This window comes from Anastrepha ludens, chromosome 4, assembly GCF_028408465.1.
Source record: "Anastrepha ludens isolate Willacy chromosome 4, idAnaLude1.1, whole genome shotgun sequence".
Taxonomy (NCBI): Eukaryota; Metazoa; Arthropoda; class Insecta; order Diptera; family Tephritidae; genus Anastrepha; species Anastrepha ludens.
In genome coordinates this window covers 76188126-76467692 of record NC_071500.1, presented here as the reverse complement: position 1 = coordinate 76467692, position 279567 = coordinate 76188126, and the positions used below count along the sequence as shown (strand labels likewise).

Here is a 279567-nt window from a genome sequence, read left to right as displayed (position 1 = left end):
AAATCGAAATGTACGTTAAAATGATTCTTTTTCATAACTTCACTTTGTTGCCGCCTTGCATACGCATTTTTAAAGTTTTATTATAAATAATTCGAAATGAAATAAATTTTTGTAACTACTTTACCTTCATTGTCTTTGAATTGAAAGGTACATCACGCAAATAATTGCTAAGTTATATTTAATCTTCCAAATACAATATTTTTTACATTAAATATGTTTGGCAATCGTCATCTTAATTAGTCTAAAATTATACTGCTAACTTCAGTAGCTAACATAAACGAAATATTTTTGTATCTTATAATACGTTCACATATAAGTAGATGATCTACTTTTTCGTGCTTAACTCCCAATCCGTAATTAAAAAGCGAGATTTCCCATACAAAATGTCTCTCCCAAAATCTGAGATTATAAAATAATCCTAGATAATAACCATACTTTTTGGCATACAACCCTGTGTTTTCTATGTAATAGATCATTATTTTTACGCGTGTAAAGAAAATCGTCAAAGAAAACATTTTTATGGACATAATTCTTAAATAATATCCTTGCTGCTATGCATTCATATAACAGGAAAAAAGCGTGTGTCCATAAAAGTGTGTCCTCTTATTATGTATTATAAAATGTAATATCGAATTTCGAATGTGTATTGCTGCCATAATTTTTTGGAAACCTCAGTAAACGTCGTTTACGGGTTTCTTTCAATTGTTTATTATTAGCAGCCAATTACGCAATTAAATTAGCTATTCCTTCTCCTTGTATTTTCTTCATTTCGTTAATAATTATTACACAAACCAAAAACACCGAAGTATTCCATCAAAATAATTTCTTTCGCAACAGTATTGACAGCTGATTGTCAATTTTGCAGGTAATCTGCCATATGTGAACAGGTAGATTAATTTTGTGGATTTATTGGTAGTTAATGCATATGTGAACGTACTTTTACATTACTTACGCAACTTAGCTACGATAGTTTTGTCTTGCGGAGGAGGATTTGACGAGTTATTAAGCAAAGCAGTGAGTGTTGCATGAGATGAACTTAATGTGCTAGGTTTTGAAAATGCGGTTGCATCACTGGAGCTGCTGGAAATATTGCAACTTCCAACAGCGGTAGCATTACTGGTATTGATTTTGTTGAATGGTGTTGCAGTGGCTGTTGCTGAAGAAACTGTACTTATTTCCGTGTCTGAACCGGTTGCTCTAATGCTACCACTGTTAGTGTTTGTAAAATTGTTATTCTGTGAAGCCATCCCTTGGAGCAATGCATTACGTAGGTGACTATTGCCCTGAGCACTGGCTCCAACCGAAAAAGAATTTGTAATTAAACCACGGCTCTTTATATTTAAATCTACAAAGAAAAGCTTCATCTTTTGGATCATAAATTCTGGCACCGTGAACGTATTCATAATATTAAGATCTATATTGGGTTTCACCCGATATGTTTCATGCGTTTGCTTGAGTCGACACACTTCGTCATGTATCAAAAATAAAAACCGAGAATTACGATTTTGTGCGGCTATGACATTTTGAGAACTTAACCAATCGCGATCTTCATTATCGGGTAAATAACGTATCAGTTCTGGGTGTTTACTAGCTAGGCGTTCGTTTCCATCGGTGCCAAAACCAAAAGCTTGATTGGCCTGAACATCTAATACAAATTTCGTTGCTGTTGAGATCTGAGCTGTATTCCAAAATATTTGTCTGCGCGCAGGAGTGGTAGAACCAGCTACGAGACCCGTTTTCTGTTGTGTTTGCGGCAAAGTGAGTGATTGTTGTAATAAAGTTGGCGTTGAATTCAGATTGATTTTTACATTTCCAACACAAGCAGCAATACTGGAGGCAGTACTTGGTACGACAGTATGTATTTGCTGCTGCGTTGATACCGTTAACATCTTTTTGGCGGGCAATTCATTGAAATCGACCGGCTTTGGTGGTGGTCGTCTGACCGCAAAACGTAGACTGGTTGATTCTCCGACACTATACTGATGAAGGGTATTGTTGGTATTAACAGATACACAGGCTAGTGATTGCTTCATGCTGCGATAAGGATTATATTGCGCCTTGGCATTCTCCAATAGCGCACAGGACATCTTTCGCAACTAAAATATATATTTGATTTTAGCCAAGTAATTTGATATGTATTGAAGAAATATACTCACAATCTCCTCAGACACAACGTTCTGGCCCAAATTCTCTTTTATATTCTGGAATGCCGGTTTAAAGTAATTCTGAAAATTTTTACATTTTTAAATTGAGATGTTAAGATGAATTAGTTTTGTACTACTACACACATATTTAATTAACTTTTAGTAGATGCTATCGATTTTGTTGAATTTTTCGTTTGGACTTACCTCCATATACTGCTTTATTATGGCATCAACTTCATGGTCAAAGGACTGTTGAATACTAATACGCAGCAACTCGAGTGAACGCATGGCCGATTCAGCAGTAGTACCTGTGCCGCTAACCTGCACAGGACAGCTTAAACGCTGTCGCAAACGCTGCAGCACTGTCTCGGCCATAAGAGGTGTAGTGACATATTTCTGAAAATTAGTTACAACACTTTTAATTTAAAATCTCTTATAAGATTACTATATTAAACATACTATGGTATCAGCTGAAGTGATGGTGGTGGCATTTGTAGAGATAGCACAGTTTGGACTTTGGAAAGTAGAGACAGGCGATTGTTGTACCGATTGAACTTCCAACTTCATTGTCGGGGGACTCGCAATGCTTGTAACCATTGAGTGTGTGGTTTGATTGGAACAATTAGAATCGTCTGAAGATGATTGCAAACCGCTTGGAGATCTATTAGCTTCTGTTGATGAGGCTGAGGTAGAGCCTGCATCACTTAAAATTTTCCAACTACGTTGAATTACCATATTAATATTTGCCACTTGAAATATATTATTAAACTTGAAATGTATAATTTGCAGAAAATCTTTCTTTGAAAAATATTCCGTAACTGTTCTCTGATGTGAGTTAGCTGCAACACTAACCAGGCATGCGAAATATGAAAGTTGTGTATTGATGTACCACTCCGCCTCTTATTTTGCTCTCGTACGCCAGCATTAGGGTTCAGTGCGCAGATGCAAACCAAGCAGCATTTCACCCCTTAAGCCATAACATAATTCTTTTCTTAGTAATCTACGCGAAGCAATGGTTTGAAATTGCACTATTTCCCTAGTCTATCAGCTTATCATCGCATGTCGAAAATTGGTTATCAAACTCATCAACTTCTAATTTTTGTTCAGGCTCAAACCCTGCGTTTGTTTCTTCATCTTCATCATTCCCAATTGATTCCAATGTGTCCATATCTGTTGAGTTAGAATATTTGTTTCCGAGCTTTTTTCTTTTACTAGCTAATTCAGCATCAAATTCGTCCATGTATGCCAGCGGTTCTGTGTAATTGGCGGGTCTTTGGTAGTTTTCGTTAACAGGAATTCCTAGTACATCGGGAATCATGAAAGGAAATAGCCAACCTACTAAGGGCGTGGAACCACAAGTGTAACTAGACTCCTTGTGATAGAACAACCAGCCGTCAAGGGCAGGTTCATTTTCTGGCCAAATTGGAAAGCGCAGCAGTACTTCTGCGACATCAGCTATGTTCTCAAAATCGTATCGTTCCAACAATTTTAATGGCTTCTCATTGCATCGCTTACGCTGGTCTATTCCTTCACACTCATCAAATTTTGAACGCAACCAAAAAAATCGGAATTGTGATTCACAATGTACAAATTCTTGATTGCCATAAATTATGACGTCCAATACGTAAAACGTATCTTGATCAGGCGAATAAATACAGTCTATTAAGGTGCGCATTTTACTGCCGCGTAGTTCGTTACCACCGGGCAATAGAGTGTGAAAAGACAAACGTCTACGGCCTTTTTTAGAATACATATAAGTACACCCACCAGTAGCCATCAGAAAGCAACGTTGTCCTTTCGGACACGGCACCATAATCCACTCACTTAAGTTTTCGGGACACTCACGTAGCCATTCAGATAGCTGAAGAGTATAGTCAGCATCATATGCATCTTTTAATGCCCTTGAATTGCCTCTTTTGCCGGCACACGGATGGCATTTTATTTCGATCCGATTTTCACTATAATCCAAATCACGTTGCAAATCTTGCAATATTAAACGCTTCTGTTTTTGCTCCTCTAGCAATTTCCTTCGTCTTTCCTCCTGCAGATCAAGTACATTCTTACCACATTTTTTATATAAATCTCGAAACATCTTTGATTAATTTTCAGTCTAAACAGTCTAGAATCAAGAAACAAAAATAATGTTAGTAGAATAAATTGAGAATGAAGAACGTAAATATCACAGATAATGTAAATATATCCGTACAAAATATGCATTAAAATGTTGTATGAAAATATATTGAAAGAAGTCATGCACAATGGATTTGCGATGCCGGCAGGGTTGCTATCCAAATTGTCTTTAGTTTTAAATATTTTATTTTGCTAAATTATTCCGAGCACATACGCACGTATGTACATAGAATTCAATAAGTATCAAAAATGTGTTCAATGTTTAAAACATCCAACAAATATACATACATTTATAAATCATTCAAAATATCTAAATAAAATATGTCAAGTAATATTTGTTTACAAAAGGAGACCTCCTTTGCGTCAGAAAGATCAAGTGTAAAAGGATTTTTTAAGGGTCCCTTGCAAGGTGGATTTAATAAGGTGACAGCATTCACCCAGCTGAATTTTTCGCCGTAGGTATGGCTTACGTCAAAATGATATGCTTTGTTTGTATGTATTGGTATGCTTACATTCGTATGTTTACATTTGCTTGCTGATTTTGACATGATGCTTGCACCAAACGCAACAACAAATACATGTAGGGTTTTACTTATATGTGTTTGCTGTCACCTGTAATAAATTCGCCTTGGTCCCTTGGCATAGATAATAAAATGCGAAAAACTCTCTTTTTGTGTGAGAGCACGCCCAGGAACTCGTTTTAATACTTGGCAGCACTGCCAATCCCAGGGCGGATGATCAGCTGATGGGCGAAATGGCGGGCTACCAGAAATAAGACACCGAAAATATCTAACAAAAATTGTTCGTTTTCACTCTAATGGAAAAAATTTGGGGATTTACAAATTTCTAATTAATTGTTATAAAAAAATTCAAGTGAAACGAAATTATTTAAATTAAAGTTTCCTTTTAGAGTTTTCACAAAGTCCATTATTTTCTTTTCGGCTTGTACTTTTAAATCATTTTGTATACATATATGCATTATAGAATGTTTCTCAGGAGAGTAGTACTGTCAAATTAAATCAAACTTTCCTGAATATACCTATTTTGCATATACATAGGTAATTGTATTGAAAACTGGGTGTTGGCTTATGTACATATATATATATTTATATATGTAAATATGTGAATATTTTATACTTTGCATTCGACGCATAGATAATTGAATAAATTTGAACCGTGATCTGAGTTTGTGATATTTTACTCATGCAATAACTTTTTTTAGTTATTAAACTCTTTTTAAGTTATTAAAAATTAGAGATTATCTTCGTTAACAGTTATTTTTATTTTACTTTAACCTACGTATGTTGTTTTTTTTTTATTTTTTTTTTGTCAACTTCTTATTTTATATTCCAAAATTGTAATATTTTATGTATTTGGTTGTAATTATGTTTTTAGTGTGGCGGCCGCCGTAGCCGAATGGGTTGGTGCGTGATTACCATACGGAATTCACAGAGAGAACATAGGTTCGAATCTCGGTGAAACACCGAAATTAAGAAAAACATTTTTCTAATAGCGGTCGCCCCTCGGCAGGCAATGACAAACCTACGAGTGTATTTCTGCCATGAAAAAGCTCCTCATAAAAATATCTGCCATTCGGAGTCGGCTTGAAACTGTAGGTCCCTCCATTTGTGGAGCAACATCAAGACGCACACCACAAATAGGAGAAGGAGCTCGGCCAAACACCCAAAACGGGTGTACGCGCCAATTTTAGTGTTCACATATTTTCACTGTCAGTTTGAGATAATTTCATTTAAATCTTAATTTTTTGATGTTTTGTTTATTTATGTATGTATTTTATATTTATTGTGCACTTAGTATTAACCTCTTGTGGTGGTGTGAAAACTCAATCTTTGTTTAAAAAATACCAAATTTGGCGAATGTTAAGAAAAATGTACATTTTGAAAGCGCTCTCACAAGAAAAAGAGTTAGCATCTAGTTATCCATGGCATAAATAATAAAGCGTGGCATACACGAATTACATCGTTTCAAACTTAAGTTGCAAACATGCGATTTTGGGGTCATTATTATCCGTTTGAAAACAATGTTAATGTTACGTTTGAGATTATTAAAATTTTTCATTTTGAGGCACGTATTTTCAAGAATTTTTTTACGCTCATTGTAATTATATTCAATCGATTTCTCTTTGGAGGCTTTATATTTGTGGCTTCTCAATTTAAGACACGTCACTTTGTTTTCGTTAGTTCTTTTATTTTAAGACTCACAAATCACAATGCTATCGGGAAAATTAAAATAGCTGTTATGTTCAAGCGAAACCTAAGGTACCCAATTCGCCTTGAATAGTGACTGCGAAATTCGTTCATTGTGAATATGTAAAGGTAAATGAAGAAGAACATATTTGCGGACAAGGCGATTTCGCAAAATAAAGTATTTTCTTTTTCATAAGCGTTAGGAAGTGGCAAATACATAGACCCGATTTACACGAGGAGACATCTGGAAGGGAAACATTTTGTTCAATGGCGAAGGACGGTCGGGGAAGAGAGAAGGGATTTTGTCTCCCGTACTCGGCGACACGCTTTACTCTTCTTATTCGTATTTCTTATCTTAAAGCAATTTTTGACAGTTGCTTCATTCGTTTTCTTCTTCTGTGGAAGAAAGTTCCAAGTTATGTGTTGGTTTTCAATCAAACGGAAGATAACAACGATGACAAACATCCGAACGCTGCTTGGGAAATGCACAATTATTCTGGCTAGTAAAGTAGGTATAATTTAAATAGTTATGGGACATGTTTATGTTGATTTCTAATTTTTCCCTGCATTTCTAGATACTCAAGTTAATTTTAAGTTAATTATTTACATTTTTTTTTTTTTTTTTTTTCGAACTCCATTTATTCCATACAATCTGTCATAACAATAACAATAAGTACTATTTTTACCTACAATTTAAATAAGAATAAATTATTTACATATGAAGTATTTTTAATTTAATTTTTTTTATTCAAGTATAAGAATTTATAAATATATTTCAATAAAAAAAAACAACAAATTATTTATTATTTAACCAGTTTGCATTTTTCATTCATATATTTAAGTAACTGTTGTCGAACGCTCTCTGCTTTACATGTAAGCGCGTGCTAGAATACACCCGAACCAGACGATGCTAAAGTATTAAATGTCAAAATGTCGCGGAAACATTTTTGCCCGTGTGTATGCGAATGAAACATCAAAAGAGAATTTCCAGTGTCTCCCTTCCAGATGTCTCCTCGTGTAAATCGGGACATAGATGAAGCAACTGGAAGAAATGAACATATATTGGCAACGCGGGACTAGAGCAGCCTTAAATTACATGTGTTCGTTAGGTAGTGAGTTATACCAGTTTAATGAGGTATAACCATACTCGCTAGCGCCAAATCTTACTCGATAACTTTGTTGTTGCTTTCACACGCAAATTTTTCGTCAAGATGATCGACCATAGAGATAGCGAGCGATGAAGTGACGAATAGAAGATACCTATTGTAACTTGTATACAGTTTTTCTTATTTACTTAAATTTCTGATAGGAATCAGTAGTAACCGAATGAGAACTTTGGGATCTAAATGATCTCGAATATACATTTCTGGGAGCAGTCAATGTGTTAAAAAATGGTTTAAATGAAAACGAAATTTATCAATTTATCAGCAAAACAACTGTGCCGTACTATAGAGGCTAGGTACGTTTGGACACCAAAAGGCTTTAAGCAAGTATTTATTAAGTACAAATAAATATTTACTTCGCTATCTGATTTTCTTTTATTTTTTTATGTTCAAATAGTTTTATCTATTTGATAACCAGTATTTATGCTAAGCAGTATTTATGCATAAGCGGCCGCCGTAGCCGAATGGGTTGGTGCGTGATTACCATTCGGAATTCACAGAGAAGTCGTTGGTTCGAATCTCGGTGAAAGCAAAATTTATAAAAACATTTTTTAATAGCGGTCGCCCCTCGGCAGGCAATGGCAAACCTCCGAGTGTATTTCTGCCATGAAAAAGCTCCTCATAAAAATATTTGCCGTTCGGAGTCGGCTTGAAACTGTAGGTCCCTCCATTTGTGGAACAACATCAAAACGCACACCACAAATAGGAGGAGGAGCTCGGCCAAACACCTAACAGAAGTGTACGCGCCAATTATTTATTTATTTTTTTTATAGTTACGGACACTCACCGTCAGTCAATTTTTATCCGAGATGTCTGCTCATAGGAACATTGCTTACTTTAAAGCTTTTTAATATTTTAATAAGTTGAGTATTATTTCTTATTTGAATAAAAAATATTGATGTTAGGTGCGCAACTAAGTTCTCGCTTTTTTTTGGATAAAAATACAACTTTATTGAAAGAATTGCTACTACTTTTTCCCATCTTTCTGGTAGATCTCGTATACCGTCGCGGTAGGACTGTTCAGCTTTTGCTATCCACGGATCAAGCCATTTTTTGACGTCTTCATATAAATGGAACTGCTGGTCAGCTAGACCATGTGCTATCGATCGGAACAGGTGATAATCGGGCGGCGCAATATCTGGAGAACATGACGGGTGGGGTAGAACTTCTCTTTTCAGTTTTTACAGGCAGGTTTTAACGGGTTAGGCAACGTGAGGCCGAGCGTTGTCATGTTGTAGAATAACTTGTTCATGCCTCTCCGCGTATTGCGGCCGCTTCTCGCGCAGTGCTCGGCTCAATCGCATCAATTGAAGTCGATACCGATCTCCAGTGACGGTTTCGCTTGGTTTTAATAGTTAATAATAAATAACACCACCTTCATCCCACCAAATATCAGGACAGTCGATAAGTTTGTGCGTATTTTACCCATAATTTCTCGCGGAATATAACGGAACTATTTATATTTTCTTTGATATATTGTGCATTCAACAAGTGAGAGGCATAAGAGGCATATTTTGTATTTTTTTTATACAAGTGTTAAAAATGTAACAACTGCTGCTGCAGAAATAAACACTGCTCACGGAGAGAATACCGTTAGTGTAAGGTTTGCGCAAAAGTGGTTTGCAAAATTCCGAAGTGGTAACTGCGACGTGGAGGATGCCCCACGCACTGGTCGTCCTACAGTCTTTAACTCCGACGCCTTGCTCGAACTCGTGGAAGCTGAGCCAAATTTGACAGTCGATATGATAGCTTAGAGGTTAAATTCATCGCATGGAACAGTTCGAAGACACTTGTTTCAGTTGGGAAAGGTTTCAAAGCTGGGAAAATGGGTTCCGCATAGACTTTCCGTCGCCAACCTTCAGCAGAGAGTGAATGTGTGTTCTCAGCTGCTGGAACGGCTTGAAAATGAAAGTTTTTTGAACTGTATCGTTACTGGTGATGAAAAATGGGTCCTTTACAATAATCCTGTTCGCAAACGCCAATGGTTAGATAAAGATGAAACACCAGAACCGACCCCTAGAGATGGCCTTCAAGAAGATTCTCCTGTCTATTTGGTGGGATATGGTCGGTATTGTTTATTATGAACTTCTGGAACCAAACCAGGCGATAACTGCTGATTATTATTCCCATCAGTTATCAAACCTGAATGAGGCACTTAACAAAAATCGACCGTCTTTAGTGAATACACGAAAGGTTTTTTTCACTACGACAACGCAAGACCTCATACCGCAAGGCAAACATTAGGCAAGCTGAACGAGCTCGGATGGGAGCTAATGCCGCATCCACTATACTCTCCGGATATTGCACCTTGTGATTATCACCTTTTCCGTGGACTTCAATCCCATATGAGTAACAAGAATTACTCCTCAAAAGAAGCTATAAAAAGGGATATCGAAGCGTATTTTGGCTCCAAGGACAAACAATTTTTTGAGCAGGAAATTAAAAATTTGGCTAAACGTTGGGAATACATTGTAAATAATGAAGGAAAATATATTATTGATTAATAAATTCTTTAAACATCTTTTTTATAAATTTTAAAACCATCTCTAAAAAACGCACGAACGAAGAAGCATGACCGAGCAGTTTCCATGGTGGTAAGAGAGCAATCAGCTGACAGGGTTCTATGGGAATTTTCAAAAATCGCGAAATAAAGTCTACGATACTACGATACGGAAGGCAGGAATTTTTCATTTACATGGGGTTCTCATTAGTTTGATCGTAACAGCTGACAGGGGACTGTGTTTACGTCGTTCACTGTTTTCAGCATAAGCTTGGTTTATGACGTTTAGGTTATGTTAGAATCGAGTAGCACACACTGCTGGCGGCATCTATTGACCAACAGCGGGAACTTTTGCGCACCTAATACTACATATATCATTTAAACAAGAATGTGTATGTATTTTTTCAAAAGTGCATATTTCATTTGCGTGCAGTTGCAATGCATGCGTTCGCAATAATAGTAGCGCGACAAAGTACACGATCGAGTTTGTTTATATGGTAAGTAAAAGCTTATCACCGTCAACAAAAAGAAATTGCCAATATAAAACTGCATAAACAAAACAAATTTGCCTAAAAAGTTGAAAGGTTTGATAAAATTTTGGAAGAAACTACATTAATTGTTTTGATATTTCAGTGCCGTTGAGCAATTAAAGATTTTTTTCTAATAAATTTTTATTTTTTAGTATCAGGTAGTAATACCCGTATTCGTTGCCTGCGGCCCATCTTTTACTGACAAGCTGCCCAATAAACAACTCACTATTCCGCAAAGCAACCGTCTGTCACACTACAATTTTAATCAGTCAATCTCTCAATCTGTCAATGCTATTCGATAATTATTTTTCCGCGGATTTTATACGTATTAGTTATTGAATAAATCAAAAATGATTATATCCAAGCATCAGAGATTTAAATTTCTACGCTAATGTGCAGTTTCATTTTTATTCTCGGTTTACCTTTTTTTTACAGCACTCAGACACCATTGAGTCCGTTGGGTTCCTTTTTAATTTTCTTCAAATCTACCCGACTTCCGAAGAAATTTGAGTAGATGAGCCAAGGTGGTCGCTACTTAACACATCAGTGCCAAAGACCTAAAGCCGGATTCGAGCGAAGGCCGGGCAGACGCACCGAAAGTGGTTCGCCGTCTCCCCTCCTCTCCACATGCTATGCAGAGTACACTGTCTGAGATGCCTACCTTTTCCATGTGCTTCGCCCATAGTAAGTGGCCGTCGTCAGTTCAACCAGCTGCCTACAGTCCATTCTGCTTAATGACAGGAAAATCAGCGACAGTCGGTCGGACCGTTCCCATGACAGTCGGTTCTACATTACCGGAACAACCCGGATTTATATCCGGCCAAGGATTGTCGCTTCAGCAGCATTCCCCATATATGTATGGGAAATGTTTATATAGATCCTACAACAACAACCACCGGTCGGACATGACGGGTAACATTTTTTGTCCATCTGCTGCCTCTCTCAGCCTGCCAGGGTCACTTGTGGGTTAAAGTAACCCGTTTGGTAACCGAGGCTTTGATGGCTGCAGAAGGGACTGGCAGAACGGGCTCTGGGGCAAAGAAGTTGGCCTAAAGAGTCAGAGATCTCGTTAACCGAGATACCCACGTGTCCCGCGACCCATGTTAGTATCAGGATATTTTGTCTACCGACATAGTTTAGCCTGGATTTACAGGACTCAACGCATACAGATCTGCCTCTCCATCTGTGTACCCGAACAAAGTCCATCGCTTCTTGAATAGTATATGTACATCTCCGCTTGAAACGCAGATGCGAGTATTCCAAGAGCTAAGTGTAGGAGGATGGTTCCATGTGTAGAAGTCCACGCAAGTGGGGAAAGTTACTGATCGCCATTCACTTGGGAATGGCCAGGACGATTCTTCTGCATATGGTTCAAGCAGCTCACAACGGCCGGGATTAGCCCACGTATACTCTGGGTAGCTTCCGAACACCCGTTCGGGAGTGAGCTAACGTGAGAAGGCGAAACATTCCAGGATAGCTGGTTGTGCGTTGGGTTTGGGACCCACCACTTAAAAATCCCCCCCCCAATGAAAAGTTTGAAAAAGCCTCGGATGAGACCTCCCTATACTGATGACGACCCCTGCAAACGAAATAAGGAATATGATTTGAGGGCATGCACCTGGAATGTCCGGTCCCTTAATGGGGAAGGTGCCTCTGCCCGGCTGGTTGATGTCCTCGTGAAAGTAAAGGCTGACATCACTGCCATCCAAGAGATGCGATGGACGGGGCAAGGTAAGAAAACCATAGGACCTTGCGACGTCTACTACAGCTGCCATGTAAAGGAGCGCAAATTCGGTGTCGGATTTGTTGTGGGAGAGAGACTTCGTCGCCAAGTACTGTCGTTCACTCCGGTGGACGAGCGTCTCGCAACAATCCGCATCAAAGCCCGTTTTTTTAACATATCGCTAATTTGCGCCCACGCCCCGACGGAAGAGAAGGACGATGCTACCAAAGATTCTTTCTATGAGCGCCTGGAACGCTCCTATGAGCGCTGCCCCCGCCACGACATAAAAATCGTGCTTGGCGACTTCAACGCCAGGGTGGGCAAGGAGGGAATTTTTGGTCCCACAGTCGGAAAATTCAGCCTGCACAACGAAACATCCGGTAACGGACAGAGGCTGATCGACTTCGCCGGGGCCCGAAACATGGTAGTCTGCAGCACCAGATTCCAGCATAAGAAGATTCACCAAGCCACCTGGCTGTCTCCTGATCGAAAAACACGAAACCAGATCGATCATGTTGTGATAGATGGAAGACACGCTTCTAGTGTATTAGATGTACGTACGATCCGAGGACCCAACATCGACTCGGATCACTACCTTGTTGCAGCCAAACTGCGCACACGCCTCTGTGCAGCAAAAAACGTGCATCTACCTACACAAAGAATGTTCGACATCGAAAAGCTGCAATCACAACAGACAGCCAGAAGATTCGCCACTCGACTCTCACTCCTGCTCTCAGAGAGTACTGCCCAACAAACCGGCATCCACGAACAATGGAGCAACATTTCTCGTTCTCTACGTACCGCCGCCGAAGAAGAAATCGGATTCCGGCGAGCCCGAAAAAACAATTGGTACGACGAGGAATGTCATGCTGCCGCAGAAAGAAAGGATGCCGCCTATAGAGCCACGCTGCGATCGGGCGCAACGCGAGCCATGTGGGATCGCTACAGAGAGCTGAAAAAGGAAGAGAGACGTATTATCCGAAAGAAGAAACGAGAGGCCGAAATACGTGAGTGCGAAGAGCTTGAGATGCTGGCCAACAGGAACAACGCCCGAAAATTCTACCAGAAAGTTCGGCGGCTTACAGAAGGTTTTAAGACCGGGGCGTTTTCCTGTAAGAACAAAGACGGCGAACTGGTGACTGACGTACAGAGCAATCTTAAATTATGGAGGGAACACTTCTCGAACTTATTAAACAGTGACAGCTGCGCATGTCACCGAGAAAGTGAAGATCCCGATACCCCAATCGTTGACGACGGAATTGTCGTTCCGCTGCCCGATCATGACGAGGTGAGAATAGCGATAACGCGGCTAAAGAACAACAAAGCCGCGGGCGCCGACGGACTGCCGGGTGAGCTATTCAAACATGGCGGCGAGGAGCTGGTAAGGTGCATGCATCAGCTTCTATGCAAAATATGGTCGGATGAAAGCATGCCTGCCGATTGGAATTTAAGTGTGCTCTGCCCAATCCATAAGAAGGGCGATCCTGCAATTTGTGCCAATTACCGCGGGATTAGTCTTCTAAATATCGCCTATAAGGTTCTAGAGAGCGTATTGTGTGAAAGGCTGAAGCCCACCGTCAACCAACTGATTGGGCCTTATCAGTGTGGCTTCAGACCTGGAAGGTCTACCATCGACCAAATATTCTCAATACGCCAAATCTTGGAAAAGACCCATGAAAGGAGAATCGACACACACCATCTTTTCGTCGACTTCAAAGCTGCATTCGACAGTACGGGAAGGAGTTACCTGTATGCCGCGATGTCTGAATTTGGTATCCCCGCAAAACTAATACGGCTATGTAAGATGACGTTGCTCAACACCAGAAGCGCCATCAGAATTGGGAAGGACCTCTCCGAGCCGTTTGATACCAAACGAGGTTTCAGACAGGGTGACTCGCTGTCGTGTGACTTCTTTAACCTGATGTTGGAGAGCATCGTACGAGCCGCAGAACTTAATCGCTCAGGCACAATTTTTTATAAGAGCGTACAATTTATTTATTTATTTATTTATTTATTGTCTTTAAATGGATACATTCTTACAGACTATATTAAGCTAATGTACAATAGTTTAGTAGTTACTAAGAAAAGAACGATTTAAGATGATTGACTAAGATCCCATACGGCCACTGTTGTAAAGAAAAGAGGATTCTAATTTTTAATAGCTTCTTTGATTGATGCTTTAAAAAACCTGTAAAGGTATTTATTTATTTTATTCTTTTAGTTTTTACATATTTTTTACAATTCGTAGTTTAATTATATTTCAGTTTTCCTTTACCTTAGTTTTCCTCTCTTATTCTTTATTTCTTTCAATTAGGCCTTATATGTGTCCGCGAGCACCGATAAAAATGAAATGAGCGATATAAAAGAGCAAAGCTTAGTTATAGTGACAAGTCATAATTTCGCACAGAGTTGCTCTATTTCGTAAATTTTTACGGGTTGCTTAAGTCGGCAACAATGTCCCCCCGGTAAGCGGACGAATCTTCGGAGCTTGCCTTGTCTTTGCCGATGTCGAGCACTGCAAGCTTTACTGCTGGTCGTTCTAAAACACCTTGCCTCGTTTTTACTTTAGCACGCCTTACTTGTCCATCTTTTGCCATCGTTGTTTCGACGACTATACCTTTTAGCCAAGTGTTCCTTTCTGCGTTTTCATCGACAATCAATACGATGTCACCCTCGCTTATGGGTTTCACTTTTTCAAACCATTTACTGCGGCGTGTAAGTGATGGAATCATTTCACGTACCCATCGACGCCAGAATAAATTCGCAAACATCTCGCTTTGACGTAAATTCATTTTTAAGCTAATTTCTTCAGGTTTACAAAACGGCTTGGCTCCATTTGAACTACCCAATAAAAAATGGTTTGGGGTAATCGGTTCCTGGTCTTCATAGCCGAGCGATAGATATGTCAGCGGTCGAGAATTAATGATCATCTCCACCTCCAGCAAAGCCGAACGTAAACTTTCATCAGAGAATCTCTGCGATGGCGAAATCTTATACAGCACTGCCTTTGTTGTTCTTATTAGGCGTTCCCATGCTCCACCCATGTGAGGTGCAGCTGGTGGATTAAACTTCCAGGCGATACCTTTGTGAGCAAGTTCACGTTCTACGATAGAAGCATTCAGTTTAAGCAGCTCGTCTTTTAAAAAGCTATCTGCCCCGCGAAAATTCGTACCGTTATCGCTATATATTTCAACAGGGCAGCCACGGCGAGCAATGAAATTTCGCAAGCACATTAGACAGGAGTCAGTACTTAGAGCATGGGCTATTTCTATGTGTATAGCTCTTATTGTCAGGCAGGTCAGCAATACTCCCCACCTCTTCTTCGCCTTGCGGTTTTCAGTAACTAAGATCGGCCCAAAATAATCGATTCCAACATATGTAAAGGGACGAGAATATGCGGCAAGCCGGGCTGTTGGTAATTGCGCCATTTGTGGAGCTTGCGGAGCGGCGTTCGCGATTTTACATACTTGGCAATTTCGCCTCACAGCTTTAAATAACGATCGCAGTTTTGGTATAAAAAACAATTGTCTTACCTCATTCAAGGCTGTCTCGTGCTGAATATGGTAAAAGCGTTGATGATAGTGATCTACTATAAGGTAGGTTACTCGATGACCAGGTGGTAGAACAATGAAATCACGTTGAGGCTGGTCGCATGACTGAAAATATGCCCTATTTTTCACGCGAATGAGATGCTCGTCGTCCATATAAACTTGCAGGTTTCGTAGCGGACCAGTTTTACATACAGGCTTACCAACTTTAAGCAATGACCAGTCGTCAAAATGTTCCATTTGGATTGTCTTAAAAATAAACAGTTTTGCACGCCGAAAATGACATGCGGTTAGATGACTGCCTTCCGATGTGATTTGGAGCCGTTGTTTAAGTTTTTCGATGTAAAGCACACAGTTTGCTATAGCTCTATATAGTCGAAGCCAATTCGAAAAATATTCAAAGTTGATATTTACCTTTCGCACGTTGTGAATTAGAAGCTTAGTTCGAAATTCGCTAGGGTTCACCGTACCCAGATCTTCTTGTTCCGGCCACTCTTTAGTAGGTAAAGTAAGGAAAGCGGGACCATTTATCCACTGATGAGCTACCTCAATGCAAGGCCTCGTTTTCGTAGCAATATCAGCGACATTCATTTTTGTTGGTATCCAACGCCATTCACTGATAGCAGTTGCTTCTTGGATTTCAGCGATACGAAACATTACAAATTGTTGAAATTTACGCGGATCACCATGAAGCCACTTTAGAACGGTTTTTGAGTCGCTCCAGATGCAACGTTTCTCAAATTTTATATGATGTGCTTCCTCAACCATGTTTGTTAAACGTGCACCAATTACCGCAGCCTGTAGTTCCAGTCGTGGTATTGAGAGCGGGCGCAACGGTGCGACCTTTGCTTTAGCTGCCACCAACCTACTGACGACGTGACCTCCAGCTTCAATACGAAAATATGATACGGCTGCGTATGCATTTTCACTTGCGTCTACGAACGTATGCAGTTGTACTTTACAGTCATCCTCGTAAAGGAGTGGAGAGTAGCAACGCGGTACCGACACGCTAGTAATAACGGGAATGTATTCAATCCAAGTTTTCCATTTCAATGAAAGTTCATAATTTAACGGTTGATCCCAGTCTATTCCACTTCGCCAGATATCTTGAATAAGAATCTTTAGATACGAAGTTAAGCAAGCTACTAGTCCCAGCGGATCGAAAACTGACATGAGCACTTGCAATACTTCTCTCTTTGTAGGGACCACCCTGTCCGCGAATACATTGCGCTTAAGCCGAACAAATTTGAGCACGTAGCTGAATGTATCGGATTTTGGTTCCCAGTACATACCAAGTATTTTTTCGAAATTTATGACATCCTTGCTGCAGTCAAATGATTTAAGTTGTGGCTCCCCATCTCCATTAAGCGCTGCTAAAACATCTGGCGAATTGCTTGACCAATTACGCATGTTGAAACCACATTTAGAGTGAACATCTCGAACATTTTTTGCCAATTTGATAGCTTCGTCGACGGTTCGAGCCGAATCAATAAAATCATCGACGTAATGGTGATTCTTTATTGCACACGCTACCTGAGAATTTTGAGCAGCGTGTACCGAAGCATTTAGATTTCGCACGTAATGCGCTATACATGGAGAACAAGAAGCACCAAAACTTAAAACATTGAGCCTGTAAACGTTTATCGGATCATTCATGTTAGTACGCCAGAGAAAACGCTGAGCATCTGCGTCTGGGTGTCGTAACTTAATGCGGTGGAACATTTCTTCGATATCACCGCATATTGCGATTCTACCCATTCGAAAGTTGAATAATATATTTACTAGTGGAGTTAACATATCTGGCCCTTTCAGTAAGAAATTGTTTAGGGATACATCTCTAGATTTTGCGGCTGCATCCCACACAAGTCGAATTTTATTTGGCTTGTGCGGATTGCGGACAATAAAAACCGGCAAATACCAAATTTTGTCACCACGGTCATTTATAGCTTCGTTCGGTAACTTGGTCGCATAATTTTTCTTAACTAAGTTGTCAATTTGTTCCTGCATATTGCGTTGTAGTTCAGGATTGCTAGATAACTTACGTTCCAGACACTTAAAGCGACTAAGAGCTGTTGGCAAGCTGTCTGGCAATCGTACATTATCATTTGACCACAGCAAGCTCGCGGTGTACTGACCCTCATGCAACTCGCAGTTACCCAAAATTTCTATGGCTCGTTGATCTTCCATTGAAACTGGATTTACCTTTGGCACTGAAATTCCAATATTTTCATTCAACATGAAAGACTTTACGAGTTCATGCAAGTTGTTATCGCTCTCGCAGTCGCATTTATGTAAGTTTAATCCGTTACCTTTACTCTGATTATTACCGCCACCAAAAATTGTCCACCCTAATCTGGTTTTCGCCCCTACGGGATCTTGCCATCCACCTTCACGTATCTTCTGTGCCATTATCAAATTGGGGTTATTTACACCAATAATTAGCTTAGGAACTATGTCAATAAAGTTTGGCAAGGGAATGCCTTTTAAATGTGCATATTTTGTTTTCAATTGGTCAGCAATCAATGTTGATGATGACATATTTAAGCTACTAACCGTGTAAACACCTCGGAGTGGATATATTTTCGCACCTTGAATATTACCTGAAATTCGTAAATCGAGCCGTTGCGAATCAGCTTCATATCGGTTTATATCTCCAGTCCAGTGAATGCATAGAGGATCGGGAACGCCAGCCTCACCCAATTCATCTGCAAGTGTTTGATCTATAAGTGTTAGTGTAGATCCATCATCCATAAACGCGTATGTGGATATTGTTTTATTTCTTCCATACAAAACTATCGGTAAGATTCGAAAATATGTGGTGTTGTTGCTGGAAATCGAACGGTGGTTATTCAGCATCGTTGAAACTTCACTATTTTTGTTAACATCAGAATGAAGGAGCCTGTGGTGACGTATTGTGCAGCTATCCACCCCACACGACTTGTTACTCCAGCAGCGGCGAGAGTGTGTTCCCAAACACTGGCGGCATAGATTTTTCCTCTTAACAAAGTCCCATCTCTCATTCATAGTGAGTGCTTTAAACCGGTCACACTGAGGAACCTTATGCGGGTTATTACATACTGCGCATCTGGGCATAGATTTTGCTTCTTCGTATTGTTTTAAAACGGCATCAGATTTATGCGTGTGCAAATGAGCTTCACGCTTGTTAAGTTTCTCTGAGAGTGATGCCGGATTCGTAACACGGCAAGCTGCTTCAGCCAATGTGGACAACCAGGTAGAAAAATCTTCCAAGCAAGGGTTATTCATGCCAGTTGAATAAATTGCCCAGTTAAGTTTTGACTCCTGAGAGAGCTTCTCAACGAATTCGTGCAATAGTAATGGGCTGTTGAGGTAACCGCTTAGTTTGCTTGCATGAATTATTGCTACTATATTCTTGATAGCAAATGCAAAGTCGATGAGTAGATCAAGTTTACCCTTAGGCGATGGTAATTGACGCGCCCTATCAATAAGTACTCTAAGTATTTGCTCAGGACGTCCAAAATACATTCTGAGCGTATTTATAATATCAGGTACCATCTCCGGTAATACCAGTAAATTGCGCACGACCTCCCTAGCCTTACCACGTAGACACTTTTGAAGGCGAACTAAATTCTCATGATGAGAGTAACCAGCCATTTGTGTGCTCTGTTCATATGCACTAACAAAAATATGCCACTCTTGGGGGTCACCGCTAAATACCGGCAAGTCTTTTGGCACGCATTGCCGCGCTGCAAACTGCGAAGTCGTCAAATTACAGGTTTCGGCTGATTGACTTGCGAATACCTGATTTGGCGAACGTGCTGTACTTGTTGGTGCTGTGAACGTTGTAAATATGTTTGGCGAATTACCGTTGCAGTCTACATGTAAGGCCTGACTACGCTCTGCCGCAGTCCGCGTCGACGGCTGACGTGGTGACTGCATAACCGTATGTACCGGTACCTCACGCGCTGGACATATGTTGGTTCTGTTATTTTGTACAGGCTGCACTGGAGTAGGCGAAAATGCTGTGTTACCGCTCACATTAGTTCCACACATTTTGGTGGGGCCAATAACACATGAACCTTCTATTTCCTCGTCTGCATCTTCTGCGTTTAAAATGCGAAATTTTTCCCGTAAATACTCTTCTCTTAAACGCATGGTCTCTTCTAGTTGCTGTAAACGGAGCTGTTTTTTTCTGCTATGGATTAGCAATTCTTGTGGTGCGCTGAGACTGCCACCGTCGCCATCTAGATTTATTTGTAAATTTTGATCTGCAGGCGGTGCAGGACTAGTGACGTTATACTCACAATCATTTTGCACTACAACTTCTTCAGCCATTGTGTTTAGCGTTGCTGGAGCACCGTTTAATTCCGCCATCATTTAATAAGGTTTTTTAAAGATTTTGTTGTAAAGAAAAGAGGATTCTAATTTTTAATAGCTTCTTTGATTGATGCTTTAAAAAACCTGTAAAGGTATTTATTTATTTTATTCTTTTAGTTTTTACATATTTTTTACAATTCGTAGTTTAATTATATTTCAGTTTTCCTTTACCTTAGTTTTCCTCTCTTATTCTTTATTTCTTTCAATTAGGCCTTATATGTGTCCGCGAGCACCGATAAAAATGAAATGAGCGATATAAAAGAGCAAAGCTTAGTTATAGTGACAAGTCATAATTTCGCACAGAGTTGCTCTATTTCGTAAATTTTTACGGGTTGCTTAAGTCGGCAACAGCCACGTAAAATCAACATCGGAAGAATTGAAAAACATATTTAAATCTGCACATGCCCTAGGAATCGGAGCATTCACCCCATAGTTGGTTCTCGAGAAGCCAATTTTAAAGGTTTCGTACTGTCGGAGCCTCATATTGGGTATATTAAATTGAATTTTACTTAAAAGAGAAGGACAATCAATAGATCCAGAAATGATACGAATAATAAATGAGCACGATAGAATAGATCGTCTGCTATCAAGAGGTTTTAAGTCAATCAATAAACATCGAGAGCGGTACGATGGTACAGGTTCAGAAAAGTTTAAAGATCGGAGCGCAAAACGAAGAAATACTTTCTGAACTCTCTCAATCCGATTAGACAGTCCTATTTGGTACGGTCTCCAAATAATAGCGGCATACTCTAATCTTGATCTAACAAAAGCACAATACAATGTTTTGAGAGTGTATGGGTTAGTAAATGCAGAACAATTTCGGCGTACGAATGCTAGCATCGCATATGATCGTCTTATGACGTGGTTAACATGGCTGGTGAAATTCAGCTTAGAGTCGAAAATAACGCCTAAGTCTTTAATTTCCTCAACGGATTGCAAAGGGAAGCCAGCAATACTATACGAAGTATGCAAAGTATTGTTTGATTTAGCATATTTTACGTGAAAGCATTTGCTAATATTTAGTGACAAACGGTTTAAATAGCACCAATTCCGAACATTGTGCAAGTCAGCTTGCAACTTTTCGGAGTCACTAAGACTGTTAATCACCGCAAATATTTTTAGATCATCAGCATACAACAAGTGTTCTGCAAACGAAAAGCAAGAACCAATATCGTTAATAAAAAGTATGAAGAGAAGGGGTCCTAGAATACTTCCCTGTGGGACACCAGAGGACGCAATAAATGCACGAGATGTCGTATTATCAACGGCTACAACGCAGTGCCTGTTGGACAAATATGATTTGATCCACGACAAAAACGTGGAGTGTATACCCAATGATGCAAGCTTCGACAAGAGTATTCGGTGCGATACTTTGTCAAACGCTTTAGAGAAGTCTGTATAAATTGTATCAACTTGGGATCTGTTCTGGAAGGCTGAAATGCAGTAACCATTGAAAATAGATAAATTAGTGACAGTGGAGCGACTTGCAACGAAACCATGCTGGTTGGTAGATATTAGGCCTTTGACAGCAAAATATAACTTATCATTTACTGTTATCTCAAAAAGTTTTGAGACAGACGAAAGCTTCGAAATCGGTCTGTAATTGCTAACATCGTTTTTATTTCCACTCTTAAATATAGGCGTAACGGAAGTAAATTTCCAGTCGTCAACAAAGATACCGGAGGATAACGATTTATTAAATATAATTGTAAGAGGCTCAGCGAGACTTAAGCAGTTTTTCAGCAAAATGCCCGAAAGGCCATCCGAATCAGTTTTCGTTGTAGACTTGAGCTTCATAATACCCTTGACGACATCGGTAACAGATAGGCACAAGGTCCCAAAATTGAGAGGTGAAAAACTGTTAGAGGGCAAACTAGAATCGAAGTCTAAATCGGGTTCAAAGTTAGAGCAAAAAAAGTCGGCAAATAAATTGGCAGATTCTATGGCAGAATTTGCATATTTACCATTATAAAAAACATTGTTTGGCACCATTGAGCAAGACTTTTTTGATTTGATGAATTGCCAAAAGGCCTTCGGATCCGAAATAATATTGTTTTCGAAATTCGAGATGTAATTTCTATATAAGAACTTGTTCAAACAGTTAAACTCTTTTAAATGGCATTGAAATTTTGAGTAGTGCATTGGGTCTCCAGACCTTTTATACAGTTTAGAAAATTTGTTTTTCAGATTCTTTAGATGCTTAAGCCGCTTGGTATGCCAAGGTGTCTTATATACTTTCTTATGATAAATAGGAATGTGCTTCAAACACAGCTCAGAAACCTTAGTCTTAAAAAAATGAAAACAGGAGGTAACATCATTGTCGAGGAAGGCATTATCCCAGTCAATACTTAATAAAATTTCGTTAAAAATTGTGAAGTCACATGAGTTGTAATTAAATTTGATGTTAGGTTCATCGGATACCTCAGAAAATTCATAAAATTCCAACTCAAGAGAAAGAGGAACATGATGTTTATCAGTTAAAGATATGGGAGCAATGCCTTCCGACAACGTGTAGTTGATGTTATTTGAAATAAACACTAGATCTAGGATTCTATTAAGGCTATTATAAAAACCATTAATTTGTGACAAATCAATGCTTAAAAAGCTATCAATGACATGCATTTCGGCTGAAGAATTTACGTTAGAAGCCACAATTGCTGGCGTATGCCGATGATATTGACATCATCGGCCTTAACAGCCGCGCAGTTAGTTTTGCCTTCTCCAAACTGGACAAAGAGGCAAAGCGAATGGGTTTGGTGGTGAACGAGGACAAAACGAAGTACCTCCTGTCTTCAAACAAACAGTCGGCGTACTCGCATATCGGCAGCCACGTCACTGTAGACAGTTATAATTTCGAGGTTGTAAAAGACTTCGTCTATTTAGGAACCAGCATTAACACCAATAACAATGTCAGCCTTGAAATCCAACGTAGAATCTCTCTTGCCAACAAGTGCTACTTTGGACTAAGTAGGCAACTGAGCAGTAAAGTCCTCTCTCGACGAACAAAACTAACACTCTACAAGACTCTCATCATGCCCGTCCTAACGTATGGCGCAGAAGCTTGGACGATGACAACATCCGATGAAGCGACGCTTGGAGTGTTCGAGAGAAAGATTCTGCGTAAGATTTTTGGACCTTTGTACGTTGGCAATGGCGAATATCGCAGACGATGGAACGATGAGCTGTATGAGCTTTACGACGACATAGACATAGCGCAGCGAATAAAGATCCAGCGGCTACGTTGGCTGGGTCATGTCGTCCGAATGGATACAAACGCTCCGGCTTTGAAAGTATTCGATGCGGTACCAGCTGGTGGTAGCAGAGGAAGGGGGCGGCCTCCTCTGCGTTGGAAAGATCAGGTGGAGAAGGACTTGGCTTCACTTGGTGTGTTCAACTGGCGCCGGTTAGCACGAGAAAGAAACGACTGGCGCGCTTTGCTAAACTCGGCCAAAATCGCGTAAGCGGTTATAGCGCCAATTAAGAAGAAGAAGAAGTGTAGGGCAAAAACGTGTTTGCTGGGCTCATTTTTAGACCATTCATTGACCACAATTAAGCCTCTGGCAGCACCACACTATATCTCTTTTGAAGTATCATACTAATCTTGATGGCATGGAGTCAAGGGGCATGGCAAGGATAATTGGATTGAAGTCCATGTCTTCTTTGTTGTCCAATACCAGACAGAAGCGGTACCAATTCACATTGTGTTTCAGCCTGCAGATAGCCTTCAAGGCCTCTCCTTGATGAAAAGAGGTGCTAAACTAACCAGAGCATGTAATGCCGGGCCTAAAGTAGTCGGACAGATGACCACAGTGCGTTGTAGTCTCGATAAGGTCCTTCTGACTCCAACGAGAGAGAGTCTACTCATCCAGTCCACTGAGCCATAGGTGATAATAGGTCTATCGTAGTTGTATAGATCCATGGGGTCTCGCTAGGAGAAATACCCCACATTTTCCCAAAGCTAGAATGCTGTCAGTGCTTTGGATGTCTTTGTTTCAATGTGTGACTTCCAAAGGAGTTTACTTACGATTTCTTTGGATAGTTGGATTGTGACTCCTTATTTTTTTATTCTTGTCCGAAAGTTCCACTTCTGAGGTCAAATAGCACAGTTTCTCACATAGGAATATTTTGATTAATGCTTAAGAAAGTTCCTCTAATGGTTTGATATTTTTTTATATTTAAACGATGAAATCGATTTTCTTAAGCCACCATTCGAAAGTTCGTCAACCCAAGTCCACGTAAACCCAAGATGTTCCGCTCTAACTGAATTTAACAAAATCGCTGTGAGTGTGATCACAATGGTGCAATTAGTGATTGTAAGCATACCATTTTTTCTTGTATTTGAGTAATTTCTTCTTTTTCTTGCGTTCTTGTTCGCGTATTCTTTTTTCTGCACCACTGAGGGCTCAATCTTGTACGAGCATTCCATCATTCTTGATGCCATTCAGTAGGTTTTTCACCACAGTGATAAAGTGAGCGATCACAAATTGTCGCTTTTTATATAATTATTTGATTTAAGGGGTTAGGGGTAGTCAGAGGCTCGAAAAAATGATGATTTTCACGAATTTTTTTTTGCTACTTAATTAATTTATTTAACAAAAATAAAAACATAGCATAAAAACATCATGTTTTAACTTGACTTCACCAAAATTTCAAAAAAAAAATTAATAATTGCAAAAGTTATCGCTGTTTGTGTGAAGCCCGTTTCTCCAGAAGTCCCTTGCGGTGAACATCACAAGTCCTTGCAGATTCATCTAAAACCAATCGGATGAGAAAAATTATTTTTATTGATAGATAATCTCGAGCCGGATCGAAGCTTTTTTTTTTTTTCAAAATGAACAAAATGGCGGCCTCAGGAAATATTTTTCAGATTTTCGGGAAAAAACCAACAGTTAATTGTTAAAAAAAAATCGAAATTTTTGAAAAAAAAAAAAATCCTTCGATCAGGCACAAGTTTTTTATGTTTTTCAAAAGCTGTATAAATTTTATTGAAATCTACGTAGCGGTTTTTAAGTTACAGTGTTCACCAGTTTGAAAAACATAGTTTTGAGAAAAACGCATTTAAAGTTTTGCTATCGGCTCCGGAGCGGCCGAGCGCCCTTTGTTAATTGTTGAATAACTTGAAAAGTATTTGTCGGATTCACTTCAAATTTTTACACAATATTTTTAAAACATTATACTATAAGAAAATGCAAAAAAAACAAAATCGATTTTTTGAAAATTCTGACTACCCCTAACCCCTTAAAATAAATTCAACACAAACGAAATAAATTCAAGTCCCTTGTTTTTAGAATTTCGGCTTACTTTCTCTTCAATACCTATTGGTTTTCTGTTAATATGCAAATATTTTATTCATTTTGAATTGAATTGAAAATGAATTGTCATCTCTTTGTGATATTTTACAAGCAAACTTTTTTTCGGTCTTTCTTAATCGTTAATTTAAAAATTGGAACATTTTCTATATTTCTTTATAATTATGTTTTTAGTATTTGTCTTCATCCTTTAATAATATTTCGTAAAAAAATCGTATCTGTATCAAATAAGGTGTGAGTGACTGTATTTCCACCCCGTTGTACAATCATAAACGCATATTAATTTTACCTATACTGACTGTATATACGTATGAGTAACATTTAATTCTATAAAACTTTATATAATATCATTGCCTAAGGAAACTTAAAACTTAAACACCTAGAATTAATTTTTCTTTACTCTCTACATATTAAAAATCTGTATGTATACTTAATTCAAATTTAAGAAATTTACATTTGTGTTTTTTCGTAAAGTTGGTCAGAGCAATGACAAAAAAAACGTTATTAAAAGGACTCCAAAATGAATTCGCCTTGCTAGCAACCAAGCAGGGACAGTTGTTTTGCGAAAATGAATACTGGTTTCAAAACAATTTCAATTTTCATTTAAATTTTCAATATTTTAGTAGTGTCATTGCTGACAGATTTTCTGAGAACAAAATTGCGCTGTTTGTGAATTTGATTTGTGCAAATTTGAGAACGCTTCAAATGACAAGTGCCACAAGCAGAATTAAATCAATTAATTCTAATCAAATTGTAGGATCCAAATTATTATTAAACCAACAAGTTCCAAGTTGTTGTTTTTGTTTATACGTACATATATAATGTGAGAATTGTAAATCTTATAGCTAAAGATACCGCAGACAGGTTATTCAGGAAGTTTCCATTTCTTTGCAAAAACCGGGCATTGCTACAAGATGAGCTGATAAATAAATAAGAAATACATTTTGATAATCTCTGGCATCTAAGCTCAGAAATAATTGCTAATTCAAATTTTCTCGTAAAATTTGTCTTCTTTTAGTTACCTTCCAGACTCAATCGCTTCGCGTCTCTGTCGAATTTAAAAACGAAAGGACTAAATGCGGTATTCACGGATTATGAAGTTTGTGGCAGAGAAACCTAAATAATGCAAATACGCATTTTTGAGAGCATACGCCTTGGTAATTGAAAATAGTTTTCTAGCCGCGCCAATATCTGACATTCATTAACAACATACATAGATACTTGTCTTTGGGTATCCTTCTTAACCAGTCCCAACCTAACAAACCTTTCAGGGTAAACCTGAACCACAATGAAATTCTGTAGCTGCGTGAATGGAAAATAAAAGAAACGCGAACTAAACACGGTTGTCCCGGGCAACGGTTCGGACTTTTGGTCTCCCTGCAGGGTGGTGCACACACCACCTGTTTATTTGGTGTCATTTCTCAAGTTGACAAACAGTATTGACATGCACAAACTTTTCATCTATCGTACTGTACATATAGAATTACATTTCTACCGATAGTACGCACTAAACAAACGTTAATGCTCCGTCAAATAGTGACATTGCTTATAATTTTTTGTTTGAAATGCGAGATAGTTACATTGTAAAAAGGGAATTTTGGGCATCAGCATTTGGCATTGCAGTTGACCTTCTGATATTTACTGTGTCAGTTAGTATATATGTATAGTATATGTATTTCGTAATTGTTGGATGTATGGGCAAACGAAAAAATATGTACGCAAATACGTATATTTATTAGAGGAATAATTATTTACATGCATATAAATAAAATACAAGGTATGAGCGCCTGCAAGCTGATACGTACATATGTAATATATGTAAATTCATATGCATGTATATTTTATAAATGCAGAAAGTAAAAACTGACAGTAAGAGAACTCGTGCAACTCACATTATAGACGCTTCCTAGCTCGTCTGTAATCCACTATATGCCAAACGGGCAATCACTACAAGATACATACGGCTATCCACAGAAGAACAGTGTGTAACGCTCTTCTGCTAGCCGCATGCGTTTGTTAGAGTATGTGCAAGATATTCTGGCTAGCAATCATGCTGGCCGGCACACATATTCAAGCATATATGTGCGTATGTATATGTTTTACTTTATTCAAGAATTTACAGCGTTTTCCTCCGCAACAACAATAAAAAGCATTGCATATTGAGACTAAATGTGAAAACACTGACAAAACTGGATGTTTATGCCATCGTTGGAAAAGCTCTGTAGCAGTGTGTGTACATACAAGTATATGCATGGCCATGCGCTCTCATGTGTGCGTGTTGCTATCAAATCGGAGTGCTTTTCTCTGATATTTTGGAGCGTGTACCGAGCAATATACCGTCAGTTGGAGGACGAACGTTGAAGCTTCTTGTACACTGCACAACAGAGTGTGCACTTAACGAAATATAATTCGACTCGTTTACAGAAAAAATAATTGAAAATGAGTTCCGTGGTGAGTCTGATCATTTTATGTGTATTATATGACATCAATAGTGAGTTTGTGACTCCTTACGAAATGAATAATATATGTATGTATGTACATATGTGTATTTACTGACTGGTGTCTTTTTTTGCAGGATGAGGATCTAACACCTGAGCAAATTGCAGGTAGGTTTTTCTATGTAGATACAGTGATTTCTGGAAGTTATTGTATTTTAATATTTTATAGTGCTGCAGAAAGCTTTTAATAGCTTCGATCACCAGAAAACCGGTAGCATCCCTACGGAAATGGTGGCGGATATTCTGCGGTTGATGGGCCAACCCTTCGATAAGAAAATTTTAGAGGAACTCATCGAAGAAGTGGATGAAGATAGTAAGTAACATGATTTGTTTTAAAAATAAGTGCCATTCATTTTATAAAAAACTATAAACGATATGTGAAGAAAGTGACAGCTTCCCTTACTCTTGGCAACTTAATGTCCAGGGCTTATACTGGTCTTACACTTTCTGCTACAGATTCCTGCAGGTGTAATCTGTTTATAAACTGTAAAAGCTGAATAAACATGGCTATGTATGAACAAGAGATGTGAACATTTGAAAAGTTCTCTTAGCAAATATATTTAAAAGGTATCTTCAAAACATTTATTCCTTTTCAAATTTATGAATTAATTAAATAGTCGCATTTACGGATGCTCAAAACTGCTTCTGAATATTTTAATTTGCAATCGAGGGAGCTCATTCAACGTGGCTATTCGTGTTACACAAGAAGTTTTATTTTCTGATAAATATGATAAATTTCTAATATGCCCACCTTGGTTTATTGAGTTATTCACCATTGCCTTCTGATATTAGAAATATTTTTTTTGATTTTATTGATATACAATATATCAATGTTTCATTCCTGCTGAGGATCTCTTTCAATAAAGGAGTAACACACAAAAGTTGAAAAGGGATTTCTTTATAAAATGTAGGCATTTATACGGAATATATATTTTACTATGGAGAAATACGATTAGTATCGAAAGAACGAAAATAAAATTTACTGAAAATCGTCCAGAAACGTCGAGTCGGTTTGTAAAAGTTCATTGACTTTACAGGATCGGTTTTTTTGAATTTAGCACTTTATTTTTAGTAGCTCTTAACAAACAATCAAAGTCTTGTTAATTGCCTAACTAATCGGTCATAAAATACACGTTATATATATGTATGTTATAAGTGTATATGTGCACTTTTTCCATTTACTTGATTTTTTGCTTAATTTTATCATTTCCAGAATCAGGTCGCCTGGAATTCGAAGAATTCGTACAATTGGCTGCCAAATTTATCGTCGAGGAAGATGCTGAAGCCATGCAAAAGGAGTTGCGCGAAGCATTCCGTTTGTATGATAAGCAAGGCAACGGTTTTATTCCAACAACATGTCTAAAAGAAATCCTGAAAGAGTTAGACGATCAATTGACGGAAGCTGAGCTCGATATAATGATCGAGGAGATCGATTCGGATGGATCTGGCACGGTGGACTTTGATGGTAAATGATCCTAAAGTTGTAAACCTTTGAGTGACCGAACATGTGTGTTAGAATGTGATGTTAATTTTAAATGATCGTCGTTTTTGTGTATTGGTATATTTTGGTCTATAATTAGAAATTTTACGAGCGTCCCACAATTTTGATTGGACGCATCCATCATAAGCAACACCGTTTCATGTCATTGGATGCGTAGGTGTTGTGAGATGATTTATTTTTCAATGCGTTAATTAGCACTGTTTGGCTAATTAAAAACAGTCGACGTGCAGGAAAACCAAAAAGCAAAAAGAAAAAAAAACAAATAGGCTTGAACAGCCGGTTAATAGTGTTGCATTGTTTTTGTGAGACTTTCTAGCCGTTTGGCTGCGTGATTTTGTAGTGGGTTTTCAAAAAGTTCAGATATCGTCTAAACACAGCCATACATACCGATACAAAATAGAACTTTCATTTATAAATTATCATGGAATATCTGTATGCATGTACAATATGCGTGTGAATACATAAAAGGTGGCGCAAATGGCGTCGTATGGCAATCATATTTGAATGTTGTGAACTAGACAGCAGTACAAGACAGTATACAAACAGACAAGCAATGGAGCGCGTATAGGTGAAAATAAAAATTTCCATCACTCAAAATCTTTTGTTTTTTTATTCAATAAAAAAGTTATTCAAAAACCCTATTGGATGATTGATTTTGCGCCATCTGTTATATTCGAAGCCTTGCAATATATGTACATAAATATGTATTTATATGACAAATTATTATTAATGCTTACACATACACATGCATATATACCGAGTTTACATACATACATACATATGTATTTATGAACAATAGTTTTTTAATATATTTATCACAGAATTCATGGAAATGATGACAGGAGAGTAAAAAAATATCCGAAATCATCTGAAAAGTCGCCGTCTCTTAGCTGAACGATTGGTCTTTGGAGAACAAACTGAAGATGCCGGCAGACAATTTTGTAATCTACTTACTTTGCATGAGTAGGTGTCGTTCACTTACTCCCACGCTTTTACTCCTAACCGCGGTTTCTTACAGAAAAATAATTGCGCTTGCTCTCTGTTCCCGACTATTTCCTGATACTTGGAGATTACAATTTCATTATTTGCCTATTTTTGCATTAACATTCGGTAATCATATAATACTTCATATGTTTATAAATATTTAATTTATAAGGCTAAGTGACCAAACGTATGTTTGTATTTACACTGTCGTACTTTTACATATGTGCGCTCTTTGAAACACATTAAATAAAAATATAATAAGAGTTTACATTAAAAATTGTAAGCTGAAAATTAGAAATGTTCCAAACTTTCACCGGTTTAAATAGAATCAATATTTTTTAAAATGGGAAAGACCAAAGTGCAATTTTCTCATTAAATAAATTTCACTTTGATGTGGAATTCTTAAGATAAAAACTTAACTATGCTTCCTCTTTATCTTTCGATGGAAAAATACTATCATGCATGTTAAAATAATAATGGCGAATACATAAAAAATGGATAGGCGAAAGGCAATACGAAAATATCTCGGAATGTGAGGTGTTTGTGGAAATATAGAAAGAGTTTCTATATTAAAGTTGATTTAGTATTTTTATATGATCGAGTCTGTATACCTCAATCTCTCCGAGAGGTAGTATTCGAATATCTCCATAAATTCCATAAATTTAATATGAGCATAGAGAACAAGAAACAAGAGATAGCCTAGTTCTATGTGTGTAGCATGAACCAAGAGATAGAATCTGTGATTACGAAAGCAGCATTTGCCAGAAATCCAGATCTGCCAACATAGAGGAATTACTATTGAATCTCCAAATGCTCCTTATTGGAGACTGGACGTGGACGTTATTGATGTAGCTCAAGAAAACATTTTAACCGCAGGCGACTATTTTGCAAAATATTTAGTTATAATTGATGAAAAAGGGTAGATAAAGCCATATCTGAGAAGCTAGGTAGACCAGATTTATCACTGGGTCCATCGAAGAAATTTTGCAAATGCGACTATCCTCTACGAATACGATAGCAATTTCTATTATTGAACCATGTGAACCCTAAAAATGTGCTGCTACACTTAAATACCAATGCTGATGAAGGAATATTTCTAGATATGATATATGACGCAAGCTTTTGATAAGGTCTGACATGAAGGACTATTACATAATATAAGCGAACCTGCCGAATAGTTATTACATGCCCTAAAATGACATCTTCAGAAGAGTCATTTTTTGTCAAAGTAATCGACAAAGTCACCGACCTCCAATAAAAGCAGGTGTACCACAAGGAAGCGTCCCTTTCTGAGTGTTTGGCCGAGCTCCCCGTCCTATTTGTGGCGTGCGTCTTGATGTTGTTCCATGATTGTATTATAATAATAACAAGAAAAATTGGCAGGAGTTCTGTAATATCTGATTTTTATTTTTACATTTTCTTCAACAATTGAAACACTGCAATGATTAATGAAAGGAAAACAAGTAACAAAATATGACCAAATTGTCAAATAGAAATTATTATTTCATTCATATTCACATATACACAAATATTTTCAACCAAAAATTAATAATTTATTTAAACATTTATTTAAGTATGCACAAGTAGTGTGTTCAAGAATTTCATCACTAAATATTAGTTGAACAAAAAACATACATATGTATATAATATAAATACATATATGTATATAGTATAATTGGCGCTTACACCCTTTTCTGGGTGTTTCGCTGATCTCCTCTGCCTATTTGTGGTGTGCGTCTTGATGTTGCTCCACAAATCGAAACATACACGCATGAATAATTTTATGCATTTCGTAAAAACAAGTCCAGTCGAAATACGAGTTAGGCTAAAAAAATAATAATAATGAGGTAGAAAATTTTCGCAACTTTTGATGAAATAAAAAAATATTGGTTCATAATTGAAACCATTCACCAAAAGTAATTCACCAAGTCCCATTAAATTGCTTTTAACAGTTCTGTATTATGTCTTGAAGAGTTTTAAACACCAATTTATTTCGAAGATTGACCTTAATGTTTGTCATAATAAATTATAAATATAAATAATTGTCATTTCCGTCAACCATTGGATACAAAATTTGCAATGCCGTCAATACGTACGATCCAATTCATGCGGCCGCCGTTGCCGAAAGGGCTGGTGCGTGATGACTATTCGGAATTTACAGAGAGAACGTTGGTTCGAATCTAGGTGAAACCAAAATTAATAAAAACATTTTTTTTATAGCGGTCGCCCCTCGGTAGGCAATGACAAACCTCCGAGTGTATTTCTGCCATGAAAAAGCTCCTGATACAAATATCTGCCATTGGGAGTCGGCTTAAAACTGTAGGTCCCTCCATTTGTGGAACAACATCAAGACGCACACCACAAATAGGATGAGGAGTTCGGCCAAACACCCAAAAAGGGTGTACGCGCCAATTATATATATATATATAATATATTCACAGTAAAAAAATGTTGCCAAAATGTGAAATGAAAATGTCAAACAATTTCAAAAATGCATAATTTTTATGTACATAGTTTCATCAAAAAGTAGGAATTTTAGAAACCATAATAACCAAATAAGAACATGCTTGTGAATAAAAATAATTAACAAGCGTCCTGCTCCTCACCACAAGTCGTTCAAACTGTAAGTAATTCCATTGCTTTCCAAAGCATTCCATCTGCAGGTATGTAAGAATAATAAAAAAATGCCCCTACTTACCTACTACTCGCCTACGCATATCACCTGTGAGCAAAGCGGCTGAAAGCAAGGACACCTGGAAGTGCCTGAACTTTTTGCTTTCACATACAAATTTTTTGTTTAGCTAGAAGCGAAATTCTCTGGCGAGCAGAGAAGTGGTAAATCGAAAGGAGCTAATGTAACTCTGAATACACAATTATCCAAACAAAATTCTCTACCAAATGTATCTATATATTTTGCATTGAGAATCTAAACGCCGAAAGCAATTCTCTAATTATTGAAAAATTTGTTTATTCGAACAACATTTTGATATCTTTTGTCACAGTTCACCGTTTTCAAAACTTTTGTCCGAAGGCGAGGTGTTTATTTCATATTTTCTTTTAATAGAGTAGTATAGACACTATAACTTAACAATCAGGTGAACTTTACTTGACACATTTCACACTGATTTCAAAATGAAGCCACATGCATACATACATCTCAATACATAGTACTTTAAAGGCAAGTGTACAGATCCTCCCCACATATCACTCAAAATGCTGTGTAAAGAAAGATCGCCTGAAAAATTGTAATACACCCTTAAGAATACACTATTGTATTCTTTGCCTAATCAGATTAGGAAGCAAGTCAAATATTTGCTTCCCCATTCTGGTATTTTTCTTAAGCTACTACGTGTGGAAAAAAAATTGTGAGTTTAACAATTCCGTAAGGGTGGTCGCATCTACTATTTACGACCTCTATGAAGCCTATTAAAACATTTTCTGGCTTCCAGCAGCATCAGCACTATTTATTGGATGTGATTCTTCAATTTTGTTATTTATGAAATTACGCGTAAAGTCTGTAAATCCTGGGAGCGACGGAATCGTCCACAACGTCACATTGAGCAGTGTAAGCGGAACTGTGCCGCATATTAGAGCAGGAAGATTTCGAATCAACCAACTCGACCGGGCCACATGTTTAAGATGATAGGCGTTAAATTGTACGCACATACATATAGGGGGCAGCCCTATCTTAATATTGTAATTTATCATTGCTTTATCCACTACTTTATATGTTTTTTGTCTGGATTACGGCATTTTTGCGTCAAGGCTAATGGTGCTCACACTCAGCAACGTAAACGTACGCCCGTACGCCCGTACGCCCGTATCAGTTGGCACGATGAAACAACGATCTACGATATTACGGAGCGGAACGGTGGTGAGAATTCATTTACATGGGGCTGTCCTTAGTTTCATCCGGAATATAACGTTTTGATGTTTTTACTGAAATATAAGGTCGTTTAGCACAAACAACACCACCCAGGATTTGGCAATTTTTCATCTGAAACCACTACTTTTAACCAAATTTGTGGCATTGAAAATTTCGCTTTTAAAATTTAATTTGGGCTGACAGGAGTCAAAGCGATTTTTAATTTCATTTCTTTTTTTATTACATGGTCCTTCCAGTTAAGTTTAGAATCAATTCTAATGCTCTGTGCATTTAGCTTTATAAGTATTTGCGTCAGAGTTTCCATTCTTTAATGAATCTATGGTTAACTTTCTGTTTGTGTAATTGACTTGAATTGTTTTGTCGCCATTAATTTCTATATTCCATTTTTTGAACCAATCCAGTGTTTCGTTTAAGTCGTTTTGTAACTGTGTTTGTGCTGCATTCGGCTTTCTACGAGATGCGATTAATACAGGGTCATCTGCAAACATATATTTTCTATCTTGGATGCAACTTTTTAGCATTAGAATGTAGTCATTTGGCAACCAAGATTGGAGTTTTTGTAGTAATCCAGGGTGCCATACTTTGTTAAAGGCTTTAGCTACGTCGAGATATACATCCACACATACTTGTTTATTGTTGAATTGATATGTCTTTGGTACAAAAAATTGAATTTTTAACGCACTTTAAAAAAATCGTGGTGAGGTGCAGGTTGTGGTGCGTGGATACTAATGTTTGGCATTTATTTAGTCGATCCCCTAAAATGGCTGTTCCATATAGAAATATTTTGTAAATCATTCTAAATTAATTTAATTTTTTAATGACTAAGGCCCTAAACTTTGCTAAAAGCTCAGTTAAGAATCTGTTTACTTCTACCTTTTGTTTGGGCTGGTGAAAAATTCTAAACATATTTTGAACATTGGTGAAATAATTTGTTGACTTCAAGGTCATCGAATCAGCTATGAGTCGATGAACTTGGTGCATCAGATGCTAATATAACCGGTTTATTATTTAATACTTACATATTTATAGCATTTGCATATACATATATATGTAGTTAAAAGCATACATACATACAAATGTATTACTTAAATAATGACGCGTCATACGAGTACAAGGCAGAATAAAACTACATATAAATCTTTCCATAACCACATAATTTTGAAGAGACTTATACTTGGCAACTTTATATTTGCCACTATCACACAAAATGTGTGAGTTCACATAGTTCATGTCATATATACTATTTATGAAATTTTATTATTATAATTTTTGCGTACATGAAATATGTATTGAATCGCGAAGAATTGCATAGTGCATATTGTCCATGCAATGGTGGAATATATTCGTAGTGTAACCCTAATTTTTTTACATTTATATAGAATAGAATTACGGAATGAATTTTTCTATACACACATAGACACAGAAATGCACGCTTACTAAAAACTTAGAATTATAGCAAATACACTTAAACTTTCGAGAAAGTGTACCCTCTTTGCTTTTAACTGATTTCTTCCTTCATTTTTATTTTAATTTAAATAAATTACCAAATAACAATTCATGTATGAAATTGTGCACTTAATAGGATACGAATATAGCCAAGTCTTGTGTGACAGGTGTGGGAGGAACCGATTTTTATAAACCCAGCACATGTTTTTAATGAAATGCTTCAGTCACATATGTAAATATGTACACGTACTCGTATGCGTTGTACTCATAAGTTTAAGAATGCTTGAAACATGACGAAGCATTATGGTATATTGCACATTTTGTGGAAGAATGTTCTAATCCAAAAACACCAACATCGAAAACTCGTCTTTATTGTTTTCAACTCTCTATTGCTCCTTAAACAAATCCATGTATTTTTAATAGATATCTCATAAAAGAGAGTTGCATGTTTATCAAACCTTTTAATGTACACTTCAACAAACGAACGATATTTACTGCGCTAATTATTTGAGACACTAAGGTGAGGTCTTGAGGACTTTGAGGAGTAGTTTCAGAGTGTAAAAGCGAACATCAAATGAAAATAAGCGATCGCCCCTCGGTAGACAGTGCCAAGCCACCGAATGCATTTCTGTCATGAAGAAGCTTATCATCAAAACTTTCCCCATTTGTTGAATAAAAACGCGCCACACACCGCATCTCGGATCAATGCGCCAGTCTATTATTACATTTTTGAAAATTTGTATTTAACAAAACTTTAATTGAAAAATCGCTTGAGCGATATTGATATCTACCGGGTGGCCCAAATGTGCTTTTGAATGTGCTTACCTTTTTCCTTATAGAAATCTGGACTTTTATCGAAATTTTATTTTGGCGAAAATAATATCATCTCATTGTCAACAACATTACGAAAATACTGCCTTACTCCCTGGGGAAATCTTGCGTATTTCATATGAGAAAAGAAGGAGCAAAATTCAAAACTTTTCGGAATTAAGAATCTTACAAAATTTTTGAAAAGTACACACTGATTTTAGGAGGGATAAGAGCAAGTTCCTTAAGCGGCATCACAATGGGCCATGAGCCTGAGTGTGTCCCACAGTGGACAACCGCTTCAACCTAATCCAACCTAAGTTTTTACATAGCTTCAGTTCACAGATAAATGAAAAAATAGCTCTTTTCCACTTTTTGTGGACCGTTACACCGTTTTATAACTTTTTTCACACAACGGTTGTGTACATATACATATATAGGGTCCGCCATATAACTTTACGGAATTAAAAATGCTATAAAAAAGAAACTACTCAATATTTTTCCAAACTGTTTTTTTATTTTGAAGCACAATCCTTCCGGTTAATGATGGAACACAACTTCATTCATATAGCTGCCTCGGCTAGCCATGCACCATCCCATACGATCGGTCCAATTTTTCAACAAATTTTCGATTGTATGTGGCTGTATTTCAGCTATGACATCGCGTATGTTGGTCTCCAGTGCATCAATTGTTGCTGGTTTGTTGGCATAACACTGGTCTTTGACGGCACCCCAAAGATAATAATCCAACGGCGTCACATCGCAGCTCCGAAGACAGTGCGCAAAAGATTGATCGTAGCATTCGCTGTGTGGCAAGTAGAACCATCTTGTTGGAACCAAATGCCACCAATATCCTCCTCTTCAATTTCTTGGAACAAATATTCGTTCAACATGGCCCGGTAACGCTCTCCATTGACGGTTACTGCCACTCCTCGCTCATTTTCGAAGAAAAATGGACCAATGATGCCTCTCGACCAAAATCCGCACCAAACAGTGGCTCGTTGTGAATGCATCGGCTTTTCTTCGAGTGCGCGGGTTTTCTGAGCCCCAAATGCACGTATACACAACCATTTTCGTTCAGCGGAAGAATAAAACTAATTTTCTGTCAAATCAGATGACAGCTAAGTGTTACCATTCTTCAAATAATACCTCGTTCACATCCGTAACGATAGATGGCGGGCCCTGTATATGGTATATGTGCATACTATGGCGTACCCTCTTAATACCAGTTTAACCGAGCTTCTATATCAATGTGAATATATTCCTTGATGTTTCTTACAAGTGGAAGACCCCACACATTTATGCCACCTCCGAACAGCAGCTGGTTATTATGACAAGCTTTTCCCTGGCAAAATACACTTGGACGTTAGTTATGCTTGCTATTAGGTTTCTACTTGTATTATCTGATGCTTCACTTCATACCTTGAGGCCAACTGAATGAAAATGGTAAAATGTTACATGTAGTGACCGCAGTTTCCCAATGTGATTGGACAGGAAATATTCGCAATAGGTGTAGGCAATATGTAGGGTAACTTGGGGAATTGTCGGCCACGTTTTTATTTTGACCCCTAACTTTGTAAAAATTGTGCATTGAGTATTACTTTCAATTTTGAAAAAAAAGACAAACTATCATGAACAGAATTTATTGAAAGGTGCAAATAACCAAAAAGAAGCAAATGAAATGAAATAGTTAAAGAAATGTAGATTCTTATTAGTCAGATTTACAAGTAGCACATGTAGCTTCCACTAATGTATGTAATAACAGATTATTATTACTTACTCAATGCTTCACTCTTCAAACAATGCAGAAGTCACAATCTTAATCCTCGGAAGAAGAAACATGGCTTTGTTGTTTTTTCTGTGCTGAAACTTTATGCTTTTTAGCGGCGGCCGCCATGATTTTATCTCTTTGTTTCTGTGCTTACATTTTGTGCGTATGCTACAGAGAAGGTTAATGATTGACATTTATTATTCTAAATCAAAAACTGAAATCACCTGTAATGTAAAACTTATTAAGCCCCTCACACAAACTTTTCCAATAATATCTTAAATTTTTTTTACAATTGCTGTTAATAATACTCACTTGCTGTTAAATTTGACCAATTGCTTTTACCGCTGTTAACTTTTGTTGAAAAATGTGTCTGTGGTGATTAGTCTTCATGGAACGAGTATCCCTCAAAATTCCATGCGATCCTGTCATTGATACTTCTCTATACATTAACGTTCTCTGTACTATGCCGGCCTTAATATGTAATAGACCCGTTACAATGGGTTCGTTGCGTCCGTTGCGGCAACGAATTTGACTGACAGCAAAATAGATTATGGGTATTTGAGTCGAAGATGCCACATACGTGCCGTACGCCATGTCGGAATGCCCAAAAAGTGGCAATAAATTATATTGAAACCATGTTGGTTTTCAGTATCCCTATCATCACTTGAACTGCATTCATTTTGACAGACCAGCTTTAATGCAAATTTATCGTTGCAAATTGGCATTCGGGTTGTTGTGCATGCGGATGTGTTGCGTTTTATACAAAAAATTACAAATACCCATATTGAGAAGAAAAAACTACTTGTAATTTCTAAACGTCATGCTATACAAAATTCCCGCGAATGAGAAACACGATGAATGCTCATATAAAATTCCTTTTGTGAGTTTTCACAGTAATGATACTGGTGTTCATTATGATACTTAGCTGCTAGAATTCCTTTGAAATTTATGGAAAATAGTTGTAGTTGTAAACAGTTAGGGCACTTTTTGGGCAAAAAATTGACGTGATATTTGAAGAGAGCAAACAATGCACATACGTCGATCGCCAATTGAAAACTAAGAAATGAATGAGAACGATGACAGTGATTTTGATCTGTTATACCTTATCCATAGAAAAAAATATAGATATACTTCAGAAACTTTGCACCACAGACGATATACTAATATGAAATAGAAATATTTAGTCATATACATATTTACTTTTTAAAACCAAATTTCCAATTTATGTAGAAATCATTTCCAAACTTTTCTATAAATGCATAGACATTATCCAATTCTAGAAAGTGAAATGATGGTTTTAGAAAACACTTCAATGCAGAAATGAATACATAAGATTTACTAGTATAAAATTTTAATTTGGAATATGCATAGACCTGTCAACCCCCTCAAAGGCAGTGTCATTTGATGTAGACGTAATTTCTACCTGTTTTTCGCTTGTGTTAATAATGCTAATTATTTAACTTAATTTGTGAGCTTTCTCGTAAATGCTAAGTTGTGCGTACGACACCAATTGTGTGGACACAAACATTCATGGAATTAAAGAAGCCTGTTCAATAGTATCAGTCTCTCTCACAAACTATGTTTTGGTCATTTATGTATGTGATAAAAGTCTTATCACGCGCCCAACTGGGCTCTTTACGAGTGCGAATCGTTTAACCACTTGCAGTGGAGTATATCTGGTGTGTTGTTTGTTGAATGAGGTTACATATATGGTTTGGCATATAGCGAATTCTATTGAATCGCTGTCTTCGTGTCGTCAACGTAGTTGAATCCGCTCCCCCACCCACCTTCCTGACCAGCCGTCCGCCACTGGGAGCTCCCTCAACACCTGTCGAGTGGTGAAGTTTATAGTCGTTTCGTCGGCTAAAACACTCTTTTGCTGAGTTCGGACGCGCACTGTGGTAATTTTGACTGGTTGCTTAACTGTTTTTCGCGATCGTCGCAAGAAACTTTGCAGTCGCTCATTTCAAATCATTGCAATCAGTTTCTTACTTCATTTAGTACTCTATAGACGTTCCACGGTAATAGTCGTCGTAAGCTTATCAAAAGCGTAGACGCTTTTTGTTGTCGATCGGAAATATTTCTGCTGTTCAATTTAGCTTTTGTCAACGCTTACAATATAGCGATAAAAAGTCGATTTAATTGTTTGTTTCAAATGATTTTTGTGTGCGGTGACTAAAACAATTTCTAGTACAAAATATCTAACGTAGTGTAAAAAAAGAAAGCAAAACAAACCAAACACACAACAGAAAATCCTCAGTGATCGTCATGCCACAAAGGTACGCGGTAACACACATTCACAGTGATTAAATAACTTTCAGATATTCTTGGACTGAGTACAGTGAGTCACCTCATAATTTAAAGAGGTCTTTCCCCAGAAAAGAAACCGCACGAGGCTTGTCTTACAAATGTCTGTCCTAGTTTCTCAAATATACATATATGTGTGTATGCACCTATGGTCGAATACACATATCACGCGTTTCTAAATGCTTACATATCGTTCATGAAATGTTGGGAAGCGCATTTTTTTCTTTTTTTGCACAAAAAATGTTGAAGAAATTAAAAAATTCATTCATACTAATATATGTACATATGTATGTATATAGGCCACTTAAATTTACAACTTGATGTATGTAAACATGTCTATTGCATGCATATACTGCATACCAAGGTACTATGTAATTTTGAATACAAATAACAAGTGGAACTAAAATTTTGATTTTTTAAAGACTAATTATTTCGTAAGAGTAAGTTCATACTAAGTAGAAGAAATATATATTATATGTGTATACATATATATATAGAGTATGTACATACATATATTAAAGCTCTTGTGACAGCATGGGCACCAACCAATATCGGTAAATATCTAATCCACGGTCTTCTATCATAACATGGCATAAATTATATTCTTACGTACTTGTGTTTAAGTAGATGGTTTTACTTAACAGAAATGTTGGCAGTTCGGTTGAAAAAGATTCGCTGATACAAATATTTGCGCTACTCACAATATGTGTGCATACAACAATAACATTTGTACTTTTTGGTACCTAATAAATTATCCAAATTTAAACACAATCAATTATTACAGTTCAATTTATTTATTTATTAATGTTCTTTGTGTGACAAACGGTATTTACCTACATATAAGTACATAGAACGCAAGCACAATAGTACATATATATGCGTAAGTATTTAGATATGTACATATGCATGTACAGTAGTCATTCGACTAACGCGGTAAATAATATTGGGATGTTAAATGCAACTCAGAAAACACCGAAATTTCCTCGAACTATTATGAATATTGAATGAGAGTGAAAAGCATTTTTTTAAATTGAATAGTGAAATGTACATCCTGTCAAAAAAGTACCGGGAATGGTTCAATATAACGCAAAATAATTGTTTAATCATCGAAATTTATTTTGTCTCCTTCAAATTAGGCTCCATTCAAAGCAATACTCATGTGCCAACGATTAGTCCAGTCACCCAAGCACCTTTTAAACGCCATTGAAGAGATCTTCTTAATGGACTCTATCGACTCAAAGCGGTGTCCGCGGTGTGGCAATTTAAGTTTTGGGGAAAGGAAAAGTACGCAGAGGGCTAAATCCGGTGAAAAAAGTTTTCACAAAATGAACCTTGTGAGACGTTGCGTTTTCTGGTGCAAGATCCATGAGTTTTCTTTCCACAAATTGGGCCGTTTCCTAAACACATTCTCTCTCAAACGACGCATAACTTCCGCATAATAATATTATTTTTTTTTACCGTAGAACCATTTGGACTGAATTTCTAGTGCACAAAACCATGATAATCACTTTTGACCGACTTTGACGTGGTTTTTTGGGTTTCGGCTCATGTTGATAGCGCCATTCAGCCGCCTGTTGACTGGTTTGCATGTCAAAATCATATACCCACGTCTCATCAGCTGTTATGATGCGCTGGATAAATGTTGGCTCCGAATTCATTTACTCAAGTATATCTTCAGCCACCTTCTTCCTATGCATTTTTTGAAAGAAATCCAACTCTCTTGGAACGAATCGGGCAGCCACGCGTCTCATGCCCAATTGATGGTGTAAAATGTTGCGAATTGATTCGTGAGACACGCTAAGGCCACGAGTTACCTTCCTCAAACTTAAAGGATGGTTTTTTCTGCAACATTTTGAACGATTCGGCATACGAATTCCCGTTCAAACACACAAAATTTAAGACAAATTCTTTGTTCGATATTTTTATCCATAGTGAAAATCGCAGAGCACACCTGCGGTTGACTGATATAGTTAAATACCAAAAAAAAAGCTCATTGACAGATCACGCTCAAACTCTGGGCCACTATAGGGGACGGTTGTACCAACAATCCAACAAAAAAAAAAATTAAACATATGTGTAACGCGCGCTTTTTAAATGAACAATTCCCGATATTTTTTGGACAGAATGTATATGTATCTATACATATGTACATATTTCACACACTCATAAAATCAGATTCGAAAATATTGATGCTTGTCAAATTTCAATCCATAAGGTTGGATATGGACTCCATTTGGCCGCTACAGCCGAATGAGCTTTTGTGTGTCACCATTATTCAGTAGAGCGTGTTTCGGAACGTACCCTTAACATTCGACAATTTATTTCGAAAGTTTGGGTTACCGAAATAGTGAAGTAATTTCACTATGCGTTTTTGTGCCGTCATTTTGCATTCAAAAAATTTAAATCTGCTAGTTTTATTTACATTACGCCAGCCCTTTATGAATCATAATTGTAGATTTTACCACGCACCACAGGTTCTTTATGCATGTTCTCAACATAAACTACAACTTCGCATTTTTTGATTTTTTTTGATAATTTGTGAAACGACTTTCTAAATGTACATTTTAACAACAACTTATTTAAACCAATACAACGCAAAGGTGTTCGTCAAATAATGTTTTCTTCAAAACGTGTGCTTCCAATACTTTATCGTCCCTTTGAGACAACGTTTTCTAAACTTTTAGTGCGATCCATGTCATCCTCTTCAATTTTTGGAAACAATTCGTTGAGCATGTCACGGTAACGCTCGCCATTTACCGTGACCGCGGCTCCTCGCTCATTTTCGAAAAAAAATAATGTTGGTAAATAACAAAGTTTTTCCCTCAAAATCAATGCAATAAGTACATTTTAGAACTCCAAAAAAATTCTAGAGTTAACAACCGGAAAGCTGCTTGCTGATACAAAAAAATAGGATAATTACACTTTGATTAATATACTTTTCGAAAAGTGGTCACCCAAAAAATACATAATTGCTTTAGAAATTTTAATATTTTTTTTGGAAACGTTTTATGAATTGAAAAAAAAAAAATCTGACGTACAAATATATGTACTTAATTAATTGTTGTACGCCCTGCGAAAAAGAAATCGTTTTAAAGTTTTTACATCTAAGTGTGTTACGTTTTTACTGCATTTAGCTCCTCTAAAGTGCCATAAACTCTGCTTTTGGTTAGATATCTCTCCCCCTCGGGCAAAAAATTAACGTAAGCATAGTTTTGATCATTTTGCTCGAAAGTTTCGTACCCATTACATTACCATTACAATTTCATTTTTGTTATTCAGTTGCCCCCAAAACTCTCCAGACCATCTAGTTCCACAGCATTTAAAGGTGGCATTCCTCTGAAGAAAACTGAATACATGATTTATCTTAAACTCAGAAATTTTTTTGAAATAATTCCTTTTTAAGTAAACAATCACTGTTTTACTTTTGTGAAAGATTAAGCAGAATTTTCAAAGTAAATGCCAAGAGCACAATTTTCGTAAATGGGAGTAGAAGAAGAAGTGAAGCTACCTTTAAGTCATTAGGCCGTGCTAGAGAAATTCAAGAAAAACTACTCATAATTTGTTTGCCTATTCCAATAATCGATTACGAAGCGACTATTGCGTCAACGCTAGTCAGTTTACATATTTGATGACTAGTTTGATTTGATTAAAGTTGATTTTCCAAAGCATGCATTCGCCTCATATTAATTGGAAAAAGGTAAAATCAAATAAAAAAAAAATTAAATACGAAAGAGGCTGTCTGTAAAGTCGGTTTACCGACGATAGTGTAACGTGACGACGTCATAAGAAAATACTGATGGAATGGTTGCATTTTTCAAAAGAAAATTTTTATTTTATTTATTTGTATGGATATAGAGAAGTAGGTAAATGGAATCGCAATGGAATTGATTAAGTTTCATTTACACAAACGTGAAAAATGACGAAACTTTTATCAAATTCATGAAAGATATGTTCAATTTCGATTGTGCATCAGACGTTAATAAGTCAACAAGATACCGACACATTTTTCGTGCGTGCAGGCGGCTAAATCGAATTCTTAGACGTTATCACGTCAAAAATTTGTCAAATATAAAATAAAAAATTGCCCAAAATTGAAAAAACAAGTTTTTAATTAATTGAAAACAGACCACTTTCTATGTTTGGTATTGAAATTATAATTTTAAAAGAGACTGATACTTTTTCCAGTCCAAAATATTAAAGAAATCGCTTGACAGACAATGAAAATTTAAACATGAAATATTTTGAGAAAATTATCTGTTCGGAGCATAGATTCATAATCTACAACCCAAAATTAAATTTACGTGTATAGGCGGTTTTGTGTCATTTTAGTGTCCCTACAGCGTAATTTGTCGATTTTAACACAGCTTCGAAATTATCGGAAAACGGATGCAGCGGGAGGAGAATCGACACTTGCTGGGACATTACCCGAGCATAATTCACTAGTTGGTTTTATGGAAAGAGAGCAGAAGCGAAACCAATTCGGTATTAATACATTTCCCATTTATATGTATTATAAATACATTCATATTCACCACTGCTCACTTTAATTGAGGTTGCTAAGCTTGGCTCTATCGCAGAAATTGAGCAGTCTATAAGTTTTGTTTAGCGGCAAAATTGTAACATCTAAATACGGAAGCAGATATTCGGTCTTACACGTGCCTACGTGCCCTGTCGGAAGACGTTGAGCAAACAAATGATAAATATCTGAGTTATTTGGAAAATACATATGACCATTATAGTAACGACTAAACTGCTGCTAATTATAAGAGATTGCAATGCTTTGTAAAATCTGAAAATTTAACACATACATAAAAACATTGAAGACGGCGATTAAAAATAAATGAATATTATATAGAAAAATATTCAAAGAATTACGTGTGTTCATTAGTTCAGGCTCCCCCGCAGATTAATAAGGAAATGGAATAATTTTGTTTTAGGCTTACATTATCATCGTCGAAATGTTGGCTTTTGCCATAGTGTCAATCGAAATGACGCGAAATGAGAAATACTTCCACAGCCATGACACGCTTTTTGTAATAAAAAAATGGCATGAAAAAAAGGATATATTTTCCGTATAAGCGTATATATGTACATATATGGCACATCAGCCATATTTTCTCCAGTTAGCTATACCCGAAATGTACTAAACAATACAAAATATATACATATGAGGTATCATTTTGAACTTGAACTCCTCGCCACAAAACCTATAATCTTATACAATTTCGGACCATTACTTGTGAGCTTCACGCAAAAAAGTTTGCCTTAAAAATATTAAAATTGTCAAAATTTTTGTTAATCAACAAATTATTGTTTCTTACTTGTCTGTTTTAGGAGTGGAAAGTAATTTAAAGGAGCGTCCATATCGGGGCATAGTCGTCTTCTTTTAAGTTGGTATTATTTTATTTCCTCCATCTTATTATGCAGGGCACATATTTTTGCCAACGAAGTTAGTTCCGCGCCATAGACTTTTACCCATTCCTCCTTTTGCGACTTATCAGATGGAGCACAAAACTTTGACAGACTATTTCCGTGAGTAGCCCTGCACAAGCTGAACATTTATCGTTTATTATTTTTATTTTTTTTTAATAATTGCTTTTTTCGTTTTAAAATTTATGTATTTTCCAATTTCAAGATTGAGCTCTTTACTTGAGATTACAAATTGGAAAATTTAATGTCAAATAAACATAAAGAAAAATTAAACTTATATTTATTCCACTTTTTAATACACTTTGGATTTCCCTACATACATATTTAACTACACACATTCCGTGGTCACACAATTTATTCGTACACCCACAGTTTATAAAAATCAAGCTTTGTACAAGAGAACAAAATTTGGATATATTCGTAAAAATTTCATATTTATTCAATATTTACGGAACAAAAACGTCCAAGTTCATTTATGGAATTAGAGAGCTTAAGTATTCGTACATAGTCGTATAAAGAATATTTGATTAAAAAAGTAATAGAAAAAACGAGCATTCAGGACTTTTTTGGGCCGCCTTTAACTTTAATAGCTGCTTCTAAACGACGGTGCATACTTTTCACCAATACCTTTGTTTCATTAGCAGCATTTTTCTCCCACTCAACACTTAAAGCTGTCTTTAATGACGCCTTGGATTTTATTTTGTGCTTTCTGACTCTCCTTTCTAAGTGCTCCCAGACATGCTCAATTGGGTTCAGATTCCGTGATTGAGATGGAGTTTTAAGCTGCTTACAGTGGTAAACAAGCCATTCTTAGCATCCATACCAAGTTTAACGGCCCAATCATGCAAACTATTCTTCAAAATGTGTAAATACAGATGTTTGTCCATTTTATCATCAATACAAACCATTTTTCGTACTCCAGATGCAGCCTTGCACCCCCAAATCATTGCGATTCCTCCTCCATACTTAACGGTAGAATACGATTTTTTTCTTTCTGTTCTGTATATTCTTTTCGCCAAACTTTTGGAGGGAAATTTGATCCGAAAACATTAAATTTCGACTCATCACTGATTATACCGTTTTCCTAAAAAGCATCTGGCTAATTTATATAGTGTTTGGCGAACTTCAATCTGTTCTTTCTGTTAATATCTGAAACGTAGGGCTAGCGGCGTCCCACTCTGATATGATAACCAGCGTTACGCAGGTAATTACGGATCACTTTTTTATGCAGACTCTTGAATATATCCGCATAGTATCGTGGATTAAATATTTTTCGCCTTCTGACTTGGCTTAGCTTCAAATTTAACGTAAATTAACGTAATTAGCAATAACACTTGGCACCGTATAATGCGATTTGCCAATATTTGTCAATTTCGCGCAGATACTTGTTTTCAAAGTTTAATTTAATTACAATTTTACGCATTTCTAATGGTAAATCCGTACTTCGTCGTATTTTGTCACTTTCAATCGAGATATTACGCGCAACTGAAACTGAATCGGCGATAAAAACTAAAAAGAAAAAACTAATCTTATTTCGTTTTCAGAAATATTAGTAAAAACACAAACGAAAAATAGTTACTTTTGCAGCAACAATATCATGAGCTGAAAGTGTACGAATAAATGGTTTGCAGCATTTTGTTGCGTTTACCTGCTTTCCTTGGAACCCTTCGGTGTGAGTTGAAATAACGGGAGTTTTGTTTGCGACAGTTCATTAGGAATGTAACATTCTTACCGTGACCCAAAGGAAATATATTTTCACAGCAAATATTTTGCGAAAGCCAACATTTTTTACGTACTACGCAGTGTATACGAATAAATTGTGTGACCACTGTACGTATTTTTGTTCTCGATTTTAGTTTTTTTTTATCCCCATATCTCGAAATCGTTTGGAACCATCCTATGTTCTTCATACCCATTTAGTATTCAATAGTTCTCTGTTCAATATACGAACGAATGCCTTTTGAAGGCATGGCTCAGCGGATGAGCCTAGTGTGTGTTATAAATGCTTAGCGAACATTTGCCATACAAATTTTATTTTATGTATAAATGTGTACGAGTGCTGCGTCATTCGCTCCTGATGTCTTCATAACTCCGTATATGTATGTATGCAAGCCGCAAGTATTTAGATTCCGTAGCCGAGAATGTATTTGAGTGCGATGTCTGCAGTTTTGCGGTCCTTGGCTCAGTCAAAGTTATGAAAGGCACCGCGCTTTCACTTTCGTTCATTTTCAATGTTACGAGTGGCACCATTGATTGCCCACTTTTATTTGAGCCGATATGCTTAATGTTCCATAAAGAAGTTTTCGCAATTTATACCCTTTTATGGGAACAACTTTAGGAAACAACCTGCTTGATTTTGCTTTATCTACATCAGATTTATTATGCAGATGATACATGCGAGCTCGCATTGTCTTGGTGCAAGATGATTCGTCTTCGGCGGTTGGTTTCATTCTCAGAATTTACTGTTGTAAGTTTCTCAAATGGTACAGTTGCAGCATGACCAGATTTTCCGAAAAAGAAGGGCGACCATTTGCTTTGAGAAGCTTCATCCGTAAACAACTTTCGTTGGACTAAGCTCATCTGGGACACCCACACTGTCGATTGCTGCTTTGTTTCTAGCTTATATGCGTTGATCCAAGATTGGCCACCTATTACATTGTCCTAGACGACTGAATTTCATCAACATTTCTCTACACCAATCTACACGAGTTCTTTTTCTGGGCAATAGTCAAATTATGCGGTGTCCAACGAGAGCAAATCTTCTTGACGACCTAATGTTCATGCAATATTTATTGTATGCTGGTCCCTTTAATGGGTGTGATGCCTTAATGTCGCGATACATTACCGTTTTTGGACGGCCTTCACGAAATTCAACCTGCAAGTATCGATGGCTACGTTGGAACTCGTTGTGCCGACGTAAGTTGATCAATGCAAAGTTTACACGAGTATGGAATTAACTTAATTTTGGCGAGATGAAAAACGAACAAATAAAATTACCCTGTTAAAAGGTATCCCACGTATTTATGTGAATTGCTATTATTTTATGCCCAGTTTAGTTTTTTTTATATTTTTGTCTAGTCTGTAAGGTACTTTGCACTGTAGATTAATAAATAATAAAATCAAGTACAAACTGTCTTAACATAATATGTAAAGGAGTGCCTACTTCATTGAACTTAGAAGAACTTAATACTTTTGGGCAAACTATACTTACATTAAATAGCCGGTCGATTTTTTGGGAAAATCATATCTATAATGTTATATCGAGGTATATTTAAATCATAAGAACATTTTAAAATGGTCTCTACAAGGAAAGTGGGTGAATGCATTGAGGCACTTCTTTTTGAGTTACATACAAACTTATTACACTTATACGTATTATAATACAACTTGCTTTCACTTATAACAAAATCATCCTTTATGGGGAATATAGAAATTATTTATATACAATTTTGTAAACATTGGATTGAATTAGCTAGGTTTTCAAAAAGGTTGGTCGAAATTTTTTTGCACACGATTGTGTAATTGTTTACTTCTGGATGAAAGGATTATGCTGCTATTTCATATTAATATCATAAAAATGGAGAGCAATTTCCAATTAAATGCAAATAACCTGGCATCATGACATTACCAAGAGCCATCATAAATTACAAATTCTGCACATTGATGAACAGACTCCTTCCTAAAAATATAGGAATTGAATAATAATTTAATACATAAGGTGGCGCCTTCCGAAGAACGTTACTTTATTTTTCGCGATAATTACAAGTGTGACGTCAGGCACCATATAATAAAAAACAAGCAAAAAGAAGAAAAATTACATGTTTGCAAAAAATACAGTGAATGGCTTGGCAATATTGTGATTTGTCACATTTAAACTAAACAAGCTAATGAAAACGAAGTGCCGCCTGTTAAATTGAGAAAGCACGAATTATAAAAATACTTTTTTCGATAAAATAAGCTGTCAGTGAAAAATCTTCTTCCCAAATTATACCTCGCTTACAAATATGCCTTGCAACTTACAAATATAATATTTTTAAAATTTTGATACTTTGATTTAATGGAAACTTTTCGGGATTAATTTTTTCGCTTTTGATGTGAATTTGATTTTGGTTCTGTTTTACCGAACGAAATGTTGTGACAAATATCACCCGGCGGCAAGGCGAATTTATTAAGGTGACAGCATTCATCCAGCTGAATTTTTCACCGTAGGGGATGGCTTATGTCAAAATGATATGCTTTGTTTGTATGTATTGGTATGTTTACATTCGTATGTTTATATTTGCTTGCTGATTTTGACGTGATGGTTGCACCAAACGCAACAACAAATACATGTAGGGTTTTACTTATATGTGTTTGCTGTCACCTGTAATAAATACGCCTTGTCCGGCGGCATCACTCAGAGATTTGATTCCGTTTAAACTAGGCCTCTTCTATTTATTACTTCCCTGCTTGCTATCTCTATGCACATTTAACTTAATGAAATGGTTATAGGTTATATGGTTATAGCTTATTAGACTGGTATAACTCACTTTCTACAAGCACATGTAATATAATATAAGGTAGCTCTATTCCCGCGTTCCTAATATATCGATGGTTTTCGAGAAAAGTGACATAATTCAAAAATACAAAATACTGAGGTGGGTCAGTTTTCTAGATAATTGACGCGCCAATTCGATCACCTGACAAAACGACACTAACGCCATCTCTCAGAATTGCTTCAAGATTCACTTATGACGCTTTTCCAGATAAAAATATATAAACTCTGTAGTTGATTTTTGCTTTTAACGACAAAACTCCGAATTTGAGTTAATTTTGAGTTGTGTCGCTTTTCTCGAAAACCATCGATATGTTGCCTGTTATTCACAATTTCATTGCCTCATTTATTCGCCACTTGCTAATTCTTGGCGAAAACAAGAGCCCTACTATTATGTAAATGAAAACACATCAATACAGTCCTCGCTGGTAGTCGCAGCCAAAGCTTTGTTCCAATATATATATCAATTTATTAATTGGTTTTATAAATTTTATAATTTATATACTAAATTTAATATTTATAAAATTTATAATTTATATACTAATTTAGTTTTATGAATTTTATAAAATATTTACTACATACATATGTATTTCACTTTCAAAATGGATGCAAATAAATAACAACTGTTAATAATGAAATGTAAATAAATAAAATAAATTTAATAGCCATTTATATAACGTAATTTTTCTAAGAATCATAAAATCTCCATTATTTAAATCTCTTACAGCTCATCAAATTGGTGCTTTAGTCGAAATGCATATACGAATCGCAAGCCGCAGCGCCATCTGCCGACATTGCCGGATTGTCTCCTGCCAGCTGATAATGAATATGAAAAGCACGGCAAAAGCAGCTGGCAACGTCAGAAGATGGACGCTGAAAAGCAGGAAGCCAGGAATTTGGTAATTAAAATGCATAATAAATGAATTCATTTGGAAAGAATGGAAAATTGAACTCTTTGGGAAATTACGATGTGTGATGGATTTAATTGGAATCGTTTTTTGATATTTGTAGCAGGTGGAGTTTGAGTGGGTACTGCGTGAAGAGGTGCATGCGATATTAAAGCAATTGAGGAAGATATTGGTGGAATGTGCCCATCTTTTCCCTGTGCCGTTGTATTCAAATGAGGGTAAAAAGACTGAAAAATACATAATGACTGTGGCACCGGAAAAACTTCGTGCTATTGTGACACTCACGGGTGATAGCATCACACATGCAGTAAGTAGTATGAGTAATCGGGTTAGCAAAATAACTACCATACATACTTCAGCAATAACCGAACTCGTGTTTTGTAGGATATTAGCTTTAAGCTTGCGCGTCCTCCTCATCAACAACAAAAAACGTGCATTAACCAGGACTCGCCGTGGAAGCTACAGCAGGTCCAGGATGCGGCCAACCATCTTCAGCAAGCAATAAATCATATCGATGATGTAGATGCCACCTACCATTTCAAGTGAATTCGCGCGTTCTTGCCGCAAATATTTCCTAATTAACTCTTGTACGATATTTTGTAGAACGTCCGACGAAGTAATGAACGTGGTTGGTAACATATTGGAGGCGATGCAGCGGGCACGAACCAGTTTGGTTATACCCAAAAAGAAACCTATTGCCGATCTGATTAAAAGTCGCAATATGGTTAGTTAATTAATTCAATTATAGGCCTTTATTTAAATTTTTCATTTTAGAAAGCGCTGGCCCCCAATTTGTCCGAAGACTTAGCGGTCAGCTTTTACCTTCAGAGCCATAAACTGATTATGGCCGTTTATCAACTCATTACTGTTCAGGGAACAATGCGTTTTGATTCATGTCAGGCTGAAACGACTGTGCAATGGTTGAATGACGTCATGCCAGTGCTCTGCGCGGGTCTTAAACTCTGCCAACAACTTAAAGACAAGGTGAAAGTTTGTATTGGGTTATTTAATAAAGAGACAGTGGATTGTAAAAGGGTGTATTGCAACAATATATCCTTTCATTTTCCACAGCTCTTGTAACTGTAAAAATAAATAATTCGTATTAGTCTCAATATATAAAGTACTTAGAACATAGTAATCCCTTACTCCATGAAACGAGAGGAAGGTATTAAAATGTTTATAGTGTGAGAATTCGTGTGCCGGGTATGTCGAAGAGAAATCCGAAAACCGTCTATTCGATTGAATCAAACTTAGCGCAAGTTTGGAGGAAATGTTTTGAATAATTGAAAGTAGTACTTACTTTTAGTAAAATACTTAAATATATCGTACCGCGTATTAAAAATAACCGAGTTTATATCTCCATGTTTGTTACAAATCGCCTCGAGCGCAACGTTTAACAAAAAAGTTGGTCGTCTGCCACTATGACCTATTGGATTGAATTATGTGAACGACTTATTATAGATAGGATTAGTCTTTAATCTCTCGGTATTAGTATTATATATTTTTAATATTTAATTCGTATTTAAAACATACTAAGAATACCATTTTAACTTATTGACAAATCTTTGTAAATATTTAATTACTTTAAAATTTACAGATATCTGTGTTCTCCGTGTACAAGGATTTTACTGTTGAGTCCCGTTCGCCATCGGCGCTTTCCTACTGACATACGCAACGTTAATACTAAATGCGTGAGATACAGTGGCAGAAAAACGCACATAAATTAAAAATCATACTCGTCAGTAAAAATTAGCAATATTCTGCTCTTTGAAATACCGTGTACATGTGTATTTGCTTGCTACATAGCTGTTTGTACGAAAATGTTCGAATATTTGATGCATTTATTTTATGCAATTGCGTACACGAGATAACTAAGAAAGAAACATACACAAAGTCACTCACATCGATACACAGACAGTGCACAAAGGACTCCTATTCTTAAAACCAATCAAACAGAATTTACATGGAATGGCATTGTTAGCTTATTTAAGAGATACTTATGCAATTTTAAAATACCTGCATATACCTTCATACATTCGTATATTAAATGTATGAGCTTAGCTATATAATATTAATAATTAGTTGATTATTTTCTTAGCTTAATCCTTATTTTAGTTTGAATGATATTGGAATTCTTTATATACCGTGACAGTACTTACAATTTACTCACCGTCTAGAAGAGTTAAAAAACTAGCTGTAAAAATTACCATTCATGCCTTTGTGCTTAAAAAGCTCTAAAGAAAAAATCGTGAATAAAAGTTGCCTTTATTTCCAGCCTTACGGTTGAAGAAATCACACGTGTAAAGTTCCTATATTGTGAGTATGAGTTTTCTTTTATGGAAATACCACGAAAAATAACTACAGCATGCAAATTTTAACCTTTTTTCTTTAACCCGAACCCGTTGTGATATGAAACTCAGATTTGATAACTATTGGTTGGTATAATTGGTACAAACATCATTTGTTAGACAATTGCACGCGTTCCTCGAATTTGTGTTGTATGTTGTATGGTGTTAACTAACAACTGGAGGGATCCCAAAGTTTCATGCAACCTCCGAATACGGTAGACGGTTTTTATGAGAAGCTTTTTGGTATCAGAAATGCACTCGAGCGTATGTCATTGTCTACCTAGTATAAAGAACTTCAATCATGACATGTTTCCCCCTCTCAGTGGGGATGGAACTCGGAACCATCCGAATGCTTGACCTAGTCAATAAACCACCGTTCCCACGATAGTGGGATTCTACGTTACTGAGACGACCCGTATTTATATTCAGCCTAGAATTATCACTCCAGCAGCATTACCCAAACATGCATCGGATAAACAACTGGCGTTCGGTGGTCGCAAATGATAACTCGAGTAAAAATTTAGATATCTGAGCGAAGTTTGATACAGATTATACCCTCCGCCTGAAAAAGTTTGTACAGTACCTTCTCGATAATTGCGTAAACTTTGTGACAAGTGATATTATTCCAAAAAGAAGTGGCATTATTTCTAAAAAGAGATTACGGTGATAGTGATTAATATTAGTGCCTCTGCTGATGAAAGTTTTAATTTGAATTCATGCTATTCGAGTGAAAAATATTATTTTACGGAGGTTCCTGGTCCACGAGATCCGTCTGATCTGAAGTGTTTTACATTTTTTCCCATACATGCGCAGCAATTAGTGCCGCAGTTCTGGCATATGTCCGAAAAAATACGTCAGTACAACTCGATAAATTCGGCTTTGACTTTATTCCCCGATAGTTTTCAAAACGTACATCCATCGTTTTTATAAGGGTATTTATTGCAAAAGTGTGACATTCAGGAAATAATTTAAAAAAAAACTTGCAGAAAAATAAGATGACTTGAAAATTTTGGAACACGGACATAATCTAAAAAATGGGTAAAAATCTCCGCAATTACTAAAAAAATATCCAGCCCTATCAGGAAATTCATCGTCGACTGTTTTTAGTAGAAACTAAGAAATTGTGATCATACAATTCGAATAGCTCTGAATGTACATTCGAAATTCGTACAGTAGCATTTCCCGAATACACTCGTCAATCGTAGAGTTTCGTACAATTTTTCTACAACGACGTTAGACTAACGGACAAAAATTAGAACGAGTAATAAAAAGAGGACTTAAAAGGAAACAAATAAAAAAAAATCAACTATAAAATGTAAGTCCTATATTCACTAAACTATAAATAAAAAGAAATTTTTGAAGTATATGTACTCTTATGTGACTTCCACAGGTGTAAAGTTGTAACAACACGGCAGCAGTATGCCACTTTGTTGGAGCTAATAAGGGAGAAATCAATCATGGCATTGATACTTTAGTAGCCCTTCGGTTTGTAGTAGATTAATTTTTCTTTAGTGGGGAAAATAATTTGTATGTGCGTCCCATCCACACACAAAATGATGCCAGGAAATCTATATTTTTGATAAAATTCCATCTTGATTTGCCGTTTTTCATTGACACTCATGCCGAGATTTACCCAATGAGGACACAATCATGTTTGTAGTGACGCTAATACATCTTTTAGCACATAGCTTTATGTCGACTGGCCCATTGGCATGTCGAAATTTTTGTGAACTCCGGGCTTATAGCCTCCCTCCGCAAGAAATAGTAAAACAGAGGATAGTCAGAGAACTGGAGTTATGGACGTCGGCCTTGCTTAGCTTGCGCTGCCTTCAATAAAACTCAAAACATACTTATGTAAATATAGCTTTATTTAACCGGTAATTTTTGATAAACCTGTTTTAACCGTATTTAAGTAACCTTTTTCTTTTTCGAAAATGGCTCGGTTGCTTGCATCTCTCAAAAATTTGCGCTCAATTCTGAGACTTCGTTTGCTCACTTTCCTCCTCCAATAACACAACCGTACATGCCAACGAATGCATTTTAATTTGAAAATTAGCTGAATTTGACAAAAAACTTAAAGATTATTTGCTTAATTGTCTTGTTTACATTGAAGTGAGCTGTTGACGAAAAATCGAAATATGAAATTTGAGTTTGACAGTTCTTTTTTCGAGTGCGCATGGAACCCGCGATTACAATTTTTTCCTGTTCGTAGTAGATATTCGTATTCGAACGTTTTCTACGACGGATTCTATGATCGGAGCAAACCCAGCGGTCACCTCAGCACTAAAATACATAACTTCTCCAGCGAGTGGTACTGAGCACGGATGCCAGATTCCAATAGTGTATCCAACGTAATGGTTAACATTTAGAGGATATAATTAAAAAATTAAAATAAATATATATAATATATAATAATAAACTGTGATCTTTGTAATAATTATTAACCCTCTAGTGCATAGAAAAGATTTTTTATAATAAAATTATGTGTTGCACTAATTAGAGGCCATAAAACACAAATATAATATTATTTTTATTTGTACGACCCGAATTCGGTCTGTGGCCCTGGAAATTAGCACCCCGCCTCTGGACGGTCTTATGCAGGTAGCTTAAAAAAAAATTACTGAAAATACAATACCACTTAAACAAGTAAACAGAAAACGATTATTTATAAAAATTTAAGTAATATATTGTATAAAATAGTATACAAATTGTTAAGTTTGGTTCAAAGTCTAAGAAGAACGAATATATGTACATATACATTTACTTAGAAATAACTTCCCATCATATCTTCAAAAATGTCCTTTATTCAGCATGATATTCCTTAAAACATGATTTTTTTGTCAGACAGATACCACTTTATGTTGCATTTTTCGCAATAAACTTGAGTCTCCGATTTACATGGCTTGTTACGACATTGACGTTTACTACTTTTATCGCAGAAATTTGGCCAATGATTGAGACAATCATACCTTATATTGGGTGGTGGTAGGTACAGTAACTTGCTTCACTTTGGTACTTCTTCGGCTTGTTTTTCTGCAGTAGTGGGGCGACCTAATTTTTTCGTTTCCGATATGAGCAGGAGAGTTTCGGCGATTTCTTCCCGAAATCGTGGAAGCTCGACACGCTGATGTTTCTCACGATTGATGCGATGGTATAAAACGTAAGCATTCACTATTGCCAAGTCGATAACATGGTGAAATATACGAGATGGCCATTTACCAGTCTTCATGCGAATTTTGTAGCCGCCAATTAGACTGTCCATCAAGTCTACTCCGCCCATATGCCGGTTGTATTCTTTGACAATGTTTGGACAGCTCACATATTCATACTGTTTTCTATTGCGGTTATAGCGACGGGACAATGTGTTTCGGTCGCTCGGATTATTTGAGTTAAATGGCTGCACACCTGCATATGTTGACGCTAAACGAACTGGTTTGCTGTCCTTCCAAACAACAGTAGAAATATCTACTCCAAATGCGGTGGCAACGAGTTCCTCCGAATATCCACGAGGAGCTTTTTTCACCACTAGCTGTTCATCGGTAGATAGTTTACAGCTTTTCACACGGTTGGCTCGAAAAGTTCGAAGCGAATAAATTCCACGACTTCGAAGGTAAACCAATAGTCCAAGCGACGTAAAGTAATTATCGAAATACACTATGTGGTTTGAAAAGTCTGGTATGTTTCTTGACAAACGGACAATACTGGCATGGCATTTTTTATTGGTTGAAAAGAATGTCTGCCCCAATATGATCGCACATTCGGAAAACGATATATAGACCTAAATATCAGTATGCCAATATATTTTCGTATTTCTTGCACTGTCCAGACGAAAGTTGAATTTATTTTCTTCTGACGAGCATAGAGATTGGTTTCGTCACAAATCAGTTCCAATAGCTCTGTATTAAAAAAGTATGCGAAGAAGTCATATGGTGTTTTTAAGTGAAAAAACTCTTCAAGATTCGAGTTATGAAACGTCAACTCTTCAACATTTATTTGAAGATGATTTTTACGCCACAGTAAGTTTTGAAACTCTTTCATATTGTTTCGAAGATTAGCAACATCGCATTCAAAGTGCGCTGAAGAAGTTGGTATACCCCTTCCCGAAAATTCGTCTGTTTTTGTAATTTCAATTTCTCCTTGTGAAACCGGTACAGACATGCTTTTTAGATTTTCTTGTGGACCAATTGGTACAGCAAGGGAAAGAGAAAGATTAGATTCAGAAATGTTGTTTTCTGTTTCTTGTAGAAAGGAATCATTTTGATTGGGGGCCACAAAATCTGGATCATTCACGTCGTTGTCTCTCTCGAAATCATCGCCTTCAATTTCCTCATCACTGTTTTCGCAAAAGTTCATAAAGTCGTTGAACTCCTCATCTGACATCTTCGACAAGTCGTATTTGCGTTTGCGTCCCCACCGCGACAATTTTTCTAGTGATAAAAAATATAAATCAGCATAATATGTCAACTGGAAGTTCAAAATAACTGAACATTTTTGGAACGCACTGCATACGGCCTCCTGTAGACGGTTGCAGCGTGAAGCACACAGTGGCACAATGTACATAAAAAAAAAACGTGGAGAGCACTTTATCTCACTCTTCACTTCTCAATCTACTTACCAAATATTTTTTTAACTCAATATTCCAATAGGGCACTTCTTAGGAAGTCTCACAAAAACACCTTCTCAGAAAAATACTTTTTTCGGTTATTTGATCACTTCTTTTAATTCCACTTGCAAAATTTTTGTAATATGAGCACATGCAGCTTTCACGATCAAGAGTAAACTGAAGAATATGAATCGTGTAAGCTGCATGACAAACAAAAAAGCACTTCGTGTTTTTAGTTTATTTTTTTTTTTGCTTTTAAGTGTTGCCCGCCTGTAGGCGGTTATATGCACTAGAGGGTTAAAATAGAATATCATTACACTAGTTCCAACTAATGTACTGTACAATAAAAACTCATCATCAAATATATATAAGGTTTAGCTCTCTCTCTCTCCTTTTCCTCTTGCGGAACGAAAATACCCAAAACGTGGCTTGAAATTTTACTCCCCATTCTCGCTCGTCCATCGACGCCTAAGAAGTTCCACTTCAAAAAACGTGTTTCCTTAAACGCTTCGTCCTTTTATTACTTATTATAAAATGTAATGCCATAATTTTTTGAAATCTCAGTAAACGTCGTTTACGGATTTCCTCCAACTTTTTATTACTAGCAGCAAATAGCGCAATTAAATTAGCTACTCCTTCTCCTTGTCTTTTCTTCGTTAATATCGTTAATAATAATTAAACATACCAAAAACTCAAAAATATTCCATGAAAGCAGTTTCTATGAAGAAAAATCTTTCAAATCTGTATTGACAGCTGATTGTCAATTTTGCAGGTAATCTGCCATATGTGAACTTGTATATTAATTTTGTGGATTTATTGCTAATTACTGCATTTGTGAACGTAATGATAACCTTTGTAATCGTTTCTCGAGAACTCTTGGTCTATACATAAAAATTGTGTGAATTAACTAAACTGATTTAGGTAAAAGTGTTTGAAAACTATTTCGTGAATACGTTTGAACACTCAAATCGTTTAATTGCACATATTATATATAAAGGGGTTTCCAAAACAAGTAGAAACTATGCCATTAATAAAAATGGAACGATACACAATTGAACAACGCACTAAAGTTATTAAAATTCTCTGTAAAAATGGTGACAAAAGTCGAACATTTTTAGGTCATCATGAAGCACCTTGTCGGACCGCAATACAGAAATTGGTGAAAAAATTCGAGCTGTTGGGACAAGTTAGTGATGTGAAGAATAAAACCCGTGCACGTCGCTGAAGAACAGCCGAAAATATTGCTGTTGTATCCCAAAGTGTTGACGAAAACCCAGGTTTGTCCATTCCTCGTCCTTCTTCGGAATTAGGCATTCCACAAACGTCAATTCAACGTATTCTGCATAAAGATCTGGGTCTTAAGGTTTGTAAAGTCCAGTTAATACAAGAACAACGTCGAGTCTTTGCTGATTGGGTCGTTGAAATACATGAAAGTGATCCGGAATTTAATCGAAAAATCATCTTGAGTGATGAGTCCCATTACCACCTCGGTGGTTTCGTCAACAAGCAAATTTGTCGGAGCTGGGGCTGAGAAAATCCAAGAGTTATTGTTGAAAAGCCTCTCTATTCTCAACGTGTGAGTGTTTGTTGCGGTTTATGGCCCGGCGGAGTCATTGGACTTTACTTTTACGAAAATGAAGCTGGAGCAACAGTTACGGTGAATGGATTGCGCTATCGAGAGATGATTAACGATTTTTATGGCCGGAATTGCATGGTATTGATCTGGACAACGTTTACAACACATGCAACGAAACCATTGATCTTTTATCAAAATAACATCTCTTATTGGAAAACCCTTACAATTGGCGTTTACACTCTTTATTGGGTGTTTGGCCGAGCTCCTCCTCCTATTTGTGGTGCGCGTCTGGATGTTTTTCCACAAATGTATATAATATGAATGGTTTTATTAATATACTCGTATATACGTACATAGGGCATGTATATAACACCAAATCGACCCGGATGTTTGAGCGCATAAAATATTTTTATGGATTCGTGGTTGATTAAAATTTATTATTGTATTCGCACATTATCTTATTATCAGTTACTACTTAGTTAACTACTAAATGGTTTTTAATAACAACGTCCGCGTATTTATAGGTCCAATAAAAATATATTTTGCCTACTGAAATAGTAAAAACGTTTATCTTTAAGACTCCGTTTTCGATAACATTATTATTCACTTCATTCGGTATCTTCAAAAACCACAGAAGTCAAGATTTTTCCAAACATAATGGGTTGTTTGCGGCTTGATGTTGTTCCACAAATAGAGGGACCTAGGGATGTAAGCGGTCTCCGCACGGCAGATGGTTTTTATGACGAGCTTCTTCATGGTAGAAATACGCCCCAAACAAGGAGCGACCGTATTAGAGAAAACGTTTCTATCAATTGGTGTTGCATACCCGGATAGTCCAACTTGTACAATTCTGGAACTAAACATTCGGCTACGGCGGCTCTTTACCTTGGTTTGATCTTGATGCTATATTTGGCTTGGAAGGTATATACATATTATGTAAGTGGACAGCGACCTCCAAATAAAATACAATGTGGATTTATCTCGAAAGTGCACTGCCTTTCCATTTTGGCATGGAATCGTAATAAATGACATACCACATCGGCTCCATATAAAGGGTGTTTCACAAACGTGACTAGATGTTGTTTTAAAATAAAACAAGTGAAAATTTAGATTTTTCAGGTTTCACAATTTTTATTCAAAATACGGTTCTTAACAATTATATACGAAAAATGACTTTATTTAAATGTCCACCATGAGCACGTCAACAGGCTGTCATCAAAAATTTCAAAGACTCTCTCACATATTATCGCACTGAGTTCAGCATTCTCGATCCGAAAATTGTGTATCAGCTCTGGAATCGTTGTTGCCTTATGCACATAGACTAAACTAGTCAAAAAACTCCAGTCTGGTCTGCCAGTCCTATTCCTATTCTCGACAGGAACAGTTTCTTGAAATTTTTTCCACCAAAAAAATTGTAATAAGTTTCAATAATTTTAATGCTTTGATCTAACTTGTAAAATTGTCCATCTGCCTATTTAATAAATATCAAAGATAAAATAAGAAAGGAATTATATTACTGTCTACGAATTATTCACTACTGACACTTATACGCCACTTTTGAAATACCCTTTATAATAAAAATGATGACATCAAGTCTTTGCAGCGCGATGTAGAGAAAAGTGTTGGACCTATTCGGAGAAATAAAATTACAAAAACATAGAATAGAAAAGCAAAAATAATGCTTACATATTCTGTTTGCCAATGGAGGTGGTTGCTTGGAGCAGTAGCAAATTTTTTTTTCTTTAGACCAAATGTAATCACTTGTCGTACTGAGATCACCGAAATATATTATTATTATTATTTATAGGGGATATATACAAAATAACCCTAACTTAATTAGCACACTGGCTACTAGGGCCTGCAGTGCTATACTGCTGCTACTATTTTGAAATATTATACTTATATATATAATATTTTTGACAGCTAAACTTTTAATAACGATTGCGTATCAATTTGATACTTGGTGTCGTTGTCGTTTTGCTGGCAATGTCATACGTGCGTGAAAATAAATTTATGATAGAAAAATCTCGTGATGCAAAACTACAGCTGAAACAATTTATACAAGTCCCTATTCATATCCAACTGATAAGTTGAGCGGATGAAGGTTAAACTAAATTTTCGTTTGGCTTACGGTTCTGGCTATGCCTGGAAGTATACTGTAAATCATATTTATTTGTATAAATGGCTGTCGCTGTTAATTTAACATTTTCTGTTAGGCCGAATGAAATATAGACGAAAAAAAGGCCTCTTCTTTTCGCCAAGCGTTATCAATGGCGAATAGATGGGGCAAAGATATAAATGAACATACATATGTGTTTGTACGACAGTGAGTTATACCATTCTAATGAGCTATACTCGCTAGCGGCGAATCTTTCAAGTTAACTTTGTTGTTGCTTTCGCATGCAGTTTTTTCGTCAAGTTAATCGAGCATAGAGATAGCGCAAACGGAGATGGGAGGCAAAAAACACAGGAATTCCAGATCTACGTTTCTCCGATATTAGAGTTCAAACGCTCACACTTTGGCAGGCAAGATGGAGCTCTGAACGGTATGGTAGATGGACAGCGAGACTAATACCCGATCTAAAAAAGTGGGTAGAAAGAAAGCATGGTGAGGCGAACTATTACCTCACACAGTTTTTGTCCGGACATGGGTCCTTTCGCAAGTATTTGTGGCGAATGGGTAAAGTGAGCCAACCAAACTGCGTATATGGAGATACTGAGTATGATGATGCGGAGCATACCTTTTTTAAATGCGAGAGGTGGAACGTAGAGAGAACAGGTCTGCAACGAGCTATTGGTGTATTTACACCTAAAGAAATTATCGACAAAATGATGATAGACGAAGAAAAATGGAATGCCGTCACAAATTTTGTAGAGGATATTATCCGAAAAAAGAAGCGCGACATGGAAAGTTATGCTGAAGAGCATTGAGCATAGGTTTCTCAAAACAGGCGACCCTGGACGCAGGGTTAGTAAGTAAGTGTCCTTCTTAGGACGCCGTCTTGGCCCTCTACCTCGAAGCAATGCGGAAGCAGTCCCGGGGTGGAGGGAAAACTCCAAGAGAAGAGGAGGGATATTTTTAGTGGAATCACCACACACGTAGTAGCGACGGGACGGTTACTATATGGTGCGAAGGCATTTTTAACCCAACCTCACCGCCAAAAAAAAAAAAACAAAAAAAAAACACCACAGCTTTAAAGTTCAACCTTTTAGAACTCTTGATGGTTGAGTAATGCCAACATTTTTTGGCTTGGAAAAAAGTCATAACAATTTTATTAATTTGTTATACTTATATGATAACACTACGTATGGCAAAAAATATATAGAATCTTAGTAATACGGCAACAACGAATTTGAGTAATAAGCATGAAGCATTTGATGATTATCGAAGGCAAATAATAATAATAGATAATTTAATTAATAGATTCGCCTTGATGATTACCGTTATTTTGCGAAAAATATTTTTTCATTGTGAATGGAGCGTAACTCGATAAATTTGCAAGTCATTTACTAAAAGTGGCAAAAAATGACAAGTCTAAACATTTCATAAATTGTGACGATAAGTATGAATTTTTGAATTCAACAGAGAATCGCTGCTACTAAGTGCATTGAAAGTCTTAACTTGGGGAAACTTGAAGGAGCTGTTAAATAATACTCTGAAATCGGAAATAATTAGTTCTAATGGCGGTAGGTAATTACAGGTAAGCTGGAAATTGGATTTCTATTGTTTTTTACTAGATTCACAAAGGCTGGAATCCGTTTATTATGAACCCAAATTTGTGAAATTTCAGTAACAATACTCCAGAATCCTCTTTTTATACATCCATGCAGGCAAATCAATTACTCTTCTCTTGAGACTCAACTGGCTAATTTCAACGGAATTTAAATGAAATTCGTAATTTTGTACTTCTGGGCGTTATATTGTAATTCGGACTGAAGTTGTCACGCCTGGCGCAAAAGGAGGCACACCCTCTTATCCAGCCGCCCTATGATATATCTTCAACTATTCTCCTCTACTATCACATATGTATCAGGTCCGCCGTAGCCGAATGCGTTGGTGCATGACTATTATTCGGAATTCAGAGAGAACGTAGGTTCGAATCTCGGTGGAAGATCAAAATAAAGAAAAAGTTTTTTCTAATAGCGGTCTTCTCTCGGCAGGCAATGAAAAACCTCCGAGTGTATTTCTGCCATGAAAAAGCTCCTCATAAAAAATATCTGCCGCTCGGAGTCGGCTTGAAACTGTAGGTCCCCCGATTTGTGGAGCAACATCAAGATTGCATTTTAGTGCAATTAAATCTCAGTGCTGCCAAAGGTATAAATATTTCAAGTTATTTCATGCAATTTCATATATATACGAGAGTTTGTGGATTATTATTATTATTATGGGATTTCGCACTGCGATCTGAAATATCTATTGCGACCCCATCATGGATTACAGAATATTTCCCTGATCCCAACTTTCTCAATAAATTTTAGTATCTTTCCTATTCTATTGAGTTTTATTTCCTCCCATCTTTGCCTTCCGCCAGTCTTGCTGTACCCTTAGGAGTTAGTACCTGACGATCCTGCAGATGCAGCTCTACTGGAACGGCTAGTTGAGATGCGGTTTGTGAAGTCACTTCATTTAGTATTTTGTTTTCATCTTTGTTTGTTCCATAATTGTATTCCCCGAGTGTGTGGAAAGGAGGCCGCTAAGTCATAGTGCTACAGAGTAAGTCTACAGTTACTCTCTGTGATGGGCAGATATCAGTGAGGAGCATCGCTTAAATACAATATGTTATACCCACTGTAAACAAGTCCGATGAACACATGCTTTCCCGGATAGGATGGTGTAGTGGCCATCCTATGCACCCATATCAGTCAGATATTTCCAGGCTGACCTCTGCAACTTGGGTGGTCCTTATGCTATGATTGAGAAAACTGATGGTAAGGAGCAGCTCTTCATAGATTTATGCAAGCTCAATCACCAATCGCCAGGGTTTAGGTACCAAGGAAGGGAGGCTTGTGGATGCACTCATACATTTACGCAATAACGACACTTCGATAAAGATTGTAATCATAATCAGCAACATAATGGCAACACAGCCAAATTGAAATCAGTGTGCAGTGCCCGCCTGGATCGAATCTTTTTTTCTCGATTGGTTCCCATTGTCGCTCCCCGTCCCATTGGGCTACTGCCTAGTATACACAGGGCTTTGCGTGAGTTGGATCGGATTATGGGAAAAGTTATAATGGATTTGCAAGAGATCACTTAGTATAACGCCCGGGCACATAGAAGCTAAATGAAGCAAATTTAGAATGTGATACATAGTAATAATATGAGTATGCGCACAACATTTCTATATTCTGTGTGGGGAAATACCCTTAGAATTGTATGCCCCAAGAACTGTACTTGTATAAATATCCGTTCGTTGAAATAATTTCGATGGCTTCGTTCCCTATTGATCAGATCAAGAAACTCGTAACAAAGATGTTGAAATGCATAGCGAACATTACAAGAAAACATGGACATACATTTTTACAAATACAGGATTATCGGAGAAAGCCTTCTTATACACTCGTACATAAGGGCATTATTATTTAGATACTGTCGAATTAATTTTGTTATGAGATGTAGTGTGAAAAACTCAAGATTATTTAAAATAAATTTCTTGTTTTGCTTGAGCGCCCACTTTTTGTTAAATGTTAATTCAAGGGTTCGTTTTATCTGTATTAATTAAATGGTACATTAGTGAATAAAAATCCCCCGAATGCCCTTTAGCGGCCGCCATAGTCGAATGGAATGGGTTGGTGCGCGACTTAATCATTTGTATGTAGATGTGCAGACCTAACCAACACAAACACATAACTGAAATCCGTTTACTTAGAACGTAACCTGGCAGTTATTCGGGAACTTTTTGATCAATCAGCCTAGGAGAACCCGTTTTTAGAATAATAAAAAAAATTATGATGGGGCATTCACATGGCATTAACAGGTAAACCTACAAAGATAGAATTCCCATTTATAAATATGAATATATATAATTGGCGCATACACCCTTTTTGGGTGTTTGGCCGAGCTTTGTTCCACAAATGGAGGGACCTACAGTCTCAAGCCGACTCCGAACGGCAGAAATTTTTATGAGGAGCTTTTTCATGGCAGAAAAACACTCGGAGGTTTTCCATTGCCCGCCGAGGGGCGACCGCTATTAGAAAAATGTTTTTTTCTTAATTTTGATGTTTCACCGAGATTCGAACCTGCGTTCGCTCTGTGAATTCCGAATAGGAGGCACGCATCAACTCATTCGGCTACGGTGGCCGCCCATTCCCATTTGTATCAGAATTTAAAAAATTTGAATAAATTGCATTGGATTTACAGACACTTTTTTATCCGAAATTGCAAACACTTGCGAGCTTCACAGTAATTACAAATAATAATATTAACCAGAAATGATTCTCAAAGTTGGAAAAATATAAAAAATGCAAAACTTTAATGCTAAAAAAGCGAATACCTACCTCTTTATAAAACTGTTTTCTAATTTGGTCAAAATGGAGCAGTGTTACAATTTTTTTAATGCGGTAAGTACCGAAAAAGAGGTTGTTTAATAATAAATAACGATTTTGGGGGTATATGCAAAACTTGAGGGGTCGGCCGCCGTAGCCGAATGGGTTGGTGCGTGATTACCATTCGGAATTCACAGAGAGGTCGTTGGTTCGAATCTCGGTGAAAGCAAAATTTATAAAAACATTTTTTAATAGCGGTCGCCCCTCGGCAGGCAATGGCAAACCTCCGAGTGTATTCCTGCCATGAAAAAGCTCCTCATAAAAATATTTGCCGTTCGGAGTCGGCTTGAAACTGTAGGTCCCTCCATTTGTGGAACAACATCAAAACGCACACCACAAATAGGAGGAGGAGCTCGGCCAAACACCTAACAGAAGTGTACGCGCCAATTATTTATTTTTTTTATGCAAAACTTGAGGGGTGGTTTTGTGATGTAATCCATCAGATCCGCTACGTCTATTGTGTCTTATCGTAAAGGTAGATGGAATATTCTTTATTTTGTAGCACCGTGTAATTACAACATTTAACTAAAATAAATTTTTCACACACCCTCGTAAAAATGTGTGCACATACTTTTGAACGTTTCTATGAATAATAAGACTTTGTTTGACTGGTTCACATTTGAATGTGGGCCAAGTTAGTATCTCTTCAAACCAAGTGAGAGTAAACGAAACTAAGTAATAAACAAAACAGTTGCACTGAGTAACATACAAAAACTGAAATTGCTTCTCCCAGCGATACCAAACATGTAATTTCAAAAAGCTAAGAGTATGGATTGACCTCAACATACATATATTACCAAATAGTTCCGGGCTATAACCTAAAGAGCTAAGTGTGCGCGAATAAATACTCAATCAGCTATGGCTCTATTCTCTGTTTAGAGTAAGGCTTGGTCGTTTTCACTACAGCGCACAGCCATTCAGTTCAAGACAACCGCTCAAGTGACAAAGCACAAAGAAGTGGCAAGTTGATTTAAAAATTGTGAATAAAATTCGGCGAAAAGTTAAGACCGTTTGAAAGGTGATCATATTTGAATACTTATTACAAGTATATACCTACTTTTGTAATTATTTAAAGTTTGGGTGTTGAACCACTAGTATACATACATATGTATTACATTATTATCTGAGATTTACGCAGCCACGATTTACTACGCGTATTTTCGGTCCCTTCGAGTCTTTCGTCATGAATTAACACCAAGTAGCAATTCAGCGTCATTGTAGCTACGTGAAAGAAACCAGTTTTGATGTATTATATTTTGCTAGAAATAAGTATGTATGTATGTAGCCTCAAAATTCGAAGCATTCGTCCGCAATAAGTGTACGTTATTTTGTTTATGTTTGCGGTCTTTTTAATCCACTGACCCTGGCCAAATTAGTTGGCTACATGACGACACACATTCAAATACGAGTATTAAAGTGAGTAAAGTTTTGAATAAAAATTGCTCACATTTTTATTTGTTGATGCTCATAGTTCACAGGGTCAGCAAAAGTATTACCGAAATAAGATTTGACCAACTTAAAAATGTAGCTTTTGATAATTAAATGTGACCTTACTTAATAAAAAGGACGGATTTATATTGTCCATCCAACGATTAAGAAATTAAAAAAAACGCCGTATAAATAATAAGTTAAGATTTAAAATGTTTTTATTGAAATCTTATTGAAGTCAAGTACAGAAAACCACGCAGTTTGTTTAGCTGAGTTTCAATGCTTAAATATTTATTAAATTTGAAACTTCCACTTGCCTACATAAAATAAAATCTTCTACTGCAAGGCGTGAATTTACATATTAGTTAGTGCATGCAAATTTAATATTAAGACTTATTTTAAAATATTGAATAATATTAGAAAATATGTATACGTAAATATAATTTGACTTATTAGCTTTAGCTTTTTCTGTTTTCCAAAGAATAGGTGAAATTTATGAGGGGGGTTCAATAAGTACCCGTGTTAAAAATGAAGACACCATTTCTTAGAAATTTTAATTAATTTTTGTATTTTTCAACATAGTTACCTTTTAGAAAGATACACTTTCTCCCAACACTACGGTCATTTTTTTAATCCCTCCAAAAAAAAGGATTGTCGAACTCTCCAAAATACGTCCCTGACTCTTCGATTACTTCTTCATTTCAAAAAAATATTTTTCCCGAGAGCCATTTCTTCATGTTAGGGAACAAGAAAAAGTCGCCGGGAGCCAGATCAGGTGAATGCGGTGCGGCAGAAATGCATAATGCAACTCATGCAGTTTAACGGCGACAACTCCAGATGAATGTTCGGTGTGTTATCGTGGGGAAACATCACCTTTTTTCGCCAAATACGTCCGTGTCTCCTTCAATTTTTTGTGAAAGCGGTTCAATAACTTATTGTAGTATCGCATTCCACAAAATTGTTGCCCTAACCTTTCCGGCCGATGGGACTGTTTTCGCCTTCTTTGGATTCACCGGGAGAAATCCATTGTTTTGAGTGTTGCTTAGTTTGATGAATTTGGTGTGTAATGATGAAGCCAGGTTTCATCAATGGTGACAACTCGACACAAAAACTCCTTCGAATCTCTCCTAAATTGCTGCAAACACTACTTCGAAGTTAACAGCCGCATCCGATTGTTGTCCGCCGTGAGCAATCGCGACACCCATCGGGCCGACAATTTTTTCATCGCCAACTTATCATGTAAAATATTAATTATCGTTCCGGTCGACACACATGTGGCCCCTGTTAGTTCGCGCACTTTCACTCGTCGACCAGCGGGAATCATGTCGTGGACTTTTTGAATGATTTCCTCGTTAACCACGTCTACCGGGCGTCACGTTCAAAAGCAAAACAAAAAGCGAATTACAGAACGATACTGTTTTTTTTTCTGTCATGGCGAAGATTACGAAACACGTCTTACCCGAATAGCTACCAAATCCAAACTAACCTATCAATCAGTTTCAAATTTATTTTGCCGTCGTTTGATAGATGACACACACGATGTTAACACCAACTTCCCTCAGGAACGCCCTCTGGCACCAAACATGGGTATTTATTGAACTGCCCTCGGTAACTCAGAGCGAGTTTTTTTGAATGCGTACATTCGGATGCTAAATTACGCAAATCCTTCTTCTTCATCAGATTGACCATATATGTACCTATAACTATGACGACAGTCGCCGAAGCCGAATGGGTTGGTACGTGACTACCATTCGGAATCCGGAAAACGTAGATTTGAATCTCCCTGAAGCACCAAAATTAAGAAAAAGTTGTTTCTAATAGCGGTCGCCCCTCGTCAGGCAATGGCGAACCTCCGAGTGTATTTCTGCCATGAAAAAGCTCCTCATAAATAAATATAATAACCATTTGTGAAACAACATTAAGACGCACACCACAAATAGGAGGAGGAGCCAAACACCCGAAAACGGTGTAAGCTCCAATCTATACTAATATTATAAAGAGGAAAACTTTGTTTGTTTGTTTGTTTGGTTGTAATGAATAGGCTCAAAAACTACTGGACCGATTTTAAAAATTCTTTCACCATTCGAAAGCTACATCATCCACGAGTAACATGGACTATATTTTATTTCGGAAATAGGGCTCGAGATATACGTCAAGACGTGGACCCGGGTAACCTTCGGATGTGTATGTACAATATGGGTATCAAATGGAAGCTGTTGGTGAATGCTTTAGTTCAGAGTATTTCCATCCGCTCCGTGACTAGGGTCTCGAGATAGAGACCAAAACGTGGATCCTAGAATGTGTTTGTACAATATGAATATCAAATGAAAGCTGTTGATAAGTGCTTTAATACGGGGTAATTTTCATACCTATTGATGACTAGGGTCTCGAAATATATGCCAAAACGTGGACCCGCCGTGTCTTTACACCGAATTAAACCAAACTTACACACATTGTTAAGTAGGTATTGAAGATGATTTCCGTATAGTTTGAATACCTATTGGTGGATAGGGTCTCGAGATATAGGTCAAAACGTGGACCGGGTAACCTTCGGACGTGTATGTACAATATGGGTATCAAATGAAAGCTGTTGGTGAATGCTTTAGTACAGAGTATTTTTCATGCCGCTCCGTGACTGGGGTCTCGAAATATAGGTCAAAACGTGGACCCGGGTAACCTTTCGTTGTGTATGTACAATATGGGTATCAAATGAAAGCTGTTGATAAGTGCTTTAATACGGGGTAAAATTCATACCTATTGATGACTAGGGTCTCGAAATATATGCCAAAACGTGGACCCGCCGTGTCTTTGCACCGAATTAAACCAAACTTACGCACATTGTTAAGTAAGTATTGAAAATGGGTTTCGTAAAGTTTGGTTGTAATTCGGAGCACTGGCAACGGGTACAGCGTTCTTTTGAACCAGCCATAATGTCGCTTACTTTTTTAACGCTTGGGGCGGAACTGAACTGTCAAATTGACAGTGTGGGTTACAATGTGTCAATATTTCTTTCTGATTTGGATGCCATAAGGAAAAAACGTAAGTGCAACATGTAAAAATTGTTTGTGAATGTTTTTGGAGTGGATTTTGGAACAGTGAACAATTTCTTACGAAATTTGAGAATTTAATGTGAAATCCGAAGGTTCAAATGAAATTATGTGTTCGTGGAAAAAAAATTTTTTTTCGTTTTCGTTTTGAAAAATATAAATGGATAATGGTTAAAAAAGCTCCAATGCTTAATAAAACATATAAATTGAAACGAAAAATTCATGGATGATCAGGAAAAAAGACGATTGTTTATTCATATGCGTTGATTTGAAATTTAAAAACAATCTTCTTTTTTCCTGATTTTCAATTTATATTTTATATTTACTCAAAAACAAATAGAAAAACAAAAAATATTGTTTATGCCAAAGCGCTTGAATAAAGAATAAAGAAATAAATAATATGAAAATCATATATTTTCTGTTCTAAACCATATCTATTCTATTTTAGTGTGCCCAGCGAAGGGGGCCGGGTTTGCTAGTATTATATATATGTATATATATAATATATATAAAACTAAGATATATATATCCGCATAAGTTTTAGGTGTATTGAAAACGTGGTCATAGTGGCTGTTCGATAATACATTTCCTTCAAGTTTATAATTATATTATATATTATAGACAAACATCTCCTCACAATCTGGCATACGACTATATTTTTATGATATAAGATCGTCCTAGAGCTTTATGTGGCCTCCGAATAGCCAGATGGTTTTTATGAGAACATTATCTATGGCAGAAATGCTCTCGCATATTTGCCATTACTTTCTGAATTTTTTGTTTCTTGTTTCTTGTCACATGCTGAATTTACAAATGCATCTTTTTTATCCGTTGCAGTATTGCGATAATTGACAATATGCCACCGACGGAATTGGGCACTGATGGGGAAGTGATTTTAGTCACCGGAGGTAGCGGCTTCATCGGTCAGCATTTGCTAAAATACTTACTGCGTGAAAAAACGAATTTCGGTATTAAAGAAATTCGCTCTTTGGATTTATTGCCCTTTGATAATAAAATTGGTTAGTATCCTATTAGATATTGGTTAAACTTAAAATTTAATAGTAAAAATAATCTTTGATGTTCAGCTATTTCTCCCTCTGAAGATCTTAAAACCTTTGTTGGAGATATTTGTGAGCCACAAACTAATGCTGTGCAGGATGCCTTTAAGGATGTGAATTGTGTTTTTCATTGTGCCGCATTAGTTGGAATCGAATATCCACCAGATTTCAATGAGCTGGATCGCGTTAACGTGAATGGCACAAGCGTTGTTGTAGATTTGTGTGTTAAGTATAATGTCAAGAGGTTGATATATACCAGCTGCGCGTCAGTGTGTTTGGTTCCATTCAAAGGATATAGCACTTTCACAATTGTTATCAACCAAACTGAGTCGAAGGCCAACACACCTACATTCAATGCTCAGGATCCTAAAGATTTTGACAAATCCTTCTTGATACCAGGATACTCCTCATCTAAATTGCGTGCAGAAACTATAGTGTTAAATTCAAATGGAACCCTCCTGAGTAATCAAAAAGGTAGGTCTCCTTTTGAAAATTGAATTACATGCCATATGTACTTGTACTTACATATATGTATGTACCTATCTGATATCTTTGAACTTTTGACAAACGAGCTTATTTGACCTATTGCTTTTGGTCAATAAATTCTTACATTTTACATAAAATAAATTATATTACTAGTAAATTATTGAAGTTTTTATTAAGATATATTCTTAAGCCCCAACTGAGAACGATGACTACTTAAATTATGCATTAAAAATAGGAAATTTAATAGTCAACCTAATTTTTTTTATCAAAAGTCAACAGATATACCTATATGTACACACATTCATATACATAATTGCCATTAAAATAAATATTCTGAAAACTTTCACTAATAAATAACCTGTATATTTTTTTAGAATATTTAGAAACTGTGGCTATACGTCCACCTCTTACTTATGGCGAGGGTGATATGAAATTTGTGCCGCAGGTTTTTGAGTACTTGTCAAAGCGCGGGTTCAGCTATCCGCGTATTGCCGGAGCTGGTGGCAAACAGCAACTAGTCTATGCTGGTAAAGTGCACTACATATGGAATACGAAGAACCTAAAATTTACGCTTTTAAAATGTTTTTCTTCTTAATTGTCTATTTCTGTTAACATAGGTAACGTGGCATGGGGCCATTTGTGTGCATACAAAACGCTGAAGGAAACACCAAAGGCCATTGCCGGTCTGCCAGTTTTTGTTACCGATGACACACCCATTAACGATGTGACGAGATTCATACAGAAAATGGCACTTTTAGGTGGAAAATTCAAGATCAACTTGACCATGTGGTATTTGCCGCATTTCCTTTTCTTCTTTTTATCGTTCCTCACAGAGCTTCTCGTGCAGTTGTTTTACCCAGTAACGAAATTCAAATTAATAAACTCGCTCCGTGCAATTGCTTCCTTCACTGCATCGGTGTTAATGTTCAATAGGCTGCGCGCATCTATACACATGGATTATGTACCATTAGTTGAACCGGAAGAGGCTGCGCAAAGAAGTGCCTGTTGGTATGCGGAGTGGTGGGAAAAGCATCGAATTCAAAATAAGAAATAGAGAAATGAAAAGAGAAACTCTCGCCTAAATGTTATTACAAATATTTCCAACAAAGTGTATTATAAATATTTTCTCATCTTGCCATAGGCTAATGATGGAGATGATAGGTAGTATATTAAGATCAATGGTAGTTAAAATTTTGTTGAGTTTTTGTTGAATAAAATTGTTGGATATGGATCATAAGCACCAGTGTTTCACAGTCATACAGCTGATGTTTGCATTGCTTTCCCTTCCTCTTAATTGGTTCCAGAAGTGCTTGAGTTGAATAAGCCATTATCCATTTCGTCTGTCAGCACTGACTGGTATCGCCTCTTAGCCTGAGGATGATCAATACTCACTCGAGTGACTATTCAGATTTTCACTTGTTAATTAATCAGCACTGTTTGCTCCAAACAAAGAATGCTTCATACTCACTGACCGACATTTCTAGTTGTTTTAGAAAATAAATGGATTTGGATGATTATTTATATGAAGTATATTCTTTGCCACCAGGTCAACAGCATATACTAGATATTTTCGTATATTTAATTTTTATTTGTTGTATTCAAAGCTAAATATTACTTTTCATGGAGCGAGATGTTAGAGAATCCATTTGGCAGTTTTCGCATTTTGTTTTCCTTATGTCATGTTCTACGCAAATAGGTTTTTTTTTTATAGGTTCTTTTTATAGTACAGCAGACGTGACAGCTGCTCTTAATTTGCTCTTTATTCAGCCACGACTTCGTGTCATGACATTCTACGGATAATAAATAAATACATAAAATTACCTTTTGTAACTAAAATATTCAAATTAATGAGATAGCAGAGGACTTGCACAATACGCCAACTCTTGGAAAAGACCCATGAAAGAAGAATTGACACACACCATCTTTTCGTCGACAGTACGAAAAGGTGTTACCTGTATGCCACGATGTCTGAATTTGGTATCCCCGCAAAAGTAATACGTCTATCCAAGATGACGTTGCTCAATATCAGCAGCGCCATCAGAAATGGGAATAACCTCTCCGAGCCGTTTGATACCAAACGAGGTTTCAGACAGGGTGACTCACTGTCGTGTGACTTCTTTAACTTGATATTGGAGAGGATCGTACGAGCCGCAGAACTTAATTGCTCAGGTACAATATTTTATAAGAGCGTACAATTGTTGGCGTATGCCGATAATATTGGCATCATCGACCTTAGCAACCGCGCTTCTCCAAACTGGATAAAGAGGCAAAGCGAATGGGTCTGGTGGTGAATGAGCACAGAACGAAGTACCTCCTGCCATCAAAGAAGCAGTCGGCGCACTCGCGTATCGGCACCCACGTCACTGCTGACAGTCATGATTTCGAGGTTGCAAAATACTTCGTTTATTTAGGAACCAGCATTAACACCTATAACAATGTCAGCCTTGAAATCCAACGTAGAATCTCTCTTGGCAACAAGTGCTACTAAGTAAGCAAATGAGTAGTAAAGTCCTCTCTCGACGAACGAAACTAACACTCTACAAGGCTCTCATTATGCCCGTCCTAAGGTATGGCGCAGAAGCGTGGACGATGACAATATCCGATGAAGCGACGCTTGGAGTGTTTGAGAGAAAGATTCTGCGCAAGATTTTTGGACTATTGCACGTTGGCAACGGCGAATATCGCAGACGATGGAACGATGAGCTGTATGAGCTTTACGACGGCATCGACATAGCGCAGCGAATAAAGATCCAGCGGCTACGTTGGCTGGGTCATGTTGTCCGAATGAATACAAACGCTCCGGCTCTGAAAGTATTCGCTGCGGTACTAGCTGGTGGTAGCAGAGGAAGAGGAAGACCTCCTCTGCGTTGGAAAGATCAGGTGGAGAAGGACTGGGCTTCACTTGGTGTGTCAAACTGGCGCCGGTTAGCACGAGAAAGAAACGATTAGCACGCTTTCTTAAACTCGGCCAAAATCGCGTAAGTGGTTATCGCGCCAAATAAGAAGTGGAAGAAGATGACTTGCACATTGCTTGTTGATTTACTGCAAATGTAGTCCCAAAATACTTGAATTTCGTGCAAAAAAGGACCGAATATATGATTTCTCAGGCTGAGTCCGACCCAATAGTCATCAAACGCATCATTACTGGAGATAAGACGTAAGCTTATCCAGACATCAGACGAGTGAGTGGTTCTGAATGAACCAAGATAAAAAAATCACGTCGTTTTCATTCATTGCCCGTGAATTTTTTACTAAGAACGAAACGAATACCATCCAACAGCTATCGAATTCACCTGAGTTCACCTAATATGGCTCCCTGTGATTTTTTTGCTGTTTGATAGAGTCAACACTACGGGGATGGCGTTTTAACAGCCGAAAAGGAGGAATGGAAAAATGGCAGACGACTCTGATGGCTATACGGAAAAGAGAGTCGCAGAAATGTTTCGAGAGCTGGATCAAACGCTGACATAATTGCGTTAAAGTTGATGGGAAGTATTTTGAAGGCGATAATATCACTTTTAAGGAATAAATTTGTATTTTGCATTTACTGAATATATTCCGAGAACTTTTTGATCAATACTGATCCTGAAACGTTTGATTCATTGAAGGAAGAGGTCGGCGTCGAGATCCTAAAGAAGACTGGTACTTTCAGTCTGAAAATATCTGGAATATTTGTAAGGGTGCTTTTATTTCTAAGGGTAAACTCATGGCTTAAGTGAACAAGTCCACAACTGTGTTCGCGAGGAAATCAAAATTTAGTGTATCATTCTGGGCAAATGACCTCTAAAAATGACTGCTTCAGGATGATGTTCTTCTGATGCACGCGGCGTGAACGTAATAGCCAGAGGCATTTGCAAATACGTATATGTATATGTATATGTATTTAGTATATATGTATCAATGCTGATTAAAAGGATAATCTCATTTCTTTAGCACTTCTGTTTTTATTTGAAATCTCTGATCATACCTATTGATTGGCAAAGTTCCCACTCAAGCAGTTTTCGTCAAGTTCAAATGTGCTCCAAATTCTATGCATTCTATGCGAAATCCTTCGTCCTATCATTTATTGGCAAAAGAGATTCTCGTTGGATCTCAAAACTGGTATTAATTTAGCTTTAATGCTGGCTTCCAAGTAAACGAAATCTACTACCACACTAATATTTTAACTGTAACTCATAAGGAAATGCTTAACTAATGACACTGTGCATAGGTAAAATGCGAATGTAATAATAATAAATTCATATCTCATTGGTTTTCTTCGAATTTGGATGCTCCCATTTTAGTTTTGTATTCTTTCATTTTTGCCACCATTCAAAGTTTCTTTGTTAAAGAAAAATCGCAAGCGATTCAATTCTCCACTGAGAAGGAAATCTGTGAACTCCCAATCTTCGTCGTTTCACGCTGCCTCGCTGTCCAGAAACGTTTTGTCGCATCTTTATTTCTTTGAGCAATTCTCGTATGAGAACTCGCAGATGTTGGATTCACATTATCTGAATATTTTAAGTGTGTTAAAATTTCATTTTATTCAGATCAAATCATCTAAAACCTTTTCAGGGAATGTAAATGAAATAAACTTGTAAAATGGTTTCCAATCTAATTAATTTTAGTGGTTTTCTCTTCTTCTTAATTGGCGCGATAACCGCTTACGCGATTTTGGCCGAGTTTAACAAAACGCGCCTGTCGTTTCTTTCTCGTGCTAACCGGCGCCAATTACACACACCAAGTGAAGCCAAGTCCTTCTCCACCTGATCTTTCCAACGCAGAGGAGGCCTTCATCTTCCTCTACTACCACCAGCAGGTACCGCATCGAATACTTTCAAAGCCGGGGAGAGGACTTTACTGCTCAGTTGCCTACTTAGTCCAAAGTAGCACTTGTTGGCAAGTTCACCACCAGACCCATTCGCTTTGCCTCTTTATCCAGTTTGGAGAAGGCAGAACTAACAGTGCGGTTGTTAAGGCCGATGATGTCAATATCATTGGGGATTTCAAATTCAGACATCGCTGCATACAGATAACTCCTCTTCGTACTGTCGAATGCAGCTTTGAAATCGACGAAAAGATGGTGTATGTCGATTCTCCTTTCGTGGGTCTTTTCCGAGATTTGGCGTATTGGTCGAGGGTAGACTTTCCAGGTCTAAAACCACACTGATAAGGTCCAATCAGTTGGTTGACGGTGGGCTTCAGCCTTTCACACACTACGCTCGCTAAAACCTTATAGGCGATATTTAGAATACTAATCCCGCGGTAATTGGCACAGATTGCAGGATCCCCCTTCTTATGGATTGGGCAGAGCACACTTAAATTCCAATCGGCAGGCATGCTTTCATCCGACCATGTTTTAGAACCATAGACCATAGAAGCTGATGCATGCACCTTACCAGCTCCTCGCCGCCATGTTTGAATAGCTCAGCCGGCAGTCCAACGGCGCCTGCGGCTTTGTTGTTCTTTAGCCGCGTTATCGCTATTCTCACCTCGCCATGGTCGGGCAGCGGAACGTCAATTCCGTCGTCGTCGAGTGATTTTGTACTTACGTAAATATTGAAATCTATTCTTGGCAAATAAACAATTGTTTGTCAAATGTATTTCCTTTGAACAATGTTCATGGTTTTATTATGGTATTTTTTATAGATTCATGTATTAATTCAATCATTCATTTATATATATACTTCATAGAATTGTTAATTGCTTATATATAGAGTTCTCTTTTAACTTTAATTTCGATTTTTTGTGTATTTCAGTTATATATATTTTTCTTTAAAATCATCACCATGCAATAATAGTTATTATAATATTACTTTTCCTTACATTATGCTCTCAATTCTCTCTTAACTTGCTTTCTATTTTTATATGTGCTGTTAATACGCTGTTAATACACATTTACCGTTTATAACTCAAATTATTTGGAGTTAGTTTCACTTAACCTCATACTCTTGCGACGTACCTACAAACTTTTGCATCAATCTTTTTTTCGAACTCAGATGCTTTGCCTTCTTCGTATGTATTGCTTTAGTAAAGTGCGTACGACATTTGCCTTCGAACCATCTATCCAATTCTCTATACAAGTATCAATGTCAATTTTCGTATTTATCCTTAATTTGTTTTACTGAAATTTGTGGTGTTTCGGTTGCAATCTTGTCAAAATAATTATAATCTTGTACGAAAATGAAAAAAATATGAATTCCACATTTCAATGAATTGTTGTAGTTTTATTTGGCTACATGTTACAATACAATATTTTTTGATTTCATAAAATTTATTCAAATTAAAATACTTACATACATGTGTTCACAGTTGTCGAGGAAACAAACTTGTAGTATATGCAAGTATGTATGTATATGCTTCATAATCTTTCCATGCTTGGTAAATTTATACTAAATATTGTTGTTTACTTAATATTTTACAAATTCGCTTGTTTATATTATTTGCTATTGAACCTTTTTCCGGTAATTTTTTTCTAAATATTCGTTTACCTTCGGATTTTGAATTGATGTTTCAACGAAAATAACCAGTAAGTTTTTAAAGTCATAAATAATTAGCTTCTATTCGCCTGCGTGCGTTTTTGCATTTTGTAGGTTCCGTCAAGAAGTGGAATTTTCCCCGATTGGGTATTTTTCTTTTTATTTTAATTTTAGTAGCAATAATAATTTTTTTGACAAAATTAACAGCAAACGTTTCCTTGTATAGTTGTTGTATCTGTAGTTCAGAGTTAACAATACAATTATCATTATAGATATATTTACATAATTAAAAGTATTCATAATTGTAATTAAATAGTATTTTGCTATGTTGTTGCGAATTTTGCTCTCATTAAAATTTCCATAGGCTTCTTTTCAAAAGTTTGTTTTGAACTAGTATCTGAACTAGTTTCTTTTATCTTCAATGCCACCAGTTTACATAATATTGCTCATATGTATGCACATATGTATGTAGTATGCATGAGAATGAATACGCAAAATTAAAAATTATTATTGATTTTAAATACATTTTGACGTTGACAAACAACGCAAATTTTCATATTCAGTTTATTTGTTTTAGGAATTTGTGCAACAATTGTTTCTTATGTATGTGTTCGAGTACTGTTTAGTGAAATAATACGTGAACTAAGTACGATCATAATACCAGTAGTTAAGTGCGGCGCAGTGCAAAAATATGGACACTGGTTAAATATGATGAACTATTCATGCCACTTATCTAAGAAAGGAATTAACTCGTGGCAGTCGAATCATCAGCAGATGATTCTGATATTCCCGTAACGTGTTTGGATGCTCTCATAGGATCTAAACGCATATAAATGTGCAATCTTTAATCATTGCCCTTTTTTATATGGCGTCGAAGAAAATTCAAAAATAAACTAAGTAATTTAGTTCACAACAATGTCAATCTCATTACGAGTGCTTCAACTCGAAACCGGTTCTAGGTGTCAATATGCCAAAAAAGTGTTGCCGTATAGTTTCCATGTAATATCCATTTAATGTGCGTAAATTACCGAAATTTGAAGTAATTGGATTAGTTTAGGTTGTTTGGAAAAATTTAATCCAGATTGTTTTCTGCTTACAGTCATTCACAAAATCGGTAGAATCAACAGATCTCAATGAAACGCCACAGTGGCATACATACATACTAATATCTTATTTTCGATTACTTCTAATCAGTATTACCGTTTTGCACCGTTTGAGAGCTAATCACCTTGGCCTAACCTTTTTAGAAACTTTGTTTAAAATGTATGTGACTTTTGCTAGTTTTGATTTTTAAATGCTATATTTATAGTATATAACACTTTCGAACGCCTTTATGTTGTTCCACAAAAAGAAGGAATTGCAGTTCTATGCCGCCTCTGCACGGTGAATGGTTTTTATGAGTAGCGCTTTGAGGGTAGAAATATAATCGCAGCTAAGCCAATACTTGCTGAGAGGCGATCGTCATTAGAAAGCACTTTCTTTAATTTGTTGTCTTATGCCCAAACTTGGTTTCGAACCTGTGTACTACCTAAGGGTACTCAAGTACAAATCATTCCTCTACAGCGGCCGTCAAAAAGAAGACTTGCCCTTGTAGTAAAGAATACTATTTATATGAGGAATCCGAATTTGCGTGAATACAAATTTGTAAGGAGTATGCAAAGTAAAACGTTTTTCAATTGGCGCGGGTCGATTTTGGCGCCCTGTGGGAGCCATTTGGATTTGGTGACATCTGTCAAATCTTTTGTTTATTATTTAGTTGTTTATGCCAAATCATCATGGCAAGTTATACGATTGAACAGCACGTTCAAATGAAATTTATTATCAAAATGAGTGTTTCCAATTTCTTATGGCCCATATTGATCCATATGGACCTAGACTACATATGGTTCCAGCAGGACGGCGCTACGTGCCACACAGCAAACGCCATTTTATTCCATTTCAACATCTACCCGCCCTTATTGGAAAACCCTTTATAATTAATAACTACATACACTATGCAGTTTTAAACACGAAAATTACTCTAAATGGGTTGTCTTGGCATTTATTATAATTATAGATCGGATTCTTATGCAAGTGCATATTTTGTTTAACATCACATGAAGTTCGCACCTAGGTAGAAACTCATCATAATAAAATATTCAATTTGCATAAAAATCCGATCTCTAATTATAATAATTGTCATAAATTTCGTTTTTGAAACTTTTTAATTGAATTAAATTTCAAATAATGAGATTGTATATATATTTTCAACCCCTGTAGCTTATTGAGGTCATGTAAAAACTTGCTGTTGAACGAGGGTGTGATAGTAAAATTTTAATTGTTTGCTTATAATTCGCGAAGACGTTATGTGTATATGAGATTTAAAATTTGGAAAGTGACGCTATTTTTACACCGTGATCATTTTTTTGTTACTTATTCAAAAATTTCAGTGGTTTCAGACTGATGATGATGCATTTATGGGACGTATTCAATAAAATGTGGTCTATTTTGAACTGCTGCACGAATAGTGGATATAAAATTAAAAAGTAAACAAATTTAATTTCAACTAAATTTTTGGATTTTGCGTATATTTCATACATATCTATATATGGAGCTATTCGAACCTTTTATTTTGGGCTAGCTCTTCTGGTTTATTCCAAACATTTTCAAAGTTTTTAGTTACTGCTGTACATTTTCATCTGAAAATGATGTTTATGTTTTTATTTTCATTGGTTTTAGTTTATATAAGAAATTGATTTATTTTCCTTTTTATCAATAGACTTAATCTTTAGAATAGTTATAACTGTATTGATAATAATAATAATAATAATAGTAATATAATAATAATAGTAATAATAATAATAATGCTAATAATAATGACTCTCTGATCTTCTAATCATCATTATTAGCTGCAGTTAGAAATCTGCTTCGTATCAACAAAAATGGTTCTTCTTAATTTATGCGTTACTCATGTGAAGTGGGTACTCGTATTCAAGGACAATGCTGTCTTGCATATACATACGTACACCGACTTGACATTCTGATTCAACAATGTATGTATTTATGAAATTATTAGCAAGTCATATTCTTATATACCATTATTTTGGGTGTTTGTAAATACATTATTTACCTATCATATATTTTCCACTTACCTAGTATGTTGTTTTTCCTTTAAAGTTTTTTCTCTGCTTATTAATTATTTTCATATTTTTTTACATTGATTTTATGTATATATATTTTGTATATATATAGTATAGTGTAAAATATATTTATATATATATATATATATATATAAGATATTGTCAATATAGTGAAGGTGTTTGTTAGGAATTCCATCGCAGAAGGACGCGCAAAGAATTCGATATAGCAAAATCGAGTATGTGCATGTGTTCCTAGTATGTATGTATCTAAGAAATTAAAGTTTGTATGTCTATGCTAATTTGTATATCCTCATTATATTATACAAATTGTCGTTGCTCATTGGTTAATAAATGAAATCATTGTTTCTAGTTTAAACAGTCTGTGTGAGATGTGATTTGGAAATCGCTTTAAAAAAGTAATAAATATAGTGAAGAAGTGGTATGGTTTTAAAGGAAAATAGTTCTTTAAGGTTGCGAATTTATATACATACATAGATACTTCTGCACTTTGTGTGTCTGAAAGAAAGTGATATTTTTCTAAGCAGCGAAAAGAGTATGCAAATAATTGCCATGAAAGCAAGCTCAAGGTCTAAATAGAAAACCAAATCAATTAATTTCTTCTGAAAGTACCTAAGTACCTGTGAAATACCAATAAGCTTACAAATATCTATTTATTTGGTTTTTGATTTATCAATTTTAAGTGTTGGCTTGTATGACGAATCAAGTATGATTTCCTTGTGAACGAAATTTCTTCGGAATTCTTTGCATTTCCATATGCGCTTTTCATTAAAAAAAATTGCATACTTAATAAATTTGTACCTACAAATGTATGTGTTTACTTAATATAATAAAATACAATAAATAATGAAGTTTTAAAGTTTTTCTTCCATCAGTAGGTTTTAGAAAACGGAGAAATGATATGTGTGTATGTTTATTTTAAGTTTTTTTATAACTTTGTTCTCATATACGATTTTACGTTCTTGAGTAAAAAAGTGTATTATTTAATTGCTAGAATTTTTTCATTTATTTTATTTTCTAAGTATTTTTTCATTTTTAAAATTGTCATCTCGTGTATCCGGCATTTGGTTGCCTTTGCGTATTCATACAGCTCTTCCTTAACATTTTACTTGCTGTTTTGGCCTAAATTGACAAAAGTCTGGCAATGCCACGGGGGCGTGTACCAGTAGTGTTATATAAGCTCCCCCGTTTGCATGCCCATTTTCTTCTTTAATTATAAAACTTCAAGTATTTAAAGCTTTTGCGATTTAACGCTTACAAAAATGCGGAGGCGTTGCGCCATTCATATTTCTTTATTACATTTTAAATTTGACCTATTGGAAAAAGAATTTTTAAAATAGAAAAAGGCTATGAAAAAACCTTAAAAACTGAACATAAATTATTATTACATAAATATGTACCTTTTACTGGTTAGTTCCATTTTTGTTACTCTTATTTATTATTTATTATTTTGTTGTTAATTGACTAAAATTGATTTTGTTCTAAAGGACGCGTTTTTCATGTATCGATTCATTTGTCTACTTTTGAAATTTAGTTACTCTTTAGTGCCTTAAAGTAAAAAGTAAAATTGTGGAATAGATAACAGAGAAATAATATACAGATGCATAGTTGCGTGGTACTTCTCTCTGATTCCTTGAAATCAGATTGTGGTAATATTTTGCCTGTAATTGAAATATTTTTAACTACTTTGCGGAACCATATGGCATAAAATATAATATGTAGCACTATTTAAGGCAAAGATGTGTCTAAAGTGGCTCGTAGGGACTCTAATTTTTTAATTTTCCAGGTTGGGCCAGTTTTTGATTTTGTTTAAAGGGAATTTCATTTAATTTTAGCAAACAAAATTTTGATTTCCAGTTACATATACTAAAATTTGTTTTGTAGCTTGACCGTTTTCCTTACAAAGTATATACTCACATACATATACACATATGTATCTTCCACCCATAGAAAAGAGAAATAGAGAAATGTGATTACTAAAGAGAAATACTCAGTAAGGATTAACATCAAGTAAGAAAAAAATATTTTATGTCTCAAAACTAAATTAACAAGACATACATACTTTTACATAAACTTAAATTCGCATAAATTATTGATTAATTAATGAATTAAGTAATTCAACATCGACAAATGTTATAGTTATATCGACATTTCATTCCAAACATGAATATATAGAACTGAACATGCACCGGAAAACTCAGGGCCTTATTGCTAACGACGAACCACCTGTGCCTAGAATCGGGTCTTTTCGCATCCTAAGAATCACGCGTAATGAAAACTTTACAATGTGATTTGACAAGTTAGCATCTAATTGGAGTATCGTAGCATGCATATCAAAATTCGAACGGAGGAGAAAAATAAACTCATATTAATTGTTTTAATTTTCATTAAATTTTGCTAATTTTGAGAAACTATCATTGAAAACAAATTAAAGTGTATTGTTTTCAGGCAAATCTAAATAATTTGTTGTTTAAATTTTAGTTAATAGTATTTTCGACATACTTCCAAGTTTGTCTCTTATTTATAGTACCTCGTATATATAAATTGATCCCTTTGTTAAAAATTGTTAATTTTCTGTGTGATTTTTTAATTTTTTCGCTTGAACCACTATTGTAATTATAGCATCGGGGTAGAATGCTCCATTGGCTTTTAGAAAGAAAAATATGACTTGCATGCAGTTTAAAGATGTTTGAAGATAACTCTTCTGTTAGTATTTTCTAAACAGTCAGTTTTTGCCAGGGTATTGGTATGCTTATTATGGTACCACTCTTAAAGATAATAATTTTTGGTTTGTAAGTTCTTCTTTATGTTAATACTTTTATGTATAATATTTTTTATATTTTTTGGTTTAGCTTAGTATTCATAGATAAATATTTGTTTTATATGTATATTTTGTATATAACATTAGACTATACTTGATTTTGTTTTATTGTTTAGTTTTTACCAATACATAATTTTTTCACAATATTATATATATATTTCTTGTTGTTGTTTGTAATTATTGCTTTTAGAACATTTCTTAAAAATATATATTTATTTGTTTATACTCGTAATATATGTATGTATGCATGATTTTTTATGATTTTTTTTTTTTGTCTTTTACACTTGTCTTAGGGCGTCTCCACTTTGGGAACTGCCTGGGTTCCCCGCATTGCATTCTATTCTGCAGTAAGTTATGTCATTTACATACACATGAAATTATGTAGGCATATGTATACTTTTTAATATCTGTATTTTGAGATTTTGTGTTTTTTTTTTAATTTGTTTTTTGTTTTTAGTATTGTGTGTATAAATGTATATTTTAATATTCCTTACTGATTTAGGCCAGCTATAATGGCTTTTTAGCAATAATACAGGGGTACGTATCGAATTGTGTGAATTATGTATGTATGTGTGTATATGTAAATGTGAGTTTACGTATAATTCATGTATACCCTGTGTGGTATGTACGTTTGTATTTATGTAATTATGTAAGTAGCTTTGTGTATATATTCTTGTAAACAATTACAGTTGTAGTGTATGTATATGTGTATGTATATGTGAGTGAGTTTGCAAATAAATCCTTGCTTAATAAATTTTCATTACCTTTAAATAATTACTTATATTGGTTAAGTTTTGTTTTCCTTTTTTGTTGTTTTTTGTTTTTGGTTTTTTGTTTAAAGTAACATCATTGGACAATTGTCAATCAATTAAACATCACACCGTCATCTGACTGACCTTTCAAGCTACCTACAATTACATGGGTGCTAGTAGTTGATCAATCTTTAAGCCACTTTGGCTATTTAGCTAAAAAATGTAACACTCTGTTACTGCTGGCATCTATACATTTAGCTTTCCCTACACTTCACCTAACTAATGTTCGCCGTCCAATTCTAACTAAGTGCAAAGCTTCTTAAGAGACCAGTTACAACTGATAAGTTTGTTTGTAGCTATATTCTTTGGTCTGAGACTTACCCACTTTCATGCATTTGCGTTCGGCGTCATTCAATGCATTTCTCTTATTATAACAATCTCTATAGCTGCTTTGACATTTTGTTTTTACTATACTCGTATCTGCACATGTACTGCCTCAATTTCATCCTATCTAAATGCTACAAATTTTCTTATTTTTCAATTTTCCTTATAAATTGTATATATGTATGTATGTTTCTGTTTAATGTAGTGATATTACCTCTGTTTTGTGTCTTTATAGCTATCTTTCGTGCTTTAAAATCTCTGCACTTTCGTTATGCAATCGGCTTTACTCACTCCTAAGCCCAGCCACAAACCAGGTTGGAGTCCGAGCTAGGCGCAGTTGTTATTTATACACCCCAAAATGTGCATATAAGAATGCCGTCTCCGTGGGTGCGTTTTCACATAATGCATGTATGCATGCATACTTGTAAATCTGTATAATTGCAAGTTTAGTTTATTTTATAATACTTAAACAAACTAATTTTTGTTGCTCTTACGCATATTTTTATTGTGTTATAAATGATTTCTTTTCACCTTAAAACGTGTATTTTTCTAGTTATAACAATATTTTAATTCTCATTTCCAACTTACAATATAAACACAATATTTGTTAGTCAATCCCTTTGATCTTTTCTTCCAAAGACGGGATGATTTGCTTACAGTCGTCGTTTTTGTGTTCAATTTGATTTTATGGCTTTCAGTTTCTACTTTCACTCCTTCTTCCCATAGTATTTTGTATATGCATTAAACATTTTCATTTCTTATTTTAACATTTTCTTTCTCATACATTTGTCTGGGCCTTTACAAATGGCCAAAATGGTTTTATTAAGTTCCTCCAACTTCTTCCCGTACAATCTTAACTTAGCATAATGCTGTTATTTGTTCACTATACATATAAACTTCAATGTAATTTTAAATATTTTTCTGCATTGTATATTTTAGTTATTTTTAATTTTTTTCCTTCTGTTATATAATCCTCATATATGTATGCATGTATAAGTTTATTAATCAATGTGTTTATTCAATATATTTAATTTTTTGTAAGTATGTATGTATGAAGTGCCGTACTATTAAAATTGGTGTTTTAAATTATTACCACTAGGTTTTTTTAAATTTATGTATATTTTCTTGTAGGTAGTATTAAGCAAGTGTTCCACTGTAGTCAGTTTGTTGCTGACGATGCAGTAACCCAACACCAGGTTTTAATTGCATTTTGTTTTTTTTTTGGTCTATGACATTTACGCAGGAAAATGGCGGTTTGTTGGTTGCATTTTTTGCTTTATTTATTTGTTAATTATGGTAGTTATTGTTGCTTTAAAGTGATTTCTTCTGGCCTGTGCCTTGGTGACGTTAATGTGTGTAAATAATTGTTTGCAAAAATTACACTTTAAAATTTGAACGACTGGAAATAATTTGGCAAATATTATAGGACTTACCGATTTCTGTTTTTTTTTTTCAGAGAATAAGAATTTGAAGCTTTGGCGCTGAATGTAGATTAGAAAGATTTAAATAAAAAATTGGAGTAACGTTATCACGATGGGCTGCAAAATTGTATTTGACACAAACATTTTGACTTTGTCAGCCGATTCAGCTGTGTTGGTTCATAATACTTAGTAATATTAAGGAAACATAATAAATATTCAATTTTTTATGTATGCAGACGTAATCTCTAATGGGAATATCTTTACATGTTCAAATCGCATGTGGAACGAATGCCAATTACAGCAATTCCCATGATATAATAAATATGGTATTTTGATTGTCATTTTTCGGTCGCTATATTAACCAACTGACATTTAAACAGATTATGAAACTTTAAGCTATCATACCTTCTCAAAAATTTTGCTACATTGAGTTGTGGAAACTTAGTGTTTGAATAGAGAATAGAAAAAAAATGGGTTGCTTATTTTTCCACATGTTTTTTAAGTAACAACAAGCAAATGCTATGCATAAAGAGATAAATTATGATCCCAAATAGATAGTTCAAATACAGATCGTGGTACATCAACAGTCGCTCTGTACTATTTTGAACTGTTGAGTATTCGGAATATCTATTCCTTACATGTAGCAAAAGGCCAATGATTGTTTAATCATATAACTCTCAGCTGTTGAGTTTAGTAGATTGGAAAACAACGGGCATTTAACCCAAACGCACTCTATATTTTTGCCAAGTGATTGAGAAGTGAGTGACAAAATTCTAAAAGCCGACATTTTGTATGCACTTAAATGGGTCACGATATGCCAAATGTTAACATTTGGAAAAATGTTAGAAATATGTTTTTATTAAAAAAACTTAGGAATGGAACTACTTTATTTCTTTTATCATTGTAATTGGTATTAGATATTTATCCGAACTCTGTGCTCAAAAAATGTAATGGAAGGTATTTTTGAACGCAGGTTTTATTTGACTTTTAAGGACTGCGAAAAATACATATACTTGTATACATATGTACATATGCACGTCATATTCCTGTATCGTGCATGCGCCAATGTAGTTTTATTGATTTTCATTTACGTATTTTGCAAGCCCACAAGTATGCCTCTGTAAGAATGTGTATTTCGGTGTTGATATAGTTAATATTTTTTTCACTGATCGGAGTTTCCGAAGGCAAGCATTCAACATTTAATTCATTTAGTATACATTTTGGACTAATGTCAACGTATTTAGCCTTTACAAATTTAATAGCAATGCATATAAATATGTATGTTTAATATTTCTGCTAACTACATAATTCGAGACTCAAAAAAGTGTATATATTGCACATTATAAAGCCGAATTTATTTGATTGAAAAATATTGATAAATGAGCAACGCAGCATGTTAATAATATAAAATAATAGTTATATTCGAATTCAGTTGAAATCTTCCTTTTCGAGTTTTAATAAGAAATTGCACACGTAAGTATAATATTAAGTGCACTGACTCAGATTCACTCAATTATTCAAATATAAATTCGGTTGTGAATAATAATAATTTCATTCTTTTGTTACTTTCTTCAAACCGTGCTCAACTGTTGTTGCAAGGTTAAGTATTTGTACACTTAATTCCCTTTTTGTTCTTCCCTATTTCTATTACATGAGCAAAAGAGCAACGAAAATTGAGTCTTAACACCGCTCACAATAGCTTTAGTATTCATAATGCCAAATTACTTCAAGAATTGTCAAAATTTACATCACACAATAGCTAAAAAGTTACAAAGTCTTGCAGAAAACTTACAACTTGTGTAATTAGAAATATTTTTTATTTTTTTTTGTAATCAATTTACTTTAATAAAAATTTGGTGAAATGTGAAAAGTTTTTGTAAAACAATTACATACATGAAAGTACAATAAACATGAGCAGACAGAAAAGTCCAATTTCTTTTTTAAGAATCCATCAACTATTTTAATTTTACAACGGGAACCGTTTAAAATAAATAGTTTTTCATACCATTTGCTGAATTGGGATCAAATGATTTTTACAAATAACTATTTGCAAGACAATTATTTTGAAAAACATCTGTAGAAATATTTATTATGGTTAATAATACAAAAAAAAACTATATTTTGAAGCTCATCTACCATTTCAATTATGTTTAACTATATTTTAATAAAATTAAAATATTTAAGCACTCGAAAGACTAACAAATACAACTGAGACATATACATATGTACATGCACATAACCCCACCAATATATTTGGCCATAAAAAGTATATTCACACAGATGGTCATATATGGACGCTATCCAGATTTGAAATGAAAAGCGAATATTTATTAGCGCAGCGAAATATTTGTGCGCATGTCACTATCAGCACTGCCTTTTGTTTACATTTTGTACAAATATTTTATTATTGCTTTTGATTTATCAATCAATGCTTCGGCAAACAATTAATTATGTGATTTACTTTCTCATTAATCAATATAATCAATACTTGTTTAATAATAAATAATCTGAAATTATAATTTGCTACAGTACGGTTTTTGACCTTCACGTTTACTTATACTTCACTCGTTACACATACGACACGTCGCACACAGGGGTGGATGCAGATATGTAAATATGTAGTTGCATATGATGTATTAGTAATACACACACATGGATTTAAAAGGGTAATGTTATTAATTACAACTACACAGTATTCGCTCCAATTCGTTGTTGCTAGTGTTGCTTTGAAAACGGCGACGTCCTGCACTCCAAAGGATATTTAAATATTCCGTTCGTTTGTCGCTTTGTCCAAATGGTCAATTGTGTACCGCTTTATTCGAGACTTGCCATTCTTCATCCGCCTTGCCTTTGTGAATAAGCTTTATGCTTTATTCAGTTTAGGTGTTGCATTTCTTGCCAGTATGAGTAATTGAAATTGCTGTTCCGCTTTCTTGCCATTCCTGTATTTGCTGCTTTGCAGTTTCAAATATATCTTGTAGCTATTTTTAACATAATTAAAATATGCGCTGAGTTTTTGTAACGTGTATATAAATACATAACTGTGTGAATGTACATACATATGTATAATTTCGCACATATGCACGTTTACAATTTGGCTTATGCAAATATGTGAATGTGAATGTGAATGTATGTCTTTGTGTATTTTTTTGTGTTTATGTTGATTTATGTTGGTTTACATTGCGCATATTTATTTATTTACTTTATTTATTATTAAATATTTATTATGTATTATTTATGTATGGTATGTGTATTTGGTGTATTTGGTTATTTTATTTTTGTGTAGATTTTTGGTTACTTTTTCACCTTTTCCTGTATGCCCTAATTCATTATGCGTTTTCTGTTTGTAAAATATTATTTGCTTTAATTTTCAGTTGCGGTTTTATATATATTTTCTTGTTGTTGTTCTCTGTTGTTGCTGGTGTACAATTTGCAATCCATCGCCACAATTTAATGGTATCCATTTGTAAATGCCGCAGGAATTAGTGGCCCCTGTGAATATATGAAAAAAGAAGAACACAGAAAATGCAGAAAGAGATAGTATAGCCGTGCATTAGTGAAGTAGGAAGATACGAAAGAGAGAGAAATGAAAAGAGAGAAGAGGTGAGATCGTAATTAGTTGAGAGGTTTTTCGATGTGTTTCAAACAAGTGCTAGATATTCACAGGTTATGTTTTAAAGCAAATAATTGTACAAACAAATAAATAAATAATTTTTTTTAAATAGGTAAATTATAAAATTCATATGTGAGGAAACTTTTGTTTTAAGAAACAATTACTTTGATGAGCTATATTTGTCTATGCTTGTACAGTACAGACTAATATCAAGTTCTTCATTGTCATGTCATGATTTCGGGTTCGTTTACAATTCAGAGGATGAAATTGCAGCATAACTCTTTGCCTGAACAAATTCTACAATAATTAAAGTTTTTATTTATTGTCTTGTTTTCCACCAGAACTACTGTAAAAGAGAAAAGAGCGCCACTCTGGACTTCCGCTGGTGAAAGAAGACAACGGGCACCTACATCAGATCCTCTTAACCCACATTTGAGAAGTTGATACATTAAATAAACTGTTGAAGCAGCTATTTTCACACTTTTTGAAGGATTCCTTTTAGTTTTTGCTAAAGCTTTTAGGAACATATTGCTAAATTATTTTTTTTTTCGGGTAGACACGTCGGTCATTATCCCGTTCGCGCTGCTTTACAGTAATATTGCCAAAAATATTGTAAAATATATCCGAGGAAAATATATTTGATAATGTATTCAAAGATACTTTGTCGAGATAAGGGTGATAAAAATAATAATAATCGTAGACTGCCGTCTAGGGCAAGCATCTCCTCAATTTTGTTACGTCCATCTTTATGCCATCACACAAATCAGGGGCGCTATATTTTATATATTTATATTTATTATAGTATGCCACCCCTGATCGATGCATTATTGTTTTCTAAAGTATCTTAGGAAGATCGCTAAGCTGTCTGCCAACTAATATTTTTCCTCTTCTTTTATACGGCCAATACGATCGAAATTTTATTATTCCATAAACTGAGTTAACAACGTATGTGGGTTTTTTTCTATGTAAAAATTGAAATACTAATACGCGAAACGTTGATAAACGACTAAACACTATTAAACTTAAGTCCGAAAAATTTATTGGAAAAGTTGCGCTGGGTTTTAAAGTATTTAGTAAATCCGCATTTTCAATTGGGCAAATGATATGCAAATATATATACGTGATTGTTTTATATTTACGTAAGAACTTCTGTTGTTATGCTTTGAAGTTGAATATTGAAAAATAAACTGTAACGTAATATAGTGGTGTTGAAACTGCGATACATGTCAAATAATATCTATCAAATGATACAATCATACTTAAGAGCAAATTAAAGCTAGCAATCTAATGAAAGTTTGCATTGTTTAAAAATTGTTTGGTGCGATATTTGAAGATACAGAATTAAGAATTTAACAATATGGAAAAAATACTAATTGTGAATTATTTCAGTGACTTTTGAAACGAGTAGACATTTTTGTTAAGTGTTTAAGAAAATAAATAATAAACACCAAGACGTTGGGAAAAATGTTGGGTTTGCGAAATCTATTGTATACTTTTGCCTCAGCTTCAGCGATCGCCTACCTTGTGCAACTGCTTATTTTTTCTGTCTATGTTTTGTTGTTTAATCAGTCTTTTTCATTTTATATGTTAGCCATCGCAAAGTTCAACGAATATATCTGTGCAAAGCAAAAAAGAAATAGAGAGAAGTAAAGAGAAAGAGAAAGGAATAGATTTTCCATTTAATATTTTCGAAATATTTCGTATGGCTGGCCAACAAAATTAAATATGAAAAATGTAAATATTTTTGAAATAAAAAACTAAATAATTTTAGGTACTCCAATTTGTATTTAATATTGTAAACCATTCATTTAAATGCTGGATATATCATACATATGACTCTAAAATACATACATTTATTTTAAAAGGGGTTGAAGATTTAAAAAGGCCTATAAAGCCAGTGAAGACGGTTTGTACATTTTGGAAGGAAAACAAATTTAATTTGAAATTAAATGTAGAAATTTTCGTTTCAAAGAGTTATTTTTCAAATGGATTTATATTAAATATTGTAATTAAGATGTTAAAACGTAAACATTTCGAATTGACAAAAATGGACCGAAAAGTGGTTGCACAAGCGCGTAGTCCTTCCTTCCTTCCTATACTTATAAATAGAAATGATCTAAGTGCAATTTACAAGTATAATATGTTTTGTGTATGCAAATTCCATTTTGATTAAAAAAGCAATGATGGGTTTGTTTTGACGTTTTTATTAAAATCGATATACAACCCTATCACTGAATCCATCGTAGTGTGATTTTCGAAGGTTATACGAAAAAGGTATCACTGAGTTCGAATGGCTACATCGTAAGTTCGAAATTTGTAGAGTGCCATTATTGATTTAAGTCAAAGAGACATTTCGTAGATTTTTTAAAGTATTTGTTAAGACGTGTTTTGGTTGTCGCAGAAAACTTCCAAAATTAAACTCAGGTGTTGCGGAACCTTTGCGTAAGTTTTTTTTTTATTACAATCAGTTAGCTCAATTATGTGATGTTATGCTGCTTTTTATTTAAAATTTGAACAGTAATGAATTACAATCACAATGATTTTAAAATATTTATTTTAAATTTTATTGAGGTTTATTGTATTGTATTCGCCGTAACATACATAATGGTCTTGCCATATAAATTTATGTTAAGCGTTTTGATGGTGTTTCACGAGTGGAGTGATTAACTAACTATTTACTAAATTGGTATTTGTCCTTTATGCGTTTACAGTTATTGTATAGGAAATTATCTTTCTCTGCTTTAATTATTGTTATTTGTCTTTCGTCTACGTGTATTCTTACACCCGGAAGCCTGTATTTTGCATAGATATCCATTTGCGTACTGCGTTTTCCCGCATCACTCACTTCCAGCTCAATTCATAGAGAGCATAGCAGTGATTGTAATGTGTTCAAAATTTCCTTGGAAACTGCAGAAAATGTTGATTGGCCATCGTCACATCATAATATTTTCTACATCCTGCTGGTTACCGCCTTGCGCAAAAAATTTTGATACCGAAGCTGGCTTATGAATCTCATTCATTAACGACAACCTTGCAACGATTAAGTTATACTCTGTTAGCATTCGATCATTTGATCTGCCTGTTGATCAATTAAGTTTATCAAAACTGCATATTTGAGCAACCAATAATTTTTCCTACAAAGTGACTTCCATTTCTAAAGGATTAAAGGCTTCTCTCAATGTTTTCCGCTGTTTTTCTTCAATTATGTTATCTTTCTTCGTTCAAAATAATTGTAAAATAAAATCAAATATCAAATGTGGTATTTGAGTTTGATAACACCGTTTTTTAGAACTCACGTGGATTCAGTGATGGCAAATTTTTCGTATTCGTAGCAGAGGGTCGTATGCGTAGCTTTTCTACGAGGGACTCAATGATAAGGCTGATTAATTTAGTTTCACCTACCGGACTGTAGTTTAATGGTGCCCGACTCACAGCAATCGGAAATCCAGAAGGCTGTGGGCTGGTAGCCTGTACATAGCCGACGTTATCGGCTGCATTCGAGCTGTACATATCAATGGTAGGCCCAGGGGAGTTGGTCGAAGGAAACCCCTGTCGGGTGGTGGCTGTATGTGGGGATGCGGAAGGCCCAAAGCTATGAGCTGCAGCAGCTGCAGCTTGATAGTTGTTCATCACTGAAAGAATATAACCGATTTTGCAACAAATAAGTCTATGTCTTTTGTATAAGCATACATATCAAGTATAAGGACGAAAAACAATAATTTATCTTCAAATTGCAATACAAAATTGTATAACATTTTAAATGACTTTCCCAATTAGGTCGTTACCTAAGTTCGCCAATTAAAGTATACGTATAAAATTAATGAATACAAGAAAATTGTCACACTGATCAAACTGTAACAGTAACACAAAACTACTTGTTTCGCTTTATTAAACTTTTCAACTATTATTCAATTATTTGCTTACACGGAATTCACCATAAATGTACTATGTTTTTACCGAGGCGTACTTAGACACTGGCAGCTAGTATTCTTCTTCTTTCAAATTAATTTTATTATTGAACAAAATACTTAAATTATTATTTTTTATTGTAATATATTATTATGAAAGCAATCCCCTATTTTCTCTGTAGATGGCTATAGTGCATATCTCGTCAAGTATCGATCAAAGTATTTAAAGTTTATGCTCGTTGTCAGGTGATATTTCACACTAAAAAAATTTGTTTACTATTTTTTTGTTACATTCAGTTCTGAATGGTATTTATGGTGCCGATACTGGTGACAATACTGACTGAATCCATTCAGTCATATTTGGTGTTAAAAAAAAAGTCGATAATGTCGATAAAATCACAGAAATAATCGAAGTTGACCGGTTAAGTAGTTGAAGCACCATAAAACAGTTTTAAGCCATTTGCGCAAAATTTTCTCGAAAATAATGGATTTCTTTGCAGCTGCAAGGAAAATTATTCCCGACTTGCTACTAAATAGGCAACAGCTATTCTTAAAATAAAACTTAACACTATTTCCAATAACATGTACGTAAAATAAGCAAATTTCGTTAAAACTACGTATTTTGTGATTTCGCTGCTGTCCATCTACTACGGGGTGTTAACTCCTCCGTCTGTTAGATTCAAATCGACCTCAGCTCGATCTCTTAATCGATTAATTACTATATCGGTTTGGTTTCGATCTGGTGAATTTGCTAATTATCATGTTGATGCGAAGTATGTATTTGACCACATGATTTTAATAAAAAGAATGAAGGCTGAATGGTAAGGGCCGTGCTTGGATAAATTAAGAATTTATTTCATTCTTTGTTTGTTTTGCAAGTTTGAACATTATTAGGTAGTTTCTTTTTAGAATAATTTCTGTTTGGTCATCCGTGGAACATCATTGAGAATCAAAATGTCTTCCTTCATATTTTGAATGAATGGCATGGAGGACTTTGTTAAGTATTTGGCTTAGTCATTTCGCAGCTCTTGGTTTGCACATATGTACCTATGACAGGTGTCGGTATAAAAAACGATTAGATTTAAAACGATTTACAAACTAGTTTAGCTTTTGGTATTTTAAGAACATAATGAATTACATCAATATTTTGCAGTAGTTTTAACTTGGTGGATGAAAACGGTTTTATTGTTTTTGAAAGTATTTACCATTATGATCAAAAAACTTGTGCATTCGTTTGAACCAATTTTCGAAGCATTTTGCTCAGTGGCCTTTTAAATTGTTAGGCCTCGAACGCGAATATACGCATACCACAAGATGACAATGCAAACTCTTATTAATGATCATTATATTAATGCCCGAGTATGCCTCAATCGCACGGTATGTGACATGACGATCTTACCTTATCATTTTGCGTACATCATCGATATTTTCCATCATAATAACTGATTTTGGGCGACCTTAAGGGCATTATTCGGTGAACGAAGAGCGACCATGAGAAAATTGATTATGCCAGTTTTTTACGGTGCTAAAGGATGATCGCATAACGATTTTGGTTCATCAATGCACAGCTTCAAACACCAAAATGTTCGGAGTGCCTTTATGGTCAAATTTGGCAAACTTTCCGATGGAAACATTAGATGGCGCCTGACAACATTGGGATTACCCAAGGGCAGAAGTATACATAGCAATCCTCGCATTATAATGATTCTGATGATCACATGTTATTCCTTGTATTCTCCGTTGATGATGTATTAATAGATTCAGATTAGATTGTCAGATGATTAAGAGCTTTTCGATAGTCGCGATTGCTACACCAAGCGCCTATAACCAAAAACACTCCAATGACATGTCTCTATCAGAGGACAAGGCAAAGCAAGACAAGCAAGAGGTTATTTATGGAGGTCGTTAGTTGTCTACTTATTGCGGCTCAGTGTTCTAAGGATATACCTATATACAATATGTTAAATCTTGGAAGAGCTCATAGGGAACGTCATGCGATATTTCAAAAGCACCGTTGAAAAGGGTTTAACATAAAATCTGAGTGTAACATAGCATGTATTTGTGGTGTAGATTGGGCTGGGAACATAGACGATCGGCGTAGACTGCTTATACACTAATTTTTCAATCGTGGACTACAAAAAAGTTAAAATCATCATAATGCACAGCGACATCTGAGGTGGTCTATCGCAAGCCTATAATTGGAGGCTTCTGATGAATTTTAGTACCCCATAGGTTTTTTGATCCATACCACTGATGAATTTAGAGTGGCACAACAGTTCGCAAAACCGGCATACGCTTGTTTCTACTAATTATAGTTTATGAAATAATAATGAAGACTACATTGCCCCGTATAGTATCTAATGAGAGTTCGTATCTCATTTCTATCGAGATTTAAAAGCTTACTTGACGCTCCCCCCGATAACTTATTTTATGTGAAATACTGTGTCGAAATTGGTTTATCGAATTCCGTTCTGGAGATTTTTCACTTAACCATCAGCCACGTTCAGGTCGGCCAAGTGATGTCGTTGAAGAGGTTATCAAGGTTTTAATCGAATTGGATCATCATGTAACTTTGCATGACATTGGAGAGAAGTTAAATATAACAAAATTAACCGTTCATGAGCATATAAAGAGTATTGGACTGGTGAAAAAGCTTGATATTTGAGTACCACATGAATTGAAGGAAATTAATTTAACAAACCGAATCAACGCTTGTGATATGCATCTTAAACGCAATGAAGTCGATCCGTTTTTGAAGCGGATTATCACTGGTGATGAAAAATGGATTGTTTACAATAACGCCAATCGAAAACGATCATAGTCCAAGCATCATGAAGCGCCACAAATCACTTCAAAGGCTGATATTCACTAAAAGAAGATTTTGCTGTCTGGCTGGGCTGGAAGGGTGTGGTATATTTTGAGCTGCTTCAGAGGAACCAAACGATTGATTCGGATTTGCGATGATTGATGCGGGCCTCGCAAAATCAGTAATCACCGAAAACTCCATCGAAATTGTTCGTAAATTTATCAAAAATGAACTGAAATCATAGTTGAAATTCATGGAATCGGAGTTGATTATCTCCAAGCATCGATTTATCGTATTTAACTGATCATTTGAGCTTACGACAGGTCTCTGCAGGTTTGATGTTTCATTCCGCACAAGTTAACTGATCACCAAAAATTGCTCAGAATTCAACATTCGAAGCGAGAAAAGACGAGATCTTCCTTTACAACATTGTAACTGTAAGCGTCAAAGTGCCGAATGGAAGGTCTAAGATGAGCAACTACCCAAAAAATCGCGCTTGGAAAATTAAAAATTCAAGTCGATGCTCATCTGTTTTTACGATCCCAAGGGAATTGTCCCCAAGAAGTTCGTGCCAACGGCTCAAACCGTCAATGCGATTTTCTATCTTGGCGTTTTGAAGAGTTTGTTGCATCGCATTCGTCGAATTCGCCCTGAATACCGCGAAGAAGAAAGCTTGCAGGATAATGCACCATCTCATCGGTCCCCTCTTGTGACTGATTTTTTGACTAGAAATCGCATTTTAGCCATCAATCACTAGCCGTATTCGCCTGATATGACTTCCTGTGACTTCTGCCTATTCGGAAAATTGCATTTGGCCATGAAAAGAAAACGTTTTGCGTCCGTAGAGGCCATCCAAATGGCTTGTACCGACATTCTGAAGCACATTCCGGTCAATGACCTGAAACACTCTTTCGAAAAGCTTTTAGATCGCGCGAAACAGTGTATCGAGGCCTGAGGGGACTATTTTGAATAAATAAACTCGAAGTTATCAGAACAAAACTACTGTCGTTTCTCTTTTAGCTCAGTCTTGTTTATTTTGGACTTCACCTTTTAGCATCGATATACTTATAAGTGTGTATAATATGATTTGATGTCGATATCATCCTCGAGTTGTTCCTTTACATTAACTAATAGATAAAATCCATTTTGATAATTTTTTGGTCTGATAAAATAAGTACATATTTGGTGATTTCTTACTTTTAAGTTTTCGCCCAATCTTGATATTATTATAGGTATTTATGGTTTTGAATTTAAACTTACCTGATAATGCCTGAGTGAGTAGGGGTGTATTGTTGTTCGGCGTTAGTTGTCCATTGGTTAAATCCACTATTGGTGCCATATCGAGAAAATGAGGCAAGCATGCGACAGATAAAGACAAGAAAAAAGGGTTGAAAAGAAGATGTGTTAGTTGCGTTGCTCAAACAACTTCGCTACAACTGAGCTATGAATTGCAAAACTAATCCAAAAATTATGTTATTACGAGTATTGAGTATTAGAAAGTTTTAAGTTTTACATACATAAGTACGAGTATGTAAGTAAGTTTACGAGTATAATTAATTACCATAATAACTGCAGAAACTAAGCATTAATAAAAAATTAACCAAGATGTAAGCAAAAACATTACAAGGAAGTATGCGGTTAATTAATAATTAAGGTATTATGATGGATATAGGCAAATAAACGTTGACAAGAGGAAAAATAAACGCTAATACGTAATAAGTATATCTATGCAAAAAAATGCAAATGAGCAACCTTCGTTGATGGGGCACCAACGAGTGGGAATGTAGTTATGTATATTCAACTATCCTTATTTGAAAACAAGAGAACAATCCGTTATACTAACATTAATACTATGGTAAACCAACATTAACTGTTATATGATTAATATTAGGTATTATTAAAGATACATAATTACTCAATTATATTTGTATGTATCTATCCAACTGACATTAAAAATGAGTATGGAAAAAAGTACGAGTTACAAATTAACCTTTTCATTAAAACAATCAAACGACCTCAGTAACTGCAGCACTAAAATAATTGGTAGAAATGTCTCTACCTGATTGCTCAAGAAATTTTTAACGATGCTTCTTAAAGTTGCAACTTGACAATAATCCGTAGTGAGCATTCATTTGTATGTGTGTGGATATACGAGTATGTAAATGCCAGTTGTAATATTTGTCTAAACTTTCTATTATTTCTGCTTACTTCCTGTACCATTCTGCTGTCAATTGTGTCTTTAATGATGGTCTGTTTGACCAATTTTTTAATAACGAGTGTATAAGTATTTGAAAATTTTACGTACTCTTTTATAAACTAAAAATAAAGAGACCATACTCAAAAGAGACTACTACTCCCTATTGGAACTGAGTTTGTTAAGGCGAGGGTTTGATTTAGAAAGAAGTAGATTCGTATATTTTCTACTTGTTATTAATTTAAATAAGGATGATGCTTTTCTTTTAATTTCTTAAAGGTGTTTTATTGTTTTATTCTGGAACCTAATTTGGAATTTTCTGCGATATTTATGCTATTGAGTGTGGTAAAAGTGTACTTTAAATTTAATGCTGCTAATAAAATAAGTATACTTTCATAAAAAAAAAACTATTAGATTTTTGATTGAGGTTTTGCTGCAATAGAGATGAAGTAGTGGAAACAAGATCATTTTTCAGCGCACTTTAAGCTAAGTTGTTGAGGTTCCGTGCCGAGAGCTGCATGACTGGTAGTGCTTAAATGATCGATGCCCAGGCAAGGTCGGTTTTAGCAAGTGCTTTACCGCGGTATGCCGGCTCTGCCGCGGCGTACCATTACCGTCCGTGCATACTCGTGGGACCAAAATTTGAATTATGGAAAATAAAACAAAAACCAATACGGAAACAACAAAAACTGAGAGTGTGCTGGGCACACTCTTGGAAGACGAGCTGCTGGCTTCTAGCCAGCGCCCATTGGTCGGACCCAGCACGTCGAGTGCTCACCCAGGGTTGCTTATAGCGAGGTGGCCCGGGATTACCTCCACGTTACCCTCCTACCCGCAAATTCGAAAGTGGTAAGGAGGTGCTGGCCAATTGGGATGCCATTGAGGGACGACTCTCAGAAATGATCGTCGAAAACCTCATGGAATACCATGGAATACCAGAAAGGGGACTGAATTGGCATCAGATACCTCCTACCGGTTATCGGCATCCCTCTGACAGTTGCTAAAGGGGAACTTCCCAAATTATTTCTCAGGAAAGCGCAGAAAAGCGCTCTATTTCTTCATGTGCTATTTCGAAAACCCTTTGATTCCAATACGATGTACGAAGGACTCAGAAAGTCCTTTGGACTCCTCGCCATTCAATTTCCAAACTCGTAGCTGTGTTCACCGGCCACTGGATTATCGGCACACACGCGGAAAACCCCCATTGCCGAAGCTGTGGGGACCTTTCAGAGAAGGAGACTTCTAGCGAAGTTATAAACAGAATTGACCTGCTCAATGGTCGAAAGGGGTTGACGAAATCGAAACTGGTGTATGGGAATTGGTTTCTTCTGTGCAATAATCGGCTTGAGTCCTTTTAAGAATAGTTTTTCAAAAGCTTTTGATAACGCAGGCAGTAGACATATTGGACGATAGTAGGAAATAACATCTGGAGGTTTAACTGGCTTCAAAATATTCATGTAGAAAACGGTGATTGCGACCATAATATGTAGTCTAAGTCGAGCTGCGCATTTAGCGATCGTATGTAGACGGCAATAAACCACAGCCTTATGAACTGACGTAAAATTTCCAGTTATTTATGTAAGTATGTATGCATCTGTATAGGTATGTATGTTCACATTTGAACCACTTTGTGTGCATTTTAATTGGTTAGTGAAATTTTTAAAAGGCTCTTGTTATAAAGTACTTACAAGATCCAAAATATAATAATATTAACACGTCTCTTACTTTTCTTATAAATGAGGGTTTTACATTGACGTACATATGTATATACATACACATTTATACATACACATTTGTTTACGTAAAGCAAAGCGAATGTACTGTTGTTTTTTGCAAAAATAATAAATGCAGCTTTAGTTCAACATATTTTGAAAACAAATTGAAATTTGGAAGAAAAATATTAAGCCGAACTTTCATATTCGTTATAAAGCATAAGAAATTCTAGTTTGTAGCTCAAATCTTTTGTTTTCAGCAAGTTCAAAGTACAAACAAACAGCCAGAACACTTTATCTAGCTTACTTGAAGCAAGTTTACTTAATAGTTTAAACTATTTTAGTGTTCTGTAGAAGGATGCATCGCAATGTTAAATTTAACGTTATTTTTTTTTTCTGCTTTGACATTCTGTTGTAAACTTATTGTTACTCGTTAGCGCAACAAAATCGGTTCACTACGTTTGCTGAGCATCTCTAGTTCAGTACAAATGCTCACAGAGCGCTTCACTCAATTTACTGCCATCGTCATCGGTTAACTTGGAGAACTATTCGCAACACAAATAAAAAATTCTGAACTTAATTTACTTCTTTGCACTCTCTTCCGTAAAATAACGTTTGCTTACAGAACGCTTTAAAGAAAAAAATCCAGGCTAATGTTCACAGGAACTTGACATGTGTAACAAATTGTGCAAAATGCCTACTATAATGCCTACTAGTCGTTCAATGATGAGGCTCACCTCAGTCGAGGTGGCTTTCTGAGTAAAGAAAATTAACGAATTTGTAACGGTACTAATACACATTCATCAAGTACTGATACATTCGGACATTACTTGTTCAAAAAAGAAGATAATCCAACCGTTACATTAAATCAAGACGGTTTAGAGTGATGCTCAACGATTTTTTCCCAATCGAATACCTTGATGTCAGATGGACAGTTCCAGAGCATGTGACCCTGACATATTCGATTGATTTAAGAAAATGCTGTGTGATAAAACTATCCCCTCGAAAGAATCGACATACTGGACAATATCGTGCGATCCGACTCTACTAAAAACAAGTAGTGGTAGTTTTATAATCAATTTAGTTTTTCAATTCTTACGGCAGCTACGTCTGAGTACAATACTTCTTATGAAATATAGGAATCCATACTTAAAACCCTCAAACGTAAAGAAAGTGTGCTAGTTCCGCTACAAATATAATTATAATAAAGAAAACCCAAATATAAAACACCAAATGCCACGTATTACTTTCTGCCTTATTGTATGATGTAATATTCACATAGAAATCATATTGGCAGTTCTGTTCGAACTTCCGTAAAAAAGTGGTGGTAAATACTTGAAAATGTTGAAGTGAGCATCACTCCTACATATGCATACATATAATTATAATTGGACTACTGTGTACTACACATAACGTATCGGTAACTTTTTAGAGTAGTAGGAGTTCTCTTAGAGTTCGGAGCTGCACTTATACAGTAGTAAAAAAAAAAATAATAATAAAAGGCTTATACGACCTATTTCTCAAATTTCCTGATAAACTAAAACATATGTGCATACGAAAAGCTATTAAATTGCCACATGAATAAACATTTTTAACAAATGCCTAAAATTAGTCCAGTTTCAAAATTTTTGAAGCAATAACCAAGTCATTTATAAATTTGCAATGTGAAATCGTTAAATTTTGAGTATTCATACGTATGCATGACAAAGAAAGTAATGTTCGTAACTTCAAAAAAATGATATTGAACATCGAATAAATATAAGTATATTATGTGAAAAAAGTGTAAAATATTATAAATCCTTTTTCTGTTTTTATAATGGTTTTCCAGTACATCTTTACGTCGAAAGATAAGATAAGATAAGAGAAAAAAATACTCGACAGTTGAGCCTTTATGCCAGTTGTATTTTAAACTGAGTGTCTGGTCGCCTTTTCTGTTATAAAGGGTGGTTAAATTTCAAAAGCTGATGTTGAATGTGAACCACACATAAACGTCATACTTTTTTCTGCATTTTATTTGACATTTTTCAATTCCAGACTAACTCAATTTTAACCATCGGCTAACACAATCGAGCAACGCGTTAAAGTTATTCAGGCTTATTATGAAAACGGGCGTTCAAATGGAAATGCATATCGCGCACTTCGTGAAGAAAATCATCTTCAGTGATGAGGCACATTTTCACCTCAGTGGATTCGTCAATAAGCAGAATTGCCGCATTTGGGCAAATGATAATCCAAGAGTGATTGCCGGAAAACCAATGCACCCACAAAGAGTGACTGTTTGGTGCGGTTATGGGCCGGCGGCATCATTGGCCGGTCAGGCAGTTACTGTGAATAGTGCTCGCTATCGTGAGATGATAACGAACTTTTTATGGCCCGAATCGGAAGATATGGATGTGGAGGATATGTGGTTTGAACTGGACGGTGCCAATTGTCACACAGCTAACGAAACAATGGCTCTTTGATGGCCGAATAATCTCCCGTCGCGGCGATGTCAATTGACCGCCAAGATCATGTGATTTGACACCGTTGGACTTCTTTCCTTGAGATTATTTGAAAGAAGAGATGTACGTCGATAAGCCAGCAACAAGTCAAGAGCTAAAGGATGAGATAATTCGGCACATTAACGGCATAGAACCTCAATTATGCCTCAGCGTCATCGAAAATTTGGACCTTCGGATGGAGGTGTGCCGCCGAGGCCGTGGCGGTCATTTGGCCAATATGTTATTCTATACGTAATTAAGCTATACCAATATTATCATAATAAAGAGATATTATAATAATTTTCAAAAAAAATTGTATTTTATTTAAAATCAACACCGGCCCTTAAAACTTAACCACCCCTTGTAACATAGTTTTCGTTCTCTTAAAAATGTCAAACGATTAAATGCTGGATACAATTGAAAGGTTTATGAGAAGTATGTTCCGCAGTTAGGAAATTTTCAACAAACTTTGTTTGAAAGAAAAAACCATTTATATACATACCGGGCACATTTATTTAAGTGATTTCTAAAAATCCATTAAGTAAACAGAGAGAGGAAAACGTATCTATTTGTTTATACTTACTAAACATTACCGCATTATTTACATATTTAAATTCTATTTCCATTCAGCATCAACCGCATTTAAGATTTTTGGTAAAATGATTTGGTTTATTAGTTTGTAAATAATTAAATTTCATTGAACTGTAAACACACTGTTGTTTGGAATGGGTGGAGGAAAGGAATAAATTAAAATCGGTTACGTTTTTTCGCGACTCACCGATTATTCTAATTGAATTGCAGAAATATACACAAATACACATGTATGTATGTATTTATATATTAATTTGTTCAACTACATGTACAACTTGACGTTCTATGCTCCACTAGGAGCTAAAGGAAAAAATGATCAAATACATACATATGTATATATACAATATGTGAATGTGTATGCAATAGAAAACGTTGATACATATGTACATACGCACATAGTGTCCGCTTTCAGAAATTGTTGCTACATACAAATGAACTGATTACATATTCACTAGGTAAATATAATTTTATAAATACATTTTACATCCATACGAGTGAACGAATAGCTAAATGTACTTTTTTGTATATAAGTGTGCATAGTATATATATGTCTTTTCAGGTACGTATGTATGTAAATATATATTATTGTATGTTGTATATGCATAACACTAAATCTATTTACTACTTTATCTGTAGAGTATAGAAGTTTCATTAGCTCCATAGTTCCGGCTGAATACAGTTTACAATGCAATCAACAATCAACAGACAATCGTATATTGGCATAATTGTTAGCTAACTATGGCAATTGAATCTTTTGTTTAAACACAATACAATTGCATACCAACCAACTACATACATACATACATATGCATGTGTTTCTACCATTTACACCATGTAAGTATGTATGTATATGTTACAACATTATTTCTATGCATGTATGTGTGTAAGTAGTATGTACTTTTATGTTAATTAAAAGACTATGCTAAGCTGGCTGGAATATTTCTGACAAACTAATTAATTAATGGTAAGACAAACGATTTTAGGGTACATTAAGAACATTAATTGGTTACATTTATTCAAATTTGATAAATACTAACTATTAATGTAACTGAACTAATTTAATAATTGGTGACTACCTGACCTTGTTGATTGATTGCTTGGTGTAGTGCTTGCCTTGTCAGATAATCCATTGGCGTAGAGTGCGATTAGTTAAGGCTTGGAAGACTCTTTAGGATGATCAACTTCAAACTGTGTAGGCCAGTATAGTGCTCCTTCGCTGATTTATTAGGTATTTTCGATACCTAAAGGCTTAATTTAATAATGCTGAGAAATGGCAAAGTATATAAAACGTTCTTCTTTTTTATTATCAAAATTACTACGTTAGCTCAGTGAGTAATTACAAAGTTTATTTATTGCAGTTCCTTTTCCAACTTCTTATAAGAAGATTTTAATTTAATTTTTGTCCTTGCTAAATATGTTCTGTCTTAAGCGTTTTAAGAAGCAGAGAGCAGAGTAGGAGATATTAACCAAGATCCTGAGCAATTGTTGAATTATAACAGCAAATTTCAGCTTTGACTCTTGGAATTGATTAATTAGTATTTTAAAATATGAACCATATAACAGATGATTAACCAATAATTGATTGGATGGCAGATGTGCCGAAGTGCTTCCAAGCACCCGATACTATACGAGCACCTACATATCGCACCCTAAATACAAAAGGGTCACAACTCAAAATTTTCCACACTCGAGCTTGACTTGTTTACAGTAGCACAGAAAGCAAACTATGTAACATATCACGCTGAAATTCGCCATGTAAGCTTATAGCGGTCCTACCAAAAAACAAAAAATTTATTTTTGGTTTGGTACAAATGGATGCACCAAACGTCGATGCAAAAAGTAGGTATCTGTGTTTAGAAAACTCTGTAATGCTAATACCAACATGATAATTATGGAATATATGTAAAGGGTGCTTTTTTAGCCGCATGATAACTATCGATATCGATAACTATGGTTTGACAACTGAGAATGGCAAACTGTATTGACATTTCTGTTCAGTAAAGTTTAGCAAGTCATTTATTTCAAATTTACTTTGAAAAAATAAATCTGCTCGCGAAGTTTGTAGAGCACTCGGTTATTTCTTTCGAAATGAGGAAGAAGCTGCCGTTACGGTGAATGACGAGCGCGACCGAGCCATGCTAACTGAATACGAGGGATGCCTTATATATGTCGGGATTAGAGAACAAAAACAAATATAATCATCGAAAATCACTTTATTGTTTTTCAAAATATTCTCCAGGAAGATCTATACACTTTTGCATGCGTTTGAACCAATTGTCGAAGCACTTTTGCCACTCTGAATGAGGTACCTCCAAAACATGCATTCTGAATGCCGCAACCGCTTCTTCAGGTGTCGAAAAACGTTGACCTCTCAGTTTGTCTTTTACGTACGGGAATAAAAAGAAGTCATTCGGTGCCAAGTCAGGACTATACGGCGGATGACCCATTAATTCGATGTTTTGGGTGCTCAAAAATGCAGTTGTTTGAGCCGATATGTGATCCGTCTTTGGCGATTGGTTTTCCTAATTTCTTGGAAGACAACTGGCAAACAAATGGTTGTGTACCACTCAGAATTTACTGTTCTGCGTTGTTCTAGTGGTACGGTTGCGACATGTCCGAAAAAACAGGCGATCATTTGCTTGGAAGTGCTTCGTGCGCGAACAACTTTTGTTGGATTTGGCTAATCTTGAAACACCCATACAGTCGACTGCTGTTTACTTTCGGGCTCATACGCGTAAATCCATGATTCATCACCTGTCACGATGTCATAGACGTGTTTCGAAGCCCCGCGATCGTATTTTTTGAGCATTTCCTTCGACCAATCGACACGAGCCTTTTTTTGAGTGATTGACAATTTGTGTGGAATCCAACGCGAACAAATTTTTTTGACAGTCAAATGTTTATGCAATATTGAATGTATGCTGGTCCCACTAATGCCTAAGATTGTCTCAATCTCACGATAGCTCACATGACGATCTTGCAATATCAGTTCGCGCACAGCATCAATGGTTTTCGGAACAACAATTCGTCTTGGAGTGAACTACGACCACGATTGAATTCACCATATCATCGATAAACACTGGTCCTTGATGGAGTTTCATCTCCAAAAAATGAATTAAGTTCATCCATGCAATGTTGCTGAGTTAATCCACGTCGAAAGTTGTAAAAAATAATCGCACGAAAATGTTCACGATTTAATTCCAATTTTGGACCGAGACGAATCTTTTAAGTTACTGTAAACAACACAAATAGCGCTGGTATTTCAAAACGTTCTGAGTACGTAAAAGCCAAAAATGTCAAACTTTGCGATACAGCTGCCAGTTGCCAGATTGCAACACCAGGGTTGCCAAATCCCGACATATAAAAGGCACCCCTCGTATATGCTTCCAAAAATTAATCACCTAAATATCGATGACATTTGGTTCTAACAAGAAGGCGCAAGTGCTGTATCGATTTATTTATTGCAATATGCAAGCCACCATTGACGCCATAAAGCCAGATTTATTGCAAAAAGTAATCAAAAATTGGACTGATCGAATGGACGCTGTAACTCACAGCTGGACTATAATAGAATCTTTACCTACCAGATTATAATACAAAAAAATTCTTTACAATATTTTTATTTTGTATTCTCATTTTAAATTCGCCAGCTCTTAAAAAAATAACTGACACTTGTTTAACCGTGGGCGTACAATTTAAAATAAATTCGCAAACCGTTGTGGGCCGTTTTTAGTGTCTTCTTTTAAACAATAACAAAGGAAGTGATGAAATCACAATGCGAATAATAATTGTCAGAACTTCCACATTTGAATTGGGGCTTAAAATCAGTTTTAAATAAAAAATCTATTTTCTTCTTTTATTATATGCAAGCGTTTATTAAACAAATTTCTGTTTCTTATTTCGGTCTCGCGTTCGCGGTAATTTTTTTTTTATTTCATTTTACCATATTCACGGATTTAAGATTTAGAGCAAGGAAGTAATGATTTAATTCTTTTTCTTCCATTTTTTGGCGTTTTAAATCCATAATTATAAAATCACAGAATATACATATATATATGCATGTGTGTATGTATATAATATATATAGATTAAAGCAATTTTCACGTGAATTTAACATACCTACATTTATTGCATCAAGTTTATGCTTGTGTGCCGCACGTGTACATGTATGTATGTATATGTTTCCATGTACGCTCCTGCATTAACAGGTTTATTGGTTTCATTATTATTTTTGTACGGATATGTGTGGGCGTACATTGTCTAATTAAGCAATCGAATGCATTATGAAGCGTATTAAGCACAAAAAGCCGTTGTTCGACAAAATTCATTCCATTACTTTTGGGTGTATTTGTGTTTCATAGAATTAACATATTTTAAGCCGGAGTGGTTGTGTTTTATAATTATTAAAAGTTCATGTGCTTGTCAAGCGCTTAGGATATGCTTTTCATGTGAACATTTAAATAGTTTAATTACTTTATTTTTTTATATCTAAATAACGACTTTTATCAATCAATTAATCAGACAAACGCTGACCATCATATAGCTGCGGTTAGCAGAGTTGCTGCCACAGAAGCAGAGTTAATTTGTGGAACACGTCTCGAAAAACTTTCAATAGTTGCAAATCTTCTATCTTCCTGTTCTTTAGAGAAAACGCAAGCAGAGACGTCCTCCATGCATTTAAACAAAGTTTTTGGAATATTTCAGAAAACATTGAACGAATAGCCGCATAAGGATATTAGAAAAATAATTATTGGCACAACGAATCACTTTCCGGTTGATACAACCGTTTATGCTGCGGAGTGCCAACAACAAAAACTAACTCTGCTTGGTATCGCGTTTCCTCCTCTTGCATCTGTGAGCGACTTTCTCGTAGTTTAGCGTAGTTTATAGTATTAAATTTTGGTATTTAAATATGTACATACATATATAGTTTGTAATATTTTTTAAAGCTCAGTAAATACATATTTTGGATTTTGCATTTTCATTTCCCACTTAGGTTTTAAATTTTCAATTTGTGTTGCTTTTCAAGTTTCGCAGAAAAAATGGATGGATAATTCGTTTGCTTGTGTTTTTGTTTTGCTTTCATAAAAAATTTTCTTTAACTAACAAATTCGCAGTAAGAAATATAATTTATCCATGTAAAAATGTTTCTCTTTTACCTTTTAAAAATACATTTAGCACTTGCTGTGATTTGCATTTATGTTGGATAATTTCTTTCCATCAAGTGTTTCTTTAATCTGCAATATGTTTTGTTTAATTCTAAATATAATTTAATTATTTTCAGCTTGGGAAATTTTTATCAAATATATAAAATGAAGAACTAAACATAAATACACTAAGTAAATGAGGAGTGTAACAAAATAAGTTGATTATGCACGTAAGTAAAAAGTAATAATGAAGTTTGAGTTCATACGTTTTAGTTGTAAATTTTTTTAAATAAATGTGTGGAAGACTTTTATAATAAATACATAGTTTTTAAAATGATGTGGTCGAGCTATTCTACCGAAAATTTAAATTGGTTTGCAAACATTTTTTTCTAATGACGCTAAAATGTATCTACTTGAAATCACACAATTACATACGTATACATACGAGTATAGAGGGTATATGAGTATGTATAAATATTCATGTGTGCAGCTATTTGTATTTGTTATTGTAATTGTCGTAACACGGTCTACGTGGTGACTAATTTTGTCTACTAAATGCTATATAATCGCATATTACAAGTTCGACTATGTATACTTGCTATAGAATAAATATGTATGTATATAAATTGTAAGTGGTTATGTATTTAACTGCGTTAGTAAGGGCTGGGAAAGATTAAGTACGACTAAACTGCAATTGATTATGGGCTCACGATAGTCAAGTATACATACACACATACATCTGTGTGTACGTAAATCTTGGATCATGGGTTTAAGTTGCAGTATACATACATTTGGGGAAGTGTTTGCGTGTGGGAGCGTATTATGTAGGTAAGCGGCTAAAGACCACGCACATACATAAATTTATTTCGCCATGTACATGTACATGTATGTATATGCGTATGTGCATATTGAATGTCTTTGCTAATTTTGGGATATGCATATTTTAAGTAAATTTGTATATTTGTGTAAAGTGTCGTTTCTGCAATAGCATTAATGCCATCTGTTATTCAATCAATGTGCCGAGTACCTACATACATATGGATGTATATCTGTCAAACGGGTATATTTTTATGTGTGTACACAAAAGGACGCGCCTAGTTCCTTGCTTTGTACTGCATCTCTACAATTTCCAAAGGTTGCAGTAAACAAGTTCTATGAAAATCTTATTAATACTTTATAAGTGCATACATATGTACGCACATACACAAATATTCAGTTGAATGTCATATGTGTATGTATCATATGATGAAATTAAAATATGTCGTCTGTATATCCTACTAATTTCGATCACAGGTACTAGAACTTTTTACTGTAATGAACATTAAAATATTTTAACTAAGCAAAATGGGTTGCCGAAATTAATAAACGGAAAATGTATGTATGTATATGAAAATAATTATCCAGTTCAAGCTTTTTGACAGTCATCATGGACTTATGAAATACCTATACATATATGCATACAAATATGTACATATGTATGCTTCCTCTTCCTCATTCTATTTCTTCATATTTTGTACAAATATGACAAAGTTACAGGCGTAATGCGTCGATATTACCGAAGATGATTTATGTTATTGTATAAAGACGACTAATCCAATATTTTGGATTAGTGGTAAAGATTTTGCCACTGCGATTCCTGAAATTATATTAGGTTCCCCCGAAGTTTTTTCTAAAATTGAGCTGGTATTATTAACCTGCAAACATTTTAAATTCAATAAATAGAGCCTTAAAATTATATAATTATTTATTTATTAGCATTAATATGCAAATATTATTAAAACTAATACGAGAACGAGTACTAGTTGCCAGGGCCTACAACTCGTAACATTTAAAAATCCTTCAACGGTAATGCATCATACAGGGTGGGCCATATAGCGTTTGCTTTTTGAACCACCTATTTTTTTGAGAATGGTAACACAAATGACATGTCAAATGTGTTCATAATTTACTTAAAGGTTTGACATTTACGAAATGGGACGCTATATGCTTGAACAAAATTGGGAAGTATTGAAAACCTATTTCCAAAGTGGTGAGCCTTCTTCTTCTTCCGCGGTTACAGTAAATGGCGAGCGTTACCGTGACATGCTCAACGAGTTTTTGTTTCCAAAAATTGATGAGGGTGACATGGACGACATTTGGTTTCAACAGGATGGTGCAACTTGTCACACTGCCAAAGTTACACTCGAACTTTTGGCTACCGTTTTTGAATTCCGATATCAATTGGCCGCCTCGGAGCTGTGATTTAAGCCCGTCGGACTATTTTTTGTGGGGAGCCGCTAAGGACAAATGTTATGCGAACCATCCAGAGACGATTGATGCTTTAAAACACGAAATCGAAATTGCCATTCATGAAATTGGAGCCCAAACAATCGAAAATTGTGCTTAAAAATTGGGTTGATCGAATGGCCTACTGTAAAGCCAGACGTGGCAGTCGTTTGAACGATATTATTTTTCATTCATAAATGACAAGGTTCAATCTGCAAAATAAAAAAAAAAGTTTGAAAAAATATTGATAGTTTTCTTTATAGCCGATTCAAAAAGCAAATTTTACATGTCCCACCTTATAGTAACTTGCGATCAGCTTTATGTAACTTCCTTTATTTGTATATTATTAGAAAAAAATCAAAACAATAATTAATGTATTCTAAATTATAAATTACAATAATTTACTTCAAAAACGCAGAGAAAATAGTTCGCAGACACAATTTATTCATTTTGTTCGCCAGTTAATTAAACTAATGAAATCTTAATTGTTAATGCCGTGATGAACTCCATGAATGAAACAATTGTAACGAGCATGTGGAAAATCTCTTCGAAGCGTAGGCAAGTGGCCATTATGCTGCGCCTTAAACTTTGGGTACATGGAGTTTGCGCTTTAATTTAAAGTAAAGTAAAAAAAAAACACTTTAAAAATAATATTGAGCAAATTATTGGCTACCGTTTTCGTAGAATCGCCTCTTGTTTGAAAAAATAATGCAACTTTTAAACTATAAATCAAATTTCAACTGTATATCGTATATATGTAGGCTGATGGCTGTAACAGATTTTGCAAATATGCTTCACGCCAATTAATTTTTCTGTACAAAAATAAGTTTTATGGATGCTTTTTTTTATGCAGTGAAAAGAATGAATAAAGAGATAGTAAACTCAATGTTTTATATACGAATAAAGTCGAAACAGTTGTCGGATATTCAGCTCAATACAAAGGTAAGACAAATGGACCGATTATTTCAGATGCTGCTTTATTGGAAGTCATCAGGCGGACTAAAAATGAAATGAAAATGAATATTCAATGTCCGTTCTGGAGGTCGTCTACACATTAAGCCAGCCCTTGCAGTGCGGAAGATCATGTGACCTGCCATTCTGAATTTGCGCGAGGACAGCAGGCCTATCCCATAGTATGCCATATGAACATATTGTGTGCAGATAAATCGTAAAGATAGAAATTCTCAACAATATGAAAGATGCCTCTCTAATATGGAATATAACAGCAGATTCACCACAATACATAATCTATAAAAGGCGTGGTTGCGGGCCGATGGAATTGCGATCGTGGATTCAGCTCATGAAATTCCTGATTTTGCTCGGATTGAAGAGTTTTAAACTGATATTAAGAAAGCAGCTAGATCTAAGAACAACTACAAGCTGAAGTGGAGCTCAGGGTACTGCAGATTTTAACGCCAGATTACTTGAGGAGGTATGGTATAGTTCTTATTTAAAATATTATTCCGAGTTGCGAACACCTTCCTCAATTTGACTAAATATGTAATGTTTTAGTTTAGGTCTTGCAAGCTACATGTACAGATATATACACAATACTTGTCGCTACTTCTAGAAAATGTTCCTTGAAAAAAAAAAAACGGAGAAACAGATAAACATGTGAAAACTTTGTGCACCGCAATACTATTTTTATAATTGTTATTAGTATTATGTGGACATATTTATTGTCTGGAAAATATTTGTAATGCTCTGCGGTGGATTTTACAAAAGATTGCTGAACAAGTATTGTAATTACTCTTAGATGAAAAATTTGCAAACTATTTATTGCTGTGAAAGAAATATTTTTGAACCGATTAGTTAAATTTGACTCGCAATGCAATCATAAAATGGTATTTCTCGAATATACTTGTATTCTAATCATCTTTGACGAAACAAAAGTGACGAACGAAACTTTTAATTGGTTTTTGGGTTCTTTAAAATTACAATAAAAGTTGTAATGTGAAGGAAATTTTCAGCAACTTTCGAACGGCAGCGCCCACTACTAGAATTATGGATTGAATGATTTATTTATATGTATGTTTATATCTTATGTGTTTGTACATATGTGTAGACATACATATAAATGATGGATGCGCTTACATATGTACATGTGAGTGAAACGCTTTCGATACGCAGTGTACTAGTTGACATGTGCATATTTCTATAATAGGAAGAAGCTGTAAATCTCACTTTCTTTAGTTTTAATTATCGACTTTTTTATTTTAGTTACTAAGTGTACATACATATGTTTTTATATGGTTTCCAAATCAAATTTAAGTAAATGATGCGTGATGGAGATTCGAAAATTGCTAATTAGTTGAATCATTTCAAATCTAACTTTTGAAAGCCGCAATTTCTTCACTGTATTGATATTGACGATAAGTTATCAATTCCCTTCTTATTGAAATCGGGTGTATGTATGTAGGCATGTAGGTATGGGTGTGTGTGTGTTCATGAATGCGTGTATGGTTCAAATAGTCTATCTTAGTGAATGGATAGTGCGGTTAGTACTACTTTAACACGTAATATTTACTAGCACTAAAAATGTAAAACTCTATTTTGGTTATTGCATTATCAAACTCTAGTATCAGCTTAGGATGACTTAACTATTCGGCAAAAAAACGAACTAACAACCGAATCAACTAACAAACGAACGAACAACGCGTACCAAATATGCAGTACGAGAATACTCCTATGAATATGATTAAGTTAAGAACGTGGGCCTATATAATCGTAAATATGCAGGATTAACTACTAAGAATAGGAATACTTTGCATCAGTTGTTTCAAATAATTTGTGTGTGCATTCAAAACGACGGTAAGCTAATAGTCGTAGATCGCAAAGAAATGCCCCGCTCATCCCGTTTCTTAGTACAGTGTATTTGTGATCTTAAGCTGGAATTTTCTGAGTGTTGTGGATTTAGGTTGTGGTTGTGGTTGCTGGCAGATGGCTAGTAGCGGTAGCATGCTGCGAGACAAAAACTTTCACTTGCACTTTAGATGGTGGCTTTGGGCGTCGCATTAAAAATTGATGTTGCCTAAAAATTGCGATTTAATTGCAGCTGTACGAGTAAGCGCGGTAGCCAAGGGCAGAGTTAAGGCTGCCTGGTGCTGATATCCTGCTGTGGGCTGAGAATTGACGGAGTTTCCACTACCAATGCCAGGCCTACGACTACCAGCATGTGCCGTGGTACTACAGGTACCAAAGCTTCTACCGATTCCACATATTGTTAAGCCTATAATAGCAAAAACAAAGAGCATACAAGTCGAAAAAGTGAGTGTACGTCGAAATTGGCAACAATAATAACATAAACTTGATAAATACGAAAATTCTACGAATACGCCCGTTATGTGGACATGGCGTATATCTACAAATATACGTTAAAACGTATTAAAGAAAAAGGTTGCAACGAATCTCAAGTAAAAAGTCGTTAACTATAAATACAAACTGATTAGATCACTAAGAATTCAGCTACAATTGACATAATGAATTGGGGAGCTGACATTAAGGGCTGGTAATTGTGTTTTGGTTTAGTAAGTGACGTTGAGTTATGATTTTTCTCTAGTTTCCGCTTAATCATCAATTTCTTAATTCTGGCTGGGAAATATATTTTATTTAAGTGGCAACAACTGTTCCGAGAAGCGTTTAACCTAAACTTCTTAGGAAATTTATGCAATATTTTAGATCAGAAACATTCCAACAGAACCAATAACTAGAAATACACAATTTGCGAAGCACTCATCAATCATTTGAGAACACGTACACGAGTTTTTATTGGTGGATAAAGTCAGTACATCTCTGTTAATTTTTAAAGTAATGTATAAGAAAAGGCTTGAAACTGTAAAACACCAAGGTGCTACCATAGATTTGACAGAAAGAGAACAATTTTCAATTATTTTTATTCCGCCGTAGTCGAATAGATTGGGTTATGTCCACCTGTTATTAATGCCCGGGTTGGAATGTCCGAGCATGAAATTCTAAATTAAAGTTTTTTCTAATAGCGGTCGCCTTGTCGACAGACAATTTCAAGCCTCCCAGTGCATTTATGTATGGAAAATATCCTCTTAAAACACCATTTGCCGTTCGGCGGCGGCGTAAAACTGTAGGTCTCTCCATACGTGGAACAACAACAAGACTCTCGTAAAAAATTAGAAATGAGAATTAAACAAAAAGGAAGTACATATATATACAATATATATGTTTGGCCGAGCTATTCCTCCTATTTGTGGCATGCGTCTTGATATTGTTTCACAAATGTAGGTACCTACAGTTTAAAGCCGACCCCAAACAGCAGATATTTTTTATGAGGTGCTTTTTCATTGCCTGTCGAGGGGCGACCGCTATTAGGGAAAATACTTTTTCTTCATTTTGGATGTGTGCGCCAACTATCTACATATACATATGTTGATATATACATATATAAATGAATGGGCAGAGAAATCATGTAACGCAAAATTTTTAACGCTCCCAAAGGGAAACTATTGGCTGGATTGTTAGCCCGGGAATCACTATTGAGATCTGAAGCCTATGCTTTAATACTATCCCTTGGTGACACTATGTTATATTATATTCTGAGATATTTGAAACCAGTGTTGATCAGCCAAGTCATGACAGCGCTTAAGGGGTTAAGGGTAGTCAGAATTTTCTTTAACCTATAATATAATATCCATTTGTTGAACAACATCAAGGCGCACACCACAAATATGAGGAGGAGCTCGGCCAAACACCCAAAACGGGTGTACGCGCCAATATATATAATATAGATCTTAAAAGTATTGTGTGAGAATTTGACGTGAATCCAACAAATACTTTTCGAGTTATTCAAGAATTAACAAAGGGTGCTCGGGCGTTTCGGAGCGTTCGATAGCAAGTAGCAAAACTTTAAACGGGGTTTTCTCTAACTTAAAAACCGCCTGGTAGATTTCAATAAAATGCATACTGCTTTTGAAAAACATAAAAAACTCGTCCCTTATCGAAGGATTTTTTTTTCAAAAGTTTCGATTTTTTAAACAATTAATTGTCGTTTTTTTCTCGAAAATCTGAAAAATATTTCCTGAGGCCGCTATCTATTGTAGTTAATTAAAAAAAAGCTTTGATCAGGCACGAGGTTATCTATTAATAAAACTAATTTCTCTTGACCGATTGATTTTAGATGAATCTCCAAGGACTTGTGATGATCACCACAAGAGACTTCTGGTGAAACGAACTCCACACAAACAGCGATCACTTTTACAGTTATTAATTTTTTTTTTTTTGAAATTTTGTTTAAGTCAAGTCGAAACATGATGTATTAATGCTATGTTTTTATTTTCCAAAAATAAAGCAATTGACTAGCAGAAAAAAATGAGTGAAAATCATAATTTTTTCGGGCCTTTGACTACACCTAACCCTTAACAATTTGCACGTTTCACAATCTGCACATTCAACACTCCGTAGAGAACTCTGTGACTTGACAATCCAAATGCAGGGATTCTCTTCATGATATTCAAAGAATCAGACAATCAGATCAAAGAAGTGACTATCACAGCTTTACTGAAGCCGAAGATTTAGATCTTTTGGATTTTCTAAAGAATCGTCGAATGATAATTAAACGAAATGTTCAACAAAAGTTTTATTTTTTTATTTTTTCAATCAGCGCTATTTTTCTTTTTAATTTTTCACTTTTATAAATTTCGATATACTTTTGAGTTATAAAATAATTATTTAATTCTTTATTGTACATAAATATGTTAAAATATAACTAAATACATATCTCTTTACGTATCGCATTAAATTTTTTTAACTTTTGATACGCGTTGGGTGGGGTTTGGTATACAGAGGCATATTATAAACACATGCATTTTTTATATATACATAAATATGTGCGTATTTGAAATACCTAATGGGATACGGAGCATGCCCTTCAATAAAAATATGTATAAGATCAATAGGATTCAAAAGAAATTAAAGACTCTAGCTGATTTTGAAAGTAAGCAATTGGTTTTTTCACTTTAAAGGTAGAACTGTGACTAAGTGCCTTGTATGACCCGTTTTGTTTGGCTAGCACTATGGCTATGTTATGTTGTTGTTGTTGCTGCGGATGTGGCCATCGTCATATAATCGCCGATGAGTATGCGGTTATCGGGCACAACACTCATTACACCAGCTTTGCGACAGAACGTAAGCCAAAATGTGACCGGGCCAGCACCAGTAATCAATATATGGAAGAACCCGTGCACGAGTGAGAGGTTGCAGATGCGCAGAGTAACCGAAATATTTAAAAATGAAATGAAAAGAAACAAAAAACTCGAATTAAAATCAAATTTCTAAAAAATTAAGACATAATTTTGAGTTACAAAAAGATACTAAGAAATAAAAAATATGGACTAATGGAAACGAGTATAGAAACAAAATGAGAAAAGGAATAAATTAGAATATGTAGAAAAATGTTAAGGTAGTAAAATAAAAAAATAAATATCAGCAGGCTGGTATTGTTTCTCTGAACATAACGCATTTATACATACTTTTTCTTCTACGCACACTATCGTGCCCGGTCAAGACAGGCAGATTACAAGACTGCGGCTTCCGTGGGAGTATATCTGGCTATGGTAAAAATTGGATGAACAAGGAAGAGAACGATGTTGTAGAGAAATTCGCTCGTGAGTAACAATAAAAACCTCTGCCTTTTAGACTTTCTAGATCAAACAACCAGTTTCTTACGCTCTCGTCAGAAGTCAAGTGTCTTGGCGTAATACTTGACCCCAAGCTTCATTGGAAGCTGCGCATCGAAATCGAGCCAAGAAGGCCAGTATAGCTTTATACTCCTGTAAATGGATGTTCGACAAAAAGTGGAGTCTCAAGCCACGTGTCGTACTCTGGATTTTTCCTTCCTTCTCTGTACTTCGTACAGACCTCCCTCCGCAAACGGGGTTTTCTGACTATCATTCCAAGCAGAATTGATTGGAAGGAGGGGAGAGTCTGCACGGACATATCTTTGTTTTCACCGACGGATCTAAGATGAAATCTGGAGTTGGGGCGGGAGGTTTCTTTAAATCAGCCAATATTTTAGTCCCCTTTAAACTGCCGAATACTACTAGTGTCGTTTCTACGACAGTCGGTTCTACGTTACCGAAACGACCCGGATTTATATCCGGCCAAGAACTGTTACTCCAGCAGCATTCCCCGTATGTAAGTGTGGGGAATGTTTATGATGCTACAACAACAACAACAACTAGTGTTTTTCAAGCAGAGGGCCTCGCGATCCTACAGGCACGCAAAATGTTTTGCTGCGGGAGGAAGACATAAATATCTTTTCCAATGGTCAAGTTGCGATCAAGGCCCCGTCGTTGCCATGTTGCAGCTCTCTTCTGGTGAACTCCGGTGAGAAGGAGATCAAACATCTTGAGCATGCAGCAGACTGTTGAACACTCTTTTTGCAAATGGTTTGAGGTCTAGACGCTTGAGGTTCCTTAGTGTGCCTTTTGGGGGTAGCCTAAGACAGTTTTCCAGCTTAGATCCCTCCTATACTGCATCAACAGCACTGAATGGCATTAAATGGTCAACAATATGGTATCAAAACAGCACTCTAGTGCTACTTGTAAAGTAATCGTGGTACTCTTGCCATCTGACTTACTTACTAACAATAAAAATGAGAAATAACACACCACGAAAGCTAAAACTTACGCCATGATACCTGGTAAGATTGGAAATACCTACTATATTGCCTATAGTACTCGTATATACGCGTATATGATAATATTCAGATACTACAGATGCAAGATAGTTGCTATGTAAATCGATTTAATTTACAATCAAAATTTGCATTCTGTTCTCGGGAACGACCTATGCTAGTTATGTAAGGCTGAATATACGGTGTGTGATACAACAAATCACCACCATTCTCGGCGAGTTCAGATAGTGATACACCTCTCGAAAGGATGGTACCTATAACAGCGCCATATAAGCTGTGGTCGATTTCAGTGACATTTAATTCGTGCTTTACTTTTATTTAGGAAAGAAAAAATATGGAAATACGGTAAAGATTGAAGTATTGTTCACCTTACAAGTCTTGTGGAGGAATATTAAATGTTATCCTATTTTGATGAAACTTCGTTTACACACTGCCTTTACATGGAAAAAATATAAATTGGAAAGATTGTATACTATATTGACCGACTGCCGCGCCCCTCGCCCATACAAAATGTGGGACTAAATGTTAAATATGATCCGATTTTGATAATATATAATTCCTGTTAGAAAACCAATTATTCTAATAACTGGAATGCAAAAAGTTGGCTTTTTCAAATAAAGTCTGGCTTGAATCATAGTTTCATATAAAAAACCATGGCCTTCTTTCTCACAACAGCGTCTCATACTTTTTCTACCTGTAAATGTGCGCACCCTCAAATTGGGTAGGTGAATTATTTTTATTAATATTTTATTCCCCTTTATTATTAATTTGTCAACTTACGCCTTTTTCTTCATAAATTGCTTCACTTAATTCAAAATGAGGTTAAAGCTATTCGGAATGGTTTGTTTTAAAACGACTTTTCATCCCATGATATTTTTCCAACAATAAATTAAATTTTCTATTTAGAATACGAATCTTTGCACATTTATGAATTCTCTCGAGTTTTTTCTAAAAAATTAGATTATGATTTCTGTCAATTTTTTGACCACAACAAGCGTTGAAAATGATATCAATTCGTATTAACTATCATAAAAGGTAAACAACAAATAATGGCAGAAAAATTCATTTGGTTTGTAATATACAAGTACATTCTGTCACTCGTTAAAGTGTATGTATATAAAAGGCGAACTATTGCGAATAAGTTTGCATTTCTCCATCGAAACTTCACCATTGGTGTTTTTTTTGCTTTTCTTTTAAGTAACGGTACTTTCAAAGTATGAAAGGTAACGTCATCTTTAGGAAATACTTCAAGGCAGACAAAAAAACAAGGTAATCACAGCAGCTTGTATTCAAATAAAAATATTTAATTTTTTCCAGAAGGCATTGTTGATTTTAGATCCTTTACTTTGAAGAGTCTTAAATGTACATAAGTATCTCTTACCCTATTGCCAAATGTTCTGAGACCTAAGATAATAATGATACTGCAGCTGAAAAACTCCCTGAAACAATCATAAAGACTCCGGTTTGAAGTAAAGGATTTAGTTATATTGGTAATATAAGTCGGGTACGGGGGAAGTGAAAAATGAGATTTCACAAAGAGCTATACATTTTTTCTTTTGCAATGTATTATATTACCAATGGCTTGGTTAGAAAATTATTGATCAGAAACAATTATGATACCTGGTTTAGGGAAAGATCCGACAGTGGTAAGTATAGGTCCATTATTTAGAAAACTTCTACTGAAAAAAATTAGACCACTATTCACACGAAAGCAAACAATACCTCATATCACATATACAATATATCATACCTCGTTGATGTGATTGATAAATAAATTGCAGTTGTTGTGCATTATTTGCTGGAATATGAGGAATATGATGAGCAAAAGGAAAACAAAAGAAAATGTTGGGTGAACAAATGGTATACTAAAAGATCTTGGTTGTTGAAAGAGATGAGGAGTATAGATTCAGATTTATATAAAAAAATTATGCGCATCCCATGCACTTATTTTGATACTTTATGGCGTAAAGTTACACCGCCAGTACAGAAACGAACGACCAATACGCTCGAGTCAAGATCTGATTTGCTAGATGTTATATCAGCGAATGATACGCTTTAACTAATGAACGATACAATTCAATTAATTTTAAAGTTTTTTCTTTACTCTAACTTAATATAGCACGTTTTATGGTCGCAGCCATTTTAAAATTTAACAAACTTTGATAAAATTCATGTGCAGGACTTTACTATACGTCTCCGCAGAGCAAAAACGGTATTTAGCTGGCAAATAGAGCGTAGAATTGTCATAGACTTCTCGACCTAGTTGTTGCGGACTACATTCACGGCGAAAAAGTTTGGCTAAAAAATCTTACGTAGAATATGAAGCTGGGTCTCATCTAGATCTCTGTTGATGCTTATACGTCTCTAGCGGGATTGTTGTCCAAGTTTTGCAAAATCGTGATGAATATCAAATACCATAAAACTGAACTTTAGTACGTGATTTTCGTATAGTGAAAGTGCGAGCATTTTATTTCGAATATTTCTTATACATACACATTTATTAAAAAAACTACTGTTAACAGAAGCCGATGACAGTTTGTGGTTCCGTACAGACCAGAATCCAATAACGTTGCACTTTACACCGTGTTGCTTATCACCCCACATGATCGTAACAGGGTCTGTCAAGAAATTCCTAGGGGTGCTCTGTTATCGCAATAACGTTTTTAAGATATTTTGGGCCATTGATCTATCGCGCGTATTGTGTCAAAATTTCGCGATATTTGAGTTATTGCATTTAATGTGATAGTACTAATAAGCCGTCGACCGAAAAATGAACTATGAACAAGCAAGACCAATACTAAGCCAAGCTGGCTGGCAGTATGGAAATTTATTTCAACTGAGTGAAATTTCAGCGAATTTATTCACTATTTCCAGCGAATTTATTGCGGCAACTGCTGCATGCATACATACTTGAAGTTTACTTCATTTTTAGTTATCACATTTTATGTAATAGTAAATAGTTTTTACCACAGTCATTTGCGAAAACATGTATTGAATTGGGAATGTCTGTTCATTTCAAATGGTCAAAAGATAACGTAAACAGCTATATTATAACCAAATTGTATGCGAGAAAAATTTGAAATTTCAAATTGTTGACTTCCATTGGTAGCACCCGCCATGCTGCCACAAGAGCTGCCAAAGTAAGCGGAATGTTAAGTAAGCTCTTGGCAAACCTTGGAGGTCCAACGCAGAACAAGCGCAAACTTTTAATGGATACGACGAACTCGATTCTCTTAAACGGATGCGAAATATGGGCAGATTCGCTTAAGGTGCAATGCCGGCGGAAAATTCTGCAATCTGTGCAACGCACCTGTGCTCTCAGAGTGGCTTCGTCATACAGAACAGTATCTGAAGCAGCGGTGTTAGTTATCAGCGGAACCATCCCTATAGATATTCTAGCACAAGAGCGTAAACGGAGATGGGAGGCAAAAACACAGGAATCCCAGTACCATACTTCTCCGATAATACAGTTCAAACACTCACACTTTGGCAGGCAAGATGGAACTCTGAAAGGTATGGTAGATGGACAGCGAGACTAATACCCGATCTAAAAAAGTGGGTAGAAAGAAAGCACGGTGAGGTTAACTATTACCTCACACAGTTTTTGTCCGGACATGGGTCCTTTCGTAAGTATCTGTGGCGAATGGGGAAAGTGAGCCAACCAAACTGCGTATATGGAGATACTGAGTATGATGATGCGGAGCATACCTTTTTTAAATGCGAGAGGTGGAACGTAGAAAGAACAGGTCTGCAACGAGCTATTGGTGTATTTACACCTGAAGAAATTATCGAGAAAATGACAATAGACGAAGGAAAATGGAATGCCGTCGCAAATTTTGTGGAGGATATTATCCGAAAAAAGAAGCGCGAAATGGAAAGCTATGCTGAAGAGCATTGAACATAGGCTTCTCAAAACAGGCGACCCTGGACGCAGGGTGAGTAAGTAAGTGTCCTTCTTAGGACGACGTCTTGGCCCTCTACCTCGAAGCAATGCGGAAGCAGTCCCGGGGTGGAGGGAAAAATCCAAGAGAAGAGGAGGGATATTTTTAGTGGAATCACCACACACGTAGTAGCGACGGGACGGTTACTATATGGTGCGAAGGCATTTTTAACCCAACACCGCCAAAACAAAAAAAAAACAAAAAAAGAATTGGTAGCACCCGCTAAGTCGCAACTGAATGGAACAAAAAAACCCTTTTTTTAGTGTGAAATGTCACCTTGACACGGGGATAAACTTTAAATTGTTTGATCGATACTTTACTAGATGTAATGGATTTCTTTTTTCCCAAATTAAATAATATTATATGTATTTATAGCAGATGAATTCATGTATATACAAAAAATGTATTTATTTATCATTTTTCTTCATTCTAATTATTAGTAGTAGAGAGTAGTAGCTAGTATGTGTTTGAAAATAAATCTAGGGCACCAAATTGTATTATTTCAGTTGAAAAAAACAACTTTCTAACTAAATAAATATAGATTTTCTACTAAATAAAGATTTAAATTTCTGAAATGAGAATCTAAAAACCATCGTTCGATTGAACCAAATTTATGAATGAATTTTTATGAATTGGAAATTTGTGTGACGCTAAATTATTTTCCTGGAAATGGCCTTTGAGGAACGAACCATGATAAATACATATGTATATGAAAAAGAAAAAAGGGCAAAAAAAAACTTCGTAACTATTATAATAAAGTGTCAGTGTTGAACTAATCTTTAACGATAATTTTGTTTGAAAAAGTTAAGAGTCTTTTTTGTTCGCCGAAAGATGCACAGAGCTAGACTTCTAATATTTGTAAACATGTTTTACTCATTTTCACGTATATACAGATATATCTCGTATAATAAAAGGAGTGGCGTGTTCTTAGGTATGCATGATCTTGGATATGAATAAGTATACCACTGTGAGAAATCATAAATTTTGGAGAGTGGTAATGCTGGTGAGCTCTTCTAAATGTTATCAAATTGTGAGTGCCAAATTTTTGGTGGTTTCTAACTTTCCACTATAGCCGCCCAAGTGTAGAAACTTTTAAAAACATACTTGCACAAAGCATTTCCCACTTAATCACATGTATGCACTTTTACTTTTTTGTTTTCAAATATACCGGTTGCATAGCTCATCGTCCAACTTCTGCTAAAAGAGTTCGGAATATGTATACATATATTAATGTATCTCTATTATGGAAATCCAAAAAAGGTGTAAAAATTGTGTATCTCAGCGCTAGCATCATTTCAAAATACGAGTATATAGGATATCGAAAAGTTTCTTAAATAAAAAGGTTGGCCGTGGTCGAAGTCCTATCTCTGTAAAATTTCTAACGAATCTCTTAGCTTTGAAAAGTTGCATTTGTACTCGCTTATGTAAAGTACAATAAAGAGTCCATAGCGTTATTTGAAACATTTTAAAATCATAAATCCGAAAGTTTTCGCACTAAATAATGTCAGAAAGTTTTCGAGTGATTACGAATAGTTCCGAGTGGTTCCGGGTTGAGCATTTAGTTTATGCACACGCGAAAATGACGGATTTGAAAATTATTTTCATAATTTTCACATTTTACGACGACAAAACACCATCATATGTTCCTCTATGAAAAAGCACCTTTCCAATGAGAATAGGTGTGAAATCAGTTGAAGAAGCAAAAAGTTTGAGGAAGGTGTAAAAATCACTAGTTCCGAAGTTATTGAAGCGAAACGTTAGATAGTGACATTATTTATTACTTTATGTGTGGCATTAATTTTAGTGGGCAAATGTGAAAATAATTTCATACGTGGCAAAGTTGTCGTATTTGAAAGAAGTTGTTAATTTTTTTTATAAAACTCATGTGGAAAAAATACCGTGAAAGATAGGGTAAAACACTCGGTTGAAGATGCTCTTGAATTTTATCGAAAAGCTAGCATTCCTACGATCACCGAAACCAAATGAATGAAAAATGCTATACAGTTTACAGACAATGAAAAAACTTATCAAAAATTAGATACGGTCAGTATGAAAAGTAACAAAAAAATGAAAAAGAATTATGTGACACAATTTAAAATCTAATTTTTGACATCTTGGCTGTGGATGCACTGGACACAATAAGATGTCAAATAGATAAAGATTTCCTTCTAGTGCAAGAGGAAAAGGGTCGACCAGTATGTTTGGCATTAATGCTAAGCAGACGTGAAAAAAAAAACGATAAACAAAGCGACTGGACGAAGAAGAAAATCGAAAATGGAAATATAATATTTAGTCCACTCGCTTGCCCAGGGTATTACTCCATACGGTGTGTGTTTATATTACTTTGATAGGCTTTTCTATTTTACACAGATACAGCTGCGTCGATGACTGGATTTGAGGGAGATAGGGAAACCGAATCTGAAGAAACTGACTGTTCGATCCCGGACGTTCGAATATTAGAGTGCATATCTCCTTTCCACGTCATATCAAAACGTGTGAAAAAGTCTATTATTGAATACCCTAGCATTTTTATGTTTTATTTACTTGTCATAGGTACATGTATTGCATGCTTGAGGTATTTTTTGACCTTTAAAGTTAGGGTGCTATGATTTTTAGACCGATTTCAAACTTCTGTGGCTCACTGGAAAGGTAATTGTTTGCGTTTCTTAATACAGGGGTATACGATAGCGTTTTATTATTGTAAAATATGGAAATTAAAAAAAAAAAAATAAGGCTTAACATCGTCATTTATGAAGGTCTGTAAACGAAATACTCGAACCAGAACCTCTCGGAATAGCTCGATAACTGTTTACAGGATTTCATATTCCATTTCATCGCGCGAAAGCTTTTGATTTTCGAAAATATGGCCACTCTAATATGCAACTGCTATTTGGAATATCCTGAAATATGTATGTATGTCCACATGAAATGATTTGTTAATTCATTTCCCTGTGAAGAACGTAGGTATAGTGTGTATATTTGTATGTGTCAGTTATTCATATTTGCTCTATATTATATTATAGGTTATTTTTTCAGCTGCTACGCTTTTAAGGGTGGCCAGTATCCAAACAATAGAGAAGAGTTTAAAATGAAAACAAAGCTAAAAAACAAAAGATGGCGCAAAAGAAGTTTAGTAAAGAATATACATTTTCATATGTGTTTACGTATTTCGAGCAACGCAGTGTTTGATTGTGCGGTGTAAAGAATGGGGGGAGGGGTAGAGTATGAAAGTTATTATTAAGTATGGTACTCGCGTGTATAAATATTTGCACACTTGTATCTAAGTTAAGGTATTTGAATGAATGGGATTCAGTATTTATTTAGTAGTCGAAATTCAGTGTTTGTATGCGCATGTCTGAGTTTTAGAAAACTCATTTTCGTACTCACCAGCAGGGTAAGGCAAACCGAAGCTTGGATATCCCGAGTAACCACGTCCTGCTGCGTAGGCTGCATATGCGGCTGCCGGAAATCCTGCCCGAAATGAAAAGAAAAACGAAAAGTGTTTAAGTAAAGGCATGTAAATATGCAGTTATTTATATATAAAACGGGACGACTAAAAATTAACATGAGGTGAAGCGGTTTTAACAAAATAGAAGAAGAAAACCGAGAGGGAGGTAATCAAAGTTGATGCAAGCAATTGAGTTATCAGCTAGATTTTCAAAAGCTTGCGAGATGTTTGTGGTTTTGCTGTGCATAAATTGCATCGTTCTGCGGTTGCCACTGTACCTACTATATACTAGTATACTCGTATACACACATTTGGTTACTTACTTATTTATATTTGTGTAGGTACGTACACATGCATGTCGTGTGTTGAAAATGTTTGATTTTGAAGCAATTTCTTCCGGTTTGCATTTGAGGTTTGCATTGCTTGTGTTTGGAATAATTAATTGCATGAGAAATTAACAATGTTCTCTTGCCAAGCTCGTATCCCTGAGCGTTTTTATATGTACATATCTAAGTATTTATGATGTATTGAATTTACAAGTGTATGTGTGCACTTGCTTAAATACGCCTACCCATATGCAAATTGTGAAGGAAGACAAATCCTTGCTAAGGCAAGTTGGCAACTCTTGCGCATTTCCTGGGCATTCAATAAAAATTTCGCCTATGATTACGCATGACTCTGGGAATGAATTTTAATTACCTTGACATTTATGCATTTTGATACTTTGCTAGCTATGGTATTTTGAAAGCAGGTTGGAAAATAATGATTTGATATCGGAAACTGAAATCTTACTTTTAAACTACATTAAGCATGACCTAATCGCCGGGTTGCATCGTTGAAAAAAGTCAGTATACTCTGTAAGTGATCGATTCAGATTCCTTAGGCAAGAAAATGTATCATCTGCTCAGAAGAAAGCTGTTGCAGATCACGTCATTGAAAATAAGCACTTGAGAGACATTTTATCTCACATTCACTCACGTCATCATGATTAAAAAATCGTTTACATGGACATTGAGATTGTATTGTTGGCTCATAAATAGGCTTTCAGCATATGGATAAGTATTGCCCAAATTTCATTTAAATATTCATTCATTGTAGCGTTCTAATTAAACTTTTTTATTCATACTTAAAAATAATATTTTATCAAGGTTTCCACCAAGCAGCCGAGTACGTGTTGCTTGTAAGAATTCCACGTGAGGCAGGGAAAAGTCTTGAGAACTGGCGGGTATGTTCCAAATTTGCTTTGAAAGATTTCTCAGAAGTTGTACATCTCCCTGTTTTTAACACATTGCCAAAATGTTTGTTTTAAGAATAAGTCTACGTTAGCAGTTTTCACAAACGATCTAACGCATTAATCGCTTATTTATTTGAATTCATCAAAAGTTGAACGGTGTTTTGCCATTTTCAGGGAAGAAGTGTTATCATTAGATGTACATAGGTAAGTATTCGCCTCACAGTATTTTTTATATTTACTTTGTTGTGCCAGGAAACGTACTCATGTAATTGGTTAAAATATAAATTTGTAGATAGAAAGTTAAATTGATAAAAAAATCTATCTCATGTCTGCAAAAGTTAGTGTTATAATCGATCGGGAAGATTACGTGGTTTTATCTCAAAACCAACAGAATAAAACTCAGAAGCCTATATTGATTACTGCATTGAAATTCTCACACGAAAGCTAGCTCTCACTTTACACAGCTATCTTGAAACCGATATGGATATATTGCATTCAACTTTGGTGGACTGCAGCTGACTCAAACACCGGAATTCTTCACAATAATTGAAGAAATAAGCAAATATGCCACATCACAAAACACTCGACTCCGTTCGCACTCCAACCCTCTTGTCGCAGAAATAATTACAAATCTCATAACCTTCACTAGACTCAAGAGGAAGTCTACAACAGCATTTTATTTATCTTAAAACTAGTAAACGGTAAATAAATTAAATAACTTTAAGTAAAAATATTGCTTAATGTTTAAAAACAGATCGCAATCAAGAAATGGCCATCATTTCGTCAAAGGTAATATATGTATTTTACTTACCGTCGGGTAGTGTCCCCAGTCCCCACATGATGTTATCTATTTTGGTGGGAGGAAAAAGAAAAGAGCGAAATTAAATATCAAATATTATACCCATATTTGTGTAAAGTATGTTTTTGTTTTAAGAAAAACTCTAGTAGTTCTTCATTTCATGAAAATTTATATACGAATAAAATATGTGTATGTTTATAACGTTTATGTTGAGTATACAAGTTACATTGATTCTAAGAGTCAAAAAATAGAAAATTCGTAATAATTTTAGGCGCTAGTTATTACTAGAATTGTATTTGAAATCAGAAAACAGAGTAACATATGTATATGTGTATGTGCAGTTTCTGTATGGATCAACTATTGTCTGTTTTCTTATGAACACATTTGAAATTTTAATATTTCCTGCATCGATTGAAAACATTCCAAAGCTACAAGTAATAATATTTAAAAAACCTCGAAGGAAATCCTTAATCCTTGGTGTTTTAATCAGAAATTTTGAATTGGTATCGGTTAGAAAGATCTCAGTTTTACGTGTGCTGTCCATGTATTCCTTTTGTTTTGTTTATTTTTAATCTAACTTTAATTTTCATTAGAAATAGATGTGAGAACGATGCCTTGGCGTTTAAAGATGTTGTTTTATGTATTTATGCCATGATCTTATTACAAGTAATGGGAATTCACGTGCATTAAAATGCAATCTGCTGAAAACCAGCTTGTAGTTTTTCTATATTTGACACTAAGTTATTATCGAGTGTGCCATTAGGAAGTCTAAGGCTTTGAAACTCTTAAAAATATTTGTTGTTTCCTTTTGTTTATAAAGTGCACAGAAAAATTCTGTCAGCTTCACCAAGCATCTAAGTGGAAAATTAAGCTTAGAGGTGTATTCGCCAGGATAATTAAAAAAAAGAAAAATCAAATGTGTTAGTGTTCTAAATGCTTATTTGCCGATATTAACTATGTTATTTTAAATACCTAGATATGTATACATGTAATTATATACGTACAGACAAGTACGAGTATCTAACTATGGCGTACACAATGATAAGTATTTGATTGATCCTAAGCATTAGTTCTAGTACATGTAGATGTATATAGTAGCAAAAAAGTAAATGCCACTACCAGGAGAGTCGAGATAAAACTTTTAGGTTTTTTTCAATAATATTTTCTGAAGATATATTTCGTGCTGCATTTAGTTTAGAAATCAATTCGTTTTTATACGATTATCCTTTAAAAGTCCAAAACAAAAGGTCGAAAAGGACATAAGTATTAAGAATTTCTAAATTGCCAAATGGGTGTTTGCGTTTTTCTCTGATCAAAGTTTTATGTTCTGAGGTCAAACTTAGTAGAGCCCCCATTTTATTTGGTACATTTAATAATTTTACTTCGGTTACAAATGCCAATTGCCCTTTATAAGGACGATGTCCTTTATAACGTCGTATCACACGACGAATTTAAGAATTCGCCATACAATTTTTTTTTTTAATTTAGTTTGTCACTCAAGGTTTTTAGATTATTTAAATATCCAATAGCCATTTAACTAATATAATTATTTTGAATTATTTAATTGCGATTATTATAATTATTTTTTGTCAAATTACTCACTGGTAGTAACGTTTTTTTTATGCGCACTACTGTATTAATTTAAAACTACATCCTAAAGCTAAATTGAATAAAGTTTTCATTGTCTTAAGAAGTATTTAATCAGCTACAGATCCATTGCGTTGTTCGTATTTGCTAGTTGCTCGTTGGCGTTGCCGCTGTTGCCGCTACTCGGTTTTGGGGCTTGTGCCTAACGCACGCACATCGATTGACTTTAAATTCTAGGATATGTTATATAATAAAATTTTAAAAAGAGCAAACAAAAGTTATACTATTGAGCTAAATACAATTATTTCTAAACACTGAAATACACATTGATTATAGGTTTTACGACGCTTCTATGACATAACGTGGTTTTTGGAAAATATTTTTGTGTAAGTATTCAGTAATAACTAGAGAGAGATGTGAATTTTTCATTGTTTACGCTAAATGCTGCTTTTACATTTCTATTTCTGCTTATTTACTAAAAGACGCGTAACGAAGCACAAGTGTGGCTTTACGATGGCCAATACGTGCCGCACCTGCATTGGCCGCCAAGAAATACGCCGAGGTGAGATGTCACGTATACGCCCCGTAACCAGCACGTTGTTCGTTTGCGTGGTTCTAAAACAACTACTAAAAAAATTTAACGGAAAGAAATTCACTTTTTTTTCATTGAATAAAAACTAAAACATAATTATATGTATGTATGTATAAAAAACAAGCTAAGCTAAGATACAAGCTATGAAAAAATACAAATAAAAAAAGAGCGATGTGAATTAAAGTACAAAAAAAAATTTGAATTATTTTTCAGCTACATTTCATACTAGAAAGTGAGCGCTAAACGAGTATCGTCCATAGGGCGATTTCAGTCCTTAGACTATTGGTGGTGACTGCACATTTAACTCTTCATGGCAAGCACGTGTCTTTCCTCCTAGGCGCTTACTGCGGGCTGGCTCCTGCGATCCAATGCCGTTGCTACAATTGCTATTTTTGTTGCAGGCCATTATTGTTGTACACCACTTAATAGGGGCCCACAGCGCTACGTGTCCTAAGCACTGCCCACATACGTGCTGTTGTGGTGTTCCACTTTCCGCCACCTCTTATCTGTTGACTATTCCATGCGTTTTTCCTTTTAGCATTTTCAAGTTATCATCGTCGTCATGACTTTTTTTATATTTCATGAGTATAACGCAATTACAATTTAATTTGGCAAATAAAGCTAAGTGGATAAATATATGGCATATTTGTACTGGTCTGCACTCGACGTCGTAAGAGGGTACGTAGGCGGAGAATATAATTGACTTCCAATCCAAGTTTTTTCAACGTTTGCATAGCATTGTAAAAATGCACACAATCATAATCGTATGATTTGTTAAGAAATGAAAGTGTCCTTTATGGCTTGGTTAATTATATAATAGCTATATGTAAAAATTTTAATAAATAAATAACATATGCAGGAGACACATTCTTAAAGGCGGCTTTAGTGTTGCATCAGACGAGTTGTCGATTATAAGTCTTAGCCTTTAATTTCCCTTTAAAAATTTTGATGAAATTTCAATACATTTGATAATTTTAAAATTATAAAAGTAGTCACACCACCTAATGCGGTGCGAGTGCAAAATTGTTAATCGTTTAGTCACTAAAATTTACAAGTCTTCGAAACGGATTTGTTAGTTCAGAGCACATTGGTTTGTTTTTCACAATTTTAGTTCAGCTACTTACACAATTTAAATATTCAAAAATTGTTATAATACCCAAAACTAAGGGAGTAAATTTTTAAATTGTAAATAATTGAATATTTTTAAAATGAAGATTGTTAGCGATTCTTTACTTATTTCCAATTTTGAAAACACACCTAAAAAACTTTTCACTTTAGCTCTAATTGGTTGTGAAACTTCTTAAATGTAAGTAATTTAGAAACTAATTTTACATGTTTGGCCTGCTACGCCCATTAAAATTTTCATATTTTTGGTTTTTTTATTACTACTTTGATGTTATTTATAGTTCTTAATGCTGATTGAGTATGTCTATTATTCTACAAGTTAATAATTTTGCTCTACTCAGTTGTAGATTATTTTCATTACTTAACCAAATAAATCGAATTCTGTAAAGTTTCATTAAAATTGACTGCTAAGTCCCTAAGTTAGGAATAATAAAAACATTGGACAATACAAAGTTATTAATTTCTATCTACATACTGTATGTATGTATGACTAATATATCTAAATCTTACTTCTTTACGAGTATTAAAACTTTTTCATATCTTCAGAACGAGTATTTGGGGAACTCGCTTGTTTTCATTAATTTTCACTTATTGTATCGATTATTAACGATTATTCGGTCGATCGCAAGCTTTCTCTAACATTATTTTAGTTATTGAAAACTTGATGTTAATTTTTATAGGTGAAAAATAATTTATTTATTGAGTAATTTAAATCGGAATCCAAAGTGGAAGAATGCTGAGGCTTTAAGATGATAAGTGGGGTCGTCCATTTTGCGAAAGGAGCCTAGACAGCAAGTCTTATAACTAACTCAGCCATTTTTTCTCACTAAGCTAGGTAATATAGTTATTAAAATTATCATAAACCAGCGACTTCCAAAGAGTTTAAACACTTATTAAAATTGCTTAATCACACAAAACGGGGTATAAAAAAACTTCGCCAAGATATTTTCTCACAAAGTTGGTTCAGCACATAATATGCGTGCTTGTATTTTACATTGAGATGTACATACCCTATGACCAAAAAGTACCGTGAAGGTGATGTTGACTATTTTGCTTCGATTGCCAAGGCGTAGTGCACCATGAGCACCTTCCATCGGGCCACACAGTCAATAAAAATATTAGTTATCGGTTTTGAAGCATTTGAGAGACGCTGTATCTCGCAAACGGCCGGAAATGTGGGCACACAATTCTTGGATTTTGCATGACGATAACGCGCCATCGCACCGACCCTAAATTGTGCTGGATTATTTGACCAAACACCAAATACCAAGTAAATACCATCGTGAAAGCACCGTATTCACTTGATATGGCTCCGTGCGACTTCTTTTTGTTTCCCCAAAATGAAGCTCCCACTTCGTGAAAGGAGATTTCAGTCGATAGAGGAGATCAAAGAGAATGCGACGAAGAAGGTGAAGGCCAGCGCTTCATCGGCCTACCAGGGGTGCATGGCGGACTGGAATAAACGTTGGAACATGTGTGTTGCTTCAGAAGGGTCATATTTTGAAGGAGATAAAATAAATTTGCCTGAAATTTAACTCTGGTTGGTTTTATTCAAACATTCCCGGTACTTTCTGATCGTAGGGTATGTATGTACTGTAGCAATACGAATCACACAAATAATATAGTAAAAATGCAACACCTTAAGTGCGCAAAAGTAGCGCAAACAATGAATTGATATCTGAAATTTGAGGCAAATATTTAATGTCTCGTTGGCGAAAAAAAGACTTAGAAGTTTTTTATGCTACCTGCCGCCTACTTCGGAGGATATATGCACATATAGGTATGTATTCAATTCAATATACCTTGTGAAATTTAGATATCGAAGTGTTGCAAAGGGTCTTTCAAAAGTGACGCCTAGATGTCAGTAGTGAATAATTCTTCGACCGTACACTATGAACAACGCATTGAAATTATTGGAGCTTATTATAACTAATCGATCTTTAAGAAAAACATATATATGATTTTACCTCAAGGGGACGTGCTCATGGTGGCCATTTAAATGATGTCCTTTTTCATATATAATTGTTAATAGTCGTTTTTTGAATAAATATAGTGAAACCTGAAAGAGTCTAAATTTTTACATATTTTATTTTAAGACAACATCCAGGTGTGTTTTTTGAAAACACCCTTATATGTAGGAAATTGCAGAAGGCCTGCATTGCCTCTCTTTCGCAAATGTGACCCAATACTCCAAATTGGTTGTGCTTTATTTTTGCAAAGTCGACTAAAATATTGTTTTTTTTTCAAGTAATTTGTTTGGGTTTTTGAATACATTGAAACCAAAAGCTTGCGATTCAGCCTTGTCTTAGGAGCTTTCCTAAGCCTAATAATTTTGTGAATATGAATAACCAAAACGCTGGACGCTTAAGTACATATATGAGATTAAAAATTGTTAAATGTTTAATAGAGTAATTTATCTAGAATTTATTTTGTTTCATAACAATTATTTTCCATAAGTATTAGCTAAGCCACTAATCATTTGCGTAAGTATGTAAAAGAACAACTCTGGCAATAATACAACGCTAGAGTTGCAAATTGATTCCGCTTTAATCCTACGGAAGTTTCAAGTACAAGTACATTTCCGCTAAATGCTAGCTTAAAATTACGTAAGTGCATAGTTATTTATGCATATAGGTATACGTTACGCTCTATATATGTAATTGAGAATGCACGTGTATGTATGTATATAATCGTAGTACTTAAGTCAATGTGTGAATGAGACAGATAATTATGAATTGTACAAAGTATTCTGTACTGTTATGATTATGTATTAATTAATGTATGTATGTCCTATATCAGGGTTGAACGCCGTACTTTGCGCCGTATGTGCACACATACATATATGTACTATAAATGTGTTCAGAGCTGCCAACAGGCCAATTCTTTGTTATGTAACTCCAATATACATTTTTGAAATAAAACCAAAAAAAAAAAAACAATTTAGCATAGTTAATTGCTTTCAATTGAAGCAAAGTGCAAAATGTCATTCACTTTGGAAATTTCGCATTGAAAAGCCGCTGTGGACATATACTTTAGGGTGTGTACATACGTACTATTGTATAGATACGTATTCAATTGCATATGCACTTCGTATTAATGTAGGTACGAATGTAAATGTTGTTGTGCGTGTTTCTGTGGAGTCTATTGTCGCTTTTTGAAGTGCAATGGCGTGTTTCTGTATGTATTGTGTCTAGCCCAGCAACTGTCCAACCGCGAAAAGTTGACTGGCATTTAAACTCAGATACCGTTGAGCTGAATCTAAGCTTTGTGCGCGTTTTGTTTTCGCGCAACTGTTTATTGTGGCCGTGGCAACTGCGTTATGACTGCCGTTGGCGGTCAGATGCCGAGCGTATTGGCGCCTGGCAGTTGGTACAGTGTGGCTGTGGTCGGCATTTCCAGCCCCTGCATGGATAATAAATCGCCTAATGGGTAGCCGAGAGTGGCGGTTGCTGTTGCCGTTGGTGTTGGACGTACTTGTGTGGCAGTTGGCTGGGCCAAATGGCCCACTGCAGTGGGCGGACGTAAACCGCCGACTGCAGCAGCTGCTAGTAGGCGTTTATATCCGACAATAGCAGCGGCATCATAAAGTGAAGCTGCTTGCGGATTTGTGGCTGCTGCAGCTGCTGCATATTGCAACAGAGAAGGGGTAGCAGGTGCGGGAGGGACAGTTGCTGCTGTAGCAGAGAACGGTATTAGTGTGTGAGTAGCGCCGGCGGTGGCTGCTGCAACCGCATTGGCTAGTGATTGTTGCTGCTGTGCAGCTGCTGCCGCCACCACAGCAGCTTGCTGTTGTTGCTGTTGTTGTTGCTGCTGCTGCTGATGGTGGTGATTGGCAGCAGCTGCAGCAGCGGCTGCAGCAGCAGAGAAGTGTGTTGGTATGGGATAGGGAGTGTAGCGTAAAGAAGTGGATGCTGCAGGCGCACCAGCGCCAGCGCCCACGCTTGCGCTGCCGAACATGCCGGCATGTGGATGCGCCGGATGATGATGATGATGGTGGTGGTGGTGAGCGCCTGAGCTGGTGGCAGCCGCAGCGCCGGCAATATTGTGGTGTGTCGCAGTGGCAAATGTACTACTGATTAGACCGCCACCGTTGGCATTACCGCCCCAAACTACCAACTCACCGTAAGCAGAGCGGCCGGCAGCACGCGTCTTGGCCAAGTTGGCCGGCAGCATAACTTCTTTTGGTTGCGCCTTCTTGCATTCGACCTAAAAAGCAAATAAGCAATATTACAAAAATTTTATGAAATATGGTGCAATACAAATATCAGTGGAAGGAAATACGACAGGTGATAGGTCGGCAGAGGCAGCTGTAATATACTTTAGAAAGATGCGGACACTTACCATTTTGTTGTTGATTTCATGGAAATGAATTTCACAAACTTTATCCACCACATCCTCGCTCTGAAATGTTACGAAGCCAAAACCTGTAACAGAAACGGAAAGTGCACAAATTAATAAATTAAATTAGTAAACATCAAGGCTGCAAAGTTGTCGAGAGAAAAATGGAAAGGAAGCTTGAAGTACGAACAACATAGATGAATAAATCGCTTTTGTGAAAGTAAAGTTTACTAAGGAGTAGCCAGTTGTGCTTACTACACCATCCCATATTTGTTCGTGCATTATCGTGCTTTGGTTGCATGGCCTTTGGGAATTTGTAAGTCAGCCAAAGTCGACCGGCCGGAGCTGTTGTGGGTTGTGGTTTGTGAAATGTTGCTGAGTTATGGCCAACATCTTCTGAGCGTTTGGCGTCGCAGTAAAAGGGAGAAGTTTTAAGTCAGGTCGAATGTTGCGCGCTGCAATAAGACTGCATTTGTATCTTGTTCATTCTTTTCGCCAACAACAAACCACAATCAGAGTAACAACAACTCAGGCAACTACTCTTACATTTATGAATTTGTCATGACCAAAACTGTAAAATGACTGATTCCACCGGCCATAAACATTAAGCCGGATACTTCCGTCGGAAGTGGCGAACGGTGATGTAAGATTGCCAAATGTACTCATATATGTAGATGCATTTGTATGGCTACATGATTTTACTTATGCATGCATATGTATTGTATAGGGCTTCCCAATAGGGACGGGTCAATGTTGATAGGCTACAGCATCAATGCTGATTCTGCGCTGTCTGTCTTATCTGACATTTAGTATGCACTGGCTAGCTTAGTATGCATCAGCAGGAAAAATCGCAGGATTGAGTAACCCACGTAAATGATATAATTTTATTATAAATGGAGGTAATGCGAAATGGTAACTAATACCGTCCGATTTAGCCCTGCTCTCACTATTCTTGTTGGGTTTTCTGAAGTCGTAGGCCTTTACCATTAAACAATCTTCATGGAATGTTTGCCATAGAAAATTGGACATTTTGGTTCCGTGTTCGGGGGTAGTGATCTGTGGTCAACCTTTTCGCAGTACTACAAGTTTTTACTTCATAACTTTATACTAATCTCTAAACGATACTGATGAGTGTTGACTGCTGTCAAAAAAGTGTTTTTACATATCTATCTTCGGCATCGTTCGCTAAAATGATTTGATATCTCTGAGCTCTTGCTCATGCGTTAGTCATCAATCAGTCATAAAATGATCAAAAATGCCTGGACATCGTTTGTGGTGACTTAGTTGGTGTATTAAGATTATATATACAGCAGGAAAAAGTATCTGTTTTCAGGAAACTTTAAGACTTGTAACAATTGTATTAAATAAATATTTCAGCTTCAAGCCGGGACAAAAATCTGAAATCTTTTGACTTTCGGAAACATAAATACTTTTCTTCTTTGGACTCTGAAATGGAAATGGAAGAAACATAATGGCGTACTTGTGGAAGGCAGTGAAATACCACCGGCGGCGACCATTGGTGAGGCTGACAGACCTAGCAACTGGAATTGGATCAACATTTACAACGCATCATGGAATGCATTTACGAGCACGTGTGTGCGCGGCATTGCTAATGGTGCCATACCTAACCTCACTTCGGGTGCCATGCCTTGTAGCGCGCTAACCTATCCGACGTTCGGCAATACATTTCGGCCATTTTGTTCACAGGCGAGTACGCATAGCCTCATGGCGCCGCCATCGAATACTTCTGTTCTCATGCAGCCGATGCAGCATAATATGCCATCCTATGACCAAACGCGTGACCCCTCATATAATGTTTTCAGACAATATAGCACATTGGACGTCAATTTAAAACCAACGCAGATCTCCAGCAGGCCAGTGATAACCAAGGATTTACCGACCTTTTCCGGCAGACCTGAGGACTGGCCCCTATTCATCGCGATTTACGAGCAGTCTACCGAGCGTTGTGGCTTCACTGATCAAGAAAACCTGATCAGACTAAAGTGCTTAAACTGACGAGCTCTCGAAGCAGTGCGTGGTAGGTTAATGATGCCAGCAACAGTCGGTCTGGCAATCAACACATTGAGAATGCTTTATGGGAGACCTGACATTATTCATCAAACAATGCAGATGAAATTGGGACAAGAGCCAACAGTTAGGGCTGACAAATTGGAAACGCTCATAGCATTTTTACTTGCAGTGCAAAACTATCGCGCTACAATCCAGGCGGTTGGCCTGGCCGATTATTTAAACGATCCAGTGTTGCTTAATGACTTGGTTGCTAAATTGCCAAGCGATCAAATGCTCAATTGGGGCAGCTATCGCTCAGTCGCATCGACATTGCTGTATTTGACGACTGGCTTTTTGGACTTGCTACATTGGACTCGATGGCTGTTTGTACGAGAGAAAAGACTTTGTTCACGCTGTTTCAAATCTCACTATGTTTGCCGATGCAATCTGAAGAATAGGTGTGGGGTTGATGGCTGCCAGATGGCACACAACGCTCTTCTACATACACCTGCTCCCGTTAAGAGCAACGTCGATCATGAGCAAACAGCGCTATACCACGAACGGCATTCAGGCTCCCCAAAAGAGAATCAGAACTCGATATTCAGGTACGTCGCCGTTACTATTCGTAACGCATCCAAATCTGTTGACACCTATGCACTCATCGACGAAGGCGCGTCTTGTACTTTAATTGAGAGCGAGCTTGCGGATGACCTTGACTTGGACGGGCCGTCCGAGGCGTTGTGTCTGCGATGGACTAACGAAATTACTCAAAGCGAAAATAACTCCAAGTTTTTAAGTTTGAGATCGCATCGACACAGTTGGGTTCTCCAAACTACTTGTTAAGAGGTGTAAGCACTATTGCTCGTTTAGGTCTCAAAAGTGGATGGACCGTTTATGGTCGAGACACATCTGAAGACCCAGTGATGCCTCGCGTGCTCCACATCTGCAGCTGTGATCCTACGGGCAGGGACCGAATGGTCGAACAGATGAAGGCGTATTTTGCTATCGGCGTCTATGCGCCAGCTGAACCGCTTCGCTCAAAGGATGAAGAAAGTGCTTTACAATTGATGGAAAAATTCACCAAGTTTCTGCCAACAGAGAAGAAATGAGAAAGAAGATTGTTAGAAAACAAGACGTCGTCGATTTACCCGATTCACTTCCTATGGCGCGCCGTCGACTAATGTGTATCGAGGCCAAGATGAAGCGGGATCCTCACTCCACCGTTGTATTGTCGACAAAATTGACGATTACAAGTAAAAGGGTAACATATGCAAATGGAGTCACTTGAAACATCGATAGGTGGCAGATCGTGGTACCTTCCCATATTCACGGTGCTCAACGTTAAAAAAAACAAAACTAGATTGGTATGGATGACGCTGCAGCCAAAGCTGGAAATACTGCACTTAACAACCTGCTATTAAAAGGATCCAATATGCGGAGATTTACGCGAGATGTTTCACCAAATAAAGGTAGTCAAAGAGGACCAAGTGGCGCAGAAGTTTTTATGGCGCGACGGTGAGTCTAACCGACAGCCAGATGTCTATGCCATATGTATGTTCCTTTGCTAGCGAGCTACGTTAAAAACCGAAATGCTCATCGTTTTTTCGAAAATTATCCCGAAGCTGTACAAACCATTATAAATAACACTTTTGTCGATGATTGGCTTCAGAGTGCAGACAATGAGGAAGAATTATCGCGTTTGGCTACTGTTGTTCGCTAGATTCATAATGAAGGAGGTTTTGAGATGCTGAACTGGGTATCCAATTCCAAGAAAACTTTGACTGCTAACAGCACGCCACTATCCAGATGTTTTGAGGAGCTTGAAGGTACTATCGAAAAGGTGCTTGGAATGTGGTAGCTACCAGCGTCGTATGAGCTTACCTTTGTGGAGAAGTTTCCTAAAGAAGTTTTTGATGAGTACACATTTCCGTCGAAGCGACAAGTTTTGCGAACAATCATGAAAATATTCGATCCCCTTGGACTGCTCGGGTATGTCATCACAATACAAGCAAAAATCATCCTACAGGACATTATTGGGACGAGCCTATCAGAGAGGATGATCGCAATAACTGGTGGAAGAGGTTGAAAATAATTTCTTCGATCAACAACGTCAAAATTCCTCGGTGCTACTTACTTTCCGGCTGTAGCCGGAGTAACCAGTTGCACATTATCGTGGATGCAAGTATCAACGCTTATGCTGCTGTGGCGTATTTGCGTGCTGAAATTGGTAACACAGTGTACTGTTCATTGCTGGCTTCGAATACAAGGGTCACGCCATTGAAATCCATTTTAATACCGAATAGCAAAATCAGCATCGACGTATGCAACTATTCATCCAAAGAAAGATTCATCCGTGAATATTACGTTTGACCAATTCTGTTTTGAATTATCCTTAGCCCATGCAACTCTTGAGCTACGACTTAGAGGCCTTCTGCTCATAAAGGTATTCGAATCATGCCTTTGGATACATTGGCACCACTTTTTCTTAAAGCTGCTTAAGCTTTCGCAACGATAAGTTGTTGCCAGTAATGTCGAAGCATTTTGAAAAAAATACTTAAATATATACTTAAAAAAACTTACGGTATATAATTTGGGGGTGTTGCTAACCAAAAGTGGCTGCAAAACAAAATTTTCCGGGGCATAGCAAAAACGTCATACTATATACATAAGGAATAACGACCTTTATATTGATCTCGGCATACCAACTGTGACTGAAGTGACGAAGCAACTCGCCATAGCTGACAAACAGCGACTAAAAAATCATGCCAACGATGTAGCATCCAGTTTACTTTGGCTGAATTCATCTCAAATATGTTTAAAACGTAAACTAAAAATAGTTTTTTAGTATATTATCTTAGTATACACTAGGGTGCAATTGTACAACGCTTCTAAAAAATGAACAACAATCGGTAGTAAAAAAATAAAAATAAAAATAAAAAAATTTACCCTCAACAGTCTAGTGCTTCAAGCCTAATGCATTTTGTATCTTTTTATTTAGATGAATGACATCCATTGTGTTCTTTGTTTAGAGAACATCATGGGTTGATTAATTCTATTAAATTGGCAAAGGAGAAGATATTATAATCAGGATGACGAGCACCAATGCCCAGGTGCTGCTGACACTACGTTGTTCGACCCAAAATTTAAATGGCTTGTCATATTCGTTGATATCGTAAAACCTTTATTACGGGAACTACTTATACAGATGTGATGATATGCAAGCTTCTAAAAATGAACATATTTCTCATCATATGTCTGATAGCAAAGAAAATGATTTAGCATTGAGGAAGCAAATAAAAACACAACCATTCTCTGCAAATTTATCTACATGGCATATATATATTTTTTTGGGTAAACGAAAATGCTCTGTGATCATATTTTAAACGTTCGTGGAAAGTGCGGGGCGAGTTTTCGAGCTTGCACTGTTCTGCTTCTTTCATAGCAAACGTTGAAAACGAAAAAAAATGTAGGCAATTGTCGTTATTGCAAACGCAGGGGTAAATGAAATGAAAATAAAGTGAAGGGAATTAAAATTGTTCAATAGTCAAAGTAAGATGTTGCCCGAAACCCACCAAGGAGAATGAAATTAAATGTCTCACCAGCTGCATTTTTGTGCGACAAGGAAGGAGTTTTAGTGATTTGAAGAGAGTTGAGGGTGAAAGAAGTATGCCAAGTAATTGACCTTTCTTAGTACGGCTGAGTGTTAGCGCAACCTTATTAAGTTATAGGAATTGACATGAAACAAATATTTCAAAATAAATTAATTTTTAACTAATATGTTTCTCGTACAGAGAAGTAAAGTCAAAAATGAAAAGTTGTCATACATACGAGTATAAGCTGAATGTGAGAATAACAAAATTCGTTTACATTTCGTAGTGACTGTTATACAGTTCGACTACCTAATGATATTTCTATTGCTCGTTTACAAATTACAAAAATAATTCTCGACTATTTCATTGTGTCTGCTCCAAATTTTGCCAGAAAACTCCGATCAACTATCGTATACTCGTATATCTGTTTTGTTCTTGCGACTTTGAGTTCACTCACTAGAGCGTAGCAGTTAGTCCTTACAACTTATTTAACAATCGCCTATTGAATGTTGATAATCTTCTAACAGAGTTGGATTGGCCTCTTTGCTGCGGCCTAACCACGGTAAATGAAAAGCTTGGTTTCTTAAATGAGATTATATCAAATGTAATTAGGTCTGATGTTCTTATTTGTATTACTGGAAGCAAACCTTCTTCTTTCCCTTGGTTCATAAAAACAGTAAAGTACAGTACAGTTATCACAATATGACTAATTCTTGCTTCCCTTGTGCTATCTTCCCTGCTCTTGTGCTTCCAATTACTAAAAATAAGTCTCCATGTAGGCCTTTTGGTTTCCGTCCACTAAGTACATATTCTAACCTCTCTTCCTAGGGTTTTTGAGTACTTAATGTTCGAACAAATATCATTGCACATTAATAAATTTAGTTTGCTATATCCATTCTAGACTGGTCTTAGAGCAAAGCATATGTAGATGTTCTAGCGCTATGATTAAAATTCTTGACAACAATAGGATAATTTTTGACAAAAGAAAATTTAGTATTGCTATGCCTACGTGATTTTTCTAAAGCTAATCAGGAGCTATATACAGTCCTGTGCAAAAAAAAACCGGACAGTCTGAAAACTCCATTTTTTGAAGTAGTATGGATTTTATCAAATATGTTTGAATGTGGTTATATTCCATTGTGTTTTTAATACAAAAGTATGAAATAAAATCAATAAATTTCATACGCGTTTTTAATATTTTCATACTTTATTTGTTTTAGCATAGTCAATAGCGAATGTTTTATTATTAGTTTATCCTTATTATATAATCTTACAGCTAATTAATTCAAAACAAAATTAATTATTTCATTATAAATGTTATAATTTGAAGTTTTAATAATTGGTCGCACCGCCTTTCGCCTTAATTACCGCTTTAATACGTCTCGGCATTGATGTAACCAGGGTTTGCAACAATTCCTCCGAAATATCGTTGTGCCAAGTGTCCATTATAATGTTATCCAGGTCAGTTTTGTCCAGGTCTTCTTTGTTCTACAAAACCGGCATTTAATATATCATTCTCCTACGCACAGTAGATGAATCTATTTCGACGCCAGTTGCATCCAAGAACTCCTTCCTGATGTCTGCCGAAGATTTGAAACGGTCCTGGATACACATCCGCTTAATCATCCGGTCTTCAGCAGGCGACGTCTTTTTTCGTCGTCCAGACCCTTTCTTTCGCTCCGTTGAAGCCGTTTCTGCAAATTTCTTTAAAAAATCGGCAACAGATGATTTGCTGAAGCCTACTTTAGCAGCAATTTGACGGTACGGACAATTTTTGCTATGATAGTGCAATAATTTGCCCCTTAACGACAGCTCCCGTTTGCTTCGATCTTGGCATATTTTTGATATTAACACTTGCCACGTATCAACTATTTCACTTATTGGTTAAATTATGATACAAATTAATTCAAAACTGTTCTATTTATACACAAAAAAAGCCACTTACCGCCAAGAAGCTTTATACTCAAGCTATAGAAATTTAAATAGGGTAAATTAGCTGTCCGGTTTTTTTTGCACAGGACTGTATATATAATTGGTGCTTACACCGAAATCCTCCTTCTATTTGTGGTGTGCATCTTAATGTTGTTTCACAAATGAAGGGACCTACAGTTTCAAGCCAACTCCGAACAGCAGATATTTTTTATGATTTTTATTTTATCGCCTGTCGAGAGGCGACCGCTATTAGAAAACACTTTTTCTTCATTTTGATCTTTCACCGAGATGCGAACCTTCGTTCTCTATGAATTCCGAATGGTATTAACGCACCAACCCATTCTGTGTGTTTTATGTACCAGCTTGCATTTACTGGGGAAATCAAAATTTCTGTACAAACATACGCCGACAAATCTAACTAATAACTATAAGCAAGGATAAGTCTCGGTATTAAGAAAAATATATTAAAAACAAAGGCTTGAAAGAAACCCAGTTGAGTGCTGAAGTTTATTTGCCAGTTAGCGGTTAGGTTGGCTAGCTATTGGTTCGTTGTCTAGCCACAGCGACACCAAAACAGAGTGCCGTAAATTGTTTGTGTCGCCAAATGGTGTAAGATCTCACCTCACATTGAATCGCAGTTCAAAAGCAGTGCTTTTTTCATTCTTTCCTAACCTCACGCTAATAGCGGAAAAAGTTGTTTACAAATAAGCGCTGCTTGGGGCGTCACAGCATCGTGTTTTGATTGTATGATTTAGAGCATTGATTTGGTCTGCGTAGAAAACACATAGGTAGTAGTGACATCCAACTGCTGCCCATTGAGGAGGATTGTGTTACATGCATACATATGTACATACCTTCCGGTAGGGAGTCGTGCAGATTTTGTGCATAATGATACACTCCTTTTGTGCAAGGTTTACTTATAAACAAATACATACATACATATGCACAAACTGTTATTAGAAAGCGCGAAAGAACGAAAACGCAGCATGCAACTGCAGTAGATGTGGCAAGACAAACTCTGCGTTTTGGGTAAAAAATTCCGCAGGAAAATCAAGATATTACGTGTGCGCAGAGTTTTTGTTGCTTTTCAACTTTCTTAAAACATAAAATGCCAATTGTGACACCTTCGAGGAAACTTCCTTGCGCAACTTTTCATTCTTAGTTGTAATGGTGTTTTTTACGATAATACAATAAAAATAGCAAACGAAATATACTACATCGAATCTTCCTGCAAACACGTTCGCTTTTTGCTGAATCTTTCGCCGTATAAGATGTTCAATTGTAGGAAGCTGTCAAACTCAATCGATGGTAAGTAAACAAGAGGAAAATACGAAAATAGCAATGATACAGTTTCATATAAAAATAACCGTTATATAAATCTGAAATCAACCGGTTTTGCTCCTAATACCAAGACATTTAACTATGTAAAAAAACATTATATGCTTAGGTACCTTGCGTTTGAAGGAGCAAATTCGTCGAAAGATGTGAGATTTGTAGTAGAAATGTTCAGGAATTTTGCTCGCAACACAATATATCACAGGCTATCATTGCGCACTAACTTCTTGCAAAGAACTCCACAAATATCATCGTATAACCATCGCATACATTTGATGAATATTGACTAGCTTGCTCTTTGTTCACTTCGGGAAAAAGTTTTCAGTTGAAAGAAGAGATTCCACAAAATTCGTTGAATCAATCTTTTGATAAGTGAATTATTTCGAAAGAAACTTACTTTGAAGACGATACAATATATTTGACTATTTTGTATTTCCTTGGCCATTATTAAAGAATGCCACCTAGCCATAAAAACTAATTATTAAGCATCAAACAAATTTTAAAAACAAGGGATTCGTAACGCTGTTCTGCTACGAATTTTTCAATGTGATTGTCAGGCATATTTTCTATTGAAGTTTGTAGTTTATTGATTGACAGTTTTCTAAAAACTGTATAACTATTTTTTTCTTATAGTACGGAGTGGTGGTCTTTAAGTCCCCCAATATTAGTTTTTCTTTAATAACTTCGTAAATAATTTCTTTCTCTCTTTTTTCCTGTATAAAAACTTATTAGTGGCATTCTATTATTAATTAGCATGTTACCCCACTCCGTCCTTTATATTATCAAATAGACTACGTAATCTAAGGATTGAAAGAACTTACATAAGTGAACAGCGAAATCCTTTGGTTTAGAAAAATCAGCAATCTGAAGGTGAAATGTACGACGAGTACTTAGCGTGTCGTAAGATCCTTCGTTTCGATTTTCCGTATTGCGAATTGGACCGAACGAAATATGTATATAATAGCTTCAGAGTGTTAGTTTCAGTTAATTTGGAACTATTTCACCTACGCGCCCTAATAGCGAGTAAGCCTTCGAAATAATACGACTTATATGTCTGTTAAATGAAATGTTATTAGTTATTAGTCAAGATTTTTAATATCATCCAAACTGTGCAGCAAAGAATGCGAAATGTTGTACGACGTCTGCATGATATTTTATTGATTTGATTTCGAATACGTGGCTTTAAAGCACATTTTATGTTTAAAGAAAGACGAGTGACTAACACGTCATAGTTCCAGGGCGTCAATGCCACTTTGAAGCTCAAGTGCGCCATCTGATTTAGAGATTTTGGAAAATACTTTTAAGTTATTAGCATAGCTCAAAAATTTTGCTAAAAAAAAGCAGCTACTTATGTCATTTATAAACAAAACAAATAATAGCGGTCCTAGTATACCTAGACAAAGAATGGTTCCGAAGAAATGAAATTGTTACAACGCAATTCCTTTTATACAAGCACGACTTAGTCCAATTTAAAAACACAGAATGAAAGCCCATATAACATTACTTTAACTTTAACTTTTTTTTGTGGAAGGGGAGGATAAAAATCTCAGAAGCATTCAATTGATGCCGTCGCGCCAATGATATGTGGGGCACGCTCCCACTAAAACAGATCTCCCCTCTTCAGCTGACTTCCACCCCGTGACCGCATTTGCACTACATCGAGAGTGGAGCCGTGATTGTGGATAACAACCACAAAAGAAACCTATGACGTATGGAGGTTATACGTCGGTCATAGTCTCCATTACTCCATTAAGAAGTAAATGGAACTTCGAAAGTGTGCGGTAATGTCGTGTGCATTACCGCCTTGTCTGCGTATGATATGGTCGTGAGTCATTAACTCAAGCTTCCGTTCCATGTTAGCTTTAGCACTTGTCGGGAAGTTCGGTGTGATCAGACGCGGCACAGGGCCTTAATATTATTTTGCTCTAGCTGCCGGTACTGAAACAGCTCTATTGTTCGCTTTTCTTCGTCCTGCTTGTGTAGCGTACGCATCATCCTCGTAGCGTACGCAGTATCCCAGCAATGTTTTGAAATGCATATACTGTTAATTGGCTTTAGTCTCACTTGGCTGTGTTCCAAGGATAGTGGCTAACTCCTCTCGTTCTCTTGCAAATCATGGACAGTAGAAGAGTACATGTCGTGCGTCTTCAACATTAACTTATAAAGTAGTAAAGAATGTGAAACTTTATTAAAAGCTTTAGTGAAACCCGTCGGAAGAACTACAAATAGAATATTCACTAAAAACAGCAAGATTCGAAACTGTAGATCGATTAGAAGGAAATCCCATTTTGATTTGATTTCCATCTTATCTTTCATGATAGATACTCTCAAACAGTTTCGACGTGTGCTTTGCCAATAAATTTTATTTGATATGGAACTTATGGAAAATATGACACACGCGTATTTCACATTAATGTAGGCATGAACGTATCGTTAATTTTAATTAAAGTGGAACTTTTTATGTACTTACTCCTCGTTGTATGACTTCTAGTTCTAATGAGCATTTTCAGCCAAATATAATTCAATCACACTATTACGCTTGAAATCCATTACTCATTTTCTTTTTTCGCGTTTACTCTCGGAAAAATGCTTCCACGCGCTTGTAAACAATACTCTGGGCTTTCATTTAGACCACTAACAGACAACTGATGCCCGTACCTCAGTTGCGTGAGTGGTCTGAAGTTGGAAGTTGGTTACACATCGAGGGCCGGACCCTGTAAACACGTGGCGGTAAAATCTTTAGCTGTTTCGCCATCGAATGTGGTTGAGCAATTTTTCAGCGCTGCAGGTCAGCTTTCCAAAAATAGACGATGTCACTTCTCTTATTGTTATTGTTTTTATTGTATGCAAAATTTTATTGCCCTCCGAATAATATTTGTGGTTTCTGCTTTCTAAACTAAGCAAGCCTTGTTCCACTTCGACCTATCACCGAATAGTCCTTCAGTAGATTAATGGTTTCACGGCCACAATGGCTCTGAAAATCTCTCCGAAATTTTAAATCAGCAGTAGTAAAGATAAAGCCTAAAACCCTAAGTCAATCACAACATTTTACTTAAATTATAATCCCCCAATGCACACAAGTAACCATTGTTACTTGGCAGTTGTCAATGGTCAATGCAAGGGGCGGAATATTTTACGGTAATTGTATCTGCATATATACTAGTTTCACCGCCATTATAACAATACCATCACGTCCACAAGTAGTATTGGTTGCAATACCACTTCCGTCTTTTCGAAAAACTCTTCTCGACAAGCTCCTCACAGCAAAAATCAGCACTCAGCCGAGTTTTAACTAACACGGCAACGTAGTAATGCTTTTGAAAACTAACAGCATAAATTGCGTAAGCTTTCGCCCTCAAGTCAGACATAATTTGGTTGTAGACCTTAAAATTGTTAATCAAGTGCTCCTTACTAATTCTATTAAGAGTGTAATTTGTAGCGCACTGGTTCTGTGTACGATAACGATGCATTTTCTATTATCTTTGAAAAAAAAAACAATAAACCGAAAAGGCTAAGCATTAGTCCGCCCAAGCGCAAGGTTAAGAAGAATATTAAGTCAGTTGATGAGACCCGAACTTTAAAATTAAATATCACCATATCTTTTTATTAACTTAAAACAAGATAGGTTTGAAGCATCTTTTGAGGCAGAACTTATAACTTAGCCCCAGCGAAAGATGTGCCAAACTTGGACGTTAAGGTGCGCTATTTGCGTAATATCTTCTTATTCTTGCATTCTTATTCCAATTTTCTAGAAAAGGCGCATTTTAATTAGAAATCGGTAGCTGCATATGAGGCATTAGAAATGAAGACACCATTTTTCTTTTTTTTTCAACATAGTTTCCTTTTAGAAAGATACACTTCTCCGACCATTTTTTGAACCCCTCCAAAGAATAGGAGTCTCTTCGATGACTTCCTCATTTCAATTCATTTTTTTCCCGCGAGCCATTTCTTCATGTTAGGCAATAAGAAAAAGTCGCAGGGAGCCAGATCAGGTGAATACGGGGGGTGCGGTAGCAATGCATAATGCAACTCGTGCAGTTTAGCGGCGACAACTCCAGATGAATGTGCCGGTGCGTTCTCGTGGTGAAACATCACCTGCTTTTTCGCTTAAGGCGTCCGTGTCTCCCCATTGCTTTGATTGTTGCTTAGTTTATGGTGTGTAATGATGTATCCAGGTTTCAAAAATGGTGACCACTCGATACAAAAATTCCTTCGGATATCGCTTAAACTGCTCCAAACACTGCTTCGAAGTTAACAACTGCATCCGCTTGTTGCACTCCTTATCAAAAACGGACGTTCGCTCACGTTTAAATTCGTTGAGCCAATATCTAATTGTGGTCATAGATGGTGTAGCGTGCCCATAGACAGCATCCATCTTTGCTTTTATCTCAAACGATACTGTTTTGTTTTCTGTCTTAGCGAAAATTACAACATACAGCTGTCAAATCTAAACTAACCTTTCAATCAGTCTGCAATTTTTTTACCGTCGTGCGATAGATGGCAGCACACGATGCTAACACCGACTTTTCTTACTTTCCACGGGAACTTATTGAACAGCCCTCGTATGTATTTAAAACTAATGATCTCTTAATCAAATGTCACCAATATTTTTCTTATTATTGCATATAATATTAGAAGATATCGAAATATATTATCCATTGTACTTATGCACCTATATTTTGGATTAAATGAAAAACACTTATTCAGACCAAAAAATTTATTAGAGAATAAAATTTGGACAAGTTTTACTAGTAACAGTCATTTGGAGAAATAAATTATAAATATACCCGTAAGGCCTATGATTAATCGACTCGCTTTCAGTATTCTGTATGTATAACATTATTGTTAATGTCATTAAGGGGATTCAAACGGTTAGTTAAGTGCTTGCAGATATGTATGTGCATTTTAGGAAGTTGTAAATCTGAAATAGATTTGAAACGGGAGTCAAAACACTGACAATACTATTTTCGATATTATTGCACTTATTCTGATTGGACGTACATATAATGCGTCTAATGCGAAATATGAAAATGTAAAAAAGAAAACATTAATATTTGACACATCCTGACATTCGATATCATAGCACTGTGTTAACTGAAGTTTCACCTACTATATTTATTCATTTACCAACCTTCATAGTCCGTGTTTCAAACACCTGCTAGGCAGTAACCGCCTTGAAGGACTCAATACAATGGTAACTCATTGAAGTGATTTACTCTTTGCAGAGCGCCGGTCACAAAGACATTGTGGTACCGCCCCCATCGAAGAGTATTTTTTGCTACATATTCCCATATATCTATATATGTATGTAAGTAGATAAACACTACCGCATCACCTTATATGCATTTCTTTCTATAATTGCATTCCATCGATCCGAATGTGTCAGTATGGCATGGCATACAAGGTGGAAGGCGTAGTTAGCAAGCGAATGGAAAATTTGAAATAAACTTCAAAAGTTTAAAAACCCAAAAAAGGGGGAAAGGGAAAAGAGTATAAATTGATGGGGTATGGGAAGATATACGAAAGAACCGATTTAACTTAAGTATTCCATTCATAAATCATGAGCTTATGCCCCAAGAACTCCTAGCGATTCATTGACTCCCCACAACCCTATACCTTGCCCCTACATACTCCCAGTAGCGGACATTCATTCATTCAACGTTTTAGCGACACATAAATGCAATGAAACAATGACAATAATAACAACAACATAGTTGGGAAAAAGTTAGCTATAGAGGGCAGTAAATATTAAATTGAACCGGAGATGGCCGCGTTGTGCGAAAAAGAATAATTCAGCGGAAGAATAGTAAGGGGATATAGGTGAAGCAATGCAATTGTAAGCCATTCGTTTCCTGTTTGTCCCTACTGTGTAATAACAGCGCGCTGGTGAGTAGCAAACGAGTATAGACTGGCACCTCGGCCTCAGGACGTGCTGTGGTGTCAAGGACACTTTATATTAAAATTTAAAATTTTGTTTTCCGCTACAATGAATCCCACTGAACTGCGTCGCGGCGATTGCAACGAAAGACATTTATGAGTTGCCAGCTGAATATTTGCAAAGGTAGGCATGCTTTTGCTGCTGCTCCAAAATACTGCATGGGTTTATATAGAATGTATGTTTGTATATGAATATATTCTTACATTTATACAAGTTCATAAACATTCATATGTATGCCCTGCGGGAATTTTTGCACATGTGCAAAACCGTTGGCAATAACTGCAAACATTCGCAGCAGTGAGCTATCGCATTGAAACGTTGTTGACAAAAATGTTCACACGCGCAACAGTAACAGCAATAAAGGTAACAAAAACGGCTACATACGAGTATATTCGTATGTGATAAAAGGAAGAAGTTCTGTGTTCAAATTCTCCGGTGCTGTGGGCTGCAGGCTTGCTGACTGTTTGGTAGTGTTTACCAGAGCCAATTCAATTTATTCTGTTAAAATTTCAGTCGTTTTCTAATAGGACTATGAATAAGTTCGTGCGGTTTTTTTTCGAAATTTGAAACTTTATTGACGTAAAATGGTTACAAATTTAATATTCAAAATATTGTCCATCGCTTACTACTACTTTTTCCCATCTTTCTGGCAATTCACGGATTCCCTTTGTGAAAAATTCGGTCGGTTTTGCCGCAATCCACGAATCGATCCATTTTTTGACTTCATCGTAATTACGGAAGTGCTGGTCAGCCAGGCCATGTTGCATCGATCGGAAGAGATAGTAATCGGATGGCGCAAGGTCTGGACTATACGGCGGGTGGGGTAGGACATCCCATTTGAGCGTTTCTAAGTATGTTTTGACCACTTGTGCAACATGTGGCCGAGCATTGTCATGTTGCAAAATAACTTTGTCGTGTCTATCGGCGTATTGCGGCCGTTTTTCTCGCAGTGCTCGGCTCAAACGCATCAATTGTCGTCGGTAGACATCCCCCGTAATCGTTTCATTCGGTTTCAGTAGCTCATAATACACAACACCCAGCTGGTCCCACCAGATACACAGCATAACCTTCAGGCCATGAATATTCTGCGCCGACGTCGATGTTGAAGCATGGCCAGGGTATCCATACGTTGCCCGACGTTTTGGATTGTCGTAATGGACCCACTTTTCATCGCCAGTCACAATTCGATGCAAAAAACCCTTTCTTTTGTGCCGTTGAAGCAGTTGTTCGCATGCCATAAAACGGCGTTCAACGTCTCTTGGCTTCAATTCATACGGCACCCAATGGCCTACCTTTCGGATCATTCCCATGGCTTTTAAACGTTTGGAAATGGTTGATTGATCAACTCCCAAAGTTTTTGCAACCTCTTCTTGCGTTTGAGCCGGATCTTGATCGAGCAATTCCTCCAATTCGGTATCCATGAACTTTGGCGGCGCACCCTCGCGTTCTTCGTCTTCCAAGCCAAAATCACCACTTTTAAAGCGTGCAAACCACTTCTGGCACGTTCGCTCAGATAGAGCATGCTCACCATAAACTTCCACCAAGATACGATGACTTTCGGCTGCTTTTTTCTTCATATTAAAATAATGAAGAAGAATTCCCCGCAAAAACACATTATTTGGCACGAAATTCGACATTTTCAAGTGTGGTAAAAATATTGTTGTTTACGCTTCAAATAAAAAACTTATACTGACGTTTGTGCCTTACGACAGTAGCTCTCCAATGAATGTTTGGAAATGTGGATCGATGGAATAATAATCAAGTTACGCCATCTGTTGTAAAACCGCACGAACTTATTCATAGTCCTATTATATACTTCTCCTCTGCATGTATATGTGTGGATTCATTTAGTGGCGCAAAAAGAAAGCAAAATACAAAGGGAAACTGAAAATCCGAACTTTTAAATGATTAAATTTTTAACTTTGATTGAAAGTAGAAGTTAACAAAAGTATTAGGTTTAAATTCAAAATATTTTTAAAGGCAGCATAAAATGAGAAGCTATTGTACATATACATTATAAACAAAGAGCAATACAGAAAAGCGATTCAATAAATATTTAGAAAAATATTCATTAAAGAAATACACTAAGGTGTCCACCCCTTAGGAAGTACCCAGGAGAACTGAAAAAATCCATTAAACTGGAAACTAAAAATGTATCTTTGAGGAAAATAGTTTTGTTTTTTCGTTTTGAATCGTATCGAAAATTTTAGGTAGGTGGGTGAAATGGTTGAAATACCAGTCTGGCACTCCCCAAGTAGTTCTAAAGCGTTGTTTTGGTACCATTATGAGACCTCCAACGAGCAGATATCTACAGCCAGCCAGAGCTGTTGATGTAATGTAGAAGATTGATGGGACTTAGGTTGGAGCACTGTTCCAGGCTATCAAGGAAATGAACGCCCCGTGACCTTAATCGTCTTGCTGCCAAACATTTACAGAGAAAGTGTTTAACAGCCTCCTTCTCTAAAAGGTCCCCACAGCTTCTGCAGTTATTTAATGTTAAACATTGTCTTTCTGCGTGTCCACTAACCGAGCTTTCCTACGAGTTTGGAAATTGAATGGTAACGAGTCTCCAAAACTATCAGCGTCCTGCGACTATTATACCAGGACCAAGGAATTTTCGAAATAGCACACGAAGAAATGTGGCTCCATCTCTTCTGCGCTTTCTGAGGAATAAGTTCTGCAATTCCGCTTTAACAAAAGTCAAGGGTATGCCGATAACTTGGCAGGAGATCTCCGAGACCAAGTCAGCCGTCCATTTCCTGCAAGCTCATCACCAATTTCATTTCCTTCTATGTTTCTATGTTCTGGATCCCAGATCAGAGAAATGTTGTGAGTCGTGATCACGTCTTGACTCCCTGAAAAAAATGTTAATATCTCCCTCGCTCGCACGTTCCCTAAGCATTTTGCATGCCTGCAGGATCGCAAATATTGCTGACTGAAAAACACTAGCAGTATTCAGCAGTTTTAAGGAAATTGATAATTTGGCTGATTTAGATTCCCTTTTGGAGCCGTAAGTGAAAGTAGAGTTAGCAGCATCAGTACAGATTTTCCCCTCGTTTGAATTCTGCAGGGCAGCACTACATCCAGGGTAGCACTGGGACAAGTTCTACATGCTCCGGTGGTGCCAATACAAGCAGTCCTTTGCACTCTCCCCTGTTTAGTGATAATATCCCTTCGAAAGAGCTTCCCACCAAACTAGGAATCCGTAATTTGTGGCTTTATCGAGACTTTTAAAGGTGAGAAAAATTTTTTACACATCAACAACCGTGTTGCAGTTTTGTAGCTTTGTATTTCACTTTACCGTGTGATTCGGGCATTCAAGAGTTCGGGAAGATTCTTTTAAAATTTTCCGCCAGCAAGGTTTCCATTTTTGTGAAAATGTTATCAAGTTATTGGAGAGGTGCCGTGCGGCATTTTTGACGTATCGATTTTTAAATATTATTATAAGAAAATGCTAAAATATATGTGATTAACTTATTTCTTTGAAATCAAATATTGAAGTGATATTTTAATGTGACTTGTACAAATTTTTGCAAACTTTTACCAGCCCCCTGCAATTTTACTATCTTCTTTTTCTTCTCTGCTTTGAGCTGTCTGTGAGTCAGCCTGCAAGTTCGAAGAGTTCATTTAAATGGATCTTTCCCTGAACGGATGTGAATTGAAAAAAAAAAAAATCAGTCCGGGCAAGAAACAATAAAGTGATGATAATCTACATTTTTTAACGTTCTGGGCGGAGAGAAACCGAACAGCGTCGGTTGGTTTACCGACTTTCGAGCACTTTGAACTTCCTATGGTTGTCGTTGCTTCAATCAGGTTGTGCATCAATCAGCCTTTTAGCAGTGAACTTGAGTCAGATTGGTTCAGGGATTGAGGAATTCAGGTTTCAAATTGAGCAATTAGTAACCCAATCGATCGACGAATATGAATACAGTTGATCAGCGATTTGATTTTGAATTGTTATACTTGCATGTTTTTATTCTACGCTGGATCACTAGCACATGCCACGAAGAAACTTCTTAGCGGTATTGCTTGCGGTCGTTAAGTTCAAACGGTCGAGCAAGTCCACCGTCCAGTGGGAATGACGTTCGTATATATAGAATGAAAATATTATCCAGACCGTCTCTTTGCTGCTGGTATTGGAACGCTTCATCGTTGGGAATTGCGATAGCCATACCCTTTTTTTTCGTAAAATATTCGATGGACCTAACAGAATAAATAACAGTACTCAACACTGCAAGGTAATTGTTTAGGAAGGAACCGCCAGATGATGGCATCATTTTCCATTCTCCAGTGATGATGTAACAAACATACTTTTATATAGAAAGTAGAAGAAGATATGAACCACAATAATAATAACTCGGTGGATAATTTTTTTTATACCAGCTTTTTACTGACCATTATGAACACAGCAAAATGCTACTTCTCCAATTTAGCAGAGTTGTTCTTATACGATGGCGGCATTTTGTCTCGTAGGAAGAGGGAAATAGTCATTAATATACATATAATATATAAATGAAGTTTTAAAACTAAAAACATATAAAATTATTGGTATTTATGGGTTTTATTTATTTAAGCGAGAGGACTGATTTAAATTAGTATACGAGAGGTTAATAAATAATATAGGTCTAAAAACAGGAAAGGTGCAGGACCCACGTTCTCTTTTGATCTCTACTTTAAGTCCTTTGAGTTTAGGATATGCGTACTTGAAACGTATATAGTTGCTCAAATACAAACTAAAGCTCGAACTGAAATAAGCATTGGGGGCAAAAAACATGCAATGTAAATAAAACCGTAGTAATTGCCAACGAATGGGTTGGCCGCCGTAACCAAATGGGTTGGTGTGTTACTACCATTCAGAATTCTGAGAACGTGGGTTCGAATTTCCATGAAGCACCGAAATGAAGAAAACGTTTTTTCTAATAGCGGATGTCCATCGGCAGGCAATGGCAAACCTCCGAGTGTATTTTCACCATTAAAAAGCCGTTCAGAGTCGGCTTAAAACTGTATGGTAGTTGCCTAAATTTGTGGAGCAACATCAAGACACACACCACAAATAGGAGGAGGATCTCGGTCTTACACTCATTTTGGGTGTTTGTATTGTATGTATATTATTATGTATATTCTACATATATCTACTATTGAACATCAAGGAATATTTCTCACAAATTTAAATAATGCTTTTGTTTTGGATATGCAAATGTCAGTGCATTTAAATTAGGCAACAGGATTAGGCAGTAATTGCGTGGCATTGGTTGGTAAAGATAAGAATTAGGAACACAAAGGACAATCTGTGAAAGAGAAAACTTTGTAAAACGTCAGAAATGTTGATTTGTAGCTCCTACAAATAGTAGTTATTCTGTTTACTTGTATCGGCCAGATGGTTGTGAAACGTTACCTGTCAATGAAAATAATCCAAACGCCAATGCTGCGGATAAGTTTTGCACGGATTTTCGCATTGAATATCCAGTTTCATACGGATTGACTCATACGTTTTAAAGTTTGTTTCCTCACTACTCGAATGATGAATTCCTGTATGTGTGCGTGCAGGCAACATTAAATAAAATTTAACTACAACATAGAAAACTTACTTGTTTAGTGCAACAAATAATTGCTCGAATAAATATCTGGTGGGTTTCGCGCATTTTTTAGGCGTGAGCGGAAAATGTGTTATGTTAACCAATGAAAAATATATTACTTACTACCTTTAAATACATAATTTCAAGTTTTTTCCACTAAACAAATTAAACGAGAGTTTTTCAGAAAAAAAGGTGCTTGGCCGAAGCGGAACCGGTAAGTTCAGTTGAGTAAAGCCAGACTAAGGTGGAACTAGAGTCTCACTGCTACAGCATTGCAAGTAGGCGATGGAACGTACTACCAACCTATGTCATGTTCTCTTGACCATAACAAATATGGACGCGACATCGCGAGATTAACCGCAGTTCTCACAGGACACTGATGGGAACGGGAGCACGCGGCTATTTTAAACATACAACCGAACAATACATGTCGCTGTTCACTACCTTAACTATTGTAGGGGCTTATCAAGGGCAAGTTTATGAGTTTGGCAAACCATTTCTTACCAGCATTGGAGAACTGTCAGGCTTGGAATTAGGTATGTTTTCTCTTGCAAGACACAATGAAGTGGCTATAGGAAATAGTACTCTTGGAGACACAGCTACGAAAATTGCAAAATACGTTACTTAAGTGACTCCGAGTATGGGAAACATAGACTCTCAAGCAACAGCAACAACTGTCACTGGCCTTATTCAAAACGGGACATTTTTTAATAAATATTCAAATCATAAAAGAAAATAAGCTTTAATGTAATGGATTCAGATTTTTTGTCGTATGCATTTTTTTTATTGTACTTAACGTTATTAACTCATTGATATGCCAAACACTTGTAAATTTATTATACGTTTAAGATATATTGGTGAAAGATGAAAGCAAAGCAAGTTCTGAAAGAGTGGAAGGCAGACAGAGAGGTATGGTTTGACTTAATGCTGACGAGGTTGAAAGGCCGGCCAAGAGAAAAATGCAAATGTTTGCTTCCTCTGAAGCAGAATAGCTATAGTAACGGTTCACTTTGGCTATCTACGAAACTACTTAGTCTCGATATGCTGCAGTAATCGGGCAATGCAGCAGAGAGGCTCAGTTGCGGTTTTTTCAACAAGGCACTATTTTCTTCACTGTGCAAACGAGATCCCCATTTTCAGCCAGCTTAAATGAATCGACCAGTTGAGACGCATTTGACACTCTTTGACACTGTCAATAAACAAAATTGCCATTTTGGCTTCGCCACTGTTTTCGTAAAAACCATCGTTGGACCATTTTTCTTCGGAGCTAGCGCGACAGTCAACGGTGATCGTTACGAGACGATTTTAGCATATCTTGTATTAGGGCGACTGTGGGAAAACGGTATGGAAAACGTCTGATTCCAACTACCCCTCTCTTGCAACACTTCAGGCTCAACAAAGTATTTTTTTCGTAAAGGCTAGTACTAGCTTCATAGCTGTGGAACTTGATCCCTTCGGAGTATTCGAACTCAAGCACTTCACTCGCAAACAAACTGTCAGTTTTCGCTCAATTTTAAACGAAATGTGCATTTTAAATAGGTGCGAAGAAATATTCCTGCCATTCATGCCATGGACTGATTACTACTTTGCCGTGAGATACATACCAAAATCACATATATTTCACGGCAAAGTAATTTGTATGGATTTTCACAGCCATTTCACTTGAAATGCGAACTTAGTGCTATGCTTAGGAAGGAAAAAAAGAACATTCTGAAAGGCCACCAAGATATCTAGATTTAGTTCTAATAGTCTGCGTTTTGTAGGGATTTTCAAATATACTAAAGCTTATGCTAAGAAGTCAAATTGCATAGAAGAGCTAAAATACAAAATTCGAACCGAATAGCAGCGTATCGCCCGAAACGCAGCCAAATGTGATGGAACATTTCAAAGCAACGGCATTTATTTAATCGATTTTTTGGCTTGGAAATGAGTTGCGATAAATTTTAAAAGCATAAGCTTAAAATAAAAAAAAATTATTTGAGTATTATTAAAGTTATCCGATAATTGTATTCACCTTTTTGAGTCTCATTAAATGAACTAATGGGATGAGAATTACTTACTAAATACGTGAACTAAATATTCGCAATATTTTCTTGCTTATGTAATCCGGGTGGGTTTGTTTAAGTTTAAGTCAATAAAATGGATTTAAAAGAAATAGTTTTTACCAAAGTTAAGGGCCCAAAGATGCGGAACATGATACATAGCCGACTATTCTTTAACTCAAATACTACTTCATCTACTTTTCTTTTTTTTCATGCGAACAGTTTAAACAAAAGTGCCACTTCCTTAGTGCAACAGAAGCAAATACTACATTAGCAGTTTGTGGTTGGGAAAGAAAAAAATGAAACAGGAAACAGGGTTGAAAAGTGCAGTTGCTTCAGCCGGCGACTTAAAACACACGTGCCATACATACTCGTACTAGTACATGCACACTGTTTACAAAAGCCAACACAGCCATCATTAAAATAGCCGGAGAAGCGAAACGACCAGTACGGCCCAGCTGGCATACTCCCAAGTTGAGATTTGCAATTATTTACACGTGGTCTAAAAAATTTAACAAACTCAGCACCTGGTCGTGGTCACAAGCTCATCAACGATATATGCATGGTGCGTTGGATAAAGGGAAGTGCAAATTAAAGTGGACTTAAAAAGGTAACAGAGCGTATGAAAAGTATATAGGCATTAAGAAAAGAAAAGGGCTTGGTAAAGGCTATACGTGTTCTCATATTCGTATAACAAACGCATAGCCAGGTGACGAATAAATTGCCTCACTCAGGCAGATACAAGCACATAGGTACATACATACATGTGTACATAGGTGAAATTATAAATAACTAATCCATTTATAAGAACAAGCGCTGGCTATCAGGACCTTTGGAGCACAATACTAAAATCAAAGAAAAAAAAATTAAATATATTTAGTAGTATGTCCACTTGTATGCCTTTGATGTTACACAATTTAAGAAATTTGATGATGCTATTGATATTAACAGATTTGAGAAGATCAGATGGTTTCCTATTCACCAAAGTTGTAAACCTTGATAAATCTAGGGCAGGGCATTCTGTATATATCGGGGACTGTATATAAATGCATATAATTAATTTAGAAAGAGTATTTCTCCGGGATGATTAAATCTTTAAGGCTTTTGTGATAGGTTTTAACATTTTTACATTCTTAATGATTAATATGCTAAATACAGGATGGACCGTCTATCGTTTGACTTCCACGGCTGACCTTGCAGTAGCGTCATACCGATGCCTTTGTTCGATTGATTGATACACAAATTGCACGGAAGGGAATTCTCTTCTATCGAATTTTCAATGTTTTTTGCAGTTTTGGAAGTCAAGTAAATTTTCAATACTTCCCAACATTGTGCCAGGGCACATCTTATTTCACTTAATCTGAGCTATTTATTGGACAATTGCCATTCGATTATTTATGAGCGTAATTTCACATGATATTCAATGCTTGCATCGGCTCTAATTTAGTTTGATTCTTAGTGGAAATTAAACTTGCTGATAGGATCATTAAAAAAAAAAATAATAAAAGCCTATATGACGAATGAATTGTTTCGCTAAATTGGTTTTAAATTAATTTCAAAAATTTATAATTTTGTAACTTAACTTTTCCGCCAATTTTTTTCCACTTGCAAAGACCATCCAAATTAAAAAAAAACTGCAAAAGCCAAAGGAGGCGTAATCAGGAAAACTCAAGGCATCTTTATGAAGAGAAGAGTGTTTTCAATCAATATATAAATGTCGAATGATAGCAATGCTTAACGAATTATATTTGTACAATTTTACAAAGGTCTAAACCATAGCCGGCCGCCGTGGCCAAATGAGTTGGTGTGTGACTACCATTCGGGATTAGGGGGACATAGGTTCGAATCTTGGTGAAAGATCAAAATTAAGAAAAAGTTTTTTTCTAATAGCGGAAGCCCGTCGGCAGGCAATGGCGAACCTCCGATTGCATTTCTGCCATGAAAACGCTACTCATAAAAAATATCTGCCGTTCGGAGTCGGCTTAAAGCTGTATTTCCCTCAACTTGTGGAACAACATCAAGACGCACACCACAAATAGGAGGAGGAGCTCGGCCAAACAACCAAAGAGAGTGTACGCGCCAATTATATATATATATATATAAACCATATGCACAAGGCTCTTGTTAGTCTATTAGTGGAAAAGGGGCGAGAAGGAATTATACAGGTGGAATAAAATTTTTTCTAAAATTTGCTCTTCGCTCACAAAATTTTTCGGTACCATTACTCTCTTACTATTCTCGTTACCAAGTAATTAGCCATCCTACACTTGAGGGCAGAATATCCTTTTTAGGTGCTCAGTTGTCATTAACTTCATAAGTGGCTCTATTGAGTGCCCTGTTCTTTTAGAAGAGATTGCTCATAATATTCCTTCTAGGATTCGTTGCCATTCGGAATTCTTTAGAATTTAGAAAATCTAAGAGGCCCGCACTTCCAATAAGGTAGCGTCAAATCTTTCGCGCTGCTCTTATTATTTATTTACTTGTTTATTTATGTCTATGATTACATGAACCTTACAGACTAGATACATACTTGTAAAGTATAAAGAACGGTTAAACTTTTTGACTATTAAAAGGGCAATAACTTGAATTTTTTGTGATAAAAGATTTTATGTGATAAAAAATTGCTTTTGGGGATATTCCATTTCATTTTCATATTTTTCCGTTTCATAGTGCGTTCTGCGCCCTCAATTTATAAATTTTTGACGACACTTATTTCGAAACTATTAAAAGGAATCCCGAACTCAGTTTCTCTATATTCTTAGAAGGTGGCCAGCTCAACCAATAAATCTTTGATATATACAGGGTCCGCCATATAACTTTACGGAATTAAAAATGCTATAAAAAAGAAACTACTCAATATTTTGCCAAACTGTTTTTTTTTTTATTTTGAAGTACAATTCTTCCGGTTAATGATGGAACGCAACTTCATTCATATGGCTCTTGGCTTAGACTTTGTACGGCGTCATACCAAGGTCTTTACGCAAAATTCGTCTCAATGATGTCTCCGAAATGTCCAATTGTTGAGAACGACGGTGAACTGATGTTCCTGGTGATTCACGAAAACTCTCGGCCACAGCAGCAATATTTTCGGGTGTACGCACGGTTTTTGGTCGGTCACGCGTTGGTTTGTCAATAAGCAACCCAGTTTCTCTTACTTTTTTCGCAAAGTAACGCACATACGCTTCACTCGGTGCTTTTCTTCTTCCCATTTCCGTACGTAATTTTTGTACCCATTCTGCAACATTACCATGATTTTCAAAGTAATGTCGCAATATTTCCCAGCGTTCTTTGAGCGTATACACAACCATTTTCGTTCAGTGGAAGAATAAAACTAATTTTCTGTCAAATCAGATGACAGCTAAGTGTTACCATTCTTCAAATAATACCTAGTTCAAATCCGTAACGATAGATGGCGGGCCCTTTACAAGCAATCGAGAGACATTGTTTAAACTTTCATTATAACCAATGAAAAAAAAGCCAACATGTTCTTGGCCCTGCTCACTTACCTCTGTGGCGATTGGTCTGCTTATCAAACATCAGCATAGCGTCTTCAATCTGAAATTAAAATAAAAAAGTTCGGTATGAAAACTAACCCATTAGTCATACTGAAAATCATTACAGCTACTCTTTACATATACATATATAATTCTCTAAGAAAAGCAAACGTTGCTGGGAACTTGGGAGGACATTGAATGCCAAGGAGAGAGCGTTAAGAACTTCGACCGGAAAAATGCGAATTGCCATTAGCGGTGTTCATTCTCGTGAAGAGGAGTTTCATTAAGTTTTGTCACTTTTCAGTAAACTATTATGTCTCAATTAAAATAAAATAAATGCTGCCTGTGCTGCTGAGCTACTGTGCCGCTGATCGTCATAATGATTACCCGTGCGATTTCGTTTATGTGCGTTTGTATGTACGAATATCACATTGTAGGAGTAAAGTAGTTGGGCGATTGTGTTGAACTTAGTTGAGTGGTTGGCTATGAACATAGGAGGTACGTATGCATGCCCTTCCACTTCATTTGTAACATTTAGCGTGTTGGGTAGCTGATTAAGCGGCAGCAGACAATTACTACGATGAGTGTGAGAGCAAGGGTCGGTCTTTTGGTGCAGATTGAAGGCGTTGAGTGGCTGCACAACTCGTTAGCAAATACAAATTTAAACTGAACTGAAACTCAGTTCAAAACATGTATACGTGTGTATGAATGACTGGGCAAAAACTCTGACTATGACCATGAGCATGAGACTACTGAGGACCGCGATAGTGGCAGCTTTGATATTTTTCTACATGGCACACATTTTGCTGGTAAAGCCCGGTTGGTGTTGTTTTATTATATGAGCACGCCTCATGTTCGTTGTCAACAAGTTCTGCAGCTGCAAAAACTTTTCCCATTATCCCAAATAACCGATAATACCCAGCTTGGTTGGCAACAGCAACAACAACAACTACTGGCGTAAAGTAAGACATTGGCTATAGCTTCGGCCTCGAGCCGCGCCCGTTGGTCATTTCAACTCAATTCAAAAGCTCAGCAGCGATGTTGTCAGTTGTCTTTTCCTCTTTAATTAGTGAAGCTCTCTCTTCCATTTCATCCATTTTTCGTTTAAAAAGTGGCTTACCAGAATCTACAAACACTTTATAACTCGATGTATGTAATGCATAGAAACCCAGCAGCAAAGCTAAAGTGTTCGCAATTAAGTATGAAAAATAATGGAAGGAGTGAAATTAGATTGCAATTTACGTACTTTACAGAGCTAAACATAATTTCAATTAATCATTACCAGTTGGGAACAAACATTCACAAGGTTCCCACGAAGGACTTTAAGAACATAAAAATTATTATTATATGAATTATGACCATTAAGTGTTGGAATAACTTTCTATAAGAGGTTAGAACTGAGGATCTGCGTTTCCCATAGACTTCTCCTATAAATCTTTAACAGCAATTATTTGTGATATAGTAATTTTTTCAGGCAGTTGGTAGTAGAGGCATTGGAAGACTTAGTCATGGAGCGATACTCAATAGGAGAGGGCGTTAAAGTGATTCAACAAGAAGTGTATTTTCTACATTACGTGATTTTTTCGATCAAAACAAATGACCATCTGAGTCAAAAAACAGCCGTTTGATGCACAGATTCGAAGAAACTGGAGTTATGAAAACTAGCATGTCATTCAAAAGAAAAGTTACGCACTCACAGCGAGTTATTGTTAGGTATAGTTTTAAGCTGGCAAAATCATCGGACCGGACTTCTTCGAATGTGGTGTCGGTAACGCTGTTACGGTGCTTGTCATCGTGACATGATAACTAACTTTTTATGGCCTTAATTATATTATATTTATTATTTATTATTTTTTATTTCTCTGCTTTATATTATATTATATTATTGGTTTGGAAAATACGTGTCTTCAATAGGATTATACCACTTGGTACTCAGTGCATGAAACGATGGTGAGCGAAGCTACCAGGACGCATTATCTCAAGAAGCAACAAGGTCGAATCGCCGTCGTGATCTTACGATTTGACAATAGCGGATTTTTTCCAAGGTTCTACGAGAAAATTGTGGTCTTATACTAACAAGCCCGAGATGATTCCAAAGCTGAAGAACGAAATCATTCGCGTTATAAATTATACACAGGCTGAAGTCATGTAAAATGCGGTTTTATTGAATCACCCTGCTATTCTAATTGTTTTTAAATGAAGTATAGGTTATCAATTCTTTGATATATGTGAAGGGAAATTAAAAGAAAACATTAAATATTTTTAATCTTTAAATGTTTTATTCCAAATTTACAAAAAGTGTATTTTCCCGTGGGAGTTCAATGGTAATTTTCAAAGCGTTGGCGACATGGGTAAATAGTTGCTTCATTTGTTTTGCCCAATCAACAAATTTAGGGGATAGTATCAAGAAAAAATGTTTGTTTTAGCCATCCTAATCTGTTTGTGTTCCAAAATGGTTTGAAGTATACGCGTTTTCAGATGTGAACACTGCACTTATCATAGTGATCGTACATATTTGGAATTTGTGTAGCCGTGTTATGTCCATCAGATAATTTTTTGTTTTGCAAATCACGTAATTTGCACATACAAATATATATTTGAACCAAAAATATCAGTACGTTTTGTGGTTAAAAAAACTATAAAAAGCTGTGAGACGAGTACTTTTCCAATTCTAACTCTTTACTCAAATTCTAACTCTTTAAATCTACTCTTCAATTCTGATTCTAACTCTTTAAAATCTGAACATAACACTCCTTGTACCCTAAAAATAGCAAATTACCATGCAGCCTTACACGACATCAAATTTACAAAAGGTGAACCTATTAACGCGGAAATACAGATTTGTTTGACAAAAAAATGTAATGATGGTTCAAAAAACTGGTCCTGAGAACCCTTTCAAGGTAAATTTTAATCTTTTCAGCTAGTTCAGCTAGACCTGTTACTGATAGGGGTTTGCGTATCAGTCAGAATTTTAAATATAAACGAAAACTCATTGAAACAATTGACGAAATATTTTCTTTTAATTTTTTCCAATTTTGCAAAAAGTTCGTTAATATAACATACATTTCTAGCTTAACTTATATGTAAAGTTTAAATTAAATGAAACTTATATGAACAAAATGCGAATTGTAAAAAAAGTGGATGACCCTTTATCCACTCATTATTTTGATGTCAATATATGTTGATGTGAGCTAAAAATATGAACAAGCCGTGAGGGTGCTTAACTTTTCCAATAATTATTGTGTATTGTACTTTGACAGTCACCGTTTACAGCAGTTTGATAACAATTGAGAAACGGATATTGCCCCAAATTCTACTGTTGGGTTGGTATGGTGGCTAATGTGTGAGTGTTTTGTCGCTCAACGTTGATGGCATCTCAATTCGTCAACGTGACGCTGGTAATGTGCACTTAAGAGCGTTGGAAAAGTTTTCGTAATTGCATGAAAATTGATTAGTGAATTAATCATATTGACGATGAGAATTTTTTGCACAGCAAACAGTGAAATTCACTCAAAAACTTGCTGCACGTAACTGCTATGTTGAAATTAAATGAATAGCAGTTTGATATGGTTGGTTAACGGCTGGTGAGATGGATGACAAATTGACGTTATGGCGATAATGAAAGAGCTCCCCTTCGAGTGAGTTAACATCTAGTTAGGTAAACATACGAATTGCATGTATGAGTGCTTGCGCGTGCAATATGAGCATATTGAATAGCTTAATATGTGCCACTAGAAAATATAGAAAGTGATGCACATGCGTATACTTATTATACATGGATGTGTTTCTAGATGCTTCTTAGTGTAAATATTATTATCGCTCAGACGAGACATTATGATGAACTAATTAATGCACTACCAGAGACCAAGCTAAGGCTGTCATTAACATGGAAGTGACCCGTGAAAAGGAAATATGGCAACGAAAGTGTTGAACGTCTACCTACAGCACTTTTCATTTGTGATCGTGGGTATGAAATCCCCGATATATTTAAAAAATCAAATTGGGTGCCAATCATCTATATACTGCTATGCTACACGATAGCGGCGGAGAACACACTGCCCAAGTTCTATTTTGATACCAGCGTAGTTTTTAATATTATTATAGGAAACACATATAACAGATTATATACCTTTTCGCGTTTAACTCCCATTCCGTAATTAAAAAATTCCTCCCCCGGAATCCAAAATTGTAAAATAGTCTTAGATTATATTTTTCCGTACGACCCTGTGTTGTCTGCGTTAACCACAGTTATTATTACGGATGTAAGGAGAAACGTCAAAGACTAAATAAAATCGACACCGGCAAAGAAAAGAGGTTCGTTGAAATAGCTCTAATAAAATTTTTGTTGGATATTATTAATTATGAATTCGAAAAAAGCGTGTGTGAAAAGACGCTTTGGCCTGTTATGCTTATTATCGAATTTCCCATGCCTTAATTTTCTGCAACCTCAGTAGACGTCGTTTACGGATTTCCTCCGGCTGTCAATTACCTGCAGCAAAATTAACTATTGCTTCTCTTTACCTTTTCTTCTTATCGTTAATAATAACTAAGCAAACCACAAGCAATGAAATATGCCACCAAACCAATTCCTATTAAGAAAAACCTTTCAAAACAGTGTTGACAGCGGATTGTCAACTTTGCGGCTAAACTGCCACATGTGAACGGGTAGATTAATTTTTGTGGATTTATTGCTAATCACTGCATTTGTGAACGTACTTCTACATGTTATATTATATTGTGGGGACCTATATCATCTTCTTTTCATCTATAGTATACAGCTTCTACAGAAATTACAGGCTAAACTTAACTGTCTGGCACGAGTGCCAACGAACAGTAACAACTGTAAAGCTATCTATGACCTGATGACTGAAGAATGTGCTACAGTGAATTTTCATGTTTATACGTATTATACATGTATACAATGATTGCAGGACTGTCAGCATATTGCTTAGCTAAGTCATAGCAAGACTCTTTCCATTGTGTTTTAATGCCCAGGAACCTAAACTATGTCTGTTTCTTGAAAACTGGCAAGATGACTATCAGTACACTTTTCATATGAATGTATGTGAAGTTTGATTTCAATCTTGCAGTTCATTCTTCGTTTACAAACCAATTCGTATCGACGTGTCACGGTATTTTCTACAATGGAAAAAATCAGCTATTGTGCAGTGTTTGCATTTCTATTTTTGGCAGGCTTAAAAGCAAAGTAAATTTATGAACAAATATTGAAAGTGTATAAGGACGTTCGCCATCAATTAGTACATAAGAAAGATGGGTTGATGAATTTAAATGTGGTTGTACAAGCCCTGAATATGATACGCGTTAAGATCATCCAGAAATAGCAACAGCAACAACACATCGAAAAAAATACAGGATATTGAATTGGAAAATCGTCGAGTGACTAAAAGAGATTTAGTAGAAGCCCTAAGCAGCTTATTGGGTAGTGTACGCAATATTTTGACTGAAGTATTGGGTTTCAGAAAGCGGTGTGCAGAATGGGTAGGTACCGCATACGCTAACAATGTCCACCCTGCGACAAAGATAAGAGCCCATCTAAAACTGCGGGAGTAGAAACGCCAAGTGACGAGAACTGGGTGAAAGTCAAGTACAAGACTCAAAAGCGCAAAAAACAAAAACAAGAAGAAGATGAATCCCTCTCCGCGACCTGATGCCATAGTTATCACAAAAACTGGCAACATGTCATATAGCGGCATATTGAGGGCGGTCAAAAAAGATAATGGTCTCCAGCAGCTTGGTGAAAATGTGTCACAAATCAGAAAGACAGCCAAAGGAGAGATACTACTGCAACTTACAAGAGCACAGACAGGGCGTGCCCGAAAATATAAAGAAGGGATTGCTAAGTTACTGGGAGATCAGGCGGAAATAAAAGTGCTAACACATGAGCTGTCACTAGAAATACGGGACCTAGACGAAATAACTACGAAGGATAATATACTCGATGTTATCCGCTCACATGATGTACCCCGAGGCTCCATGCTGGCTCCTCTATTGTGGAATGTGCTTTACGACGGAATCCTCCGCAGCCCAATACCAAACGGAGCTCAACTAATTGGTTACGCGGATGATAACGCGTTTGCAATAGTGGCAAAAGAGCTTCAGCAAATTAAGGCTATATGTAGTGCAGCAGCTTGCAAACTAAAAAACTGGCTTACATCGTCAAACCTACAGCTTGTGGGCAAAAGAACTGAAGCAGTTCTGATGACAAGCAGAAAAAAATTGAAAACAGACCAAGCATGGCCGGGCATTGCATTAACAGCCAACTGTACTCGAAACACTTGGGAGTCATGATTGATGCACGCTTAAACTTCAAAGCGCTCATTGAAAAAGCTTGTGAGAGAGCAGCACGGGTAGATACGGTGCTATCTCGAATAGTGGCTAACATAGGCGGGCCAAATCAGATCAGAAGGCTACTACTGGCAAAAGTTACCCAATCCATTGGAATGTATGCTGCACCTGTGTGCGGACAAGCGTTAAAATACGAAACATACGGCAATATTACAAAATCTCTGTTTCGACTGAGCGCTATTAGTGTCGCAAGCGCTTTTCGCACTGTATCCCATGAAGCTATCGGGGTAATTTCGGGCATAATGCCCCAGATATAATGGCTTTGGAAAGTAAGAGGTTATATGACAAAAGCCGAAGCCTTGGCAGGTCGTTAATAGCTGAGGAGCGCTAAGAAATCAGATACGATAGTCTATCTAAATGGCAAAGACGTTAGGATATAACAACTAAAGGGATATGGACATATCGACTCATTAGAAATGTGTATGGCTATGATGATGGAGTTATATGCTCATTTTGTGCCAAGGCTAATGAAAATGCGTAGCATATTTTCTTTTACTGCCAAAGATATAGTAAAGAATGAGAGTTTTTCGAAAACCAAATAGCAGAACCAATAAAACCAGACAATGTTGTTCCACACATGCTGCAATCTAAAGAAGTATGGGATTGTATTAAAAAATTGTCAGCGTTCGTACTCTATGATTTGAGACAAATGGAGAGTAGGCGAAAAAGCGAAAGCATAGCACTAAATAGCTGAAACCCCGTAGTATAATAGTCCACACTTTTTTTGTGCTGTAGTAACTGACGGTTGTGCCGTAGGACCATTTTTTAGATTAATTTATTTGGATGTAGGTAAACTGACGATACCGGACATAGAAACTTATCTTTCTATGGTATGGACAGAGACATGGTGGTTGGGGGAGTACTGTTATGACAGGGGTGGCTCTCTCATGAAATTACCTAAACAGTGGGTGGTAACAAGCAGATGCTACTTTCCAGGTATTGCATCAGGACAATAACGGACGTTGAGTTTAGTGCTCAAACCGCCTCCCGACGATGACATAATGGTTGTACTGGGGGGATTGGTACTTTGACGGTAGAAGGTTTAGTTCGGGTTAAAGTCCCACACTGACGGGGTTAGGCTTTTGATGCTTCCTCCTCGTAAAAAAAAAGACGCTAATAATGGAACAAAAATATATTCGAATGTGACTTTCTCAGCAACATTTAGAGCGTTTTCGAAAGGATGGATGCGTCGATCCATCACCATGGATGAAACTTGGTTTTATCACCATGATTTTAAATCAAAACAAGAGGCTAAAAATTTGTGTGAACTTGGTTCTTCGGCTTCAAACGTGTTCGTGTCCGGAAATTGGCCAAGAAGGTGCCATTTTACGGGATGCGCAAGAAATTTTTTTTGTGGATTACTTGCAAAGTGGTAAAACAATTAATTCTGAATATTATTGTAACCTTTTCGACCAGCTGAAGGAAAAGCTTCGAGAAAAAATACCCTGTTTGCAGAAGAAAAAAAGGAATTTTCATCAGAACAATGAGCATTTTGACAATAGCTAAAATTCTTGAATTAAATTTCGAATTGTTGAAGCATCCACCGTATTCACCAGATTTGGCCCCTACCAACTTCCATCTGTTTCCAGACCTAAAAAACTTCATGGGTGGAAAGCGTTTTTCATTATATGATATGGTCGTAACTGCTGTGCAAGCGTATTTTACAGTCCTTCCAGATTCTCAATTTTTTAATGGAATTCATAAATTGGAATATTGTTGGAACAAGTGTATTGTTTTTCAGGAGACTATACTGAATAATAATAAAGTGTATTTCAAACTACAAATTTGTATTTTTCTTATCGAACCGCAAAACCTATTGAACAACCTAGTATGAGTCTTTTATTTTACCTTTCAGCTAACAACTCACTTATTATCGTCAATATATAAATAAAATTGCTAAAGATAAAAACTTTTCCCCACGCATTTCAGCTTCGGATGTGCCCAAATATAATATAACTAACTTCTCAAGCGCCAGCTGCGCCTGAGTGCTCGAATATTGTTACCTGTATTTTGTCAAAAATGATTTTTGTTTTTAATTTTTCTTTTATATGCTTCGTTTTTCTTCTTCTGTGCTTGAGTTGACACCGGCTACTTTGTTCCTGACTTCGCATGTCCTTGTGAATGTGTACGCACATGTTTGAGCGAGATTAGATTATCTGCAATGGCAGTGAATTCACTCAACTGTGAACAAAATATAAAATTTCATTGTCGCTCGCCCCCAACCGGCTCCCCATATCGTTATATGTATGCATTTAAATTGACAGCAGTAGGACAAAAAGCAGCTGCAGCATCTGCTGCTGTCAAATCCAAGTTCTTTACTTTATGTCATTGTGTAGCCGCCAACTTCATTCATAAACGAAACATTTATTAAAAAATTGTGGTGGATAAAAACCCCGACAGACAAACAATCATACAGAGAATAAACAGCTTTTGACAGCAGTAGTGTTGAGGACATGCCTGAATGTAAGTATGAGTTTGCATGTATGGATGATGAAAAATAAGATGTCGAAGAAACAGCTTGAAGAAGCAACTGCTGATGCTGTCATCGGTTTGATATTTAAAATTTCAACTCCGATACATTGAAAAAAGCTTTAACTCATTCAGCATCAAGCTCGGAAATAATTATAATTATATTGCAAAAGGAAACCGTAAACTTTCATATATTATCGTTATATATTTATTAGTATAGAGACTTCATATAAGTAAATAAAGGCTTTTATATAAAGATCTTTTAAATCTTGGCAAATATCATAAAATCAACTTTCTGAATTCTTATTATAATTTAAGTTAGTTCCCTGACCCGCTTTTGTGTCCCGATAGACATCTTGCCCGCTTATTCTCGATCTAAAATTTTGTAATTTTGAAAGTAGTAATTTGCAATAAATAATAATAATAATTTGTAATATTAAGTAAGTAATTTTGATAATAAATTCGATATTTTTAAACCTATGATTCTAAAGTAACTCCCAAGTCTTTGGGAGTACGCAAATCATTATCTAGCATTATCATTATCTTTGAGGCTGCTAATCTTTTCCAGATGCTCAACCTTTGTAACATAATTGGAAACAATCTTTGCAAACCTGCATTCACTAATTAATATTTGAATGCTCTTCTTATCGCTTGATGATGTAAAAATTCAAAATACAAGTTTATTACTCAAAAGTGATGTTATCGCCTTCAAAGTATTCCCCATCAACTTCAACGCATTTACGCTAGTTTAAACCAGCTCCCGAAATATTTCTGGAACTCTATTTGGTTTGGATAACTCCTACCATCGTCATCGCAACTGTCTAGGCGTTGTCAGCAACATGCCCTTCAGTATTTTCAAAGTGGAGCCTGAGTTCCACATTGCAGCATTCTGGCCCCTTGCTGTTCGTCATTTTCATCAATGACATCTAGACTTGTTTTACAAAATCTGAAGCTATTTGATATGCTAATGATTTGATGCTCTTTTAAACAATTTCGAACTTCTCAGACTTCACTAACTTGCTTTATGATTCGGATATAGTCTTAGCCTAGTTAAGCATTTGTATTATTTACGTCGCTCGTATGTTCCAAGCTGGAATATGCGTTTTTTATCTGGATACCCTATCACGAATGTCATATTGATCGGTTCGAGTGGGTTCAAAAAACGTTTGTAGGGTTTGCTTGTTAAATTTGGCCATTTCAATTCCCTCATACAGAGATAGATGTGTCATAATTAGCTAAATATCACTTCAAAGCAGAAGAATTAGTCTTTCATCAACCTTTGTTTTTGACATTAATAAGGGTGTAATTGATTCACCAAATCATATTTCCATATTAATTTAGAAGTCCAGCCTTGAACCGCATTTTCGAGTAGCTCAACCTGCATATTTGCAATATTACTGTTTTCAGTGCTTTTGATTTATCGACATAAATCATCAATTTCATATATATCCATTAGGTAAAATTCTCAAGAAGTGTAAGATCAGTACACGTTTAATGTCTCCTGTAATAAAACACAGAACAATAAAAATGCTGTAGACTGAAAGAATAATGTTCTCTCATTATTGGCAGAAAATAGTCCCTAAGCATGTGCCGGTAACAGACATCATTCACAAAAATTATTTGAAAATTACAAATTTTCTTATTTACACTTCCATTTAAGTGAAAATGGGCTTCACTATTCCCAAAGATAGTGCTTATCGTACGAAATCGCTCCAACATTGTATCTCAGAAGCTTTGACGCAAATTGTAATCGTTAGGCTTAAGCGCTTGCATGATTTGAATATTGAAAGGATGAAGTGTAAGATCCTTCCTCAATATATCATGCACTGTAGCTTTAGGAAGTCCCATTGTATTCGACCTCTTGCGCATTGACTTACGCAGATTATCGCGCAAATTTATATCGACGACCTAAATTAATCACTGAGCTTTAATTCAAAACGTAATTCTGCCTATAAATAAAAGCATTAAGTATAGTGCTAGATTCGAGAGTCGAACGATGATATCTGAAATATCTATACTAAAAAGGTGAATGTCTGTACGTTGTCCGCGCATGACTACGAAACGACAACACCAAATGACGTTACAAATTTTTATATATTCATATTTTCACCCAACGAAGGTTATAGGTATGTTTTTATGATGGAACTCCCTTCCCACGGCCCCCAGGCCGCGCCACCACTCTCATTCGTCACTAATAATCGAATATTTGCTTAACTTCAATCTAAAAAATCCTAGTTTTTCCTATTTCCCACTATTTATAGCACACTCTAGACTTCATGATCCGCATAAGCTGTTCAACTTTGACCCAAATGCAAAGTTCAAAAACGGTTTGAGATAGAAAATTAATAAAAATAATTTTGCTTGGTATTTTTCTGATTGGTTATTTTGATTTTATTCAACGAGGCATAGCAACGGATGCCAGGTATTTTAATATTACTTTTTATGAATTATTGTTTGTAATTCTTTTATATACATATCCTAAATCCCTCAAAACTACTCCTACGCGAGCGGGGCCTCGGGTTAAAGCTGGTAGATTTATAATTCTTATTCCGTGCTACAGTCAAGTCGGCTTGTGCGGAAATTTGAAATCGACGTTTGCAGTGTATATGCAACATCAGCAGATAGGAAAAGTATTTTCTAATAGCCTTCGGCTTTCGACAATCCACGTCAAATCTTTCATGAAATAGCTTGACATAAAGACCTCGCCATTTATAATATAATATCACCCTGACTACCAAATCGGAGTGGAAGCTTGACGAAATATCGCTAATCACATCTAGATATGTTGGATTCAATTTTGGGTTTTGTTAAACGATGTATTTGAATCAATAATTTTCAACCTGACTTAGTTAGACTTTATGAAGTTCCTTCTTCAGTGCGCGTTCTTTATGATGCTTTTGAAAAAGTGAATAAAAGTTATATCAATTTCCAAATTTTCAATAAATAAAATAGTATGAATTATGTCCCTCTGCATTGTGGTGATTTGGTGGCCATTGTAAGCCACAATCGAATACATGAGAATACCATACATAACATCTACATAAATAATTGACTGAGATTGCAAGAAAAAAAGTAAACGCAACCAAAAAGTATAAACTCGCTTTAGAGCTGCAACATCCAAAGCGATAATAGCTGAGAAAATAACTACAACGGAAGGAAACAAGAAATTACAAAAACTGCAATAACACAAAATTGCTGCACATGAAAGTAAAAACAGAACTACAAAATAAATGCAAGAAAAATTACGCAGAAAATTGCACAATAAAAATGAAAACAACAAAACAAATTCCAAATAAGAATGCTGTGAGATTTGAAACCAAAACCAAAGCAACTGCGTAGCGGAGCGAATGGCCATTGTTATTGTTGTGCCACAAGTTGCACAGAAGTTGAAAATAATATCGCATTATTTTGCCTTCTTTCAACATTTTTATTTGCGGCGTGCATTGAATCATAAGAAATATTACGTATACGCAGCGGCCGTCTACGCGCCGTCATCAGCACTTCCACCCCCAGCAGGCTGAGCCGGAAATGAAGCCAAGACAAAGTTTCTAGCGGCTACAGGCAAGGGAAAATCAGACGACAGACGACAGCTGCCGCTTGAGCGCATCAACCATTCGGCTGTGTAAATGAGATGCAACAATGATGCAGTGGCAGCACCGACCGAGGCAACAACTGAGTGGCGCTTCGCAGAGTACATAGGAATGATGGCAACACAATTGTGGCATTTGTGGCACGCGTGCGGAACGTTGCAAAGGAATGCGCTAACAATAAAGAATACAGTACGACTTACAAGACAATGGATGATCGACTTGAAGGGCAGGGCAGGGCAGGGCTGTGTGGTGCCAGCACCAGGAAAAAAGGGAAAATTATTTGGCGACTGTATGTGTGCAACAAGGCGCACAGAAACAAATAAAACATGAAAGGAAACGGCAGTAATATTATCATTAAAGACAGTAAAAACAATAAAATTGCTGCCTGCTGAATTATACGTCAGTAGGCAAAGTGGCTTGTAGAACACTGTTCGGAGTGGGTATGGATAAGTTTCAAGAAGTCTCTATTTAAAAGTTGTTCGAGGTTTAACAACCTCGCCCCATTTTCAGTTACTTTAAGAGACTTTGCATTATCTTCAACACTTCAAACTTAAAAAAATTTCCTCCACTGAGAGGCAATCGTTATTAGAATTTTTTGTAACATTTTTTTTCACTTATATTATATATCTTCGTTGGGTTGTAGTCCGATCCAAATTTTCTTCTATACCTTGCCTATATTCGGCATATTTGAAGACAGGTTCTGATCTTTTGTAAAATACCATATGCCTCAAAAGCGACTAGTTATGCTTGGAATCACTTGCTTGGGTAGATACTTAGTTATGTAATAAAAGTACTAGTGTATCCTTGTTCGCATGGGAATGCATTGCTCACAGCCTGTAAATTGATAAAAGTCTCAGATTTTTATTCAGTAGTCGTATGCTATATTTTTTTAATTAGAATATCTGAAAGTAATAAAGGCATTAAAATAATATAAAATCCTTTTTTTTAAATGATTCAATTAAATAGTTTGCGATATGTTGTGTTACGTATGCCATATTTTTGTATTATTTTCACTACACCTTCTCTTTTAAGGACATTTTTTAATAAAGCAAACTAAATTACTAATGTTGTGTAAATCTACATACAATGTACAAACATACATACAATTATTTGGGAAAAACATTAAATTGATATTTTGTCCTACGTAAGAATTTTAAAACATCTACTTTTGCTGGTTTTTTCTACTTTTATCGACAAAAACTATTCGTGGGCTGACGAAATTTTCTTTGGTAGAAATTCTGTTTCTTACTTGTTACCGCCGGTCCTTCTCACCTCGACTATTATCATAGTTGTACGTTGTGAATCTAAGTACAGTTCAATACTCTGTACAGCATTTGGAAGTTTACTTAATTTGGCTGTAAATAAAATACAGTAATATTTTTAATGAGTTTTTGTGTTGGAAGTGGTAAACCTGAGCATTAAGCATGCAACTCATTTTATTTGAAATGACTTCCACGGTTGGTTGTTTTAATTGACCCATTCTGTCAATCTATTTTTTCAGTGTATTTTTGCGAGTTTCAGTACTCTTCTCAACAACTGATGAATCAGCTATAGATGGTAGACATAAAATATAGTAGGACTTTTGAAATTCGATTAATCGATTACTCCAATATTTGCAACATTTACGTTTGTTTAGCGGGTAGCACCAACTTCATTAAAGCACAACAGCTTTGGGCTCAAATAAAAGAAACTGGCAACATTAGCTGGTGATTAAACGTGCCACTCCACGAGATATTGATTCCTGCCTTTCAAATAAGCAGTCATACATGTCCTCCTGCCTTTCTTCTTATGACCACTTGAAGTGCTCGTCGCTATTTCATAGCTCTCGGCGCTAGACGGGACCCATTCACTGAAAGCATTCTAAAGGATCAGCACCCTCATTTTATATATTACAAATACCATAATGTGTTTGCGTCTACATTCCTCTTTTACCCTTTTGTGCACTTGATTCAGGTGATTGTCCAAAGGCGAACGGAGTTGTGGAATCACAAGACTGCAACAAACGGAGCACGTAACTTGGTTACAGTTAGAATTATTTTAAAAAAAGCGCCCAACCCAACTCCGCTCATTTAGTAAATAAAAATTATAAATTTATAAGTCGTAAGTATTTCATGCTCAAATTTCCATCAATTTGCGAATAATCGATGAACAACGAATTGTTTTGCTGCAACAATTCGAATAGTCACATTCAATTGAAAATTTAGAATACGACTGCCAAGCGATATTCAGATATTCGATTATTAGAACGGCTCGAATAATTTTAAGAGTTCTAATATTTACTCTTCTAAAATTCCAAGCAGCTTACTAAACACTACCGTTCACATGGTGGACATCTCATCGGGGTCGATTCGGGATAAATGGGAGTTTAACCTACTACAATATCCAGAAATTAGGAAGGCCTCGCGAGACAGCTGAAGCTGAAGATGGTGGTTGGCTCGGAGTTTGGGAGTTTAGGAAGGTAGTAAGGGTCCCTTAATGAATTCTGTTTAATAGTGGTCTATATATTGTTCGGTCTAGTAGTTGTTATTGTGTTTTGTCCAGGATCTCGTCAGTTTAATTAGAGAGATGCCCCCTGACGTGCCTGGAGGCGTCCCAGGCTCTAGAAAATATCTGAAGGGGTGATGCCTTTAGTAGATTGCTTGCTGAGCATTTTGTTATGCTTTTTAACTGGGAGCATTGACAAATCATTGCAGCACTGCGAACAACTGCTACCACGCAATCAGACAGGGGCAACATAATTCAGAATCGCCTGGAATGTCGCCAGCAACATTTCTTTGCCTTTGCCCCAATAATTGCCAGTAAGGATTTGAGGATATTGTTACTGAGCGGCCATCCTATATTTTGGTGCGGCTATCAATCGATAACTAGATTAATTTGTGTGAAAATAGTTTTAAAATTTTATTTCAGCTAATAATATCCTTCATCTTTAAAATTTCTAGGAAAGAATACAAATAAAAATAGAGTCTTGTCATCATATCGAGACAGAAATGTTGAGACTCACAATGATTAAATAATTTGACAAAAAGATGTTCTCTAGCAAATAGAATTTGCTGCAAGTTGATCACCATTTGGTTTTTCTTTTTTGGAATATGATCTTTAATTCTACGCTTTCTATGTTTTCATGGAAACCAACTATTCCGAATTGTATGCAGTTTGAATACTTTTTGAAGCACGTCTCATAATTTTAGAAAGTGAGTGAAGAATTTTGAAAGTTGGGAAGTTTTTGCCATTCTACTCCTTACAGAGTGTTTCCTTTTTTTAATATAGTAAATAGAATTTTCTCATATAATGAGTACGTATCAGAGTGAAGCATACTCGTATTTGTTACATGTTTCAACAGTTTATTGACATGTAAAACCATCATAAAACACCATCACATCACAAACATCAGTTGCCACCAACAAGTCGGCAAATGGTATATTACCAACGGACATTAACAATAATAGCAACAACAGTGGTTGCCACCATCAAACATCAGCGATAGTGCCAACATACCGCATATTTGATGGATTATTCCAACGCGTCGCTCAGTGAGTGCATAGATGTCAGAAAAAAACGAAAAGCACAATACACACAAAAATATTGCACTTCCAGATGTGTGACATGCAGAAGTGAGGCGGCAAATGTTGAGTAGGAGCAAATATCCAAACGTACTTTTCCATGCACGTACGTACTCGTATACATACATATGCACATATATTGGTTAAGTACTACTCATAACAGCTTTTTTACTCTGATGATGGTTGCACGTTCATCGCCGGAGATTGTGATGCCACCGGTGATTGTTGATGGTGATGGAGATGATGCTGATGATTATGGCAAACATGATGAAGTGTACGCGGTGTTGGTATGTGCCCAGAGCGATAGTGGCTGAATGACTCTTTAATGGTAAGTAGAGTTGCAGCCACTGTCCGTTAGTACATAAAATTGCGCCGTGCATACCCAACATGAATAACAAAAATAGCCATAATTTGTACAACAGAAACAAAGAAACTTCAATATAAGCTGCTGGAACAGTGGAATGGACAAATGGTCGTTTGTAAGCTTGCAAACGTTCAACAGTTTTGTGTCAGGGGCCTTGAATGCTAACTCACCTATATGCCCACTTCACACACAAGTATACACATATGCATTATGGATTATTGTATGTATTTTCGCGCCTCATTGGCCTGCTCACTGAATGCCGTGCAGACGGAAGTGGAATAATGGAAGTGCACACTGCATGTGTGCATTGAAATTTGCGGTATATGACATCACGTTCAGTAATTTCCGCTTTTTACAACATTCGATCATGTCTAGCGGGCTGCCGCGACTAGCATACCACGCAACTTTTCCATGCTCGCCATCCAACAACAATTTTACAACTTCAGTTGCACTTCTTGCTATTGCTGCGACGCTGATATCTTATTTTTCTTGACTGATTGATGACTCATTACGATGCCTCACCCTGGTTTGCTACTCAACGAACTCTGTTTTTGCTAATATTGTTATGAACATTCCTACATTCTTTGTATAGGAGCAACACAAATGCCCCTATGCTTACATACAAGCATACATTCGTACGTATTTTATAGAGTGATGGCTCCGATGATAGTTGGATTTTGCAACATTTCTTTTGGAACGATCGCTGAGAGAGTAGATCCCAGTTATATTGCAAAATTAATATAATCTCGAAGGATCAGTACATTGTTTTTGAGTTGGTAGCCAATATTGTTAGTTTTCGGAGTTGTTAGAAAAAAATAGTCATGAGAAATATTATCTTAGTTCAAAATTGTACAAATATATATATCAAATGACGATAACCGGTCAAACATTATTGGAATTGAAGAGTATTTTTCACATACCTAAGTATGACATTGGCAGGTGTGACCTATTAGGAATACTTTTAGAAATACTCTTCCGTACTTAGGTGTGCGAAGCGGCACAAATCTGGAAATCGATAAAAGATCTCAAACTTTTTTTGTTTTCAAAGTTATGAACTTGCATTCTTACTTTTTGTGTCTCATTTAATTCCAAAAATATAGACCAATTTTGTGCATTAAAATTACATTCTGATTAAATGGATAGAAGATATAATATTTTACTAATAATACTGATATAAAAAAATGTTTGGTTTATGAATTATTATTCCGAATATATTTGTTCAGACAGAGTTTAAAAAAAGATAGCTGGAGTGTTGTAATGTAGGTGCTAATCGAAGATTGTATGAAAACACCTTAATAAAAACAATCTCCAAATTGGCTCTTCAAAGAAACTTAGCATTTTCTAAAAGTTAGGGACAAAAAATATTAAATATTATACATATTAAAAATACGTTCAACAAAAAGTTAATTTATTCGTGAATCCAATTACCTCAAGATTTGGAATGAATTCATTATTTTTCAAAAGGCCTATGCCAAGTTCCTTGTAAACTCTTATGCATGACTTAAAAATGCTTCTTATATATGGATCTGATAATGTAACGGAAGACATCTACATTGTAGTCTAAATGAAACAGCTTTCTTCTTGTGTCACTCCCTCCAAACTGTTCATCAGCCGCGGAGTAGCACTACATACATATTGTACACGTAGAGCTGACAACTGTACAACAGGCTCAGAGAAACTTTTTCAACGGCCATTTATCCATTCTCTATCTAAAAAGGAATTCTAGTACGTTGAAGAAAGTTTAAAGAAATCATTGCTCTAAATTTAAGGCATGGCGAATAAGACTTTTTCCTCTAAAACGAGTTTCTCTTGAAGTAAACTGCCTGCAGCTTTTTTTGTTATTAGGGAACTACCGAACGTCGGTTACTTATTATTTTAATTTGATTCTCGAATAAAATAAATTTAATCAAAAATCGTATTTTCTATCATTCCGCAGATATTGTAACGATTTTTTAATTCTTAGAATATCACAAGTAAGTATTAAATAGAATCTGCAAATAGGTTTCATTTACACATAACATATTTGCATCGGTCTCCATTGACGAATGGGTTCATGCGCGACTACCATTCGTTTGTGCCCGACTTCGAAATGAATCACGAAACTGCAAATTAATAGTAAATATTTTTTTAATAGTTTAACAGTTTTATTTATTAATTAATTAACTATTTTATTTATTTATCCTAACACAGCAAGGATAAACCTTATAATTATTGTGCTAGTCCGAAAAGGTTATAATTTTCATGGTAAAATTTACAAATATATTTAAAGTTTGAAAAGAGAAACAAATCAAGTTAACATTACTTATGAATTATATATATATACAATAGGGCGTACACCCTTTTTGGGTGTTTGGCCGATCTCCTCCTCCTATTTGTGGTGTGCGTCTGGATGTTGTTCCACAAATAGAGTGGCCTACAGTTTCAAGCCGGCTCCGAACGGCAGATATTTTTATGAGGAGCCTTTTTATGGCAGAAATGCCCTCGGAGGTTTGCCATTGCCTGCCGAGGGGCGACCGCTATTAGAAAAATGTTTTTCTTAATTTTGGCGTTTCACCGAGATTCAAACTTACGTTCTCTCTGTGAATTGCGAATGGTAGTCACGCACCAATCCATTCGGCCACTGCGGCTACTTAAAGATACTAGATTTTGGGGAAGAGAATTTCAAAGTCGAGTCACATGCAACAAGAACAGTCTTGCCAACGTTTGTGTTTTGTATCTAAAGGGTTTTCCAATAACAAGTGTTATTGGTGAATCGATTGCGCTATCGAGAAATGATTAACGATTTTTTATGCCCGGAATTGGATTGTATTGATCTGGACAATTGATCACACAAGCAACGAAACCATTGAACTTTTACGGGAAAAGTTTCCGGACCGTGTTATCTCTAGAAGAGGTGATCACAATTGCCCACCGAGATCTGGTGGTTTAACACCTTGCGACTTTTTTCTTTGGAGCCACGTGAAAAAGAAGGTCTACGCCGACATCCCAGGGTCGATTCAAGATCTCAAAGATCGAATTCGTGAGGCTATTGAGGGCATAGGGCAGTCACTTTGCAATTCGGTTATGGAAAATTTCAGGAAAAGGATATTGTCCTGTAAGCGTGGTCGTCGTGGTCATTTGCCTGATGTTATTTTCCATTATTAACGGCACACCTTCCTCTTTATAATGAAATAAACATCCGATCGTTTATATTAAAAAATAGCATTTTTCTTTGAATATCAAAATAACACCTCTGCTCAGAAAAGTTTTGAGTTTCTCACTGACTTTTTGGCAGTTGTTCTGAGGGCGAGGTATCCAGGTACTTTCAAGTGGTAGATTTTGTGCAAAAGTAAGAGAAATCTAAACTGAAAAAGCTTCTCCAAGGATATGGAGTAGATTGTGTTAGAAAGAAGAGAACGTGGTCTCTTGCCTTGATGCCAAACACATAACGAGTAGTACTATTAAGTAATAACCACAATTTACAATTTACATCCAACTATTTAATAAGGATGGCATAATACTCGTATTTGCTTTAGCAATTAGGATGCGAATGCGTAGAGGAGTAAAGTATTGCGTAGTCTGCACTACTTACCTGTAACTAAATTTACGCGACTATCCAAGTTAATCTTTGGTTGAAAAGGATTTCGAGATTTTGACGTTTATACATAATTAATAACAAAGTCGTCAAGTAAGATTTTTGAAAAATTTGAAGTGTCGAAGGGCTTTCTCGAGATAACAAGCTTTTGAGACTTCATAGGGTTGAGAGGTAGTGCATTTTTGGATGCCCATTTGTTTATGCGGCATACATTTTGGTTGAATTTAAGAACACAGTCATTCATTTCATAGCGGTGGTTCGTTTTGGGACATTGTATCATGTTAAAACAGTGATTAATATATGGAAGCATAATCGGTAAAACAGCTTTTAGAACACACATAAAGCTAAATTTTGGATCATTTGGTAGAGGGCTAGAAAAATTGACATTAGTTTCCGTGACTCGAGGTGCCAAAATATTTACAAATTTTTCATTTATAGTGTTAAGATCTATCAAGCTTCGAAAAATGTTCACTTTACTTTTAACAAGATCAATGGATTTGATTTTCCGGATGGCCAAACCTTGCAATCTTTCATATTTGGCGATAAGTAGCTTGTCTTCCCAAATATGTACATTTATTTAACATAGTGCAACATTGCGTAAACTGTTAACTTTTACAAGTTCTAGTGAACTGCATATTGGTGCTGTATAATCTCAATGGTATATCTGTGCTCTCCCTCCCAAACTGGCTTGAAATCAAAGTTACAATAAAAAAAGGCCAACTATATGAGAATAATCTTCTAGTTTTACACTCTCAATTTTGCTGTTATCTGTTGCTTATTTTGAAGCTAAAGAGTAGCTCTGTTCTTATTTGACTTCTGTTCAACAAGTGGTCTGATCACCAACGCAAGTCCAAAAATATAGCCAAAAGTGTTTCTGGGAACGTAAGAGGAAGGTTAGAAACGGTAAGTTACTGTGAAGCTCACCATGACGCCCCATGCACCAATCGGATGATAAAAAAGAAACAAATAAATCACCATCTTTCAGTCACTCTGCAGCTAATCAGGGGACCAGATAGAATATTTCCAAATTAGTCATCAATTGTGCGGTTAAGGAAGGGTTCTTACAGGCTTCACATCGATTAAATGCCCACCATGAGCGCGCCTACAGGATGTCATACGAGAATTAAAATCTTTTGGACTCGCTCACATATTACCTCATTGAGCTCAACAATCAGTAACAATAACAGCTCTTTCATTTTCATCTTCGTAGGACAACGGGCCAATTATTCCACCAGCCCCAAATCTACACTAAACGGAACGGAACATTTTAGTGGATTTAATGATTTTCCTGAAATTATTCGAGGGTTTTCTTCCCCCAGATGCGGTAATTACGTTTAAACCACAAATTTGCGACATGTTGTTCTTAATGATGGACCACGTTCATAATAAATTATTGGGCGGTTGAATTAGTTTTAAAGGTGACACACAGATGGCGCTATTTATCACTTTATCGCGTTGGCAATACTGAATATATATTCATGACAAAGCCTCATCCCTAGGCTTTGTTTATCAGTATCTGTCATTTCGCTGAAGTATAAACAACGCAGTGTTTTCGTGCTCCGAGTATGTCAACTTTCGTGCCGTCGAAACGCAATTTGCGGGAAGCTTTGCTTTTCTGCTTCAATTTGAAAAAAAATACAGCCCAAGCCCGTGAATTGCTGCAGGAGGCCTACCCAGACCATACTCCGTCGATTTTAACATGTGAGTACTGGTTTCGACGATTCAAAAGTGGTGATTTTCACACCGAAGACAAGGAGCGTCTTGGCCAGCCCAAAAAGTTCGAGGACGCGGAATTGGGGGAATTGGTAAACGAGGACTCGTGCCAAACCCAAGAAGAGCTTGCTGAATCATTGGGCGTTGATAAATCAACCGTTTGCAAGCGTCTAAAAGCGATGGGAATGATCCAAAAGCAAGGACATTGGGCCCCGTACGAGTTGAAGCTGCGCGACGTCGAACGGCGACTTTTTACGTGCGAATTGCTGATCGAGCGACAAAATCGGAAGGGTTTTTTTCATCGGGTGGTGACTGGCGACGAAAAATGGATCCACTACGATAACCCAAAACGCAAAAAATCATGGGGCTTGCCCGGCCACGCATCAACGTCGACGGCCAAGCAGAATATTCACGGCAAGAAAATCATGCTCTGCATTTGGTGGGATCAGGTCGGCGTCGTATATTTTGAGCTGCTCCAACCGGGCGAAACAATCACGGGGGATCGTTACCGACTGCAATTGATGCGTTTAAGCCGGGCATTGAAAGAAAAACGGCCGGAAACGGTAAAAAGGCACGACAAGGTTATTTTGCAACATGACAACGCTCGGCCGCATGTTGCTCAACCTGTCAAAAAATACCTTGGAACGCTTGGCTGGGAAGTGTTACCCCACCCGCCGTATAGTCCAGACATAGCTCCCTCCGATTATCATTTGTTCCTGCATATGAGTCTCGATTTGGCGGACCAGCGGTTCTCCTCGTACGAGGCTACCAAAATATGGGTTGAGTCATGGATAGCCAAGCAGCGGCCAGAATTTTGGAGAAACGGCATCCGGAAACTGCCCGAAAGATGGGCGAAAGTTGTAGATAGCGATGGCCAATACTTCAAATAAAATATTTTGTACCGTTTTTTCACAATAAAGCCCCAAATCTTCGAAAAAAACCTTTAAAACTAATTCAACCTCCCAATACAATAATTTGAACGCGTTGCTCTATCGTGCACGTATCCATGGTTGAAACTGTCCATCTCTGTACTTGACAAATGTCAAAAAAAGACCGTTCCTATTCTTCACTACTGACATCTAGGCGCCACTTTAACAAATAATATACTTTAAGCTCATGAATATATTTTTTTTTTACCCTTACAAAATTTGCATTTGTTTGCTCATTTCATAAATCAATATACTTATAATTTCAAATATCTTCAGACTTGGTGAATTATAAAGTTCGTTTGGTTCTAATATTAAGTATCTGTTTAGCCCATCTTTATGTTTTCTGAAAGTATGTTCCGGAAGAAGAATTTTTTAATTAACCAAAAACAAATTATTTCCCCAGAGTTTTTTCAGTTAAATAAGCTTTCTGAAGCTTAAAGCAATGTCTATGATAGCTATTGAAGCAACAGCAACCACACTCTCGCATTCGCCATCAGTTTTTGTCCAATCAACAATAAAAACAGCAACAAAACGTATTAATTATGATATTAAAATTGTTGTGATGCATTTTTGGCCTCGACTAAAGCTGCAAACGCTGCAGATTTTGGGTGTTTGCCATTAATTGATGAATTAAAAATTGCTGAGCAAATACCACTTACGCTTACTCACACGGTCAAAAATTGTGGTTCATTTTTAAACACAGCTACTGCATTTCTTAAACTTAGAGTATATTTTAAATTAGTTATTAGGCTTACTTTCATCCTCTAATTCAATTTTCGGTGCTAATGGAATTATTGTTTGAAATAATTAAACCCATAAAGTTTTGCATATAGCACGAAAGTGCTGTAAAATCTAAACTTTGCGTTTCCAGGGCATTTTTTAAATTCTGTGGTATCCTACGCGAATACATCTTTTTACTAGGAAGTGACCATACAAAATCTTAATGCCGCTTATCGTAATATTGATCAGAGGGAGCCGCAATCGCACGGTATGTAACATAGCATCAACATTTACGACTTTCCGGAGTGGTCGGTGAGCGAACAACGATCACGAAAAAATTTATTGTACAGTTTTTTACGGTGCCAAAGAATGATACTTATAGGGCCGTCAGAATTGGGAAGGATCTCTCCGAGACGTTTAATACCAAACGAGGTTTCAGACAGGGCGACTCGCTGTTGTATGACTTTAATATGATGTTGGAAAGGATCGTACGAGCCGCAGAACTTAATAGCTCAGGCACAATATTTTATAAGAGCGTACAATTGATGACGCATGCCGAAGGTCGCGCTGTTAGTTCTTTTTTTCCAAACTAGATAAAGAGGCAAAGTGAATGGGTCTGCTGGTGAACGAGCACAAAACGAAGTACCTCCTGTAATCAAAAAAAAAGGCGGCGCACGTCATTGTTGACAGTTATTTAGGAACCAGCATTAACACCGGTAACAATGTCAGCCGGGAAATCCAACTTAGAATCTCTCTTGCCAACAAGTGCTACTTTGGACTAAGTAGGCAACTGAGCAGTAAAGTCCTCTCTTGACGAACAAAACTAACACTCTACAAGGCTCTTATCATGCCCGTCCTAACGTATGGCGCAGAAGCGTGGACGATGGCAATATCCGATGAAGCATCGCTTGGAGCGTTTGAGAGAAAGATTCGGCGGAAGATTTCTGGACCTTTGTACGTTGGCAGCGGCGAATATCGCAGGCGATGGAACAATAAGGTGTATGAGTTTTACGACGAAATAAACATAGTGAAGCGAATAAAGATCCAGCGGCTGCACTGGCTGGGACATGTCGTTCGAATGGATACAAACGCTTCGGCTCTGAAAGTATTCGATGTGGTAGCAGCTGGTGGTAGCAGAGGAAGAGGAAGGCCTCCTCTGCGTTAGAAAGATCAGGTGGAGAACGATTTGGCTTCCTTTGGTGTGTCCAATGCGCGCAGGTTAGCACGAGAAAGAAACGACTGGCGCGCTTTGTTAAACTCAGCCAAAATCGCGTAAGCGATTATCGCGTCAATTAAGAAGAAGAAGAAGAATAATAGATAATAATAAGAATATCACGTTTTAAGTTCATCGATGCATTTTTATCTTATTAAGCCACGTCGAAAGTTGCGAAAAATAATCGGATTAAATTTGCAATGTCAAATGTGCTGAGATGATAATATGATGTATATGATCACACATGATTATAATATGGCTCACACATCGAAAAGTTCTGAGTGCGTTTTTGGTGAAATATTTAAAACTTTTTGATGAAAACGTCAGATGGCTCTTGACAACACTAGAAATCACCAAGGCATCTTATTTGCAATGCATCGAGCCTCAAAGTAAACAGTTGAGTAAATAACAAGGACGCACAAAATACAGTATAAGTAATCATTATTTGGTATTGTTTTACATATTCATATCAGCCTTTGAAACACCTCTTTGAATAGCAGTGCCACCATTTACATATTTAAAAATAGTGCTGATTTTTCCAGGTTTTGAACCCGGGAAACTTTTGATTATGATTTTAAATTCAAACAAAATAAGGCATTCTCATTTTTTATCTTGAGGTTTGCATGTAAAACCATATTTAGTGTGGTCTAAAATTTAAACCAAAATTTTTAACCGTGCATTGAGGTTGCATATGGAATATATTATACGAGTATGTACATATATAAATACATACTTGCATATAAATGCAGCTCAGCAAGTAGCGTACGCCGCTTATGTTTTGTCATTATTCGGCCGCAAACTTTAATTCTATTAGCCATCATTAAACAGCGACGCGCACTCGCTCAGGGGCCATTGGCTCTGGTAGGCGTAGCACAGGAAGCACATAGCAGCAGATAGCAAAATTGGTGGATATCGACTGACAGTGCGGTATGTGGTGGCCATTTGTATTTTTAATGTGCATTCATTAATTTATCATCGTAATCCGCAATCACGGCAACTTCAAAAAGCCATCAACAACCAGCAGCATCCAACAAAGGCTACATTTGTGTATATTAACGAAAATTATCCGACAACGCTGTTGTCCAACCCAGCGCACATACACAATCATGCATGCCCATATTCATACATATGACAGCATAGTTTTGCGAATGTATTTGCTGAGCGGTCAACTGTGCTTCATTAACGCGGTCATTATAATTGGCACGTGAATAGCTCTATATGCAGCAAAATACGATGATCGTTCGAGTACTACGTTTCGTTGTGGTTGCAGAAATTTGTTAAATGCTTCGTTTCGGTTTTTTGTATTTGGGTGGGCGCACATTAATGAGCATTGTTGGTTACTGTTTAAATATTTCCTGCCTGCAATATGTGGCAGAAATTGAAATGTTGCAAACATCTGTATTGAGCGTGCGCATACGAATCAGTGTTGTTATTTGGCTACCTATCAAACAGTGTTGCCGCTCTTAAATAATGATCGAGTATGATATTGAGGGACAATTATTGTAACGAAGGAGGCATATTATGTCACTCTAATGAAGCGAATTCGGTTTCTTTGCATCACCGCCAATAAAGCCAGACGGTTTGATTAATACAAAAGGTACTGCTACTGCCAGAATCAGTTGTTGAACTGACGTAATTTTATAGTTTTGTCTATACCACCTTTGTTTATAAACAACTATTTCCTCTTTATTATCTTCCATATTTTCAATAACCGAAAACAGCTTGTAATTTTTGTCTACAAAAGTTTGTTATTTCGCTAATTAATAAACTTCAATTGAATCTCGTGCCGATGGCACGGCAACACTAGTCCCAGACATAAATACGTTTCTGCATAAATACTTGTTGGCTTGGTATGTTTGCATGTATAATACATTCAAAACAAACTCGTAGAATATTTGCCTAACATACATTCGTAAGCGAATATGGAACTTTATTTGTTTTAGAGTATCAAATCAAAAATATGTGCATTGATATTTTTAGTGGTTAAATTAAGTCTGATTGATTTAGAAGTTTTGTAATTTAAATGAAAAATCGATAAATCTATTTTAATATACTGGTGTATATATTAATTGTTCAAGTCAGCAGGGGCTTTAATTATAAAAACAAGAATGAGTTATTGAATTTTTCATCAACAAATCTGTAAACTTTGCCTTGAGTTTTGGTAATAACTAGTATTAAGAGTTTATTCCTGGGCATCAAGCATAGAATAAAAATTCTACTCTCATTTTGACGATTAGGTAAGAGTTTTAAAGATCAACACTATTTAAAGCAGTCGCAATGATTCCATATTCAGCTATTCTATATTCTTATAATAGCAATAAATTAACTAAAAAGAAACAACTACGGAACTAAGGTTAGTAAGTACTAAATTCGGTCTAGACCGAACTTTATATATCCCTGCAATTTTTAGTAAAAGTTATTTTAGCTGGCTATATTTGGAATCAAACAAACGAATAGATAATGAAAGTTATAACTTGTAACTTCAGAGGAATAGACGGAAATTTATTCTTACCATTGAGGAAATAACACGCAAGCGTGCGGATCTAAAACGATCTGGTGAAGCTGTAAAGGATGACAACGAGGAAGATAGACAAGATGAGGACAAAGTGGTTGATGTTTTTCAGCTTTTTATGGATTATATAGATACGGAAGAGTTGCAATAAAGTAAAGAACGTTCGAATCGTATGAAATTGAAGGCAAATGACCTATTCAAGTGCAAATATGTCCCACTACATACACCAAGGTGTGTGCTATACTGTATAGCAATCGAGCTACTGCTAAAATCAATTAGGATTATAAAAAGTCAGCGCTAGATAACTGCATAAAAACAATTGAGCTATAGCCGGAGTACGTACGAACATTAATGAGGCACGGGAAGTTGTGTGACCATGAAGACCGTATGGAAGACTCTTTGATGGATTGTTAGCGAGTTGGACCCAAGCATAAAGGAAGCATGGGAAGATACCAACAAACTCCTTCATAGATGTCAAATACGCTTAGAACGTAATACGAAGTTTCAGTAATCGTTTGCAAATGTGATGTAAAAATTGAGGGAGTCTTATTAAGTCGTTTCGAGAACACCGTCCATTAAAAAATTTTAGTTGCGCGCCATTTATTTTTTGAGTTCATCACTCAATAGTTAGTTTTGCTTTTTTATAACAAAGATATCATTGTGTTTCTTCTCGTTTGTAAATTATCGTTACATTTTTATCTGAGAACAAAGAGTTTCAATACTATAATACTTCAAAAACAATTATTTATTGTTTAAATCTAATAGATGGTAATTTAAAAATGGAAATAATTAACAAACAAAAAATATATACATACATATATATCGAGAGAAATACATTTACCCCAAGGAAGGTTTTTTAACTTTACTTGCGTCGGGATCTATTTTTTTGGGCTCTTTTTTTTACAGTTTTTGTGCGTTTTTGGAATTTACCGTTACATGACAGATGACTATCGACCGTATCACCTATATTCAGTATCAAACTACTTTGTGACGAAGAGTTTTAGTAAAATATTTTAATATATTAATTTCTGCTTGAGTTATATGTGCGCGCGGACGGAAGACAGAGATAACAAAATGAAGTTTCCGTTATCTATCTGAGCATTTTGGAATACATATAATATGTCTACATCTAACTCGTGATATGAACACCCGTTATTTGAACAAAATCCAAACCTCCTAAGTGCGTGGGTATACAAATTATATTACTCACTTATGCCATGGTTTCATTTCAACCAGTCAAAAATAACTTACACCACCCTCATTTGCGCCAGATTGCCATTTGCACTCTAAAATGTCCCGAGTTTGCAATTTACTTCACATATCATTTCCACCTTTTGCCAGGATTTGAATTTCGGCAAAGTCTGAAGCCAATTATCGATTTTAGCACAATTTTCGAACACATTCGTTTCATTAGGCAAGTTCATATCAAATTAAGCTGATGCAGATTCGAATAAGCATGAAAAGTAAGCCACTGAACACACTGAAGTCTTATTTTGCTTGCTGATGATGAAAAATGGATTAATGTCCTATAGAAAATCATTCAAAGGTGGGTGTGTCGAGCCAGGGTTGACGTTTTTGCCACATCTGATCAGTGTAAATAGAAAACATACGCACACCAGTCTATCCAATATACTTCCCAGCCATCCAAATACGGGCGCTCCGAAGCAGAAGGGAGTCCTGAAGAGCACTGCATAGGAGCTGTTACGAATCACTTTGAGTCTGTTTGTTTTTTGTTGATGTTTATTCTTTCTTGCATACGCTCTTTGTCTAATTTCCCATTAGAATTTTGTGCGTTATTATTTTGCATTGTTTTTCGCTTGAGGTTATTAGTTGAAATAAAGGTGATCTTATAGCGGTTCGGTGTTCGGTAATTATTAACACTATTTAAGCATGTCCATGTGATTTATGATTAAATAATCCTAAAAAACTGACCGAAAAGTATGATTTTATGAATGAATCAAAATAAAATGTAAGAGATTAACATTGGAATGTTACAACCGCAGGTTTTATTCACGTTACTATTTCTTCTCTCTATTTCTGCATGTTACGTGAAATTTCGCGTAGTTTACTCTTTTTTTTCTTGTTTTGAAAATAAAATCGTATGCATATACTCGTAAGTTATAAATAAAAATCACGGCCAAATGAATGTTAGAAGTTAGCACAAAGTCTTTGCGGATATTCTAAATGAGCATTTTGGAGCGCCGAAATCACTCATTTAAGATGTCCTTCAGAAACACTTTTTCACATATACATACATATTAATAGGGCCGGCGGATATGCTTCTTTGGGGCACTTATCGGAGCATCTCATGGAGCGTCGGTGTCCCGTACAGGGGGTTCTAATTGTGCACCTTACGGGCTCCACTGGTTGGTTGGATTATGTGCTCAAACTTTGTAAACAAGTAGACGATTTTCACTATGCATGAGTCTGCGTGTTTATGGGCCATTGAGTGAGATGTGTTCCTGTGAGTGTGTAACTAATAGATATGACACCTTTTTACGATAATTTCAGTCTCTGTTGCTTCCCTGTTGCAGTTACTGCACTCAATCAAAAGCGTATTTTACCTCTCCTTGTAATATACTATACAGCGGCTATGTGCAAAAGTAGATGCGATGGAGGACGGAAAATAATCGTGAAGCCGTGCTTTCCAATATCTAAGCGCTTTAGATTGAAATGTGTGATTGAGTTAAATTTGAGTTAGCTACTTCGACAATCCTGCAATATACTTTACGATTTTGTGTTTCTGCATTTCAAAATTTGAATTTATTAGGGTCTCTATTATTTTTTAACCCTTGCTAACCCTAAGACAAGAGCGTTTCGAGCTAACGACAAATCCCCAACCTTTGCCTGGAGTACCAACAATACGAGCGCTATTACTTAAGTTTTGAGATATGGCAATACCAGATTGAACATGGAAAATAATAAAATCATTAACCGACTCTCAAGCTATCGTATTTCGCTGGCTTTCCAAATCCAAAGAATTTCGTGAATTTTTGGTCATGAACTGATATTGCGAGATCTCTTTGTGGCATAATTTGTGCTTGAGATTCACTAATATATTTACATACAATCCATATTGCATGAACATTTAGCCGTAAAAGATATTTATTTTTGTTCGGTTCAGCATAATTTCGAAATACCTCAAATTAGATGATTGGAACAAAGAAGTGATAGGTGATGATTTATGTATCTATGTATGGATATGAACCCGAAACTAAACAACAACAGTTAGCAAGCCGTGTTCATTTTTTGGCAATTAAGATCCAGAAGTATTCCCTTTTGAATGTAACGGCCGTAGATCTCGGTCTCCGCGCTAAAATCACCGTTCCGAGCAATGAAAGATTATGGGGATAATTTGTATGAAATAAAATTAAAATGATTTACAGTATCAGCGCCGTTATAAGTTACCATGCCTCCTATATTTGTAACTAAAATTTCTCTAATTTAATCAAAGTTCAGACACAAAACACATTTGGCTCCCATTTGGAATAATGCTGTTATTCACATATGTAAATAGTTTCATGGAGCCTCTGGATAGCAGGTAGAAATTTTTTATGGCAGAGACGCATGAGAGAGATGGCAAAAAGTTCAACGGTTTTCTAATGTTAGATTGCAAAGGAGTGTTAAGAAAGGTAAACAAAAAACTTAATTTGGTTACTTAATTCCTACGAAAAAGGGTTTTTTCACATTCTTTCGCTGAGATGACTGATTGTACTGGGTTTCACTTGAAGTAGATGCATTCCATTTCAATTCAACCGGGCTATTCGGGTCATGTTCTTCGATTTCGATGTAACTCAAATATGTTGCTCTCTGGTCAAAATAATGAGACACGTATTTTTTCGTTCGCCCGAAAAATATTTATTTCAAGAGTTATCGGCAATTTTGTTTTTCGGCTCAAAATCTATTTTTTTTTTTATTATATAAGAATTTGTTTTTTTTAATGCTCATAACTTAGTCAAAAATGAACCCATTTTAATGATTCTAGGTTCAAAATGATCGTCATTACTTGCATGAGCGATTTCATGTAGAAACAATTGCTAAAAAGTAGTTGAAGATTTTTTATTTTGCAAAAAACAAAAAGTGCGAAACAGGTTTTTTACTCAAACATTCATTACTCAAAAACAACTCATTTTAGCTACTGTGCATTCAGTTCAATTGAAGTTTGAGGTATTCTCTTGATTCGGAAAAAGTTAACAAAAAAAAAATACACTTTTTGAAATATTAAATTTCGAAAAAATTTCGAATCTTTTTTGTTTTTCCAAAATATAAAATTTTCAACAACGTTTTTGCAATTGTTTCTACATGGAGTCGCTCGCGTAAATAATGACGATCATTTTGAACCCAGAATTGTTAAAATCGGTTCATTATTGACTAAGTTCTGGGCATTTAAAAATTTTTTTTTCTTATATAATTAAAAAAAAATCGATTTTGAACCGAAAAACAAAAGTGAAAAAAAATTTTTTCGGGCGTACAAAAAAATACGTGTCTCATTATTTTGACCAGAGAGCAACATATTTAAGATACATCGAAATCGAAGAACATGACCCGAATAGCCCGGTTGAATTGAAATGGAAAGCATCAGTAATTATAAAGGATTAGGATAAAGGATAATAAATAATGTCACGGAACCGCACAAGCGTTATATATAATATAATACACACATTAATTGATCAAATATGTGTTTGCATTATTTAAGTTTTCTATACTTTTGTTGTATACCAGCACGTGTGCATATGTCAACATAACATTTTCAGATATCCTTCGAGCTGTCAGCACCTGACTAACGCTTCTTTGGCCATTATTCACTAAAATCATTTTGCTGTTGCTATGACAACACTCAGAAAGTATGTATGGTACGTGTATCATTTTAGCTCGAACAAATTGACACTTACATAAATGGTAAATAAACCCTTTAGTGATAGGCAGCATCAGGTTTACTTCATTGTCGGTGCGGCCAACAAAGTTTGAATTTTCGGAAATGTTCTGAAAATTAATAAGCCGAAAAGGCCTCATTGTCAGTATATTGATTGGTAAACAATCGACGAAACTGCTTGGAAAGCTGAAAGCTGCAGCACATCAATTGAGATTAGTGGTCTGTATGTCATGAAAATAAGGTCAGTTTAGACGAAGGCACCTACTAAGTACCTAAGTATTTTCATTTACATTACGTACGTACGTACTTATATGTGGACAGAGAAGAAAGGTATACAAGTATACGTTGTTTAGAAATGAATTTGTGTGAAATATAAGATATGCATTTTGAAATGTTTGCAGAATTCAGATATCGAGTTGATTTGTCAAGCTGAGAATTTATAAATCAATAACGAAGCTTAACAACTTTGGGTCAAAGAGTTTCTGAAAGTGTAAAATGATGACGTTTTGTTTTAGAAAAAATGTGAGTTTAAACATTTTAGGAAATACTAAATTCGGCCCGGACCTAACTTTATATACTCACGCAGCCCAAATAACATTTTACTTAAATGTACACGGATATACAAACTTAGTTATTTGTAATTGTTTAAAAATTACCATTTATGAAAGATAGCTATTAACAGAGTTTCGTAAAAATATCTATACTTTTTCTCAAGTTATAAGAATAAGCAAGCAACAAAGTTCTGAGAATAAAGCAGTTTACTCTCCGTAAAGTAACAGTAACGTAACAGTAAAGAGTAACGTAAAAATTTGTAAACATTTGCAAAAGCTGCAAAAACAACTGTCTGGGATTCGCCGGCGATGATTCCTCTGCGCTGACATGAAGACATTTTCTTTTAGCGGGTACCTTTGATAATTAAATAGATGCAATGTACCAATTAAATTACTTTTTGTTATTAGATCACTCCTATTTATAACTTTGTTTATAACAATAATAATATATAAATATATATTGTAAATAATAAATATATTATATAAATTGTATAATTCGATAATTTGATATCTGCATAATAAAAATGCACTATATGCCACAATAAGTATTGCAAACTGTACTAGCACGAATTTGGAACTTCCCCTCCAAATGAAATGCCAAATTACTCTCTACTTAGAAGGTTTGCAAGTTTTTTGTTTCACGACAGACCTTATCTGAGTGAGAAGCCATGGCGGTATTGATTTATAACGATTTATTGTTATAATCGCCCAGTAAGCGTAAGTTGAATAAAATGGTTATTGGCGAAGTTAATATTTCGCAGTTATAATATAATTTGTATTTATAAATTGTAATTTTTATAATTTTAATATTTTCATATGGGCTTCAACATAACTAATAGGTGGGAGGTACTTGAAACTGATATCCCATTGCTGTATAAACATAGCCGCCCATTTTACAAAATTTTGTTTTCTTTCATTTCTTCCAAATTTAGTATTATTTATAACGGAGATAGCAGGTTTTTATCTTGGGAGGAGGGCGTGTTTATTGACCATTGTCTATATCAGACTAGGCAAGATAAAGAGTAATATGAGTACTAAGTTTCGCTGAAAAACATTTATATATATTTGTAGTAATAAATAGGAGGAGGAGCTCGGCCAAACACCCAAAAAGGGTGTACGCGCCAATTATATATATATAATATAAAAATAAATATATTTATAAAAACCAACTTTTGTTCTGGATATTGGACCAAACCATTTTTTTAAGATTGAGTCAAATGTAACAAAATAATTTCTCCAATTTTCGAAGTTAGCCTCCTATTTAGGGCTATAGTAAAAAATTATTTAAAATGAATGTGTGCAAATAACTAAAAAAAAGCTATGGCCGTGATCCACTTATTCCATCTATTTAAATATCATATAATTTCTTTCACACACAGATTTTATTACAGGTAATTAGCGGTTAAAGATAAGATCTTCGAAAAATTAAAAACCTAATATTTTATGTTGTTAATGTTGTAAATGTGGTTAAAGTCTATTTCACTTGGTATACATACATAATTATGTACTTGTATATAAAAATAAAAAGTTTAAGCCTATTTTCTATAAAAACAAATTTAGCAAAAAATAAATTACTTATTAGCAATGCTATTCATTGCTTTAGGAATACAAACACAGAAAATTACGTTTGCTTTAATAAATAACATAAAAAAAAACAAAAAAAAAAACAAAAAAGAATATGGTGGTTTTAGCTTTCATATGCCACAGACTTTTGTTACATATAAAGTTGCATAGTAAGCAAAGGTCATTCGCACGGTGGCTGTGCCATCATTAGTGTGTTGTTTTTGGTCAAAAAGTAGCGCACAAGCAACGATGTGTGAGCAGGGGCGTTATCGTGATGCAAGAGCCAATTTTTGTTCTTCCACAAATCCGGGCGTTTCTGGCAGATTGCTTCGCACGAATTGCGCATAACTTGCAGGTAATATTCCTTATTGACCGTTTTACCCTGTGGCAAGAACTCATGATGCACAACGCCCCTGCAATGAAAGAAAACGGTAAGCAAAACTTTTACATTCGGCCGAACTTGGCACGCATTTTTCGGTCTTGGTTCGTGCGGCAGCTTCCATTGAGATGATTGAGTTTTGGTTTCCTCGTCATAGCCATATACTCACGATTCGCCACCAGTTATGACCCTCTGGAGCAAATTTGGGTCGTCGCGGAGTCCAACATCTCATTAGCAATGATCATGCGAGGCTGCTTTTGGTCAAAATTGAGCAGTTTTGGTACGAATTTTGCGGCGACCTGTCTCATGCCCAAATCATTGAAAAAAATCGAACGGCACGAGCCAATCGATATGTCTGGCCTCTGTAATTAGTACGCTCTCAGCTGAAGTAAAAGATGTTCACCGCAATTCCTTAATAATTGTAGAGTTGCTAGTATGAAGCCTCTACATATTGCTTATACTGCTGCGCCTGCTGCTTCTGCTCCTCTTACTTATTCTGCCGCCGTTATGACCGTGTGTGCTGCCTTGCGTGCTATGCCTGTGACATCTGCTGCAGCGACTCTCCAGGTAATGCTGTGCCTAATATTGTTACTATGACAACTTCTTGCGCTACTGCCTCTGCTGCTATTGCTGCCCTTTCAAGTACAATGGACAAATATTGAAAATAAAAGGAACAAAAAGCAAAAGGGGGCCTTCTTTGGCCGTTGCATCAAACACCAGTAATGAGTTGGATGTATGAGTAATTGCTACAAAAAAAAGGATTACACATTCCTTCTATTAAGTCTACAGTTTTTGAAGATAATAATAGTTTGTAAAAGGAATCCATTATTTATTCAATTTAAAGTTTGAAGCAAAAATTCTTTTGCTGTTTTTTGTTTGTTCCATTCAGTGGTGAGTTACAGGGTGTTAATAGTGGAAGTCACCAAAGAGAAAGCTATGTACGTTTTATAGTTTTTCTTTGATCAGGCGAAAATGCAAGCTAGGCCGCTGAAATTGTGAATGGTGTTTATGATACCGATACTGTAACAGCGAATTACGTGCAATTTTGGTTTCGTCGATTCCGTTCAGGCGTTGCTGCTAAAGAAAATGGCTATAATGTCCATAAAATCACAGAAATAGTCAAAGTTGGCCGACATGTTAGTAGTCGTAGCATCGCCCAGGAGCTAAGGATCGACCATAAACAGTTTTAAATCATTTGGCAACAAGTTTGCGTAAAAAAATAAAATATTACATTTATCACTCATCTCAAGATGATGCGACTCGGCTCCAAAGTTATATTCAAAGTTGCTAGTACTGTGCAAAATATATTGCATTTCTAGGCATCTAATAAAAAAAAAAAATTATTTTGTCAGAGCTAAACAAAAATACGTGAAGGAAACAATACACCCAAAGCCATCCATTGCCAATATGATATCAACCATTTATCTAATTTACGAATATGTCGGAGTATTTCAGAACTGTCAACATATTTTTTACCTAAGATTTCGCATCCATAGTGAAGGAGGGTTAAATATGAAAAGTGTTTTCTTATAATTATATGGTTTGGTAATTCCGTTCGTTTAACTGTAATATCGCTAAACAGCTCTGGCTGTGAAGATCCTAAAATTTTAAATCAACTAAGTCTAAACGTTGGCTTAATCTAACCTTTGTAAAATAAATATTTACATATAGCGTCTGGATTTCTAACAACTCCACGCAGCTTACGGTGCTGTTAATTTCCTCTTCAAAATATTCTTAGAACTATATGTAAATAATTTAGGCAAGTTTAAAATGACTGTTTCGACAAGTAAACCTAGCAGTTTGACTTCAATATTCCTTGTTCAGTAAAATCTTCATCACTTTAGAAACAAAAGACATATTGAGTAAGCGTTTAGATAAAACGAAGTTTAGAGTGAAAGGCTGTGAACGGTGAGGATGGCTTAGCCCCGACTGGCTTTTAATCGGTTGGGAAACGATAGCAAACTTGAGAGACAGAGTGGCAACGCAAGCAGAGTTCATAAATAGGGATAATAGTAGGGAACAAATGCCAGCACAAAAACTACAATAATAAATACAACACAAATATAAAAAGAAGCCCCAACGTACGCATAGATTAGGACATTTTGTATGGCAGCAATTTGCATTTAATGTTAAATTGTGTGCAATCTTTACACAGAAATCGATGACACGAAAGAATGTGCACCCGAGAGTAGATGCAAGAGTACTTACCAAGAGACCCTTGCGGTGGCTAGGACAGTCAAAAGTGAAGTGCGGTATGGATGCGAGTTCTGATGCTGCGACGTGAATTGGTGCGAATAAAGCTTAATAAATTGGATATGCGCACATATTGACACTTGATCAGCTCGTCAGTGCTTCATCTGTGGAGAACACTTAACAAATTGCTGTGGTCGTGGCAGATTCGAGTGCCGTAGCAGACAGTTTCTGCATAAAGCAGGAATGGAAATGCTGATAGCGGGTGACTCTATCAACTTTGGGCGAACACTTTATTAATGAGATAATTATTATAGTAAAATTTATATAAAATTGATTAAAATCTTACATCAATACGCATTGAAGAAATAGTTATTCATTACTTTCATTTATATACCTATAAACATATGTACATATATATGTAAAGGTATATACATTCATATATACACAAATATACTTGACAGCAAGGTAACTAGCTTCGTCAAATTTAATTTAATTTTAATTGGCGCTGACACCGTTTAAGCAATTTCGGCCGAATTCAACATAGCACGTCAGTCGTGGGATCAATCTCCACGGATGGTGTTACTGCGCCGTAAAATATGTTAGGACGATCTTAATGAGAAGTGTGCTTGGCTTGTGGAGTTGGGTTTTTGTTCATTGTATTTCGAGGCTGCCTTTGAGTTTTAATTATTATTTTTCTTATTAGGCAGATTTGGTGAGTTTGTTAACTAATTCCAGACATAGCGACATGTTGAGAGCTTCCTTTCGTGTTGTGGAAAATTACTTTGAAATCGGAATATGGTGTATGTTAATTTATTTATTGTGCTTATTCACGATTGGCTTCTGTCGTTCACACAAAAGGCTCAACAAAACCTGATATGTAAAACCTTAAGAATTATGAATTATTTGGCGAATATTGCAGTACTACTCTTAGACTAGGTACACACATAAGATTCAATAGGCAGGTATTTGACGAATGATCCAATGATATACTGATTAGGAGATAGTACATGCATATTACCAATACCCTGTTTCTTGAATAGGCTACGGCGGTTGCCGCAGTCCATCTTTATATAAATTATCAGTGGATTTCATTCCTGTTCCCATTCAGCAAATTGGGTAGAGTTTTTTCCCATAATTTAAGTATGTTTTTGACATTGACATCATAACTGAATGTCTGGAAGTTTTTGATGCCAGACTATTCGTGTTTCGGCCTTTCTATTCTTCTTATGGAAAATACGTTTCGGTTCTAACTTCAATTCATGTTATTGCTTCTGAATTTCTCATCAGTCCACATGTTTCTTCGTGCTTAATGAGATCCAATAACTTATTTGGCGACGGGGTGTAGATAGAGATGTTTCGTGCCCAGAATGGGTTTCGAACTCCTTATATGGAGTTGAACCACTTTGGTGGGACCAACATCTCGACCAAATGTTTTGCGATTTAACAAAAGTGTCGACCGGTGTAGCCATGCTCAATAATTTTTCTTCCCAATAGTGCGTGAATATTATCATTAGATATTATTTTGGCAGTTTTAATGGCGAATTGTTAATTGATAAAATTATATCCAAAACCGGAGGTAGACTGGCTTTCAAGACATTATGACTTGCCGCTTCTCGACTACTTTTGATGAAACTATTCAAAGTTGTTGGTCTAAGTGAACAACACTCCAACTAATTTAATCTTGAAATGCTCGAAATGTTTTCGAAAATTCGTTAAAATTGGCAGATCCGGATATACTTGTATGCACTACTTATGACACTTAACAAAGGTATTTAGGTCCTGTCAGCGACTTTAATAAGGATTAAGCTAGTACCGCCTTCCCAATGCGGTACTCATGGAGTTCGTGAATTTGGTAGGGATGAAAGATTCGTAAGTGTAATATCGTTACACAGAACTTTAACAGGCGGAATTTTGAATGCAGAAATTTTAGTACCGAATATTTTACTACAAGAATTTTTATCCAATGACCTCAAAAATATTCTCTTTAGCGGCATTTAAATTTTGTATAACGGAATACTATTGAATTTATATTAGCTGGTGACGCTTGTGTAAGGCAGACTATATTTAGATAATTGGTGCTTCCCTCATATGGGACCCCCGAATGGCAATTGATTTTTTATGAGGAGCTTGCACAAGGCCGAAATACACTCGGAAGTTTGCCAATGCTTACCGATGGGGACCGCTATTGGCAAAAAATTCATATTATTTGATGTTTCATAACCCATTCATGAAGGGATGTTATAACTATCTAATAAGAGCCCAACCCTCGTTGTGAGCAACACTTTTTTACAACCTTCGGTTGGACACCTTGGTCTGGCTTTTTTTAGTCCAGTTCGAGGATTCTTTTCAAAAGGTTATATCCATAAAAAGATAGAAAATTAATTTTTCGGAAGTTACTTGTAAGTCGTAAGCTTTAAAAAAATATGCTAAATTCAATTCGGAAATTTGTTAAAAATGAAAAAACCAGTCTAGCCAGACACGGATGCCCAACGACGGGATAAGTAAATGCATATGTTCGTGTATGTATTTTGACATTTTATATTAAAATACAAGAGGTCCGTAATTATGAGACAAGATTCTTGAACAATTGTTATATCTAAAATTCTTATAACTTTAAATGATGTTGGGTTACAGTAAAAAGTAAGCATCACTGCAACCAACAAGGGTTAAGTTGTTTGGTGCTATTTGTAATTGGTTACCAAGTTCATCTTGTTGAATTAGTCTTACGAATATTAGTTGAATGTTTGTCGAAGTTGAATTTATCTTCCAAAAATGTGCTGAAAATAATTTACCCCCAATTTTTTTCGCCGAGTCTATCGAATTATAGGGGTACCAACAGTGAAGCTCACTTCTCTCAGTAAATATATGTAGCTTAAATTTTGCTTATAACAAGTTGCACACCCACTGATTTGGTGTTTTGCGTACATATTTTTTCAATAGGAATGGGTTGGGTTACTTTTACCAAAATCGCTCCTTTTTGCTAAGCTCGCAAGTGGCTGGCTATGGCTTAGTTATTTCTATGAATTTTTGTTGCTTGATTGTGGTTTTACTTTCCCCCAGCTGCTATTTCATATTCCCCTTTTTAGTTTGCCGTTTTTTCGTTCCGATTTTATTTTGACTCTCCTGCCAGTTGGTCGCTCTTTTTTCTAATTAAAAAGGGATTCATTGTGTAATCCTCCAGCTGAAGCAGATATATATCAATTTCGGACGAATGGGTCTTCTTAATATAAAGTGCAAATACAGAACGTACACAGAATGTTCACAAGTATAACAACACTTTTCTCACTCATACTTTGGCAGTGGACAATGTGTATACTCGTACAACCGATTCTGTCATCCATTCATTTGAGCTTAAACTTTCTTATGCCGGCTAATACTTCATTGTTTAGCTTGAGGGTCATTCGGCCACTGGACACAACATTAATCTAACACTTCGGTTCATCACTTGTATTTTGCCATTTAGCAAATTTCTCTTTTGTCCGATATCTCATCGTGGAGCTTCCCAGTCTGTATTGCTTAATATGGTATGTAAAAATGGAATCATGTGCCTCTTAGTCAGACAGAGTATTAAACAAATAAAATTAATTCTTACTAGCATCGGAAATACATTACTATTAAAAGTATATTGACATTTTTGGTGAGTGGCGGTATGGGTTTTAAAACCACGATTAATTAAACATTGAATTAAAGGTTTAATTTTAGTAGGATCAGTCAATCGATCTTTTGCCAGCAACACTTTTTAAAATAAAAACAATAAAAATGTATCTATGTTCCACAATGTTTTTTGTAACGCTTGCTAGCAGCAATCTTATGAAATTTGTACACATTTTATATTTCTAAGAGCACATTTTAGCATACTTTCAATAAATGAATATTTTGTTGTTCACTTCAGAACTAATAATACTAATTGCTGAAACAATAACAATATGGTTATACTGTGTGAAATGCGAAATAAATAGCAAGGTGCACATTTACAGCGAGTTTATGGTATATACTATATGTATGTAAATAAAACTTATTCTGCACCCGAAAAGGAATACATGTTCTGACCGGCAGAACTTTTTTTGCACCTGATTATGATAAAATTCAATGGGCTTTAAACCCATTTCCATCCCATTCTAAAAATTCGAATTGAACATTTTTAAATTTTGATGATGGATTTGCACAAAGTTTGAAACTTGGATTTATATGTCTTTTGAAGAAGAATAAACTATATTTTCATAAAAAAATTAAATAAATTGTCAAAATTCTTCAAAAAGTCCCTGTGCTATAGTTATGAAACGCACTGTAAATGATTTAAATTTCATCGAAGGTAACGGCCTTCATATGGTTTGAAAGGGAGAGGAAAATATGGTAAACGGTCGGTGCTCTTGGGGTCCGGCCTTGACGACTTGTACAACATGGGGCCTGGCGTTGGCGCGAAGGAGTATGGTTTGATTATGTCGATCAGGTATTTTCAATCGAATAGTCTCATTCTCGCGGTGTAGCTGCGTAATGTAGAGCTCCTCGTTGACCGTGGTATTCTTTTCGAGCATTTCCTAGTGCACCATACCTAAACGCATATTATGATCTTTTTTGGATGAAGGTCCGGCTTGATTCTCGGCTTTGGCGTATCTACTAGAGCCACTGTATAGGCACCTTATTTCAACTGCCGTGACGATTCGGTATAAAAACCGCCATTTATGACCACGTGTTGCTCAATGGCGGACGAGGTGCCAAAAAGCAATTTGAAGTCGACTTTCTTTGTTTTTTTCGTTGATCTCTTAAGGCACACAGGCTTCTAATTTTTTGGTAAATCTCTTTGAATGAAGGCTTTAGGATCGGTGTTCTTTTTTCGTCAATGCACAACTGGATTATTTGAGACGTTCTTTATCGAATTCAGAAGGGCTTCCACTGCGGGAAGTGTCATCGACGGCAAGGTCGTCATTTTTGATTTTTGCAAACTATAACACCTCCTCCATATACGTCGCAAACGTCCCGGGCTTCTTCGGCAGCTTTTTAACCTCGACGAAAAACAAAGAAAAGCAGGTGTCGAAAATGTTGATTTTTGTCTCCTGGGTAACCATTTCTAAGCCTCACAACTAATAACAAAATTAAATAGCTCAAAAATACAATTAACATGGTGTGTAGAGCAGAAAGACTTCTATCGAATGACTACTTACCCTTTGACAAACAGGCAAATAAAATAAAATATAAGAAAATATAAAAACGCTATGAACTTATTTCCCAATCCAATAATGAGTACATGGGTTGTTTTTTTAAGAACTTGAGAACTTAAAGTGATAAAAGAAGACAGTAACCTTGTTGGAGTGAATTTGTTTATTATAATCTGGCAGACAATTTCATGGGATTTATTTTTTGAATATGCTATCGGCTACGGGTTATAAGGTCCATTTGAACATTCCAATTTTTTCCAATAAATCTGAATAATGAACAGAATGAGCCCAATCACAAGGAATGCCACGCAAACGATGGATTCAATTCTCCCAAGTGCTCTATTTTATAGCCATGTAAGCCAATATCCTTACGTAAAATTTTCCACTCAGTCAAAGGGCGATTCAACATTTGGCCCCTTCTTCTATACTTCGCTTTATAACCTTCGCGAACAGATTTATTTTTTTCAAAGTAAATTTCCACAATTTAGAAGCGTTGTTCCGGCGTTAAAGGATCCATGATGACTTGCCAAACCTTACTGAGCAATAATGTCATTCGCACACAATTTGCCATTCTCAGCTCGCACTATAGTTATCCATTTCGAAAAAACACACCCGTCCTATTTGTTGTGTAGGTTATGGACTCAGGTATATTTATTTTATCTAAGTTTTTATAATTATAAATAGAACGTTCTTTAACTTCGTATGTTATGTCAAGAAATCTTTTTCATTACCTCCATGCAAATTAATTTCACTTGTCTTACGAATCAATTTTCCGATTTTACCATTGGATATTTTCTAAACGAAATTATGACACTTTTCTATAATTTTGATAAATGTTGGTATGTACAAAATGTTGGTATGGTGTGAGCCAGTGTGCAAACTTTTATAACAAACATCGCTGCCCGGAACGATGACGAGGTATTTATGTTTTATAAGTGAAGCTTCGAATGAATTATACAAGTATAAGAAGTTTTTGCAGGCCTAAAAAAGTAAAAGTTTACTCGTTTTACTGTATGTAGTATTTGTTTTTAATTTTAAGCCACACATAAAGCTGTATGCTTTTGTCTCTTTTTCACTCGTTCAGTAAGTGCTTTGGAAAAGCAACCTTTTTTTGCCGACCTAATAAATGAAATAAGCCTGCACTGGTTGAGCGAATTTGTTTTTACGTTTACGTTTAGATACATTTACAGTTCCTCATATATATTTGCATAAACACCCATATAAATGTAGAAAACATATATTTGCATCTACGCAGTCAAAGGAAGACGGATTATAAATCTGGCTTTGCAGCGGTACTATAAATCTTTTGTTATATATATACATACATAAATAAATATAAGTACAGACACAAGTTCATATGTAAACGTGTTGAGCTGCCTAATTCGATTAAATTAAGTTGTATGTCAAGAAAATGAAAATCGTTTTTAAAAAACCACAAAACTTAAAGGACATTTCATTTATTCTGACATAATTTTCATTTATTTTTTTGACTTCGTAAAAATTCAGAAGAACCATTGCCTTTTACAAATATACTCGTACACTTATATGAGCAACGCACATTCAATTGGGTTGTATGGATGCTATGAGATGTCTTAATTAAAATATTTTCAATGCTTTTTTCTATTTCAGCTGCAAGCAAAAGTCGCTTAAGTCATCAACGCAAAAACATCATCGTATAAAGAGCAACAACAATAGTTCCCAGAAGCAACAAGCAAGTGAACAAAGTTGTTTTACTCCACTGAGACGCTCACATCACACACCAAATTATAATTTCACGGAAGTTAGATGCTATAACACTGCTCTCACCAACTTGCCATTTACAACTTCATCCGCTTACAAACTTATTTCAAAGTATTACCGTCTCAATGGCTGCATCGGCGCGCTACAAAAATGAATTGCGAGGGGTCCTAAGGATCCTTTGGGTCCGCTGATGGCGAATTAAGTAGCAAAAGTGCAAAAGTACACCGACCAAATTAAAAAAAAAAATTTAAATGAGAAAGGAATGGAGTGAATTTTCACAACACCAACTACAAACTAAACAGCAGTTACTACATTTTTTCAGCAGGGCTCTCTTCTCTTTTTCGTTTTATGCAATCTGCACAAGTGAAGTTATTAAATTATTCAACATTTCATTTGGTTGCTCTGTTCCAGGCGATAAGCTTTTGTTGGGGACCCCATGGCACTAACACCAACATCGAAACCAGCCCGACACCGTCGTGATTGTTGCATTGTATGAGTAGTATTCTCGGTGGCGGTGGTAGCATTTGGTGCATAATGCCGCTTTTAGTCGCAGTTACAACCATTTTACAAATACATTCTCATATACATTTTGCAAACTTATTTAATTTTGTTTCCGTTTTGGCTGCCCTTCCTGCTGACCTTTGTCTGTGCGCAGCTTTGCTTCATTTGAAATTTTATTATGTAAAATTATTACGTTTGATGGCCTTGTTTTGCCTTGAGGCTTCATTTGTTTTATAATATTTGCTTTTGCACATGATCTTTTATTTTTGCAGCGCCTCCGAAATATGAAATAGGATTTTAAGTGCGATAAATAAGTGGCAAGAATAAAAGGCTGGAGATTTACTGTTATTGTGAGAGAGACTCCATTGCCCAATTTTAAAGCTAAGTTTTGCGAAATAACTACTACATGCTAAATATAATATTGATGCCGACGTCAGGCGTGTTACCATGGCACGTAAAGACTGTGCCCCTCTCAAAGTCTGAGGCTCAGCTTCTTTGCTCAGCTTTTTGTTTGCTTTTATGAAATCACGTTATTGATAGAGTCAAAAATTATTTTGTATATCCTTGTAATGCTTTCGTAATGAAAACCTTGGGTGGTTCGATATAACTCTACACATAAACTTATACTCGTATAAGCATATATATTTCTGGTGATGTCAATAGTTTCGTATATTACTTTTTATACAAAGAATTGCCATTCCGCATACCCGCTGGCAGAATTAGGAGTTAAAAGCTAAACTATAATAGAAACTAATATAATTACTAACGATAATAATTTATTTCAATAACTTTTACAAAGAAGACAGATGCGGAATTTATTTTTTACAAATAATTTTCTCTAAATATTGACCTTTACGTCGGATACACTATTAGAATCTGGTCTTCGTACTACATGCCACTCGCTGGAGAAGTGATGTCGGGATGCCATTAAACACGCGAACGATATTTTCTTTTAGTGCCGAGATGGTCACTGGGTTTGTGTCATAGACTTTGTTTCTATTTCATAGACTTCTTGAAAGAAAAAATCCACAGGGGTAAGATCGGGGAGTTTGCATGGATGGGATATGTCACTGAAATGGCTTAGCAGTTTGATAGGAAAGAAATCATTCAGCATCGCCAGGATCTCTCTGGCCGTGTACGGCTTAGCGCCATCTTGCTGAAATGCTTGTGTTCTGTGTGTACTAACTAAATGAAGGATGTTCTCTCATTATTGGCAGAAAATAACCAACACTGTCCACAGAAATTGCTTGCGCTTGACGATTTAAAAAAAAATCCCCGCTACCGTTAGGGACTGTGAAGTGGCCGTTGATGGTTTAATAGTGGGTTTTGTTCTTCAGGTGACCAATATCGGCGATTTGCTTATCGAATCTTTCATTTAAATGAAAATAGGCTTCATCACTTCAAAAAAATAGTGCTTACCATACGAAATCGCTCCTATATTGTCTAGAAAAAAATTTCACGCAAATTGAAATTGATAGGCTTAAGCGTTTGCTCCCTCCCTGCTCATACGCTCAACGGATAGGGTCAAACTTTAAATTTTAAATCTCATGCTGCCAAAGCGCATTCTTTATTAGTTGTTTTCAATTCGCCAAACACCTAGCGAGTAGTGAATAAAACAAAAAAATTGCCCTTGAATCCAACTTTGGATATGATTAGACAGCACTGCATTACCTATTTTCGCTTTCAAATTTGTATTTAATTTTATTGCTTTTCCACTTAAAAGTATGCAAAATGAATGTATGTTTGATCCCATGGTAAGGCGATTAAGTCAGACAGTGGACGAGCTCTTCATCACATGTCATTCAAGGTGTCATGTAATTCCATTGTTTTTTCAATCATCGCACCTAAACTATGCAAAACACTGTAAAAAATATCCATACTTATACATATTATATTTACTTGTGAGCTAAGTGGCTATAAACAAAGTCGCTTGATCATAGCCAAACTCCGGTTGCTTTTACATACAAATTTTTCACTTGGCGAGCAGTGGAATTCTCTAGCGAGCAAAGAAGTAGTGAAATGAAAGCTACATTATGTAGTTGCTTCCGAATAATGTGTATGGGAAGCGAGTTCGTAAGCAGTCCCAAAACACATATAGAGATTTTAAGCGGGGAAGTCTCAATTTTAGACCAGCTGCTATTCAGCGAGTAGTCTCTAGTATCAGAAAAGGAAATAGTCTCTATTTTGTCAGCGAACGTTTAATAGGTCACATTTACATAAAGTAGAGTTAAGTAAATAATGTTTAAGACAAACCAGTATATTTAGCATTCAATCTTCATGGCATGAATTCGATCAACTTCTTGGATGTAAAGGATCTATTTTCCCCACTCTTCTTTAATAGCATCTTCTAGGTCTGCCTTGTTTCTAATAACATGCTTCTTCAGTTGGTTTTCCAAATGAGCCCACAGATGTTCAATTACATTGATGTCTGGAGATTGTAGAGGTATTTCAAGTACTTTAGGACAGCCTTATACAGTCAGGAGATGACGCCTGCTTGGGATCGTTGTCTTGATAGTTCTGGAAATGGTCCATAATTCCCATCTTTTCAGAACTTTGAACTAATTTTTCTTTCACAATTGTTCGGTATGTTTTTGGCCCATATTGCTATTAATGACGCACAAATTTCTGGAAGTTTTTTGAACCGTATCGTTACTGGTGATGAAAAATGGGTCCTTTACAATAATCCTGTTCGCAAACGCCAATGGTTAGATAAAGATGAAACACCAGAACCGACCCCTAGCGATGGCCTTCAGCCCAAAAAGATTCTCCTGTCTATTTGGTGGGATATGACCGGTATTGTTTATTATGAACTTCTGGAACCAAACCAGACGATAACAGCTGATTACGTTTCCACGACAGTCGGTTCTACGTTACCGAAACGACCCGGATTTATATCCGGCCAAGGACTGTCACTCCAGTAGCACTCCCGTATGTAAGTATGGGGAATGTTTATGCTGCTACAACATAACTGCTGATTATTATTCCCATCAGCTATCAAACCTGAATGAGGCACTTAACAAAAATCGACCGTCTTTAGTGAATAGACGCAAAGTTTTGTTTCACCACAACAACGCAAGACCTCATACCGCAAGGCAAACATTAGGCAAGCTGAAAGACCTCGGATGGAAGCTAATGCCGCATCCACCATACTCTCCGGATATTGCACCTTGTGATTATCACCTTTTCCGTGGACTTCAATCCCATATGAGTAACAAGAACTACTCCTCAAAAGAAGCTATAAAAAGGGATATCGAAGCGTATTTTGGCTCCAAGGGCAAACCATTTTTTGAGCAGGGAATTAAAAATTTGCCTAAACGTTGGGAATACATTGTAAATAATGAAGGAAAATATATTATTGATTAATAAATACTTTAAACATCTTTTTTATTAATTTTAAAACTACCTTTAAAAAACGCACGAACTTATGAACTGACCTGATACCAAATTTTTAGTTTCTGTACTTAGTGGGAAATGAAAAGTCGACAATATATGCAATACGAATAAAACACATGACTCTAGAAAATTATTATACACACATTTTATCAAGTTACAAATAGCATAATTGTCATTATGTAATCAGTTTACAAAATGTAAAGGCAAACTGAAATTGCAAGACCTTTAATTTTATACACACAAATATGCATGCTTAAGTTAATGCATGTATATACTAAATAGTAGCTACATAACTATGTAAATATATAGTCATATGTTAATATTTGCGACCGCCGTAGCCGAATGGGTTGGTACGTGATTACCATTTGGCAATCAGAGAGAATGTAGGTTCAAATCTCGATGAAATACCAAAATAAAGAAAAAGTTTTTTCTAGTATCGGTCGCCCCTCGGCAGGCAATTGCAAACCTCTGAGTGTATTTGTGCCATCAAAAAACTCCTCATAAAAAATATCTGCCGTTCGAATTCGGCTTGAAACTGTAGGTCCCTCCATTTGCAAAACAACATCAAGGCGTACCCCCCAAATAGGAGGAGGAGCTCGGCCAAATACCCAAAGAGGGTGTAAGCGCCAATTATAGATATATATATATATACGAGTATATGTTAATATTTGTGCTTGCAGCTAAGATTTATTTTTGCACTTGCCTTCCTTAATGTCGGTGACAAGGCGGAATTAACAAAATTTTATGTCAAGTTGCCAACGAGCTACAAAGTCACAAACACTACCCTGCTAGAAAAACTGAACTAGTGAAACTTATTCAGAGCCAGAGCATATGTGCACCAGTCTAAATTCTAGAAGGTATTCGATTCAGAACCAGTTGCTGGTAGCCACATTGGAAATATCAGGTGGACTGGAACTTAGCTTCATTTTGTGTGCAACTGACGCCGGTTAGCACGAGAAAGAAACGCCTGGAATGCTTTGTTAAACTCGGCTAAAATTGCGCAAGCGGTTATCGCGCCAATCGAGAAAAAGAAGAAGAGAAAAGGCAGAGGAGATCCTACTGGGACAATCTACCAGGGTTATCGCAATAAAAACCAACAAAAAGTAGCTTTAACGTAAGCCGATTTAAATATTGTATGGAATTAAATAAGGAGAATTTTAGAATCATCACAGGAAATCTAAAAGGGCATTGACTTAGTCTTGTCAAAAATTCTGTGAAAAATACAATGCATCCGGCGGTAAGAAATTAGCAGAAGAAAGTTCGGTTAGTGTCTTGTAAAGGCCTGAGATCTCTTCATTTCTACCGGGGCGGAAGTGTACTAGGAGGATGTTTTAGAAGGTATGGTGAAGCAGTTGAGCAATGCTCTCTTCAATGGAGAATGTTGGATTTTTCAGCAAGATTCTGCTCCAGCCCATAACCGCAGAAGATTGGCAGTCTGGAAGTCCAGATCTGAATCTATTGGACTGCAGTTTGTGGTCAGAATTGGAGAATATGGCTTGTCGAAGACCTCACAGAAATTTAGAGAGCCTCGAACAGTCTTTGGCTCGAGGAGCGACGTCAATATCCAAGCAAACCGTGCGTGCTGCAATAGCTAATGGCCTTACCGTTTGTGTAAAAAAATGGTGATCGTTTCGAATAAAAATTCAAAATTTGATTCTCTAATATTTATATGATTAAATACAATTAAGCTCATTAAGAAAAGTATTATCATTTCATAGATATAACGGACTTAACTTGTGGCAGGACTAAGTATATTGAATTACCACTGTACTAACCTGGGAATATACTCCAAAGCGACCCGCAGATTTTGCAGGGAGAAAGATGAAACAGGTGATGTCATAGTGTCCAGAATTCATTTCATCAGAGAAGAAAATAAAACTCAATAACTCAAACAAATACTAAAATTAACGAAGACATTGGGCTCAGGGAAATACTCTGAATTCATGAGGGGGCACAGTTGATTTTCAGGTCGCAGTGCTAAATTCCCTCATAATAATAGTAATAATAACTTCAACTATATAACTATAATATAATTAAATACAGTATGGATTTATAATTTTGTAGGACTTATTTTTTCATATGCCAAATCACAATACGTGAATTTGAGAAGAATGGGAACTGGGAGGATGGTTCCATGTGTAGAGGAGGATGGTTCCATGTGTAGAAGTCCACGCAAGTGGGGAAAGTTACTGATCGCCATTCACTTGGGAGTGGCCAGGACGGTTCTTCTACATATGGTTCAAGCAGCTCACAACGGCCGGGATTAGCCCACGTATCCTCTGGGTAGCTTCCGAACACCCGTTCGGGAGTGAGCTAAAGTGAGAAGGCGAAACATTAAAGGATAGCTGGTTGTGCGTTGGGTTTGGGACCCGCCACTTAAAAATCGCCCCCAATGAAAACTTTAAAAAAGCCTCGGATGAGACCTCCCTATACTGATGACGACCCCTGCAAACGAACTAAGGACTATGATTTGAGGGCATGCACCTGGAATGTCCGGTCCCTTAATGGGGAGGGTGCCTCTGCCCGGCTGGCTGATGTGCTCGTGAGAGTAAAGGCTGACATCACTGCCATCCAAGAGATGCGATGGACGGGGCAAGGAAAGAAAACCATAGGACCTTGCGACGTCTACTACAGCTGCCATGTAAAGGAGCGCAAATTCGGTGTCGGATTTGTTGTGGGAGAGAGACTTCGTCGCCAAGTACTGTCGTTCACTCCGGTGGACGAGCGTCTCGCAACAATCCGCATCAAAGCCCGTTTTTTTAACATATCGCTAATTTGCGCCCACGCCCCGACGGAAGAGAAAGACGATGCGACCAAAGATTCTTTCTATGAGCGCCTGGAACGTTCCTATGAGCGCTGCCCCCGCCACGACATAAAAATCGTGCTTGGCGACTTCAACGCCAGGGTGGGCAAGGAGGGAATTTTTGGTCCCACAGTCGGAAAATTCAGCCTACACAACGAAACATCCGGTAACGGACAGAGGCTGATCGACTTCGCCGGGGCCCGAAACATGGTAGTCTGCAGCACAAGATTCCAGCATAAAAAGATACACCAAGCTACCTGGCTGTCCCCTGATCGAAAAACGCGAAACCAGATCGATCATGTTGTGATAGATGGAAGACACGCTTCTAGTGTATTAGATGTACGTACGATCCGAGGACCCAACATTGACTCGGATCACTACCTTGTTGCAGCCAAACTGCGCACGCGCCTCTGTGCAGCAAAAAACGTGCATCTACCTACGCAAAGAATGTTCGACCTCGAAAAGCTGCAATCACAACAGACAGCCAGAAGATTCGCCACTCGACTCTCACTCCTGCTCTCAGAGAGTACTGCCCAACAAACCGGCATCCACGAACAATGGAGCAACATTTCTCGTTCTCTACGTACCGCCGCCGAAGAAGAAATCGGATTCCGGCGAGCCCGAAAAAACAATTGGTACGACGAGGAATGTCATGCTGCCGCAGAAAGAAAGGATGCCGCCTATAGAGCCACGCTGCGATCGGGCGCAACGCGAGTCATGTGGGATCGCTACAGAGAGCTGAAAAAGGAAGAGAGACGTATTATCCGACAGAAGAAACGAGAGGCCGAAATACGTGAGTGCGAAGAGCTTGAGATGCTGGCCAACAGGAACAACGCCCGAAAATTCTACCAGAAAGTTCGGCGGCTTACAGAAGGTTTTAAGACCGGGGCGTTTTCCTGTAAGAACAAAGACGGCGAACTGGTGACCGACGTACAGAGCAATCTTAAATTATGGAGGGAACACTTCTCGAACCTATTAAACAGTGACAGCTGCGCATGTCACCGAGAAAGTGAAGATCCCGATACCCCAATCGTTGACGACGGAATTGTCGTTCCGCTACCCGATCATGACGATGTGAGAATAGCGATAACGCGGCTAAAGAACAACAAAGCCGCGGGCGCCGACGGACTGCCGGCTGAGCTATTCAAACATGGCGGCGAGGAGCTGGTAAGGTGCATGCATCAGCTCCTATGCAAAATATGGTCGGATGAAAGCATGCCTGCCGATTGGAATTTAAGTGTGCTCTGCCCAATCCATAAGAAGGGCGATCCTGCAATTTGTGCCAATTACCGCGGGATTAGTCTTCTAAATATCGCCTATAAGGTTCTAGCGATCGTATTGTGTGAAAGGCTGAAGCCCACCGTCAACCAACTGATTGGACCTTATCAGTGTGGCTTCAGACCTGGAAAGTCTACCATCGACCAAATATTCTCAATACGCCAAATCTTGGAAAAGACCCATGAAAGGAGAATCGACACACACCATCTTTTCGTCGACTACAAAGCTGCATTCGACAGTACGGAAAGGAGTTACCTGTATGCCGCGATGTCTGAATTTGGTATCCCCGCAAAACTAAGTGACGTTGCTCAACACCAACAGCGCCGTCAGAATTGGAAAGGACCTCTCCGAGCCGTTTGATACCAAACGAGGTTTCAGACAGGGTGACTCGCTGTCGTGTGACTTCTTTAACCTGATGTTGGAGAGCATCGTGCGAGCCGCAGAACTTAATCGCTCAGGCACAATTTTTTATAAGAGCGTACAATTGCTGGCGTATGCCGATGATATTGACATCATCGGCCTTAACAACCGCGCTGTTAGTTCTGCCTTCTCCAAACTGGATAAAGAGGCAAAGCGAATGGGTCTGGTGGTGAACGAGGACAAAACGAAGTACCTCCTGTCTTCAAACAAACAGTCGGCGCACTCGCGTATCGGCACCCACGTCACTGTTGACAGTTATAATTTTGAGGTTGTAAAAGACTTCGTCTATTTAGGAACCAGCATTAACACCGATAACAATGTCAGCCTTGAAATCCAACGTAGAATCTCTCTTGCCAACAAGTGCTACTTTGGACTAAGTAGGCAATTGAGTAGTAAAGTCCTCTCTCGACGAACAAAACTAACACTCTACAAGACTCTCATCATGCCCGTCCTAACGTATGGCGCAGAAGTTTGGACGATGACAACATCCGATGAAGCGACGCTTGGAGTGTTCGAGAGAAAGATTCTGCGTAAGATTTTTGGACCTTTGCACGTTGGCAACAGCGAATATCGCAGACGATGGAACGATGAGCTGTATGAGCTTTACGACGCCATAGACATAGCGCAGCGAATAAAGATCCAGCGGCTACGTTGGCTGGGTCATGTCGTCCGAATGGATACAAACGCTCCGGCTTTGAAAGTATTCGATGCGGTACCAGCTGGTGGTAGCAGAGGAAGAGGGCGGCCTCCTCTGCGTTGGAAAGATCAGGTGGAGAAGGACTTGGCTTCACTTGGTGTGTCCAACTGGCGCCGGTTAGCACGAGAAAGAAACGACTGGCGCGCTTTGTTAAACTCGGCCAAAATCGCGTAAGCGGTTATAGCGCCAATTAAGAAGAAGAAGGGAACTGCTATATTGAATAAGAAACTTTGAGAAATGTTCCAAGTAAGTCCGAAGTCCGAACAATCGCAATGTTTGCATCCCTTTCTAAAGCATTATCGTGTACTACGGAGGGATCGCGCACTAACTCATTGCTAGAAAGGAATCCAACGAGTTTCGGAAGTAGAGGGTTTCCTATGTGGTGCGCACTGACATTCAGGCAAGATTGTGAACAGAAGCTTTATTGAAGTACAATGCAGCAGTAAAGCTGCCTATCCCGTGGGCCGCGCAGTACTCAAACACCGCTTCAAAACTATGAACTGAATTGAATAAGCGAAGGTGACTAAAGCTGCCGACCGATGGGAGGTACAAATTCAGTTTACGTGACTAGCTTTATGTACTTATATATATGTATGTATGAAAGAACAAAAACATACATATGTACATAGATTTCAGGAGCTTCAGCAGTACTGTTGTTGGGTTCATGAATATGCATTTGACGCTGATATTGTTGTGGCCGATGTTGCTCGAATTGTTATTGCTGTTGGATTCCCAACGTCGCGCGTTGCAGTAACTTTAGTGATGATGAAGATGACCATGAAGTAGTCTTGCTGTACAGAGTTGGCAGTGTGCCTTGCTGTAAATGTATTCAATGTTTTTTTAGTCGCTGCAATTGCTGCTGATGCTGATGTTGATGACGCCGTTGACGATGTTGATTACTGCTGTGTGGCTGTGCCCCGGATAGGTGCGGGCAGAGTTGGTGAACGTATCGGGCATGGTTATATGTATGCACGTTGCCAGTGGATAGCAAAGTACCATCAACATTTTCAGCTGTCACTTGGACATTGCGACCTGTGACACTTTGTCCGTGCACGTAAACTTAGTTTGTGTAGATATGTGTGCCTATACATACATATGTATATATGTATGCTTGTGCTTTGGTTATTGCTGATTGTATAAAACCACTGAACAAGAAAAATTAATTATGAAAAATTCACTCAAGTGTTGTGGTGTGAACCTTTGAAATTCTCTTCCTTCCCGCTATATAAAATGAAAGAGGGGGTGATAAAAATTAAAAAAGTAAACTGTATGCGGAAAGGGGTACTGGCAGAAAATGTGAAACGCGAAAATGAAAATGAATCGGACAGTAAATGCCAATGCTGTTGTCGCATTGCTCTTTTGAAATTTAATAATTTATTTATGCCGAGATCCTGATGCTACTGTCGCTTGTACCACAGCTAGCCGCATGTTTTACATTCCCTTTGCTCTTCTCTTTTTGCTTGGCGTTTTTGAACATATCTATATGTGCATACATTTGTACATGAACACATATACTTGTGTATGTAAGTATTATCAACATTTCCTGGTTTTCGCGCGCTTTCCTTTTCACTTTGCTGATTTTACGCTTTGCGATTTGTATCGACACCTCCCGCGTGTTGTTGACATTGTCTCACGTTGATTACACCACTGTGCTAACTGCAGTACATTTTTTAACGGTATACATATGTATATACTAAGGATACCAGTCCCCGGATCCCTGTGTTTTTAAGCATGTATTAGTCCCAGGATCACGAAAAATTTTAAATAGTGAATTCAAAGAATTAAAAACTTGTTTATTACGAAATTTGATCGCAATAAAAGGTTTAGGATTTCCAAAACCTTAGTGTAATATACACACACATTGACGCTTTATGCTCTTTTTCTTCTTGATTGGCGCGATAACCGCTTACGCGATTTTCGTTGAGTTCAACAAAGCGCGCCAGTCGTTTCTTTCTCGTGCTAACCGGCGCCAATTGGACACACCAAGTGAAGCCAAGCTGTTAAGGCCGATGATGCCGACATCAACAGCATACGCCAACAATTATATGCTCTTATACAAAATTGTGCCTGAGCGATTAAGTTCCTCTCCAAAATCAGGTTAAAGAAGTCACACGACAGCGAGTCACCCTGTCTGAAACCTTGTTTGGTATCAAACGGCTTGAAGAGGTCCTTCCCAATTCTAACGGCGCTGCTGGTGTTGAGCAACGTCATTTTGCATAGCCGTATTAGTTTTGCGGGGATATCAAATTCAGACATCGCGGCATACAGATAACTCCTCTTCGTACTGTCAAATGCAGCTTTGAAGTCGATGAAAAGATGGTGTGTGTCGATTCTCCTTTCAAGGGTCTTTTTCAAGATTTGGCGTATTGTGAATATTTGGTCGATGGTAGATTTTCCATGTCTAAAACCACACTGATAAGGTCCAATCAGTTGGTTGACGGTGGGCTTCAGCCTTTCACACAATACGATCGCTAGAACCTTATAGGCGATATTTAGAAGACTAATCCCGCGGTAATTGGCACAAATTGCAGGATCGCCCTTCTTATGGATTGGGCAGAGCACACTTAAATTCCAATCGCCAGGCACGTTTTCATCCGACCATATTTTGCATAGGAGCTGATGCATGCACGTTATCAGCTCCTCGCCGCCGTGTTTGAATAGCTCAGCCGGCAGTCCGTCGGCGCCCGCGGCTTTGTTGTTCTTTAGCCGCGTTATCGCTATTCTCACCTCGTCATGATCGGGTAGCGGAACGACAATTCCGTCGTCAATGATTGGGGTATCGGGATCTTCACATTCTCTGTGACATGCGCAGCTGTCACTGTTTAACAAGTTCGAAAAGTGTTCCCTCCATAATTTAAGATTGCTCTATGCGTCAGTCACCAGATCGCCGTCTTTGTTCTTACAGGAAAACGCCCCAGCCTGGAAACCTTCTGTAAGCCGCCGAACTTTCTGGAAGAAATTTCGGGCGTTGTTCCTATTGGCTAGCATCTCGAGCTCCTCGCACTCACGTATTTCGGTCTCTCGTTTTTTCTGTCGGATAATACGTCTCTCTTTTTTTCTTAGCTCTCTGTAGCGATCCCACATGGCTCGCGTTGCGCGCGATCGCGGCGTGGCTCTATAGGCAGCATCTTTTCTTTCTGCGGCAGCATGACATTCCTCGTCATACCAACTGTTTTTTCGGACTTGCCGGAATCCGGCGGCGGTACGTAGAGAACGAGAAATGTTGCTTCATTGCTCGTGCATGCCGGTTTGTTGGGCAGTGCTCTCTGAGAGCAGGAGTGAGAGGCGAGTGGCGAATCTTCTGGATGTCTGTTGTGATTGCAGCTTTTCGATGTCGAACATTCTTTGTGTAGTTAGATGTACGCTTATCGCTGCACAGAGGCCTGTGCGTGGTTTGGCTGCAACGTACGAATCCTACGTAGATCTAAAACACTAGAAGAATGTCTTCCATCTATCACAACATGATCGATTTGGGTTCGCGTTTTCCGATAAGGAGACAGCCACGTTGCTTGGTGTATTTTCTTATGCTGGAATCTTGTGCTGCAGACTACCATGTTTCGGGCCCCGGCGAAGTCAATCAGCCTGTCTGTTGCCGGATGTTTTGTTGTGCAGGCTGAATTTTCCGACTGTGGGACCCTGGTGTTGAAGTCGCCAAGCACGATTTTTAAGTCGTGACAGGGCAGCGCGCATAGGAACGTTCCAAGCGCTCATAGAAGGAATTTTTGGTCGCAACGTCTTTCTCTTCCGTCGGGGTGTGGGCGCAAATTAGCGATATGTTAAAAAAACGGGATTTGATGCGGATTGTTGCGATACGCTCGTCCACCGGTGTGAACGACAGTACTTGGCGACGAAGTCTCTCTCCCACAACAAATCCGACACCGAATTTGCGCTCCTTTACATGGCAGCTGTAGTAGACGTCGCATCTCTTGGATGGCAGTGATGTCAGCCTTTACTCTCACGAAAGATGAATTTATATATGTACGTAATTGCTATGTAGCCTTACACTTAATATATGTATGTATTCTTAGTAGCGCTGAAAGAATAGGTATGCCAGACGTTTTCTCTTTTCTAACGATTTGTATACTCGTATGAGCTGAAGTATGATTTTTGGAAAATGCCATCTTGGACTACCATTAAGAAAGAGATTGAAATTGTACTTTTTACTTTTTCTTCTGTGTCTTTTTGTGAAGGAGACTAAATCAATGAACTCATAGCGTCACTAAAGTAAACGAAGCGAAAAGTTGTAAATAAAGGTTGCATAATTTATTCAATCGATCAAAGCAAACTTTCTTGAATCGAACAACTTATAATTTATCCGACGCGGTGATAAGGCAAGTTGACAGAGGTCACTGCCCTCAAATGTACGTAAATGCAAAAGTGTATTGATCATCATGGAAAATATCTTGAGATGCAATAAAGCCATTTTCAATCACCAATATTCATTTTTCCATGGATGGGCCAGAAATATAATTAGAAACCCTGCTATTAGCACGGCTGGTCCTTTTACTGATTAAACAATGAACAGATACAAACATTTCATAAAGCCATACATACATTTAATGCTTACATCCATGTGTACATATGTACATAAATGCAGTGCCAACGTTTCTTATGAATTTATTTATTAGTGTTTGTATATATATATATAAATACATACATGCATTGATGCTTCTCAATACAGTTTATGCTAGCAGCGAACGGCAGATGGTTTGTGGGAGGGCCTCTTACACGGTCGGACGATCGTTATCAATTGATGTTTGATGTCCACAGTGGGCATTAAACCCAACACCAGCTGTATGATAATCACGCACAAAGTCGTCGGAATCCCTTTATAGTTGGCATTAATTTTTGGGCTCCATTGTCATTTTTATTGGCAATTTTACATATTCAAAAATTTGAATGGCGGTTCGTTCGAATAATTGCCTGTTTGAAATTGCCTCAACGCGTATTGTGGCAATAAAGTTGGAAATTGCCTGCAACATTCCGATGGCGCTTTTGTTTCCGTTCTGCTCGGTGCACCATGCGCTTTTGCCATGTGGCAATAACCATTGGCAAGGATTTGTTAATAAAACGCAATAAAAATTCAGTTCCGCTTTTTGCTTTCGGACTTTGACTATTCAATTGGTTGATGCTTTCAGAAACATGGAACATATTGTGCCTGGTGTGTGTTTCCAATACAATCCAGCCGCAACGTTGGCAGAACATTGGTCGTGAAGTGAACCTTCATCTGACTCAGTGCATTTTGATTATGTTTTAATTTAAATGAACTGACGGCAATAAAAGAGAGCCTGTGGCAAATGCTTCTTTCTCGTATAATCCCGTTTCTCTCCCGTTAGTATTCGAGAATACCTAGATTCGTACATGCATACATATATATGTATGTGTGTATGAATGCCCAAGCAAATATTTCAGTTTTTTAATTATTGTTCATACGCACATTGCTCAACATTGCGATAATATCACGAATGCCAGTGGTATTTCTCGCTATGCATTGGCAATTCAATTTTTTCGTGAACGCATTCTGAATTGAATAAATGTATGTAAGTGCGTAAGTGTACGTGCACATTTAAATAATATTTCGTATATTTATGGCTACATATTTGAATGCTCTTTTTAAATTTTATTTTAATAAATATGAAAAGTGATGAATGCCTTAAACGGGTTAAGTGTTTGGTTAATTCCAATGGGATTCCGCGAAATTTACAGGAATCTAAGAAAGACATCCTCAACATCCATTCATCAAGAACATGCAAGTAGATATATTAAAAAAATTTCAAATACATATCGAAAGGTTCATAAAGAAATAACTTGGGAAACGGATGCTGCGAGATGTTTGAAATATCAAAAAAAAAAAGAATTAAATTAAATAAGCCGATACGTTCGTATCCAGAAATCGGCTAAGAAGCTGTTTGCATCAGGTTTTTGGGATGCGAATATTATTGTAACCTTTTAGACCAGCTGAAGGAAAAATTCGTAAAAAAAGACTCAGTTTGCCAAAAAAAAATAATTCTTTTTCATTAGGAAAGTGCAATGCACTAAATCACAATTACATTTTGGCAATGGCTAAAATCCATGAATTAAAGTTCGAATTGTTGGAGCATCCACCATATTCACCAGATTTGGCCCCAACCGACTTCCGTTTTCAGGCTTAAAAAATTCGTGCGTGGAAAGCGTTTTTCACCATCTGATAACGTCATAACTGCTGGGGAAGCGTATTTTGCAGCCCTTCAGGGATGAAATTCATAAATTGGAGTCTCGTTGGAATAAGTCTATTGTTGTTCAGGGAGACTATACTGAATAGTAAAGTGTATTTAAAATCATAAAATTGTGTTTTTCTTATCGAACCGCAACATTTATTGAACAATCTAATAGAACACACAGTTAAAAAAACCAATAATACTTTTTTATTGCTTCTGCTTTAATTTTTTTTTTTGCCTTGATTATATTATTCACTTGAATAGTTGTGAGGCGATATACACTGAATTGAAATTCGCTTAAAATTCGTAAAACCCATAACAGGATGTTTTTACTATCTCTTTTGCCGCTGATTTGAGTGATTTGCTTGCACCCAAATGTTTTTGTACATAGTTTTAACATACCGTTTTGCTCTCTTTAACTTACATACCATACATCAGCAATGTTTTTAAGTTAAAATTTGTGAATGCATACCTGAAAGAAAAAATGAAGTTATATTATCAAAATTGGAGCACATCATTCCATGAATTTAATACAATTTTTATATTTATTTTATGTTGTACAGTAAATTTAAGCAGTTTGAGTCGGAGTTAAACACAAATAGTTTTCTGTATTTCCTAAGCTTTCAGAATTGGCCTAAAAATATCTAAACCATTTCGGAAGGGATTTAAATCTTATAGATATTTTACATTTATAGATACTCCATAGCAATAAATCCACAAAATTAATCTACCCATTCACATATGGCAGATTGCCTGCAAAATTGACTGTCAGCTATTGAAATTGCTTTGGTGGAATATTTTGCATTTTTTGGTTTGTTTAATAATTATTAACGATATAAAGAAAAGACAAGGATAAGGATTAGCTAATTTAATTGCGCAATTGGCTGCTAGTAATAAACAGTTGGAGGAAACCCGTAAACAACGTTTACTAAGGTTCAAAAAAATTATGGGAGCAATACGCATGGGAAATTCGATATTACATTTTATAATAAGCATAACAGGCCAAAGCGTCTATTGAAACACAATGTTTCTGTCAATGCATAATTGATAATATCTAACGCAAGTTTTATTAGAATTATGTCCACAAACTTGGTTTCTTTGCCGGCATCCATTTTATTTAGTTTTCACTTTGCATTTTTAAAAATAACAAAACACAGGGTTATATGTAAAAAAGTAGGGTAATAATCTTAAAAATAAGAAAACACAGGGTTATATGTAAAAAAGTATGGTAATAATCCAGGATTATTTTATAACCTCAGATTTCGGGAGAAAAATGTTGTAGGGTAATCCCGCTTTTTAATTACGGATTGGGAGTTAAGCACGAGAAAGTAAATAATCTACTTAAATGTGATCGTATTAATAGTCAGGCAGCTGCCGAAGCTGAACGGGTTGGTGCATGATTACCATTCGGCATTCAGAGGGAAGGTGGGTTCGAATATCGGTGAAACACCAAAATGATAGAACAAGTTTTTTCTAATAGCGGTCGCCCCTCTGCAGGTACTAGCAAACTCCGAGTGTATGTCTGCCATAAAACCATCTGCCGTTCGGAGTCGGCTAAACTGTAGGTGTCTCCATTTGTGGAACAACATAGGACAAGGAGCCCGGCCAAGCATCCAAAAAGGGTATACGCGCCAATTATATATAAAAGTATACTATATGTAGTCGTTATTATTTAATTTTATTTACTTTGCGTAAATATACTTGAAGAGAAAACTCAAAGTTGAATTTAACTTAGCTAGTATGCATTCGTTAGTCGTTTTTTATTCATCTTTGCGACATTCGTTTATTTTGTATTTAATTTGTCAGACATGCCACGCTCTATCAGTTTCAATATGAATAAATAGAAGAAGACAGCTGTTTAGTGTTAGTTTATAAGCTTGTGAAGCGCACAATCATTAGTGCAAACGGCAAATATTCTAGACACAAATAACAATTGTGGAATCTTTCAAAGTTAGTGTCTTGCACTATAGGGTTTGCCTTTGATAGAAGTGTATTATAATATCAAGTGAACAGAATGAGTATAGAAATATCATTTATTTGGAATCGAATCCTTAAAATATTGAAACAAACATATATTTTTCAGTGGTTTATTAAGTTTTCGTACGATAAAATATTCAGATGAAAAAAATGTGTGAACATTTGCGATACGCTTTCCTGTATCTCGCTCTCACTTGCAACATTATTGATATTCTCTTTTTATTTTATATTGTATGTGCGTTAAAAAATATACAAATAAAAATAATTACCAAATTAAAATATGGCATCTCTTGTCATGGACTGTATATATGACAGTTATATGGACTGAATATGATACGCATTTTAAGTGCAACAAAAAATTTAAAAAATAAAAGCAATAAAAGAAAGTATGGAGAAATATAAACTTTCTTAAAAGCTAAAAACATCGAAAGAAAGTAAAAGGAGGATGGAGTAGGACAATAAAAGGTTATTTGTATGTATGCATTCAATGAAAAGAAAACCGTAATTTGCCATCAATGCTGTTGAAAGAGAACAAGATAATGCTGGAATATTGTAGGAGCAATTGAAATGCAAACTACGAGAGTGATGAAATCATAAAGGAAGTGGAATCGTAGCGGAAAGGGATGGAAAGGAAGCAAGTAAGGCGTGCATAATGTGAGAGCATAACAAATATCTCGACAGCAGCAGCAGCAGCGGCCGCTGGCGACAAGCGCAACCAATGCATAATATGGAAAAAAGGCGTTGAGGTGGAAGGGCCGCAAGCTGAAAGCTCACTCGTTCGCTTGGTCGGTTGAATCGCTTTTTTCATTGAAAGCTGCCAGATCGTTGCCTAACATTAATTCTACAATTGCCACTGCTGCCGCTGTGATGCCTGGGTTGCTCAACATTTCACGATTTTATTTACTCGCAATTTTTGCATATTTTAAAATTCATACATGCGAAATGAGCGTGTGGGCAGGGAAATAAAAAGAAAACATGCACTTGAAAAGTAATGTCGTGCGTTTATACGCTTGCGAAATCCGCAGTCACGCTCTTATATACTACACACAATATATATGTACATGTATGTATCATTTACGGCATATAATCTATTACGTCGAATAGCGGCGTGTATTTTGCTGGAAAGGATTTGGAGAAAATTTGACTCAAAGTGTCGAAAGAATACCTCATGAATTAGGAATAAGAGTACTCAGAAGTATGGAAAAAGTAATTGCAAACAACTGCAGCTTTATCCAGAGATAATAGAAAAATGGCTGAGCTTCTCCTCCTGTGTATGGTGTGCGTCGTGATCTTATTCTACAAATGGAGGGACCTACAGTTTTAAGTCGACTCCGAACGGCAGATGTTGTTTTTTTATGAGGAGCTTTTTCGTGGCAGAAATACGCCCGAAGTTTTGCCACTACTTGCTGAGGAGCGGCATTAAATTCCTATTTTTTAAATAAAACTAACCGATTCAAGTAAAAATTTGATTGAAAAAATTTATTCTGAAGCAAAATTTGTATCTGGCTTTTGCTTCAAAGTTTTATTTAAAAACTTTTTTTTCAGAAAGTGAATTATACGTTTGGAATATTTTACAGGCTAATTCTTTTTAAAACCTGGATATTAGACAAAAACTTTGCTTTTGGTGTTAGCAAAAATCCGCCACTCTGGTCTAACCGTGACCACCCAGCTCTGTGCACATTTATGATTTGCTTTCTTATCAACTTGAGAAGGTGGGACGAATCAGCGAGTACATAAATTTGTTCAGTACTTGCAGTCTCTTAAATTAAGTTTTATATTAAAATGTATATGATTATATATATGTATGTCTCTATGCAAAACTGAGAACCCCTAGTCGAAATATTCAAATCCGGCTAAAGAACTTTATTGGGGGTGACCCATGTCACAGTCAAGGTGATTTATGTCATTTTAGTACCAGCTCGAATAAAATACTGTTGGTAATTTCTGCATAAAAAACTTAATAAATTGGGTTTTCCATTTTATTTTGAATTTACATAGACTATAACGGCATAAGGCATAACGAATTATACATAGGATCCGAAATATTTGCTAACGTATTCGATAATTACAAAATATGGAAAAATCAAACCAACAAATGGGTTAATGAAACGGCAGAAATTTCAAAATGTTTACTAACACATACAAGCAATCGACAATAATGGATATGTGAATACTGAATTGCGATTATTTGGCATACGGCCTACACCGTGGCTCTGTGGTTCCTCCATCGTTTAAACTTCTCCATTGCAGTCATAAAATTAAAATATGCCGCTCGTATTTAGATATTTATAGGAACTACATACATTTAACACCCATTTAGGAATAATAACAGAAAGGGTTTGCGGAAGTAGGCGTTTTGTGAGACTGCCCAATTTGTAATAAAAATTATGAGAATATAATAAAATTGCTTGCGTTTGCAGTTGCACTGAAAATTTAATGCTACTCGGCTCTTTCGATAAGTATATGTAAATGCTGTAAATGTAAATTTGCATACACATCCTCATGCATTTAGATATCTTTAATGGTAAAAAGTGTGTGTTGTTTCAGAGTATTGTAACTTCCTGTGCACAGCCATGCCCAGACATTTATTTGGCTAAAGCGATTTCGAATGCATAGTTCGTGTCGTTGTGGTTGCCGTAACGCTGCTTTGAATTCCATTATTCCCGTCGCTTATATCGAAATCAAATTGTATCGGATTTGCTCCTCAACAAATACGCCATGAAGTGGTAAACCCGATTCTTTTGATTTTCTAACGATATCTCTTGCAATACAGATACACATATAAGTAGATGCATACGTACGTGTATAGGTATGTTCATGTGACAATTTATTTTGAATGCGAATGCACATATAAAAAATATATTTCTGCAGCATCCAACTCGTTTTATGGTAAAATTCTTCAAGCGAAAGTTTCTCACTTTCTGCACTCATGTGCTCCAATAATAATAACAAAAATATTAACAACAGCAATTACAATAATGCCAACTCTAAAGCTACAAAAATAAAAAGTGTGGTATCCGATTTCTAAATACTTGAGCACGTAGCAGAAGAAGCCGAGAAGAACAGCCAGGGTAGGCATTGCTGAGACAATCTAACATCGCTTAACTCTTTTCGAGCAGGAGTTATCAAGGGGAGAGAAATTGGTTGGGTGGTTGATATATGCATACCGTTTTTACCGAAGTGCTGAGGCAAATGTGCGTTTTTCTGTCATTTAGTGATATTTTACCAAACGTGAATGAACCCTGAAGTAGCACATCAAGAAAAAAGTCAAGATATAAGTAATTTATATATGTACTCGTATATTAGGGTATCCTTTGTACAGGTTAACATTTTATGAGTTTTAAATAAGCAAAACAGTACCCTCTAATAACACAAAATTAATCATCAATTTCGTTTTTGTATAGCGTTTCTTTACGCACTACATTGTTTGTCTGTTTGTATATTGCAACTGTCTAATACACAAGGGTCAAATATGATTGACGTACGAAGTCATATTCTAAAATTATAAATCTTCTGATATACTATACCTATACATACATATATATAATTAGCGCTTACACCTTTTTTGGACGTTTGGCCGAGCTCCTCCCCATATTTGTGGCGGAGGGACCTGAACGGCAAATGGTTTTTATGAGGACCTTTTTCATGACAGAAATTCTCTCGGAAGTTTGCTATTCCTGCCGAAGGGCGACCGCTATTAAATGTTTCCTATCATTTGGTGTTTGATTGAAGGAGCTTCAAATCTACGCACTTCCGAATGGTAGTCACGCACCACCCATTCGGCTACGTTGGCTGTCGTCTTCCAATAGGGTGCACATAATATACGACATTTTACTTATCTAAATATATCCTTTTAACTTCCTACAGTACAGTCTGTGCCAGAAGAAAAGGGTTTTTCTTGTAACCTCAAGATATATTTCGTTCTGCTTAATAGTCCCACTGAAGGGCACGACGTCAGTGCTAACTCAGGTTAGTGTCGTTCGAAACTTTTCAGTAAACGAAATGAGTGAGAACTACGCGAAGCGTTTTGAAGCGGTATTTTTACGCACGCATTAGAAAGGACCGAAGTGATTAAAAATTAAAAAAAGTTTGTTGTGATGTGGAATCAGCGATATAAGGTGTACAAAAATGTAAATGACTTTTCCGAGCGTGGCTTGAAGCGAGTGACGGCAAAACAGTAGGATAAAGTGATCGTCCAACTTTTTAAGCGGGATCCTTCTTTGTGACTACGCCAAACACGATTAGTTCTTGCTAAAAAGGGAATAGATGTGAGTATCAACACCATTGAACGTCGACTGAAGGAGGCGCATATATCCTACCGTCCCACAACATCAAAACCACTGAAAAAAACCACACAGAAAGTACAGTATTGTACTGGCCTTCCCAGTCTTCAGACGCCAACCGCATTGAAAATGTGTGGGGAATTATGAAAACGCATCTTGCCGGAAAGCCAGTCTATGATTTTAAGCAACGTGTGCGTCAAGTTCGCAAAATCTAACCTGTTTTTCGATGAGGTAAGCAGAAAAGTTGGTTCAAAGCATGAAGAGATGTCAGGCTATACTCGACAAAGATGAAGACTACACGGTTTATTGAGTAATTACGACTCGTAGTTTTGAACTTAACAAATTATATATATATACATATATATATTTATGGCTTATATATGAAAGCCATCTGCTGTTGGGAGAACGCCCATCTGTAGGGCCCTCCATTTGTGGAACAATATCAAATAATAATATCACCTCGGCCAAATATTAAACGAAGGATGTACGCAGAAATTATCTATAAATAGACACATATGTATACATCTTTATATATACATATATAAAAACCTGAATTTGAACTGAATTTGAACACTGAATGTGTTTTCCCCACCTATAAATCTCACATATATCAATCCCCCATGACTCTTTCTGTAAACTCTATAGAATTTGTTTCAGTGCCTAACTTTAATAACAACACAGCTTTTGATTTTGACTCTCTGAATTTAAAAATTCTAGAAATCAGCTTTTCTGTAAAAAGCGTCACGGAAAATCTCTAAAAGTTTTAAGGCCGATCTCTTATTCATGTAATCCATAAGGTACTCTACACTAAGGATTTATAACGCTTGAATGACTTCAGAAACAAATGCTTCAATTTATACAAGGCCATCCAAGATATATCCTTGAATGAAAAATATATTCATTATATGAGAAGTTCTTTAAAAAAATATATATTATATTTCCTGGTATGGAATTGAGTTAAAATGGAACGTTCAAGCTTTTTGGAAATATATCCACTCAAAAAACGATTGCTTAGAAATTCCGTTCTGCGTGCCCTTTGATGGAAAGTACTCTGAGTACTTACTGGACTCTGTAAATTATTTGTGATTTTTTTAAATTCCAATTTTGTCGTCCTATAGTATTACGCTCGCTGTTGGTATCCCACAAAGTTCTGCTTGATTCTCTTTCTGTCACTATTTTATATGTTATTAATGGCATCTTCGTATTACAAACTTCAGTGAAATGTGATATAGACGGAGGTTGGAGGGAATTGGAAATTAAGTGAGAAATTCTTCCAAATTTCTTGAAGTGGCATGAAAACTATAAGTTGCAATTTTTCTCTTTCAGGTATCGAAGCGTTTTGCCGTATGATAGAGCGTTTCTTATTTTGCAACTTTCCAAAAGTAGACGAGTCAACTCGCTATTCGCTTCTATTACCTTACTAACGAACGCGATAGTTTCATTTATTTATATTGTGTTTTAGGTATCATTACTACGTGTCAAAGTTTGGGAAAATATTAATCTGCTTTCCCACAAATTATCGAATGCGAAACACTTGAATTAGGAAACAAGTAAATAATGTTCATCGTTTCGTTAGAAAAAAATTGATTAGCTATATCAACGTGATAAATAGAGTCCCTGAACATTTTCTGACGTAGCGGTAAGTTCTTATCCCTCCCCCACAAACATTGGCACGCGCCTTCTGTTCTATGGCAGATTGACAAAGTATCAACCTACGCGCTGTTCTAAGCAGTGCACGCGAGCAATACCTCCTTTTACTATTGAAAAGTTACAGACAAAAGCACCACAATACAAAGACACCTACATTATTAACAATTGCTGTAAGCTACATTATGCTTCATTTTAATTAATAAAAAACTTAAATACAATACCTTTTTAAAATTGTTCACTTGCTGGTAGCGACCCCTAAATATTACTTAAAAATAATATATTAATAAAAAAAAATACTTTATGTCTTTTATATCTTAGAATATAATGAAGGTATTGCACGTGACAAATATTAAAAATAAAATTTAGGTCAAATAAGGTCAAATAACGTTAATCGTTTATTATTGATTTAGAAATAAATTGAGATGCGTTACAATTATGAAACAACTTTTGCACCATGAGAAATGGAATAGAGTTATTTGAAAGCTATTTATATATTCGTATTTTAGTGGGTGTCGCTTTGGCAAATTTTGTTGACATTTCTGTTCAGTAAGGCTTGTTAAGTTATCATGAATGATTTAACGCCAGAGCAACGCTTCTAAATTGTGGACATTTATTTCGAAAATAATAAATATATATGCGAAGTTCGTAGGGCACTGGGTTCTTATTTCTTTCGACGGCATTTGGTTCCAACAAGACAGCGCAAGTTGCCATACAGTGCGCTTGAAAATCAATTCATTGCAATATTTATGCCACCATCAACGCCATACGGCCAGATTTATTGGAAAAGGTAGTCAAAAATTGGACTGACCGAATGGACCATGCAACTCGTAGCCGCGGTGAACATATGCCGGACATCAAATTCACAAAATAAATGTGATGAAATTATCTACCAGATTAAAATAAAAAAATCATTCCAACAATATATCTGTTTTATATCATTATTTTAAGCTCTCAAGCTCTTAAAAAACACCCGATACATATTTAAATACAAATTTTGTTTTTATTACATTCAACTGTAATATGATCAAAGTCTAGATATCGTGGAACACTAGTTGTACGGGGTAGGAAAAAGTGATTTGATGAATGGTATATGTATATGTATGTATGCACTATATACCTATATATAAGTATATATTATATAATATAAGTCAGTTTTTGCTATTTCCGCGTTATCATCGAAAGCAACTATTGCTTTCCTTTCAAAAACGTTTTTTTCTTATGCATTTCCATATGCCAAATGTACTGAAATTATAAATTTATGTGTGTTGAAAGGGGTCGATTGATTTATTTGCCTGCCACATTTCTCTTTGTTGATTGCATCCTAATCCCGTCATAATGAGTGCCGTTATTTTTTTTAACTTAACCCTCTCTCTTTTGAACTTGATTTCTTTTTCCTTTTCACAACCAGGAAATGAGCATCTTCGAAGGTCAAATGGGGCCAAGAAAAGTGAAAAGGCAATCGACCAGCTAAGGAATTATTGGTGTATGGATGGATGTTGTATTTGTATCTTGAAAATTACTGGCTTGGCATGGAAATTGAGTTAGAAGGGAAATAGATAACTATTCATTTTTTTAGCCGTTGGATCGCAATAACAGCGCTATTGAATTATTTTTTGTCATTGCAACTTCAGACGAGGTATAAAATAATACATTAGCGGAGGGGCTTGGTTTCTGAATTAATGGTAGGGCATAACACGGTTTTCCACAATACAATTGGCACGAATTTGAAATTTTTTGTCCTTTAGGTTCATTTTATTAGACTAAAAAACGGAACTTTAACACCCGTACCATTTTCTTACCTTTTCCCAAATATTTATGCCAGAAAACTTAAATGAATGTGAAAAAAATCAGGGTATTGCAATGACAAAATCCGCCTAATACTGAAGGTAATAAAAAGTACATACCGTTCCATTGAACGGTAAAGTGGCTGAGTCCACCAGATCGAATTTTACATAAATAAGGAACACAGTGAACCAAAAACAAGTAAGGAACTGTTAACTTCATCAATTTTCGCTTTAAGTGTTAACTTTACGATATATACACCCGCACATTTTAGTAAAATTCTATTTGGGCTAATTGGACTGTTAATTTTTGCAATCAAGTCAACTCTCAGGCATTGAGAGTTACAGCTATCGTTATCGGACGGGCGGGCAGAAATTAAGTATTAAAGGTTGCCCCAGTTTTTGTCCAATCTCAATAATACCTAATTTGGATTAAACTGAGGTAGGTATCAACACATGTAACAAATGTGGCCGAATGCTAATAAGTTATTATCGAGATACAGGCGTTTACATACCTTTCTTCTTAAGCTTTTATTTAATTGTATTTCTTGTCATCGATTGTGTTTTTTATCACCTATTTTTCAATTTACAATACCAAGCTACCCTAGGAAAAGAATAATAATGTGTAACAAGTTTCATTAAAGTATTTCAATTTATGTTCGAGTTATCGAGCGAACGCGCGAATGGACGAACAGAGAGGCAGACATGGCCAAATCGCTTCCTCTCACCATTCTGAGCATTTTGGTGCATATACTCTTAAGTCTATATCTATTCCGATTTCTTATGTTACTAAAGATATAAAACCATTATATGTATATAATTGGCGCGTACACCCTTTTTGGGTATTTGACCGAGCTCCTCCTCCTATTTGTGGTGTGCGTCTTGATGTTGTTCCACAAATCCAATTCCATTATAAATATCAACAAAATCAGAATACGCAAACGTATAAAAAACGATAGTGGGGACGAGAAGATTTGCAGCGCAAAGAGCTAAACTTTCTTTATCTTTTGGGGCATTATTAGTATAGTGGGCATCATTAGTATTTCTAAATATAAGGTTCTCCTTCTTAATTGGCGCTATAACCGCTTACGCGATTTTGGCCGAGTTTAACAAAGGGCGCCAGTCGTTTTTTTCTCGTGCTAACCGGCGCCAGTTGGACACACCAAGTGAATCCAAGTCCTTCTTCACCTGATCTTTCCAACGCAGAGGAGGCCGTCCCCTTCCTCTGCTACCACCAGCTGGTACCGCATCGAATACTTTCAAAGCCGGAGCGTTTGTATCCATTCGGACGACATGACCCAGCCAACGTAGCCGCTGGATCTTTATTCGCTGCGCTATGTCTATGTCGTCGTAAAGCTCATACATCTCATCGTTCCATCGTCTGCGATATTCGTCGTTGCCAACGTGAAAAGGTCCAAAAATCTTGCGCAGAATCTTTCTCTCGAACACTCCAAGCGTCGCTTCATCAGATGCTGTCATCGTCCAAGCTTCTGCGGCAGGACGGGCATGATGAGAGTCTTGTAGAGTGTTAGTTTTGTTCGTCGAGAGAGGACTTTACTGCTCAGTCCAAAGTAGCACTTGTTGGCAAGAGAGATTCTACGTTGGATTTCAAGGCTGGCATTGTTATCGGTGTTAATGCTGGTTCCTCAATAGACGAAGTCTTTTACAACCTCGAAATTATAACTGTCTACAGTGACGTGGGTGCCGATACGCGAGTGCGCCGACTGTTTGTTTGAAGACAGGAGGTACTTCGTTTTGTCCTCGTTCACCACCAGACCCATTCGCTTTGCCTCTTTGTCCAGTTTGGAGAATGCAGAACTAACAGCGCGGTTGTTAAGGCCGATGATGTCAATATCATCGGCATACGCCAGCAATTGTACGCTCTTATAAAAAATTGTGCCTGAGCGATTAAGTTCTGCGGCTCGTACGATCCTCTCCAACATCAGGTTAAAGAAGTCACACGACAGCGAGTCACCCTGTCTGAAACCTCGTTTGGTATCAAACGGCTCGGAGAGGTCCTTCCCAATTCTGACGGCGCTGCTGGTGTTGAGCAACGTCATCTTACATAGCCGTATTAGTTTTGCGGGGATACCAAATTCAGACATCGCGGCATACAGGTAACTCCTTTCCGTACTGTCGAATGCAGCTTTGAAGTCGACGAAAAGATGGTGTGTGTCGATTCTCCTTTCATGGGTCTTTTCCAAGATTTGGCGTTTTGTGAATATTTGGTCGATGGTAGACTTTCCAGGTCTGAAGCCACACTGCTAAGGTCCAATCAGTTGGTTGACGGTGGGCTTCAGCCTTTCACACAATACGCTCGCTAGAACCTTATAGGCGATATTTCGAAGACTAATCCCGCGGTAATTGGCACAAATTGCAGGATCGCCCTTCTTATGGATTGGGCAGAGCACACTTAAATTCCAATCGGCAGGCATGCTTTCATCCGACCATATTTTGCATAGGAGCTGATGCATGCACCTTACCAGCTCCTCGCCGCCATGTTTGAATAGCTCAACCGGCAGTCCGTCGGCGCCCGCTGCTTTGTTGTTCTTTAGCCGCGTTATCGCTATTCTCACCTCGTCATGATCGGGTAGCGGAACGACAATTCCGTCGTCAACGATTGGGGTATCGGGATCTTCACTTTCTCGGTGACATGAGCAGTTGTCTCTGTTTAATAGGTTCGAGAAGTGTTCCCTCCATAATTTAAGATTGCTCTGTACGTCAGTCACCAGTTCGCCGTCTTTGTTCTTACAGGAAAACGCCCCGGTCTTAAAACCTTCTGTAAGCCGCCGAACTTTCTGGTAGAATTTTCGGGAGTTGTTCCTGTTGGCCAGTATTTCGTATTTCGGCCTCTCGTTTCTTCTTTCGGATAATACGTCTCTCTTCCTTTTTCAGCTCTCTGTAGCGATCCCACATGGCTCGCGTTCCGCCCGATCGCAGCGTGGCTCTATAGGCGGCATCCTTTCTTTCTGCGGCAGCATGACATTCCTCGTCGTACCAATTGTTTTTTCGGGCTCGCCGGAATCCGATTTCTTCTTCGGCGGCGGTACGTAAAAAACGAGAAATGTTGCTCCATTGCTCGTGCATGCCGGTTTGTTGGGCAGTACTCTCTGAGAGCAGGAGTGAGAGTCGAGTGGCGAATCTTCTGGCTGTCTGTTGTGATTGCAGCTTTTCGATGTCGAACATTCTTTGCGTAGGTAGATGCACGTTTTTTGCTGCACAGAGGCGTGTGCGCAGTTTGGCTGCAACAAAGTAGTGATCCGGGATCTGGTGCTGCAGACTACCATGTTTCGGGCCCCGGCGAAGTCGATCAGCCTCTGTCCGTTACCGGATGTTTCGTTGTGAAGGCTAAGGTTACGAACACAATATTTCACTATCTTTTCAACCGATGTCTTACAATTTTATTGTAGGTAATATACATATCGCAGGCGCCTTAATGCCGAACACTGACATACAATGTTTTAACGAACAATTTGTGGAAGCCTCTGCTTCAGTATTTACATGAGCCAATGCTTGAGAAGCGACTGGTTAGACTTTAACCAAACTTAGGCAAACGAAATCTTTGTAAATCCCATGCAGCCGCCGTAGCAGAATGGGTTTGTGAGTGACTAACATGCGGTGAGGCCAGGGTTCAAAACATAACAATCCGTCCGCTCCTAGAAGCTGTCATAAAACTGTCAGCCCCGCCGTTTGCGGCACAATATCATGACGCACACTACAAATTAGAGGAAGAGCTCAGCCAATTATATGCTACTTTCATTACGTTCATTAAGTGATTATTAGACTTTGTCTTGCATTCGAAGCCGTCTAACGGCCACGGCCATTATTGAAATACATATCGCGAAATTCGTGATTTTTTTGTTGGAAATAATCGTTGTTAAGAATGGGTTGACAATTCAAACGTTGGTGATAAAGTTTTAAGAAACTGGTTCTGTAGTGAAGGGAAAAAGAACTGACACACCAAAAACTGGACTTTCTGTTCTGTCAGATAGCGTTGAAGCTGCACGAAATATACTCAATATTACGACGGTTCCTACCGTTTTATATATTTTCGTTCATAAATAATCATACAAATTTTATTACCATCCCTATTAGAAGTTTCTTGAAATGGTGCCAAAAGAATACAAGTATACCAGAATAAGCTTGCAGCCTCTGTGAAGGATGTATAGCTGCTAGAAGTAGGTTCATCATGTGTTTTGTTCTCCTGACCCTCGTCTTTCGCTGCACCGAAGTATGTGTTTGGTAGCGAGAAGACTTAATTTTCAAACTAGGACAGCTGTGAAATCTTCGGATAAAGGTAGGCAACACTTGACCAAGTTGGTACGTTCCTCTTCTGCCAAGATGATATTTTCAAAAAGAAATCCGCAAACATATTAACAAATTTAAGAGATTTCGATTAAAACATTGTTATCTGATAATAAATATATACAAGAAATTTAACAAAAATGCTGAAATGGAAATAAATACTTCTTTCTTTAAGGTTTCGAAAGTAATACATACGTAAATCCACTCGATTTGTTTGGAAGGCTAAGTAAACAGCACGGCATGCTTATGAGGTACATATGTACCATGTATGTACAGTTCGCTTTAGGTGAAAGGTATACTCACTATGAGTTCAAGACTTCGGCGTAAACAACGTTTTTGAATTGGCGTATTACCCTCTTCGTCCACCAACCAGCCCGGTGCACAAATTTCTCTAATCGCAACTCGATTTTCAGCTTCACAACGTCTTGCCACTTTGCTATGTACTTCCCGCAAACAAACAACGCGCACAGCAATTGTTCATCATTTTAACGATTTGTGTCTGTGTTGTATGCGGTCGGTGTACCTATGGGAGTTGGGGGCAGGTTGCTGAGTTGATTTTTGAAAAAGTCATTACATTTCAGATTTTATGATGATGTTTATTCAATTCTTGATATATTACCCTGAGCGTTTAGACTCCTCAATGCACACAACGTAGCATCACTCTGCTAAAAACCGCAGACGTTTTCTTGAAAAGGTGCCAACAACAACGACAAAAAAACAAGTGAAAAAGGTACTGTTGATACTAAAAGGGCTGACTGCGCATCTGGCATGCCCCTTGGTTGGCTTGTTGGTGGCATATCCGCCCAGCAAAGCAGCATCAGTCTTTGCATCTCCCATTGCCACTGGAGGCTATTTTGCTGAGCTTTGCGGGTGCTGAAAGGATGGCATGCTAGATACCCAACGCAATACAAACACTGCTGCCGAATAAGAGGAAAGTGTATAAATACACATACATATATACCCGCATAAATAAAAGTTGTTACCAACGCATAACCATTCTGACTTTGCGAATGTCGTGCATGAATATGAGCCGGCTTCATCCTGCTGATTCAGCTATTTATACTATACAGACCAGACCGGAAGGGTTGCCACCTTAAATTGTTTTGAATACAATCAATCGCAATAGCGGAGGCAATCTAATGCACGTGTGACATTACCAAGTAACACCAGATAACGCTATATGTATGCACAGACATGTGACATACATACATATACATTACAATATACCAACGTGAACTTGCATATACACATATAATACTTATAATGCACAAACATACACGTACATAAGTTTATCGGTGGAAGTAGAAGAGGTTACTTGTGTCTGTAGTTTACTTGTATGGTTCATGCGAGGTATGCGTATGACATAAATATATACTTGATTACATGTATGACGTTGTTCAGAAAGAAGCTTTATTTAAATAATTGGAAAAAATTTTTGTTTTTCAATTTCAAACTAATATAATATAATATAATATAATATGGCATCTTTAATGCAACACAATATCTGCCAAGTGGTTACCCCGATCCGTTTCCAGTTGTTCATTCTTTTTTTAATATATTTATTTGCGGTTTGATAACACAGTGCAACATTTTCGAGGTCATCAAGTTTTGAATAATTTTGGACTTCAGGGTCTCAAAGTACTTATCGAAGTTAGCAAAAGACACTTTTGGCTTTCCTGGTTTAGTACCAACAGGGTCTTTATCGTGTCATGAATGTTGTACCTAAAAAATGGATAAATACTTTTTCTAAAGCTAAAGCCTGTTTGATTTTACATATAGATGTAGGAATTCACTAATATCAGTACATTTATTCAGTACACTTATTACAAACTTATTATTATCCATTTATGTAGGAATTCAATTTATTACAAACTTATTATCCATTCAACTTTTGGTGTTAACACTCCGTTCTACCATGTCTAACTATTTCAAACTCTCTGGCGTCCGTTTAGTTTTTCTATGTCTTCGTCGTGTTCGGGTTGCTTCTAACCTCTGTGGCGTCCGTTTAGCTTTTCTGTGTCTTCGTCGTGTTCGGGTTGCCATGCAGGGGTGCATTTTATCCTACATAGATACATATGCGAGTGTCTTAAATAATTCCTGTGAAAGATGTGCATCAGCTTTGAATCACCCATTATTATTCCTAGTTTTCTCATTGAATTGAGGACTGTGTATTAGTTAGTATTGCGTGCACTGACGAGCTGACTGGACTAAATCTTTTTTTCTTTTCATTTGGGGGTTTCCTCGCACTCTCATTCTCTTCATTGCGTCTGTTTTTCTTCCTGCGGATAAGGCGTATTGTCAAGTTGTTATCAGTGTCCGCATAAAATTTATAAATATTCTCAGAGGCTTGCATTCAATTGCAAAATAACTTATTATTAGTGCAATATCTTCCTTCCCTAATGATGCGTAATCTAGTGTGAAGCTTATCAATAAATTTGTTTCTCTATTAAACTCAGTCATTGTAATAAAGGGTCTTTCTAAAGTCAGGCATACAGGCGAATAGTGAATAATTCCTAGACGGTACCTTTCTCTTATGTTATCTTTGGCATTTGTGAAGTAGACACATGCACAATTTTATACGATAGAACAACTCGTTAAAATTATTCAAACTTATTACGAAAATAGTCGATCTTTAAGAAAAACATATAGTAAAATTGGTGATTTATATTAAAAACGTTTTATAGTTTTCCAAAAGTTGTGTAGGTGAGTCATTCTACAAACACAAACAAAAAAATTGTGTTGCGGTTAAGTACGGTTAAGTACAAGTTTTTTTTTCGATTAAAATTGATGAAATATGTGACCGATGAGTCGACGATATGTTTATAATAAAAAAATAAAAAAAATTATTGTAATTTTCGTGGAAAGAGCAGAGCGGTCATTTTGAATATAAATTCTTGATATGGTTATTTATTTAATTTTCGGAGAAGTCAGTTGAAACCGCATTGAACATCGCGTTTTCTTTAGCTTCAACACGTTATAGACCGGATCTATGCGACAGTTATTCAAAATTGGGTATCATGAAACCATGCCCCAATACGTCATATTCCATGGTACATAGGTAAAATAAAAATAACTCCATTCAACTCACGCTTATCACAAAGTTCTACATAGTATTGAGAAAACACAAGAAATAACGACTATATTGTTTTTCACAACACTACCCAAGAATATAAATATGTAAATAGAAGCAATTTAAGTATATAAATACAAGCCTATATGATAAGTAATTTTCGAAGCAATCAACACGAGCTGTTCTTGTGAACGCAAAGGCTTATGCAATAATAAATATAAGTGAACTAATGCCCAAACCTTATTTCACGGTATGCCATGTGAAGATCTTGCAATATCAATTTATGCACAACAGCTGGTTTTGGTCGAAAAACATTCGGTAGCGAAGTGCGATCTCTGTTGAAATCGGAAAACTAGAGAAGCTCAAAAAGCACTCGTATGACAAAATGTTCTGAGTGCGAATATCAAGGCAATTTGGGGCCGATTATCCCCACAACATGCGCAGAAATTAAGTCAAAGTGTAATGTGAAGCCAATATACCTAATGGTGGTGGCTATACATTTTATTTAATATATTTCATATAAGAAATATTATAATAAGGCCTCTATTATAATCGAATTGGTCAAAGAGTATCTGAGATATGGCGGTTGCGTTTCAGTTAGACAGACTGTATAAGTAACTGGTCTATGCAATCCACATGTAGCAAAGCATACATTCTGAGTTCATTTTAATTGAGAAAATTTTCTAAATACATGCGATAAACTCGACGCTTTAAACTTAGCAGCAACAAAGTTTTATGCAGCAGTAGCCAAAATAGCGGTGTGGCAATTATAATAACAACTTGCAGCAGTGGGAAAGCAAACTTATCATCGCGCGCAAACACCTGAGAGCACGAACAAATAAGCTAATATTGCTTATACTCGCATGTATGCACATAGATATGTGTATGTAGTAGAAATATGTGCAATGTAAAAAATTTTTAAGGCTCGATCTACCGAAACTTCCTGAAGTGAATTTTAGTGTGCTAGTCGTTCGTGCGATAGAAGCGTTTACGAGCACTACTAGGAGGAACTGATAAGAGTGGAATACAGGTGACAGCTTTCAAGAGAATTTAAATTGTTGGTGGGAGACAATTTGTTGACGGCAGCACTAAACTGAAGCAATTATATGTGACTGAAATGGAAATTATCAAATGATCTAATTTGCGTTCCACAACTCACAAAAGTCGGAGCAGCGAAAATCAAGAAATTCGTAATATAATATTTAAATACTTTACAATCCTGCAGGTAGCAAAGAGAAAAGGAGAGGGAAATCTTTTGCATGGCGCGACTGCCTTGAAAAAAAGTCAGTGCAAACGAATTGTTTAGAAAAAAGGTAAAAAAAAGTATACGCAAAAAACAGAACGCAACGCAATTAAATTTAAAAAAAGTTAAAAGTGCTTTCTTTAAAAATACAGTTTCCCGCCGTTTAAGTGAACTAATATCCAAAAATCTTTTTATTTTAATGAATTGCTCACATATTTGTGTATTTTTGGTTATGTTAAATATTTTTATATGTAAATATATTTATTTATTTTTATTTATTTATTCGCCTGCAGAGGTTCTTACAGGCTACTACATTAGATCAAAATTTTAAATAAACACAACTTAAAGTTAAATATATTTAAACTAAAATTTATATTCATAGCATAAGTGTTGTATTGTCGGACGCATCAGATATCGGCATAATCTGCATAATTAGGTTAAAAAAAATTCTAACCTGCCTAAAATTCACATTTGAGATAATGAAGGTTTAGCAAATCGTAAATTTCACTACATTCAACTAAACCAGGCGGCCGCCGTAGCCGAATGGGTGGGTGCGTGACTACCATTCACAGAGAGAACGTAGGTTCGAATCTCGGAGAAACACCAAATTAAGAAAAACTTTTTTCTAATAGCGGTCGCCCCTCTGCAGGCAATGACAAATCTCCGAATCTATTTCTGTCGTGAAAAAGCTTCTCATGAAAACTATCTGTCTTTCGGAGTCGGCTTAAAACTGTAGGTCCCTTTGTACAAATAGGATGAGGAGCTCGGCCAAACACCCAAAAAGAGTGTAAGTAAATATGTGCATTGTGTAAGTATATTATCAGTTTGCAGTAGTATTTTGGCAATGCCTGCTGTCTGCATTTGTGAAATAAAAGCAAATCATCAATATTACGTCACTAATAATAATTTTATATCAGTAAATATCAGCCCAAAACTCCTGAAATGATTATATGTGGTGTTGTTGGAAGACTTTTGATTTCTATTTGCTTTCCTCGAATTCATCGTGCATATCAATAATTGGATATGGTATCTCGGTATCCGACTGAGAGATAAATAAATAAAGTAACGGATGAAAGACTCTCTACTCCGTTTTCGTTTCTTTTATTATGTTATGTTTTATTTCACTAGGAATTTTAAAAATTTTGTCTCTTAATATATTTATTTCTTTCTTTCACTTCTTCTTGCCTTTTCTTCAAGAGGTCCAGTAGCAACCGTTATTAAAATGACGAATATATTATTTTAAATTAAACCAACAAAAAATGAAGCAGAACTTCAAAGAAAAAAGAAGGTACACAAGTATATGAAAATAATAATATAGTAAAAATTAAGACATAAAACCAAACTATGTACGTATATACATAAAATCCCTCTAATAACCTCATGCAGAAAATGTGTTTATAATTTGATTGTTTATTATTTTGATTGCTCATATATGTAATGCAATATTTCCGTGTCCATGTAGCCGAGCAACTACTGTATACCCAATAGCTATTTCTCACAGGGTTTTGTTTTCTAGAAGTATAAAGTCAAGTGTACAAGAAATAGGCATCGTTTTTCGTCCCGGCCGAAGCGAAATTGCCTGCGTTGGTCGAGATTAAACCAATTTACTGCGGCATGCATCGCATCACAATACCGCATACGTTTGCAAAGCTATACTGAAGCATAAAATATGAAATATCCGTGGAATGTGGCCGCGATTTATATGCTCCGTACATACGAACATGCATGCGTATGCGAAGGGAAGTGTGTGAGTTTGTCGGCAGAAAACCAATAAAACAACAGCACAACTACGGCACTAATAACGGTGACAGGACGAAGTTTTATGCCAAAAATTTGCAAGCTTGAGTTTCGTTGAGAGAGCCGCAGCATTGTGCGGGGTGGGGATGCCATAGGACGAAGAAATGCAATTTAGACAGAAGGAGACTAAAGTAGGATAAAAAGTAGAAATTGCTTTATAGCAGACGCAAAAGACGAAAAACATCAGAGAATGCACTGTTCGAAAGTTTCAAGGTGCTCAGGACGTATGAGCTACGGTAGAATCGAGGTACCCGTGTGTGTGTGTGTGTGTGTGCAAATCTGCAAAAATGTGTGGCATGAAAGAGAGGCATAAGTGTGGTGAGCAGAGGATTATAGGCATTTTAATTCGCAATAAATTCATGTATATACATACAGACGGTGGGCATAGACTTTGCAATGGTAATAAAATCGTTTATTGTTGTAAACAACAATAAAAAGAACAACGTTTACAAAGCTACTGACAAAAAAGAAGACTACTGATTCGCAGGACTCTGTCAGAAGTCGCTCGCTTCACCGAGCGAGCAAATTCGCAGGTAGGGAAGTGGAGTAATAAGTGGGAAAGAGATGATGCAAAACGCTTAAGTTGCGCAGCGACAGCAGTTAATGGCTGCCCTCGAGGCGTAAAATGAAACGAGCCATCAACGGTGAGGCCAACGCAACCAGAGCTTCTATGTTGGTGGTAGAGAGCAACACCAACCATAAAGACTTTTCAGCAACGCAGGCGGGTTGGTTGTGATTCTTGCGGCAATATTCGTATAGTGAAGATGCTGGCCAAGTTGGCTGATTGCAGCGATTATGGTGCTTATACCTATATACACACGCGTCTATGGTTATGTATGTAGCTGAAGGGATTTTTCTGGGCGAAAACTGTTGAAATCTACACTTTTATGTGCCAAAAAGTGCGCGCAAAGTTTGGCGCAACCACAGCAATTTGCTGTTCACCTTTCGCGGCGTTGGTGCAGTTCGTGCCAGACACGCATAACTTTTCGCGTTCCGTTTGCAGCAGACTAGTGCCTGCCTCCTGCATATCTTCTCACTCCAACTTCACGACATTTAGGCAGCCACCTGCTTTCACTGCCATTTTAGTGACTCGTTGTGGCTCTTGGCTTATTAATTTAATGGCCGCTAATGCCAAGATTTTGTAGTCGCTTTTGGATGCCATCGACACACATTGTTGAAATGTAATGTTGCTATTGCGGGCAATATTGTCTTTTATTCGCTTTTATTCTCTATTTCATTCTCCTGCTTTTACTTACGATTTTGTGTGTTGAGCGAGTGTCGATCTCCTTAAGAACTAATGTTATTAAAATTTTCGGCGTACAAATTTGCTCTGAGTTATGCTTATATTTATGTCTGTAAGTATGTATTATATGCACACAAACTCTCAGACATTCAACTAATGCACATAAAAGTGTATTAATATTCTGGCTACAGTAACTTTTTCGCTAACTTCCTAATCAGTTGCTGTTTCAATATTTTACAAGCTTTTTGTTTTGTAATAATACAATTCCACATCGCCCATACTAGAAAAAAGCACAATTAGTTGATAAAATAATAAAAAAAGTGGGGGAATAAATTTCTAGGTTTTCCTAACAAAATATTGATTAATCCCGTTTCGTCCACTGAATTCAACTTTACGTTCTTCAGAAACGAAATAAATGATGGTTTGTGGATTGTGGCGTTCAACTTCGATAAAAGTACCTAGACAAATTTCCTTTTGGCATTAATTAAAATATAAATTACAATTTTGAAAATTAATAGGTGAACAGAAACGTAATACGAGCGCAATTTTATCTTATGCGATATTCTCTTTCCTTATGCAATCTTGCTCTTCTCTCAGCAAGCGCTTCAGGTGCAAACGTAAACATTTTTTATATCTTCGCAATCGCGGTATGCGTTAAACTGAAAATAAAGAACATGCCATTGGAATATCGAGAATGTATAAAATTAAGTTAGAAGAGAAGGATAAGCAGTTAGCTTTATATCAATTTATATCAATTTAATTTAATATATTATTTCGTGAATTATCCTTAATTTAATAAATTTCCATGAACCAATTATATATGTATATATATTGGGTGCTTGGCCGTGCGACTTGATGTTGTTCCACATATGGAGGGACTTACAGTTTCAAGCCGACTCCGAACGGTAGATATTTTTGAGCAGCTTTTTCATGGCAGAAATATACTCGGAGATTTACCATTGCCTGCCGAGGGGCGACCGCTATTAGAAAAAAACGTTTTCTTAATTTAGCTGTTTCACCGAGATTCGAACCTAGGTTCTTTCGCTCTGAATCCCGAATGGTAGTCACGCACCAACCCATTCGGCTACTGTACAATCGAATGCTTATCTATATATACCTTATCGGAAGAGTTAAAATTTTTGCAATGGCGTCGTACGTCAATCATTTTTGACATTTGTGAACTAGACAGCTGCAGAATACAAACAGAAGAGCAGTGGAGCGGGTAAAAGTCAAAATTAAGGTTTTATAATCGTTTAAGCGCACCTAAGTAAGGAAGCCGAAAACATTGAAGTGAATGAAAAAATAACTCTTTTTCTGCGTTAAATTGATAATTGGTAAGTTTTTTAGAAATTCAAACGCAAAACTATTTGAAAAATATGCTTTTTCAGATTTTTATATAAATGCCAAAGGAAATTTCTTAATGGTTCTGAAAAAATCCAAAACAACCTATGGAAGTCGGAAGCAAAAATTTGCTTTGTGTCGAACAGTATAAATCTTAAAATATATAAGCACATGGAATTGTTAGTCGTTGCTCTCATCTCATTTTTGGATGATAAAATGGATGAAGACATCATTTCCTAACGAGATAACCCTGCCATTCACGTTTCCAAGGAATCGTTGAAATGGTTTGAAAAGCACAACATACCACTTATGAAGTGGCCTGCATCGGGATATGATAGTATTGAATACGGTGGAGAACCTCTAGGTTTGCATGCCGCGCAAAGTTTATGGACCAAAAGCGCAAGGACACCAGTATAAGACTGTACTAAAGCTAAATTGGCCATTCAGGAAGCTTGGGAAGATGGGACCGCACTTGGCTGCGCAATTTAGTGAAATTAATACCACAACGTATTTTTGATGTTATTAACAAAAATAGAGTACTAATTAATTATTAAAACTTCGGTAAATATGTCTATATTGAGAATTAAGTTGATGCAATTATAAAAATATGTTCTTATTCTTAGAATGATATTTCAAATTAAGTACAACAACAACATCGGAACTATGATTTGCATGCAACCCAAATTTCCGCTATTAGAAAAACAATACGAGTTAGAAATTCTTGTGGTAATGCATTGAGAAAAGAGACTAGTTTCTCTAAAACTAAAATTAAAACTAAAACTAAAATTAAAATAAAATGTACATATAATATCTTAGTTTGGCGTCGTCAAATAAGTCGAAGTGACTTACTTTCAACCGCGTTTATAGTATAAGTATAATATTTACTAGCATATTATTGAAATATTAAAATATTGAATTTTGCATTTAATTTGTATCTAAAATATAATAATTGTGCCAAACAGACGCATAGAACTACATAGTGAGTTTTAGAGTTAACTCCATTTTCGCGGGCAAAACGAATTCTAAAGCTTTTAGAATTTTGAAGTATACTTTTGATATTTCATTACACCTTTTCAACTTTTTGGATTTTTGCTTTTTCTATAAAGGCTAGCAGATATTAATCGCCTAGCTTTTAGCTGTGAGCAATATTTAATTAATTCAGTTTTTAAATGGTGGATGCATCAGAGCTCCCAGACAAGTCCTCTCTGCCTCAGCTCGCATTGTCCAGATATTTTTTACTAACAATATTGCCAAATGTGATCCTTACCTAATCATTCGCTTTAAAAATAGCTGCTTTAATTGCTATTCTGTTGTGGAATGGTGAACGGCACGTTTCAGAGAAATGCCAGGGTCATTGCTAACTATCTGACGGCCTTCACACTTCGTTCCTGATTTCTCTTTTCGTTCTTATCTTATTTTAATTTCAATCATAAAGTGGCGCCTAGGTGCCAGTAGTGCATAATTCTTACACCGCATCTTTTGTAAGTAATTTTTGTCATTGAAAAATATTGCCGGGCGTACAATCTTATACGATAGAACAACGCATTCAAATTACTGAAACTTATTGTGAAAATTGTCAATTTTTTGGTGGAAATAATTGTACGAATGCGTCGACAATTCAAAGGAGGATAGAAAAAGGACTAACAGATCAAAAACTGGACGTTCTGTTGAGAATATTGCTGCTGCAACGCAAAGTGTTGCTGAACAATCTTCAGCATCGATATCTCGCCGTTCTCAAAAATTAGGCATAACTGCGGATTTGAACCTCAATAATAATTGTTAAGAGCCTTATTTTGAAAAAAAATAGTGAAACCTCAAAAAATTTTATTTAATCCAACATCTAAGCGCATCTTTGGAAATACCCTTTATACATGTATGTGAACAATATATGTATGTGTATATGTTATTCAACCACTAATAATTTTTTGCAAAATAATGCAACTGATTACTATTTTTACTGCCTATCTTTACTTAATTTAATATAATCGAGTTTAAGTTTGTTTATCGGCACTTTGCTGCTAAATCTGTTAAACAACTCTACAATACTTAACTTCAGTAAAATATTTTCCTAAGCCTATTTACCATAGCTACAAATTCAATAAAAGTTCAAGTGAGTGCTCACAAAAATATTTATATTGTTCAATTTATTGTTCGCTGGGGCTGTTATATATTTTTTTTCAACGCTTTTATTACCATTAGTTTGTTATGGAAATGCAACTTTTATTGTTTGTTCCAGTGGAATTTATTGTTTCCCGTTTTTACCATTATTTCTTTTATTGCCGCTGATATTTATTACCGAAAAGGTATTGGCGATTGTATGTCTGAATTCACGTAGGCAATCTTCGAATATAATTCTTCCAACGAGTGCCATATGTGACTATACAAATGTGTGAAATCCGAATAAGTATATGTGCAAATTTCCGCAACCGGACGATTTGGTCTACCTCATGTTTAAAATTTGTTTAATGTCATTTTAAATTTTATAAAAAATCTAAATCATATTGGTAAATTCCTTCAGCGCAAAATTCAGACATTCGAAAATCTTCATAAAAGGTAGTTCTTATATTGAAAAATGCCTTAGACGTTGAAAAAATGTCTACGTGTTTTCGATGTATTTTTGTGAATATAATTCCAGGATCCAAACGCGCCTATCCAGCCAGAATTTTCAGAAAAACGTAGGCTAAAACCCAACAACACCACACCCTTTTATTGGGTGTTCATACCCCTAATTTTATCAAAAACCTGACAACTTATAAACTTCAGCATATAGTCAAATTAAAGCTTCAATCTAGCACTATATTACCCATATATACGAAGCGCTAGTTGGATTCTGGATGAATCACCACTCTAACCAACCAACCCATATATACATACAAGTTCTAAATAAAAAAAACATCACAAAACGTATGTAGTAGCTAATCTGTTACTCCCTATGTAGGTATGTGGGCTAGCGAAATATGCGCATATCGGTTTTACTGGTTACTGATCGTTGCTATTGAAATGTGAATTATCTGAATACAGCAGTGGATTTTAAATAATTTAATGAGTAAATTATTTTTGTATGAATAATTTAAAATTTGTACTAATAACGTTGAATCACCTGATTCGGGAGATTTGCTCATATATCCACACATACACCATCCAAATTTATCAACTGATCAAGCTTTTATATTCATTTCTCGAAAACTACTTATTTATTTATTATACTGTAAAGGGTTTTCCAATAGAAGTGTTATTTTGATATTCAAAGAAAAATCCTATTTTTTAACATAAATGATCGGATGTTTATTTCTTATAAAGAGGAAAGTACGTCGTTAATAATGGAAAATAACATCAGGCAAATGACCACCACGACCACGCTTACAGGACAATATCCTTTTCGTGAAATTTTCCATAACCGAATTGCAAAGTGGCTGCCCTATGCCCTCAATAGCCTCACGAATTCGATCTCTGTAGCGATCCCACATGGCTCGCGTTGCGCCCGATCGCAGCGTGGCTCTATAGGCAGCATCTTTTCCTTCGGCGGCGGCACGACATACCTCTTCGTACCAAATCTTATTTCAAGCTCGCCGGTATCCGATTTCTTCTTCGGCGGCGGTACGTAAAAAACGAGAAATGTTGCTCCATTGTTCGTGGATGCCGGTTTGTTGGGCAGTACTCTCTGAGAGCAGGAGTGAGAGTCGAGTGGCGAATCTTCTGGCTGTCTGTTGTAATTGCAGCTTTTCGATGTTGAACATTCTTTGCGTAGGTAGATGCACGTTTTTTGCTGCACAGAGGCGTGTGCGCAGTTTGGCTGCAACAAGGTAATGATCCAAGTCGATGTTGGGTCCTCGGATCGTACGTACATCTAATACACTAGAAGCGTATCTTCCATCTATCACAACATGATCTGGTTTCGCGTTTTTCGATCGGAATCTGGAATCTTGTGCTGCAGACTACCATGTTTCGGGCCCCGGCGAAGTCGATCAGGTTCTATGCGTTACCGGATGCTTCGTTGTGCAGGCTGAATTTTCCGACTGTGGGACCGAAATTTCCCTCCGTGCCCACCCTGGCCTTGATGACGCCTAGCACGATTTTTATGTCGTGGCGGGGCAGCTGCTATAGAAACGTTCCAGGCGCTCGTAGAAGGAATCTTTGGTCCCTTCATTCTTCTCTTCCCTCCCATTATTCTTAAAATAATTAAATAATGTTTTTAATGTGTTCATCACATCGCTTGGTGATAAATTACAAAGTAACGGCGTGACACAATTATCCGATTCGACCCTAAGCTTCATACAGGGTTGCCCATATTCGACGGACTCATCTGGCAACCCTGTATCTTTTGACAGGGACGTCAGATCACTTAATGACAAACCGCGTTGGAAGCGTCAGTCCAAGCAGATTTTTACCATGGAACAGTACACGCCACGCGAGCGCTCCCAAATTGTTGAAATTTACATTCAACAAAAGAAGTCAATTGTGAAAACTCAACGTGCGTATAAAAAATTAAGTAATGTGAAAAGTGCGCCTTCTAAGAACACCATTAAACGTTTGTACGAAAGGTTTTCGACTGGTGATGCTCTTTCTAATCCAAAGAGGCCAAATCAAAATCGACCAAGGCGTCGCCAAGGACATCCCAAAATCGCCGTTCTCAGCAGTTGGGCATTGCTCGGACCACTTTACAACGAATTATCCGCATTGATTTGCATTTATTCCCGTATAAGATTCAATTGACGCAAAGATTGTTGCTTGCGGACAAGCCTCGTCGATTGGAATGGGCCCAAAGAGTCAGCGAAGTCCGTCGGGTCCGTCGAATATGGGCAACCCAGTATTGTAGGGCGGTATTCTTGGCAAATCCAATGAACTCAGTAATTCAATTGAACGATTGATGACTTTACCAGAACAGTCGACTTACATCTTAAAATTTAATGGCCTGTGATTTGACTTTGGGTTGCTATATCCAAATTGCCTAAGTCCAAATCTCCTCTTCATCGTAAAATGCCTCGTTCGGCCAATAAAATACTTTTGTTTCCGGGAACACCTGTATTATTCTTTCAACGTTTCAGAAGTAGGTGAGAATGCAAGTGAAATGATTTGGCGTTTGTTTGTTCAATGTGAGAGGCGGATTTTAAGTTTGATTTCTATGACCGACCGGACATTATTCCAATTGGTCAAATCATAATAAATTTTTCGGATGACTTTGTTAGGGGTTTCGAACTAGTTTCTAGGTGGATTATTATAGCACCGAAGCAATTCTAAGTTCCCCATATGGTATAGTATACTCAATGCAATATAAGATTAATGAATTAGTGGTGCGGGATTTCGGAAAGTTTCTGGGTTCCTACTATTAGGTTAGGTCATAAATTCAATTGTAGTCGAAATGAGATAAATTATTCACGTGTGAAAGCGGAGCGCCAACACCTAAGTACCTTAACCATCTACTGCCATTATGCCACTCATAAACCATGTCTACTTCTGACCACACAAACCTGATTAAATTATGAAAGTTTTTACAAAATTTAGATTATTTCAAGTAATTTATTCAATCGGCCTGGGGCAACTGAAAAATTCGGTAATTGAAGTATAATTGAAAAGATGCGAGACTGAATCAGCAACATTATTCGCAATCGTAAGTCCTTTCTAATGCGCGCAATTCTGATGAACATGGTGACTGACCCCAGCTCTGATGCTTACCACTAACAATAGCACAATCAACATCAAACCGCGATGTACTCTGGCATTAATCGACTATCGGTGAACTGGAAATTTCACTACTTATTTAGTTCCTGCTTTTCCCGCAGGGGCATTATAGCCATTTACCATAAATATTTGCATTTGCGTTTTTCTTTGTCAGTCAAACGCGCGACTATTGTTCATCAGTTGTGGTTCGTTGCAAATTGAATGGAAGTGCACTGGAGTGTGATGGATCCGATAGCACAAACCGGCTGACGCATTGGCGATTGTTTTGATTCCTTTGTACATACCTTATAGAAAGACAACTCTTTTTAAACTAGCAAGAAACTAGCCCATTTAGAGATGGTACCAGTCCGCGCTAAGTCACCAGAAAACCCTTTCAACCGTATACTTTTGAGTGATGATGGGATACATGCATAATTTTCGAGTAGTGTAGAACTAGTCTTTTTATGCGCGTAGCCCAATATTTTCTATAGGATGTGTTTATACTCATATATAAGTATAGGTTGCAAGTACCGTAAACCGCTCAAAAAGGGTGACAGTGGCAACTGAAGAGATGTAACAATTGACCAGATGCCAAAAAAGGCTTTTGCACACCTGAACAATTTTGTATTTGGCCAAATGTTGAATATCTTTTTTTTTTTTGCATAAAGAATCAATCTGAAATGAAGCGAACACGCACATGAATGGAAATGAAGAATACATTTCAGTTGCAACGGAAACGGAAGTTGCCGCTCAGAATGAATTTAATGATATGTAGTTGCTCATGTAATGCAAATTAAGTGAGTTCAAACACAGAAATAAGAAATGGTAATTTGAGAAGAATGCAAGAACTCACAAAAGCTCACAAAAGCAGATGCAAAACATCATAGATAGTTTTCAAAATCCATAGCTTCAAGTCATCCATCCTCAGACTTTCTTCAGAGTTTTCTTAAAAAATGTCTCGGCTTTTTTCAATAAAGTCAGTTGCTCTAATGACAGAAAACTGAAAGTCTTTTACATTGATGGTGCCCCATTTTTCTGGAATTCGTTGCAGTTAAATATTAGTACTGATGTAGGCAGTCAAAATGTCATTTGCATGTAGCCCACACTTTTAAAGGTAAAGTTATCTCCATCTGCAGTTTAGAAATAGGATAAACTAATAGCGGCTCATACAACAATAACTGTTTGGAGATGAAGTGGTATATCGAGTGCATCGTAAATGCCATACTGGTGTTTCTGTTTTGTTTACTCGCATGCTCATTAAGCCAGAAGAGAGTCTCATCATTGAACTCAAATTCCCGCGCTATGCGAATAGTTTTTCTAAATAAATTGCTCACATATTGTAAACGCTACACCTTAACATGTTCTCCTTATTGTTGAGCTTTCGTTTGACAGATGTCCCTGTCTACAAACTTTCTTATTAAATTTCGATATAATTCTAGTTGTCGATACAGAAAATTATCAGGAAGCATCGTTTCCAAATAAGGTGTTTACTTCTTTATCCTAGTTCTAAACATTCAAGAAAAAGAAACTATCTGTCTCCCTCCAGAAAACCAAATCTAGCTACTATTTAAAAGACATATTTTCTATTATTTCCTGCGTTCAATTTACCAAAACACACATACATACGAGGTGTGTTCAAAGAGTATTGCGAATTTTGTGTTTTTTCAAAAATTATTTATTTATTCATTAATATCTATTTTGTCCCCTTCAAAGTAATCCCCATGAGATATTATGCACTTGTGCTAAGGTTTTTTCCAATCGTCGAAGCGTTTCAAAAAATCATTTTCTTTATCTTGTTCAGCTCCTCCTTCCATGCCGTCTTTATCTCGTCAATCGTAGCGTCGTCCTTTCATGGGCCTCTTCAGCTTCGGGAACACGGTGGCTGTGGCATCATTAGTGTGTTGTTTTTGATCAAAAAGTAGCGCACAAGCAACGATGTGTGAGCAGGGGCGTTATCGTGATGCAAGAGCCAATTTTTGTTCTTCCACAAATCCGGGCATTTCTGGCGGAAAATTTTCCTTATTGGCCGTTTTACCCTGTGGCAAGAACTCATGATTCACAACGCCCCTGCAATCGAAGAAAACCGTAAGCAAAACTTTTACATTCGACGAACTTGGCGCGCTTTTTTGGTCTCTGTTCGTGCGGCAGCTTCCATTGAGATGATTGAGCTTTGGTTTCCACGTCATAGCAATAAACCCACGATTCGTCACCAGTTATGACCCTCTGGGGCAAATTTGGGTCGTAGCGGACAGAGTCCAACATCTCATTAGCAATGTTCATGCGATCCTGCTTTTGGTCGAAATTTAGCAGTTTTGGTACGAATTTTGCAGGGAGCCGTCTCATGCCCAAATCATTGAAAAAAATCGAATGGAACGAGCCAATCGATATGTCTAGGTCCTCAGCAACTTCGATGATTGGCCAATACCATTTTCTTCACTTCATCAATTTTTTCGTCTGTTGTTGAAGTGCTCGGGCGTCCGGCACGCTTTTCGTCGTTCATATCTTCTCGGCCTTCTGAGAACATTTTCTGCCACCGATAAACATTGATTTTATCCAAAGTACCTTCTCCGTACGACACAGTCAACATTCGGATGCATCCGCACACTTAATTTCGTTTTTCACACAAAATTTGATACAGGTTCTTTGATCCATCTTTTTGAATAGGTAAAAATTGAAGACGAGCCGAAACACGTGCAAGCAAAGCAGCTGTCAACAATTAACTGAACATTCAAAATGGCGGAACTCGTCGGCATGAGTGAGAGACATGAGTACCAACATATGTATCACCAAAAAAAATCGAAATTCGAATATACGTAACCTGCGAAGATTCAAAATTCGCGATACGTTTAGAACACACCTCGTACATACAGTAATCCAAATAAGATAAATCGTTTGTTGGGCGCTTAGGAAGAGTGAATACTTGTGTGAATAAATTTCGAATAAAAAATACTTGAAGGTAGAAAGTAACCGCGGGAAGTTCTGCTGCAAAACGGTACAATAAAATAAAAAAATTGTGCGATTTGCATTATTCGCTGAATGGTTTTAAATTATTTACCAACCAAAGAACGAATACGGAGGTAGAGAGAGCTGGAAGAAAGAGAAATATTGGAGCTCTAATGGATAGAAAATGCAAATCGGAATTATTAGTTTTGTTTTTCACACATAAAATATACATACATACATAAAATGTGACGGCAATGGAAGAAAATAGATTCGCTACGGAGAATCTGATGGCAAAGTGGGAATTTTCTTTTCTTCTGGCCTTGAATTGCAGTTGAGGTGAATTGCGATTGAAAGCTTAGGTATAAAATTCATGCACGTACATACATAATACATCTACTTATACAACAATTTGTACACAATAAAGTGGTTGGATGTACATATGTGAGTTGTGACTAGAGTGTTGGCAGCAAGTTGGTTGATTCGACTATGTGAAAAGTGAAATTAACGGAACATGATGCAACTTGATGTGCTATAAAAACAATGTGGCGATCCGTACGTGCTTTCGATTCTTTTATTTTTAAAAATATTTAGGAGGCTTATATATCACACTACTTAGCTATAAAATGTTAATGAACATTTCTTACTTTTCTCAGGTTGAAGGCACAAAAAATTGGTTCATTATAATTCAGTGTTTACTTAAGAAACGACATAAAGTGATGATCTAAGAATGGGATGCTATGGCTAGCCAGGAACAGTTTTGAATAACTAGCGTATTACCTTAGTGGAAAATCTATGACTTGTTCTTCCACGAATTAAGACTTACTTTCATTGATCGCTTCCCATCTTTATTCACCGACTATTCACTTTGTTTGCGGATCTCGGAGCAAAAATTTATTTATTCAGGTCTTGTCCCCAAAGACTATTCAATGTCTCAATGAAGGAATACAAGCCCTTGATGTTCGATTTTTGCTCATTTTCAGCCATTTTCACCCCAATCATAAAATTTTACTTTCGAAAAAGGAATGATGTGTGACGAGAAAATCGTTTTATGGCCTCTGTTTTTTTCGAATAATAGAATAAATCAGGCAACATAAAACTAAATTTCCGGAACTTAATTTTTTTACCTCATATCATTAAGTCCTAAAAGTGCGAGCATCTCTCAAAGCAATATTATTGATATTACAGTATCCAATTTTATTCGTATGTAGTAATTTATGATATATTTTAGACCTGAACGCGGAGATGAAATTGTTTGCGTACTTAAGAAAAATGTGTGAATAACTGGTTTAATTAATCTGTAAAAAATAAAGTAAAGACTCTATTTCAGCTATAATTGCACATAAAACAAGAAATTCACCAACAAAACCAAGTAAGTGAAGAATGAAGGTATTATTCTAGAGAACATTAAGTGAAGATCATTTAATCGTAGCCTTAAATATAGCAGAGGAGAGCTACAGTGCCAAACATTTAGTTGAACTTTTTATAAGTAATTCTCTTTTCCATATTTGCTTAAAAATATATATATTTATAAAATAAGTTATTTAGAATTGTGACATTGAAAATTTGTGTGAAAGGTATTTCGAGTTTGGGAGAAAATGTCCTCTTAAAAGCATCCAAGTCCATCCTAATTTACAAAAAAAATTGTCGGTTGATCAATGAAATCGTGCCGCAACTTCGCCGATATCTATACTGTGTGTGCAAAGAAAGTTATACTACCGGGTTATGAAAAGCAGTCAGCGCTTGGTAAACATAGACTATGCATCCTTTCCCAATGGCTTTTTGACTCAAGTTTTCCTTTTATTTGTGTAGTGGACAGAAAGAGTTATCCCACGGCTGAAGGTAAGTAATAGATTACTTCAAGACCAAAGCCTAAGAAAGTGAGCCTTTGTTTAAAAATCGGGCTTAGCTGAATACGCTTCATTTCACCGTAAAGTAGACACAAGCAAACATTAAAACTAGGATACAAGCAAGGCCAGCATGTACGTACAAGTACTTAATAGAGAATATTGCATGCCTTGCAGTAATGTACAACAAGTAGAGCGCCAGAGAGAGAGAGAGAGATGAAAGCAATACGTATGCATGGAAGTTCATTTATTGCATGCTGACGCAAGGTGCATTAAAACGGCTGACACCGTAAATTAAAGCAGAAAATTTAGTAGGCATCAGCATCACATTAATACGAGCACATATTATACATGTGTTTATTTTGCTGCATTTATAAAGCTCGCATACACCATCAAATAATAACAACGCACACTCATTATTTTGAAGTAGATGCGACAATAACATGCCTAGAATAAATATAACATCCACGCCGGCACACATACATATGTATCATACAAACATGCATGGAATAACACTTGCATGGCAACCATTTTTATGCGCGAATTTGAAAGCGTGCACTCAGCGAAAGGGTTGACTGGTTGCAACATTAAATATCCATGCCATTCATGACATGTTCATTATGTGGCGCAAAACTGCAAAGTTCATCACGCTCATCATGATCATCACAATCTACATACCCTACCTACCTCTATAATCCTCATTATCATCATCAGTGGGTGCATTCATTAGCCGCGCAGGCCTCACCATCAGCTTCATTTCAACGCTAAATAGCGGCTGAGGGTAGGTCACATTCATGAATTTGTACGTATGCGTCTGTGTACTGTAATGTCACCTTCGCTCAATTGGCCTCTCAGTTGCTAGCTCCCTAACGTAGACTCCATCCCTCATTCGCCGTGTCAAGCGTACAGCGTGTTATAAATATGCTTTGTACGGATTTTTGACATTTCCCTCCAAGATTGATTTTTTAGCCTACAATTTTTCTTTTGCTGCCTGCTTGTGTACTGTTTTGCTTTCTATTTCTGGGCACTCGTTTTTATCCCGTAGACATAACTGTTTGGCTGCTATTGTGCCCGCACGTCATTAATTTTCCTCTATTGCCCCTAAACTTGCATTCTTCTATCTAAGAGATGAAAAATTACGCCTACATCCCCCTGCCTTGACGACCCATCTATTTACCACTTCATTGTCACTCACTCTGTCCCTGTTTATACTGTTTTCTTCTACTTATTTTACTTATGGTAAATTGTGTTCATGGGGTGATTGTGATGGGTGGAGGTGGAAAAGGAAAGGTGTTTAGTACTTTTGATGATATTTATCTTTTGTTCTGCTTTTATTTCTTTGCTTTTCACATATTCTCTTATTTTCAGACACTTTCATTACTTCTATGATTTGTTTTGTTTGTTTTTGAGGCATGGTTCTTTTCTCATTCTTTGTTTTAGGTTTGTGGGGTCTTTATTCTTCTGAATTCCCTTAATGTAATATAAGTTGTGAGCAGTTGCTCTGACAACCGATGGTGTAAAGTTACTTCGAAAACTTTCGAAACTTCGAAACTGGAATATTTTAAAACACTGAAGAGATTTTTATTGAGCCAAGCTTATTTGCAGGTTTGTTATTAGCTAGAACCATATGAGTTATGGAAACATTTATAACAGCCTTTGCTTCAAGTCCTAGAATGCACGGAAGTGCATAGAAAATATGCAGAATGACGACAATTCACAAAAATTTTCTATCCTCATCCTGAACATCCGTATATTTAATCATATCAGCCCAACTTTTACGTAAGACCTATATTTGTAGATATATATTATACATATTGGTAGTCGAAAAAGTCTTTTCATATTTTGACAATAGATGTCGTTGGAGTCATCTATCTCCAGTGCTACCAATCACATTGTGTCATATCATATGCTGTTCGAAAGGTGACATTTTAAGCTTCATTTAACCAAAAAAAAATTACATTCGGAGAAGTTGAAAAAAAGTGATAGCTGTTCAAAAATGAGTGAAAATAATGAAGAAATTCGCTATATTATATTTTGAAATTTTTGTATAAAAAAGGGAAGAATTCCACACAAACCACCAATGAAATTTGTGAAGTTTACGGAGACGATGCTGTATCAGTTCGTGTAGCCCAACAATGGTTCGCTCGCTTCCGTTCTGGACATTTCGATGTGAAAGATGCACCTCGCTTCGATCGACCTATCGTTGAAAAAGTCGATGAAATTATGGAAAATATTGACTAGGACCATCACATAAGCTGCCATGACATCGCCAAAGCACTAAACATTCATCATCAAACAGTTTTGAACCATTTAAAAAAGGTTGGTTACAAAAAGAAGCTCGATGTTTGGGTACCACATGAATTGTCTGTGAAAAATTTAATGAACCGAATTAACATCTGCGATTCTTTGCTGAAACGAAATGAAATCGAACCATTTCTGAAGCGAATGGTAACAGGAGACGAAAAGTGGATCAAATACGACAATAATGTGCGAAAAAGATCATGGTGCAAGGGTGGTGAAGCTCAACAAATGGTCGCAAAGCCAGGATTGACGCCCCGAAGGGTTATGCTGTGTGTTTGGTGGGATTGGAAAGGAATCATCCACTATGAGCTGCTCCCGCCTGCTCGAAAGATCTTATTCTACACTTTACTGTCAACAACTGATGAGATTGAAGCAAGCAATCGAAAAAGAAACGGCCAGAACTGATCAGCAGAAAGGGCGTCTTCTTCCATCAGGACAACGCTAGGCCCCACACATCTTTGATGATTCGGCAAAAACTGGGAGAGCTTGGCTGGGAAGTTTTGATGCATCCACCATGTAGCCCTGACCTTGCGCCATCGGACTACCATTTGTTTCGGTCAATGTAGAACTCCCTTAACGGAGTAAAGTTGGCTTCAAGATAAGCCTGTGAAAATTACTTGTCGCAGTTTTTCGCCGAGAAACCACAAAAGTTTTACACTGATGGAATAATGTCTCTAGAAGAAAAATGACAAAAGGGGGTCGACCAAAATGGTACATATTTGGTTAAATAAAGTTCATTATAAATATAAAAAAAAAATGAGTTGAAGTTTGACTAGAAATACGAAAAGACTTTTTCGACTACCCAATATACAGGGTGAACGATATGAAGTGTTACCTATTCAAAACACCATCACTTTTTTGTGTGAAATTAGTTTTTATTGATTTCAAAGACAAAACTGTTCAAATATGATTACAATTTTAACATATATTCACTTTAGCTCGATTTGACCACCTTTTGCCTTGACTGTAGCCTCCAAACGGTCAAAAAATGAGTTGCATGCTGCACGAATGTGATCTTGAGGTATTTTGGCCAATTCACGTATAATTGCTTTTTTCAGCGCATCCATACTGGCATATTTTTTAGTCCTCACCTTGCTCTCCAAAATGGACTAGATGGAATAGTCCATCGGATTTGCGTCTGGCGAATTCGAAAGCCATTGTGTGGGCGAAATGAAGTGTGGAACATTCTTGGTTCACACGAGCTTTATGAGACGGTGCCGAGTCCTGTTGGAACGTCCATGGTCCACGACCGAAATGTTTGCGTGTCCACGGCTCTAAAGCAGCTTCTAAAACATTTTCCCGATAATAAGTCGCATTCACTTTGACACCAGCCTCGATAAAAACGATTGGAGAGCATCCATCAGCGGTCACTGCGGCCCAAACCATTACTTGCGATGGGAAATTGCTTCGAGTGGCCATACGTAGGCTCAAATTCTCGTATGCGCGTTCGGTCAAGTAAACACGATCGTTTTGAGTGTTTATGAACTGCTCAATTGGGAAATTTTTTTCATCAGAAAACACAATGTTAGAAAATTCGAAACGTTCGTACAAGCGCAAGAACTCCTTTGCTCTTTCGCACCGAACTTTTTTTTTTGCTGGAGTGAAAAATCGTGTGCTTTTGGAATTTGTAAGCCTTGACCTTGAGCTCATTTTTCAACATGCGTCGAATGCTGCCTTGCGATATTTACAATTCTTTGGCCATATTTCTTCCACTTCGACGTGGACTTCGTTCAAGTCGAGCCTTCACTTTCCGAACCATTTTTGGCGTTGTTGCGGTTTTTTTTGGTCCACCTACATAGCGTTTTGCAAAGCTACCAGTATCATTGTAACATTTTATAGTGCGATACACAAACATTTTATTCACTTTGAGGTGACTGAGCTCACGAACAATGGCTGGTTGTGATTTTTCAGCCAAATATAACGCAATCACACTATTACGTTTGAATTCCATCACAGAAAAAAAAAAATTCAACAAAACTGAGACGCAAATGCCCCTCCTCCTATTTGTGGTGTGCGTATTGATGTTGTTACCCGAATTGAGGTACCCACAGTTTTGAGTTGACTCCGAACGGCAGATGGTTTTTATGAGGAGCCTTTTCATTAAAAAAATACAATCGGAGGTTTGCCAATACCTGCCGAGGGGCATAGCGGTATTTGCTTGGCTCCTGCTCAAAGGAAGAAAAATCGAATCTAGCAGATGATAAGAGATTTTCAAGAGTTTAAGATGTAAAAAGCGTTGGCTTGTTGGTTATTAAGCTTCACCAACAATGTATATTAGAATTAATTATAAGACTGGTAAAGGAATGTGGAATCGCGGACACATTACCGGACTAACTTGGATATGGCCCTTATAGAATGATCCTCTTTCTTTTCTTTACATTCCATTCTCCTTTATTCCAAATTTTACAACCATGAAATGTGAGGTAGACTACGATCGATTGGTGCAAACAAATCTGATGACAGAATTCACATATAACATAACCAAATGTGTTTTAAACTGTGGGACTTCCAAAGAATATACTCTACAAGAAGACCTGGGCTATAAAAGAGGTGTGCAAACGAGAGCAATTGGCAGTTCTTGAGACATCGCTGTGGGAAATGCACCAGAAGATTATATCGAAAGGAAGATGAATGCCAACTAGCCATGGCTCTAAATTCACCAGAAACGAACCAGTTGACTTTCCTGTGGGGTATATGCTTAGTATTCCTGCATGTAAATAAAACTGCGCTGCATTAAATGTAAGTATTGCGGATACGGATACCATGTGGCATATTGATTTCTAATATTCATGCGATTCCATTTGCGAAATTTCCCTACCAAAAAATTCTTGTAATAGTCTGATTGCTTTGTTCGTTTGGGATTTGGGATAGGCAAGCAGCGAGTAAGTATGATACTAACTGTATTGAATAGAGGACATTGGATATGAATATAGATTTAGAAAGGGATGTGCACACATACGTATGTAAGCGAATATACCATAAAAAATAAGGAAAATAGAAGATAGAATTATGTATATAAAATATTTGGTAGGAATTGGTTTCTCAACTGACTGCTCCAATGCAAACATTGAATAGTTCATTCTTCTTCAATTTATGACGGTGGCAAAGGAAATCATTGTGTTACCATTTACTGGTTTAATAGTGTTTTAGAGAGTTCATGGCTTAGTTGTGTAGAATAGATTTGTATAAATTCGAAATCTTTAACATACTAAAATAATGACTTTTACACCATATGTAAATACGCGTCAGTCGTTTACGGCAATTACAACGAAATTACAAGTTTAATATGCATATATTCAAGTATGATTGACAAGTCGCCCTCCAGCTTGTTTTCGTGCTTTATACTCGTATCTATAGTAGTTATACAACCGCCGACTTATTGGCACGCGCAATTACAATCGGTTGTGGCGGACAAATGCTCGTTTAAGATGAAAAAATTCGTCAAATATAATATTTAGTGCAGTGCAATTTAGCTTCAGGATATTAATTTTCATATGGCTTACTCACCCTCGTAAAAATGATATTAGTTATGATGATCATAGTTATGAAGCTCAGTTTGCAATATGCTACAGTTTGTTAGCTAAAAATAAAAGCTCATGCTTGCCTAAAGTTGTGGAAAAGAAAAATTATCTTAGAAGAAATATTTACTCGCAAATGTATCCAAACATAAGTAAGGAATGGTTCTTCTGTTAGAGAAATGAGCAACTGAGTAAGTTTTTTCATCGCGTGTTGAGAATAACATTTAAATTAAATAAAAAAATATTAGATAAGAAAATATAAGATCTAAGCAGTAATAGTATTTAGTAAAGAAAAATTAATAGTTTTGGGTTTAGTTGCATATTAAGAATATTTTTGTATAGTAAAAAAAAAGGTTATATTAAAGGTATCATCAGCCATTTTTGAAGGAAATGGCTGGTATGTATTCGTCTACAAAGACTTTGAAAGCTAAGTCTTAGAATTAGGAAAATTGAGCTGCTGACCCCCAGAGTTAGCTCTAGGCTACGCTCATTGTGAATAATCCTAAAACCTTTCAAATCAATGAGCTTCTCATGTGAGTGAGTGCACGAACCTCACGTGTGTAGAATAAATACTTGCATATGTGGAAGGGGAAATGCGTAATATGCAATGATTCTCCCGAAATCACATCAGCATGGATAAACACGACACGCTGGAGCCGATATTGTGACACAGAGGCAATTTCGAAAAATGAAAATATACAATAAATATGATTTGACATGTAACTGATGGATCCTGATGTTGCCGCGAACGGTTGTTATTGTTTTTGGCTTCCCAACTACATAGATTCAGCACACTACACCGAGCTTACATGTGCGTCAATTTAGCAGCATTCAAGCATGGAAGCCGACACAACATCAATGTTTTGCATGCGCTTTCCGACGTCGGATCCGTCTCCCGTTTGCCTGGAAGCTGTGCACTATCTCAGAGATACATTTATGCATATGCTTTGCTAGATGTGTGCGCCAGACTACCTGCTCATCCGAACCAACACCTGATCTCCCCCTCTCTGCACATAGACAATATCCAGCGCCATAGCAGCACATTTACACAGTTGTCTCGCTTCACCTCGCAACCACTTGCATTTTGTGAGACTCCAAAGTGGCAGCTGATCCACTCTTCTTCTACTATATTTATACTTTTAGACCTGTACGTCCATCGCCTCTACGTCAATTCATTTGTACCCCAGATTCCTTTCCTCTATGACTTCTGTTATTCCGTCGCTTTCAGGCAAAGTAATTTGACAACTGACATACATTCGCCTCTGTCGCGATTGACGCAAGCAAGCGAGCGCACCAATGCATATAAAATGTCGTCCACCAGGTTTTGCAGCATTATTTTTGCTTGACTTTAAGTTCATTGTTGTTGCAGCTGTTTTTAACATTTGTCAACGTGCCTTTGTACACATGCCTCCCACTGTCTCCGTTACTGTTGTTTTGTCATTGTTGCAATTGGGAAGACACCTGCCAACTTCCAAAGCAAATTGAAATTGGACGCAAAATCGAAGCTTCAACATAACTATGCGCATACACGTACATATACGTGAGTATATAGTATGCATATATACATATGAACATCCGTGTCCGAGTGTTTGTGCGCATCTTTATATGTGCATATTGTTATATGTATGGATGTGCACACTCGGCCATTTATTGGAAACATTGTACAGTTTTTGCATCAATACTGGTTACTTCGCTTGTTCATTGTTTGCTGTTGTTGTAATGTTGTTTGGACAATTAATTAAATGAAATGTACCGTGTAGGGAGAGGCAGCCAGACGGAGGACCTCCACAATATGCAGTACGAGTGAATAATGAATAGAGGAAATATGCGCGATCGTAGATACACACACGAGGATTGCTGGTTAATTTTTGAAATGGTCAAGTAAAAACCAATATTATACTTAGTATTGAAAATATGTTTATTGTTTTTCACACCGATTGAGGTAACTCCGAAAATTGTAATTCGGACGTATCATTCATAAAGGCGCCGAAAAAGTTGATTAAATTTTTAATTTGTCTAATAATAATAAGAATAAATCATTAGGAGCCAAATCAGGAATGTGTAATGGATGCCCCACTGATTCGATGTTTTAAATGCTCACAAGCAGTACTCGTATTGAATATAAATGAGTGCAACTAATACCCAGGCGTACCTTGATTTCACTGTGTGCCACATAATGATCTAACACTATCAGTTCATACAGGGCATCGATGTACAATACTTGTACATACAACCAATTGCTAACAATAACTTCACACTACGTAGACACATTCTGCCCGAGAGAGAGATCCCAAGCAAATCCACAGTCAGTGTTATTGTTTGGAGAGGCAGAGGCATAAGCGAAGCTATGAAGAGCAGCAGTTGTTGCAATTGGGGCCAGAAACAAATATCCTTACAACATCTTTAATACTCTGTAGTTTAACATGGTCACTTTCTGAAGCCATGAAGACGGATATTAGGGGACTCGATATAAAGCCGCAAAAATTGAAATACTTCTCTTTACAAAGAAGCATAGACTTCCAATAATTTCCCGGTAGTTTTTAAGGGAGTCAAGTATTTAGGACTCATATTGGAAAGGAAACTCACGGGGAAACCTAATATTGAGGAAAGAGTAAAGGAGGCAATCGTTGCATTATGCACTAGCAAAAAAGCAGGCGGAATTAAATGGGGTTTAACACTTCGTGTTACACATTGGCCCTTTACTTCTGTAGTTAGGCCAATCTTAATATATGGAACACTTGTATGATGGATATCTGCTCAAAAGGCGAGTTTCGCTTAAGTCATGAGTAAGTTCCAAAGAACAGCGTTTTTATGCATCTCCGGTGCTTTACTGACTCCACCTAACAAAGCGCTGGAAGTGATAATCAACACTAAATGTTGTAGGGAAACATGTGGCCACCGCCATGGCACTATGGAAAGTCCGGCGGTTTCGCCACGCTTCTATGTTGCATACTCTGAATAGTCACAAACAAGAAATGCACTACCTTCGAAAGATTTTTCAAGACGAGCATACCATTAGGAAGAGAGTGGCAAATTCCAAGGTGATGGAGAAGGGGGGAATTAATTTCTATACAGATGGTTCCAAGTTAGACGATAGGGTTGGCAATAGAGGATTTTCGAAGGAAGTAGGACTTGAATTAGCCGTTCGACTACCAGACTACTGCAGTGTTTATCAGGCAGAAGTTCTTTATACCTAGAAGAAGGGGCTACGTATTTCAATACGCATACCGTAACAAAACTATAAAAAATGCATGTATTATCGGATAGTCAGGCGGTCATTAAATCAGTGAATGCGGCTTTGCTAAGATTAAAGTTTGCACAGGAATGTCGGGCAGCCTTAAATGATATCAGTGTCGTATTCAAAGCCAGTCTTATTTGGGTTCCAGGGCTCATAGATATTGAGAGAAATTGTAAAGGTACTACTTTTCAACTCCTTATTGATAGAAGTACCATAGGTATTGGCCACGAGCAAACAAATAATTAAAAACATAATAATTCAGGAGGTCAACAGGTCATAGAGAGATGAAAGCCCATGCGTAACAGCTAAGTTACTATGACCGCAAATAAATAAGAAAAAGCCAAAGGCTTTTATATAAAGGGCGATCAATTTAGAGGTATCAGGTAGAGGTTAGAGGATTTCAAATTGGAATAAAACAATGAAAATTCAATTTTATTATTTTTGTGTAGAGCCATTCATCACATAACTTTAGTAATATTGGCTTCCAATACCTCAATTGAAGCTGACTTAGCCACAAAACATTTAGACTTTACATACCTCACAAATAAAAGTCCAAAGGTGTGATATCACACGATCTTGGTGGTGAATACACTGGTCCGCGACGAGAGAAAAATTGCTCACCGAAGCGAAGACGCAGTAAATCCATCATGGGCTTAAATTTGCCGCATCTGGCAAAGCGTTCGCCATTCACCGTTAAATTGGCACTAACCTCGTGTTAGCGAAAATATGGGCCGATGGTTCCTCCAGCCCATAGGCCGCACCAAACGGTTGTTTTCAATAGATGTAATGGCTGTTCTTGAATGGCTTCGGCTTGCTCTTCAGCCCAAAAACGCAATTTTGCTTATTGAGCAAGTGACCAAATGACTGCTTAAAAATACCGATATTGGCTTATGAATGCAAAATGACTCACCACTCATGAATAACAAGAAAGACTAATGACTGGAATTATTCAGCTTTTATTCAAAAAAGTAACTGAAAGACTACAGTTAAAAGCTGTTATTCAATGAATGAAACTGCATCGATCTTAAGTCGCGTTGATTGCATTACTTAATGCCTTTGATTTTGATGTATTCCCTAACTATGCATGTAGGCTCAAACTATTTTCATTTTTTAGGCACTCTTAGTTTAGCGTCAGCGTCGAAAGTAATAAAAATTCATAGCACAAGCCGAATAAGCGGCTCTACAATAAAATTTGTAAATATAGTATGTATACATTCTGACGACTTGTATTGTGCTCTCCTTGAAGCAGCGCCTGTTGTCAATGTAGCCATATGCATAGGTTTTCGCCCATTATGTATAAATGTGCCTCGAATAACTTCTAATCTGTAACTTGTTTGCCCTTGCTGTTGTTGTTTGCCATTGCCTTTCAACTTACTCATAAAAGCAATGAATTACGGTTTCAAAGCTCTGAGCTTAACAAAAACAACTCACTGGGTGGCTCCCAGTTCTCCCTTCAATCAGACGTAAAACAGCAAAACAAAAATGCTTTCAACTAAAGAAAAAGTTTTGTGGTGCTCCCTTAACCTTTGTGTCCACGAACTCTGTAATAGCTTTTTTCTCATTTGTGCAGCAAAATATAGAAGGCATCGGCTATAAAATTGGGAATGCTATACAAAACAACGAGAACAATAAAAGAATGTTAATCCACCAATGTTGCAACCAGATTAGCTTTGGCTTGTGGCAGCTGTGGCAGATAAAAGTTCACGTCCTCCACTAATATTTAAAAATATAAGGGAAAGGGGGAGGTTATCCTATTTACTCAAAGAAAATTTGTATGCAAAGAGCAACATGCCCCAGTCCATCAATTTTATTCAATTTGTTATCAATACAAAACAAATAGAGAAAATAGCGTAGAAAGTCGAGAGGTGAGAATATAAAACGAAGGAAATTGTGGTATTTATGAGTATTTGGGTTTGTTTCGTAAGGCGGAAATTGTAGTTTTCCGTAGCCAAAACTTGAACTTGAATTTTAAGAACGAGATTCATTTAAATTAGTATGTTTGTATGCATATATTTAACTATATTTGAATATCCCTATCATAAATTAGTTAACTAATTAATTGGTAGTTTTGATTTGCTATTGTAATATACTTACTTTTTCGTATTACTTTTTCTTAGCTATTGTATGTGTATAACATTGTTATGAAATTAGTGAGATAAAGGTTTCAACATACCTGGAAAGAGAAAACAGAATTTAATTTTAAATAAGAATCATGTACACCTTACAGTAAATGTTTAATAAAAGAAGTAGAGTAGAGATACAGCGAAAAAAGTGGTCTCGGCCAATTTGCAAAAAGATACTTTTGCAGTCTCTTCTCTTAAACATATACCAACAAATTACCATTACCATGGTCAGGATTTGACCCCGGGAATTTCCTACTAAATACATGATTCACAATTCGCCAATGCATAATTGTCAGCGCATAGTAATTTTATTATATATTTTATAGGCAAGCCGCCGTAGCCGAATGGGTTGGTGCGTGACTACCATTCGGAATTCACAGAGAGAACGTTGGTTCGAATCTCGGTGAAACAGCAAAATTAAGAAAAGCATTTTTCTAAAAGCGGTCGCCCCTCGGCAGGCAGTGGCAAGCCCCCACGTGTATTTCTGCCATGAAAAAGCTCCTCACAAAAATATCTGCCGTTCGAAGACGGCTTAAAACTGTAGGTCCCTCCATTTGTGGAACAACATCAAGACACACACCACAAATAGGAGGAGGAGCTCGGCCAAACACCCAAAAAGGGTGTACGCGCCAATTATATATATATATAAATATATAAGAAGAGAGTAGACAAATATAACTGTTGCAAAATTATAAAAACATAGTACGGTAATTAAGAAATGTAGACATTTGAAGATATTTTGCCATTTTATATCAAAATGTCACTTGGTCACAACTTACAGAAATGTAAACAGTAAAATTTAACCTTTTGCTTTCGAAAAAAGCAATTTTGGGGAATGGCCATCTAATAGGAAAAACTGACTGGCATGCGAAATTTAACAAAAACAAAAGAGTAAATTACGGAGCTACAAATAATCAGCGTGGACGTAGACAGGTTCAAAGAGCTTACTTGATATCAAAGCTAAATATGACCTGAATGTTTCTCGGACCCCGTTAAGTTGTGTGTAAAATCGTTCGAGCAGTATTTAGTTTTCTAAATGAAGCCAGTTCTAAAATTTTCCGCTGACTGCAAAATGAGGCAGTATACCTTCGCTCATTATAATGGGGATCGTTTTGAAATTTTGTAGTTTTTTGAGATTTTATCAATCCTTTTTCAAGTTATGTTTTCGGAAGAAAATAAATTTAACTTAGATGGGCCAGATGGGTTTAGTAAGTATTGGAGGGATTTGCGCTAAGAGCCAATATATTTTTCAAAAAGAAATTTGCTAGTGGCAGCTGTGAGTACACTTGGAAAGATATAGAAAAAGAATATCCTCTTCCCATCAACACGCATGAATTACTTTCGGATAAATTGTTGCCATCTTATTTTCTGGCAAATAATGTGGCTGTCATTCATCTCGTCACACTTTGAGTTGGTTTGCTAAATAATGTATCCGCTTTCTGGAGTGGCCATCAGTTTTTCCAGTAGTGAAATTCACTAACTTTAAATGATTCTATTGCTAATTGCTATTCTTCTCTATAGTATTTGTCGCTTGCACGAAGGATTGTGCTATTCACAAAATTATGTTAACACTGAACAGCTGTATTATCCTATTTATTTAAACTGGTAGATAATGGCATCTCTGTCAAATTAAATACCAAAATGAGCGAATAGCGCAAAGAGTAATAAGAAAGAAAGAAATTTAGTTTTCAGGCATGGGCTGAGTTCATGCCTGATTTGCAACCAATAATAATTCTTGACTACAGGTACAGCGTATGTGCAGGGTGTTAAAAGAGAAGAAAAAATATTTCAAAATTTTAACCAGTAGAAGCACACAATTCGTTATAAACGTGGGTTTACAAACAAATGATTATGGAGATATGCCGCCTTTCTTTATATATAATATTTGAATGGGTACTGAGGTGGCAAGTTTCTAGGTCTTGTTGTTTTAACAAACTGAGAAACAAACGCTGCTTACCTAATCTTTCTGCAGAACACAATGCTTGAAGTTTTGGAGGAGAGGCAAACATCTCAACAATCTCATTTTTTGACTGCTATTAGAGAGTATCTGCACCAACCTTTTGCATGTAGATAGGTAGGAAGCGGCCGAATTTTATTTGGCTTACAACAATGCTTTCAAATCCGATCACTGAGGGTCGTTTTGAAAGAGCTCTAAAGTCAAATAAAGAACTCTAAAGTTAAATAACTTTGTTTTTTGTTTTTGCTGGGCTTATTTGCTTTAGCAAAGATGTAACAAATATATTAAACAGGTGATTGGAAATGCATTTTTAGGAAAGATTAACTTGTCAGATCACTAAATCTATATTCATACCTATTTTTGCTCCCTTAAATAAATAGTTTGCATTCTGCTTTTGGCACCCTGTATGAGCACATTGCTAGTGTATGCGTGGTATCAACAAACATTAACAGCTTGCAGTTGAAACACAAATTCAATGTTAATTTTAGCAAATGCCCACCAATTTTGTTAGTGGTCTTTCCTGAGGCGCGAATACAATGGTATAAAACATTTGTGCTTGTAAACACGTAAACATGTACATATATGAACGTGCGTGCTGATCGCAGGATTTTTGCATTTTAAAGCACTCAGATTTTTATGATGTCATTTGTGGTAGTTTTTATGGCAGTTGTATTACAATTGCCTTATTAGAGCTTTTCCTGTTGATTCAGTTCAAATATTCTTTTACTTGAAATAGTCGTTATGATGTTGTGGCGCTTAAGACAGTGATATTTTACGCCGAGCGTAAAGAAGAGAAAATTTACTAAGTTAGATATTTGACTTTTTTGCCTCAAATTTGAGAAGTTGGGAGCGCACCAACAACCTTTACGCCACGTACAAGCGTACTCGCATACGACATTCTGTAATAACCTTTCGCATATGTTAGTATAAATTTATGACCACTAGGAACTAAGTTCAAATAAAGTTACATAGATATATGTATACGTATGTATATATGTACATAAACTATGTGGAAACGGCAAAAGATGACAGAACAAAAGATGTCAAACAGAAGTCGCAAGAAAGAAATGTATGAACTATTTATAGATATGCATGTATACCATATACGTACACAAATAACTATGAAGTCGAAAGTGCTAAAATATTAAGGAAGAAGACTACGAAATAATGACATACACAAACTGTCACAAGCAATATCGCTTTATACGAAAGGGTGTTGCTTGAGTATCCGAGAGAAGCTCATCATGAATCCCGAAATATTTCAATAAAATAAGCGAAATAAAACCTTTGTGTACGGATTTGCACGACATAAAGTATGAAAATCAGCTGAGAATGAAATTGCAGCTGACTAAAGTGCACCTTTTATTCAGTAGATCAGAAATAATTGATCTACTGATAAGGGATACTGGGCGGTATAGCCAGTGAATAGGTTTACTGCGAGGATAATTGCTCGGAAAAGTTGACAATTCGATTGGATAGTTAGACATATCGAACCTTCTCAAGTATGAGAGTATGGTTTTGCTACTTGCTTATGTTACGTAAAGTGTAATTTAGGTTCAACTCAAATGGGTCATGTGAGTACTATAATCACTGATAGGAGGAAGTAGTTTCCGCGCAAATACCATGAGTGGTTTACTCAGTACTCCGGCAACTTTCAGTGCCAAATAATATGTTCCTTCATTTTTCAACCTGCAAACGCTGTTTTACAAGTACTCCCGGCAGCATTCTAACGCAAAATGCGTACTAGAATTGTATAGTAACTATGTATAAGCTATAAGACATTGGAAGCGGCCACCACTTAATTATAGCAGAGATTCGCATCGAACTCTTTCCGAGATCGAGGAAAAGCGATAAACTGAAAATCGACTCTATTAGCCTTATGTTGCTGACAAAGTCAGTAATTTTCAAATAAATTATGCGAATCCAATACTCATACAAATGGTAATTGGGCAAACGTTAAAATATAGTTTCTAAACATCTGCTACAAAACAATAAAGACAGCTCGTCAAGAGCATAAATAAAGGCAAAGTAAGGCCTCCTGGAATCTTACTGAAGATCTATTGAGTTTTGTCTCAAGTATTCTTTTGCTACGCGAATGGTATGTTTGGGGTCGTTGTCTTGTTGATAGATGAAATTGTGTCAAAGACCCATTCTTCGTGCCGAGGGCTCTAGGAATGTGCTTAGCATATTGACGTAAGACTCCCCAGTCATTTTTCCTTCAATATGTACCAGATCTGATATACCGCTATAGGAAAAACAGCCCCAGATAAGCACACTTCTCCCGCCAAACTTTGTGCTTTGCACGCACTTTGACTGGAGTCTCTCATTACTTTTTTGCCACACTTTTTCTCTTCTTTTTGTATTTTTAAACACAAACTTACTCTCATCGCTCCATATAATTATCTCCAAGAAACTTAATAGCATATTGAAGTAATTTTTGGCAAATGCTAGTCGCGCTTTCATGGTTTTATTGCTGATGAAAGGTTTCCTGATCTTGTGATAACTAGAAAACCCCTCTTCACGAATTCTCCGTTGAATTGTTCGCTCGCTTACATTCATTTGAAGACTTTCTTTAATAAACCTTGCCGAAGTTGTCGGGTCTTTCTTAATTTCCCTTACTATTTGCGTGTCATCGCGAGAATTGGTTACCCTTGGCCGACCTGTTCTTGGAGCGCTCGCAAAGCTGCCGTCTTTTTTTTAACTTTTTATAACACTCTGGATTGTTGACTTGCGTCTATTATATTTTTTAGCAATTTTGCCATACCCCATTCCATTTTTGTGGTCCTGAACAATTAGTTTTCTTAAATCAAAGCTTATTTCCTTCGACGTAGGCTTTACAATATGCTAAAAGTATATTTGTTGTAAAATACAAGGTAAAATAAACACCAAAAGATTGTTTCCATTACCTTTTCCCTACGAATTTGGGAAATATTTAAAACGAAGGACAACACACGCGGATATTTCAGTGGTATGTACACTTTTGTCGCATCCGAAAAGCAACTGAGACCCAATTAGCGAAAATTGTTCTGCCATGTGAAAAGACAACGGCACATTTTTAACGGCGCTGATTTGCTAGCTCACACTTAGAAAAATAATGTGTACAATCTTAAATTCGAGGAGCAGCTTACGGACTTATTTCCATAACAAAATATTTCTTCAAGGGGTATTCATAGTTATGTCGGCCATTGTATATGTGTGTTTTTACTTAAACAAACAATTTTTTTCATATAATTTTGTAAATGTAAAGTGTTCTTCACATGCAGTCAGCAACTAGCTGATTAATCTGATACCTGGGCCAGAAAATCGAGTGAAAAGGTAACTAAGGTCGATTCCAGAGTTAAGGTGATTCCAAGTTTAAAATATAAAACATACTCTATTGTTTAAATAAATTAATAAATTATTTTCCATGCTATTCTTAAGCTGGGCGCAGACGGAAAACAAATCCAAACAATCGGTTGAAACTCATTTTGCCACACACATGTGGATTTGTTAACGATTTTAGTTTCACGTTGTTCGTTGAGGGAATATCAAAAGCGGAAAAATGATTGTCAATGAATGGTATTTATTATTTGTGCTTGAAAAGGAGAGGGATAGGAAGATTTTTTTCTCACTTTCTAAAGGGTTTTCCAATAAGAGGTGTTATTCCCGTAAAAGATCAATGGTTTCGTCGCTTGTGTGGCACGAAGCGCCGACTTGTTGAAAACAAACGTTGTCCAGATTAATACCATCCAATTCCGGTATAAAAATTGTTAATGATTTCTCGATAGCGATTATTAATCATTCTTCCAAAAAGTAAGGTCCAATGACTCCGCCGGACCATAAACCGCACCAAACAGTCACACTTTGAGGATAGAGAGACTTTTCAACAATAACTCTTGGGTTTTCTGAGCCCCAGATCCGACAATTTTGCTTGTTGACGAAGCCACCGAGATGGAAATGGGACTGATCACTCAAGATGATTTTTCGATGGAATTCTGGATCAGTTTCATGTATTTCAACGACCCAATCAGCAAAGACTCGACGTTGTTGATGAACGGCCAGCTTGTGTTAACTGGGCTTTATAAGCCTTAAGACCCAAATCTTTATGCAAAATACGCTGTAATGACGTTTGGGGAATGCCGAATTCCAAAGAACGATGACGAATGGACAAACCTGGGTTTTCTTCAACAGCAATATTTTCGGCTGTTCTTGAGCGACGTGTACGGGTTTTATTCTTCACATCACTAACTTGTCCCAACAGCTCGAGTTTGTTCACCAGTTTTGCGGTACGACAAAGTGCTTCACGATGACCCAAAAATGTTTGAGTTTTACGAACCGTCTCTGCCAAATTTTCACCATTTTTATAGTGAATTTTAATAATTTCAATGCGTTGTTTAAGTTTGTATCGTTCCAGTATTATTAATTGTGTAATTTCTACTTGTCAAATATCAAAAAATATCAAAAATATCAGCTTCAAAAGCTACCGAAATAGGCGGCTATTCAAAATAACACCTGTTATTGGAAAACCCTTTATATTAGCGTTTTTGTCTACTTCTTCATATTTTTTAATAAAATTTGTCACGATTTTAGTTTTATATTTCTGTCTTTATATTCAATGCTTTTATTTTTCCACAATGATGGCAGGCTTTTGAACAAATCTTTGATTTTCTCAATAAATTATTTATTTATTATTTATTGTCATTTAGACCACGAGATGGGTACGTTGTGAGCCGCAGGCGCTGGGCCCTATTTCCCTTTCCATATTGAACCATCCTGAGCTTTCGACAAAGCGTAAAAGGTTGTTGATACCTAAAGTGTATAGATTATCTATATTCATTAAGAAGTAGGATCTTAAATATAGGTTCCTGCTTCTGGCTAGAGCCGAGCATGAGCAAAGATGGTGTTGAATTGTTTCCAACTCCTCCTCATTTCTGCAATTACTACAGAAATCATGTATGTAAACGGCTCCTTTCCTTGCATGATTTCCTATGAGATAATGCCCTGTGAGTGCCCCTACCAAGGTTCTAGTTTGAAGTCTACTCAATTTTATAATACTCTTGGACAGACGTAGATTTAACCTTGACCCTGCTTGTTTAACAATTTCACAGGTATTGACACTAATCCATCTACATACAGGTACCTTCTCTTGCAAGTGGGCCAGCCTGGAACCCCGCATAAGATGATGTTTCTCCATCGCATTAAGAGATTGGCGGCAATGTAAGGCACTCCTTGATGTTATTTGGAATGCATTCAGTGCCCGTAGAACAGCTTGGCTGTCTGATAGAATGCAGATATCTGTTGATGACATTCTGTTTATCTCTAACCATTTTAAGGCTTCATGAATAGCGTTTATTTCCGCTTGAAAAATACTACAGTGATCCGGTAGTTCAAAAGATTCATTGATAGAAAGCTCTTCACAATATAACCCTGATCCTACACCGGTGTCCATTTTAGATCCGTCCTTTTAGATCTTAGCGGGTGAGTTGGGTGATGGATCTTCTGCAATCTATTCCAATCTAGAAGGGAGTTTCATAAAGAAATTCCTTTCCGAGCAGAGAATGGGAGGGTGATAATCGCAATCACTAGGTATATCCGTATAGGAGTCTAAGATGGTTGAATGCCCACATGTGACAGTCTTCCATTGGGAGCTCGCTCTGAGCCTTAAAGCGGAATGGTAGATGTAGCATGATGTCCAAAGTCATGCATAGTTTTCATGACGCCACATATTGCTTAATCCGCTCATCTCTGCACCTTATTCAATAAATTAGAATAATTTTTTTTCTGCACCAACAGAAGACTGGATCTGAGGACAACAGTATAAAGCCAATGAGTAACCTTAGGTTTAATTCCCCAGGTCTTACCTAAAGCTCTCTTACAGGCATAAAAAGCTAGGTTCACTTTCCTAACTCTTTCTAAGACATTTGACTTCTAAGTCAATTTTGCAGGTACTTGGTTTCTTCCGAAATCACAAGAGCTTCCCCCTTGAGTATAATTGGACTTAGCTGAGGAGTTCTGTTTTTCTAGTGAGCAATATGAGTTTCGTTTTGCCTGAATTCACTCCTAGACCACACTCTTCTGCCCACCTAGAAAGTATATCTAGAGAATTTTGTATTAGGTCTCTTAATGTGGATACAAATCGGCGTAAGCTATCACCTTACAATCCACCGATTCCAGTATTAACAGAAGTTTATTTACAACTGCGTTCCACAAAAACGGTGAGAGGACTCCACGTTGCAGTGTTCCTCTAGTCACCAATCTGCTGAGTACCGTTTCTCCGAGATTCGCTGAAATAACTCATCTGTGTAGCATTTTTTCAATGAACCGGGCTTGGTAGGGTTCTACCCAAATTCCTGTGCAGTGAACTCTCTACCGTGTAGATAAGGTTATGTAGAGCTGTCCCTACCGATTTCCCTTTCGTGTAGGCATGTTCCAAGTTGACAAAATTTTTTGTAAATTTTCGATCGGTTTACCAACAGCGCCACACACGCATCAATCCGTTGGAATTTCAACCTATGCTTTGGATTTGTTTTGCGTCTGTGTCCAGCATTAAGTTGCTTGATTACATAATCATCATTATCAATCATTTATAATTATACTTATTGTAAATAAATAACCAGCGTAAATAGTGAATGCCTTTATACGAAATGGCTTAGTCAGCACAGCCACAGTGTTTGAATTTGAGGTTCACTATTTAAGCCGTCAATAAGCTCTTTCGGCTCACTTTTTCACTACCTGTGATATTCTTCATTGCTAACGCCTTTAGTAATATTAAATGAACAAAATCAAATGTTTCATTTTCCTCTCGGATAGTAATCCCGTATGACATGAAAAAATTTAACTGATGATAATTTTCATATCCTACTGACTTACAATCGTTGGAACAGCCCGAGGGGACATATTAAATACTAAAGTATATGAGTTTGTGTGTTTAATATTATAAAAGTAATTTTTGTAAGGAAAAAAGAACTTGATAGAGAAGTTGAATTTAATAATCTAATGTTTATCATACGCCTTGTCCCACCATTTAAAAAATATTCTGGAATTGTAAATTTAGGTGTATGAGAGATATATAGAAGATAATTACTATATAATTTTTAAACTGAGGAATGTAGCGTGAATTAGAAAGTGTCACGAATTCAGGGAACATAAGAAAGTCGAAGTACACACCATTTTCAATTAGACTAAATTTCGGCTGCTCAAATTAACGTTCACAGAAGGTCTCTGAACCTACGAATAGAGGCATCATAGTTTCTTGCTCCCTTACTTGCGAGTTTGTCAGAAATCTCACTTCCTTCCCTGCCAATGCATGTATCGAACAACAACAAGAGGATCTAAGACACCTCATCAGAAGTTGAGATATATAGCTCTTGCGCTTTTAGTCTAAAGTGTGTATTTGCATTGTATTTAGTTATAATTTCCAATTCGAAAACATTATATAACTTTGCGGATACACTTTTTTGTATTTTATATTGAAAAATGAAATAAAACAAAATAAATAAAATATCTGCATACTCTGTTTTTCCATTTTTGCAAAATATTATGAAATATAAAACACTCTACAACAATCGGACCTTATCAAATAGGGTGTGAGTGAATGTGCATTTATTTCCTTTTGAAGTATTTAGTGACGAAATTAGCGGCCTTCTGAAATCCGCTAGCATTAGGAAAGTTGAACTGCTTTTTAAAATGTGCCAAATGTAATAAAATGTGAAGGATATGTAAAGACCAGGGCAACCAACACGACTGAGATTTAGAAAAATAAACTGCCCCACTATAAAATACGAACTCACAGTTTGAAATAATTGTACCCAGATGTGCTTATACCTAAATATTACGTATGTATGTACATATGTGCTTATACCTAAATATTACGTATGTATGTGTATGGGTTTACGGAAAACATTTAACGATTGCAAGAGCACCCAAAAAACTACATATAAACAAAGAAAAGAACAACATTCAAAGAGAAAATGTTGTTATTTGATAAAGGGTGTGTGTGTTGATTATTAGTAAAGTGTACGTGCAACCAAGCAAAAACATCTAAAACTTGTTAACAACAACAATGCGACTGTTGAATCAACTGCAGTCGAAGAAATAACAACGCACATGGAAGTACAAGCGAAATTTTAAGTGACAGAATAGCAAAATACACTCACAGATAGAGAAGGGTTGGGTACGACAGCCTAGGCGATGTACAGATACACAAGGCTACTGACAATCGCGCTACATGAAATAGATGTATCTAAATACATATGTATATAATAACAAAAAATAAAATTTAGAGAAAAAATCTTACTATCCAAGGAAGCCTGTATCTGCTTGGAGTGAGTAGATCATACCCAAATTTATGAAGGGCGGAATGAAGAGTGCTTGTAGAACATATTGAGGGCAGTATATATCTTTCTACGAAAATATATATGTATATATGTATTGTATACGGTCCGAATCGAGCCATTGAAGTACAAAAAACAAAAAAAAAAAAAAGATGCGAAAGTCAAAAGCATAACAAGCGAATGAGCAAACGAATGTGCCAAAGGAACTTTGTGGGCAGATTGCAAGGAGTTGATCGGATATTCTGGCGTATAGTATATGTTGAGTGCGGCTGGTAGTAAAGTGAAGCGTAAGAAAGCGAATAAACGGATGGACAGAGAATATTGTCGCATTATAATGTCCAATTACTGTCGCAATTATGGCAACGAATTTACGTATGAATTGTCAGTTTGCGCACGAACGCACAGATAAACGAACGAGTGACTAAAACAGAAACAAAATAAAATATTTTAGTAGACGATATGCACAACATCTTATATGACCATATTATAGCACCGGAGAGAGTACAAGGTTGGTAAAGAGCAAAATAAGGACAACGAAAGTTGGAGGATAGAATTTAAATAAAATCGTAGAGGAAGCAACAAGAGTTACAACGGCTGCTGTTGATGTTAAAAATTCACTTTCGGCGGCTGCCTGGAAGAGTTAGCGATACAAGCAAATTTACAGTAACCTAAATTCTTACGTATAAGCGAATTATAATACTACCCACTTAGTACATGCAAATGCACCTGTGAACAATTATATATATTTTTTAGGAAAACTGAAAGGAGTGTGTTTTGTTGGAATTTTAAATTTAAATGTTAGACTTGTCTCCATGTTTTCACATCCAAATACACATCAAATCATCTCACCTACTCTTTCGCCACTCTCTCTCGCTTCTCTCTTGAACTTTCGGTAGCACCTCTATGCAGTGTGGTACGTTTTGATGTTGTTCCACAAATGGAGAGACCGACCCTGAACGGCAAATGGTTTTTTTATGAGGATAAAGTCACTTGGAAGTTTGCCATTGCCCGTCAATGGGCGACAGCTATTAGAAAAAACTTTTTCTATCATTTTGGTGTTTCATGCACGGAGATTTGAACCTATGCACTTCTCAATGGTAATCACGTCCAACCCATTCGGCTAAGGCGGCCACTATGGTTTTCGCATAATAACATAAAAAATCCATTTTTTTCTTTCTCTAATTCATGGAGAAAAGCTTACAAATGCTTCAAATTTTGAATGTCGCATGGTCCTTTTCAATACTCCGCGTTTAGTATTCAAAATTTGAAAACTATATTTTCAAGCCGACCGAAAATATAATTCCCAAAATGTTTACTCATTTATTTGAAAACTATGGTGAAACTTCTAAAGCGTGACGTTAAAGACGTGGATATTTTTTGGTATTACAAACTGTATTTCAAAGTGACCCCTAGATGTCAGTAGTGAAAAATTTCTATACGGTACCTTTCTCTTATGTCATCTTTGGTATTTGTCAAGTAGTCAGATATAAAATTTTACTGGGTAGAACAAGGTGTTAAAATGATTGAAATTTATTAGGAAATGGTTGAAATTTGAGAACAACATATCGAAAATTTCGTGATTTTTTGGTCCAAATAATCGTCGACAAGAATGAGTCAAAAATTCAAAGGCTGGTCAAAAAGATTTAAGAAGTTGGTTCTGTCCAGAATAAAAAAGAAGTGGCATACCAAAAACTGGACGTTTTGTTGGGAATATTTTTGCTGTAGCACAAAATGTTGGTGAACAACCTCCAACATCGATATATCCACGTCATCAACTATTAAGCATTCATGAACGGACGGCTTGGCGAATTTTACCTACGACTGTTAGAAGCCGTAATTTGAATTAAAATAGTGAAACCTGAAAAAATTTTTATTTGTACTTGTTTTTATCTTAAAACAGCATCTAGGCCGCCTTTTGAAAAACACTGTGTTATAAATCCACAAACAATGAGGATATGGATAATGTGCACAGACTTCTTCCACTACTCTTCTGCATATTATTTTGATTTATAACAAAACTACATACATATATTTAGCATTTGGAGAAACACATTTTGAACTTCACTGTATTACAAATAAGTAATACGAACACGCAAACAAAATTTAATCAAACTTAGATAACTTGGATAACTTTTAACACTTCGACCCACAAATGTGAGAGGCGTGGCCGTTGGTCAATCCTGAGCATTTTTTATATTTCTTCTTTCTTAAGTAAAGTAGTGAAACCTCATTAAAATCAAAGCGCTTATATGGGGACGTCACACCGTGTGACGCAGTTTCGCAACAATGATAGTGGGCAGAAAATGTGAATATATGAAGCATAATAACGAATTGAGCAAATTGCCATTGGAACGAATGAACAAAAAACAGGGACACAACAGTCGCTTGAATGAACGAACGGATGTAGAGAGTCCGGTGTTAACGGCAGTTGTACGTGAGCGTTGTTGCCGGAACTTCAGCACCCTTATACACTCAGCTATGACCCAACGTGCTATCTCAATGGAAAGTTTTTTTATTACGCTTTTACATTTTATTATTTGATGTTCTCTTCCGCTGGACAGCAGTGTTCATACGCGCTTTCCTATTTATTATTATCCTTCCCATTTTATTTATATTTTATTTTGGTATTTTGGTGCAGAAGATATCTCCTGAGGAAAGCTCTCGATAAGAAATTCGAGGAAACAAAAGTTAGTGTATTTTATAAGGCTATGATAAGTCGAAAGAGTAAATGCAATGTACCAATAAAGATAATTATAAATAATCATCAGAGTTAAGCACGGCAGATTAAACTTAAATGGCTCAGGATATAAACAAATATGCATCATATACTCACCTATCATTTCAATCATCACTGACGGTTGACCTAACTGTCAATGGCCTGCTCTCTCACCCGTTATCGTCGGCAGTATTATTGCCACTTTGTATACTTAATTTTCTTGCCAGCCCCTAACATTCACAAATACCCACTCTTCGGCAGGTAAGTACACATTCACAAAACACGCATACATACATGTGTACGACTATATGAGAGAGAGACAGCAGTCGCCGGGCAAAAACAGAATAACTACTGCTACGCACTTAAAGGCTCGCTACCATTGCACACTTCGCCATTAGCACACGAGA

General features: G+C 36.5%; 7 protein-coding genes across 12 annotated transcripts; 3 read left to right on the top strand and 4 right to left on the bottom strand.

Moving 5' to 3' along the window:
• Window positions 1-102: 102 nt before the first annotated feature.
• On the bottom strand, window positions 103-2881 carry LOC128859879 (uncharacterized). The gene is made up of 4 exons (XM_054097007.1): window positions 2604-2881; window positions 2349-2540; window positions 2157-2225; window positions 103-2096 (listed from the first exon to the last, which is right to left on the bottom strand). Exons 1-4 carry the CDS (start codon window positions 2877-2879, stop codon window positions 945-947), a joined length of 1689 nt encoding a protein of 562 aa, XP_053952982.1. The 5' UTR covers window positions 2880-2881; the 3' UTR covers window positions 103-944.
• Window positions 2882-3180: 299 nt separating this feature from the next.
• LOC128859880 (snurportin-1) lies at window positions 3181-4668 on the bottom strand. 2 transcript variants are annotated; one of them, XM_054097008.1, is made up of 2 exons: window positions 4563-4668; window positions 3181-4263 (listed from the first exon to the last, which is right to left on the bottom strand). In XM_054097008.1, the coding sequence occupies exon 2, from the start codon at window positions 4234-4236 to the stop codon at window positions 3181-3183; it is 1056 nt and encodes a 351-aa protein (XP_053952983.1). In that variant the 5' UTR covers window positions 4237-4263; window positions 4563-4668. The 2 variants fall into 2 exon arrangements, with proteins under 2 accessions (XP_053952983.1, XP_053952984.1); XM_054097009.1 differs by lacking the exon at window positions 4563-4668 and adding an exon at window positions 4351-4454.
• Window positions 4669-14826: 10158 nt separating this feature from the next.
• On the bottom strand, window positions 14827-20298 carry LOC128861878 (uncharacterized). Its single transcript, XM_054100254.1, has 2 exons — window positions 16416-20298; window positions 14827-15500 (listed from the first exon to the last, which is right to left on the bottom strand). Exons 1-2 carry the CDS (start codon window positions 20296-20298, stop codon window positions 14827-14829), a joined length of 4557 nt encoding a protein of 1518 aa, XP_053956229.1.
• A 7622-nt stretch (window positions 20299-27920) lies between these two features.
• Window positions 27921-30572, top strand: LOC128859877 (troponin C). The gene is made up of 5 exons (XM_054097006.1): window positions 27921-28061; window positions 28186-28216; window positions 28278-28421; window positions 29322-29573; window positions 30431-30572. The coding sequence occupies exons 1-5, from the start codon at window positions 28050-28052 to the stop codon at window positions 30457-30459; spliced, it is 468 nt and encodes a 155-aa protein (XP_053952981.1). The 5' UTR covers window positions 27921-28049; the 3' UTR covers window positions 30460-30572.
• A 9914-nt stretch (window positions 30573-40486) lies between these two features.
• On the top strand, window positions 40487-53979 carry LOC128859876 (protein rogdi). Its single transcript, XM_054097005.1, has 7 exons — window positions 40487-40782; window positions 51502-51673; window positions 51786-51989; window positions 52067-52224; window positions 52286-52406; window positions 52457-52666; window positions 53280-53979. Exons 1-7 carry the CDS (start codon window positions 40772-40774, stop codon window positions 53346-53348), a joined length of 945 nt encoding a protein of 314 aa, XP_053952980.1. The 5' UTR covers window positions 40487-40771; the 3' UTR covers window positions 53349-53979.
• Window positions 53980-63699: 9720 nt separating this feature from the next.
• Window positions 63700-74011, top strand: LOC128859875 (3 beta-hydroxysteroid dehydrogenase/Delta 5-->4-isomerase type 3). 4 transcript variants are annotated; one of them, XM_054097004.1, is made up of 5 exons: window positions 63700-63896; window positions 72068-72249; window positions 72316-72762; window positions 73149-73301; window positions 73392-74011. In XM_054097004.1, the coding sequence occupies exons 2-5, from the start codon at window positions 72087-72089 to the stop codon at window positions 73826-73828; spliced, it is 1200 nt and encodes a 399-aa protein (XP_053952979.1). In that variant the 5' UTR covers window positions 63700-63896; window positions 72068-72086; the 3' UTR covers window positions 73829-74011. The 4 variants fall into 4 exon arrangements, with proteins under 4 accessions (XP_053952979.1, XP_053952976.1, XP_053952977.1 ...); XM_054097001.1 differs by having other exon boundaries at window positions 63700-63910; XM_054097002.1 differs by lacking the exon at window positions 63700-63896 and adding an exon at window positions 66627-66770.
• A 4341-nt stretch (window positions 74012-78352) lies between these two features.
• Window positions 78353-163165, bottom strand: LOC128859874 (RNA-binding protein Musashi homolog Rbp6). 2 transcript variants are annotated; one of them, XM_054096999.1, is made up of 7 exons: window positions 163119-163165; window positions 137193-137275; window positions 136973-137057; window positions 129560-129595; window positions 127454-127537; window positions 94763-94992; window positions 78353-91239 (listed from the first exon to the last, which is right to left on the bottom strand). In XM_054096999.1, exons 1-7 carry the CDS (start codon window positions 163153-163155, stop codon window positions 91198-91200), a joined length of 597 nt encoding a protein of 198 aa, XP_053952974.1. In that variant the 5' UTR covers window positions 163156-163165; the 3' UTR covers window positions 78353-91197. The 2 variants fall into 2 exon arrangements, with proteins under 2 accessions (XP_053952974.1, XP_053952975.1); XM_054097000.1 differs by lacking the exons at window positions 78353-91239; window positions 94763-94992 and adding an exon at window positions 114083-115691.
• Window positions 163166-279567: the final 116402 nt, after the last annotated feature.

Bases quoted from the DNA above. Each gene is read 5' to 3' on its own strand.
- LOC128859879 (XM_054097007.1), bottom strand. From the start codon at position 2,879: ATGGTAATTCAACGTAGTTGGAAAATTTTAAGTGATGCAGGCTCTACC. The intron at 2,541-2,603 runs GTATGTTTAATA...ACTAATTTTCAG, and splicing joins TCACTTCAGCTGATACCATA to AAATATGTCACTACACCTCT. The intron at 2,226-2,348 runs GTAAGTCCAAAC...AAAAATTTTCAG, and splicing joins TAATAAAGCAGTATATGGAG to AATTACTTTAAACCGGCATT.
- LOC128859880 (XM_054097008.1), bottom strand. From the start codon at position 4,236: ATGTTTCGAGATTTATATAAAAAATGTGGTAAGAATGTACTTGATCTG.
- LOC128861878 (XM_054100254.1), bottom strand. From the start codon at position 20,298: ATGGCGGAATTAAACGGTGCTCCAGCAACGCTAAACACAATGGCTGAA. The intron at 15,501-16,415 runs GTACGGTGAACC...CTTCTATCGTAG, and splicing joins GCCGGAACAAGAAGATCTGG to AACGTGAACTTGCTCACAAA.
- LOC128859877 (XM_054097006.1), top strand. The intron at 28,217-28,277 runs GTAGGTTTTTCT...AATATTTTATAG, and splicing joins AACACCTGAGCAAATTGCAG to TGCTGCAGAAAGCTTTTAAT. The intron at 28,422-29,321 runs GTAAGTAACATG...TATCATTTCCAG, and splicing joins CGAAGAAGTGGATGAAGATA to AATCAGGTCGCCTGGAATTC.
- LOC128859876 (XM_054097005.1), top strand. The intron at 51,990-52,066 runs GTAAGTAGTATG...CGTGTTTTGTAG, and splicing joins GTGATAGCATCACACATGCA to GATATTAGCTTTAAGCTTGC. The intron at 52,407-52,456 runs GTTAGTTAATTA...TTTTCATTTTAG, and splicing joins TGATTAAAAGTCGCAATATG to AAAGCGCTGGCCCCCAATTT.
- LOC128859875 (XM_054097001.1), top strand. From the start codon at position 63,891: ATGGCGGTAGGTAATTACAG. The intron at 72,250-72,315 runs GTTAGTATCCTA...TTTGATGTTCAG, and splicing joins GCCCTTTGATAATAAAATTG to CTATTTCTCCCTCTGAAGAT. The intron at 72,763-73,148 runs GTAGGTCTCCTT...ATATTTTTTTAG, and splicing joins CCTCCTGAGTAATCAAAAAG to AATATTTAGAAACTGTGGCT.
- LOC128859874 (XM_054096999.1), bottom strand. From the start codon at position 163,155: ATGCTGATGTTTGATAAGCAGACCAATCGCCACAGAG. The intron at 137,276-163,118 runs GTAAGTGAGCAG...TTTCTGTTACAG, and splicing joins GCAGACCAATCGCCACAGAG to GTTTTGGCTTCGTAACATTT. The intron at 137,058-137,192 runs GTAAGTGTCCGC...TTTGCTTTTTAG, and splicing joins ATGAAATCAACAACAAAATG to GTCGAATGCAAGAAGGCGCA.